Here is a 258,919-nt window from a genome sequence, read left to right on the forward strand (position 1 = left end):
GGGTGAATTTGGGTTGGCGGCGATGAGTTGTTGAGCGTACAAATTTGATTGGTCCACAATAGATCTGAAAAGATCTTCAGTGAAAAACAGCTCAAAAAAGTTTATGGGATTAAAACCAGCTGTTTCCACTTGGATTCCGGGTTGGGCGGTGAATGGGGGAAGTACTGGCGCTGTGGAATCTGTGGGCTGCCAATTAGGATATGCCAGCGCTTCAGGGAGGACACTATGGGCTCTACGGGCCTGTCTTCGGATACGCGGTGGCTGCGGGCCACTACTCGTGCTAGCCACCGCACCAGCTTCAACTGCACTCAGGTGACTCGCCACGTCACCAGGTGATACTGCAGCGCTGGTTGAAGGTCCAGGATGTACTAGGCCGCTCGTGCTTGCCAGTTCACGAGAAGTGTGAGCGGCACTAGTACTGGCACTCTGCTGCATACGAGAAACCCCCAGTTCTTGCAAGTCAACAACTCCAGAATGGGGTCGGGTACGCCTGACCCTAGCAGGGACCCCTCTGTCGGAGCTATCTGTCAGGGAGCCGCTGCTGTCATCTGGTTCGTATATTGACCCTGATTCTGCCGGTGAGGCTTCCCCATCGCTCTCACTTGACATGGTCATTATACTGTATATAGCATCATCACTGAACGAACGTTTTGTCATTTTGGTAGCTAAATTTACTCGTACAGTGATGTGACTACTAGGTAATAAAAGCACCTGGTTGTCGAGGACTATTTGGTCGCTACAAAGAAAAACTGCTAGTGCTAACAGAGATCAGGCCTGACTCTGCTAACGCAGCGGTTTTGTGTGATGTGTTTTTTGGAAGTGTCAGTAATCTATTGATTACTACACTTGCCTGGGTAAGGTGGTCTGGGCAAGGGGGCTAAACGCAGGTGCTAGCAGGAATCAGTGCTGATTGTGCAAACACTGCGTTTGGGGAACACTAAATTATGAGGACGCTAGTATATTTCTGATCAGAACAGATATTGATCTGTTCAAACACTATACTAGTAACGGTGGTGTGTGTGTGTTAGTGTACTTGACTCTAACTGACGCTAAGTAACGGTGGTGTAGTGGGACCCTGACGCTAACTAGCTAGCCTAAGTTGTGTCACCCGTGACGCTAATACAGTGATCGGTAATCACTGTATATAGTGAACACTGTGACAGGGAAGTGAAGGGGTTAAACTGGGGGAGATCAAGGGGTTAAACCTTTATAGAGGATAGATGGCGGGTGGCCTAAACCTATTCGGGCCTAGCGCAAGCGCAAATTAGGGTCACAAGTGACACTAAATACAGTGATCAGTAGTTATCTGATATACTGTATATATTAGTGCACTGTTTTATATGGAGTGAAGGGGTTAACTGGGGAAGATCAAGGGGTTAAAAGTTTTTTAGGGGATAGGTGGCGGGTGCCCTAACCCTGTCTGGGCTTAGCGCAAGCGCAAATTAGGGTCGCTAGTGACACTAAATACAGTGATCAGTATTTACCTATATACTGTATTTAGTGCACAGAGTAATAGGTAGTGAAGGGGTTAACTGGGGCTGATCAAGGGGTAAAAACTTTATTAGGGGATAGGTGGCGGGTACCCTAACCCTATTTGGGCCTAACGCAGGCGCAAACTACGCTCACAAGTGACACTTATACAGTGATCAGTAAAATATCTGTATACCACTGTATATAGTGTTCACTGTGAGGGGTTTTGGGGGTGATCAGGGGGTGATCAGAGGTGATGAAGGGGTTAAATGTACCTATGTGAGGTGTGTCAGTGTAGTGTTGGTGGAACTCACGTTTTTACTGTGTCTCTGTCTCTCTCCTGGAACCGAAAGGACTCCAGAAGGGACAGTGACATCACTTCCCCTGTCTGTGTTTACATTACACAGACAGGGGACAGATTGCCATTGGTGGGGACCGATCTACAGACACTGACCAAAAATCATTGGTCAGTATCTGGTGATTGATCGGTTCCCTACCGAATGCGCTCGGTATCGGGACCCCCGGCGCATGACGTTAATACTACGTGGCTGGACGGGATCGTGCCGCCCTGCCGCAGTAGTATTACCGCACGCGGTCGGCAAGTGGTTAAGCATAGAACCCGTAACAGAATAAGTATGACGGGCAAGAGACTCCAATCTCCTATCCGTGGCATCACGGAACACAGGGGAATCCTCTGCAGGAATCGCAGTGGATTTGTTTAAAACCGCAATTGCGTGATCCACTGGGGGAGGCACACACCACCTTTCATCAGTGGAAGGCGAGAAAGGATAACGCAGCTTGAACCTACTTGGTACAGCAAAAGGTTTGCGCAGATTGCGCCATTGTTCCTTAACAGCGCGCTGAAAATCATCATTGCAGGGAAAAACCTGCGGCGTCCTGCGTTTTCTCTGCGTCCCATAAGCCGCCAAGGCAGCGGGGGGACACACTTCATCCTGCAAACGCAGCGTTTGCTTTATGGAAGCAATCAATTCATCCATGATTGCAAGCTCTTCAGGCGAGCCAGGGGGAGAATTATCAACCCCTTCAACGTCAGCCTCCACCTCGGACCCCACTAGATCCAGGGAGGAGCGGGACCCCGAAAAGGAGGCCCCCGCCATAACAGCCCCATCACCTTCACCCTCAGAATCAGAGGAAAGAGCAACTCTGGGTCTTTTAGTAGATTGAGCAGCCACCAGCATCTGCACCTGAGCAGCAAGGCCAGCCACAATGGTGGCTAAATCCCCCCCTGGGGGGGAAACAGCGGTCCCCTGGCTTTCCACCAAGGCGGTAGGAAATTTGCCCTCCTGAGAATCCATTGCCCCTATAACAAATGCCGGATAATAAAGGGTTAACTGCCCCTTTAACAAGCGCGGCGAGCGCAGCCCACCGCACCACACACAAGCACAATGAGACCCCCACAGGGACAATAAAACTGACACAGGCAATGGATAGGAAGGATAAAACCTGAGGAGACCCTCGCCGCTGCTGCTGCCTCGATCGGTGTTCCTGGAGAAGAGGAAGTGATGCTGCCAGGGCGCTCTATGAAAGCCTATGGGAGGCTACAAGAAAATGGCCGCCATGCATGTAAAACATGCGGCCGGAGCGAGTGTAGGCAAAATGGCGCCGTTTGGCGCCGAAACCGCCGCTCCACAGTACAGTAATGCACACATGTCATCCATGTATAAAAACACATGTCAGATCGCCGCAGCGATCGCTGTATAATGCCCAAACATGCCACAAAACATGCCCCACAGCACACAGCTTCTCACACTGACAAGGCTGACACACACAGTGTCACACAGCTCCCCCCCCCCCCCCCCCCCTTGCAGCCCACAGCATGCAGCCGAGAGATAGGGAGACAAACAGTGTGAATAGAGGCAGGTTACACAGTCCCAGACTGACACCCCCCCAGACAAACAGGTCCCCACATAAATACACTTACCTCACAGTGGCGTGGAGGACCCGCACAGGCGAACAAGCCGCTGCACATGAGGCAGGGAGAGTCACATACAAGACGCACAGAATGGGGGTTAAGAAACCGCACAGCGTCCAGTGAGGTAGCCACCTCACCAATCATCCCTGCACCGAACAGGGATGGGTCGTTCACTGTGCCAGGAGCGTTACCTGGCTGAACGCTCGATGGCAGGCTGGGAAGCCACTGACCCACGACCTGCGACCAGGGGGATCAGCCCGAGACCCAGCCCGCATGATCCTCTTCATCCGAAGAACTAACTAACGCTGACAAAAAGAACAGCTAAGTAAAGGTAGAGAGAAAACTCAAACAAAAATCAAAAAAGAAGAAAGAGTCTGGGGCAGAAAGCCCCAGCACAGAGAGAGCCAGCCACTCCTGACAAGCTAGACATTAAAACTGAGATATGGTTGCAGGAAGTAGGAGGGTATTGACTGAGGGGACCACCCCTTGAGGGTGGGATATGGTAAAAGCTTTAATGTTAACATATTCTGTTGCCTAGCTACTCCTTCGGAGCAAAGTCTAATACCCCATATGTGACGAATATGAAGAGGCGGCGACTGTCAGAGGACGTAAGAGAAATGTCTTTTATCAATTTAAAAGCAATCGCTGAGCTCCATTTTTAGACTAGTGTCTGAAAAAAGATGGCTCCATCATTCTGGGGAGGAAAGCAGGTGGCGGCATTGTTGGGGGGAGTACATCGATCTCTTGCTCATTACTTAGCATGCATGTAACATGATAAAATATATTTGATGCTAGGTGTGCTTACATTCAGTGGATACAGAGTTTGGTCATTTAGCACTTTTTTTATTCCTTGTTTGTAAGAACAGTAAATTTGTAGTCTTCCATCATGAAAGAGAGGTATCTGTATATTCTGAATTGTCCTATGACTGATGTCTTTTGTGTGCAATATACTGAACTCTGCCATGCCTTGAGGCCACAAGCTGCAGTACTGTTAGTTTTGCAGGAGATAATTTGGAACAACTCCTGTACCAACTCTATAAAATGTATGTTTTGCAGGAAGCCATCTTCTGGATCTGTTCCCAGACATTCATTCTTATTAAATCAAGACACTCTTTCTCTAAAGGCAGGACATATACATTGTTGTGGAAATCTCATTGGTCCCTTTCAGTTTACTCTTCTTTATTGTCGTGAACATAAATATAATCAGACCTAACTTGAGGCAGTCAACATTTTCAGTCAATTAAAAAAAATAAATAAACTGTCCGACCAACAGTACCTTCCATTGTGGTGTGATTTTCCTTGATTTGTGCCTGAAGTCCTCAAACAAAAAGTTTCTGACATGGTCTTTAGTATTGCTCTCTAAAAAATGCCAACACACGTTATATCTCAATAGAATATGAATAAATACAATTGCAAAATATACTTATACGCAGTTTTGACCCTGTAATTTTCATAATTTCTTAAATCTGTGCACCCAGGATAATGCAATAAATACAATCACACTCTTTTTACAAAACACTTGTTCTCTTGTTCTTAGGCCCCTACGCCTATTTAATCTAGACATCCCCTTTACTCCACCCTGATGCACAATTACCCCTTCATGGCGGGGGCAAGCATCCCATGGTGTTTACATCATTCATGCAGAAATCTCATTAAGCGCTGGCCAGACCTGCGCAAAACATAAATTCTCCTATTTTAGGGGTATCGGAAGTACAACTTATTATTAAAGTCTCTAAATGTTGCTGCACAGGCATGGCCAGTATTGGAGGAAATTTGCTAAGGAATGTACAGGTGCATCTCAAAAAATTAGAATATCATCAAAAAGTTAATTTATTTTAGTAATTCAATAGGGAGTCAAGAGGGAGATGGGAGACACCAGACCCAACAATGCAGATGAGCTGAAGGCCTCTATTAAAGCAACCTGGGCTTACATTCCATCTCAGGCTGATTGCCTTTATGCCACACCACATTGATGCAATAATTCATGCAAAAGGAGCCCCGACCAAGTATTGAGTGCATACTATACTGTACATGGACATACTTTTCAGCAAGCCAACATTTCTCTCCTAAAAATCTTTTTTTATTGGTCTTATGTAACATTCAAATTTTGTGAGATACTACATTTTGGGTTTTCACTACCTGTAAGCCATAATCATCAAACTTTAAAGCAAGAAATGCTTGAAATATATCACTCTTGGTGTAACACATCTATATAAAATATATGAGTTTCACTTTTTGAATTGAATTACTGAAGTAAATTAACTTTTTAAGACATTCAAATTTTTTTGATATACACCTGTAAATGTCACGGGATGCTACCGCAGACAAGAGGGGATTGTATGCAAAGGGCTGGGGGGGGGGGGGGGGGGGAGAGTACAAGAAGCGTAGCTGTACTTTAATGTTCTCAATGAACATCAAGAGTAAAAAGCAAAGAATAGTTCATTTCTACTGTACATGTATTTGTAATTACCATTACCTTTCAGCAAAGCTCCAGGCAGAATGGTTTTGTGATATGTGGCAAGTACAAAATAGTTATATATAGCCTATTTCTGATTTGCTGCTGTGTACTGAAAAATGTATCAGATTTATGGTGGAAGGTACCCCTATGCTGTATTTCTAGCCATGAGAGCTGCAATATGCTCCAGTTTCCTTTCCCTTTGTCCAATACTGCCATTTATCCATACCTCCTCTCTCCTTATTTATTCTAAGTTCATCCTTTATTCTGTGAATAGCCAAGGGAGAGGAAAGGAAGTGTAAATCACAGTATAGCTTCCCTGTATGAGAGCTGCAGAAGTACAGCATAAGCGTTCCAATGTGAAATAAATAGATTTTTACACTACAAAGCAGTCATTCAGACATAGGATATACATTAATACAGTTTATTCTTTTGTACACAATACTGTTCTGCCTGGAGTTACACTTTAAAGTAACTTTGCATGTAACCATCACGATTTTAAATACTTAGGGCCCTTTCACATAGGCGGACCGTTCAGATCCACCTGTCAGTTTTCTTGGCGGATCTGAACGGTCACCCCATGCATCTCTATGGGGCATCGGATGTCAGTGGAGACATGTCCGCTGACATCTGATCCCATCCGTCACATCTGGACGGATGGAAACCCTATTTTCCATCTGTCCAGCGGATCGGATGGGATTGGATGAGAACGGAAAGACGGTCCATTCCAATCCAATTCCCCCATAGAGATGCATGTGGACCTGATAGCTGTGTCTCTGCACACAGCATTGAGAACAGCTGTCATCCTCCTGCTCAGTGGGTGATCGGCGGATCGATCCCCCGCTGAGAAAAACTGAGTCCGTCTGACGGACTCTGTGTGTGAAAGGGCCCTTACTCTTCCATATTTCTATAAACAGTCAGAGATTTGTAACATAACCATAAGAAGGCTCAGTCTGAAAGTAGTAGGCTTTTTATTTTACACTAGAGCCTGGACTAAATGGCTCCTGTGAACTTTTTAGGCAGTAAGGCTGTATTCTAAAATTACTAAAAACCCATGGATTAATATGAGAGTAATTTACAGTGATAGATATGAAGGAAAAAAAAATGTTTGCTTTTAAAAACACCAATAATTAGGCAAATTTGGCTCTCAAATACACAAATAACACCGTGACCAGTCACCAGGAACATTGTGTTTATTCCTTTATTAAATCACATGCTTGCTTGCATGGGAGAACAAATACTTACTTGGTTTAAACAAGCTAAAATACTTGGCAGTAAAAAAAAAAAAAAAAAAATGATATCTCCAAAACTCAAAAAATTTTTGTTATCACATATAAAGGTCATATTTGGATAGTCTTTTTGATTAGATATTTTAATCAACATCAACCCTAACTCGTTTTCTAGTGAGTTTAACTGACCAGATCATAAAATAATTGTAGGTTCAATGTTTTCACTTAGATATAAAACGGCAAATAAAACCCCCCACAAATGTAATCCACTGTGATTCAAGATGACATCAAATCATGAAGACAAGGCAAAGCAAAGATGAGTCAACATCAGCTTTCTATCCAAAAACCGGGCGAACTAAAAATAAGAATAGAAATCACAAAATTAATTATATACATCAACCCCTAGACACTGTAATACAAAATACAATAACCTAATCATTCAATTGAATAAGTCATAATCATGGTTCAAACCCTTTAGTTTACACATACCCAGGGTTTGTATAAAAAAAAGTCCTCATGTTTTAATAAATGTAAAATCCTGACTCCGCACCGATAGGGTTTAGGGGCATGGGTGATTACCTAACACCTCAGTTATGTAGGAGTAGGTCTCTCTTCTTAAAAAATGTTGGACAACAGGAAGTACTTTCTGGCTTGAAGGCACCTAAATTCCAAATAATCACCCTTGCTGAATACTATAAAGCTCAGTGTATTCTACGGGGTGCAAGATTGGTACCTACTTTGCTGACAATAAAGGATATAAATCTCTTTTTGCACAGATATTAAATAAGTGGGACAAAAAACAAATTCTGTGAAATGTATGCCATCATCCCCAAGAAACTAGGACAAAACAAGGGGTAGTAGGGGCCAAGAGAGGACCCAAGAAAGCGGGACTATACCGGCATAACTAGTGGTTGCAGGAGTACAAACACAACACTCATATATGTATAAAAAATATATTCATTTTATTACAAAAGAATAAAAAACATGACAGCAAGACATACAGGGCATAAAAATATACAGGTCCGTGTGTGTATGATAACTGTGTACCAAAATACCACACCACTGGATCCCAATATACAGTGCCTTGCGAAAGTATTCGGCCCCCTGAACTTTGCAACCTTTTGCCACATTTCAGGCTTCAAACATAAAGATATAAAACTGTAATTTTTTGTGAAGAATCTACAACAAATGGGACACAATCATGAAGTGGAACGAAATTTATTGGATATTTCAAACTTTTTTAACAAATAAAAAACTGAAAAATTGGGCGTGCAAAATTATTCAGCCCCTTTAAGTTAATACTTTGTAGCGCCACCTTTTGCTGCGATTACAGCTGTAAGTCGCTTGGGGTATGTCTCTATCAGTTTTGCCCATCGAGAGACTGAAGTTTTTGCCCATTCCTCCTTGCAAAAGAGCTTGAGCTCAGTGAGGTTGGATGGAGAGAGTTTGTGAACAGCAGTTTTCAGTTCTTTCCACAGATTCTCGATTGGATTCCGGTCTGGACTTTGACTTGGCCATTCTAACACCTGGATATGTTTATTTGTGAACCATTCCATTGTAGATTTTGCTTTATGTTTTGGATCATTGACTTGTTGGAAGACAAATCTCCGTCCTAGTCTCAGGTCTTTTGCAGACTCCATCAGGTTTTGTTCCAGAATGGTCCTGTATTTGGCTCCATCCATCTTCCCATCAATTTTAACCATCTTCCCTGTCCCTGCTGAAGAAAAGCAGCCCCAAACCATGATGCTGCCCCCACCATGTTTGACAGTGTGGTTGGTGTGTTCAGGGTGATGAGCTGTGTTGCTTTTACGCCAAACAACGTTTTGCATTGTTGCCAAAAAGTTCGATTTTGGTTTCATCTGACCAGAGCACCTTCTTCCACATGTTTGGTGTGTCTCCCAGGTGGCTAATGGCAAACTTTAAACGACACTTTTTATGGATATCTTTAAGAAATGGCTTTCTTCTTGCCACTCTTCCATAAAGGCCAGATTTGTGCAGTATGCGACTGATTGTTGTCCTATGGACAGAGTCTCCCACCTCAGCTGTAGGTCTCTGCAGTTCATCCAGAGTGATCATGGGCCTCTTGGCTGCATCTCTGATCAGTCTTCTCCATGTATGAGCTGAAAGTTTAGAGGGGCGGCCAGTTCTTCGTAGATTTGCAGTGGTCTGATACTCCTTCCATTTCAATATTATCACTTGCACAGTGCTCCTTGGGATGTTTAAAGCTTGGGAAATCTTTTTGTATCCAAATCCGGCTTTAAACTTCTCCACAACAGTATCTCGGACCTGCCTGGTGTGTTCCTTGTTCTTCATGATGCTCTCTGCGCTTTAAACGGACCTCTGAGACTATCACAGTGCAGGAGACTTGATTACACACAGGTGGATTCTATTTATCATCATTAGTCATTTAGGTCAACATTGGATCATTCAGAAATCCCCACTGAACTTCTGGAGAGAGTTTGCTGCACTGAAAGTAAAGGGGCTGAATAATTTTGCACGCCCAATTTTTCAGTCTTTTTTTGTTAACAAAGTTTGAAATATCCAATAAATTTCGTTCCACTTCATGATCGTATCCCACTTGTTGTTGATTCTTCAAAAAAAATTACAGTTTTATATCTTTATGTTTGAAACCTGAAATGTGGCAAAAGGTCGAAAAGTTCAAGGGGGCCGAATACTTTCGCAAGGCACTGTATGTTTGCAGACTATTGGTCCCTGGATAATCCGACGCGTTTCGCATTCATTGCTTCATCAGGGCATTGCAAAGACCAAATAGGTACTGCACTAAAGAAAATATAGTAGAAATACAGAAATTACAATAATTATAATCAAATATTTCATATTCATACATTAATACATATTGCATCATTTTTCAACTATAATTGTGCTAACCTCAAAACAGGACGGACAAGATGAAAGGATATCTCCTCTGCAGGCTCCGGGAGCTTATTTGTTTTAATCACGGTAATACTGCCTTTCATACAAAAAGAACTATCTTCTTTACCGGATAATTTAAAGTGTGGTGGAATCATTAAGATCTTCATTGCCAGAGCAGGGCTGTGGATAAAGTCAAACATTCTCTACTGGAGACAAAACACAGCAAGTTTGACAGAGATATAGAGATCTTCATGAGATACCGAGTATACACGTGGGTCCACCCTGCATCTTGGTGGGTTTCCCCACCTGTTTGTTTGACAGAAATGTCAGCATCTTCAACTTCAGCACCTGACTGAAACAGGCAAGGCAGCAGCAGAGCACAAAAGGCCACCAGGGCGGATGACTGCGCAGGGACTGCAACAACAAACTTGGAGTGGAAACCACCCAGAGCTCTACACAGCAGATACACCCAGAAGTGAGCCTAGCCTAATGCCTAATAACATCTCAGTGGTGGAACTCGCTATAGAATAGATATCAGTGCTTAATAATGGGTCTGGGGTTCTGTCCCAAATTAAAATTAGATTTTTGTTGGTGCAGGATCTGTATCACTTATATAGGAATATACACCTTATTGTCAAAAGTATTTGGATACCTGCCTTTACACGCACATGAACTTTAATAGCATCCCAGTCTTAGTCCGTAGGGTTCAATATTGAGTTGTTCCACTCTTTGCAGCGATAACAGCTTCAACTCTTCTGGGAAGGCTGTCCACAAGGTTTAGAAGTGTGTCTAAGGGAACGTTTGACCATTCTTCCAGAAGCATTTGGGAGGTCAGGCACTGATGTTGGAAAAGAAGGACGGGCTCGCAGTCTTCACTTTAATTCATCCCAAAGGTGTTCTATCAGGTGGAGGCCAGTCAATTTCCTTCACCCCAAATTTGCTCATCCATGTCTTTATGAACCTTGCTTTGTGCACTGGTGGGCAGTCATTTTGGAACAGGAAGGGGCCATCCGCAAACTGTTCCCACAAAGTTGGGAGCATGAAATTGTCCAAAATGTCTTTGTATGCTGACGCCTTAAGATTCCCCTTCACTGGAACTAAGGGGCCAAGCCCAATCCCTAAAAAACAACCCCACACCATATTCCCCCCTCCACCAAATGATTTGGACCAGTGCAGAAAGCAGGGTAAATAAAGACATGGTCCTGACCTCAACCAGATAGAACACCTTTGGGATGAATTTGAGCGCAGACTGCGAACCAGGCCTTCTCGTCCAACATATATGAGTTCATTAATTGCTCGACAGCTAGGGTGATATATGAACTGATTTGTCCCTGTAATAAAATATATGTAGGGAAAACCAAGAGACAACTTAGGGCCAGAATTGGTGAACACATCACCAGCATTAGGAAAAAAATAACGATTGACCCCTGGCGGTGCATTTTATGAAATTCCATCAGGGTGACCCTAGTGGCTTGAAAGTAAAGGGCATGCTTTGAATTTACCTCACAGAAGCGGTGACTTTGACACTATTCGCCTTCAGAAGATCTGGATTTATAGACTTGGATCTTTAGTGCCGAATGGGTTAAATCATGAATGTAATTTACAACCTTTTTTAGAAGCATAACCTTTTGCATATATAATGCCCTATTGAATTCCTTACCTATTAAGAACTTCCTCCATATTTCCTTATCAAACTACTATTTACAACTTAGATTCTCGAGGCCATAATATACCTTGATCTTCTTCTCAGTCTTTTAATGTAATTCTGTATATTTCTTAATGGTTTCACATGTATTGTTCCTTAGTGATGAATGACCGAAGGGTGAATGAGTGTCGATGACATCTACTGGCAGAAATCTAGTATTGCACGAATCTGCAGCTATACAAGTCTGAGCCAGAAGACACCTTCTTGCTCTGAAGAAGTTAGCGATATTGGGTAATGAACGCGTCAGCGTGTCGTCATCACACACATGACGTCCAATGGGGACTGCTGCAGCGAGCATGCGCCGTTAATGTGGCGTTCGCCAGTCACTGGAGTGACCAGCAGGCTGCTTGAAACGGGGGCCAGATGGCAACTACTTATGGGAGATGGCGAGTCTAGTCCACCCTGACTGTTCCTTGCACACTTGCTAAGCTAACACCAGCATAGCACCTCTGAGCTACAGCTATGGCTGGATTGCCAGCTTGGGACTGTCAGGTGCTGCCAATGTGTCAGACCTATACATCACTATTTGGTAGCACCATGCACCACTAATAAGTACACATTAATCTTATAGGAATTTGTTACGCTGGTTCACCCATTATTTGTTCACTATATTATTGCAACCCCGCCGGCTCGTGTATGTTCTGCTGTGCGCATGCCCTATCCAGTCAATCTATTAGCCCCCTCAGCTCCCAGGATGGACACCCTTGGCCATATTCAGCTTTTCAAGCAACATTTTTGTAACTTGAGCTGCATTATAAGTTATATGGGGTGGGGGTCTTTCTCCCTTTTCCCCCTCCCCGCTCCCCCTTTTCTAACTATAGAATACCTTGGCATTTCTTTATACACATATACATTTTTTACAGATATGCATCAACTGCCTGCTCCTGAGGAAGTGGTTATATTACACACGAAACGCGTCAAGCTTTGTGTTGCAGTTTTATTGCTAGCCAATGGTATGGGTACTACATGTCAGCTCACCCCTGTTACAATCAATTCATTTTTATTGTACTATCTGGAATGTGCAATGTTTTTACTTGTATTGATATGTTCAATAAATGTGATATTGCTTTTTTCACCAGCTGTGTCCTGCCTCTCACTCAAAGTCCCAACCTCCCTCCTTTTTTCCTATTCCACAGGGATGGAGGTGCATGGCATGTTTGACCATGCATTTCATTTAAAGTCCCAACAATTTCTCCTTCTCTGATTCATGTGTCAGACCCATGACTAATACCCGGAACTGTACATTTGTAGCCCCTTTGCCCCCCTTTTTTACACGCCATGAATTTCCTTCCCACAGACTGACCTAGTCTATGTTTACCCAGCTATTGCATTGGATAATGAACACTGGGACCCTTTTGGGTTAACCGGCTCACTTCAGTATTAGTCTTTATGTTAGTGTGGTAGAATGGAGATGTGTATGTGGCATTGCATGTGCAGCTGCAACTCCCCCCTTAATTAACTGACAAATGACAACATTGTCATTATTTTAATTAGAATTGGTGAAGGTTTTTGGACTTGTTGCATACTTTTTATTTAGTATTTCGCAAAAAAGCTGTTTTTACTACCGTAAGTGTCCTCATGAGTGACTCTCTTAGGTGATCTCATCCTCTTTAGCCTTCTGTTTGTATATGGTCACGTGGACTGCACCACCCTAATGTCTCAAAAGATAGTGGTGAAAGGTAGATGCAGCTGGAGCAGGTTTTGTAAAATAGGCAATACCTGCTATCCAACATTTCGATTGGTGTGGTGATCCAAGCTAATTTCCCCTTTTTTATGTAAATACACGGTGGGCGGTCCGGAAGTGGTAAAATAATTTTTTTTCAAAATATCCAGGACAATGCATTTAAGTGGACGTTCACCCTATAATTAATCTATCATGAAAGAGCCTGTCATTAAATAGCCAAATAACACGTTATTTGATAAATGCATAGCGCCATGTTTGACATCTGGTTGTCCAGCAACGAGCATTGGAACCTGCTGGCAACACCATGAAAATTATAGTGTTACTCAGCCCCCAACACCACCATGTCATCGAAGTCTTGTGATTGCAAAGCCTGATAGGGAAATGCTTTCTCTGTGCTCTGATGCTGTCAAACACACAGGTAACACAAGGAGAGCTGAGCGACAATAGGAGTTACTGTACATTGTGCCACAGGTAAATTGCTGGACAATTGAAATTGTGTTGGTGGTACTACATTGACGATGTATTCGCAATACATTTGTACAAATTTTCATACAAATGCACTTAAAAAAATCAGCTGTCTCCTTCAAAGCTGCTGTCGGATAAGCGACGGCAGCAAGGGTGGGGGGCAGATTGGCCCCCATAACTATGGTTAGAAATCACTTAGCAACATGGGACAAAGTACTACATGTACTTTGTCGCATAGGGGACAGAGCTGTAACAAAAAATTATAATGAAATATCTTCTTTAACCACTTAAGCCCCGGAGGATTTGGCTGCTAAACGACCAGAGGGTATTTTGCGATTCGGCACTGCGTGACTTTAACGGACAATTGCGCGGTCGTGCGACGCTGTACCTAAACGAATTTGGCGTCCTTTTTTTCCCACAAACAGAGCTTTCTTTTGGCGGTATTTGATCACCTGTGCGATTTTTTGATCACGCGCTATAAACAAAAAAAGAGCGTAAATTTTGCAAAAATAGCAATATTTTTCCCTTTTTTTTATATGAAATTCCCCCAAAAAAAAATGTAAAAATCAAAATTTTTTAATATTTTCAGCCAATTTGTTTTATGCTACCTATGTTTGGTAAAAAAAATCGCAAAAAGCGTATTTTGATTGGTTTGCGCAAAAGTTATTGCGTTTACTAACAAAGGGAAAGATTTTTGTCATTTTTGTTGTTTTTTTTTTTAACGCGTAATGGCGGCGATCTGCGATTTTTTTTGCGGTACTGCGACATTGCGGCGGAAAGATCGGACCCTTGACTGACATTTTTGACACTTTTGGGGTTACCAGTGACATTTCTACAGTAATCAGTGCTATATATATGCACTGTTACTGTAAAAATACACTGGTAGTGAAGGGGTTAACTTTATTTGAGAGGGAGGGGCTGTGTGTGTCCCTAGGGGCGTGATTCTAACTGTGATTGGCTGTGGCTTCAACTGTATGCAGAGTGATCAATGGATCTACATAGTAGATCCATGTGATCAGCTCTCATACAGAGAGGAGAATGACATGCAGCTTGTTTACACAAGCTGCCTGACTTTCTCCCTCTCCCCCGCCGATCGCAGAGTGGCCGGCGGCGATCGGGTCCGCCGGTCACACGCGCGGGGGGGTCCGTGACCACGCGGGAGCGGGAGCGCGCCTCCGGTGGCGCGCGCTCGCTCCCTAAACCCTCACATGCGAGCGACGTAGACCTACGTCACTTTGCCTGTGAGGGGCTGACCGCCGCCGTAGATAGTCGTGCGGCGGTCGGCAAGTGGTTAAGTGTAACCTGGAGATTGGGTCATTTTTTGTGTCTGACATTTTCGGAATGTACCAGTATATATATATATATATATATATATATATATATATATATATAAATATATCTGTTTTTAAGAGCTTTGGGGAATCTAATATTTTACAAATTTTGATATATCAGTTGACTTACAGTATGTTGTATTGACTGTTTGCCCATGCAGTCTTAAACACGTTGGAGAGACTTGTGACAGAATTGCACAGCATAAATATTTTATAGGATCGAACCATAAAGAACTTCCTGTCACCCGACTTTTTTCTAGAAGCACAACTGAAGTTTCAGTTGATTGCCCATATCATTAAACCATGTTGGGGCGAGGTCAGAATTTTAAATTAAAAAAAAAAAGTGAGGTATTTTGGATACATACCCTGGTCCTGTACACCAAGGGCTTTGAACCATTACTTATTCTTATTCATTGAATAGAAACATAGAATGTGTCGGCAGATAAGAACCATTTGGCCCATCTAGTCTGCCCAATATATCTGAATCCTATGAATAGTCCCTGGCCCTATCTTATATGAAGGATAGCCTTATGCCTATCCCATGCATGCTTAAACTCCTTCACTGTATTTGCAGCTACCACTTCTGCAGGAAGGTTATTCCATGCATCCACTACTCTCTCAGTAAAGTAGTACTTCCTCATATTACTTTTAAACCTTTGCCCCTCTAATTTAAAATTAGAGTGTCCTCTTGTGGTAGTTTTTCTTCTTTTAAATATGCTCTCCTCCTTTACCGAGTTGATTCCCTTTATGTATTTAAAAGTTTCTATCATATCCCCTCTGTCTCTTCTTTCTTCCAAGCTATACATGTTAAGGTCCTTTAACCTTTCCTGGTAAGTTTTTTCCTGCAATCCATGTACTAGTTTAGTAGAGTTAGTTTTCTGAACTCTCTCTAGAGTATCTATATCCTTCTGGAGATATGGCCTCCAGTACTGCGCACAATACTCCAAGTGAGGTCTCACCAGTGTTCTGTACAGCGGCATAAGCACTTCTCTCTTTCTACTGCTTATACCTCTCCCTATACATTCAAGCATTCTGCTGGCATTTCGTGCTGCTCTATTACATTGTCTTCCCACCTTTAAGTCTTCTGAAATAATTACTCCTAAATCCCTTTCCTCAGATACTGAGGTCAGGACTGTGTCAAATATTCTATATTCTGGCCTTGGGTTTTTACGCCCCAGGTGCATTATCTTGCACTTATCCACATTAAATTTCAGTTGCCAGAGTTCTGACCATTCTTCTAGTTTTCCTGAATCCTTTTCCATTTGGCGTTTCCCTCCAGGAACATCAACCCTGTTACATATCTTTGTGTCATCAGCAAAAAGACAAACCTTACCATCGAGGCCTTTTGCAATATCACTTATGAAGATATTAAACAAAATTGGTCCCAGTACAGATCCCTGAGGTACCCCACTGGTAACATGACCTTGTTCTGAATGTTCTCCATTGACTACAACCCTCTGTTGTCTGTCACTCAGCCACTGCCTAATCCACTCAACAATATGGGAGTCCATGCTCAATGACTGCAGTTTATTGATAAGTCTTCTATGTGGGACAGTGTCATAAGCCTTACTAAAATCTAGATATGCAATGTCTACTGCACCTCCACCGTCTATTATTTTAGTCACCCAGTCAAAAAAATCTATAAGATTTGTTTGACATGATCTCCCTGAAGTAAACCCATGTTGTTTTTCATCTTGCAATCCTATCCTTTAATAGGGTTTCCATTAATTTGCCTACTATTGATGTCAGACTCACTGGTCTATAGTTGCTCGATTCCTCCCTACTACCTTTCTTGCGAATGGGCACGACATTTGCCAATTTCCAATCTTCCGGGACGACTCCTGTTACTAAAGATTGGTTAAATAAATCTGTTAATGGTTTTGCCAGCTCACCACTAAGCTCTGGCAAAACCATTAACAGATTTATTTAACCAATCTTTAGTGATTAGATATTGTATTTTGTATGATGATGTCTAGGGTTTGATGTAGGGATAGACCGATATGTTTTTTTTCAGGGCCGATACCGATATTTTGGTCACAACGTATCGGTATCGGCCGATATTTTGTACATTTAAAGTTTTGAAAAATAAAACTGGATTTTTGACTTACCGTAAAATCCTTTTCTCTTAAGTTCATTGACAGACGCAGTTCTCTCTGATTCATATCAGTAGGGTAGGGTAATAATGCCCTCTACAGGAGTAGGACACTAGGCAGAAAAAAGTTCTGGCTATGCCTATAGGCAGTCCCAGAGGGTACACCCTCTCTCTTCCTGCATAGGATGCCAGTTTTGTATCAAAGCAGTGTCAGAAAAGTAATACCAACCCAATTCAAAAAAGAGGGGCGGGTACTGCATTTGTCAATGAACTTAGGAGAAAAGGATTTTACAGTAAGTCAAAAATCCAGTTTTCTCTATCGTTCATTGACGGACGCAGTTCTCTCTGATTCATATCAGTAGGAACGTCTCAAAGCAGTGCCATAAAATGATGGGTGGGAAAAGAGCAAGTCCCCAAGGCCAAACATAGCCGACCAGGCAACATATGAGATATCAGCACAAAAGATGAGGCCCACCTGAAAACAAACAGTAAACACCCTCAAGGAAGGCCAAAAGCCCTCCAAACAGCAAAAAACCTTGCGTCCGAAAAGAGGAATCAACAGATGCCAGCACATCCACCTTATAAAACGTGGTAAAGGTGTGAACAGACTACCAGGTAGCCGACTTGCAACCTGGAGCACAGATGCCTACCAGTCGAAAAGCCCAGGAAGCACTAGGCGCCCAAATAGAATGCGCTGAAACAGGGAAAGGTAGGACCTGACCCTTAATTGAATAAACCTGCACCACCGTCTGTACGATCCATCTGGGAATAGACGCAGCAGACGCAGGCAGTCCCGTTCACAGGCCATCCGTAAGTACAGAGAGCGAGCCTGACTCACGAAAAGACTCAGTAGTCGCCAAGTACACCTTGAATGCCCGCACACAAGATGGGAATACAACATCCCTGTGCAAGTGAACACCAGAAACCACCTTCGGAGGGAAGGATGGATCCAGGCGAAGCACCACTTGGCCCCATGATCAACATATAGGGAGAACGACAGGACAATGTCGCCAGTGCCGACACCTGCACGCAGAGTGACAGCAACCAAGAAGGCCACCTTCTGTAATAAGATAGGCAGGGGATACCCTCAAATATTCACAAACAGAGGGTCTAAAAGAACCGACTGCACCAAATCAAGGTCCCCAGTGGGCGATGGAGGTCACATCGGAAGCACCAAGTGTCGAACCCCCTGGAAGAAGTCACGCACCAGGGCACAGGCAGCCAACAGCCTCCAGAAGAAATTTGACAAAACCGGAACCCGACCCTTAACAGTACTCAAGGCCAACTTGTGATCAACTCCCCATTGAAGGAAGCCAAGATCCGGGCCACCGAGTAAGAGCGAGGGGGAACCCACGCAATATACAACTGTCTTGTATGATAAACAAAAATCACCCTAGAAGTCGCTTCCCACGCTTCAAGCAGGGTGGGAAACACTGAAGCAGCCAAACCCCCATCCTTCAGCACCTGGCATTCAACAGCCAAGTCGGCAAAATCAGTGACCGCAAAGTCGGACGGGAGATGGGCCCTGGAGACAATAACTCCTCCCTGAGAGGAATTCTCCTGACCAGGCCGGCATATTAAGCTCGGCAAGGCCCGTCCGGAGCCACGAGAAAGACCGGAATCCCTTCCGCCTCGATCCTGCGAAAAATTCTTGGCAGCAACTTGGGAGGAGGAAAGGCAGACCGCAGCTCAGACTGACCTTGGCCCATCCGTGAGCACGCACACACGACCATGCCAGGGGCAGCCGTGCACAGGTGACCATGCTAAACTCTATGGCATCGTTCAAGTTGAACCTAGGGAATGTTCTTACCCATGACAGAACCCATGGTGCCACCATTGCACCCGCCAGAGGGTCCCGGGAGCGGGCCACAAACCGCAGCACTATCCTGTAGATGCAACGCCAACAGGTCCATGTCTGTAGTGCCCCCAACGAAGGCACAACTGCAGAAACACCTCCGGATGATGGGATCATTCCCCTGCATCCAAGGCCTGTCGACTGAGGAAATCCGCCGCCAAGGTTTTTTTACACCTGAAAAGAGAACAGCGGAAGAGCCAGAACAAGGCGCACTGCCCAACGAAGAATTGACACATCCAAGGCCGCAAGGACACCCTTGGTGCCCCCTTGGTGAATGACATAAGCCACGGTCGTGGCGTAGGCGATTGAACGTGCAACGGGCAGCTGCAGGTGCCCGGTCCAGTGAACCAGGCAAAGCTGGATCGCTCTCCACCCCAGGACATTGATCAGTAACCTGGATCCTCCAGGGACCATACTCCCGAAGCAGAGAACCTGCCGAGGACTCCTTCCCACCCAGACAGGTTTCCATCCGCGGTGATAAGTGTTCAGGAAAAAAGGGGAGGAAGGATTCAAGCTCAAGACTCCCTGGTCAGCCAGCTCAGCCGGACCCGAAAGTCCAGAGAGTTTGGATTCTAGTCCCATTCGAGAACACGTGTGTGGGGAAGCAGAGCAGACCATTTTCTGGGTGTATGTGAGGAAGTGAGGAAGGTGGAAGAGGTCCACACTTCTGGAGGATTCCTCTGTACACACCATAGAGCTGAGGGGACCTCACTGTACATACAGTGGGTACGGAAAGTATTCAGACCCCCTTAAATTTTTCACTCTTTGTTATATTGCAGCCATTTGCTAAAATCATTTAAGTTCATTCTTCTTCCTCATGAATGTACACATAGCACCCCATACTGACAGAAAAACACAGAATTGTTGACATTGTTGCAGATTTATTAAAAAAGAAAAACTGAAATATCACATGGTCCTAAGTATTCAGACCCTTTGCTGTGACACTCATATATTTAACTCAGGTGCTTTCCATTTCTTCTGATCATCCTTGAGATGGTTCTACACCTTCATTTGAGTCCAGCTGTGTTTGATTATACTGATTGGACTTGATTAGGAAAGCCACACACCTGTCTATATAAGACCTTCCAGATCACAATGCATGTCAGAGCAAATGAGAATCATGAGGTCAAAGGAACTGCCTGAAGAGCTCAGAGACAGAATTGTGGCAAGGCACAGATCTGGCCAAGGTTACAAAAAGATTTCTGCTGCACTTAAGGTTCCTAGGAGCACAGTGGGCTCCATAATCCTCAAATGGAAGACGTTTGGGACGACCAGAACCCTTCCTAGAGCTGGCCGTCCGGCCAAACTGAGCTATCGGGGGAGAAGAGCCTTGGTGAGAGAGGTAAAGAAGAACCCAAAGATCACTGTGGCTGAGCTCCAGAGATGCAGTCAGGAGATGGGAGAAAGTTGTAGAAAGTCAACCATCACTGCAGCCCTCCACCAGTCGGGGCTTTATGGCAGAGTGGCCCGACGGAAGCCTCTCCTCAGTGTAAGACACATGAAAGCCCGCATGGAGTTTGCTAAAAAACACCTGAAGGACTCCAAGATGGTGAGAAATAAGATTCTCTGGTCTGATGAGGCCAAAATAGAACTTTTTGGCCTTAATTCTAAGCGGTATGTGTGGAGAAAACCAGGCACTGCTCATCGCCTGTCTAATACAGTCCCAACAGTGAAGCATGGTGGTGGCAGCATCATGCTGTGGGGGTGTTTTTCAGCTGCAGGGACAGGACGACTGGTTGCAATTGAGGGAAAGATGAATGCGGCCAAGTACAGGGATATCCTGGACAAAAACCTTCTCCAGAGTGCTCTGGACCTCAGACTGGGCCGAAGGTTTACCTTCCAACAAGACAATGACCCTAAGCACACAGCTAAAATAACGAAGGAGTGGCTTCACAACAACTCCGTGACTGTTCTTGAAGGGCCCCGCCAGAGCCCTGACTTAAACCCAATTGAGCATCTCTGGAGAGACCTAAAAATGGCTGTCCACCAACGTTTACCATCCAACCTGACAGAACTGGAGAGGATCTGCAAGGAGGAATGGCAGAGGATCCCCAAATCCAGGTGTGAAAGACTTGTTGCATCTTTCCCAAAAAAACTCCTGGCTGTATTAGATCAAAAGGGGGCTTCTACTAAATACTGAGCAAAGGGTCTGAATACTTAGGACCATGTGATATTTCAGTTTTTCTTTTTTAATAAATCTGCAACAATGTCAACAATTCTGTGTTTTTCTGTCAGTATGGGGTGCTATGTGTACATTCATGAGGAAGAAGAATGAACTTAAATGATTTTAGCAAATGGCTGCAATATAACAAAGAGTGAAAAATTTAAGGGGGTCTGAATACTTTCCGTACCCACTGTATATATATATATATATATATATATATATATATATACACACAAATCTGCCTGAGACTTTCACTCTCTCCCACCCTCTTTCTCTCACCCCCCCCCTTCCCCTAACCTCCCCCCATCTCCCCTTCTCTACCTCCCTCTCCGTTTTTTCCTCTCCCTTTCTTTTTTTTCTCTTCTTTCCATTTCTTTCCCTTTTATTTCTTTCTTGCTTTCTTTTTTTCCTGGGCGCTGGGCAGCCAATTTGAAAAACTGGCTCCTAACTTTTTTTAGCTGGCTCCTAGAATCAAAGAAAATTTGTCAACCCCTGGCCTAACCTATAATAAAAACGGCCGCTGTCTGCTGACATTATTTTTTTTTTTTTTGCGTGTGCAGGAAATCTTTTTGCGTGTGCAGGAAATTGGCTGTGGCAGCCGCCAATTGGCTGTGTTACTGCCGCGCTGCATTCTGGGAGTTGTAGTCCTGGTCCCGCTCCAGTTCCTTGTGGCGGTGGGTGGGGAGAACTGAACAGGGGCGCATAGCAGGAAACTACAACTCCTGGAAACTTTGAAGGTGGGCAGAGGCGGGGCGCACGGCGCATCAGGGAACAGGTTACGCACATCACATGACCCACTCAGTCTGGGCGCTGGATGGCTGCAACAGTGCAGCCTGAAGTTTTTAGAAAAAGTGAAAGCAGCTTACTTTGGATCGGGAGTCTTCGGACTAGAGGCAGGGAGCACCAGCCTGCCAAGGGACACATGTGACTGACTCGGGCTGGGCACTGGCTGCAGCTTGAAGTGGTCATCACCCCCAGGATTCACTAGTTGGGGGGGTCAGATCTTCAGCTCTGAGGGGTTCATACAGGCATTGCTTGCACTTTAGTTCCTGAAACCATGGTTTTAAATATTGCATTGTTTTTCCTGTTTTTTGTGCACTACAAATAAAATATGGGCATAGGAATTCGTTCATATTTTTTTCAAACTATAGTCCGGCCCCCAACAGTGTCCGTGGGACAGTGAACTGGCCCCCTGTTTAAAAAGTTTGAGGACCCCTGCCCTAGGGATTGAGTGAAAGGGACTGTCCCGAAAGATGGCACCATCAGTCCCAGAACTCGCAAACAGGTCCGAAGGGATGACCATGTGCGGGGGTCATGAACCACAGTCTGAAGTTTCAAGAGTTTTTTACCCGGAGGGAGAAAACACCCTGAGGGTGAGTCCAAGGTGAGTCCAAGGTCAGGCCCAGATAGTCCAGTCTCATGGAAGGGACCATGGATGACTTCTGAAGGTTCAGAACCCACGTGGACTCCTCCAGAGTTCCCATGGTGACTTCCAAATTAGTTTGTCAGCACCGTAGGAGACTCCACACGGAGAAGCAGATTGGCCAGGAACCCCGGACCGATACGCCCTGCTGCCGCAACAGCACCAGGACCAGAGCCACACCTTTGTGAAGACCCTAGTAGCATAAGCGAGACCCAAGGGCAACGCCACAAACCGATAGAGATCCTTCCCCACGGCAAAAAACTGAGAACCCCTAGGTTTCCTGAACATAACAGGATGTGAAGGTAGGCAGCTTGATGTCTATGGAGGCCAGGAATCCCCCTGATGCAGGGAAGCGATACCAACTGGAATTTTTGATTTGCACGAAACCATCAAAGGACCAGTTGGTCCAGCTTGTTGAACCAGAGCCTGAACTGCCCCACAGAGTGCTGGTAAGTGATTCGGGGACAGCCGTACATTGGAAGGGAAAAACCTTACCGAAAATAAACAGATCGGGACTCGATCTTGCAACTGGACCACATGACCTCCTGAACCCAGCAGCCCGGGATCCCGGCCAGGCGCAGGTCCTCGACTGGCAAGGACCTACCCCCACCCCCTAGATGGGGGTGGGGGAAGCACCTTCAGGCTAAGTAGGCCTAGTCCGCAGGTCTGGAAAAAAACAATCTCAAGTTCTCCAGACCAGTGTCGTTTAGAACCACACGAGGAAGTCTGGAAGGACTTTGCCACATCGACCGTCCCCAAGGGATGAAGAAACTGTTTGAGAGCCGAAAGGGAAGAACCCTGACTGCAAAGAAGGCCCTTACCCTTGTTAGCCTGTGGAAAAAAACACTCTTCCCCCCGTGAGACCCTTATATAAGGCTCTTATCCAGGGCAGCGCCAAACAGGTGATCCCCCTGAACAGGGAGATCCATTAAGACTGTCGTAGAAGTTTGATCCGCACACCAACACTACGGTAAAGTAGACGCTGGACAACCACCACCAAAAACGACAAGGTGACCAATACAAGGGAGCCTCGACCAGCGCGGCATCGCAAACAAATTGCAGCCCCCGCGCCAGCTGGTCCAACAGCTCCCCCCAGGGCAAGAGGGACATGCCCCACACCAAGTCACAGCGGTGGAACTCTGCCCATCAGGCAGAGTCTGCGTGGCAAGGGAAAACATAAACACTATTCCCAGTGCAGACTACGTCAGGGAGTACAGATCGCAGGCCACAGCCCGCACCATCCTATCCCCCAAGTCCTTAAAGGACGGGGATTCCTCCACTGGAACAACGGTAGTCCCATTCAGCTAGAGACCGTACGTCCACCAAAGGCGGAACAGTCCTCTGTACCAGAGACTCCCCAAAAGGGCAACGTATAACAGCCGCTTAGACACCCCAGGGGAACGTCTCAGGACAGTCCCCTTCTTCATGAGCAGCCAGCAAAAAGAGCAGCTTCAGATGGCATGTGAGTGCCAGATGCCACCTGCGGCCCAGGCGTAGCCACCGATGCACCGCTGCTTTTCAGTGTCACGCACCGAAAAAAACAGCCAGTGCATCCACCAGCGCCTGTTGCGGCAGGGGAGGTAGAAATGTCATCCTCCTCTCCCGAGGAGACACGGTGCGAGGTAACAGACCCAGCAGGGAGGCCCCACGTCTGCGGCGGCTCGGCCAAACTCAGACTCCAAGACATCAGATGAGGCAGGGGTAGGCGGAGAAACGTCTCAGTGCACCTACCACCTTCACCCGGGCCCAAATGTTTCCCAAACTGCCGAAAAGGCATTGACGGACAGTGGAAATCCAGAAGGTCCTGCAGCCTCCGTGAGGGGGTCAGGTGGGAACAAATGACCTGCAGGGCCCATACTGAACCTGAGGAACCCGCCAGCAACTTAAAAAAAAATAAAATGACAAAAATGAAATATTTTTTTTAAACGGCCCCACAGCACTACAGCGCTCCCCGGAGGTCAGGCGCGCGCTAACACACCCCCACAGAGAGGGAGAGACCATCCTCATGACACACTGTCCTCCAGGCACTCCCACCGGGCTCCACGGCAAAAAATCTACCGCAAAATGGCCGAAAACGGGTGTACCAAAATGGCGGCGCGGGAATCGGGACCCACAGGGAGACCCCCCAAATGGCAATACACACCAGAAAACCCCAACAAGGCCCCCCCCCCCCCGCAGGATCGGTCAAGCGTGGCGGACGGCACACTCCCCTTGCCCCCCATGCGGCCTGCACACTAGGCCCCAGCCTTAGGTAGGCCCAAACAGTCCTCCACGTGGGAGGAGGGGTAAGGGGGGTGGGGGGATGGTGGAGAGGAGGGGGGTCACAACAGGACAGAGGGAACCCTGAAGTGTGAGGGTCCGACCATCCCAGAGAGAGGGCCTGCGTCCACCCCAAAATCCGCCAGGGAAAGGGGGGGGGGGAACATTTACTCACCATACCGGGAACACAGGCGGGCACCATCTCATGACAGGACCCCACGCCACCGGAGTAGGGGGGCTGTCGGCCAAATAGGAATGCTGCGACATTAGCCTAGACCCTGTTGTGTGCGTCCTGGCGAGACGTTTAACTCGCGGGGCCAGTCCCCGTCCAGCGGGACTATGTCGCGGCCGACCCAGCGTGGAGCTAAGGCCTGCACGCACTCGATGGCCAGGCTGGGGTGACCACTGGATATGGGGGTCCAGTCTGTCGCCCAGCCTGGCATAATTGCTAGAAGATCTCACAGGAAAAACGATCCAGAGAAAAAACAACTAGCTAAAAAAAATCTACATAAAAAAAATACTTCTATGCCAGGACCAAAGATCCCAGCAAGGAACTAGGTTCTTACTCCTGACTAGCCAGATTAAAACTGGCATCCTATGCAGGAAGAGAGAGGGTGTACCCTCCGGGTTCTGCCCATAGGCATAGCCAGAACTTTTTTCTGCCTAGTGTCCTACTCCTGTAGGGGACAGTATTACCCTACTGATATGAATCAGAGCGAACTGCGTCCGTCAATGAACGATAAAGACAATTTTTGACACAAATCTGGTACTGAACATGTTAATTTTTGTTTAATGCTTAATAGCTGGCTTGCTGGCACCCTGTGGTGGGAGGCTGGCTGTCTGGCACCCTGTGGTGGATGGCTGGCTGGCACCCTGTGATGGGTGGCTGGCTGGCACCCTGTGGTGGGTGGCTGGCTGGCACCCTGTGGTAGGTGGGTGGCTGGCACAGGGATTGTGGGTGGCTGGCTAACAGGGCCTGTGGGTGGCTAGCTGGCTGGTACAGGGCCTGTGGGTGTCTGGCTGGCTCGCTGGTACAGTGTCTGTGGCTGGCTGGTACAGGGCATGTGGATGTGGGTGGCTGGCTGGCACCAGGCTGCTGTGAGTGGGTGTATGGCTGTGATACACTCCCGCGAGACTAGTCCCGACTCCAGACAAGGCTGTCCAAGGCGAGGGAGGCGGCCTAAGAAGGCAGAATGACGTCACAAAAATATGAGTCAGATGAGTAGGGGAAAAAAAGTCAATGGCCTCCATCTGTAAAACCACTCCTGTTTTGGCAGTCGTCTCATTGTTGCCCTTCTAGATTGTAAGCTCTAAGGAGCAGGGCCCTCTAGTTCCTCCTGTTTTGAATTGTATTATAACTGTATTGTCTTCCCTCTCATTGTAAAGCGCTGCGCAAACTGTTGGCACTATATAAATCCTGTATAATAATAATCAGAATAATCTGGTGCACCTTTATTAACACTAAAGCAGCTGAAACCGATTACCCCCTCTGCTACTTAAATGACCAGATCCATATCTTCCAGGAGTTTAACTGACTTGATACTATACTCTGATTAGAATGAGTTCCATTAATTTTTTTGAGCAGTGTATATATATATATATATATATATATATTCATACATACATACATACACATACAGTATATACACACACACATATACACACACACTGTATAAATATATATAATTTATTATACATATGCACACATACATCGTACAAAAAGCTCCTTTTTAATGAGAGTTGGCATTTTAATTTTAGTACCAGCAGTTTCGGCCACAAAGCTGCCTCCAGGCTGTCAAACAAAATATCACATTCCCAGCATATTGTTTGTTTTAGGATGATATAGTTGTAGACATAACTTTTGATAGCAACCTCATTTCGATTACTGGGGTGCAAATAAAAGAGAATGCAGCGAACAGTAGTTTTGCTTGTTATGGTTGTCATCCCTGAAGTTTAGTTTTTGGACAGGACTTCTCTGACTTTGTCGATGATAGTGTCAACTTCTGCCATGGCTCCAGGACCTGCGAAACACAAAAAGTGTGACTAAGCTATAAAAATGAGCCAAGAACTAAAATGTTGGGAGCAGGGATTAGTGACCACCAATAATAAATGCTGTCATCTTGTATGAAGAGATAAGATATTTACAGTGTAATAAACAGAAATGCCACCTTCTAGCATTGCTAGCCTCAGAATATACTTTGTATAAAATAGCAGAGTATGTATCAGCTGTTTTGGAAGTTTACACATTTATATGGCTTATTTATACAGATAGTAAACTCTGCCATTTCCCGTTTCATGTTTGCATATACATGGGCTATGTGGGCTATGTGTCATCCCATGGGGCACTGTCTTAGATGAGGGGCACCCAAAGCTGAAGTTTCATTTCTGCTAGCCAGCTATTTAAAGTCTCTGTGAACAGTAATACTTTCATAAAGCACTTCCAAATATGTGGGCACCTGCTCCCCACCCCTTCCGTCATCTCATCGTATGCTTTTTAAAAACTACTTTGATGCACTCAAAGCTTAAGTGTGGTTAAGGTGGCTGTGCAACAGTCTCTGAAAATGACTTCCTCTGCAGAGTAAAGTGGTACCCACAAAACAGATAATAATCAGGGCTTAGGAGTGCCATAGGGGAATTGAGATGTTTTAGAGATAAGAAGTCTAGGCACATTTCTCACACGGATATTTACTTCAGTTATGTGCAGATAAACAAGTAAACATTAATCTGCTTTTCACATGATTTGAAAAAATGTCTTTCTTCTTAATTTAGGGACACAGGATTCAGAGACATTTGGGTTTTTTCTGCTGCCTACAGGAGGAAACAGTGACCAGCCATGTTATACCCCTTCCACTGCCAATATGCATTTTCTGTAGTGTACTGGGAGGATGGATGGCTTTTCTCTAATGATAAAAGTTTAACCATTTTTATCAACCATTTTTTTTCTTGTAAAAGAAAGGAGGGATGGTGGCGCTGCCTATAAATAGAAAACTGATATAAAGTGTGGTAGAGTGATCTTAGTGTTAGGTCTTCAATGGCCGAAGGTATAAAGTGACTTAGTGCTAATAAAGGTGTATACAAATGATACCTGAAGATCACCAATACAGGGAGTGCAGAATTATTAGGCAAATTAGTATTTTTGAGGATTAATTTTATTATTGAACAACAACCATGTTCTCAATGAACCCAAAAAACTCATTAATATCAAAGCTGACTATTTTTGGAAGTAGTTTTTAGTTTGTTTTTAGTTTTAGCTATTTTAGGGGTATATCTGTGTGTGCAGGTGACTATTACTGTGCATAATTATTAGGCAACTGAACAAAAATCAAAGATACAGTATACCCATTTCAATTATTTATTTTTATCAGTGAAACCAATATAACATCTCAACATTCACAAATATACATTTCTGACATTCAAAAACAAAACAAAAACAAATCAGTGACCAATATAGCCACCTTTCTTTGCAAGGACACTCAAAAGCCTGCCACCTATGGATTCTGTCAGTGTTTTGATCTTTTCACCATCAACATTGCGTGCAGCAGCAACCACAGCCTCCCAGACACTGTTCAGAGAGGTGTACTGTTTTCCCTCCTTGTAAATCTCACATTTGATGATGGACCACAGGTTCTCAATGGGGTTCAGATCAGGTGAACAAGGAGGCCATGTCATTAGCTTTTCTTCTTTTATACCCTTTCTTGCCAGCCACGCTGTGGAGTACTTGGACGCGTGTGATGGAGCATTGTCCTGCATGAAAATCATGTTTTTCTTGAAGGATGCAGACTTCTTCTTGTACCACTGCTTGAAGAAGGTGTCTTCCAGAAACTGGCAGTAGGACTGGGAGTTGAGCTTGACTCCATCCTCAACCCGAAAAGGCCCCACAAGCTCATCTTTGATGATACCAGCCCAAACCAGTACTCCACCTGAGTCGGACTGGAGCTCTCTGCTCTTTACCAATCACGCCACGGGCCCATCCATCTGGCCCATCAAGACTCACTCTCATTTCATCAGTCCATAAAACCTTTGAAAAATCAGTCTTGAGATATTTCTTGGCCCAGTCTTGACGTTTCAGCTTGTGTGTCTTGTTCAGTGGTGGTCGTCTTTCAGCCTTTCTTACCTTGGCCATGTCTCTGAGTATTGCACACCTTGTGCTTTTGGGCACTCCAGTGATGTTGCAGCTCTGAAATATGGCCAAACTGGTGGCAAGTGGCATCTTGGCAGCTGCACGCTTGACTTTTCTCAGTTCATGGGCTGTTATTTTGCGCCTTGGTTTTTCCACACGCTTCTTGCGACCCTGTTGACTATTTTGAATGAAATGCTTGATTGTAAGATGATCACGCTTCAGAAGCTTTGCAATTTTAAGAGTGCTGCATCCCTCTGCAAGATATCTCACTATTTTTTACTTTTCTGAGCCTGTCAAGTCCTTCTTTTGACCCATTTTGCCCAAGGAAAGGAAGTTGCCTAATAATTATGCACACCTGATATAGGGTGTTGATGTCATTAGACCACACCCCTTCTCATTACAGAGATGCACATCACCTAATATGCTTAATTGGTAGTAGGCTTTCGAGCCTATACAGCTTGGAGTAAGACAACATGCATAAAGAGGATGATGTGGTCAAAATACTCATTTTCCTAATAATTCTGCACTCCCTGTATATAATACAATAGCTAGCATCAAATGGTGCAAATCTCAAAGTGCAATATTTTAAGGTGCTTCTAGAAGAAATTATAAAGTGACTGGTGCATAAATTAGTGATACCTGTGATAAATATCAAACATAGACAATAAACCACAAATCGCACCAAACAATATTTAAATTCATGCAATTATATTATTATAATCCTGACGCTGCTGATGACGTATTAACTACGAAACGCGTACAGCGTGTCGAGTCACTTCCGGTTTTTCCACACGAGATCGAGGCTTGGACCGCATAGCGCTCCGATCCACCTACACGCTTGTTTTACCTGCTCAAATGTGAGTACCTCTCTATGCTTAAAGTAAAATAAACTACCTTACGGCATTACACTATGTCCCTTATTTATTATTCTCTGGCATACAATCTGGAGTGAAACCAGTGGGTACCTTGGATTACATCCGCTATCAGGAACACACAGGGAACCATTACAGTGAATACCTACACTAGGACCAGCCAGGTTTCCGGTAGACGTTCCTATCCAGGCACAGGAGGATATCGCTGGGCCGTTGGATTACTTTAAACACCCGCTATATACCCCTGTGTGGGGTGGGTGTCTCTGGTAAGTGTGCCTTTCCACCAGAGGGATCACCCAGCACCTTACCACCCACCACGGGGTCACTCCTCATAAATTATTCACCAGAGTGTTGTCACCTACATCAATTTGGGAACATTTACTTGCTTGTGGTCACTGCATGTGACATATAGACTGTTTTCCCATACTGGACTTTTGTGCTGTGCATATTGAACATTGTTTACTGTTGGCACTTTATATCACCCCTACACCATATTACATGGTAAAACTGGGGCTTTCCAGACACCATAGCACTTTCTTGATAAAGCACTTTATAATTGCATGAATTTAAATATTGTTTGGTGCGATTTGTGGTTTATTGTCCATGTTTGATATTTATCACAGGTATCACTAATTTATGCACCAGTCACTTTATAATTTCTTCTAGAAGCACCTTAAAATATTGCACTTTGAGATTTGCACCATTAGATGCTAGCTATTGTATTATATATTGGTGATCTTCAGGTATCATTTGTATACACCTTTATTAGCACTAAGTCACTTTATACCTTCGGCCATTGAAGACATAACACTAAGATCACTCTACCACACTTTATATCAATTTTCTATTTATAGGCAGCGCCACCATCCCTCCTTTCTTTTACATTCATGGTATAGTCTCCGGACTATCATTTAGGGAGGCTGCAGCCTATTTTTAGATCACATTTTTTATATATACATTTATACATTCATATATTTATATAATTTATACACTGAGAGTTCACTTCTTTATCCTCATCTCCAAATAGACCTTAGCGCGGAAGTTTTATATCCTTCATTTTTTTTCTTGTTCCTCATTTAAGTGTGTGTGTTGGGTATAGAAAATAGTCTTAAATGAAGACACACCGTTTTTGTTATATCCAGCTGTATTTACTAGTGCAACATATACAAGTTAAAAGACATAACAGCAACATGGCATTAAAAAAAAAAAAAAATCAAAAACAGAATCACTAAGTTGAAAAAAGGTTCACCCCCATATGTCAGTATTTTGTTGAACCACCTTTTGCATTAATTTCAGCCTTTAGTCCGTTGGGATATTGGAATATTTCTCTACTAACTGTGCACATTTAGGACTTTGCAATATTTGCCCACTCTTGTTTGCAGAACTGCTCAAGTTCAGCCGAATCTGATGGTGACCATGTGTGCACTGCAGTCTTCAAATCATTCCACAGATTTTTATGGTTTTAAGTGATTGTAAAGTTTCATTTTGTTTTTTTTTAAATTAAAAATAACAAACATGTTATACTTACCTCCTCTATGCAGTTGGTTTTGCACAGAGCAGTCTGGATCCTCCTCTTCTTGGGTCCCTCTTAGGCTCTCCTAGCCCCTCTCACAGAGGGGCTAGGAGAGGCTGGCTCACCACAGAGGGCGGCTCACCACAGAGGGCGGTTCACCACAGAGACCAGCACACCACAGAGACCGGCATACCATGGAAGCCAGCATACCACAGAGACCGGCACCACAGAGACCAGCATATAATTATATACCCACACTGAGACCAGTATTACTGACAGCATTTCCCATCAGCAGTACCCACCATCAGTACCCATCAGCAGTAACCGCTAGCAATACCCATCAGCAGTACCCGCCAGCAGAACCAGCCAGCAATATCCACCGTCAGTACCAGCCAGCAAAATTCAACGTCAGTACCAGCCAGCAGCACTAGCCAGCAATATCCACCGTCAGTACCAGCCAGCAGTACCCGCCAACAGTACCCACCATCAGTACCTGCTAGCAGTACCCGCCAGCAGTAACCACCCGCAGTACCCGCCAGAAATACCCACTGCCAGTACCAGCCAGCAATATCCACCGTCAGTATCAGCCAGCAGTAACCACCAGCAGTAACCGCCTGTAGTACTCGCCAGCAATACCCATCGTCAGTACCTGCCAGCTGTACCAGCCAGCAGTACCCATCAGCAGTACCAGCCAGCAGTACCCGCCGGAAGTAACCACCAGCAGTACCAGACAGTACAATGAAAGTGCAAAATAAGTAAAAAGGTTTGTGCATTAGTGTGTGTAAATTGTTGCAAAATGTTTTTTAATACCTAGCTGTGTTCTGGCATAATAAAAGGGACATGACCTTTTCTGTCTGCATAAGTCACATGTGCTAGGGGTGCACCTAGCCCCCAGCACATAATTGTAAATATCCCAGCATGTGCAGTGTTTCTGACTCCTACCACCATGACCACCTCAAATCACTGAAGTGGTCATGGTGGTTAGAGTGTTCCTTTACTATCTCTCATAAGAAGTAATCCTCTGTATACCGATTCCATTTCATTTCATCACCCTCTAGTTGTGCTAAATTGGTGGGGAGGGGGGCGACGTGGGGGGGGGGGGGGGGTCTGCATCATGTAGTGCCACCTTCCTGAAATGAGTTTTTGCAGGTTGGGATGTCTGCATTTCGCAGCGCAGGTCTCCCTGAGGCCTGGGGTGTGAGATTTGGCAAAGAGCGCACGCGCTGCCAAATCTCAAAACCCCGGCCACAGGAAGGCAGTGTGCTGCTAAATGTAAGTGCGCCCCCCCTCACGTGGCACCTGAGCGTGGTGCACCCTGAGCACCCGCCCAGGATCGGCCCTGTGTTAACTCATGAGGACCGATCCTGGGTGGGTGCACTCCATTGTATAATACTGTGTTCCCTGCACCCTATACTTACCACCCCCTATATATGACACTGCTCCCCCAGATTCATCATAAGTCATATATGACACTGTACCGCCAGACTCCGCACGCCTCAAATATAATAAGGGCCCTTTACTTTAGGGCAAACAGTCCATGGAGGGATCCGCTCTGTTTGCCCTTTCCCCTCTCAAAGCGCCAGCAGCAAAGAGGGCCAGCCAGGCCTCAGCAGCCAGGCCCCAGGACCAGCAGCCCAGCCCCAGAAGCCAGGACCAGCAGCCAGACGCCAGGCCCAGCAGGCAGACCCCAGAACCAGCAGCCCAGCCCCAGGACCAGCAGCCAAGAATCAAGACCAGAAGCCAGCCCCAAGGCCCCAGCAGCCAGACCCCAGGAAGAACAGCGGAGGACCAGCAGCCAGGCCCTAGCAGCCAGACCCCAGGACCAGCAGCCAGAATATAGGACCAGCAGCCCAGCCCCAAAAACCAGGACCAGCAGCCAGACCTTAGGACCAGCAGCAAAGCCCCAGAAGCCAGGCCCCAGGACCAGCAGCCAGCTCCAGTACCCATTATTTAAGGTAAGTGAAGTATTCTAGTCTTGGGCCTGGGCATCAAAGTGCTATTAATGAATATAATATGGTTTATTTTTCTATTGTTCAGTGACACTCTAATGTAGTCTCTCATGGGGACTGGAGGGGACTCTTTCTATCAGAGACTCTCCAATAGGCACAGAGAGGGCCTCTGTAAGATAATACCCCCTCCAGGTCCCATTAGACTGCGTTGTAGTCTCTAATGAGGCCTGGTGGGGGGTCTTTCTAACATAGACGTTAAAATGCACACAGAGATGACCTCTGTTCGAAAGACCCCCCTCAAGGTCCCATGATACGACCCCATCGTAGTCTCTAATGGGGCCTGGTGGGGGCTCTTTCTAACAGACTCTCTAACAGAGGCCCTTTCTGTGTTCCTTGGAGAGATTCCCCCCTCCAGGTCCCATTAGGAAAATGGGAGGAGTTAGTAAAATGACCACACCCACGTGGGGCGCCATAAATATTTCTGCACCCAGGCGTCTGTTACCCTAGGATCGGCCCTGCTGGTAGCATAAGGCGATAGCTGGACCCTATAGAGGTTACACAGGCATTCAATGGCTATAGTATGGCACATGAATATGTGCCATTGCCAGGAGGTTTCCTGTCTTCTAGTACAGTCTCAAGAGCATGGAGGATATGGATCTGGATGGACGGGGCTGTAGAAGGTCCTTAAACCATCAGCAGGACCAGTATCTGCTCTTTTATGCACATAGGAACAAGAGGAGCAGTGCCAGAGCTCTAGAAAATGACCGCCAGCAGGCCACTGGTGTGAATATCTCTGACCAATCATTCAGAAACAGACTTCATGAGGGTGGCCTGAGGGCCGGTGTCCTCTAGTGGGCCCTGTGTTCACTGACCGTCACCGTGGAGCTCAATTGGCATTTGCCATTGAACACCAGAATTGGCAGGTCCACCACTGGCACCCTGTGCTTTTCACAGGTAAGAGCAGGTTCACCCTGAGCACGTTACAGAAGTGAAAGGGTCTGGAGAAGCTGTGGAAAATGTTATGGTGCCTGTAACTTCGTTCAGCTCGACCAGTTTGGTGGTGGGTCAGTGATGGTCTGGGGAGGCATATCCATGGAGGGATACACCGACCTCTACAGACTAGGCAATGGAACCCTGACTCACATTGCCAAATCCTACGCTGGTGCAGTGGGCCCTGGGTTCATCCTGGAGCATGACAACGCCTGGCTTTATGTGGGGATAGTATGCAGCCAGTTCCTGGAGGATGAAGAAATTGATACCATTGAATGGTCCCCACGCTCACCTGACCTAAATCCAATAGAACACCTCTGAGACATTATGTTTTGGTCCATCTGATGCCACCAGGTTGCACCTCAGGCTGTTTAGGAGCTCAGGGATGCCCTGGTCCAGATCTGGGAGGAAATACCCCAGGATACCATTCGTCGTCTCAATAGGAGCATAGGTTGACGTTGTCAGGCATGCATACAAGCATGTGTGGGCCAAACAAACTTCTGAGTACCATTTGTAGTTGCTGCAATGAAATTTCAGAAAAATTAACTAGTCTGCTGTATAATTTTTTCACTTTTTGGGGTGTCTTTGAGTTCAGCCCTCTGTAGGTTGATAATTTAATTTCCATCAAACGATGTGGCATCCTTTTGTTCCTAACACATTACCCAGTCCATATCAGTATAGATATCCAGCATTATTTTTTCCCATTGAAATCTGATGTGTTTTCAGTGTTGCTTTAATTTGTTTTGAGCAGTATATATATATATATATATATATATATATATATATATATATATATACACACACACACACACACACACACACAGTGTCTCACAAAAGTAAATACACCCCTCAGATTTTTGTAAATACTTTATTATATCTTTTCATGCGACAACACTGAAGAAATGACACTTTGCTACAATGTAAAGTAGTGAGTGTACATCTTGTATAACAGTGAAATTTGCTGTCCCCTCAAAATACAGTAACTCCACACACAGCCATTAAATGTAAACCACTGGCAAAAAAAGTGAGTACACCCCTGAATTAAAATAGCAACATTTAGGTGTCAATATTTTGTGTGGCCACCATTATTTTCCAGCACTGCCTTAACCACCTTGTGCATGGAGTTCACTAGAGCTTTACAGGTTACCACTAGAGTACTTTTCTACTCCTCCATGATGACACAACTGAGCTGGTGGATGTTAGAGACCTTGTGCTCCTCCACCTTCCGTTTGAGGATGCCCCACAGATGCTCAATAGGGTTTAGGTCTGGAGACATGCTTGGACAGTCCATCACCTTTACTCTCAGCGTCTTTAGCAAGGCAGTGGTCATCTTGGAGGTGTATTTAGGGTCGTTATGTTGGAATACTGCCCTGATCATGCTCTGCTTCAGTATGTCACAGTACATGTTGGCATTTATTGTTCCCTCAATGAACTGTAGCTCCCCAGTGCCGGCAGCACTCATGCAGCCTCAGACCAGGACACTCCTACCACTATACTTGACTGTAGGCAAGACACACTTGTCTTTGTATTCCTTACCTGGTTGCCGCCACACATGCTTGATACCATCTGAACCAAATAAGTTTATCATGGTCTCATCAGACCACAGGACATGGTTCAAGTAATCCATATCCTTAGTCTGCTTGTCTTCAGCAAACTGTTTGTGGGCTTTCTTGTGCATCATCTTTACCTTTGCCAGCTTACCTCTGGGATGACAGCCATGCAGACCAATTTGATGCAGAGTGCAGCGTATGGTCTGAGCACAGACAGGCTGACCCCCCCACCCCTTCACCCTCTGCAGCAAAACTGGCAGCACACATACGTCTATTTCCCAAAGACAACCTCTGCATATGATGCTAAGCATGTGCACACAACTTCTTTGGTCGATAATGGTGAGGCATGTTCTGAGTGGAACCTGTCCTGTTAAACCGCTGTATGGTCTTGGCCACCGTGCTGCAGCTCAGTTTCAGGGTCTTGGCAATCTTCTTATGGCTTAGGCCATCTTTATCTAAAGCAACAATTCTTTTTTTTCAGATCCTCAGAAAGTTATTTGCCATGAGGTGCCATGTTGAACTTCCATTGACCAGTATGAGAGAGTGAGAGCGATAACACCAAATTTAACACACCTGCTCCCCATTCACAACTGGGACCTTGTAACACTAACGAGTCACATGACACCGGAGAGGAAAAATTACTAATTGGGCCCAATTTGGACATTTTCATTTAGGGGTGTACTCACTTTCAACCAGCTCCATGATGTCGTCATGGAGGAGTGGAAGAGGACTCCAGTGGCAAACTGTGAAGCTCTGGTGAACTTCATGCCCAAGAGGGTTAAGGCAGTGCTGGAAAATAATGGTGGGCAAACAAAATATTGACACTTTGGACATTTAAACTAAGGGGTGTATTCACTTTTGTTGCCATCGGTTTAAACATTAATGGCTGTGTTTTGGGTTATTTTGAGGGGACAGCAAATTTACAATCTTATACAAGCTGTACACTCATTACCTTACATTGTAGCAAAGTGTCATTTTTTCAGTGTTGTCACATGAAAAGATATAATAAAATATTTACACAAAAATGTAAGGGATGTACTCACTTTTGTGAGATACTGTGTATATATATATATATATATATATATATATATATATATATATATATACACACACACACACGATGAATAAAGTATCTTTTAATTTTTTTATAAGTGATAACATGACCACTGTTCTCAGCTACATAGCAGGCTTAGAGCGATAGGAAAGGAGACTGCAGGTGGGTCATAGCAGGAGGCAAAGAAATAGCAATACTTCCCAGTAATTAGCTGTGCAAGGCGGCATGTCAGCATAAGTGTGACCATTGAATTACAGACAGTCTGTGCTTCCAAGTAGAATGCAAAGAAGAAAACTGACTACAGTGGTATAGATGTGCTTCCTCAGTGCTAAATAGGAAAGCAGGGGGACTGGAAAGATAAGAAGGTATTTCTCAGAAAGGATGCATGGCAAAAAGAATAGGACAACTGTGAAATTGGCTAAATAGTTGGCACCCCCCCCCCCCCCAAGACGACTGGAGGACAGGATAGGATAGGATAGATAGATGGGCCTTTTTAGGTGCCAGTGGACCCCCCCCCTTATATATATATATATATATATATATATATATATATATATATATATATATATACATACATACATACATACACACACAGTATATATATTTAAAAAGAAATAAAACGCGAAGCAAACAGACTGACGCGTTTCACCTATGTAAGCTTCATCAGAGGTTTCAGGGGATGTTTTGCTTGGAACAACTTCCAATCAGCAGTCACACCCTCTACTGGGCCAGTCACCCACTCAGTCAGTAGATAGCAGGGATACTCAGTGAGTAGTCAGAAAACACGAGGATCAAATCTAGTGCTGAGATAGACCATCACCGACATGCCTCCAAGTCAATCGCGAAAAGAATAGGATTTTTTTTTTTTTTAAATACATGATAACACAGACACATATCAGGAATATAAACTGTTTGGGTAACATACACTTCAAGACGTCACTACACGCTAATAGGGCTAGCTATCTGAACTGGTGTATTCTCAGGAGCTGCTTTAGAAGCCATATCCGAATGCTGCTGGACTGGACAATTGCAGGACCTGACTCTGCATTGTGGCGCTTTCCAGACCAATGTGTTAGTTAGCCATATAGAGTGCTTTCTAGGCTCAGAGGCGTGGCACCCTGATTACTCATTTATGAGTAGGCCATGAGGACTGAGCATTGGGAGCCATTACATCCACCGGGCACTGGGCGCCATTACCATCTTTTTTCCACTGATTTTCATGAAAAGTGTAAAACCAAGTGCTGCGACACCAAGTGGAGTGTTGCGCATTCACACTTCATGCTCTGTTCCTGCTGTTCATCATGAAGTAGCACCTTCCCGGCACTGTTCCTAATTGCGCATGGTTCCACCACAATTAGTCCCTGCTGCCACCTACAAAGACCTGGTCACCTCCAGCCATCTCAACCTCTCCTGCTTTTGGCAGCTGTTGTCGGAAGACCAAAGGTTTTATTTGGTATTCAAAGTGAAGCCACCTCTGCCAAGCTCTGCAACATGTTGGATCACAAACACAAGATAAGCAGTACCGCTGTATCAAGTTGCTCCAGCTCACAATCCACGAAAAATGTCATATTGGTCTGCAGTTATCAAAATGAAGGGCCTGACACTGATACCCTAGTTTCCCGTTTCAGTCCCTACAGTCTTCATTTGCTTCTCTAGCTTAGCTTAGTCTAGTGTGGCCCTCTCTTCGGTCTTATCTTTGGAAGATTTCATTGGCCAAATTTTAATTCTGAATACTGACCATAAGCACATAGGCTATTAGTGTACCTCATCACCTTCCTCTCCAGGATCATTATCTGATCTGCCTGCAGCTTTAGCGGCCTCCAAGCCTTCTGCTGCGGAGGCTCTATTGGATGAAGAGTCTCAAAAATCCTTTTCACTTTAAAAATGGAAGAAGAGCCTGTAGCTTCTAGGCCTTAAACAGAGAGAAGTCTAAGAGTGGAACTCTGATTTGCAGCCCTTGCAAATTACCTCCTGTACCCAGGTACAGGAGATGCGGTCTGTCCACAGAGCCTAACAAATGTAACCTTCTATGGAAAGCAGGGACATCCTTTCGTGTCAAAGAGGTCTTGTCTGCAGGTTCGGGAAAATTAGAGGCCCAGGGTTTGCAGTTGAACTTGGCTCCTAACCCAAGTCTGGCCTTAAAGGTTGAAGCCTCTAAGAATCAAAAGGAATTCTTCTTGGCCCCAACTGTGTCCTATAAGGCAACCTATTGGAGGAATGGAGCCTCAATCTTAGGACATTCCTAGGGGGATTATAAATCCTACACCAAACATGCCTCAGGTTAGTTTAGTACCATAAAGCGGATGAATAGCCCTTCTCCATTCTAAGAATGTTATTTGGGACTTTCAAGTTTATCTAAATGCCAGAATCCCCTTTAGGAAATCAGATTCCATATCTGTGCATCCAGAGGAACCAAGTAAAGGTTTCCCAGCTTCTAGTTCCACCATTTCCTGGTGGATTTGCTACCTTCTGTCCAAGTGTACATTCAAGGGGAGAAAATTAAGCATTTTCCTTTTAAGGTTCAATCCACTAAGGTTGTAAACAACAAGTTTTTTGCCCCAGTTCCAGTGGTAGAAAGATTTCAAGGATTTTATTCTAAACTTTTTTTTTCCCCTAAAGTTCCCAAATAAAAGTGGGGTATTTGGACAATAAGGCGGTAAGTGGCCAAAAAAGCAAAACAGGGACAAAAGAAGTACTAAAGTGTCCACAACGTAGATAACCAATTCCCAGTAAACGTACAGATATTAGAGTGACCATTAGGTGACATACATAATTAAATATTCAATACATATTATGCAGAATAAATAGCTGATAAAAACAATTATACTTGTAGTTTAAAGTGCATATAAATGAAGTGACTAAGTGGTAGAATAATTGATATATCCAGTATAATTGGTGTACCATGAAAAGTGCAACAAACAGTAAAGGTGTTAGTGTAAAGTGCTACAGTGACTGTATGTGCATAGGCTCTGTACAGAGCAAACCACACAAAGGAAAGGGGCAGGTGTGGATATATAAAAGGTCAAAGGAAATAAATAACAGTGCAGGTGCAGGTTTGGGTATATAAAGGTAAATACCCAAAGGGAATAAGTAACAGTGCTGAATATAAATTGATAGTGAAAAAAATGCGATACCAAATTGCATATGTGAGGGTATATATAAATCAATACCCAAAGAAATAAATATCAGTGCAAGGGCAAGTGTGGGTATTTGAAGTGAATACCCAAAGGGAATAAATAACCGTGCTTCTTATAAAATAATGAATAGTGAAAAAATGCAATGCCAAGTCGCATATGTGGCGAGAGAGGTGAATATTCCCAAGACTTACAAAAAATGTAATATGGTAAAAATCATAGATAAAGTGAGGTGTGATCCTCAAAGAAATATGCTATAATAATAGTCCCAAGCACAGAAAGTGCTTAAGTGCAGAGTTATAACTTGGTGCAGTTTATATTGGTATGTTAGTCCAAAATGGCAAAATAAAGTGCTCCAGTGCAGGTTTTCACTCAGTGCCGATTCCCAACATGGGTGACTGGTGTGACCTCAGTGACTCTTCAAGTGTGGCCGGTGTGATGGGTCAAGGTGCTTCCCACACTCCCACTTACCATACCGCACTTACCAGAAGGGGGTACCCCTACAGGGGGTAATAGGCCTATACTCCAAGTTGGATGTGGCTCCTATATCCCTCACAGGTCCTTATTGGGTTCCTCTGGTTCTGGTGTCAATAGAAGTCATATCACCCTTGTTTGGTTGAACATATCACTGGGGGTGTTTAAAGTGGATGCTCTCAAATAGCCAGGTGTGTCCAGGGTATATGTATAAGGAAAGAGACTTTCCCTCCTATTGACTGCCATGACATGAGGTCACACCAGTCACCCATGTTGGGAAGCGGCACTGAGTGAAAATCTGCACTGGAGCACTTTATTTTTTTACTTACATTTTTTGTAAGTCTTGGGAATATTCACCTCTCTCGCCACATATGCGACTTGGCATCACATTTTTTTCACTATTCATTATTTTATAAGAAGCACGGTTATTTATTCCCTTTGGGTATTCGCTTCAGATACCCACACTTGCCCTTGCACTGATATTTATTTCTTTGGGTATTGATTTATATATACCCCTCACATATGCAATTTGGTATCGCATTTTCTTTCACTATCAATTTATATTCAGCACTGTTACTTATTCCCTTTGGGTATTTACCTTTATATACCCAAACCAGCCCCTGCACTGTTATTTATTTCCTTTGACCTTTATATACCCACACCTGCCCCTTTCCTTTGTGTGGTTTGCTCTGTACAGAGCCTATGCACATACAGTCACTGTTGCAGTTTACAATTACACCTTTAATGTTTGTTGCACTTTTCATGGTACACCAATTATACTGGATATATCAATTATTCTACCACTGAGGTTTTTAGCCACTTCATTTATATGCACTTTAAACTACAAGTATAATTGTTTTTATCAGCTATTTATTCTGCATAATATGTATTGAATATTTAATTACGTATGTCACCTAAAGGTCTACTCTAATATCTGTACGTTTACTCGGAATTGGTTATGTACCTTGTGGACACTTTAGTACTTCTTTTGTCCCTGTTTTTCTTTTTTGGCAGCGCCACTTACCTCCTTATTGTCCTTATACCTTTACTGTACATTCTGTGAACAGTTTAGAGGTAGGGATGATCGAACGGTTCGGGTCCACCATCGGTTCGGCCCGAACATTGGGTGTTCGAGGTTCGGCCGAATTTAGAACTTTTTGCCCAAAAAGTTCGGAATTCGGCAACCAGAACCGCCCAAAATGCAATGCTTCAGGAAATGGGCTTTAAAAGCCCGTGATTGGACCAGAACCATTAGCAAAAGCCAATTGAGGGGGCAGAAGAATGCTAGGAATGTGATTGGAGTGACTAGGGGGTCCCTAGACCAATCATTAGTGAATACGCCCCCCAGTATATAAGATCGCCCCCGCCATATTCCCAGCATTGTTATACTGGACATGGAAGAGAGTGGAAGCAGTTCTGTTAATTTTACTTTAAAAGTGTCATTTAGCTATTTTTAGTGTGAGGAAAGGGATATCTAGTGTAGTTAGAGTGCTCCTTTACACTTAAGTTAGCTTCAAAAATTTAGTTTCTGTAGGGAAAGTGTTAAGTGTCAGGGGACCGTAGTGTAGTGTAGGGTTAACTGACAGTGACTGCTATGGCAGGGTGACAAAACCCTTCCATAGCAGGGTGACCGCTATAGAGAAATGATCATTTCTCTGCTTCGGGACAGGAATGTGGCTTCTCACCAGCAAGCATTTTTTAATGCTGCAGGGGCTGCCACTGCCAGTGCTTTTTTGAGGACATGTTTGATGTCAGACATGACATCTGAATATGTGTATAGGGGGTATATATAGACATATATGTCTGAATATATACCCCTAGACATATATAGGTGTGATAGTAGCAGAAATAAATGCTTGCGCTAATGAAATCATTTACAGTAATATATTTCTGCTACTATCACACCTATATATGTCTAGGGGTATATATTCAGACATATATGCCTATATATACCCCCTATACACATGTTCAGATGTTTTGCCTGCCTCAAAAGAACCCCAAAAAATGCCAAAAAAACGCTAGTGTCAAAAAAAAAAATGCCCAGGTGTGTTTTTGCTGGCATTTTTTGGGGGGTTTTGGAGGCAGGCAAAACATCAGAACTTGTGCACAGTACCACTATACACAAGTTCAGATGTTTTGCCTGCCTCAAAAGAACCCCAAAAAATGCCAAAAAAAAGCTAGCGTCAAAAAAAAAATGCCCAGGTGTGTTTTTGCTGGCATTTTTTGGGGGGTTTTGGAGGCAGGCAAAACATCAGAACTTGTGCACAGTACCACTATACACAAGTTCAGATGTTTTGCCTGCCTCAAAAGAACCCCAAAAAATGCCAAAAAAAACGCTAGCGTCAAAAAAAAAATGCCCAGGTGTGTTTTTGCTGGCATTTTTTGGGGGGTTTTGGAGGCAGGCAAAACATCAGAACTTGTGCACAGTACCACTATACACAAGTTCAGATGTTTTTCCTGACTGCAAAGAACCCAAAAAAATGCCTGCTATTAAACCGGCAAGGTGTTACAGCAGAGAAGCCATATTCCTGTGCTTAAAGTTTTCTAATACAAACAATCTTTTTTTTATGGTTCTGGACATGCTACAGAGCTGAAACTTCACAGGTACACCTTTTAGACCCCCCAGACACAAAATCACACAAAAAAAAGTTCTTAAAAATTGTCATTTTTGATAAAAAAGCCAATTATTGAAAAATTAAAAAAAAAAAAAAAAAAAAGAGATTTTTTGATTTTTACTTTGGATTTAGTATCTGGGGGGTCTAAAAGTGTACATGTGAAGTTTCAGCTCTGTAGCATGTCCAGAACCCCCCAAAAATTAGCATTTTCTTATAATTTTTATTAGAACAGGAATACGGCTTCTCTACGGCGCTTTTTCTTGCATTTATCAGGCATTTTTGGAGGCAGGCATGACTTTTTTTGGATTTAGTGTCTGGGGGGTCTAAAAAGTGTACCTGTGAAGTTTCAGCTCTGTAGCATGTCCAGAACCAGAAAAAAAGATAATTTTTCAGTAGAGCAGGGATGGTGGGACCCCTCTTTTACACTTATATGATCTTTTTTTGGGGTTCTGGACATGCTACAGAGCTGAAACTTCACAGGTACACCTTTTAGACCCCCCAGACATAAAATCACACAAAAAAAGTTCTTAAAAATTGTCATTTTTGATAAAAAAGCCAATTATTGAAAAATTAAAAAAAAAAAAAAAAAAAAGAGATTTTTTGATTTTTACTTTGGATTTAGTATCTGGGGGGTCTAAAAGGTGTGCATGTGAAGTTTCAGGTCTGTAGCATGTCCAGAACCAGACAAAAAAAGATCGTTTGTATTAGAAAACTTTAAGCACAGGAATATGGCTTCTCTGCTGTAACACCTTGCCGGTTTAATAGCAGGCATTTTTTTGGGTTCTTTGCAGTCAGGAAAAACATCTGAACTTGTGTATAGTGGTACTGTGCACAAGTTCTGATGTTTTGCCTGCCTCCAAAACCCCCCAAAAAATGCCAGCAAAAACACACCTGGGCATTTTTTTTTTGACGCTAGCGTTTTTTTTGGCATTTTTTGGGGTTCTTTTGAGGCAGGCAAAACATCTGAACATGTGTATAGGGTGTATATATAGGCATATATGTCTGAATATATACCCCGAGACATATATAGGTGTGATAGTAGCAGAAATATATTACTGTAAATGATTTCATTAGCGCAAGCATTTATTTCTGCTACTATCACACCTATATATGTCTAGGGGTATATATTCAGACATATATGTCTATATATCCCCCCTATACACATGTTCAGATGTTTTGCCTGCCTCAAAAGAACCCCAAAAAATGCCAAAAAAAAACGCTAGCGTCAAAAAAAAAAATGCCCAGGTGTGTTTTTGCTGGCATTTTTTGGGGAATTTTGGAGGCAGGCAAAACATCAGAACTTGTGCACAGTACTACTATACACAAGTTCAGATGTTTTTCCTGACTGCAAAGAACCCAAAAAAATGCCTGCTATTAAACCGGCAAGGTGTTACAGCAGAGAAGCCATATTCCTGTGCTTAAAGTTTTCTAATACAAACGATCTTTTTTTTTCTGGTTCTGGACATGCTACAGACCTGAAACTTCACATGCACACCTTTTAGACCCCCCAGATACTAAATCCAAAGTAAAAATCAAAAAATCTCTTTTTGTTTTTTTTTAATTTTTCAATAATTGGCTTTTTTATCAAAAATGACAATTTTTAAGAACTTTTTTTGTGTGATTTTGTGTCTGGGGGGTCTAAAAGGTGTACCTGTGAAGTTTCAGCTCTGTAGCATGTCCAGAACCCCAAAAAAAGATCATATAAGTGTAAAAGAGGGGTCCCACCATCCCTGCTCTACTGAAAAATTATCTTTTTTTCTGGTTCTGGACATGCTACAGAGCTGAAGCTTCACAGGTACACTTTTTAGACCCCCCAGACACTAAATCCAAAAAAAGTCATGCCTGCCTCCAAAAATGCCCGATAAATGCAAGAAAAAGCGCCGTAGAGAAGCCGTATTCCTGTTCTAATAAAAATTATAAGAAAATGCTAATTTTTGGGGGGTTCTGGACATGCTACAGACCTGAAACTTCACATGCACACCTTTTAGACCCCCCAGATACTAAATCCAAAGTAAAAATCAAAAAATCTCTTTTTTTTTTTTTTTTTTTTAATTTTTCAATAATTGGCTTTTTTATCAAAAATGACAATTTTTAAGAACTTTTTTTGTGTGATTTTGTGTCTGGGGGGTCTAAAAGGTGTACCTGTGAAGTTTCAGCTCTGTAGCATGTCCAGAACCAGAAAAAAAGATCATATAGGTGTTAAAGTTAAAGGAGGCTCCCGAACCACATCCCTGTTCTACTGAAAAATTATCTTTTTTTTTTTTTCATGGTTCTGGACATGCTACAGAGCTGAAACTTCACATGCACACCTTTTAGACCCCCCAGATACTAAATCCAAAGTAAAAATCAAAAAAATCTCTTTTTTTTTTTTTTTAATTTTTCAATAATTGGCTTTTTTATCAAAAATGACAATTTTTAAGAACTTTTTTTTGTGTGATTAATAGTCCCTGGGGCATGACCCAGAACCCTAGGCACTTTTTAGGGGCATTTATTGGGTTTTAGGGCTTAAAAATGGTGTTTTTTGATTACAGAAGTTCGGGTCCCATTGATTTCAATGGGGTTCTGAAATCCGAACCGAACTTTCGTGAAGTTCGGGTGTTCTGGTCGAACCGAACTTTTCAAAAGTTCGATCATCCCTATTTAGAGGTAGGCTGCAGCCAATCTTCATATCAAAATCTTTATACTAAGCGCGGATTCTTTCCCTTTCAAAAGTGGGGTATTTGCCTCATCTTGGATCTCAAGACTTTAATGGGGAGATTTATTAAAACTGGAACACGCAATCTGGTGCAGCTGTGCATGGCAGCCAACCAGCTTTTAACTTTAGCTTGTTTAAATTGGCTTTGACAATAAAACCTGGAAGCTGACAGGTTTCTTTGTGGAGCTGCACCAGATTTTGCATGCTGCAGTTTTTTTAAATCCCCCTCAAATGTCTTCATTTAGACTAAAAAAAAACTGCATGTAATCTTCCAGGTCTGTCGTAGTCTTACTCCATTAAGGAGACTTTCCAGCCTCTGTAGACATCAAGGATGAGTACTTGCATATTTTTTCCATCACACCAGCGAATGATTTACTTTTCTGCTGCTTTTGCTATGTCAGATATATACATTTGGCAATTTTCTCAGACTTGCATATAAAATCTGTTTTTAGAAGGAATCATCGGCTTAGTTGCGTGAACATTTCTCAAACAAATGCTACTGGAAATGTTTACACATGCTGTCCTCTAATAAAATGGAAAAATAGACACTATTGTTGTATATTAGGCAAATATAAATGAGTCAAGGTATTTTTAGTTAAATCCATTATTTTGGAGGAGGGCATATCAAACATTGGGTGCAAAGCTATTGGCAAATAGACTAATGGCATGTATAATACAAAATTGCCATCTAGAGTTTGAGTTAAGAAATGTTTCACTCAGAAAAACTGATGCAGAAAAAGGATGTGTCCAGGTGGGAATGGCTACCCAAACTTTCCAACTGAAAGGCAGCAGCATAAGCTGTCAGTTGGGCTCTATAACCACAAGACGACCAAGGAAGGAACTTTCCCTGGGGATGATGCTAAATCTACACAATGAGAGAACCAAGAGCGCTGAGAGAACCACCAGAAGCTCGCTCCTGCTGTGATTCAACATAGTGGGAGCTAATCAGCGGGTACTGTGGACCCAACGTCCACCGACACTCACTAATCATTCAGGACACAGGCATAACTGCGATCTACCTATGTAAGCAAGGCAGATTGCCATTCTGCCAGTAAGGAAGGCATTGATCCTGTGTTCCTGCAAAGCAGGGGCACAGATCTGTGCCTTCCCCTAGTACAAGCACCTCCCCACTACAGTAAAACACCAGCTAGGCACACAGTTACTCACTTGATCACCCCTGATGTTAACCCCTTCCCAGCCAGTGTCATTAGTACAGCGACAGTGCATGTTTATTTAGCCCTGATCACTGTATTAGTGTCACTGGTCCCCAAAAAAGTGTCAAAAGTAGCAGTTAGTGTCTAATTTGTCCACTGCAATATTGCAGTCCCGCTATAAGTCGCTGATCACCACCATTACTAGTAAAAAAAAAAATTACATAAATTGATCCCATCGTTTATAGACAATATAACTTTCGCGCAAACCAATCATTATACGCCTATTGTGATTTTGTTTTACCAAAAATACATAGCAGAATACATATGGGCCTAAATTGATAAAGAAATTCAATTTTTTTAATTTTTTTTTTTATGGAATAGGTTTTATAGCTGAAAGTAAAAAAAATATATATATATATTTTTTTTCTAATTTGTCAGTTGCTTTTTGTTTATAGCGCAAAAAATAAACACAGGAGGTGATCCAATACCATTAAAAGAAAGCTCTGCTTGGCACTGCTTTGTTACAAAACTGAGGCATGCTGTGAATGGGAGGTGTTGTGCAGGGCTGCTGACTGTTTATTTTTTCTTGTGTCCAAATCCTCCTGTGGGCAGCAGTATAACACAAAGGTCTTTGAATCCTGCGTCACTCAATGAACTCTAAGAATGGATTTTATGTGTTTACAAAAATCCTATTATTCAAACAATTTGATGTGTGAAGATTCTCAACTGCTTTAATAAATCAGCCTCTATCTCTTCTCCCTACACCTCTTTTGGTGTACCACAAGGTTGTTTTCCAAACCCTTCTTTTCCAGGTGATACGTTTATTTAAATTTCAAAACAAAAATAAAATATACCTTTCAACTCCTAGTTAAAATTAATATAATGTCTTCTCATGTTGCCTTTCTTGAATGAAATATTGATAAAAAAAAAAAGAAATTGTAATTGTCATTGCATTCTACTTCACGGTATGAAATATTTTCTAAGTCAGAACAAGAGAACTTACTTACAGAGTTCCAACTATGCCCACCTATTCTGCCGCCCCCCCCCCCTTCCATTTATAGAAGCTGTACTATAGATTGTATGACTGGAAAGTGATCTATGAATGGAGAAAGCAGACCTTTCATTCATCAGCCTGTCCAACATTCATAGATTGCTTTTCTTTAATGGAAGCTATAGTATAGCTTCTAGGAATGGAGAATGGAGGCAGAAAGGGAAAGCATAGTTGGCACTCTTGATGAGTGGCTGTCACAGGTCCAGCTCTGGTATAAACCCCCGCAGCACCAGAAGGTTTTGGCTGCAGGGTATGGAAGAGGGCAGAGGACTTCTTTTTTGCACTGGCAGCTGGCACCAGCAAAAGGGACACTCTGCATTTAGTGTAAAGTGTGAATCTAGAAAAAAAAAATCGTTTTACCTAAACTCATACTTTACCTACTGTTAACAAAACCCTCAGATTACCCACAGACCTCAATTCATACTTCCAAATCCAATCTCTGATAATATGAAAATTAGTGTTATTTTAAGTAGCACTACCAAAGTGACACTTGCAAACCTTAGTAGAAAACAGAGAACAAAACAAGGTTTGTTGAAAATTTTAGTTACTGACCACTGTCTCCACACACCAGCGTCTTCTCAATACATGGGATTTCTGTGTAGCCAAAACTTAGAAGACTTTTAATTTGTTGTGCTGTGATTGGATGATTCCACATGACTGTATTCATAGCTGGGCAGAACAGCAGTGGCTTTGTTGTATCCCATGCACGGACTACACACGTCTGCAAAGAGAATATGTAGCAAAATCTTAAAATTGAACTCCAAACCATTAAATAAAGAATTAGGTAAATACAATCTAACTGTGTTACCTACCAAATTATTTGGATCTCATTCCATACAGTCTGGAGACATACCTTACCCTTCCAAACAGCACAGTAAAATTGATAATACCCTTTCTTGGTTACAATGAAAGTATCTAAACCCAAAAACAAAAATGTTATATTGCAGCTTACTAGTCCTTAGATGGCGGTATGTTTATTATTTTTACCTGGTGACCCTGCCGGGAACCCACTTTCTGGCAGGATCCTCATGTATGTTTGCACTTATTGAAAAAGATATAACAAAATGCGTTCAATAGTATATTTAAATTGGGAGTAAACTCCTATGTATGCTTTTTACTTACAGGTAAGCCTATGATAAGGCTTACCTATAGCTACAGTAAATATCTCCTAAACTTGAACTATTTGGGAGATACTTACTTTAGATGTAATGTGTGATACATCACTAGCCTAGTCTCAAAATACCAACCTAATCACTCTCTTCGTTCTTCTCAAAACCTCCTGCTCTCTAGCTCCCTCGTCACCTCCTCCCATGCTTGCCTCCAGGACTTTTCCAGAGCCTCTCCAATCCTATGGAACTCCTTACCCTTATCTGTTCGATTATTTCCTACTCTATTAGCTTTTAGGCGATCTCTGAAAACCCTCCTTTTCAGAGAAGCCTATCCTACCCACACCTAATAAATATACCTCCATTTTCTCCCTCAGCCCATCCCCCACAGTTATTGCCTTTTGTTTCACTTGACCCTCCCTTCTAGATTGTAAGCTCGAACGAGCAGGGCCCTCTAGTTCCTCCTGTTTTGAATCGTATTCAAAACTGTATTGTCTTCCCTCACATTGTAAAGCGCTGCGCAAACTGTTGGCGCTATATAAATCCTGTATAATAATAATAATAATATGACCGGTCCATACACGGGAGTGAAGTCATCGCTGCTCGGCCATTCATATCGCCGAAGCCCCTGAACCCGGAAAGAAGCCTGGGTGAAGATGAAAGTGCCTTCAGCAGTAACAGCACATCGCTGGAGGGCTTAATTTTCAGGTAAGTCTGTCATAACGTGCTGGTATACGATACGTACTAGCAAATTATGACTTAAACTGCCCGGGGCCCGATTTTATTTTTTATTATTTTTAATGCGGCTTACTACTGCTTTAACAGACCAAAGAGAGCAAAACAGAGGAGTACATTGTTTGGGCTTACATGCATTTTAAAGGAATACAGGGGTGTCATTTCTCTAAATGAACACTAGGCACATACATACAAGGCCCCCTAGAGGAGGCTATAACCACTGTTCAGAATAGAAGCCTGATGACGAGAAGCCCAAGAAGTAAATCATCACTCTAGTGGAGTGGGCATTATTAGGAAAAGGACTCGTGCAACTCAGAGGCCTGCAAATCAATTGGTACAACCTGTACTAAATTCCCTAGTTATGTGTGGCTAGGAAAAAATAAAGCGGTCACTTAATAAGATTCACGTGGCTTAGTTCACAAATAATTAAAATGTTTATTTTAAATCAGGGCATAACACATTTGCTTTGAATCTAGGAGCCAGCTAAACAACTTAGGAGCCAGTTTTTTGTTGTTTGCCTACTGGTTATGTTCACCCCCTGCCAAGGCCAATTTTCAGCTTTCAGCGCTGTCACACTTTGAAAGACAATTGAGTGGTCATGTAACACTGTATCCATGTAAAATTTTTATCAATTTTTTTCACACAGACAAAGCTTTCTTTTGGTGGTATTTAATCACTGCTGGTTTTTTATTTTTTATATAATTACATGAAAAAAACATCATTCTTCACACTTCATTTTGGTTATAAAATGTAGCAAATAAGTATTTTTCTTCTTCAATTAGGAGCGTTGATGAGGCTGCACCAATGGCACTGATGATGCTGCAATAATGGGCACTGGTGAGGCAGCACTGATAGGCGGCCGCACCGGCTCCAGGCTGTCTAGGGGGTGTTCGGCTAAGGGCCATTGCTGAGCCAGTCCAGAGCATCCAGTTCCTGCTCATGAGGTGAGCCTGAGAGTCTCCCTGGACAGCTAAGCCTGGACCTGCACCCAGTGATAGGAGGAGCTCCATTAGCCCAGAGCTTGAGGCTGAAGTCTACCCTATCATGGTGTCACTGAGAACCACACAGTAGACACTACCTGCTAGAGGTTCTCTCCACCCCTGTCAGCCCTGCTCCTCCTCTGACATGCCCCTACTACTTGCCTACAGCCCCAGATCTCCCCTAAACCATTTTTTTCAATCCCACCCCTCAACTCCTTTAACTTGCCCTCACAGGGCTGCCCCTCCCCACCCCCATACACACGACACAAGGACACCTGTCTGGGATGCCCGGCGATGACAGGCAGGGCAGCCATCAGGGGGGGACAGCCCATGCATATGTAGGGGGCCCAGGCGTCCCAAGGGGCCTGGCCGCCCAGACCCAACCAATGTGATTGAGTTGTTGCTGCTGTAGTAACTAGCAATTGCTAAAGCAGGATGGCCGCAGAGTAAGCCGTTGCAGCCGAAGGGATTTCTCTTGCTGGATTGGGCTGTCTCTTTGCTGGATTGGAATGTCTTTTGCTGGATTGGGCTGTCTCTTTGCTGAATATATATGGAGATGTCTCTTTGCTGGATTGGATTCATTTTCATATATTAAGTTGTAAGAATGTTCAAACAAAAGTGGGTGCACTAAAGGACTCAGTGGGATGGCTAGTGGGCGGATTTGGCGAGACGGCCCTGGAGAATGTTGGTTGTCAGGGCCGGAGGGGCCCAGGCCTAAAGCTGTGTAAGGGGCCCCAAAATTTCTGATGGCTGTCCTGATGACAGGACTGGCGCCTGGTTGCCCCCCCCCCCCCAGGCTAAACAAAAATACTCTCATCTCCTATCACCAATTTAATGAGGACAACATTGTCTGTGCATCATCTTGTCAAAATCCCAGTAATTAACTCATTAACAGCATGGCTACTTATAAGGAGTTCTTATAAACAATGCCTAAGTATACCAGAAGGGGGCAGTGGATTTCACATATACTCCATGTCAGATAGAACGCCCTAAGTTTATAAGCGATCTTAGAAAAAAAAAAATAATGATGGTACATCTCCTCTTGTGCACTCCTATAAACATTCAAATAAAACATTTCTTAAAAAACATTGTTTCCTCTGTGTTCTTGACAAGTCATGTTTAGGAATATAAACAAGAATGACCAGTAATATGGAGGTATTAAACAAGATGGCAGCATATTTATAGGGTAACCTCCTTATTGCACCATAATCATGTCACTCTATAGGGATAGTCCAAAGCAGAAGAAATGTGCTGGTAAGCAAAGTTTTGGCAAGCAGAGTAATAGCATCACTCACTGACTTTAAAAACTGCAAATCACACTCAGGATCTCTAAGCAAAGACTTAATTCAACAGGTCAAGATTTAGTGGGTTAATTATCAGCTTCATTCAGACTCAGACAGCCCTTAATTCCATGACAGTCCATGCATCAGTAAGCTTGGCAATGAATAGTGAAGCAGCGGTGTTAAACAATTAGCTTGGTCTGTGTATTTGCAAGCATAGAAGCACTATAAGCCATATAAAGTAACCCTTCAAGCCGACCAGCAGAAAAGTAGGTTCTGCAGAAAGGCTTTCACAGGGCTTATTTTGCCGTCTGCCTGCCTCTACTAAAAATCTTCTTGAGTTTGCCACAGTAGGATTTACTTAGATGGATTCAGCTGGCCAGTGCGTTCACTCAAGTTCCCGCATTTTCAACCCGCATAGCCATTTGGGTGTCCACGCCATGGCAGGTTAGTACACACAGGGATGAAGGACTAATATGGGCATGGTATGAGTGGAGTCTAGCATGATGATGGCAATGAGATTCACCTGTGCACTCACTCAGTGAGAACTGGAGGAGAGTCCCATTTAAGCTGCTTATGAGTACCTGCCCCATTATCCACCTGTTGGCTCCCTCTTCCTGGGTAGTTCAAGTGTCAGCATTAATATAAAATTAACTTTAAAGCCTCCACAATGCCATTATCTAGAACAGCATCTTAAGCCATACATATACAATTGTCAGGAGTTACATTTTAGCTTATATCACACATATGATCAAATAGTACTAATGGCCCCTTGTCCATGGGAAGCAATATTGATGTGGAGATTTCACACTTCTAAAATATACAGTACCATCAAAAAGCACACTTCATTTGGAGAACAGAAAATATATATTAGTGTAAGGCAAACTGGACTATTTTAGCAGGATACTTCAAAAAAGAGTATCTAGTAGGAATGAGGAACCTTGCCTCTGGGAGAAAGTGGGGTGGGGGAGTTTTTGGGGGGGAAATAATACTAAGGCCCAATACCAAGAAAAAAAAATTGTTTAAATTAGCAAGTATTTTAAATCTGCCAAAGATGAAGTACCTAGTTTATAGATCCACATTTTTTCTTTTTGTAGCAATATGGTATTTACTTCTTCTGGGTCACCTGCTCAAGACATAAACCCCTTTTACTTTTTGCCCTCGTGTTTGACCACTGTTTTTGTATAAAATGTTGGGCCAATGGGCTATCTTTCTCATTATTTTTAATACTTCTATTGTGTGCTCATAGTTGGTGTTTAGTCATCCCTATGTAATATATTTTGCATGGACATCCCAGAAAAAAAAAAACAAACCTACTTGTAGAGCAGGTAATAAACTGGTTGATTTTAAGTTTCTTTGTCCATCAACATTTTTAAACCCCTTGGTCTTGTACCACATGACTGCAGTGCATTGAATATTTACTGACAACCTCTTCTTCCCACAACCTAGATGCAGGCAGGCACAGGTGGATGCCCAGGGAGCCCCCACAGAGTTACCTCTGATTTGTTGATAGCTAGTGCTTAGCTGGAAAACGGTATAATAAAAAGAAAATTCCAGTAGATCCAGCAGAAACACATTCTGTGCCCCCATCATGGGGATATTTTTCTCTAATAGGGATTCTGCCTTCAAGCCTCAGTCATGCAGAATGCCATGTGAGTATGCTGCAATAAGGAGGTGTGCTGCCATCTTATGAAATATAGATAATTATCTTGGGAGGAGTCCATGATGTATGATGCTGATACACGGTGGGATATAGCGACCATCTTGTTTGCTTGAAATGCCAAACTGACATATTTGGACACGCTGGAGTTTTATAACTTTTATGTAAGTGAATCTTTTATTCCTAATAAATCAGTTTACGACGTCTACACCATGAGAAGTGTTTCATTTATTTACACATGAGATGCTATAATTGTGGAGAGGATCATTGAGGAGGAGCATTGAAGGATTTCACTATTACCTGTGCCTAATGTATAATACACTGCTTCCATAGACCTTTGTAGTGAGGGTCTGTGGCATATGGTAAGAGACTGTGTGAATGGGTGTCGGTGGTGGTCCTCACAATATGGATTGAAGATTCGCTTTATACTCTGTCTTTGGATGTGGACTTTCTGTCATTTGATTAGCGCTGCACCTTACTTTATCATCTTATGAAATAGGTTTGGAAACGCTGAAGTCCTGTATTGATCAAGCCAGCACCAAATCCCAAAAAAGGACATTGTAGGAAAAAAATAGCAACTAGTGGGACTTTAACCACTTGCCGACCGCCCCACGCAGATTTACTGCGGCAGGGCGACTTGGCTGTGCATAATCACGTACATGTACGTGATTAGACACAGCGGGAGCCAGACTGCAGGAGGAGTAATGGCGGCTTCTGAGAGATATCAGCAATCTTCCAATCAGAAACGAGAAGCGTGATGTCGTCACCGCCATAAACCACACCCTACATGTTTTGTCATCCGTGACGTCGTCTGGAGGTTGGTCTAGATTTCTGATTGGAGGATTTCTGATTCCTCTCAGAAGTCAGGACTTTGGAGCAAACTCTGCAGGAACACTGCAGCACATGATTTTAATGCCTGTACTGTATTATTTGCTGTAAGTGCAATATTTTTTATCTTCAACAAATGTTACATCTTTTAATACACTGTGGGAGCACTTTTATCTCTTGCTTTTCATGACTTATGAGTTGGCTGATGGCTGATCCTTTATGTACCCATGCCTTATGGACGGATGATCGATTGCTTGCCTATTTGGACCACCTATGATTCAGTGGTCATTGGGATCTGGTAAGGTGATTACCTTATACCACTTAGGGTGTGAAGCTATTTCCTGTTTTCCAGTCACCCTCTTCCTCTTTGTATATGGTTTTTCTGAGAATGCTGGTGTCATCTACCTTTTCTCTCCTGAATTTACCAATTACTTATGGACTTTTTTGTATGATTTACATTCATTGTCATATATTATGTATATCTTATTCACTGGTTCTATTATCTATGATTAGCACTGCACTGTCTGTTTGTGTTTTGTTTTTGGAAGTCTATCTTTATTCGAAGTGCTAGCTGCTTACCTCATATCGCAGTGTTTTACTCTGTTATACAAGCTGTACACTCACTACTTTACATCGTAGCAAAGTGTAATTTCTTCAGTGTTGTCACATGAAAATATATTATAAAATATTTACAAAAATATGAGGGGTGTACTCACTTTTATGAGATACTGTAGGTTATAAACTTAGTGAGGTCTGTCTGATGTGCAGTAATATGTGCAATTTCCACTGCCTACTACTGCTATGCTTAGGAATTGTTTATTAGAATTCATTTTAAGTAGCCATGCCAATACTGGGGGTAAAAGAGGTTGTAAACCCATACAACTTTTTTTTGCATCGCATACTAGCTCATTATGAAATACTTACCTTAGAACGAGCCCCCGCCGTGCCGCCCACTTACCTGTATGACGGGCGACATGTCCAGTCGCCCGTCTTCCGGGATCGCGGCATCTGGCCATCTGATTGGCCGGAGCAGCGGTGACGTCACTCCCGCGCGCGGGAGCCCGACAGTCACGGCACGGGGCTCTGAAGAAACGGCACCAGTGGCCGTTCCTTCAGAGCGCATGTGCCAGTGACGTCACTGGCTGCATGTAAGGTAAATATCTCCTAAACGGTACATGTTTAGGAGATATTTACAGTACCTATAGGTAAGCCTTATCATAGGCTTACCTATATGTAAAAGTGTCAGAGGAGGGTTTACTTCCTCTTTAAATACTGGGAATGTGGTGAGATGTCTGGACAAGTGTTAATGGATGTCTTTATGGCATTGTTTTCATTTTCAATTTAGTGAAGAAAGAAGAGAGTTTATGTTTTTAACCACTTGCCCACCGGCCACTGTGCTGCTACTGCGGCACAGTGGCTCGTTCCCGTCCAGCGACGTAGACCTACGTCGCTGGACTCCTCCCCCTGTAGGCGGCGCTCGCGCGCCACCGGAGGCGCGCTCCCGCTGTTTTCATTCACAGCGGGAGTCGGGCCAGGGGAGGAGCAGTGGCGATCGCCGCTGCTCTGACCCGATCGTCGGGGAATCGAGTGAGGAGATCCGCCCGCTTGTGTAAACAGAGCGGGCGGATCTCCATAGTGACAGGGACTGACAGATCGGAGTGTTCAGCATAGCTGGACATCCGATCTGTCCTTCTGTCACTCAGTCACCTCCCCCCCACACGTTAGTAAGCACCAGGCATACATTAACCCCTCCCTCTCCAATAAAATTAACCCCTTCACTGCCAGTGTCATTTTTACAGTAACAGTGCATATATATAGCACTGATTACTGCAGTAATGTCACTGGTACCCCCAAAAGTGTCAAAAATGTCAGTCAAGGGTCCGATCTGTCCGCCGCAATGTCACAGTCCCGCAAAAAAAAAAATCGCAGATCGCCGCCATTACGCGTTAAAAAAAAAACACCAAAAATCTTTCCCTTAGTTAGTAAACGCAATAACTTTTGCGCAAACCAATCAAAATAAGCTTATTGCGATTTTTTTTACCAAACATAGGTAGCAGAAAACAAATTGGCCAAAAATTTAAAAAAAATCTGATTTTTACATTTTTTGGGGGGGAATTTCATATAAAAAAAATGTTAAAAATATTGTTATTTTTTCAAAATAAACGCTATTTTTTTGTTTATAGCGCAAAAAGTAAAAATCGCACAGGTGATCAAATACCAACAAAAGAAAGCTCTGTTTGTGGGAAAAAAAGGACGTAAATTTCGTTTGGGTACGGCGTCGCACGACCGCGCAATTGTCAGTTAAATTCGCACAGCGCCGAATCGCAAAAAGTGGCCTGGACGGAAGACAGCAAAATCCTCCGGTGGTAAAGTGGTTAAAAAAAGAAAAAAAAATTAATTTACATTTCAATAAGTATTTGTAAGCTAAACCACATGAGTCCTATTAAATAACCACGTTCTTTTACTAGCCGCACATAGCTAGGGCTTTGAGTTAATACTGTTTGGTTACTAAGATCATGCCAAAGTGTGGCGAGTTAATAGACTGCTTGAATTAAACTTAAATTCTTAGGGATGCTTTTACTGAGTTTTCTACTGCAAAGCAACCTCAAATCCACTTAGAAATTGGAACTGACAGCTGGAGAACTTTTGTAGCCTTTTGGAAAAACAAACAGGGAATCTGTCTGAAGAAGTAGTGGCTGAGAGATAAACCCTGACAGCCCTCATTACATCCATACAATGGAGTCACATCTCCTTGGGGTTAACTGGAGCTAAACACAACAAAGGTAGCAATACCCTTATAAAAGTAAAATTTAGAGGCCTACTTCGGTAAAAAGAAGGTTCCGTCTCAAAATAACCTTGTCCTTGTGTAAAATCAAATAGAGCTCCTAAAAGGAAAATGCTGATAACTCAGCCTCTTCTAGCCAAACTCAAACTGATTGCCGCTGACAAGTTGAATATTAAATATGAAGATCATATTGTTTGAAAAATATAATAATGTATACTATACTACTACTAATACTGTGTTCAGGATTTCTTCTGTATGCATAAAGGGACATTGTAAACTTATCATTGTAATTACAACACAACTTGTAATGCATGTATTTGTCAGATTCCTTGGAATAAGGTAGATGGACCAAAAGTAACTTGTGTTCTGGATTTCCTTGGACTAAGGCAGGTAGACTAAAAGTATTGAGGTTTTTGGACTAGTTCTGAGAAATGTCCTAGTTTGGCATAATGTCTAGTTTGGCATAGAAAGATCTATTCCCGGAATCTTTGATCACTTAAGGGATTGTTTTAATGTCATGTCATATTTGATTAAAACTGTCTATTTGTTCTTAAAATCATTTATGTTTATGGGGTCTGTGTAACCTTACTGGCTCAAACAATGAGTGATGAGGGCATGTCGACATCTGTGCAAGATCATGATAATTGTTAAAGGTCAGTTAAGAAATTTCAACTGTCCCTGATATGTGGCCATAGTTTAGATAGCCAAAAATATGTGTATAAAGACTGCTGTTATCAATCTCTACCCACAACAGGAGGAAAGGATTTCTCGAGAAACCTTTTACTCGATGGATTTCTCCTTTGCTGGTGTGAGGATTTGAGTTGTTGGATGGAGCTGGGACACAGGAGGTAATGCAGTCTTTTGTTTTAGTAATTATCTGTACATGGTTGTTCATAATAATATAAAAAAGTGCACTGTGTTTTCTCTCTTCCCTGAAAGAGGCAATTTATAGTTGTTATGAATAAGGGATTTGCTATAGACGTACCACATTTCTCAGCGAGTGTATGAACTGAGTGCCTGAATAAAGGGTGTAATAGATATAGCAGAAGTATTGGCTTCTGTTTTTTTTTGCGTGTAGAGCTGGAAGCTCTGTGTGACACGGTGATTGAGTACTCTGCTGAATGTTCTTTGGCATAGGTGAAGTAGTCTAGAAGACTAGCCTATGAACTGCTCGATGTGGGATGCCTCATCAAGAATAGAACAGTAAGCATAGGAGCGGTGTTGGCTGTTGGAACACAGCCTAGTGTAATAGAGCTCATAGGATCCTACATCAATTGGAATCCATATGTTGCTACCTCTGGGTGAATAGAGAGAATATTTTATAATTATACTTATATATTTTTTGTCATTTGATGAAAAAATGTGAACTGTCAAAAGAAAACGGGGTATGTTTGGTTAAGGTGGTGGAAGCTGTGGGCTTGAAACCTACCAAACTTCAGCCTGGTATGCCCATTGTAAAAAATGATACAACAAGGGGGCAAGACAGCTCTGACATTCCACAGTAAATGGTATAAATTAACTCGTAAAATTCATAAAAATTATCTGGATAAATGGTGGCCAGCAGAAGGCCCTTTTAAAGCACATAAGCTGGAAGCGTTATTTAACATATTGTTTAGGTTCACTGATGGTGCTGGGATATTGTGTTTTTCTGTGTGGGAAGGTTTGGCTGGTACTTGTTGATTGTGCATTGCCTGATTAGGATGTGGATATATGGAAAGTAGTAGTTAAGAATAAAGTGGCAACAGAGATGGGAATAGTTAAACAAGAGAGGGGAGAGAATGTGTATGAAAAAGATATTGTGCGGTTGTCTGAAATATTAAAAGATTGGGTGACTACCAGTTTTAATAGAGGGCAGGATTTAAGGCAGTTACTCAAAGAAATTCAGAAGAAAGGAGAGGATTTGTTAAAGTATGGGGGTAGATTCAAAGAAGCAATACAGAAACATACAGATTTGATGATTAATGATGAAGTAGACATGGCACGGGTGGAATTGGTAAATGTGTTAGTAGGAGGATTTTTGCCAGATGTGTGGGAATAGATAGAACTCCGTACAACTGGATGGAGGAAAAAACAGCTACAGAACTGGTTGATAATGCACATAATGCATATGAAGTCATTTAGCTAGAGAGTGCATGAGACGCTAGGATGAGGATTGGTGTGCTGATAACACCAATTATGAAGCTATTGTTTATCCTGACTTTGCGGATATTGTTTTGGAACCAAATGTTGAACCTATGGTGGAAATAAAAATTATAGGTGTTCCAAGTCTTGTTTAGTGGTTGAAGGAGCTAGTCCTTCGCTGTTGAACAACACCGATGCGGCCTTGCCCCTTTTGGATCATCAGTTTCCTTGGTAGGAGTAAGTAACAATAGCTTTACTGCTGATGTTGCTAAACCTGTACGGGTAGCTATGGGAAACCAAATCACCATGCATCCATTTTGTGTTGTCACCAAACTCCCCTTGTAATTTTATAGGAAGGGATCTCTTAACAAATATGGGTGTAACTATTGCTCTGTCCCCAGATAGGATGGTGATAGATATATCTGAAGTGACAGGACCAGAGGCAACTGATTTACATGATTGTCACCAAATGCTGGATATTTGAATCGACTACTGTACATATTGATTTGCAAGATTTCCCCTTGAAAGATTACCAGCTAATGCAAATCTTTTTGTGAATGGGTCTTCTTTAAAAAGAAATTATGGAATTACTCTAGCTGGATGTGCAGTAGTAAATGGGGAAAAACAACAATTATGCATGCAAATATTGTGCCCAACACCAAAAATGCTCAGGCTGCTGAACTTGCTGCTCTGTGTGTAGCTTTAGAGTTGGCACAGGACAGTGAGGTTAACATTTTTAGTGATTCAGCATCCGTCATTGGTGTGGTACACAATTTTGCACAATTATAGAGAGAAACGGGATTCATGACAGCATTGGGATCCAACAGAGATACGATTATTAGGCTGCAGTACAACTTCCACAAAAGGTGGCATTTGTAAAATGCAAGACCCATACAAAGACAGAGGATTTTATTTCTCAGGGTAATGCTCTGGCAGATGAAAATGCTAGTGGTGTTGTTCTGCAATATGTGGTGGAGGAGAACATTCAAGTTGCAATATCTTTAACTGTCGATAATGGCATTTTAGCACAATTGCAGAGTACCTCTCCTAGCAAGTTGGCCTGGATTAAACAGGGGATTCTTCAACACCGGCTGATGTTGGACTACTTGACTGCTAGTCAGGGAGAAATGTGAACCATTACAGGTACTGCATGTTGTAATTACATTTCAAATGATACTAAAGCTGAAGATGCTATTACGCACATACAAAAAGCACAACAATTAAAGATTTCCGTGAGACATACACTGAAAAACCATGGACCAGTTGGAATGTGGTGCTGGATTGGTCTAAACCTCTCAACTGGTCTTCCAGTGTGTTCCATGGAGTTTTATATATCATTGGTATCTTTATATTCAAATATCTACTGGTTAGCTGTATATCCATGATTCCTCACCGTTTCACTCATATTATCTTAAAGTAATTATCCTTTTATCTTGTCCTCAGGGTCTAAGGATTCCAAGAGTTATGAGGATCAGAGATGTCCCTTTGTATACAGAAGCATCTGAACAAACAGGAGGGAGCTGACAAGTTGAATATTAAATATGAAGATCATATTGTTTGAAAAATATAATAATGTATACTATACTACTCCTAATACTGTGTTAAGAATTTCTTCTGCATGCATAAAGAGACATTGTAAACTTATCATTGTAACTTTAATACATAAGTTGTAATGCATGTATTTGTCAGATTCCTTGGAATAAGATAGATGAACTAAAAGTAACTTGTGTTCTGTATTTCCTTGGAATAAGGCAGCTAGACTAAAAGTATTGAGGTTTTTGGACTTTCAAAGTTAGTTCTGAGAAATGTCCTAGTTTGGCAAAATGTCTAGTTTGGCATAGAAAGATTTATTCCTGGAATCTTTGATTAATTAAGGGATTGTTTTAATGCCATGTCATATTTGATTGAAACGGTCCATTTGTTCATAATATCATTTAGGTTAAAGGAGTCTGTGTAACCTTACTGGCTTAAACGAGTAGACTTGGCTCAAACAATGAGTGATGAGGACATGTTGGCATCTGTGCATGATCATTATAATTGTTAAAGGTTAGTTAGGAAATTCCACTGTCCCTAATATGTGGCCATAGTTTAGATAGCCAAAAATATGTGTATAAAGACTGCTGTTACCAAACATGAGATCACCAGACTGCGTCTTGCTTGTGGCCCGATGACATTGTATATTCTGAATAAACCATATACAGATAAAGAAAGCTGATGGGCCTTGAAATCCTTCATTGAAAGATTAAACTTAACACCGCAAGAAAGGCTACCGTATGGGATAACGTCAAAGAAATGTCCCAAATAGGTTGAAACAGGGGTCCTTATAAACATGGATAATGCTATATTTAAATCCCATGGTTAAAGAGGGGACGAGCAGGGTAAACCACTTGAGCAGGGGTGGATAAGTATATTACAGCACTAAACAATTAGCTGCTTACATACACTCACTGGCTACTTTATTAGGTACACCTTGCTAGTACCAGGTTGGGCGCCCTTTTGCCTTCAGAATTGCCTTAATTCTTCATGGCAGTTTCAGATGATTTGAGCTTTGTGACATGGTGCATTATCCTGCTGTAAGTAGCAATCAGAAGATGGGTACATTGTAGTCATAAAGGGTTGGACATGATCAGAAACAGGACTGTGTAGACTGTGACGTTTAAACAATGCTCAATTGGTACTAAGGGGCCCAAAGTGTGTCAAGAAAATATCTGCAGCACCACCACCAGCCTGAATTGTTGATACAAGGCAGGATGAATCCGTGCTTTCATGTTTTTTATGCCAAATTCTGACCCTATCATCTGAAATCAGACAGGGCAACATTTTTCCAATCTTCTACTGTCCAATACTTGTGAGCCTGTGTGAATTGTAGCCTCAGTTTCCAATTCCTAGCTGACAGGAGTGGCACCCGGTGTGGTCTTCTGCTGCTGTAGCCCATCGGTGTGTTGTGCCTTAAGAGATGGTATTATTGATACCTTGGATGTAATGAGTGGTTATTAAGTTACTGTTGCCTTTCTATCATTTTGAACCAATGATAGTGAAAAGTGCAGCGCTAAAACAATAAGACAATAAAAACATCAATGGATAAATGAAAAGTCTATGAATGGCACGCAGTAGTCTTGTAAAAAAGAGGAGAAAACAGTCCAATAAGAAATCCCAATGAAAGTGCTCAGTGCTGATCAGTAAACAGGACACAAGTGCTTGTTCAGTGCAATCCTTCACCAGAGGTGCTAGCCTCTCACCTGTAGGCTGTGAAAAGACAGCCTTAAAAGTACACTCCCAGCAATGTGAAAATCCTGACCAGGACAGCAATCACAGAGGGCATCTCTCCTTTTTGTAAACTACAAAAAGGAGAGATGCCCTCTGTGATTGCTGTCCTGGTCAGGATTTTCACATTGCTGGGAGTGTACTTTTAAGGCTGTCTTTTCACAGCCTACAGGTGAGAGGCTAGCACCTCTGGTGAAGGATTGCACTGAACAAGCACTTGTGTCCTGTTTACTGATCAGCACTGAGCACTTTCATTGGGATTTCTTATTGGACTGTTTTCTCCTCTTTTTTACAAGACTACTGCGTGCCATTCATAGACTTTTCATTTATCCATTGATGTTTTTATTGTCTTATTGTTTTAGCGCTGCACTTTTCACTATCAGTTTTACATTGGGTTTTACATATTTTTTACCTTGGTGTCAGCTGCTTTTATTTATTTCCATCCATTTATTTATTCATGCTTGCGCCGATATTCCTGTTTTTTCATTATCATTTTGAACCAGCCTGACCATTCCCCTCTGACCTCAACAAGGCTTTTTTTTTTTTTATTTCAATCATATTTTATTAATTTTGAAGGTATGAAACAGTATTGCCAATACAGTTTTTCTACATACAGTATCTCACAAAAGTGAGAATACTCCTCACATTTTTATAAATATTTTATTATCTCTTTTCATGAGTCAACACTGAAGAAACGACATTTTGCTACAATGTAAAGTAGTGAGTGTACAGCTTGTATAACAGTGCAAATTTGCTGTCCCTTCAAAATAACTCAACACACAGCCATAAATGTCTAAACCACTGGCAACAAAGGTGAGTACACCCCTAGGTTAAAATGTCCAAAGTGTCAATATTTTGTCAATACCATATTTTCCAGCACTGCCTTAACCCTCTTGGGCATGGAGTTCACCAGAGCTTCACAGTTTGCCACTGGAGTCTTCTTCCACTCCTCCATGACGACATCATGGAGCTGGTTGATGTTAGAGACCTTATGATCCTCCAACTTGTGTTTGAGGATGTCCCACAGATGCTCAATAGGATTTAGATCTGGAGACATGCTTGGCCAGTCCACCATCTTTACCCTAAGCTTCTTTAGCAAGGCAGAGGTCATCTTCGAGGTGTGTTTGGGGTCATTACTATGTTGGAATACTGCCCTGCAGCCTAGTCGTCAAAGGGAGGAGATCATGCTTTGCTTCAGTATGTCACAGTACATGTTGGCATTCGTGGTTCCCTCAGTGAACTGTAGCTCCCCAGTGTCGGCAGCACTCATGCAGCCCCAGACCATGACACTCCCACCACCATGCTTCCTCTCCGCAGGAGTTTCTAGGCAAAAGACTTGTAAAAGAACAATTCATCTACATATTAACACCCATGGGGGCTGTCCTTCTAGTCCAATACCCCCCTGCAATAGCCATCCCAACTCAGTTTGGTCGCAAGCAGTGAAAGTGTAGAAAAAACCCCAAAAGAGGGGAGGGGGCGGCGACTGTCAGAGGACTCCGAGAAAGGAATTTTACGGTAAGATTTTACAAAAATTCAGTTTTCTCTTACATCCTCCGACAGTCGCCGCCCATTCACACAGTCTTCACTAATGGGGATGTCCCAAAGCAGTGTAGACATTAGGGGTGGGCAACGCAACCGTCAGAAAGGCAACGCAGTACCCACATCAGAGAAAGGAACCTTACATGAGCAGAAAGGTAACCTTCTGGGTAACAAAAAAGGGCTCAACAGGAGCAACAACCCAGGAAAACAAATAACCAAGGGGGAAAAACAACCCCAACTGCTAGGGACCCGTACAAAACCAGGGTTCCCTATGGCACTGCCGCACATAGAACTTTGCGGCCAAAGGATGCATCAGCTGATGCCAGAACATAAATTTTGTAGAATTTTGAGAAGGTGTGCACCGACAACCAAGTCGCAGCCTTGCACACCTGGGCGACCGAAGCCTGATGCCGTAAGGCCCAGGACATACTCACCGACCTGGTAGAATGCGCCTTGACAGGGAAGGGAGGAACCCCTTCCGGCAACGAATAAGCCTGTACAATGGTCTGTCTGATCCATTTGGCAATGGTCATCGCAGACGCAGCCATACCCTTCCGAGGTCCCTTTAGGAAGGACAAAGAGAGAATCCGATTTCCGAAATGATTCAGTCGACAGGTAAACCCTGATCGCCCTGACAACATCCAAAGAATGCAAGGCAACCTCTTTTGGATGCTTAGGGTTCAGGTGAAAATCCGAAACCACCTTTGGCAGAAAGGACGGGTTAGGTAGCAGGACCACCTTATCCCTATGAACCACCAGGTAAGGGGAACGGCAAGACAACGCCGCAAACTCCGACACTCTGCGAGCAGAAGTGATCGCTACCAAGAAAGCCACCTTTTTAGATAGCATAGGTAATGAAATTTCCCTGATGTTTTCAAACGGGGAACGCTGCAACACGGACAGAACCAAGTTCAAGTCCCATGGGAGGTAAGGGCTCCCTTCTAGGAGGGGCCAAGTGATGCACACCTTGAATAAAGGTGCGAATTAAGGAATGAGACGCCACAGGGCGCTGGAAAAGAACAGCTAGTGCAGATACCTGGCCCTTAATCGTGGCCAACACAAGGCGCTGGTCCACACCAGTCTGGAGGAAAGCCAACACCCTCATCACCTAGTAGGAACGAGGAGAGAAACCCCTGGACTCACACCAGGCACAGTAAGCTTTCCATGTACGGTAATAAATCTTACCAGAAGAGGCTTTTCTAGCCTTGATCAAAGTAGGAATGACCTCTGAGGAGAGACCCCTGTCTCTCAGGACCTGGCTTTCAACAGCCAGGCCGTCAAAGCCAGCGACTGTAAAGCAGGATGGAAGATCGGTCCCTGAGACAGTAAATCTGTTTTTTTTTTTTTTTTGAGTACTGGCCCTTTAAGAGCGCTGCGGACCCCCGCAGCACACCGCTATAAGGACTGTGACACACAGACCCCCCGCAGGGACAAAACTGGCCAGGAGGATTTCACAAAGTAGGAAGGGAAAGGAACAGCAGGAAAGAACCCCCCAAGTGTGTTACCAGCTCCTTCGGTCGGCTCTGAGAGAAAGAAGGAAGTGATGTCACCGCCGGAGGCTGAACTGAGGCTGCAGACCAAGGGAAAATGGATGCCTATTGAAACTAATGGGAGGCTAGAGCAAGATGGCCGCCGACATGTGCTCAGAACGATCGTTTGCCACACACAAGATGGCGCCGCAAGGCGCCAAAACCACTACATAGCATGCTGTATAAGCGCCCACAGTGAAGTCAGACATGCTGCCCACACCAAAAATGGCGGACTGGCGGTTTTTAACCCTGCAGCGGTCGCCGCATGTGTCTGTACCTCCAGCACCCTAAAGTGACCTCAGGAGAGGGACCCCCAAAAACCCCACACAGCGCTGCTGTGAGAGAATAAAACCCCCGCAGGGACCGGGACCAGGGAGCCCAAAAACACACAGACATAGGGGACACCACAGACACACAGGACTGCCGACCCCAGACAGAGGCCCCACACAGAGTGTACTTACCTGTACCCGATGGCGTGGGGTGCCTCATATCAAACAGGAAACCGCCGCCCTTAGATGGCAGGGGAGTGCTGTCAGCCAGAAACGCAGGACACTAGTAGTGCACGGACGAACCTATGCTGTGTCCAGTGAGGTAGCCACCTCACAGGCTGCATCCCTGAGGACAGGGATGGGTCGTTTGCGAGGCCAGGGCGAACACATAGCCTGCGAAACGCTCAATGGCAGGCTGGGATTCCATCTGACCCTCTGTCCTGGAAAACCAGGACGGCCAGTCCGATTCCCAGCTCCGCAAACGCCGTCTTCATCCGAAGATCCAACTAACTAGCGCTGATAAAATAAACAGCTAGCAATGTAAAGAAAAAATGTCATTTTCAGAAAATAAATCATAAAAGAAAAGAAGAAGGCTGAGACTGTAGCCTCAGCACAGGGAAGCCTATCCACTCCTAAGCTAGTCAGAAGACAAACTGCCCCCGCCCCTCTTTTGGGGTTTTTTCTACACTTTCACTGCTTGCGACAAACTGAGTTGGGATGGCTATTGCAGGGGGGTATTGGACTAGAAGGACAGCCCCCATGGGTGTGACTATGTAGATGAATTGTTCTTTTACAAGTCTTTTGCCTAGAAACTCCTGCGGAGAGGAAGCAATACCCCATTAGTGAAGACTGTGTGAATGGGCGGCGACTGTCGGAGGACGTAAGAGAAAAATTGATTTTTGTAAGATCTTACCGTAAAATCCTTTTCTCTTAGCTCATTGACAGATGTAGTCCTCTTTGATTCATATCAATTGGGTTATGCTGCCCTCTACAGGAGTAGGACTAGGCAGAAAAAAAACGTTCTGGCTCCACCTTAGGGGCAGTCCCAGAGGGTATATCCTCTCTCTCTCTCTGCTACAGGATGTCAGTTATGTCACAAAGCAGTGTCAGAGAATTTAACCCAACCCAACTCAAAAGTAGAGGGGCGGGTACTACGTCTGTCAACGAGCTAAGAGAAAAGGATTTTACGGTAAGATCTTACAAAAATACATTTTTCTCTGTCGCTCATTGACAGACGTAGTCCTCTTTGATTCATATCAATTGGGACGTCCCAAAGCAGTGCCACAAATGAGGGGTGGGATTAACGGAAATCAAAATCCAATCTAGAAGGCCCAACCGGTGCCAACTAGAAGTTTAAAGGCTCATCAGACAAAAGAGATGAGACTCAACTAAAACTCCAACGGAAAAAAACCCTCGAGGTAGACCACCGGTCTCCTCAAATTGCGGCCTGCAAAACCTTGCGGCCAAAAGAGGCATCTGACGATGCCATCACATCAACTTTATAGAACTTTGCAAAGGTATGCACTGACGACCAAGTAGCCGCCTTGCAAACCTGAAGCACTGACGCCTGATGGCGAAAGGCCCATGACGCACTAAGCGCCCGAGTGGAGTGCGCCTTAACAGGGAACGGGGGCTCCCGACCCTTAATAGAATAAGCCTATACCACCGTCTGTCTGATCCATTTGGAGATAGTCGCGGCAGATGCAGGCAACCCCTTTTTGGGGCCATCCGGGATCACAAAAAGTGAATCCGTCTTGCGAAACGAGTCCGTCGTTTTCAAGTATACCCTGATCGCCCGAACCACATCCAAGGAGTGCAAAGCAAACTCCCGATGATGGCTGGGCTTAGGACACAGGGAAGGTAATACAATATCCTCATTCAAAAAGGTAGCAAGATGTGGGGCCAGGGTTGGGATTTTAAGGGTACCGTTATATAACTAATAAGAGAGATGTATCTACAAAAAATATCTAAAAAGTATATAATTTTATTAATCACATAGAGTGAAAAGGATACAAATACAAATACAAAGACATTACTGTTACAAGATAACATGAAACATCATCATGGTAACAACATAATTAATAAAATATCATCAGAGATAATTTCCTTGAGATTGTGGACAGGACTAGTCAGAGGTCACAGTCAGTCTGGAGGTGCCAGGACTGGTGTGTGTCCCTCTAGTCAGTCTGGTTACCACTACCCGACATGTTTCGCGGTAATACCGCTTCTTCAGGGGTACAAGGGATGTAACTTGATAAAAAGCCACTAAAAGATGACAAAAATAGATACATGATTATCATACATATATGAGCGTATATACATATACATGTTCGTTTTGCTGTTTCGAATATCGGTGTGTGTCAAGTATGGAGCAATTGGCGATAAGCCCCTCCTACTTCTGACACTAGTACGTCATTTATTCGATCACATGGTAGACATTTTACTTACATAAGTATACAAAAAAGAAAAATTTACACTGGCATGTAGGCCAAGGCATATATATGATACTTCCAGTGGTGGAATTGATGGTTCATGGCAAACGGAGCCTAGGCGTCGGTCATCAAAAATTGTCCCCCGGGCGGGCAAGGATGACCAAATGGCAAAAAAGCCTAGACAGTGAAAAATATAGAGAATGCTGGTATATAGAATATTGTATTCGTTCAAGGGTTGCAGAAATATATACTGCGGAATATATTGGTCACATTATTCAGATCATTGAATATAAGTAGAGATTGGTATTGAAAGATCTACAGATATATGTTGAAGCGCCTCCAATCTTTAAGAAAAGGAGGGGAGGAAGGGAAATGCTCACCAAGAATGACATCAATATAAGTATATGGAAATAATAACCTACCAAACTCTATGCCAGGGCTTGTGTGATGGTCAGACGATGGAGAAAGGGTGGACAAAAACATACGGTTAGAGGAGCACAGAAATGATATTGCACATCAAGCGAGACATCAGATTTCAGTCTCCAGATCAGCTGGTACCGCTGATCAGCGTGCGCAGTTGTACATCTGACTCCGTGACGTCACCGAGACGCGCGTCGCCTGCGTGTGACGGCGGAGTTGATGATCCATTTAAGACAGGTACGGTAGCCAGCTAGTGTGCAGACGATGGAGCTCCGACACATGGATCACTAAACGGTAATAACGCTTCAGCCTTTTTATCATCCACTATTTTCTTACCTTACATACTCTGAATATAGCCACGTACCCTCCCCTTTTGGAGATTATGTATGGGCAGTAAGCTGTACCTACACGGCATTCTGTGACTATGTATGGATTCAGAGCATGTTTAGAACCAGCCTGCTCAAGCCTCTTTGTTTATTTGCTATTTTTTCTTTTTTTTCTTTTTGAACATATTACAGAGCGGTACCAGCTGATCTGGAGACTGAAATCTGATGTCTCGCTTGATGTGCGATATCATTTCTGTGCTCCTCTAACCGTATGTTTTTGTCCACCCTTTCTCCATCGTCTGACCATCACACAAGCCCTGGCATAGAGTTTGGTAGGTTATTATTTCCATATACTTATATTGATGTCATTCTTGGTGAGCATTTCCCTTCCTCCCCTCCTTTTCTTAAAGATTGGAGGCGCTTCAACATATATCTGTAGATCTTTCAATACCAATCTCTACTTATATTCAATGATCTGAATAATGTGACCAATATATTCCGCAGTATATATTTCTGCAACCCTTGAACGAATACAATATTCTATATACCAGCATTCTCTATATTTTTCACTGTCTAGGCTTTTTTGCCATTTGGTCATCCTTGCCCGCCCGGGGGACAATTTTTGATGACCGACGCCTAGGCTCCGTTTGCCATGAACCATCAATTCCACCACTGGAAGTATCATATATATGCCTTGACCTACATGCCAGTGTAAATCTTTCTTTTTTGTATACTCATGTAAGTAAAATGTCTACCATGTGATCGAATAAATGACGTACTAGTGTCAGAAGTAGGAGGGGCTTATCGCCAATTGCTCCATACTTGACACACACCGATATTCGAAACAGCAAAACGAACATGTATATGTATATACGCTCATATATGTATGATAATCATGTATCTATTTTTGTCATCTTTTAGTGGCTTTTTATCAAGTTACATCCCTTGTACCCCTGAAGAAGCGGTATTACCGCGAAACATGTCGGGTAGTGGTAACCAGACTGACTAGAGGGACACACACCAATCCTGGCACCTCCAGACTGACTGTGACCTCTGACTAGTCCTGTCCACAATCTCAAGGAAATTATCTCTGATGATATTTTATTAATTATGTTGTTACCATGATGATGTTTCATGTTATCTTGTAACAGTAATGTCTTTGTATTTGTATTTGTATCCTTTTCACTCTATGTGATTAATAAAATTATATACTTTTTAGATATTTTTTGTAGATACATCTCTCTTATTAGTTATATAATGGTACCCTTAAAATCCCAACCCTGGCCCCACATCTTGCTACCTTTTCGAATTCGACTAGGGATGAGGTACCTCAATACCCAATACTCAATCTAATGGGCTAATTTCTGCAATATCCTCATTCAGATGAAATTCTGAAACCACTTTAGGAAGGAAGGATGGATTCGGACAAAGAACCACCTTATCCCTGTGAACCACCAGATATGGGGAACGACAGGATAATGCGGCCAGTTCTGACACCCTGCGTGCAGAAGTGATGGCCACCAAGAAGGCCACCTTCTGGGATAACGTAAGCAAGGGAATCTCCCTAATATCTTCAAAGGGAGGTTTCTGAAGAACCGACAGTACTAAATTAAGATCCCAGGGCGGTAAAGGCGCGCGCACTGGCGGAGCCAGGTGTCGCACCCCCTGGATGAAATTCCGCACCAAGGAATGAGTAGCTAAAGGCTTCTGAAAGAAGATTGCTAATGCTGAAACCTGACCCTTGATAGTGCTCAAGGCCAGCTTCTGCTCAACTCCCTGTTGCAGAAAAGCCAATATTCGGGTCACCGAATAGGAACGTGGGGGGAACCCAAGGGATTCGCACCACGCGATATAAGACTTCCATGTGCGATGATAAATCTTTCTGGAAGTCGCTTTCCTAGCTTTAAATCAGTAGGAATAACTGAAGTTGACAACCCCTTGTCCTTCAGCACCTGGGTCTCAATAGCCAGGACGTTAAAGCCAGCGATTGTAAAGCAGGATGGAAGATTGGTCCCTGAGACAGCAGGTCTTCCCTGAGAGGAAGTCGCCACGGGACGTCCGCTACCAACCTGACCAAGTCGGCATACCAGGCTCGACGAGGCCAGTCCAGAGCTACCAGGATAACTGGAATTCCCTCCTTGCTTCGGCAGCAACCTGAGAGGAGGGAAGGCATACAGTAGCTGATACTGCCCCCACGGGGCGACCAGCGCGTCTGCGGCATCTGCTAGAGGATCGCGGGAGCGAGCTACAAACCTCCGCACCTTCCTGTTGAGCCGAGATGCCAACAGATCCACATCCGGGGTGCCCCAACGAAGGCACAATTGGTGAAAAACGTCTGGTTGAAGGGACCATTCCCCTTGATCCAGAATCTGACGGCTGAGATAATCTGCCTGCCAATTCTCCACCCCCGGAATGAACACCGCGGAGAGAGCTGGAACAAACCGTTCCGCCCAACGAAGAATGCTGGCCACTTCCTTGGCCGCCAGGACACTCTTGGTGCCCCCCTGATGATTGACATAAGCCACAGCTGTGGCATTGTCCGACTGGATCCGAACCGGGCTGCCCTGGAGCTGCTCGGTCCAGTGAATCAAACAAAGTCTGATCGCTCTCAGTTCTAATACATTTATCGGTAACCTGGATTCTTCCAGGGACCAAAGTCCCTGGGCAGATAATTGACCGAGAATTCCTCCCCATCCGGATAGACTGGCATCCGTGGTCACAATCGTCCAGTATATTGGCAGAAATGACTTCCCCTGGCTGAGCTTCGGAGATCAAAGCCACCAGACCAGAGACTCCCTGGTCCGCTCGCTCAATCGGATCCGATTGTCCAGGGAATTTGGATTCCGATTCCATTTGAGAAGAATCTCTTCTTGAAGGATTCAGGTATGGGACTGGGCAAATGGTACTGCTTCGAAGGAAGCCACCATCAAACCCAGGACCCTCATGCAAGTCCGAAGAAAAGGCCAGTTGTCGGATAGTAACAACTGAATTGTTGACTGAATCTTCCGGAGTTTCCCCGCCGGAAGGAATACTTTTGCCCTGGATGTGTCTAGAATTAGACCCAGATATTCGAGCCTCCTGGTGGGAACCAGAGAAGACTTCTGCAGGTTCACCAGCCACCCGAACTCTTGCAAAGAGATCATGGTGATCTCTAAGTTTTGTAACAAGGTCTGCGGAGACTCCGCACAGAGCAGAAGATCGTCTAGGTAACCTAGAATCGATATGCCTCGTTGTCGCAACAGCGCCAACACTGGGGCCAACACCTTCGTGAAGACCCGGGGAGCCGAGGCAAGACCAAAGGGTAACGCCGCAAACTTATAATGGTTCTCTTCTACAGAAAAACGCAGGAAACGCTGATGTCCTGCGTAAATGGGAATGTGAAGATAGGCATCCTTGATGTCTATGGATGCTAGAAAATCCCCCTGATGCAGGGAGGCTGCTACTGTGCGAATGGATTCCATCTTGAATTTTTGTATCTTGACAAAAAGATTGAGTGCTCTTAAGTCCAGGATTGGACGCACCTTGCCCTCTTTTCTGGGTATTGTGAACAGGTTTGAATAAAACCCTTGAAAACGCTCTGTCCAAGGAACGTGGACCACCACTCCTTGTTGCAGTAAATCCGTGACCGCCCCCCGCAGAGCTTCTAGGCGATCTGGGGATAGTCGGATATTGGAAGGGAAGAATCGCACAGGTGGGAGAGATTGAAACTCGATCTTGTAACCTGACCTTATGACTTCGCGAACCCACTTGTCCGGGATTCTGGAAAGCCATGGATCCGGAAACCGGCGAAGACGTCCCCCCACCCCAGCTATGGGTGGGGGCACACCTTCAGGCTTTAGTAGCCTTATCTTCAGGTCTGGAAGAGCCGGACCTTTGTTTGCCCGACCAGCGCCCCTTGAAACCTCCTGAAGGAGTTTTGGAGGTCTTTGCTTTGTCGCCCGTGGGGCGAAAAAACTTCTTATGAGCGGAAAAGGAAGGCCCCCGTTTCTGACGAGGTCCTTTACCCTTAGTACTTTGTGGCAAGAAAGTGCTCTTGCCTCCAGTGAGATCCTTGATAATCTCATCTAAGTTGGCCCCAAATAGGCGCTCACCTTAAAAAGGGAGATTAGCCAAAGCTCTCTTGGAACCTTGGTCTGCTGACCAACATTTTAGCCACAGTGTACGCCTGAGGACCACTGCTGAAACTGAAGCTCGCCCCAATAAAGGAGTGGCGTCTAGAGCAGCGTCACAGACAAACTGTAACCCTTGTATCATCTGTTCCAACAGATCTGATACCGCCTGGGGGATATCTCTCCCCTCTAAGTCCCGGCGTAACCACTTGGTCCATTCTGTTACAGTTTGTGAAACCAGACCAATAGCAATTACTGGTCTGAAAGCTGACCCAATCAGGGAAAAGATGGCGCGAGACACAGCTTCCACCTTACGATCCACTGGATCCTTAAAGGACGGAGCATCCTCCAATGGGATAACCGTAGCTTTGTTTAATCTGGAAATTGGAGAATCCACCACAGATGGTACTGTCCATTTCTTGAGGAGGGATTCCTCGAATGGATAACGCCTGTTAATGCGTTTGGAAATAGTAGGGGCTCGTTTTGGATGACTCCATTCTTCCTTAATTACATTACTGAAACATTTGGGCAAGGGAAATACCTTCGCCATTTTGGTGCGTTTATTAGTACCAAAAGGGATCTCAGTCTCAGCTACTTCCGACGGTGTAACCTGTAGTCCTAAGGTTTCCCGGACAGATACAATTAGCGCGTTCACCAACGCTTCCTCTCGGGCTATGATAGATGCCGAAACATCCTCCTCACTGTCTGAAGAGACAGTACCCGAGACACAAACCCCAGATGAGGTACCTGCACCTGCAATGACAGGCTCAGACTCTGAATCTGAAGTCTCAGATGAAATGGGGGTAGGCGGGGGTCGCTTCCTTGCGCCCTGTCCCTGACAGGCTACTTCCACCCGGGATACAAAAGACTCCAAAACCGCTGACAATGCATCAATAGTAAGTGGGGAACTGGAGGGTCCTGCAGCCACCTCGAGGGGATCAGGTGGAGATACATGTGTGGCACTTTGCCAGTGAAAAATTTGAAAAAATAAAAAATACCTTTTTTTTTTTTTTCCTGTAATCCCCCAGCGCAATAGCGCCCCTCAGCGTACCTGCTTTGGACCCCCACAGAGAGAGGGAGAGAGAGAGACCCCAAGGGCTCACCACCTGATGCAGAGAAGTTTCTATCAAACTGCTGTCAGCGTTGTCCTATGCAGACTGGGAAGTCCTGTACTAGGTTTCCCGGGTAAAAGGAAGTGGCTCCGCCCCCTGTGTACGCCTTCCGACGCTCCCAGCTACTCCTCGAGGTCGGCTGGGCACATCAAACATGGCCGCCCCCATGCAGGAGACACCAGGCTACGAAAAAATGGCGGCCTGCGTGACCTGCGGGCGGCCTATGTAGAAAATGCAGACGTGCGGTCTACAAAGACTAGACAGAAAAAAACTGACATCCTGTAGCAGAGAGAGAGAGGATATACCCTCTGGGACTGCCCCTAAGGTGGAGCCAGAACGTTTTCTTTCTGCCTAGTCCTACTCCTGTAGAGGGCAGCATAACCCAATTGATATGAATCAAAGAGGACTACGTCTGTCAATGAGCGACAGAGAAATTATTTTTTTCAGATCCTTAGAGAGTTTTTTAGCCATGAGATGCCATGTTGAATTTACAGTGACCAGAGAGTGAGAGTGACAACACCAAATTTAACACACATGCTCTCCATCCACACTTGAGACCTTGTAACACTAACAAGTCACAAGACACTCACTGGGAGGGAAAACACTCACTGGGAGCAAAGTGTAATTTCTTCAGTGTTGTCACATGAAAAGATATAATAAAATATTTACAAAAATGTGAGGGTTGTACTCACTTTTGTGAGATACTGTATGAGCACAGAACATAGAATTCAAATATTAACATTCCAAGGGGTATAATCCAATCATAAACATATAATATAGGTGCAGAGGATTGTATAGTAGCAGGTATAAAGAGGAAAGATATAGAAATTAATTATCAGGTTTTAACAATGCCAGGAAGAAGAACCCAGCCGGGTACTTCTAAAAGAGTGAGAGGAGACTGCCAATGATAGGCTTGAGAAACAAAGGATGACTTCCGTGTGAGTCAATGGATGTTATCGTGCCATCATAATGCACGCGCTGTAAAGGACGGGTGTTGTGACCATTGAGACCAGAAGGTTTGGCCTTCGCCATTCTTCATGGAATTGGGTTTGGGTGTTGAGCTAAATAAGGCATTTGTTGTCAATTAAAAAATTAATGTGTGTATTTTGTAGCTATCATGATGACAAATATCCCCTTTTTTTTTACGAATAGGAAGGAATAAACTGGACATTACTAATTGTATTGGGGGAAGGATCCAACACTGTTAACCTTATCTCAGTCTTCTTAATGACTAATTGGAGACACCGGTTTGAATTAATTGATGATTGATGACTTGGTGGATTCCTAATTGATATTAAGCATATATAAGTCTGTGCATGTGTTTGAGAATTTTGATGTATTTCTGTTTGAGGAAGGATGTCATCTCACTAGCCCGAAACTGTTACTTGATGAAATACTCTGCAATTGTACTGGTATGTACTTCTTGGATGTTTTTCCAATAAAAGAAAATTATTTGTGCAGCAATCCCTGTGGACTTTTCTCTCCATATATACACAGTGTATATATATATATATATATATATATATATATATATATATATATATATATATATATATATACACATATACATGTATATGAAGGTTTTTTTTCCTGCCTATAAAACGTTGAGCTCAAAATATGCCTCTAATCGTCCTAATGTGCATTAATACATACAATAACATAGGGCTGCTTCTACAGGCAAAACACTAAACTCCTGTAGAAGCAGCGATTTTTAAGCCAGTGTGCATGGAGCCTAAGATGAACTCCCTCCTTTACTAGTTTTATAAGACGCCACGTCTGTGAAGTAAGTGGGCACCGTCGTGTCTATTCATGTCAAATGATCAATCTACGCGTTCAATTTTCAAGTGCTTAACAAGCTTTTTTAACCAGTTCCCACCCAAGGACGTACCCGTACGTTCTTTGGTTTCAGTGGTTATACCGGGATGATGCCTGCACCTGATACCATTATTTTCCACTGGCGATTCTGTAGAAGGCAGAAGTGATCTGAGTGGCTAATTAGCCACTCAATCACTTCTGCGGGTGGCGGAAGAGGGTCCCATCCCCCTCCCACCGCCGCCTCTCTCGGGCTCTCCGCTCCCATCACAGGGGCTGGGGGCGTTGTGGCCGGTGGTGATGGCTGCCTGGGACAGAGAGAGGAACTGACGAGTATTCGTCACTTCCGATTCCGCCCCTTTGTTTACCTGGCCACCAGCGGCCAGAGAAGCGGCCGATTGGACCGATCTTTGTCCGATCGGCTGCATGGGGGGGGGGGCCAAAGGAGAAATCGACCCCAAATCTCTCCATAAAGAGGATCTGTCACGGCTCATGCTATCAAAAGGGATGTTGTTCATCCCTTGTGATAGCAATAAAGCTTGTACAAAAAAAAAAAAAAAAATTGTATAAAATAAAAAAACTCAAATCGCCATCGTCCCACCGTGCTTACGCGCAAATGCGAATGCAATCGTTACTCCCGCACACATATGTTAATGGTGATCGCACGACATGTGAGGTATTGTCGCGAACGTCAGAGCAAGAGCAATAATTCTAGCACCAGACCTTCTGTGCCACTCTAAACTGGTAACCTGTAAAAGGCGTTTAAAGCGTCGCCTATGGAGAATTTTAGGCAACGTAGTCTGCCGCCGCAATTTTTAAAGCGTGACATGTTAGGTATCTATTTACTCAATGTAACATCATCTTTCACATTATACAAAAAAATGGTAGGCATGTACAGGGAAAAGGACCCCCTAAATGGGACTATAACGGGTACTGACTCATGTGTATCAAAAAATAGATATTTTATTTATACAAACAATATATACAAAAATTGGCAAATGAGCATGATAATACACAAGTGCACAATGTAAGAATTTTAAAATGACGACTATATACAGTTCAGCTAGAATGTGACTGTGCCAACATGGAGGAACCTGAGGTTAGGTACTGGAGACCCTACGCGTTTCAAAGTAAATCTTCCTCGGGGGTCTTTAGACCGTGGTTCCAATTTTTTATATTCTATAAATAAAGAAACATGTTAGTTTATAGTATATTGTAAATTGATCATTACAATTTATTTTCCAGGAAATGTCATTTGCACTATTTCCATACACATACCATGTATTGCGTCACAATTCTGAACAAAAGTCGCCTTAGTTTAAAAGTTGACACAGGATGTCTTTGCCCTCCCCAACACCACCAGTTGGTGTTGGGGAGGGCAAAGACGTCCTGTGCGGTCTATTGGAACAATCCGGGGCATGCTACTCCTGGTGGTGTCAAACAATCAACTTTTAAACTAAGGCGACTTTTGTTCAGAATTGTGACGCAATACATGGTTTGTGTATGGAAATAGTGCAAATGACATTTCCTGGAAAATAAATTGCATGATTTACTGCATATACAATACAGACTGATTTTCCGGTTGTGGGTTTAGTAACGATTTAAATAAAAAAAGACTGCGTTAAGTAAAACAGATGCAAAATATGTAAAGCCTTAAAGTGATTGTAAGGTCTCGTTTTTTTTCCTATAAAAATAACAAACATTTTAAAACTTACCTGCTCTGTTGCAGTGGATTTGCACAGAGCAGCCCAAGTCCTCCTCTTCTCAGGTCCCTCTTCAGCTCTCCTGGCCCCTCCCTACTGTTGAGTGCCCCCACATTAAGAAGCTTGCTCTGGGGGCACCTGAGCAGTTACAGCTCCCTGTGTTCATTCAGACAGGGACTCCCGCCCCAGCCCCGCCCCCTCTCTCCCCTGAATTGGCTAGCTGACTTTGATTGACAGCAGCAGCAGCAGCCAAATGGCTGCTTTGTCTCAGCCAATCAGGAGGGAGAATCTCGGATGGCTGAGATACTCGTCTACATCGCTGGACAGAAAGGCACCTCAGGTAAGTTATAGGGGGGGCTGCTGCACACAGAAGGCTTTCTATTCTTAATGCATAGTATGCATTAAGATAAAAAACCCTCTGCCTTTACAACTACTTTAAGACTGCGCACCCACAAAATGGCAAACTACAATAATAATTGTCAATAGCAAACAATTTAAAGCGTTTGTAAAGGCAATTTTTTATTTTAAATAGCAAACATATTATACTTACCTGCCCTGTGCAATTGTTTTGCACAGGGCAGCCCCGATCCTCCCCTTTTCGGGTCCCCAGTTGGCGCTCTTGGCTCCTTAGCCCACAGCAAGCTGCCCGACACACAGAGCGCAGCTTGGCCCTGTCCCCCACTCCCTCCTCACTGGCTGTGATTGACAGCAGCGGGAGCCACAGGCTCAGCCAACGAGGACGGAGAGACCTGGGAGAGCTCCTGTTCTCATGCACATCGCTGGATCGGGCTCAGGTGAGTATAAGGGGGTAGGGGTTGGGGGAGCTGCACGCTGAAGGTTTTTTACCTTCATGCATTCAGTGCATGAAGGTAAAAAAGCTTCAGCCTTTACAACCACTTTAACTGCTTGCCACCCACCCACAGTAGATCTACTGCTGGTGAGTGGCACAGGTAGGCCAGACAACATACTGGTATGTCGCCAGTTTGCTTCTGGTTTTTTTTGTTTGCCAAGGACATATAAAAAAATCAATTTGGCCTAAACTTATGAACAAACTCAATTTGAGGGGTTTACAAACCTATAGACGACCACCATATGCTTTATAAAAACAGAAGGAGAGGAAAGCAAAGCGCCAAGCAGATTCTTGGTGTAGTATTTAAAGAGGCTTAAAGTGACACTAAGCAATATCCTTATGCTCTAAAAAAATATATCCACATTAACTGCCTAAAGCCAGTCATAGATAGATTGTGGACTATCGGTCATATCTGCAGGAACCAGACAGGATTTGAACCATCTATGGGCAGGCTGATTGTACCCAAGTCGATTTATAAATTGATGGTTTTGACAAAGCACGTTTAACGTGTGAAATGTGTCAACCTTCCCTGTCGATATGCCAATTGTGCCATGTTTTTATTGATGTTTTTTCAATAAAAGTTTGTATGCATCATATGGGCGTGCAGTCCAATCCTTTTCATATGTGTCTGCAGCAGTGACAAAGCGTACACCCAATACTACAGACTTGGAAGGAGACACCACAGCTGTGTTTATTCACCTGGAGCAGCAGGACTTTTTCTGATCCATCCATCGACTTGGGTACAATCAGCATTTCGGACTTTTAGCATGCGATTATTGCCAGTGGCTATAGCCGCTAGCAATAATCACGGTGATCTCCTGGCAGGAACAGCTCCCCGCAACCCACCCGCGCCAGGAGAATACAATAACACAATAACTCCACGGGAGGCATTCCCCCATCAACACAGACTGTCTTGATAGTGAAATCAAGCGGTTTTCTTTCCTTCCACCCATGGTTTTAGGAAAGAAAAAAAAAAAAAAATAAATCGCATAATCAATGGCCTGCCTAATGGTCCTGTAATCTATTTTTAATAAACATTTCTGCCTAGTTGTAATGTCTTCCAGTAACTCCAGAATTTCTCCTTTGTCCCTCATTTCTGTTTGTTTGGAATGAGCAATGCACAGTTATGGACACAGCCACCTTCTAATAGGAAATCAGAGCAAAGCAGCAAAAAGAAAAGGAATTTGGAGGCGGTTGAGAGCAATAAAGGGTACATTTTTGATTTAAGAATACATGCTAGAAAAGATGTTTTTTTTTTTTTTATTAAAACAGAGTTTGTTACTTTAAGTATAGTGAGGTTAAAAAGCCTGATAGAAATAACACCTGCTCCACCCTTTGGGGCATCAGGAAGTGCAGTCTAATGCCAACATACTCATACCATTTTATTACCATCTAACAATCATAGTGACACCAATGAATTTAGTCGTAGTCGATTTTCATCAGTCCAAAGGTGTACTCACAGACGTTCTAGGTAAATACAAAATCTGACAAGAAAGATGAAAAATATCCTGTAACCACTTGTAATATAGTGCTTTGCCCCCCTAATCTCAGAACCATGAATGTATGGTAAAATGATATAGAAATACATTACCATTGTTGTATTGTAATGTTATTATCCCACTTCTAAATGAGACTCAGAAATGGAGTGCTATTGTTTTCTACGTGTCATTATAGCTGCCTGCATTTATCCATAAGGAATAATGTGGGTAACTCCACATAGTGTGAACAAGCCCTTGTTATATCAGTGAATACCATACAAATGCAAAATCAAAAAGTCCCAAAATAGAATTCCTGAGGTATTATTGTCACGTGAATCTTTAACCATCCACCAAAGTGATACACTCCAAATACAAGTGTCCTCTGTAAAGATCTTTCACTACCACAAAGACACATTCACCAAATCTGTTGGACAACAAGGCCTCATGCACACTGGGTGTTTTAAACTCCGTTTCTAGAGGCATCTTGCGTTTTTTTTTCTGCCTCTAAACACCCCTCAATTGTTAGCCTATGTGTCCATACATACAGAGACATTTACAGGCAGAAAAAAAAACCCCAAAAAAATTTACTGCAAGCACGCTCAGGAGCAGCAGCATTTTGGAAGAAGAAAAAAAATATCTGAAGCGCCTAAACGAATCTAAAAAACACTTAACCGCGTTAGTTGTTTGAGCATTCATTTGTTTCAATGGCCAGAATAAAATTATATTTTGACCAGTGAAATAATAAAGCACCCAAGTGCTTGACGCGTTTAACCCCTTATTGCTGGCGCCACCCTGCCCTTTAGGGGTTTCTGATGGTGGGAGTCGGGGTTTATGATCATGTGATCACCATGGTTGGCTGTCACAGCAGTCACATGATTGGAAAGCTCCCGATCACAAGTAGCATGAAATTATCCAAAATGGTATGCTGACACCTTAAGAGTTCCCTTCACTGGAACTAAGGGGCCAAGCCTAACCCCTGAAAAACAACCCCACACCATAATCCTCACTACTCTAAATGATTTGGACCAGTGCACAAAGCAAGGTCCATAAAAAGACATGGACGAGCGATCTTGGGGTGGAGGAACTTGACTGGCCTGCACAGTAGAGAGTCCTGACCTCAACCCGACAAAACACCTTTGGGATGAATTAGAGCAGAGACAGCGAGCCAGGCCTTCTCATCCAACACCAGTGACTGACCTCACAAACGTGCTTCTCGAATAATGGTCAAACATTCCCATAGACACTCACCAAAACCTTGTGGACAGCCTTCCCAGAAGAGTTTAAGCTGTTATAGCTGCAAAGGGAGGGCCAACACAATATTAAACCCTACAGACTAAGACTGGGATGCCATTAAAGTTCATGTGCATGTAAAGGCAGATGTCCCAATACTTTTAACAATATAGTGTATGCGGCCGCTCTGCGTCAAGGCCCACCCGCCGAGAGGCTGAATATTTGCATACTGTCAGCGTGAACAGGTTAAAGGCGTTTGCAATAACCTGGCTTCGGGGCACGTCTTTGACGCTGCTTTTCTTCTGCCAGGAGAAAGGCATTTAGAAGAGCTGGACAAACCCAGTATTCAGTATGCATGAGGCCTTGAGGTCTGATAAGTGATGCCAAAGCAAAAATGGCTCAGTTGTAAAACCTTTCAACAAGGCAGAAAGCTATGCAATAAATAAATGAAAAAAAAAAAAAAAAAAGAAGAAGAGGCACCTAATAATGTGTTACGGCTTTTATTTATAAAAACATCAAAGACCACTGATCGATCAGTTCTTGGTCTTCAGTGAGCAGGTGGCTGACAGTCACGGGCTTACTGCTCTGCCCCTCCAGCTGTCGGTTCAGGCATTTGGGTGGATCCCAATATTAAAGAGCCTGGGCCGGCTGAGTGACGTTTGCCAAAAGCAGACTTTATCCCCCTGTCGGCGGAATACTTCATTCTGCACTCCTGTAATCCCCAGAAGTAGGGCCAAAAGAGCTTTTATCGTAAGTGGAAAGAATGTGTTTTTATTATAGTATGGTAGGGGAAACTTTCATATAGACATCCCTACACAAGGCATTCCTGAACAAAGTGATATTTTTTTTTAAATAAAATATGTTATACTAATCAGCCCAAAGTTTTTTCACAGAGCAGCCCCAACCCTCCTCCTCTGGGGTCTCCCTCTGGCGATCTTGGCTCCACCATCCCTGCTGAGTGTCCCTTTAGCAAGCTGCTTGCTATGGGGACACTCGTGAGGGCTTGCTCCCGAGCCGGCACTTTGTGTCCATAGATACACAGAGCACATCTTTGCCCTGGCCCCCCATTCCCTCCTCACTGGCTGTGATTGGCTACCGCTGCTGTGTCTGAGCCAATGAGAAGGGAGAGAGAAGAGACAGCCACTGCTCTTGTGCACAACGCTGGATCAAGATCAGGCTCAGGTAAGTATAAAGGGGGGCTGGGGAGCTAAATAAAGATGTTTAACCACTTTAAGTACATGAACCATCTACATACCATACTCTTCCACTATACTGCAGCTGGGCACTAAAATAACTCCCTATTTGCTAATACAATTGTACCTTACTTGAATATAGTATCATAATTGCCTACTGATATTACATTACTATATTAGTTATAATTCTTCTGAGTAATTCTTCCCAGACAGTTTTCCCAGGGTCTGGTGTGGTAACTTTATCTAGAGAGGACTCCCACGGTGTCAAGAATGTGACATCCTTATCTAGAGACCTCTTACACAGAATACATAACAGAAACCATTTGAAGCTTCAGCATTCTTATTCTCATCTCATAAAGAGTTCCTGTATGGCTACAGGTAAAAATGGAGCAGTGGAATAATTGGGTATATACCCGCATTGAAGCACCATTTTTTACAGTGGCAACTAGTAGCCCATGTGACTGAATTATAACCTAAAAGTTTTTGGTATGTAGTGATTAAACATGAGGCTCAAATATTTATCCTTGACATATTTCTGCAAACTTGTACAAATCCTTGGTGGTACCCCTCCAAACAATACATCATCGATATACCTACCGAACCACACCAGGCCTGCATACTATCCTAATGGGGCTGCCAGAGTTGTTTTTACACATATGGGAGGTCCTTCTTACTTTGTAGTGCTTCATAATGGATGGGATTTGTAATACAAGTCTATGAGTTGGCCAATGCAATCCCTATGGGACATATATCGTACCTCAGCAGCTGTCAGGAAAGAAACCGCAACTGCACTGAGCCAGTGATTGCTCCCAATGACTAATCTACAAATCACAATTTTCAAATTACCAGAACAAAAACACGGAAGATTAAAGTGGTTCTAAAAGTTCAAGGCTTTTTTACCTTCGTGCATTTTATGCGCGAAGGTAAAAAAAAAAAAAAAAACCTTCTGTGTGCAGCAGCACCCCTAATACTTACCTGAATCCCATCTCGATCCAGTGATATGCACAAGAGCCTCGGCTTTCCAGGGACTCTCCCTCGTCATTGGCTGAGCCAATTACAGGCAGTAAGCCAGTGAGAAGAGGGGGCGGGGCTGACCTGTGGGCTCTGTTTTGGGAGCGAGCCTGCTTGGGTGCCCCCACAGCAAGCTTTTTGCTTTAAAGGCACTTGGCAGGAGGGAGGGGCCAGGAGCGCCAGCTGGGGACCTGAGAAAAGGAGGATCAGGGCTGCTTTGTGCACAGCTAAGTAGTACACCGCTGCACAGCTAAGTAGTATTTTTTTTTTTTAATAACAAACAAGACTTTAAAAATGTGAAAGGGATATTAAAAATTACTTGTAAAACAGGAAAAGTAACAACTTTAATTTAATGCAGGCCCCTACCTATCATTCTTTCCTACCTTAGTCTCTCCTTTTGCCAATGGGAGTACAGGATTGTCAGAGAAGTTTTTCCCTGCCACCATGCAACAGCTCGGCATACCTGAGCAGCTAGGTAAAAGAGAGTGCCCTTTCCCAATAAATCTGAACTACTTGGCAGGTTTCTTCGATTCACCAAGGCCCCTCTTGTGTGAATTTTTTTTTAGCTAGTTTAAAGTTTAATTAACCACCTCCCACCCGGCCATTGTACATATACGGCCGGGTGGGAGTCTCGTCCTTCTGAATGGACGTTCCGGAACGTCCTTCAGAAGGAGCGAGATCGCGCCGCCGCGTGCACGCGCAGCGGCGCGATCTCGATGTGCCTGTGTCCCTCGGACACAGCGCAACAAGATGCGTCAGGAGGGCCCTGTGATTGGCCCTCCTGATCACATGACGGCTGTGTGGGGACACTAGTTCTGGCGAATTCCCTAATTTTCAGGGCTTTGCTCTCACTTCCTGTTTGGTTATAGGACAGGAAGTGGAGAGAAATCCCTACAATGGGACAAAGATGGTGAAAAAAAATCTGACAGGGGTTATAACCCTCCCTTACTCTGGATGGTGCAGAAAAGTACTTACCTAATCCTTCACTTCTTCAGGTTCCTCCATGCTGCTAGACTGGTCCTTGCAACTCTTCTCTCTTATGTTCTGGGGAGCTAATGTCTTGATGCCATCAAGATTGATGCAGGGTCTATAGCCCTGCAGTGGTCGTGAGGACACCTAGGGACAGTGCAATACTGGAGCATGAGGGAGCACTGTCTGTTGGGGAAGCAGAGGATCAGGTAAATACAAATGTCTTGCCCTTCCTCCTGATTAAACCCTTGCAGTGCAGGTGCAGCCCCACAGGAAGGGAGAATTTTATGGTTTCTCAGAGTTCAGCTTTCTGCAATTTCTGGGAAAGTTTCGCTATGTGTACGAAAGCACATTCTATGAAATGGTATTTCAGACTGACCTAATGATATTCTAAAAATATAATAGCTATCCAGCATTAGTCATCTTCTCATAAAGAAGCATGATTTAAAACTATTTTAGGAATGTGCAAGAAATGTATAAGTAAAATACCAATATTATACCCCTAAACGTTTCATTTTTTCTCCATATATGCCCCCTTGTGGTGTATCAGGGCAGTACTGTCATACACGATTAGATGTAATAAACAGGGCTGCAGTGCAGACAGGCACAGTATGAAGTAACCATCAATGACATCCAAGGTTTAAAGCAATAAAACTAACAAAGCCTGCAATCTGACAAATGATATGGCTTCAAAAGAATGTAAAAAAAAAAAAAAAAAAAAGTACCCAAAAAGGCCAAATGTAATGAACTTACAGTACCTTGCGAAAGTATTCGGCCCCCTTGAACTTTGTGACCTTTTGCCACATTTCAGGCTTCAAACAAAGATATAAAACTGTAATTTTTTGTGAAGAATCAACAACAAGTTGGACACAATCATGAAGTGGAACGAAATTTATTGGATATTTCAAACTTTGTTAAAAAATAAAAAACTGAAAAAATGGCCGTGCAAAATTATTCAGCCCCTTTACTTTCAGTGCAGCAAACTCTCTCCATAAGTTCAGTGAGGATCTCTGAATGATCCCATGTTGACCTAAATGATTAATGATGATAAATAGAATCCCCCTGTGTGGAATCAAGTCTCCGTATAAATGCACCTGCACTGTGATAGTCTCTGAGGTCCGTTTAAAGAGCAGAGAGCATTATGAAGAACAAGGAACACACCAGGCAGGTCCGAGATACTGTTGTGGAGAAGTTTAAAGCCGGATTTGGATACAAAAAGATTTCCCAAGCTTTAAACATCCCAAGGAGCACTGTGCAAGCGATAATATTGAAATGGAAGGAGTATCAGACCACTGCAAATCTACGAAGACCTGGGCGTCCCTCTAAACTTTCAGCTCATACAAGGAGAAGACTGATCAGAGATGCAGCCAAGAGACACATGATCACTCTGGATGAACTGCAGAGATCTACAGCTGAGGTGGGAGACTCTGTCCATAGGACAACAATCAGTCGTATACTGCACAAATCTGGCCTTTATGGAAGAGTGGCAAGAAGAAAGCCATTTCTTAAAGATATCCATAAAAAGTGTTGTTTAAAGTTTGCCACAAGCCACCTGGGAGACACACCAAACATGTGGAAGAAGGTGCTCTGGTCAGATGAAACCAAAATCAAACTTTTTGGCAACAATGCAAAACGGTATGTTTGGCGTAAAAGCAACACAGCTCATCACCCTGAACACACCATCCCCACTGTCAAACATGGTGGTGGCAGCATCATGGTTTGGGCCTGCTTTTCTTCAGCAGGGACACTGAAGATGGTTAAAATTGATGGGAAGATGGATGGAGCCAAATACAGGACCATTCTGGAAGAAAACCTGATGGAGTCTGCAAAAGACCTGAGACTGGGACGGAGATTTGACAATGATAAAAAACAAAGCAAAATCTACAATGGAATGGTTCACAAATAAACATATCCAGGTGTTAGAATGGCCAAGTCAAAGTCCAGACCTGAACCCAATCGAGAATCTGTGGAAAGAACTGAAAACTGCTGTTCACAAATGCTCTCCATCCAACCTCACTGAGCTTGAGCTGTTTTGCAAGGAGGAATGGGCAAAAATTTCAGTCTCTCGATGTGCAAAACTGATAGAGACATACCCCAAGCGACTTACAGCTGTAATCGCAGCAAAAGGTGGCGCTACAAAGTATTAAATTAAGGGGGCTGAATAATTTTGCACGCCCAATTTTTCAGTTTTTTATTTGTTAAAAAAGTTTGAAATATCCAATAAATTTCGTTCCACTTCATGATTGTGCCCCACTTGTTGTTGGTTCTTCACAAAAAATTACAGTTTTAGATCTTTATGTTTGAAGCCTGAAATGTGGCAAAAGGTCGCAAAGTTCAAGGGGGCCGAATACTTTCGCAAGGCACTGTAACAGCAAGAAATGAAAGTCCCCAACTATTGGTTCACACTAGCCACTTCAGCTCCAGAAGATTTATCCCCCTTCATGACCAGGCCATTTTTTGCGATATGGCACTGTTACTTTAACTGACAATTACGCTGTCATGCAACCCTGTACCCAAACAAACTTTATGTCCATTTTTCCCCCACACATAGAGCTTTCTTTTGGTGGTATTTGATAACCACTGTGTTTATTTTCTGAGCTCAAAAAAAAAAGTTTTTTTTTTTTTAGTTAAAAAAAAAAAATTATATACAGTATCTCACAAAAGTGAGTACACCCCTCACATTTTTGTAAATATTTTATTATATCTTTTCATGTGACAACACTGAAGAAATGACACTTTGCTACAATGTAAAGTAGTGAGTGTACAGATTGTATAACAATGTAAATTTGCTGTCCCCTTAAAATAGCTCAACACACAGTCATTAATGTCAAAACCGCTGGCAACAAAAGTGAGTACACCCCTAAGTGAAAATGTCCAAATTGGGCCCAAAGTGTCAATATTGTGTGGCCACTATTATTTTCCAGCACTGCCTTAACCCTCTTGGGCATGGAGTTCACCAAAGCTTCACAGGTTGCCACTGGACTCCTCTTCCATTTCTCTGTGACAACATCACGGAGCTGGTCGATCTTGGAGACCTTGTGCTCCTCCACCTTCTGTTTGAGGATGCCCCACAGATGCTCAATAGGGTTTAGGTCTGGAGACATGCTTGGCCAGTCCATCACCTTTACCCTCAGCTTCTTTAGCAAGGCAGTGGTTGTCTTGGAGGTGTGTTTTGGGTCGTTATGTTGGAATACTGCCCTGCAGTCCAGTCTCTGAAGGGAGGGGATCATGCTCTGCTTCAGTATGTCACAGTACATGTTGGCATTCATGGTTCCCTCAATGAACTGTAGCTCCCGGTGTCGGCAGCACTCATCCAGCCCCAGACCATGACACTCCCACCACCATGCTTGGCTGTAGGCAAGACACACTTGTCTTTGTACTCCTCACCTGGTTGCTGCCACACATGCTTGACACCATCTGAACCAAATAAGTTTATCTTGGTCTCATCAGACCACAGGACTTGGTTCCAGTAATCCATGTCCTTAGCTTGAACTACATTTCCCATGATTCTCAACTACATTGCAGAGTGCATGAGCATCATGGAAAATGTAGTTCCAAAACATCTGGGGTGTCAAGGTTCGCCATCAGTGATCTAGGGCTATCACAGGTTTAAATTTGTGCCTAGTCAGTGTTTTAGTGTAAACAGTGTGGTACTTTCACTAAGGCAAAGAAAATCCATTACAGGACAGGACAGAGCTCTGTCTTGTTAACATAAAATACGTAATTTACGTAAATTCCAGACAATCGGATGTGGATCAGCCAATGGATGAACTCCGGCACCCGCTGATCGACATCTGCTGTGTTTAATCACAGCATGGCCAGGTTGCCGGCAGCACGCGCCCCCTACCCAGAATTGCCAGATCACGTACCTAGTACATAATCTGGCACAGCAAAGCCACACTATATCTATGTTAAAGGGTCAGCAAGCGGCTAGTCTGCATTGTGTTTTATCATGCAGGCAGCTGTGATCGTGAGCTCCAGCAGGGAACGAAGTGCATCACACGGCTTCCTTTTCTAACTTTATTAGAAGTCTCAGCAACATTTTTAATTCATGTCTTCACACAGAAGGGCAGCGTGTTGTGCTGCAGTGCGTTGACATGTGGTACAATCAAGTGAACATACTGCATTTTTATGCACAGCACTGCAAATCACACCAGCATCATGGTGTGAATGGACCACATGGAAAACAACAGTTTTTTAGGTGTCCTAGGGTTGACCCGTGTTCATCTAGTATGGAAAAACACAGATCATCACACAGTGTGACCAATCTCTTAATCAGGCCATTATAAACTAAATGTAGATGTGCAATTCTTAAACTACAAATGACTGTGGACCAACCCCCTCTATTTTCTATGGTGAGACTTGCCCAGGATACCTTGCCAAAAAAGGTGGCAGCGTTGTAAGTCTGGTAACTTCCTGCACATTTTCACTGGCAAGTTGTACACTTGCAGAGCACTTGAAGCACAAGTTCTAGTTGATGCTTTTCCAATTTGTAGCAAATTAGAGTGGCAAGTCTCTATCAAGAGCAAAGTTGCAGTGGTGAGGCTACAGCTAGAGCTCTTCAAGTCTCCAGCACGAAAATTTTGCCACAGTGACCCCTGTGGTGGGATGACTATTGCACAACATAACTAAACTGAACAGAACTTGCAGAATGTTTGCAAAGAAAGCTGATCTGGGGTCATGCAATGCAGACTTGTTGCAATTGTGTAACAAACTTTTGAAGCCCAGCAAGTCTAGCAATAGCTTGGCAAGTCATTTTCGAACTTGCAGCACAATTGCTTCCTATCTGGGTGGTAGCCTCATTGTTGTACATTGCATTCTCCCTTCACCTATTTTGGAAATACCATTTGCTGGAATTACGTCAGTGGTAAATTCTTACATCCAAAAATGCAGGGTCAAGGAAGGAAAGCGTGGCCTGTAACCATACTTAAAATATACCTATCACTACTCCAATTTAAAAAAACAAATGTCCTACCAATAAGTTGTCACAGATCCCACTGTAAATCTTCCCCAAAGTATTGGCATCAAGGGGAGCAAGGAGGAAGATATCTGCCCACCGTCGCAACTCAATATGAAGAACGGGGTCAGATCGCTGCGTCCACATCTGCATGTAAGATAAAAAAAATGGGGGACAAAAGGGTCAGTGTTAACCACTGAAACAAAAAAAAAATCAATAATTATGAACCCTGTTATGTAGAACACTAAAGCTGTATCTAAACCAAAACCAAAGGGGATGACTCCTTACATGAGATGGCTGCATTAGTTTTTGTTTTGTTCTGGCTTTTTTTTTTCACTAATTTTAACTAGTCAGCCAGTGAGAAGTTGCACTCACTCACTCCACTTTATTTAAGGGGCAACCTTGCTTGTTACCCTAGATTGAACTTCAAACATGTCTTCCTCTCCTCAGCTCCTTCACCAAAGTGAAAGAGAGATCAGTAGTTTACAGAGGGGAAAAAGGTATAGTGTGTATTGGCAGTTAAGGTAGTTATGCTTTAGTTTACTTCACAGAAGTCCCAAGGACACTTCGTTTCTGATCAACAGGTATTTTTTTTACTTCATGACAAGGTTCTAAGCTTAAAAAGGAATATAAAAAAAACACCACAAAATAAAAAAAAGTAACCACCATATACAGTATAATATCTGGTAAGACACAATATATAAAATGCTTGCTCATAGGTGTGGTTAGCCTTTAGCTGGAACAGAAAAAAAAAAAACATTAGTGACATGTCTTAGGACTCATTCACATCACTGCGGTGTATTAACTCCCATGTAAATAATGTATGGTGCATTGGGTGATGACAAAGACCAAGTATTCTGCAGAGTGTGCCTCCTTTTTTGTGTTTTTTTTACCCTTTTTGTCTGAGTATAAATCTAGGTTTTTCCCAAGCATGTTTAAATCCATTTATTGCTGACCGACTGACCTGCTCTGCTGAAACTCTGTTCCTCCCTTTCTCTGCCTAATGCAAGACTGTACATATTAGCATCCTGCAGTGTTTCCTGAGGTGTTTTATCTCACAGATCTCTCCATTTTAGCTGCCTGTCTCTGGCCCCCTTTTAACTTAATTTTTGTAAGCGAGGTCCCCAAAACTAGACACAGTATTCTAAATAGGGTTCAACTCAAGTTCAATATAGGGGAATCACCTTCCTCCTGCTGGTGGTCCCTCTATATAAAGATCTATATAGGAAAATCAGGACCTCCTTACTCCTGCTGTTGGTCCCTCTATTTCAAGATCTATATAGGGTATCAGAACCTCCTTCCTCCTGCTGGTGGTCCCTCTATATAAAAATCTATATAGGGGAATCAGGACCTCCTTCCTCCCGCTGGTGGTCCCTCTATATAAAGATCTATATAGGGAATCAGGACCTCCTTCCTCCCGCTGGTGGTCCCTCTATATAAAGATCTATATAGGGAATCAGGACTGCCTTCCTCCTGCTGGTTGACCTTCTATATATAGATCTATATAGGGGAATCAGGACCTCCTTCCTCCTGCCAGTGGTCCCTCTATATAAAGATCTATATAGGGAATCAGGACCTCCTTCCTCCTGCTGGTTGTCCTTCTATATAAAGATCTATATAGGGGAATCAGGACCTCCTTCCTCCCGCTGGTGGTTCCTCTATATAAAGATCTATATAGGGTATCAGGACTGCCTTCCTCCTGCTGATGATGCCTCCAGTAATACAGTATACCCAAGAATTCTGTTTGATTTCCCCATTGCCAGAACACATTGTTTGCTCATTTTGCAAAATAAAAAATTTAAGCACCCCTAAATCTTTTTCATAGAAACATAGATAAAGTGATGGCAGAAAAAGACCGAGTAGTCCATCAAGCCCATTTTTTTTTTGTTTTGTTTTTCTCGTTAAATTTGTCTGACTATAGATCTAGGTTTGTCCCAAGCAGGTTTGAAAATACTAAGATTAGTTTTGAACTTTCCTCCAGTTAGTTTAAAGTTTTATCCCAGTGTTCTTCATTTTGGTTTCATATTGAAAAAAACTGCCCTCCTGAATCGGATTCACCACTTGGATGTATTTCAGTTTCTACGGCTTTGACCAATCTTTCAGCAATGCCAAATCATTTTCCATGTTAGAGACCTCCAAGAATATCAACCCTATTGCAGAACTGTAATCAATAAAAGATATTCAGAATCTTGCCCACCAACCATTTAGTTTTATCACCTACAGACAGATTAAATAGAACAGAACAGGGCCTTATGGTATACTAGTGGCTAGTTTCTGTTCCAAATGAACCCCGCTTCCATTACCATTACTATTCCTGGCTGCACTATAATGCATATCCAACACTAAGGTGGGTTGGGTGCACAGCATTGCTCAAAAGCATGTAACATGCATTGATGAACATTGTAGTAAACCATGCCTTACTGCAACACAATAGTGTAAATGGGACCTTAGGCATAAGTAGAGTGTTCTCGCTTTTTTCCCTCCCAGGGCGCCTCTTGGTCTTTTCATTTTAGGCTATTTAAACACTACACAAAATTGTAAATATTTCAGTATTACATTTTAGTTCACAAATATACAGTTACACAATGTTTCTGGTTTCTTCTGAATACCATTACCTATTGTTCCATCTTGTAAAATGTTTTCATACATTCAGGAGTGATACGAGACCACCTCCTGTTTGAACCATGAAAAGCATGCAGCGTCAGGACCACATGCTTAGGACGCAGTTGTAGCGTGGATTTCATTCTGTGGTGGTACTGCCTGTCAAATGTGACATGGGGTATAATTTTTGCCAGGGGCATGTGTATAACCCCAACTGACTGCCATTGCAACTTAAGGGGGACAGTAAACTGCAACTCCACCAGCTAGCAGGGACCATTGATTTACTAAAACTGGTACAAAACCTGGTGCAGCTCTGCATAGAAACCAATCAGCTTCCAGGTTTTATTGTAAATATTAAATCAACAAGCTGAAGTTAGAAGTGGACTGGCTAACATGCACAGCTGCACCAGATTTTGCACTCTCCAGTTTTAATTAAAATCTAATTTTTACTATGTCAAAGTAATTTCAAAATACATTTTTAGTCTTTTTGAATCTGCAGATTTCATAAAAATATCTGGTGAACCTGCCATGAAGGCCCTTCATATACTGCTAAGGGATGACAACACTCTGTTCCTGTCTCTAAGTGTCCCTGTCTCTAAAGTGACGATTTGTTGTCACATGTGCTCCCAATGGAGTCAATAGGTGGCCACAATGATGCACATTGCGCAGTAATGTACTACTATCATCACCTGCCTGCTCCAAGCAATGACATGAAGCTGCCACTGGAGCAAGTGGATATCGGCAGTGCAGAGATGAAAAAAATTAAGACAAATTTAAAACAAATGTAAACTGTTTACAATACACAGACGTTTAGTGAACTACAGGTCTAGTTCGGGCTTAGACCTACTTTAATGGCCTCTTGCTAGCACAGGTCTACCAGAAGCAAGGGGCACAAGCTCCCTGCATCCTGCTTCCTTTTCCAGTGAAAGGTAGATGAAAAACTGTACCTGGAGTTCATAAGAGTTGCCCAGACATTGTTTAGAAGAGTATTCGCCAACATACAACAAATATCATTAAAATATGACAAATTCATGTACAGGTCTGAAACATGTACATGAATTTGTTGCAAAGCCTGCATTGTGCACCGGTCTGAAGTATGCTGTGCTGTTGAGCTGCACTGGTTGTTAGGGTGCTGGTGGCCTTGGGGCAGCCAGCATCCTAGCAACCAATGATGTTGTGAAGCTGAGCCTAACTGATTGCAAGGATACCAGTGGCCTAAGGACAGTTGGAAACCCAGCAACTAATGATTTTGTAAGGCTGAACGTCATTGGCTACTAGGATATCAACAGCCAGTGTCCTAGCAACCAACATCCTCATTCCCTCCACAAATTACTCCAAGATGACATCTGTCATTTACTGCGAGTTTCCCTTACTCCTAAGTGGCGGTATTTCTTGGATTTGTCACAGCCACTGCAACATAATGTAAAAGTGTCCCTATTAAGAACTATCTGAATTTGTTACCTGTGTCAGTAACAGCATTAGAACGGTCACACTGCTTTCTTGAGTTTGAGGCAGGACATTTTTAGACAACATTAATGCCAGAAAAGTATTGCATATGCTATCTCTACTAAATCACCCCCTCTGGTTACAAGCCTTAAGGAATTCATAGGAACAAAAATAAATTTACACATCTCACCTTCCACTCATCATCGTCACTGTAAATTGGTACAGATATTTCTTTCGCATTATAAAAGTGTTTTGCTTTTTCCGTAGTCACAACCTGCACTTGTACCTACAAAGAAGACATTCAGTTAGATAGAATATGATGTAGGACACTGAGAAAACAGCAACACAAAGTATGTCCAACTGTGTGTAAGCAAAACAACAAAGTAGTGCTTGGTGGAGATTATTATCGAATGTACAGCTATAATATAGGTGAATGTATTTCACATAGTGCAGGCTATGGAAACAATTGGTTATCTGGATTTTTCGTATGAATGCCTTCTTCTCCAAAACAGTACATACTGTTAAGGCAGACCTGTGGGGTGGTTCAAACATATTAACATGGCTCCTTTTCTGGGTTTCAGATGTCTCAAGGTGCCTGCCCATGGGTTCAGCTTCTTTGGAAAGTGAATTTTCATTTGTGGGGAGGAGAGATTTCATACAGTAAAATGTACCCACAGCTCACATGGTCACGGTTTAACTCCTCTTCTTCTTACCCTAAGTAAAAATGTTTTTTTTTTTGTTTTTTTTGTTTTTTCTATGCAACAGCAGGGTCAAAATGTACCCATAATTAAGTTTTTCCAACATCCTCATTGGCTGCTGCTTATTGTAGAAATTTTTCCTGCAGTGACTCCAGATGTCCCCCAGAGCAGTTACCTTCTGGTGCTGTGGGGATAACATTAGCACCTGCAAAAGTTAGGCAATGGTGCCATTTGCCTTCCCTTTCGTCCTTTCTTCCATTCACAAAACTCATACTCCTCTATCCCAAAATGAAAAGTGCTCTGATTAAAAAAGGCAGATCATGACATTCATTTCTCTGTCCTCCATTCACAGACCACTTTGCATTCTGGGAAAGAATAGCATGAGTTTTGTGAATGGGTAAGAAATGAAGAGGTCTTCTCCCTGGAAGGGTTTCCAGGGATCCTGGTGATAGTCCTCGGGTCAACTCTCCCGGAAAGGTTTTCAGGTATCCTGGTAACAATCCTGGAGTCCTCTCCCTGGGAGGGTTTCCTGAGATCCTGATTGTAGTTCCTGAGTCCTATACCTGTAATGGTTTCCAGGGATTCTGGTGACAGTCTTTGAGTTCTCTCCTTGCGGGGGGGTTACAGATATGCTAGTGTAAGTATTTAAGTCCTCCCATTGGGAGGGTTTCCAGGGATCCTCTCTCATGTTAGGGTACTGTACTGAGTCTAAGGATCACATTTGCAGTGTAATGGATTGCTACCTTCCTCAGGGGCGGGACAGCCATGTTGTATCATTTCTCAGAAGTTATTTGGTAAAGCCTTTCGGATAGTAATTTACCAAGAAAAGAATTGGAACAAGGAATGTTCTACCCCCCCCCCCCCCCATCTGGAAGTAATCTTTACTGTTGGTAGCAATATCGTCACAAAATATAACTCCCACTTACAGCCAGAGGTTCACCTCTGTGGGCGGATGCAATCTCTACTTAATTTCCTTATTTAAAAGTTGGCTGTGAATGGGAACCCCCATATTGGGGACCAAGGGTGGCTTTCGAATGATAAAAGGTGTATCTCTTCTTAAAACTGATACTGTCCCTGTATATTGTAACATGACAGATTTATTCATGTAGACTTGTAAACATTCTAAGAGGAATATAAAGGAAGGACAATCTGGATTTCCAGGAGAAAGCAGCTTGTGCAGTTCAGAGCTCAGATTCCCTACATAGCAACACAAAGACCCCACCTGGTGGCCACTTCCATCTACTGAAGTTTAATGCAGAAAATAAGCTTTTCAGTTCATTTTGCGAAAGTCATCATAAATGACATATTCGTTTTCTAAAACTTCTATATGATAGGAGATCTGACAGTTTTCACCATGTTATCATAATATTCCCACCACAGAGAGCTGCCTTAACTCATGAGACAGAAAGGGAACCCAGAGTTCCATATTACTGCTGTGACCACAGGAATGGCCTGACCACAACAATACAGTGATAATACAGTGATGTGTCCTCCCAGATTATGTAATTTTAGCTGGAAAGGGTGTTCGCTGAGGAGAGGAGGATGGAAATGACAGGTCTCTTCATAAGAACACGGATGAAATAATTAGAGGAAGAAATAAACAATTTAGCGCCTCCAAGGAATCTTGATGGACAGACAGACTGCTCGGCCCTCTGCTCTAATATGCTTCCTGTCATTTCTCTGCACTGCGCTCCTTTTCATCATCATCATCATCCTTTGTCATCTTCACACGCCAAGGGGTGAATCAGATTGAGCAGAACATGGATGTGAAGCTGATGAATCCGAGTATGGGGATGCAATCCAGAGTAGAGGGGCTGAGTCAACTCGGATCCCAGATGGAAAGAATAACAGTGCAACACTTTTTGAAAAGCATCCAAGAATCCAAAGTGATGAATAAAGTGGAGGAGATTGAGTCCCTGGTGATACAGATTATATCAGACGAGGTGGCAGGTTCTCTTTCCAATGACAGCCAGAGGATATTGGCAGCTCTGGGACAACTGGCAGACCAGTTCTTTAAACAGAATAGCAGCTCTGCTGACCCATTGTGTGTTTGGGGTTGGGTACCTCATGTCCCCAGCTGCTACTTGTTGATCTGATGTGTCCAGCAATGGTCATCTGCCAAGGACTGCGAGGATAGGAAGGGTCATCTGGTGGTCATCAACGAAGAGGCAGAGATAGGTATTCTAAAGACAATCTCGCGGTCCCTAGGGAGATCATGGATTGGTCTGAAGGAGGACTCTGCCTGGAAATGGGTGAATGGGACTTCTTATGACAAAACCTCCAAGTTCTGAAAGAACATGGATACAGATTATTGGCACAGCACAAGGATGTTTGATAGATATTGAACCTGGGAGGAGTGCAGGCAGCTAGTGGACGGAAATTACCTTAGAAAATCCCACTGTTCAAGTAGCTTCTCATACATGTGACCTGCACTGATGAACCCTAGAAAACACCTAAAATCTCCATCCACTCATCACTCCGCCTTCTGCACTACAGTGCCCTGACCTGAACCAATGAACCCTAGAGAATACCTGATATCTCCATTCACTCATCACTCCGCCTTCTGCACCACAGTGCCCTGACCTGCACTGATGAACCCTATTAAATTGCCAATATCTCCATACACTCATCACTATGCCTCCTGCTCTACAGTGCCCTGACATGCACTGATGAACCCTAGAAAACACCTGATATCTCCATCCGTTCATCACTCTGCCTTCTGCACTACAGTGTCCTGACCTGGACTGATGAACCCTAGAGAACACCTGATATCTCGGTCTACTCATTACTCTACCTCCTGTACTACAGTGTCCTGGCCTGCACTGATGAACCCTAGAAAAGTCCCAATATCTCTAATCACTTGTAGGCAGATGCTTCTTAAATGTTTGCATTTTCTTATGGTTTGCTAATGTTACTGTATTATGGTGATCATTAAGTCAGCAATAACGATTATGCAATCAGTCCACATACCACTGTGCCTCCAATATAAAATAAATGATTAAATAAAAATAAATAAAAAAGTTAAGAGGGGTGGGGAGCACTGCCAATGTGTCAGTCTCAACTCCTGAAATGCCCTAAGATCACTGCTCCAGGAGGGTATCCACACTCACTGCAGGGAAGATTTCTACACTAGGCAGCAGCCAGTGAAGACATAAGACACATTTCATTAGGCCCAGCTCACATATGTGCTTTGCACTTTGGATGAGTTGCATTTTAGGTGCGTTACCACCCAACCGTGCGCTTTGCTGAAAACGTATCAAAAAGGTACAATATGTAGGATTTATTTCAACATATCACACCTAAAAAGCACATAAAATTGCATTGGAGTGAACAAAGCCTTAGAAGTAAAATTATGCCCCTGGGCCTGCCAAGCCCAAAAATGTTACTAAATTCAGCTTTAATAAAAGTGAAGATGTTACATTTTTGTATACTAAAACCACCAACACAAAGTAACCTTGGGAGTGTAGTCTTCTGCTCTTGACTCGTGTAGAGCTGAAAGCTCTGTGTAACACGGTGATTGAGTGCTCTGCTGAATGTTCTTTGACATAGGAGAAGCAGTCTATAAAACTAGCCTATGAATTGCTCGATATTGAGTATAGGACCGTAAGCATTAGAGCTATATTGGCTGCAGGTACACAGCCTATTGTAATAAAAAGTACATAGGGTCCCAGATCCCTTTGGATCCTAATATTGCTAACTCTGGGTGAATAGAAGGAAAAAATATATAATTTTAATATTTTATTTATTTATTATTTTTTATTAAGACTATGGGTAATAGTATGAATAAACTTATTTGCCATTTAATGACGGAATGTGGGCTGTCAAGAGAAAATGGGGGATTAATTGGCTAAAGTAGCAAAAGCTTTAGGTTTAAAAACCACACAGCTGCAGCCTGAAATACCAATTGTAAAAATGATACAACAAGGGGATAAGACAGCTTTGACATTTCAAAGAAAATTGTTTAAGTGAAAATTCCAAATTGGGCCCAAAGTGTCAATATTTTGTGTGGACACCAATATTTTCCATAGCTGCTTTAACCCATCACGGAGCTGGTGGATGTTAGAGACCTTATGCTGCTCCACTTTCAGTTTAAGGATGCCCCACAGATGCTCAGTAGGATTTAGGTCTGGAGACATGCTTGGCCAGTCCATCACCTTTACCAGCAGCTTCTTTAGCAAGGCAGCTGTCGTCTTGGAGGCGTGTTTGGGGTCTTATCTATAATGTTGGAATACTGCCCTGCGGCCCAGTCTCTGAAGGGAGGGGGATCATGCTCTGCTTCAGTATGTTACAGTACATGTTGGCATTCATGGTACCCTCAATGAACTGTAGCTCCCCAGTGCGGGCAGCACTCATGCAGCCCCAGACCATGACACTCCCACTACCATGCTTGACTGTAAGAAAGACACACTTGTCTTTGTACTCCTCACCTGGTTGCCGCCACACACGCTTGACACCATCTGAACCAAATAAGTTCATCTTGGTTTCATCAGACCACAGGACATGGTTCCAGTAATCTATATCCTTAAGTCTGCTTGTCTTCAGCAAAACTGCAGGCTTTCTTGTGCATCATCTTTAGAAAAGGCTTCTTTCTGGGACGACAGCAATGCAGACCAATTTGATGCGGTGTGCGGCGTATGGTCTGAGCACTGACAAGCTGACCCCCCCACCTCTTCAACCTCTGCAGCAATGCTGGCAGCACTAATATGTCTATTTCCAAAAGACAACCTCAGGATAGGACGCTGAGCATGTGCACTCAACTCCTTTAGTTGACCATGGCGAGGCCTGATCTGTGTGAAACCTCTTAGACATTGGCATTCATGGTTCCCTCATTGAACTGTAGCTCCCCAGTGTCGGCAGCACTCATGCAGCCCCAGACCATGACACTCCCACCACCATGCTTGACTGTTTAGGACTTTCTTGTGCATCATCTTTAAAAGAGGCTTCTTTCTGGGATGACAGCCATGCAGACCAATTTGATACAATGTGCGGCATTTGGTCTGAGCACTGACAGGCTGACCCCGGCCCCCACCCCTTCAACCTCTGCACCAATGCTGGCAGAATTCATACGTATATTTTCCAAAGACAACCTCTGGATATGACGCTGAGTCAACTTCTTTGGCCAACCATGGAGGGGCCTGTTCTGAGTGGAACCTGTCGTGTTAAACTGCTGTATGGTCTTGGCCACTGTGCTACAGCACAGTTTCAGGGTCCTGGCAATCTTCTTATAGCCTAGGCTATTTTTATGTAGAGCAACAATTCTATTTTTTAGATCCTCAGAAAGCCATGAGGTGCCATGTTGAACTTCCAGTGGCCCGTATGAGAGAGCGAGAGCGATAACACCAAATTTAACACACCTGCTTCCCATTCACACCTGAGGCCTTGTAACACTAACAAGTCACATGACACCGGGGAGGGAAAATGGCTAATTGGGCCCCAATCGGACATTTGCACTTAGAAGTGTACTCACTTTTGTTGCCAGCGGGTTAGACATTAATGGCTGTGTGTTGAGTTATTTTGAGGGGACAGCAAATTTACACTGTTATACAAACTGCACACTCACTACTTTACACTGTAGCAAAGTGTAATTTCTGCAGTGTTGTCACATGAACAGATATAAAAATATTTACAAAAATATGGGGGGGGGGGGGTGTACTCACTTTTATGAGATACTGTAGGTCTGCATGGACTCTTAGCACTCCCTCTATGTCCAGAATAGATGCCCTAAAACTATATGCCCTAAAACTAATGGAAAAAGGGATTTGGTCACCGAGATCACCAAAGGCTGAAAAAGGTGAGACTTCTACAGGACAGTCTAGACGAAGGGACAGTTTGGGAAATATAATGGAACCAGTAACAGGAGAAATGTGGAAATATGAATCTCCAGGGGGAACCTTGGCCAGGTTCTTAAAGGTTCCTAACCATTCTCAGGTGTCGTAGCAAGACAGTGTCAATGTATGGAAATATATGAAGAGCATATCGTTATATAGTCAAAGAGTTCCCTTTTAATATGAAGATATATTTTAACAAAAGTTTTAGAATTCTGTTTGGTGATTCTATTTCGCAATATGGCTACGTGTCTTTGCGCAATATGTATTATTATGTGTCTGAACTGATATCCAGATGATATGAAATATTCTGCCAAGTTTAAGATAAAATTCTCGGAAAAGATATGTTTGTAAAAAGTCCCTTTTGCGTAAGATGTTAATCCCCTCACATAATCAATCTCCCCTAATGTCAGAATAACCTTTTACTTGACTCCATTAAGGGGTCGAGGTGACCATATGTGTTTTGAAACTATCTGTAAAAGAATGTATTGTGTAATATGTATTTGGGTTTATGCCCACCATAGACTTCAATGTAATCACTTTGTTATAAAAACGTGTAACCCACTGTAATAAGCATCGCAGTTCTCTTGTAACCACTGCGATCTCTCGTACGAGGTTCTATGCTCAGTAAACAGACAGAGATTAATGCAATCTGATTGGCATGGATGTCCTTTTATTTCAACACAACATTGGTGACCCCGAATCGTGTCTTCTTGACTGCATCTCCACCACCGGCTCTCATCCCGCACCAGGAGGGACGTCAGCAAAGAGGCCTCAGGTGAGAAAAACTTTATTTCTCATCTTTTTTTTTCAAATTATTTCTTTATTTCTTTAAGTTCAGTTACATATACATTGTATTGAATACATTCCAACTTTCACAATTACAAATTATACAATATTTAGTTCAACTCAAAAGAGCCATAACCTTCCTTTAAACATTCTATAGCCGAACATTCCAACTTTCACGATTACAAATTTCAAAATATTCAGTTCGACTCAAAAGTGACCAAAGTCTTCCTTAGGCATTCTATAACCGAACCCAAATCTCCCATTTCAATCCTTTTTCCTCTCTCCCCTCCTCCCCACCTCCAAAAAAAAAAAAAAAAAAAAAAAAAAAAAAACCAAAATCTCTTTTCTTTTCCCTTCCCCCTCCCTCTCAAATCTCCCCTCCCCTCTCTCCTCCTCTCCCGAACCTCTTCCTTATACTTATTTATCCATTATATCTAATTCTTTCTCTGTGTTTTAAAGTTGTCCTTCTCCTGAATTTACGTAATCTATCCATTGTTTCCATTTCTTCTCATATTTATCAGTTTGTTGGCGGGCGGAAGAGACCAAGCTTTCCAAGTTATTTATTTCCTCCACCTTCCTAAACCACGTAATTATATTAGGTGGCTCAGTCTCTTTCCACCTGAGAGGAATACATGTCCTGGCTGCATTTATTAAATGTGGTATAATAGATTTATTGTAATTTTGTATCGGTATGCTAGAGACGTGGAGCAGAAACAAAGCCGGTTCTTTGGGGATATAGCTTTTCGTAATTTTTTGTATTATCTTCAGAATCTGTTCCCAATACATTTCTAATTTAGGACATGCCCAGAATATATGAAGCATTGTGCCTCTCTCTGTCCCACATCTCCAGCATCGGTCTGTATTTGCTATAGAAATTTTATTCATTTTAACCGGAGTGTAATACCACCTGGAAAAAATTTTATAATTCATTTCTTGAATTCTAGCACACATTGAGGTAGCAAATACTGACTTAATTATTTGATTTTCTTGTTCTGGTGAGAAAGTAGTGCCCATTTCCCTTTCCCACTCCCTCAAGAAAGGGAATTTATGCTGTACCACTGATGTCATTAACAAGGAGTACATTTTGGATATAGTATGTTCCAGTATTCCATTTTGGGTGCATATTTTTTCATAGGGTGTTACCTCTTTATCTCCCTGAGGGGGGGCTTTCAATGTTCCCAGAAAGTGGCGTAACTGAAAAGCCCTCCATGAGTCTAGGCCGAAAAGGCCTGACCCATCTGTTAACTCATCTGTGGTCACCCATCCTGTGTCTGAGCGGAAATCAAGAATCTGAAAGATTCCCCTTTCTACTAAAGCCTTAAACTTCCTGTCTTGACACCCTGGCTCAAAGAGGGGGTTCCCCAGGACCGGGTATAGTAAGGAATTCTCCCGTATAAGATTGTCTTGTTTAAATATTTTTGCGCATATTTTAATCGTGTTTCCTATAACAGGGTGATTCTTAATAGCTGTTGGCAAGTTCTTATGACACCAGGGGGCTCTTTTCAGTGATACCTCACATTGTGCCTGCTCTATGTTTGGCCATAACTTATATTCTCTATGGCGACACCAATCAATCATTCTGCCTAATTGAACGGCATGATAATATCTCTTCATATTCGGAATCGCCAGCCCCCCATCTGTTTTGAATCTAAATAAATATTTCTTCCCTACCCTGGGGCGTTTTGATTTCCAAATAAAATCCATTATCATGGTTTCAATCTGGGACAAGTATCGAGGTGGAATGTGGATGGGAAGTGCCTGGAAAATATACAGAAATTTTGGTAAAACACTCATTTTAATTATATTGCACCTTCCCATCCATGAATACATTCCTCCTTTCCACTTTTGTAATAATGCATTTATGGATTTTAATAGGGGGATAAAATTCATCTTAAACAATTGTGAGATTTTTGAAGTAATTGACGTCCCTAGATATTTTAAAGCCGTCTTTGTCCAATTCAACTTAAAATTTGCCCTTAATTGTTGTTGAAGTGTCCCTGCTAGTTCTATTCCCATTGTTTCGGATTTAATAAAGTTTATCTTCATATTAGATTGAGTTCCGTACTTCCCTAATTCGGTTAATAAATTAGGAAGTGATATAACTGGCTTTGTAATCGAAAATAGAACGTCGTCGGCGTACGCTGATAGTTTATATTGGTCCTTCCCCACTATGATACCCGAAATGTCTGGGTTCATTCGGATTCTACACAGGAACGGTTCTAATGATAATACGAACAGGAGGGGGGACAGGGGACAACCCTGTCTCGTTCCGTTTGTGATTAAAAACTCTGTAGAAAGAATTCCATTTACTTTTACTTTTGCTGAGGGGGTTGAGTAACTTTGTTTTATCCATCTTAACATTTTTTCCCCTATTCCTATGTAACGAAGGACTACGAACATATACTCCCACCTTACCCTATCGAACGCTTTCTCTGCGTCGGTGTTAAGTAGAACGGTTGGTATTTTATTTTGGTGGATTATATGTAATAGATTCAGCAACTTGGTCGTATTGTCCCTCGCCTCACGGCTTGGGACAAATCCCACCTGATCCAGATGGATCAATTTCGTCAAATATTTCTTCAGTCTAACTGCTAGGATCTTTGTAAAAATTTTAAAATCCGTGTTCAACAGGGAAATTGGTCTGTAACTTTTACACGAGGTGGGGTCTTTCCCCTCCTTGGGGATTACCGAAATATGTGCATGTATAGTTTCTTTAGGGATTGTTTTCCCTGCCCCCCACGCATTAAACATATCTTTCATGAATTCTTTCAGGTATGGAATTAGTTTCTTATAATAGTGAATCGTAAACCCGTCAGGTCCCGGCGCCTTCCCAACTTTCGTATTTTTTATAGTCTCCATTATCTCTGTTAATGTAATTGGTGACTCAAGTATCTTACTCTCCTCTTCAGACAGCTGGGGCATTTGTGAGATTTGTACATACTCCTCCATTTGAGATTGTGGGGTTATGGGGGTTTTTAAATTATATAATGTTTCATAATATTTTTTGAATTCCTGAGTTATCTGTTTAGGGTATGTGAGTTTCTGTCCTGCATCCGTTACTAAATGTGGAATATAAGTCGTCAAGTTTTGATCTCTAAGTGATTTTGCTAATAACTTCCCACATTTGTCCCCTGATTCATATGTGATCCTTTTCGTTTTTTGAATTGCTGCTTTAACTCTAAAGGCTAGAAGTTCGTTGATGTCCCTTCTTATCTTCAGAAGTTCTGCCTTTCCCTCCTCTGACGGTGCATGTTTATGTTTCGCTTCTACTTTATTTAGCAGTTGGAGTAACTGTTCTAGTTGTTTAGTTCGTTGTTTTTTAATCCTAGCCCCATGCTTAATAAAAATACCTCTTATAACTGCTTTATGCGTTTCCCATATTATCCCTGGGTCTGAATCTACAATAGTATTGGTTAAAAAAAAGAATTCCATTTCTGATTCAACTTCTGTCATTGTCACCTGGTCTTGTAAAAGGTTTTCATTCAATCTCCACGTTGTTTCTCTCCTTTCTCTTTTGTCTGGTAAGTCGTAGGTTATTGTAATTGGGGCATGGTCTGACCAAGTTGCTGAGCCTATCACTATGTCTTTTATTGCATGTAGTTGATTATGCGGGATTAAAAAGTAATCTATGCGGGAATATTGTTGATGTAAAGAGGAATAGAATGAGTAATCTCTTTCTCTTGGGTGCATTATACGCCATGCGTCTATTAATTGTCCCTCCTGTAGTGTCTTAGCGAACTGCTTTCTTACTCTAGGCGGAATTGATGATATGCCCCTTGATGTGTCTTCTGAAGGGATCAAGGGTATATTCATATCCCCCCCTATTATTAAATGGCCCTCTCTGAAGTCATTAAGTGCATCCATGCTCCTCCTCAAGAAGCAATCCTGTTTTACATTTGGGACATACATGTTAACTAGTGTAACTATGGTCTCTCTTATAGTCCCTTTCACAAACAAATAGCGTCCATTTGGGTCGCTCATAATTTGGGTACATTTCCAAGGTATGTTCCTTGATAGAAGGATGGATACGCCCTTTGACTTTGCCTCCCAGTTGGTAGAGTGGTATACTATGGGGAAGGAATTCTTACCAAGCTTTGGACATTTATCCTCCCTGAAGTGTGTCTCCTGCACCATTGCAATATCTACCCTAGATCTATTCAGATCGTCCAGCAAGATTCTCCTTTTCTCTGGAGTGTTCAGGCCTTTTGCATTAATGGATAAAATTTTTATGTTTTCCATTGCTCAATAGGAGAGGAGTGGAAGAGAGAGAGAGGATAAAGGCAAAAAAAAAAAAAAAAAAAAAAAATTAAATTTATGGAGGGCAGGGGGGGAGAAGGGGAGATACCCTCTTGGCCTCTCAACTTTAGAGAGGTCGCTAAATAGCTTTACGCTGGGTAGCTCATCCAAACTATGTTGGTTCTATGAGCTAATTCCTAAATGGGGTTATGGTTGGATTGGATTAGAGAATACCACTCTCCCTTCCCTCTCCCAAACCCCGACACTGATCATTTCCATAATCTTCGGCATGTCTAAATTCATTCCTTTTTTCTGTCTACTTCTCCCGGCCTATTTTTCTCCCGACCTTCCTCTGTATCACAATAAAAGGAGGAGGGGGGAAATTGGAAATAAGCGTTACGTTGCGCCTATGCCCCCGGGGACAAAAAAAAAAAAAAAAAAGAGGAAAACAAAGCCCTTGATAGTAAAGAGAGAGAGAAATGGGAGCTACTAAGTTTAATATGAAAATGAAAGGGGTCTGTATGTTACCCCCAGTCTACTCCGTTCCCCTTTTCCCTAATATGATGTCCCCTTCATTCCATATACTGTTTCCGATACCTACCACGCCCTCTATTGGCTTATCAGCATACTGGTCTCAAGGAGAAGGAAAAAAAAAAAAAAAAAAAAAACCCAGGGGAAGGGGGTCCCATTTCTGTCCTCTCTTTAAGATCATTCAGTCAATTAAATCTTGACTTAAGCAATTTAATGGCTGTTCGCCTACGATCCCTAAAAAAAAAAAAAAAAGGGAGAAAGGAGACAGAGCCCTCGATAGTAAAAAGAAAGAGAAAAAGGAGCCAAATAAATTTGATTTGTAAATGATAGAGGTCTGTATATTACCCCCATTCTGTTCCGATCCCCTCTTCCCTAATACAATGTCCCCTAACTCCAGGTACTGTTTCCAGTCCCTGTCACGCCCTCTATTAGTTTATTACATGCTGGTAACAGAAACAAACAAAAGGAAAAAACAAAAAACAGAAAGGGTGAAGGGGAAGGTACGGAGAGGGGGCGAACTCCTCCGTCCCCTCTCCCCCCCCCCCCTCCCCACCCCACCTCCTCTCTCACAATGCTACAACTATCACTCCCTCTCCCCCCCTACAAGTTCTTCAGACCTACAGGTAATTAATTGATTCTTTCACCACCCTTCACACTTTCTGAAAAATATCTGTAATATACTGCTATCCCCGGGGCAAAAAAAAAAAAAAAAAAAAAAAAGGAAAAAAAAAAAAAGGGAGGTGACCCTCCTTCTCTCTCCGTGATCTTCACCCTTCTTAGGGACCCAGAAAAAATGGTCCTTTAAGCATATGTATTCCATATGTATTCCAAAAGAAAACCCGTAGTGCTATTCGTGAATCAATTTTACAACAATTTGCCATATTATGAATGTGCAGGCAGCTCCCTGCTGTCTTACCCCACCTACTTCAATTAGAAGATCATCTACTAATTGTGTGCCCAAAAAAAAAAAAAAAAAAAAAAAAAAAAAAAAATTTAATATATAGCTTCACACAACCTAAACCAATAAAACACCCCCAAAAGAGGGGAGAAAAAAAAAAAAAAAAAAAGGAAAGAATGTTATACAACAAACAAAAACACAGACCCTTCATAACCCATAAGGACCCCCTACACTCTCCACACTCGTGATTCGTGACTCTTGTGCTCTATTAAAGTAAGTACAAAAGAAAAAACAAACAACACCCCAAAGAAGGAAGAAGAAAAAAAAAAAAAAAAAACCCCTCTTTTCCAAGTGTTTAGAGAAAAATACGTATCAAGTTCACTGAGAATAAATTTTATACGAGGGTGTGGAGGGGCGAGTGTCTCTTGGTCCCTATCGTAGGAAGGAGTTTATATTGAAAAATAAAAAAAAAAAAAAAAAAAAAAAAAAAAAGGAAAAAAGGAACCCAAAAAAAGAGTCCCTATGGTGACATTCCTACATCATTTTTCATTTCCGCTCTCTCCTTCAGCTTGATCCTCCAGTCTCTCGAGCCTCTTGGAACCATGCTTTCCTATTTCTGTTTCCATTCATCCCCCCTTTGAGGGGGTTCCAGTTTAAATACCCCGTTTTCCTAGGGTCAATTGCGCACCAATCCTCCACCCGGACAGGTTCAGTACCAAGAAATTCGAATAAACTGGGTAGATCTGTCGGGGTTCGCAGAACAAACATGTCTCTTTCTTTGAAAAAGGTTACCGCCAGCGGGTAACCCCATCTATATCTAAAACCCAGCTGCTTGGCTCTGTCCAATACTGGCCGTAGTAGTGATCTGCGATATAAAGTATTTTTAGACAAGTCCGGGAGTATTTTTATTTTAGACCCTGCGATTTCAATTATGCCTATATCCCAGGCTTTGCGAAGGATCTCCTCTTTTTGTGTATAGTGATGGATCTTGCATACAATATCACGAGGTCTGCTAGGGTCTATTTGTCTGTACCCTGCTACTCTGTGGACCCTGTCTATTTCCAAGGGGGCCGCAGGGTGGGAGGTAGGGGCAAGCACTTTTAAAAAAATGTCTCTCACCTTCTCCTGCAGGTTTTCCCCTTCCACTTCTGGTACACCTCTCAGCTTTAAATTTCCTCTGCGGCTCCGATCTTCTATATCCTCAATACGAAGCTGCATATTAATAGTGAGCTCTAGAAGTGTCTCTGTGGTTCTCTTTACATCAGCCACTTGATCTTTTACACGTATGGTTTCCGCTTCATTTGAGGTAACTTTGTTGGTCAGTTGGGTCATATCCTTGCGGAGCTCCTGTATGTCTCGCTGGTGTGTTTCCTCAATCCTTAAAATCAAAGCTTCAATCTCTGTTTTTGTCGGCAGAGCTTTCAGTAAGTCCTTAATTTCTGGGCTACTACTCTCTTGCTGGTTACCGAGGGCTGCTTCAGCTTCTCTCCCCATCACCACAAGGTTTGCTGGGCTCTCTTCCGACAGCTTTTCTCCTTTCTCTGCTCGCTGCTGCACGCTCTGTTTGGGCTGTACACCCCCACGCGCGGCCGCCATCTTTGTTTCAGGTGCCCCGGGTAGACAATTTTGAAAGTATCGCTGAATACCGCCGTCCGACTTCCTCTGTGACTGGCGCCTGTCCGCCGCTGGTCGTTCGCTGGTCGAGCGGGTCACTGGGCGGTTCCTGGCCATGTTAGTCGTTAGCATGCCGCTATAGCTGTGCCGTGTCGGGTAGGTCCGGGAGAGGGGTTAGCGGGAGCTCCTTCTCACACGTCCTCACATCTCGTCCTCTCTAGGCCACTCCCCTTATTTCTCATCTTGACACTGTCTTTTCTGTGCGGTGGTGAGGTGCCGGATGGGGAGTGCGGCTACAGAAGGTAACATGTTTCCTTTGAATTTATCTGCATTCTGTCTGTGTAGGGTTACTGAGATTATTATATGGTACCAGGTAAAAATTGTGCATGCAAATATATTTGTTAGAAGTGCTTCTTTTCTCCTTGCCCCCAGAAATGACAATATGAAAATAGTTGTGTAATAAGGAATGTATTTAAGCAGGTACCACTACTTCTGAAGTGAATGTGTGTTGTTGAATGACTAATATGATGGTATTAGCGCAGAAGTTGCCCTGAGCCCCAGTGTCTGTATGACCTGCTGAGTGTTCTTTGCATTAGGGATTCAGAGAGAGACTAGCCTATTTTCACTCATAGAAGCATAGCATAGAACAAAGTGAGATATCTCAAAGTATTGTACTGGGCTGCTGGTACACAGCCGTAGTGATAAAAAGTGGAGTTCTTGGTCCCGGACCTCCAAATATTGTCATTTCTTAGGATGGTAACAAGAAAAATAAAGATATGGGAAATTTATTTGGTAAAAACATTTTGCACATTATGAATGACTTAGGACTCGCAAAAAGGTTGTTGAAAATAGCAAAGAAAACAGGCTTAAATGTTGCTAAATTGCATCCCAGTGCACCCATCATTAAGATGATGGTGAGTGGTGAGCCAGATGCTCTCAAACACCATGTAAAGTGGTGCAAAATTACTAAGAAAGCATACAAAGAGGATCCTTCCCTAAGTACGCCTACAATTGATGCCTTGTTTAACTTGCTATTTAAAATGTCTGGTTGTGGGGGAATTGAATGTTTAGCAGCTTGGGAGGAAGTATCTAAGAAAGAGGTAAAACCCCCTCCTTATAAAATGTGTACAGAAAAAGCTTCTTTACCATTAGATGAGGAAGAATTACCCAATGCCTGGGCTTCTCCCTATAGTCTACTAAGAAGGGAGTTAGCAGCAGAATCGATGGAAGCCTCCGCTCCTGTCTTAGAGCAGATTGAGGACAGAAGTGAGGACCCAAGTACCCCTATTGTTCAGGATATACCAGAACAAAGGGGTACCACCAGTACCAGGGTAGAAGAGACCCCCCGAAGACGTCCTACTACACAGCTTGAACGTAGATATGGTGTTCGGCTAACAGAGGGTGAAATCAGGGAAAGGCTGGATTAACACAAACAAATCACCAGGCCCGGATGGCGTACATCCGAGAGTACTCAAGGAACTCAGTAAGGTTATATCTAGACCACTGTTCCTGATCTTTGCTGACAGTATTAGGACAGGAGGAGATGTACCAGGGGATTGGAGGAAGGCTAACGTGATTCCGATATTCAAAAAGGGCCAGAGGCATATCATGGGAAATTATAGGCCTGTCAGTTTGACATCAATAGTATGTAAACTTCTGGAGGGGATGATAAGGGACTATATCGTAGAGTATGCTAAAGACAACAACATCATCAGCAGTAATCAGCACGGGTTTACAAATGGGTGTTCTTGTCAAACCAATCTCTTAACCTTCTACGAGGAGGTGAGCTGTGAGCTAGATAGGGGGAGACCAGTGGATGTGATGTACTTGGATTTCGCTAAGGCGTTTGATACAGTTCCCCACAGGCGCTTAATTTATAAAATAAGGTCTGCAGGTATCGACAGCAGGGTTTGCTCTTGGATACGGAACTGGCTAAAAGGGCGAGTCCAAAGGGTGGTAATATACAGCGCATACTCAGACTGGTCTGAGGTAGTAAGCGGGGTGCCCCAGGGCTCAGTCCTGGGACCAACCTTGTTCAATTTATTCATAAACAGCATTGAGGTAGTAGTTCGTTATCAGTTTTTGCAGATGACACAAAATTGGCCAGGGCAATAACTGCACAGCATGAAGCAGATATCCTACAGAATGACCTGGACAAAATAACGGAGTGGGCAACGACATGGCAAATGAGGTTTAATGTGGAGAAGTGTAAGGTTTTGCACTTGGGGACTAAAAACATAAAAACACAATACACGTTAGGAGGGGAACCCTTGGGGGAATCAAAAATGGAGAAGGATCTGGGAGTCTTGGTTGATGATAGATTAGGCAACAGCATGCAATGTCAAGCGGCAGCTGCCAAAGCCAGCAGAATATTAGCATGCATAAAGAAAGGGATGTATTCCAGAGATAAGACTATAATCCTTCCACTTTATAAAACTCTGGTCCGACCGCATCTGGAGTATTCTGTCCAGTTCTGGTCACCAGTCCTCAGGAGGGATGTGTTGGAGCTGGAGAGAGTCCAGAGAAGGGCAACTAAACTGATTAGGGGATTGGAGGACCTTAACTATGAAGAGCGGCTGCAATCGCTCGATTAAATCTCCCTGGAGAAGAGACGCCTGAGGGGGGACATGATAGCAGTTTATAAATATCTCAATGGGGACCTCAGCTTAGAAAAAAACTGTTCATTTTGAAGGGAATTGCATGAGGACAAGAGGGCATACAATGCGATTAGAGGAGAAGCGTTTTAACCTCAGGCAATGTGGGGGGTTCTTTACTGTTAGGGCTACAAGATTGTGGAATTCTCTACCACAAGAGGTGGTTTCTGCAGGAAGAATGGTGGCTTTCAAAAGACTCTTAGACTTACATCTCAAGGATCAGGACATTAAGGGCTATGTGAGATGATTACAGCCACACACACCTACACAGGTTGAACTGGATGGACTATTGTCTTTATTCAACCTCACCTACTATGTAACTATGTAAGATATAGCTTTTGAACAACCTTTGATAGGAATGAAAGTTTTACTAGACACCTCCCTGAACCCAAGTCAAGGATTCTGGTTGACATGAATGGGCAACAGTGGAAATATGATGTAGGTCCAGGTTCTACTGCAAAATTTGTGAAGGTAAAAGAGCCAATAACTCCCACGGCACCGATACCTTCACCAGCAGTGACAAGGAATAGAGCAAAGGCCCTTAGGATAGAGCTTTTGCATACCCCAGAGATAAAAAGGAGTCAAATGAACTACATTAGGTCACAATTGGAAGGGAAACCTGAAGAGCAGATGCCTGTGAGGGAGGTTGCCCTACCAGGAGAAAGGATGGCCAAGTATAAAAAGCAAATATAGGAAAAGTGTATATCCCTTGGAAACCCCATGAGATAAGGACAATAATAGATGACTTACCAAACATTGCTAAATGTCCAAAGAAATGGTGTAAGAGAATGTTGTGGGTAGGAAGGACACAGCAAGCTACATATGCAGATATGTGGATTTTGATTGATTGTGCAGTGCCTGAGAAGTATGCGGAAATGTGGAATGCTTTTGCAACTCAGAATGGTGCCTATGAGCAAGGGATAATAAAACGAGAGGGAGGGGTTCCAGCTGTGTATGAAACAGATATTATCAAATTAAATACCATCTTAAAGGAATGGATTACAGCTACATTTGATAAAGGACAGGATATACGAATGTTAATGGATTTTGTTCAGAAAAAGGGTGAGAATGTTTTGGATCATTGGGGCAGATTTATTCCGGGAGTGTTGGTTGAGGGTGTTTACACAACCCAAATTGGAAAAGTGTATGTGCCTTGGAAACCCTATGAAATAAGGGCAATGATTGTGGCTCTTCCAAATCTACAAGTATGTCCCAAAAAGTGGTTAAATAAAATATTCTGGCTACAGAAAACAGGCTACCTATGTAGATTTATGGATACTTGTTGATTGTGCATTACCTGATAAGTATGTGGATGCATGGAAAGCATTAGCTAAGAGTACAGGGGCATCAGAAAAAAAGGATAGTTAAGGAAGGAGGATGGACAAGAGGATTATGAAATGGATGTAGTATAGTTGACAGAGATTGTAAGAGATTGGGCGACTATCCCTTTTAATAAAGGGCAGATTTTAAGACAGTTGATGAAAATAATCAAGAAAAAAGGTGAGGATGTCCTAGAATATGTGAGCAGGTTTAAAGACGCAATACAGAAACATACAGATTGGATGACTGATGATGCAGCGGATATGGCACAAGTAGAATTGGTAAATGTGTTGGTAGGTAGGTTTATACCAGAGGTAATGGAAGAGATAGAATTTCGTACTCCTGGGTGGAGTAAAAAAGCGAGAACTGGTTGATATTGCTCAGAATGCATATGAAGTCCTACAAAAAAAGGAGAGAAAACATAGAAAAGGGAAATATAAAATGATGAATGTGGTAGCTCCTCGAGAAGCTAGAGGGAAAAAAGTAAGAAAGGAGCCTGTTGGGGTACCAATATCAACAGTTGAGGTTGCATCACAGGGGCCCCAACAACAACTCCTCCATATCCCCCTTCTGGAATCATGTATATTTCAAACTATGGATCCACCAGAAAGAAGAACAGGGGAAGAAATGCAGGATGGCCATATGGTAATAGACAACAAAATCCTCAGATTAGACCACAATATCAGTGCATCATCCCAAATAAACCTATGTCTACTACCGGACCGCCCAAAAGTTTACGCATTTTTTTACCTGTAGACAAGAGGGACATCTGGCCAGAGAATGTATGGAACGCTAGGATGAGGAGGAGGAGGAGTGTTTAGATAACACAAATGATGAGGTCATTGTGCATTCTGAATTTTCTGCTTTGGTTTTGTAACCAAATGTTGAACCAATGGTGGAAATAAATATTAATGGCGTTCCCAAGTCTTGTTTAGTCAATACAGGTGTGACTCGTTCCTTGTTGAACAGCACAGATTATATTTTGCCCCTTTCGGATCAACAAGTCTCCTTGGTAAGAGTAAGTAACAATATCTTCACTGCTGATGTCACTAAGCCTGTAGCGGTAAAAATGGGAAACAAAACCACTGCACTCTCCTTGTAATCTGATAGGAAGGGATCTTCTAGCAAAAATGGGTGTAACTACTGCTCTGTCACCAGATACAATAGTGGTAGATATACCTGAAATGACACATCAGGAAGCAATTGATATTATCCTTATGCCTCTCTTTTAGTAACAAAACCTTAAAGTATTCCGCTGGATTTTAAAGAACAAATAGATCCTGTGTGGATGACTGGGAAAAACAGCCCTGGCAGAATGCAAGTTCACCAGGTCAAGATACATAGAGCGATTACTCTACCTGTTCCAAGATTGCCTCAATACCCATTGACCCTTGAGTCAATTGCTGGTATACGTCCTGTAATTCAGGAGCTTCTACAGGAGGGAGTCTTGGTTCACTGTCGCAGTGAAGCGAATACTCCCATCTATCCTGTGTCAAAACCCCTAAAACCAGGAGAAAAAAAACAACGCTGGAGGCTGGTTCATGATCTTCAAGCCATAAATAAGGTAACTATACAATCAGCCCCAGTAGTTCCAAATCAATCTACCATTTTTTTACCGCAATCCCACCAGGGGCATCCGATTTCACTGTAATAGATTTAGCATCTGCATTTTATAGTGTTCCCATACATCCAGAGGATCAGTGGTTGCTGGCTTTTATGTTTGAGGGTCAACAACTAACAGAGTTGCTTGCCCATGGGCTATCATGATTCACCAAGTTGTTTTTCGCAAGCCTTGAAGGACAAGTTGAATGAGTGGACCCCATCCGAAGGGTCTACCTTGATTCAGTATGTAGATGATTTATTATTGGCATCCCCCTCTGAGGCAGCTTCTTAGGTTGATTCCATCTCATTAATTAATTTTTTGGCTCAAATCTGACAAAAGGTTGATGAGACAAAGGTTTAATGGGTTCAACCAAAAGTACAGGATCTAGGACATTGTATCTCCAAGGGAACCAAACATCTTACAGATAAAAGAAAAAAATTGAATGTTGCGCAGAAACTTCCTCTGACTCTGAAGCAATTGAGAGCTTTTTTTTGGATTGGTGGGCTATTGCAGACAATGGATCCCACAGTTCTCTAGTTTGATATCTCCATTACAAGAACTTTTAAAGGGACACACAGACAATCGTTCTAGATTTAGCAAGCAGGAGGTAACTGAAGAATTTAAAAATTGCATTTTTGTCTTACCGTAAAATCATTTTCTCTGAAGTTCATTGACGGAAGCAGTCTTTATATCAGTAGGGTTATACTGCCCCCTACAGAGTAGGACACTAGGCTATGGCTATGGGCAGTCCCAGGGGGTATACCCTCTCTCTCCCTGCTATAGGATGTCAGTTTTTTTTGTACCAAAGCAGTGTCAGAGAAAATACTACCAACCCAACTCAAAATAGAGGGACGTCCATCAATGAACTTCAGAGAAAAGATTTTACGGTAAGACAAAAATCCAATTTTCTCTATCGTTCATTGACGGACGCAGTCTTCTGATCTTCATATCAGTAGGGACTTCCCAAAGCAGTGCCATTAAATGAGGGGTGGGAACAGCAGAAAAATAAGTCCCCAAGACTAAACCATAGCCAACCAGGCAATATAGGACTTATCAGAACAACAAAATGAGACCCACCTGAAAAAACCATAAACACCCTCAAGGGAGACTAAGAAACCCCCTTAAAACAGCAGCCTGCAAAACTTTGCGGCCAAAATAGGCATCTGCAGATGCCAGCACATCCACCTTATGAAATTTTGTGAAGGTATGAACAGACGACCGGGTAGCCGCCTTGCAAACCTGAAGCAGATGCCTGATGGTGAAAAGCTGAGGAAGCACTAAGCGCCCAAGTAGAATGCGCCTTAACAGGGTAAGGAGGAACCTGACCCTAATTGAAAACGCCTGCACCACTGTGTCTGATCCATCTGAAAATAGTCACTGCAGATGCAGGCAGGCCTTTCTTTGGGCCATCCTTGAGCACAAAAAGCAAATCCAACTTGATTGGCCGAACCACATCCAAAGTATGCAGTGCAAATTCCTTAGGATGTTTTGGCTTAGGACACAAAGAGGTAACACGATATCCTCATTTAAGTGAAAACTGGAAACCACCTTCAGAAGGAAGAACGGATCCAGACGAAGTACCACTTTATCCCTGTGAACCAACATACTGTATATAGGGAGAACGGCAGGACAAAGCTGCCAGTTCTGACACCCTGCGCACAGCAGTAATAGCCACCAAGAAGGCCACCTTCTGGGATAAGGTGAGCAGGGGAATCTCCCGAATACTTTCAAAAGGAGGTTTTTTGAGAACCGACAGCATCAAATTAAGGTCCCAAGGTGGCAACGGAGGTCGCAACGGAGGTACCAAGTGTCGCACCCCCTGGATGAAGTTATGCACCAGGTAATGGGTGGCCAATGGTCTTTGGAAGAAGATTGCCAAGGCGGAGACCTGACCCTTGATAGCACTCAAGGTCAACTTTTGATCAACACCCCGTTGAAGGAAGGCCGAGATCCGAACCACCGAGTAAGAGCGAGGAGGAGCCCCAAGAGACTCACACCACGCAATATACGACTTCCACATACGATGATAGATCTTCCTAGAAGTCGCTTTCCTTGCTTTAAGCAGAGTAGGAATTACTGAAGCAAACAAACCACTGTCCTTCAGCACCTGGCTTTATACAGCCAAGCCGTCAAAGCCAGCAACCGCAAATCAGGATGGAAGATTGGCCTCTGAGACAGTAAATCCACCCTGAGAGGAAGACTCCAAGGAGCGTCTGCGACTAGCCTGACCAGGTTGGCATACCAAGCTTGGCGAGGCCAGTCAGGAGCCACAAGAATGACTGGAATCCCTTCCACCTCGATCCTGCGAAGAAGTCTTGGCAGCAACTTGAGAGGAGGAAAGGCATACACCAGCTGATGCTAACCCCACAGGGCCACCAGCGCATTTGCCAGAGGGTCTTGGGAGCGGGCCACAAACCTCTGCACTTTCCTTTTGATCCAAGACGCAACAGATCTACATCTGGAGTGCCCCAACGAAGGTACAACTGCTGGAATACCTCCAGATGGAGAGACCATTCCCCTGCATCCAAGGCCTGTCGGCTGGAGGTAATCCGCCTGCCAATTTTCCACACCTGGAATGTGAACAGCGAAGAGAGCTGGAACAAAGCATTCCGCCCATCGAAGGATGCCTCCCACTTCCAAGGCCGCAAGGACACTTTTGGTGCCCCCTTGGTGATTGACATAAGCCACAGCCATGGCATTGTCCGATTGAATGTGCACTAAACAACCCTGTGTTCGGTCCAGTGGAGTAGGCAAAGCCTGATCGCTCTCAGCTCCAGAACATTTAATTGGCAACCTGGAATCTTCCAGGGACCAGACTCCTTGAGCAGACAACCTGCCGAGAACCCCTCCCCACCCGGACAGACTGGCATCCGTGGTGACAATTGACAATATACAGGGAGGAAGGATTTCCCTTGCTTGAGCATCCATATCATGGACTCCCTGGTCACCTGACTCAGCTGGATCTGATTGTACAGGAAACTTGGATTCTTGTTACATTTGAGAAGGATTTCCTTCTAGAGGATCCTCATGTGGAATTGAGCGAAGGGGACCACCTCGAAGACGACACCATTAGTCCCAGAACTCTCATACAGGTCCGTAGGGACGACCACTTGGACAGCTACAGCTAAATCGCAATCTGGAGTTTTTTCGGAGGAAGAAACACCCTGGCTGAGTCCAAAGTCAGGCCCAGATAGTCCAGTCTCATGGAAGGGACCAAGGATGACTTCTGAAGGTTCAGAATCCATCCAAGCTCCTCCAGAGTTCTCATGGTGATTGCCAAATTTGTTTCCAGTACCATGGGAGACTCCAAACGTAGAATCAGATCGTCCAGGTAACCCAGGACCGATATCCCCGCTGTCGCAACAGTGCCAACACCTTTGTGAAGACCCGAGTAGCAGAGGCGAGACCAAACGGTAATGCCACAAACTGATAGTGATCCTCTCCCACGGCAAAACAGAGAAACCGTTGGTGTCCTGCACATATCGGGATGTGAAGGTAGGCATCTTTGATGTCTATGGAGGCCAGGAAATCCCATTGCTGTAGGGAAGCTACCACCGTGCAAACTGATTCCATCTTGAATTTTTGAACTCGCACAAAGCAATTCAGTGCCTTCAGGTCCAGGATTGGACGCACCATGCCTTCCTTCCGTAAACAGGTTTGAATAAAAGCCCTGAAAACGTTCCGCACACGGAATCTGAACTATTAATCCCTGTTGTACCAGGACCTGTACTGCCCCAAAGAAAGCCTGTAAGCGATCCGGGGACAGTCACACATTGGAAGGGAAAAACCTTACCGGCAGGACGGATCGAAACTCGATTTTGTAACCGGACCTCTTGAACCCATTTGTTTTGTATCCGGGATAGCCACAGGTCCGGGAACCGGCAAAGATGTCCCCCCACCACAGATACGGGTGAGAGCGCACCTTCAGGCCAAAGTTTTCGGTTTCGGTTTTCCAGACCAGGGTCGCTTGGAACCACCCGAGGGAGTCTTGAAGGGCTTTGCCTTATCACCTGAGGGACGAAAAAACTTCTTGCGGGTCCTTACCTTTACCTGTGGGAGAAAGGTGCTCTTACCCCCTGTGAGATTTTTAATAATGTCATCCAGGGTAGCCCCAAACCAAAGTATACACCGGAGGACCGAAACCGACAGTCGACCCAATTTGAGAGCAGCATCCAAACGCGGCATCGCAAACAAATTGCAGCCCTTGCACCCGCTGGTCCAACAGGTCCTCAAAAGGCAGGAGGTTTCCCCTCCACGTCATGGCGTAGTAACTTAGCCCATTCAGCCAATGTTTGCGAGACCAGGGCAATTGTAAACACCGGTCTGAGTGCAGACCCCGCCAGAGAGTACATATTGCGGGCCACGGACTCCGCCTTTCTATCCGCCAGATCCTTAAAGGATGGGGAATCCTCCACTGGGATCATGGTAGCTTTATTCAGTCTGGAGACCGGAAGGTCCACCGTAGGTGGCAGAGTACACTTCTTTATAAGGGACTCCTCAAAGGGATAGCATCTAGCAAACCGCTTAGGCACCCCAGGGGAACGCTTTGGGCGGTCCCATTCCTTTTTAAAAACATGCCAAAAAAAGTGGGAAGGGAAAAACTTTTGTCGCTCTGGATGGCTTGTGAGTGCCAAACGTAACCTGCACCTCAGTCGCAGTCGTAGCTGCGTCCTCCATATTTAGGGTCTCACGCACAGATACAACCAGTGTGTCCACCAGCGCCTTTTCTTGCGTGGTTGCGGAGGTAGTAATGTCATCCTCAATGTCAGAAGAGACAGGGCGCGAGGTAGTAGAACCCGTAGGGAGACCCGCGTCTGCGGTGGCTGAGTCAGACTCAGAATCTGAGACATCAGATGAAGCCGGGGCAGGCAGAGGGCGTTTTTTTATCACCTGGCCCTTTAAAGGCCACTTCCACCCAGGACACAAACTATTCCAGACTATTCCAAACTATTCCAGGACCGCCGAAAGTTCATTTATTGACAACTGGAATCCAAAGGGGCCTGTGGCCTCTGTGAGGTGGTCAAGTGGGGACACATGTTCTGCAGGGTCCATGTAGCACCAGGGGAACCCATAAGCAAAAAGTTGAAAAAAAAAAAAAAAAATTATATATATATATATATATATATATATATATATATACACACACATATATATATATATTTTTTTCTTTTTTAAAACGTCCCATCGCGCTACAGCACCCCCAAGAGGTAAGGCAGAGCGCACTTGAGACCCCCAGCAGAGAAAGAGAGACCCACCCTACACCAAAGATGCACCAGGAGGCCCAAAACGTCTGCACAGCACATGTCAGCAGCGATCTCGATCCAAGAAGAAGAACTAAAGATCAGCACCAGGGCATAGGGAGGGGCTCCACCCAGAAAAATGCCTCCAGGAACTCCCATTCAGTGATTCCTATCAGAAAACCACTGTAAAATGGTGCCGGGTGTACCAAGATGGCTGCCGATTCATGCAGAGCACATAGGCTACAAGAAAATGGTGGCCTGTGGAGCTGAGGACCCTTGTGGGGACCCCCCAGCCTCCTGAATGGGATTGATTGGAAGGTGGGCCCTGGAGTGACAGGTAGAACCCCCCCCCAGCACGATCGTTCGTCTGTCGCCGGCGGCGAACCCCCCGCAGCCTGAAGCTCAGACCCAGCCCCCGGAAGTAGTTACAAACGTCCCAATGGCCCCAGTAGTGAGAGAGGGCAGGTGGGGGGGTGCATGACAGGACAGAGGGGAACCCGGGGTTGTGAGGGTCCGACCGTCCTAGGGAGGGGCCTGTGTCCACCCCAAAACCCGCCAGGGGAGAGGGGGGGGGAACAATTAACTATACCAGGAAAAGGCAGGTGCCATCTCCTGACAGAACCCCTCTCCGCCGAAGTGGGGGGGCTGTCGGCGAAATAGGAACGCTGCGACTCGGGCCTAGACCCGGTCATATGTGACCTGGCGAGACGTTTTAAACTCGCGGGGCCAGTCCACGTCCAGTGGGATTATGCCACGGCCGACCCAGCGAGGAGCTAAGGTCTGCATGCACTCGTTGTCCGGCTGGGGTGACCACTGGATCTATATATCCAGCCCGTCGCCCAGATCCAGCATAGTTGCTTTTAGATCTCACAGGAAAAAAAATTCAAAGAAAAGACTAACTAAAAAAAAAAACTATCTAGAAAAAAACTTTGCCAGGACCAGAGATTCCAGCAAGGAACTAGGTCCTTACTCCTGACTAGACAGATTAAAACTGACATCCTATAGCAGGGCGACAGAGGGTATACCCCCTAGGACTGCCCAAAGGCGTAGCCAGATCTTTTTTCTGCCTAGTGTCATACTCCTATAGGGGACAGTATAACCCTACTAATATGAAGATCAGAAGAGTGCGTCCATCAATGAACGATAGAGAAAGGCTTTTAAAGAAATAAAAAGGGGCCTCCGATTTCGGCCCCATGACTAGGCCTCCAAGAGTATGCAAAGAAGTTTTATCTTTTTTGTACAGAAACGAATGGACATGCCAATGGAGTCTTAACCCAAATGTTTTGGGACACGTATCGACCAGTAGGCTATTACAGTTATCCCCTGGACAGTGTGGCCAGGTGATTACCCGGTTGCCTGAAATCAGTAGCAGCTGCTGCTTTGCTGGTGGAGAAAGCATTTGACATTGTCTTAGGGAATACTTTGATATTGCTATGTCCCCATGAGCTTGAAAATTTGTTGAACAGCGCCTATACGTGACCCTTTTCTGCTCAGAGATTGACTCATTATCTCATTCTGTTATCAGCTCCTAATCTTCATTCAGAAATGTCAGATTTTAAATCCATCAACTTTCTTACCAGAAGAGGATGTTTATGATTCTTTGCTTTTGACAGCCCATGATTGCCATCAGATGCAGGACAAATTAACTACTTCACGCATCGATTTGCAAGATTTCCCACTTGAAGAGTTCCCCGCTAGTGCAACTTTGTGGATGGTTTCTCTTTAAAAAGAGATGATGGAGTTACATTAGCTGAATGTGCTGAATGTGCAGAGCCACACAAGAGAGGCAGAAGGAGATTAGGGAACTTAAAGCGGAGTTCCACCCGAAATTTATACTTACCTCCATCTTCTCGCTCCCGGTCACCTGAAAAACAAATGGATAATCGCAATTTTTTTTTTTTTTTTCACTTACCTTTTAGAGAAAATATACTCACCTTACTTCCTTCTTCCTCCCCTCGGCGGCCACGGCGATTCGTCACTTCCTGACTTTTGCAATGATTCCTGGGAGCTGAACGTCATAGCTCCCAGGAATCATTGCGCCTGCACCGGCCCCGACGTCAGTTCCGGGGCGCGCGCGTCATCCCCTTCTAAACAGCTTCTGGGCATGCCCAGAAGCTGTGGAGGGATGACGCGCGCGACCCGGAAGTGACGTCGGGGCCGGTGCAGTGCATCGTGGGACCGAAGAAGGAGGAAGAGGACCGAAGAGGACGCGGAAGAGGATCGTGCTGGCTTCAAGCTGCCCACACCTGAGATGGCAGCGCTGGAGAAGACAATTTCAAGGTAAGTATATCTCCTGAAAGGTAAGTGCAACCCGGGACAGATCAGAGGCTAGCCATTGTGGAATGTGCTAGCCCTGACTGTCCCGGGGGTATTTTTGTAAAGAAATGTATAACCAGGGTGGAACTCCGCTTTAACAAGTGGCTGAGGAATTGGTGTAGGAAGGAGGGGTTTGGGTTCCTGGAGAACTGGGCTGACTTCTCAGTCGGCTACCGGCTCTTTAGTAAGGATGGGCTGCACCTTAATGGGGACGGTACAGCTCTTTTGGGGAGAAAGATGGCCACCAAGTTGGAGGGGCTTTTAAACTAGGAGACGGGGGGGAGGGCTCAGAAGTAGAGTCAGTCAGGAGGGAGCAGAGGACTGAAGGCAGCTGTAGTGTCAGCAGCGACAGTAGGTCCACAATGTCAATTGGCAGGTCTGTGCGGGAGAACCTCAGACCAAACAGGAATAAACATAACCACCAATTGCGCTTAACTTCCTTAAAACTAAGAGGGGTATATGCTAATGCCAGGAGCCTAGCTAATAAAATGGATGAGTTGGAAATGTTAGTACATGAGGAGGACATAGACCTTGTGGGAATAACAGAGACTTGGTTCGACCCCTCACATGACTGGCTGGCCAATATCCAAGGGTATTCGGTGTACCGGAAGGACAGGGTAGGAAAAAGAGGGGGAGGGGTATGTCTCTATGTCAAGAACAATATAAAGGTGACAGAAAGGAGTGACATTACGGATGGGATGAGCATGGATTTAGAATCTGTGTGGGTTGAACTCCATAGGGAAGGAGAAAAGGGGAAAGTAATTGTGGGGGTTTGCTATAGGCCACCTAACCAAGGGGAGGAGGTAGAGCTGGAATTTTTAGCACTAATGGGTAAAGTGGCAAAATTGGGATCAGTCATCGTATTGGGGGACTTCAATTACCCCGACATTGACTGGGAAGAGGGGACTGCACACTCACAGAAGGCCCGCCTATTCACGGAAACCTTACTGGATAATTACATGTCACAGTTGGTGGATTCCCCTACCAGAGAAAACGCAGTCCTGGATCTATTGCTCACTAATGACCCAGACATAATCTCGGAGGTAGGAGTCCAGGACAACCTGGGCTCTAGCGATCACAGGATGATCACATTTAGTGTAAATAACAACATAACAAGACAAGTGGGGAACATAAGAACCCTAAACTTCAGAAGGGCAAACTTTCCAAAATTGTACTCAATGATGGAAAGGGTAAACTGGGACCAAACCCTGGGATCCCTGACCACAGAGGAAAAATGGGAATGCTTTAGGAACATATTAGGCAAAGGCATCTTGCAGTGCATTCCTATGGGAAATAAATTTAGAAGAGACAAAGCCAAACCTGGCTGGCTAAACTGTAGCGTCAAAAAACTTATTTGGGGGAAAAAATTGGCCTTCAAGAAATATAAATCAGAGGGCACAGTATCGGCTTTCGAGCAATACAAGGAGGCAAATAAGAAAAGTAAACAAGAAATCAAGATGGCTAAAATCAACTTTGAGAGACAAATAGCGGAGGATAGTAAAAAAAACCCAAAGAAATTCTTTAAATATATCAACAGCAAAAAAACTAAGGCAGAGCATATTGCACACATAATTAACAATGATGGGAGGATGGTTACAGAGGACACTGAAAAAGCAACCGTGCTAAATGCTTTTTTCTCGTCAGTCTTTACACAGGAAAAGGAGGGGTACACTGACCATGACTGTATGGTTAGTAGTAATAAACAGGACTTGCCACCATGGCTAACAGAGGGGGAAATCAGGGAAAGGCTGGATAAACTTAACACAAACAAATCACCAGGACCGGATGGCATACATCCGAGAGTACTCAAGGAACTCAGTAAAGTTATATCGAGACCACTGTTCCTGATCTTTGCTGACAGTATTAGGACAGGAGATGTACCAGGGGATTGGAAGAAAGCTAACGTGATTCCAATATTCAAAAAGGGCCAGAGGCATATCCCGGGAAATTATAGGCCTGTCAGTTTGACATCAGTAGTATGTAAACTTCTGGAGGGGATGATAAGGGACTATATCGTAGAGTTTGCTAAGGACAACAACATCATCAGCAGTAATCAGCACGGGTTTACAAATGGGCGTTCTTGTCAAACCAATCTCCTAACATTCTACGAGGAGGTGAGCTGTGAGCTAGATAGGGGGAGACCAGTGGATGTGGTGTACTTGGATTTCGCTAAGGCGTTTGATACAGTTGCCCACAAGCGCTTAATTTATAAAATAAGGTCTGCAGGTATCGATAGCAGGGTTTGCTCTTGGATACGGAACTGGCTAAAAAGGCGTGTCCAAAGGGTAGTAATAAACAGCGCATACTCAGACTGGTCTGAGGTGGTAAGTGGGGTCCCCCAAGGCTCAGTCCTGGGACCAACCTTGTTCAATTTATTCATAAACAACATTGAGGTCGGGATCAGTAGTTCGATATCAGTTTTTGCAGATGACACAAAATTGGGCAGGGCAATAACTTCACAACATGAAGCAGATATCCTGCAGAATGACCTGGACAAAATAACAGAGTGGGCAACGACATGGCAAATGAGGTTTAACGTGGAGAAGTGTAAGGTTTTGCACTTGGGGACTAAAAACATAAAAACACAATACACGTTAGGAGGGGAGCCCTTGGGGGAATCAAAAATGGAGAAGGATCTGGGAGTCTTGGTTGATGATAGATTAGGAAACAGCATGCAATGTCAAGCGGCAGCTTCCAAAGCCAACAGAATATTAGCATGCATAAAGAAAGGGATGCATTCCAGAGATAAGACTATAATCCTTCCACTTTATAAAACTCTGGTCCGACCGCATCTGGAGTATTCCGTCCAGTTCTGGTCGCCAGTCCTCAGGAGGGATGTGTTGGAGCTGGAGAGAGTCCAGAGAAGGGCAACTAAACTAATTAGGGGATTGGAGGACCTTGACTATGAAGAGCGTCTACAATCGCTCGATTTATTCTCCCTGGAGAAGAGACGTCTGAGGGGGGACATGATAGCAATTTATAAATATCTTAATGGGGATCCCAGCTTAGAAAAAAAGCTGTTAATTCGAAGGGATTGCATGAGGACTCGAGGGCATACAATGCGATTAGAGGAGAAGCGTTTTAACCTCAGGCAATGCGGGGGGTTCTTTACTGTTAGGGCAACAAGATTGTGGAATTCTCTACCACAAGAGGTGGTTTCTGCGGGTAGTATGGTGGCTTTCAAAAGACTCTTAGACTTACATCTCAAGGATCAGAACATTCAGGGGTATGGGAGATGATTACAGCCACACATACCTACACAGGTTGAACTAGATGGACTATTGTCTTTATTCAACCTCACCTACTATGTAACTATGTAACTATGTAAAAATGGAAAAAAGCTAATCGTGTATACCAATATTGTGCCCAACACCAAGTCTGCTCAGGCCACTGAACTCACTGATCTGCGTGTAGCGTTCGAGATAACACGGGACAGTGAGGTCAACATTTACTGTGATGCAGCCTATGCAGTTGGGGTGGTGCACAATTTTGCACAATTGTGGAGAGAAAGGGGATTCATGACAGCGTCTGGATCCCCGACAAGATCTGACAACAAAGATCTGATCATTAGACTTCTGACAGCAGTACAGCTTCCATGAAGGGTGGCATTTGTAAAATGTAAAGCCCATACTAAATTGGATGATTTAATTTCTCAGGGTAATGCCCTGGCAGATGAAAATGCTAGAAGAGTCATTCTGCAGCATGTGGTGGAGTACATTTAGTTGGAAATGTCTTTGGTAGTAGATGAGAGCATCTTGTCCCAGCTACAGAGTGTTTCTGCTCATAAAGCAACCTGGATTAAAAAGGGTGCCAAGACTACCCCCAATGGTGTATGGAAACTGCGTAATAAGGCGATTGCACTGCACCATCAACGTTGTTTCCTTCCCTGTTTGAGCTGTATCATGATAATTGTCATTTTTCAGCATTGGGAACGAAAAGGATGGTTAATTACCATTGGTGGCCTCTGGGGTTCTATTATTTTGCTGTAACAAAAATAAAAGAAAGTGCAGTATGTCAGGAACATAATGTTGGCAAACCAGTCCGGACCCCAATTAATCACTTGCCGACCACTCACTGAGCTGGTACTGCGGCAAAGTGGCTCAATTCCGTCCAGTGACGTAGACCTACGTCGGGCACGATCACGGCTTGCAGGGCGCGCTCCCGCGCGACGATCCTGGTCTGATTCGGCAGAGAACCGATCCGCCACCAGATACAGACCACTGATTTTTGGTCTGGATCTGGTGATCGGTTCCAGCCAATGGCATCATGTCCCCTGCCTGTGTAATGTAAACACAGGCAGGGGAAGTGATGTAACTGTCCCTTCTGGAGCCCTTTCGGTTCAAGGAGAAGACAGAGAGACATCAAAAATGTGAGTTCCACCAAACAGCACACTGACACACCTCACATAGGAACATTTAACCCCTTGATCACCCCTGATCACCCCTCAAACTGAACACTGTATACAGTGGTATACAGATCTTTTACTGATCACTGTATAAGTGTCACTTGTGACCCTAATTTGCGCTTGCGTTAGGCTCAAATAGGGTTAGGGCATCCGCTATCTATCCCCTAATAAAGTTTTAACCCCTTGATCACCCCCAGTTAACCCCTTCACTCCCTATCACTATGTGCACTAAATACAGTATATAGGTAAATACTGATCACTGTATTTAGTGTCACTTGTGACCCTAATTTGCGCTTGCGCAAAGCCCAAATAGGTTTAGGCCACCCGCCATCTATCCCCTAATAAACTTTCAACCCCTTGATCTCCCCCAGTTAACCCCTTCACTCCCTATCACACAGTGCACTAATATATACAGTATATCAGATAACTATAACTACTGATCACTGTATTTAGTGTCACTTGTGACCCTAATTAGCGCTTGCGCTAAGCCCAAATAGGTTTAGGCCACCCACCATTTATCCCCTATAAAGGTTTAACCCCTCGATCTCCCCCAGTTAACCCCATTCACTGCCCTGTCACAGTGTTCACTATATACAGTGATTACCGATCACTGTATTAGTGTCACGGATGACACAACTTAGGCTAGTTAGCGTCAGGGTCCCACTACACCACTGTTATTTAGCATCAGTTAGAGTCAAGTACACTAACACACACCTCCATTACTAGTATAGTGTTTGAACAGATCAATATCTGATCTGATCAGAACTATACTAGCGTCCCCATAGTTTAGTGTTCCCAAAACGCAGTGTTTGCACAATCAGCACTGATTCCTGCCAGCACCTGCGTTTAGCCCCTCCGCCCAGCCCACCCTACCCAGGCAAGTGTAGTAATCAATAGATTACTGTCACTTACAAAAAACACAAATCACACAAAACCGCTACGTTAGCAGAGTCAGGCCTGATCTCTGCTAGCACTAGCAGTTTTTTTTGTAGCGACCAAATAGTCCTTGACAACCAGGTGCTTTTTTACCTGTTAGTCACACTACTGTACCGGTAAATTTAGTTACTAAAATGACCAAACGTCGGTACAGTAGTGCAGAAGCTTACAGTATACTGACCATGTCAGATGAGAGCGATGGGGAAGCCTTACTGGCAGAATCAGGGTCAGTATACGAACCTGATGACAGCAGCGGCTCCCTGACAGATAGCTCAGGCGACAGAGGGGTCCCTGCTAAGGTCAGGCGTATCCGACCCCATTCTGGAGTTGCTGAGATGCAAGAACTGGATGTTTCTCGTATGCAGCAGAGTGCCAGTACTTGTGCCGCTCACACTTCTCGTGATCTGGAAAGCACGAGCGGCCTAGTACACCCTGGACCTAGTACAACCACCACTGCAGTAGCACTTGGTGACGTGGCGAGTCCCATAAGTGCAGTTGAAGCTGGTGCAGTGGCTAGCACGAGTAGTGGTCCGCAGCCACCGTGTATTTGAAGACAGGCCCGTAGAGCCCATAGTGCCCTCCCTGAAGCGCTGGCATATCCTAATTGGAAGCCCACAGATTCCACAGCGCCAGTACTTCCCCCATTCACTGCCCAAACCCGGAATCCAAGTGGAAACAGCTGGTTTTAATCCCATTAACTTTTTTGAGCTGTTTTTCACTGAAGATCTTTTCAGATCTATTGTGGATCAATCAAATTTATACGCACAACAATTCATCGCCGCCAACCCAAATTCACCCCTTGCCAGACCATTCGGCTGGAATCCTATGACGATTCCCGATTTTAAAATCTTTCTGGGCCTATCCTTCAACACAGGCATTACAAAAAAGAATGAATTGCGGTTATATTGGTCGACCCAATTCATCAAATGCACGTGTTCTCTGCTGCTATATCCAGGGCTCGATGCGAACAAATATTTCGGTTTATGCATTTCAGCGACAATGAACTCTGTCGTCCTCGTGGAGACCCTGAATATGATCGGCTCCACAAAATTCGGCCCCTCGTAGACCACTTCAATCAGCAGTTTGCAGCCTTGTTTACCTCCCAACAAGATGTCTGCGTTGACGAGTCCATGATCAAGTTTTCTGGCCGCATTGCTATCAAACAGTATCTCCCCAGCAAGCGTGCCAGATATGGGGTCAATCTGTACAAGCTGTGTGACAGGGCCACAGGCTATACAGTTAGTTTCCGTGTCTACGAGGGAAAAGATAGCTCTGTGGAGCCCCCCGACTGCCCAGACTACATAGGGAGCAGCGGCAAGATAGTTTGGGACTTGGTGTCACCATTATTCGGAAAGGGGTACCACTTGTACGTGGACAATTTTTATTCAAGCGTGCCACTTTTTAGACACCTCTTTCAATTGCAAATTGGCGCTTGTGGCACCGTACGATCTAATCGCCGGGGCTTCCCCCAACGGCTAGTAAATGCCCCACTGAGCTCGGGGGAGAGAGCCTGCTTGAGGTTCGATGAATTGCTTGCAGTGAAGTGGAGGGACAAACGGAACGTCTTCGTTCTGTCCTCCATTCACCCAGACACGGCAGTCGAAATTACTACGGTCACCGGTGTTGTTGTTGAGAAGCCCCTCAGTGTCCACGACTATAACCGTAAAATGGGAGGGGTGGACTTCAACGACCAGATGATGGGACCATGCTTAATTGCCCGTAAGGCCAGACGCTGGTACAAAAAAGTGTCTGTATACCTATTTCAGTTGGCTATTTACAACGCTTTTGTCTTATACAAAGCGTCTGCCGGAACATTATCCTTCTTTCAATTCCAAGAAGAGATAAGAGATCTGTATCCAGCTGGTGCTCCTGCCCAAATTCCCAAACCAAATGCAGTGAGCCGGCTGCATGAGAGGCATTTTCCGGAATACCTCCCGAGTACCCCTACCCAAAGATAGCCCCAAAAAAGATGCCGTGTCTGCAGCAAGCGCGGATTTAGGCGTGACACCCGTAATTATTGTCGCTACCACGCACTAGTGGTATATTAGCGTAGGGTACAGCACGGCACCGTTTAGGGCACATTTACACAGGGTCTCAAAAGATGTTCGATGGCTATCGTCATTTTGAGAGACCCTAACCCGGAACCTGGAACTCTTAACGTTTGAAGAAAAAAAAATACATAAAAACATGAAATAAAAAAGCCAAAAATAGTGGTCGTCTAAGTTATTTTTATGTTCTTCTACACTTCCTACTGTACTTTTACTGTACTTTGTTTGTTTTTCATTCTTTTGTTAACCTGTTTCTCTTGCAGGTACCCGTCGGCTGTCACATTGATTTTATATATTCTGACACAAACAGCGTTTGCGCACAGCATATATGGATACCTCTGATGGCAGCAGCTGGGGTAGGCTGATTTCACCACTGCAGTTAAAATACCTTTAGGTATACGTGGAATATTGTCATGTATACCCACCATTAAAATCAGTGGGTGGCTGTTTGGGCGGTTAATGGTGTGTAATACTACACAATATTCCTGTGGTGATTTCGGTTAGGCTCTCTTTTTTTTTTGTTCAGCCAACAGGCTGCATGAAAAAAAAAAAAACCTACACTATATGCCAAACAAGGACCAGCAATGTACTGGTACGTTGCTGGACTTTGAGTGGTTATACCAGGATGATGCTTGCAGATTTAGGCATCATCTTGGAATCGTTTTTTACAGCCAGCGGTCGGCTTACATGTAAAAGAAATCCTAGCGGATAATTGCCCACTAGACTGCTTTTACATGCAGTGGGAGGGGACTACCCCCCCCCTCCTGCTGCCTTCCGCCACCTTCCACGGTTTTTCTCAGGCTCTCCTGTCCCACCGGTTAACCCGAGAGTGCAGTCGGTGGTTCAGTTATCTAACCATAGAGCTGATTGGAGATGAGAATGGCTCCAATCATCTCTATGGCCTAAGATATCGGAAGCTACGAGCAATTCATGACTTCTGTTTCGCCAGAAATAAACAGCGCCACTGGGAAATTGGGAAAGCATTTTATCACACCAATTTTGGTGTGGTCAGATGCGTTAAGGTCGGAGGAGAGATCTAGAGTCTAAAAGACCCCAATTTTTTTAAAAAAAAAAAAGAGTACCTGTCACTACAGATTGCTATCATAGGGGAAATTTAAATTCACTGTGATAACAATAAAAATGATTAAAAAAAAAAAATGAAAGAAAATATGTGTCAAAATAACATAAAAAAGCAAAAAAAAATAAATAAATAAATAAATAATAAAAAATCAAGCCCCCCTGTCCCCCCATGCTTGCGCGCAAATGCGCACACAAGCATTGGTCTAGTGTCACATGTAAACCGCAATTGCACCATGCATCTGAGGTATCGCCGCGAACGCCAGGTAGAGTGCAGTAGTTCTTGCAGTAGACCTCTTCTGTAAGTCCAAAGTGGTAACCTGTAAAGACTTTTAAAGGCTTTTGTTAATGTAGATTGTTGCCGCTGCACGGGCGTGCGCAATTTTTAAAGCATGTCATGTTTGGTGTCTATGTACTCGGCATAAGATCATATTTTAAATTTTACCAGACAATTAGGAATTGTATAGTGCATTAAATATAGAAAAGGTGTTTTTTTTTACGCAAAAATTGCGTTTGGAAAATGTGTGCGCAAATAACGTGTGATAAAAAAAATTGCAACATCCACCATTTTGTTCTGTAGGGCCTCTGCTAAAAAAAATATATATATATAATGTTTGGGGGTTCAAAGTAATTTTCTTGTAAAAAAAAAATATTTTTTCATGTAAACAAAAAGTAACAGAAAAGGCTTGGTTTTCAAGTGGTTAGAAGAGTGGGTGCTGTGTCGCTAAGATTGACCATAAAATGCCAGGACTGTTCAAACACCCCCCAAATGACCCCTTTTTGGAAAGTAGACACCCAAAGCTATTTGCTGAGAGGCATATTGAGTCCATGGAGTATTTTACATTTTGCCCTAAGTTTCAGGAAAATTACAATTTGTTTTTTTTTTTTTTACACAAAGTTGTCACTTGTCACTAAATGATATATTGCTCACGCATGCCATGGGTATATGTGAAATGACACCCCAAAATACATTCTGCTGCTTCTCCTGAGTACAGGGATACCCCCCATGTGTGAGACTTTTGGGGAGCCTAGTTGTGTACGGGACCCCGAAAACCAATCCCCACCTTCAGGTTTTCTAATGGTGTAAGTTGTGTATTTTTCCTCTGCACTACCTGTCACAGTTTCAGAGGCCCTGAGATTAGGGCTGCAACTAACGATTAATTTGTCTGTCGACTAATCTATCGATTATTTTTACGATTAGTCGACTAATCTAACGATTATTTTTATTTTATTTTTTTGGCTTGAGTGTTTTTTTGATTAGCCAATTAATCCTGTAATTAATACAGACCCCTCAGTAAGCCCCCCTCCCAGTACAGACCCCTCAGTAAGCCCCCCTCCCAGTACAGACCCCTCAGTAAGCCCCCCTCCCAGTACAGACCCCTCAGTAAGCCCCCCTGCCAGTACAGACCCCTCAGTAAGTCCCCCTCTCAGTACAGACTCCTCAGTAAGTCCTTGATGAAACCCTTAAAGGGGATGTACCCATGTGGTCACTGTCAGATCTGTGGCCATGTAACTAAAACACAGGTCTACACTGATTCTACAGCCAAGGTCATCTATGGCATTGAGTCCTTTATAAACTGTTCCACCTCAAGGGTACTGTATATCATCATGTGCCCGTGCCACAAAATGTACGTAGGAAAGACCAAAAGGCAACTACGCATTAGAATAGGAGAACACCTCAAAAGTGTGCGACTCAAGGAAGATACTCCCATCGGCACACACTTTGCCGAGAAGCATAATAGTGACCCTTCTGGTCTGAAAGTAATAGGCTTCTGGGCTCTTAAGATATCTTCTAGGAGAGGAGACTTTGATAAAGTCCTGTTAAAAGAGGAGAAGGCCTGGATATTTAGACTCCAGACTTTGGTACCCCTAGGCCTAAACACAGAAATGAGTCTTCGTATCTTTCTGGAACCATAACATCCAGGTATTGTTGAAGGATAGGTGGACTAGGCTTGTCTAGGGAATTAGGAACCCGATAAGTGGAAAGATCAGCTTGGGAAAATCCAACTATGGGAGAATAGAGCCCCAATATGGCATAGATAAAATAGGGAATATGACCACTTGATTACTAACTTTTTCACGTGACATCATTCCTGTTGCCCATGAAACAAGTTGAAATATGTGCTATATTTCTAACTTTATGCAGGCCCTCCCCCTTTCTCTTTATTGAGTTACTAGGTTATTAATGCCCTGGTCGATTTTACTTATCATACCATTATTGGCACTAATTCCCTTTATCTATGAAAATAGTCCTGGAGGTTGTTACAATAGTATTTGATGATGCTTATCATAGCATCATTAATTATTTTCTTCCCTCTATAAATTCATGAATGAACTCCACCTATATAGTTACCTTCTATAAATTAACCTAAATGAGATGGTTAAAACATCTTCTTGTATATGCTAAAAATGCCAGGCTGTGGTTTTGACCTGAACTTCGTTTCAAATTCCTTATGAAGACATCTTTAATTTCAAGTACTTTTTAGCATATCTGTTTGAGTCAATCTTGGGAATAGTCGCGGTGTTATTCAGTAAATGAAGCCTAATTACAGCAGTAAAATTTGCATTAAGTGACTTAACTAGCTTAAAGTAATCCCACCATATCGCTATACCTTTGTTGACCCTGCCTAAACTTTTATGCTAAATCAAGTCCCCGAGCCACAACAATACTAGCCAGTTAATATGAAATAATTAGCATTACCTGTTTTTAACCACAAGATGGTGCAACACCATCCGGTCTTTTAATTACATAGGAAGCAGTATTGAGGAATGTCTGTTGTGCTGTCACCTGTCTGCACTTACCAATCAGGCTACCCCCTTTATATTGATCTTCCGTACTAACCAATGACGTCCTGAAGAAGCGTGCGTCACGCACGCGAAACGCGTTGACGTCACACGCCGGCCGCACAACACCCGGAAGTGCCACTGATGCGTTCCAGCTCCTGTGAATGGCGTAATAAGTCCGCGACGTATGGTACATGCTGCCTCCTCGTGGAACGCTGATAGCGGAACGAAAACCTTGGGCCTTCATGTTCACTTCACCCACGGAGGGGTCACAGCGGTCTCCCGTCTTTGAGCAGCTCTTTTCAGCCTGGAGAACTTACGGTGAGCCACAGTTGTTTTGGAACAAAAAAAGGGGGATAGAGAAAGGGCAGTGAACACCGGCAGGTCTGGGCTAAATAACTAGTTGATACCCATATCTCTGTGGTCGACTAAATGTCTATTACTATGTTATCATACCAGACACAGCCCTGAAGTGGTGTGAGCCTGCGCAGTTAACAAACAATACTGCGTCTCTCCCCTAGCTCCCGTATTTGGTTCTTAATAAGGAGAGACTTTCATTGTGGCAAGGTGATCATGTTGGCCTGATCTTGTTACCCCTATAATCAAAGTGAACTTCTTTTGTCACCCACTAGGAGTCATTTATTACTATTCAGTTTAAATGTACTGAAATTACATCCAGCTCGTCAGCAATGACACACAGACATTCCTCCAACTGCATTCCAGTCTTTGAGGACTTCAATTGAAGCAGCAGAGTCCCAAAAAATATCATCATAATCTATATGAGTTCAAGAATGACACAGATTGTTTTTGAATGAAAATTACTGGTTTTTCCTATTTTTTCATTCCTTTTTGAATTTTGAACTTCAGAACTCCAACCTTATTCAGGGACTTGGTTTATCAGTAGCTTGCTGACTTATTAGGCATACATCATATGCAACAGGTGTACCACACCGTAATGACAAATCCTGTTCAAGTGACCAAGTTTCCACTTTGTGGTACAATTTTTTCTATTGTGGCATGCCGACCAACAGACTCATAACAGAGCAGCATCCATAGATTCCGTTTAGGAACGTATGCAGCCTGTATGTTATTCTGTTGGTCAGTACCTCCGGAGTGTATGTGTGGCCGGCTTGGTGTGTGTGAGTCATTGTTTTATGTTGATTGTCATGTTTGTTGTATATTTTCACCATTGATACTTTTATATTTTGTACACTGTTCCCCCATAGGGGGCATTTTAGACACTGTGTCTTTTTTGCTCTTCAATAAAGATTTTTTCTAATTAACATAGTTGGTGTGAGCATCCCTTAATGCAGCCGTTCCCACGGAGCTGTTCTATAGCCCCCATCCTTTTTTACATTATTCCTCAGTAAGTCCCCCTCTCAGTACAGACCCCTCAGTAAGCCCCCCTCTCAGTACAGACCCCTCAGTAAGCCCCCCTCTCAGTACAGACCCCTCGGTAAGCCCCCCTCTGAGTACAGACCCCTCGGTAAGCCCCCTTCCAGCACAGACCCCTCAGTAAGCCCCCCTGCCAGTACAGACCCCTCAGTAAGCCCCCTCCCAGGACAGACCCCTCAGTAAGCTCCCCTCCCAGTACAGACCCCTCAGTAAGCCCCCCTCCCAGTACAACCCCTCAGAAAGCCTTCCTCTCAGTACAGACCCCTCAGTAAGCCCCCTCCCAGTACAGACCCCTCAGTAAGCCCCCCTGCCAGTACAGACCCCTCAGTAAGCCCCCCCTGCCAGTACAGACCCCTCAGTAAGCCCCCTCCCAGTACAGACCCCACAGTAAGCCCTACTCCCAGTACAGACCCCTCAGTAAGTCCCCTCCCAGCACAGACCCCTCAGTAAGCCCCCTCCCAGTACAGACCCCTCAGTAAGCCCCCTCCCAGTACAGACCCCACAGTAAGCCCCCTCCCAGTACAGACCCCACAGTAAGCCCCCTCACAGTACAGACCTCACAGTAAGCCCTCCCACCTAGTACAGACCACTTAGTAAGCCCCCCCTCCCAGTGCAGACCCCTCAGGCTCACCTGCTGCTGCTGGAGTGGCGCGTGACATCTCGTCTGTGTGGGACAGTGGGAGGGATCAGCCTACAGCGGCCCCAATCAATGCAGCGGCCCGGCCGGCAATGTTTAAAGCGGCGCTGCGGAAACATCTTGCCGAAAAATCCAACTCTCGTGCACAGTGTTCTCCACTGTGCACAGGCATCGAGGGCATTGCATTGGAAGTCTTATTGGAAGTCTCGTACTCGCGGCAGAAGTGAAGTTGAAAGAACTGGCCGTATCTTTGGTATGCGTGTGACGTCACGTGTTGACGCGTCAACGCTTTTCACGCACGTCGACGATTTTTCGTAGTCGACTACGTCGACGCGTCGTTGCAGCCCTACCTGAGATTTCAAGATAACACAGAACTCCCCCCCAAATGACCCCATTTTGCAAAGTAGACACTCTAAGCTATTTGCTGAGAGGCATGGTGAGTCCATGGAATAGTTTATATTTTGCCACAAGTATCGGGAAAATTATTATTTCTTTTTTTTGTTTGTTTTTTTTACACAAAGATGTCACTAAATTATATATTGCTCACACATGCCATGGGTATATGTGAAATGACATCCCAAAATACATTCTGCTGCTTCTCCTGAGTACAGGGATACCCCATGTGTGAGACTTTTTGGCAGTCTAGCCGCGTACAGGACCCCGAAAACCAATCCCCACCTTCAGGCTTTCTAAGGGTGTAAATTGTTGATCTCACTCCTTACTACCTATCACACTTTTGAAGGCCATGAAATGCCAAGATGGCACAAAACCCCCCAAATTACCCCATTTTGCAAAGTAGACACTCCAAGCTATTTGCTGAGAGGCATGGTGAGTATTTTGCAGCTCTCTTTTTTTTTTTTTGGAAAAATGAAGAAAAAACAGGAAAATTAAATTTTTTTCCTCTTTTTTCAATTTCCAAAACTGTGACAAAATTTCCACTGTGACAAAAAGTGAGATCTGCAAAACACTCAACATGCCTCTCTGCAAATAGCTTAGGGTGTCTACTTTCCGAAAAAGGGGTCATTGGGGGGGGGGGGGGGGGTTGTGCTGTCTTGGCATTTCATGGCCTCCAAAACTGTGATAGGTAGTCAGGCGAGAAATCAACAATTTACGCCCTTGGAAAGCCTGAAAGTGGTGATTGATTTTAGGAGTCCTGTACTCGGCTAGACTGCAAAAAAGTCTCACACATGGGCTATCCCTGTACTCAGGAGAAGCAGCAGAATGTCTTTTGGGGTGTCATTTCACATATACCCATGGCATGTGTGAGAAATATTTAGTGACAACTTTTTGTAAAAAAAAAATAATAATAATATATTTTCCGTATATTTTCCGGAACTTATGGCAAGATATAAAATATTCCATGGACTCACCATGCCTCTCAGCAAATAGCTTGGGATGTCTACTTTCAAAAATGGGGTCATTTGGGGGGTTTTGTGCTATCTTTACATTTTAGGGCCTCCGAAACTGTGACAGGTAGTGCGGCGGTGAAATGCACAATTTACGCCATTAGAAAACCTGAAAGTGGTGATTGATTTACGGGGTCCCGTACACAGCTAGGCTCCCAAAAAGTCTCACACATGCGGTATCCCCATACTCAAGAGAAGCAGCAGAATGTATTTTGGGGTGTAATTCCACATATACCCATGGCATGTGTGAGGAATTTATCTTTTACTGACAACTTTGTGTTAAAAAAATAAATAAAAAAAAAAAAAACTGTAATTTTCCCAAAACTTGTGGCAAAATATAAAATATTCCATGGACTCACCATGCCTCTCAGCAAACCACACGGGGTGTCTACTTTCCAAAATGGGGGTCATTTGGGGGGGGGGGGGGTTGTGGTATCTTGACATTTCAGGGCCTCCTAAACCGTTATAGGTAGTGAGAAAATGCAATGAAAAATGTACGCCCTTTGAAATTCTGATGGTGGGGATTGGTTTTCGGGGTCTCGTACACAGCTAGGCTCCCAAAAAGTCTCACATATGTGGTATCCCTGTACTCAGGAGAAGCAGCAGAATATATTTTGGGGTGTAATTACACATATACCCATGGCATGTGTGAGCAATATATAATTTCAATGACAACTTTGTGTAAAAAAAAATAATTTTTTTTTTTTTTTAGTCATTTTTCAAACACCTGTGACAAAAAAATGAAATATTCAATGACCTCAACATGCCTCTCAGGACATTCCTTAGGATGTCTACTTTCCAAAAAGTGGTAATTTGGGGGGGGGGGTTTGTACTGCCCTGTCATTTTAGCACTTTATGAAATGAGATAGGCAGTCAGAAATTAAAGCTGCGTAAATTCCAGTATTTACACCATAGTTTGTAGACGCTATAACTTTTGCGCAAACCAATAAAAATACGTTCACTGAGATTTTTTTGTCAAAGACATAGCTAAATACATTTTGGCCAAAATATATGACATAAATTGAGTATATTGGATATTTTTTAAAAAACAAAGTTGAAAATGTCATTTTTTCTCAAAATTTTTCACTCTTTTTTTATTAATATCGTAAAAAATAAAAAAGCACAGAGGTGATCAAATACCACCAAAAGAAAGCTCTGTTTGTAGGAAAAAAAGGACGTACATTTTGTTTGGGTACCACATTGCATGACCGCACAATTTTCAGTTAAAGTCACGCAGTGCCAAGTTGCAAAAAGTGGTCTGGACGTAAAGCAGGAAAATCCTCCGGTGGTAAAGAGGTTAAACATTTACCACCCATCCAGGAACCATTTTTAGATGGTACAGATAGATTTTTCAGATATGCCCCCTTGTGGCTTATATCGGTATCTTTTGGTGTGTGTAGACCAGTTTTTAGGATGGGTGGAAGCATACTCCTGCGCTCAGAATGATGCCAAAACGGTGATAAATGCCTCACTAGAGAAATGATTCCAAGATTTGGTCGTGGATCAATTTTGTCTTCAGATAGAGGAACACATTTTGAGAATAGACTAATGGCAGACATAGGTAAAATTCTGGGACTGAAGCAATTGAATATCACTTTTAGGCCTCAAGCCAGTGGAATGGTGGAGAGAACAAATCAGACTTTAAAACGATACAATACCAAACTTACAGCTAACAGAATGGGGACATGGTTAGACGCACTCCCAATAGCATTAACTACAATCCGAATTACATCACAAGAAAAACATGGTTTGTCTCCATCTGATATATTGTTTGGACGTCCACCAACACGAGTACCTATATCACAGGAAAATGTGACTTTCCAAAGCAGACAGGATAACTTGATTAATTATGTCCATAACCTTGCAACTGTATTTTCTGATACTTTTTCCAGAGTTGCTGCAGCATTACCAGTGGAAATGGAAGCCAAGACCCATGGACTAAAATCTGGAGATTGGATGTACATCAAAAATCACACTCCTCGTACCACCTTATCTCCTATATATAGAAAGAACCTTTCCAGATTCTTCTTACTTTCCCTACAGCTGTCAAGCTACAAGACTATAAATACTGGGTACACGGTTCCCATTGTAAGAAAGCACTACCACCTTCTTCTGACAAAACCTCCAGACCTGGCAAGTATACTACTGTACATTTACCCTCTAGGTCTCCTCCGTTTACTCAGGCACAAGCTAAGAAAGAGAATGAACTTTCTAAGCAGTAAGAATCTGCTCGGACATAGATGAAGCAAACAACTATGTGGAACAATTGTAGGTGCCGGAATCCTGGTAATATTCATCTGCTCTTTGTCATACCGGATGTGCCAAAATTACCAAGTGTGCCAAAATATCCAAGGTAAATGCATCTTAAAAGCTTTAATATGGAATTATACCATTGATACTGTTGCTGATCCTGGTATTATTAACTTCAGTACTTGACAGGTTAAACAAAAAAGGGCGCTCAAAGAGTACCATGACGCTTTCTTGTGAGCCATTTCATAATGCTTTTGTGTCAATGCAGTTCCAGGTGGCCAAGAAATTAAACCTTTCTAAATGTTGGATATACATGCACCAATAAGTCATAAGACCATAACATTACTAGGAGTAACTGTCTCGTTACAAGGTATCAAAGACAATGCCCATTTAAATAATATCAGTTTTGTAAATGCTAACCGATCTGTGTCTTTCCTACTATAAACCAATGTACTTATGAAATCACCAGAAGTTTCATAAACTTTATCTCGACTGTATCCATATAATCAATTCTTGGATTCTTGTTGCATGGATAAAGCTCCTCTCAAATACTGGTATGCGGGGACTCAACTATTACAGAATAATGATACATACAAGGAACTATACAACCTCACTATGACAATAGGTTCACGAAAAAATAATCTAAACCCAAAATCTATATTTATCTGGTTATAATTTCAAAAAATCATGTTCCACACCTATAGGATCTTATTTCATATGTGGAAAGAAGGCATACAACTGGATACCATTATGTGCTAAAGGTTTTTTTTTTATTTTGGGCAGGATATTCCTGCCACTTGGTATGTTGATGATGAAGGAATATCTATCCTCCATTTTGTTCCTTCAACTCCATCTTGTTACTAAAGCCCTAGACTCAGCTTAATTAAAAAGCCTATTTAAGTAAATGTCTTTGAAAGTTTCCAGGACGTTAAGGCTTGTGGTTAAACTGACCCTTAAAGCAAGCTTGTTTAAAGTATTAATTATGCCTTATCTTAACCCTTAGAACAAGTCTGATGTAATGCCAATTATAACTATGCCTTATTTTAATTAGCTTACATGCAAGTACATGACTTGAAGCACGTAATGGTAAACTGCTGAAACTAATATTCGTGTATCAATTCTATGTATAATCTACTGAAAAGGGACTTCCCCTTTTTTCTCTCTATAAAAAGTTCTTCACTGTTTGAATAAAAGTGGGAATTCTGTGACATCGTACCTGCCGTCTCTGTGTATCATTGAAAGATCCCAGATATCTGAAGGAACTTTGATGCCTAGGGTCATGCGAGTCTGAATTATTGCCAACAGATGATAACAAATTTCAAGATACATTATTACATGAAGTACCTGTACATATGATAGGAAAGAGGGAATTATCTACACACACTAACAGTGATCTCAAAGTAGATACATTATTTGACTCCCCATAATGTAAAGGTTAAGCCTTTGCTCTCCATTCCTTAGATCACTGGATGCTGTATTAAAAAGGCTTTCAGTTTTATCATAGATTTAGCAGATCTTATGGATAACCTTACTGCCTTATATGACAAAAACTTTTATATTGTTGCTACTGAATTAAAAACGATATAAAAAAAAGAGGTTCTTCAACACCGGCTGGTGTTGGAATATTTAATGGCTAGTCAAGGAGGAATGTGTACCATTACAGGCACTGCATGTTTTAATTACATTTCTAGTGACACTGAAGCAGAAGATGCTATTATTGCTCACATACATAAAGCTCAGCTATTAAAAAATTATTTCCGTGAGACACTCACTGAAAAAGCATGGACTAGCTGGGATGCATTACTAGATTGGCTTAATCCTCTCAACTGGTTTTCTGGAATAGGTGGATGGTTTTCAGGGTTGTTTCATGGAATTCTTTAAATCATTGGCATTTTTATATTCATATATCTAATGGTTAAGTGTCTGTCTATGATTCCTAAATGTTGTAACAATATGTTCACTAAACCTACCTCAAGATAATTACCTTCTTTTTGAGTTCCCAGAACCTATGGATCCTAGAAGCTTTGCAAAGCCAGAATATCTCTTTATATACAGAAGAAGCTGAACAAAAGAAGGGACCTGACAAGTTGACCTAAATATGAAAGCATAATATTTAAAGATCATAATATTTTAAACGATAGGCTGTATAAGAATATTTGTTCATAATTTCTTCTGTATGTATAGGAGGATATGTTATGTTATGAGATTATATAGTATTATAGCTTTTATCTAACTGTTCTAACATATATGCATGATAAGTGATATTGTAGATTTAAAAAATATATACTGTATTTGCCGGCGTATAAGACGACCCCCTAATTTTCAAGTTAAAACATAGGTTTTGGGCTATACTCACCGTATAAGACAACCCCCCTTCTGTACCATAGTAGAGTATAAAATGTTAAGACTACTTTATATGGCCCAAAACAAACGTCCCTAATAATCTCCGAGCAGGATAAGTAAACAAAAGTCCCTATTAATCTCCAAGCAGGGTAAGTACCCAAACGTCCCTATTAATCTCCAAGCAGGGTAAGTACACAAACGTCCCTATTAATCTCCAAGCAGGGTAAGTACACAAACGTCCCTATTAATCTCCAAGCAGGGTAAGTACACAAACGTCCCTATTAATCTCCAAGCAGGGTAAGTACACAAACGTCTCTATTAATCTCCAAGCAGGGTAAGTACACAAACGTCCCTATTAATCTCCAAGCAGGGTAAGTACACAAAATGTACCTATTAATCTCCAAGGTCAGTACACAGGGTGTAATCTCTCAAAGCGCTGGCTGGATGTTCGGGAATACTGTACAGGTATGTACTGTAGCTTTGGCTACATACCGTATACCGCGCTGAAGCAATCACGGGGACTGATGTATTCTATAACTTAATACAAAGCCAGCTCGCATTGGCTAAATTTAGAGAGAGTAACCTCATCAGCCCGCCTCTCTGACTCTGCCAATCCAAACAGGCTTTGTATTCAATAATAGAATACATCACTCACCATGATTGGCTCAGCGCGGTATACAGTATGGAGCCGAAACGACAGTACATACTGGTACAGTATTCCTGCACATCCAGCCAGCGCTTTGAGAGATTACAACCTGTGTACTTACCTTGGAGATTAATAGGGAAATTTGTGTACTTACCCTGCTTGGAGATTAATAGGGACTCTTGTTTTGGGCCATGTAAAGTAGTCCTCACATTTTATACTAAGCGTATAAGACGACGCCCCTATTTTTGGGGGATTTTTTTAAAGGGTAAAAAGTCGTCTAATACGCCAGCAAATATGGTATGCAAGTATCTAGTGGAATGAACTAACAGTAATCTGTCTCGCTAGTATATGGTTTGTTAACAAGAACAGGCCTTAAGTCATGTCCTGTATGAGGTTGCACTAGCAAGTACAGACCTTAAAAAGTTATATTCTGAGTTAAGCCATAGTCTGACCATAAACAGAGATGTTCTAAAACCTGTTCTTAGTTGGCTAACGAATATGTAATCAGCGAATTCCAAATGTAATTTTTCATTAAAGTTTTGTTGTACTTTGCAAAGTCCCACATGTCATTATTGTTTAACTATAACCCTAGTGTTTATGTAAAAAGCACTTCATAATGAGAGCATATTGATATTTGATATAGTCAAGACAATTGTGAAAGCTTTAAAAAAAAAAATCCCATTTATCTATGTTATGAGATCATGGCTTAGCATGCCAACAAAACGTGTATAAAAGTACGAGTTGTGAATGTGTACGCTACCACTTAGCTTCTGGCTAGCTGGTGGTCCAATGATCATTGTACTGTATATTCCGAATAAACCATATACAGATGACAAAAGCTGATTGGAGTTGATGTCCTTCCTTGAAAGACCCATTTAACAGTGTGAACAGAGTCTTAGAAGTAAAATTACGCCCCTGGGCCTGCAAAGCCCAAAAATATTACTAAATTCAGCTTTAATAAAAGTGATGGTGTTAATTTCTGTATACTAAAACCCCCAACACAAAGTAACCTTAGCTTGGGCACATATGCTACAAAAGCAAAACCCTTGCCTAAAGTGTCTAATAAAATGTTTACCAAATTGATCAATGGGGTATCACCATCAGTACCCTTGTAGCATCTGGTTACCACAAGTGTTAATACCACAGGTACCACCCACCTACATTGCTGTAGTATTGCATTTGCTATACTTGCTAACACTGCACAATTCTGACCGGAACCTCGCAAAGCTCTGATTTCAACTCATCCCAGGAGTGGCGACCTACAGTGCCTTGCGAACTTTGCGACCTTTTGCCACATTTCAGGCATCAAACAAAGATATAAAACTAATTTTTTGTGAAGAATCAACAACAAGTGGGACACAATCATGAAGTGGAACGAAATTTATTGGATATTTCAAACTTTTTTAACAAATAAAAAACGGAAAAAATGGGGCGTGCAAAATTATTCAGCCCCTTTACTTTCAGTGCAGCAAACTCTCTCCAGAAGTTCAGTGAGGATCTCTGAATGATCCAATATTGACCTAAATGACTAATGATGATAAATAGAATCCACCTGTGTGTAATCAAGTCTCCATATAAATGCACCTGCACTGTGATAGTCTCAGGAGGTCTGTTTAAAGCGCAGAGAGCATCATGAAGAACAAGGAACAAACCAGGCAGGTCCGAGATACTGTTGTGGAGAAGTTTAAAGCCGGATTTGGATACAAAAAGATTTCCCAAGCTTTAAACATCCCAAGGAGCACTGTGCAAGCGATAATATTGAAATGGAAGGAGTATCAGACCACTGCAAATCTACGAAGACCTGGCCGTCCCTCTAAACTTTCAGCTCATACAAGGAGAAGACCGATCAGAGATGCAGCCAAGAGGCCCATGATCACTCTGGATGAACTGCAGAGATCTACAGCTGAGGTGGGAGACTCTGTCCATAGGACAACAATCAGTCATATACTGCACAAATCTGGCCTTTATGGAAGAGTGGCAAGAAGAAAGCCATTTCTTAAAGATATCCATAAAAAGTGTCGTTTAAAGTTTGCCACAAACCACCTGGGAAACACACCAAACATGTGGAAGAAGGTGCTCTGGTCAGATGAAACCAAAATCAAACTTTTGGCAACAATGCAAAACATTATGTTTGGCGTAAATGCAACACGGCTCATCACCCTGAACACACCATCCCCACTGTCAAACATGGTTATGGCAGCATCATGGTTTGGGCCTGCTTTTCTTCAGCAGGGACAGGGAAGATGGTTAAAATTGATGGGAAGATGGATGGAGCCAAAGATCTGAGACTGGGACAGAGATTTGTCTTCCAACAAGACAATGATCCAAAACATAAAGCAAAATCTACAATGAAATGGTTCACAAATAAACATATCCAGGTGTTAGAATGGCCAAGTCAAAGTCCAGACCTGAATCCAATCGAGAATCTGTGGAAGGAACTGAAAACTGCTGTTCACAAACGCTTTCCATCCAACCTCACTGAGCTTGAGCTGTTTTGCAAGGGGGAATGGGCAAAAATTTAAGTATCTCGATGTGCAAAACTGAGAGAGACATACCCCAAGCGTGTTACAGCTGTAATCGCAGCAAAAGGTGGCGCTACAAAGTATTAACTTAAGGGGGCTGAATCATTTTGTACACCCAATTTTTCAGTTTTTTATTTGTTAAAAAGTTTGAAATACCCAATAAATTTCGTTCCACTTCATGATTGTGTCCCACTTGTTGTTGATTCTTCAAAAAAAAAAATTAGTTTTATATCTTTATGTTTGAAGCCTGAAATGTGGCAAAAGGTCGCAAAGTTCAAGGGGGCCGAATACTTTCGCAAGGCACTGTATAAAAGAAACAGTGTTCACTTAGGATAATGCTATGTCCCCTGGAAACTTGAAAGGGAATGCATAGTGGTTTGGACATTGTAACGAGACCCTTGCTCGCTCGCTTCCGCTCTCCCGACACTCCTCTACTAGTACTAGTGAGTCAGCTTGCAGATCGCAACGTCTGATGGTTCACTCATCCAAGGCTCCGGGATCCGAACTATAGCTATGTGCCGTTCGGAATCCATTAGAACAAACACCAGGCAGGCTGTATGCAAGTTCAAACAGGAAGACTTTTATTGGAAGTACACAACACACTTTTATACAGAATTTGGAACATCCCGCCCCCAACAACCGCTTTCCTATTGGTCAATTGTAAAGTACATGTAGTCCTCCTTCAGGTCCTCCTTAGCCATGCAAATGAGGACTTGAAAATGAGTCAGCAGGGATTGGTTCAATCTAGCTTGATTAGAAGGAATGTTATGTGTAATGAGACAGCAGCCCCAGGGGGCAATCAATGTACACAATAGCCAGACACAGAACAATGGAGCCGTCTGGAGCCTTAAGACAGGGCAGAAGACCCCCCCCCCCCCCCCCACTGTGTAACAGATTTCAAGGAGGAACACTTCTGCATTCCAAGGTCCATGACAATACTTCCCCTGGGAAACAGTCCAACAGCCATAGTGGGACCCCGAACGGGTCAAATCGAGGATGTTGGAAAAGTAGTCTTAAGGTTCCAGGTCTGTCTGGTGGTGACTGGGAGTGCTCCTTCTGAAGTTGGGGGTATAAATTGTGAGGTTAAACACCCTAAGTCATTCCCCAACAAGACCTCAGCTGGTAAATCTGGCATGATGCCCACTTCCACTGACTTAACCCCGGTGCCCCAATCAATATGCACCCTGGCGGCGGGTAAGTTGTGGATGGCTTCCCCTGCCACTCTTACAGCCACAGCATGCCCAGTGTGCTGTGAGGGTTTAACCCTGTGCGGTTGTACCAGGGTTATGGTGGCTCCACAGTGTCTCTTAGTCCCCTGGCTTCTTATCCATTTAGTCTCACCATCTGCCTGTGGTGAGCCCTGTTGTCCTCAGCTGCTTGCACTGGGTTAGCCTCGTGAAGGGTACCCAATTGCTCCTCAGTGAGTTCAAACCTGGGTACGACTGGGGAAACCTCTGCAGGATAGTGGGGGACCATTGTCTGTGCTGAAGGGGGTGACCCTGGTCGGATCCATGCAGCTTGGTTCCTGTTCTGGGTACAGTCTCGTTGATAGTGCCCAAGCTGCTTGCACCTGTGGCACTGTACCCCACTGCCGGACAGGTATCTGGGTGTCTGCCTGTGGGTGTGGTAGTAGTGAACTGCTGCTTGCGCTGGGGAAGGTGGCCCTGTTCGAATCCATGAAGCGTGGTTCCGTTTCTGAGTGCAGTCTCTCTGATAGTGCCCAAATTTCTTGCACAAATGGCACTGCGCTCCATTGTGCCTATGGTATCGATTTGCCTGGGCGTTAGGGATTAATCCTTGATACCTCGTGGATTGGGTAGGACAATATCGTTGCAGATGACCGGTTCGGTTACAGGTATAGCACTTAGGTCCAGTAGGAGGGTTGGGTCGGGCTGGGGGTCTAGAGGCAGACCACTGAGGTACTGAAGTTGGCTTAGAGGCTGGTAAACCGGGGCGAGATAGTGGATAGCGCTCGTTTTCGCCTGACCTTCGAGAGTCCAGATATTCATCGGCCAAAGTAGCCGCTTGCTGTACCGTCCGTGGTTGCTTATCGGGCACCCAATCCTGTACTACCGGAGGGGTGTGGTTAAAGAACTGTTCTAATAGTACCAGCTGGGTGTTGTCCTCTATGGTATGAGCGTGGCTTCCCTGGAACCAGCTCTTAAGGTTCCGCTGCAGACGATGTGCCCACTCCACGTATGTTGCGTTGGTTTGTTTCCGGGATTCTCAAAACTTAATCCGGCTGGCTTCGGGTGTAATGGCAAATCGGGCTAGCAAAGCTTCTTTTACCTGGTTGTAGTCTTTAGCGTCCTCGTCCTCCAGGGCCCGATATGCATCCGCCGCTCTGCCAGTTAAATTACTCGCCAGTAAGACGACCCAATCTTGGGACAGTACTTCATGTATCTGGCATAGTCTCTCAAAGTCCTGCAGGAATGCTTCAATTTCCTCCTCTCCTTCCTTAAATAGTTTGAACGCCCGAAAGGGCAACTTAAGGAAAGTCGCTGCATCTTTAGGCGTTTTCTCCGATTGCCATATTTCTGCCATTCTCTGCTCATGTTGCCGCTCTCGTTCCCTCTCTTGCCGCTCATCCTGCAGCTGGATGTCTCTAATTGCATTCTGTATGGCGGTCTCTGATGGGTTAGCACCATATAATGCCAACCGCTCTCAAACTCGTTGCTGAAACAAGTCTTCAACTGACCGGGGTCCTGCATCACCATCCCTCTGATCCATCTCGGCTAGCTCACTGATCAGGGTGGCCTTGTTCTTTGTCCCACCGGTCCCTCCACGGCTCCCAAGTAAGTCTTTCAGCGTGGCTCTCCTGCATGCTGCATAGCTGGTCATTGACTGTGGTGGTTTTGAGTGTCCCAGTAACTGGAGAGCAAATCCAACCGCTGCCAACCAATGTAACAAGACCCTTGCTTGCTCGCTTCCACTCTCCCGACACTCCTCTGCTACTAGTGAGTCAGCTTGCAGATCGCAACGTCTGATGGTTCACTCATCCAAGGCTCCAGGATCCGAACTACAGCTATGTGCCGTTCGGAATCCATTAGAACAAACACCAGGCAGGCTGTATGTAAGTTCAAACAGGAAGACTTTTATTGGAAGTACACAACACACTTTTATACAGAATTTGGAACATCCCACCCCCAACAACCGCTTTCCTATTGGTCAATTGTAAAGTACATGTAGTCCTCCTTCAGGTCCTCCTTAGCCATGCAAATGAGGACTTGAAAATGAGTCAGCAGGGATTGGTCTGATAGCTTGATTAGAAGGACTGTTATGTGTAATGAGACAGAAGCCCCAGGGGGCAATCAATGTATACAATAGCCAGACACAGAACAATGGAGCCATCTGGAGCCTTAAGACAGGGTAGAAGACCCCCCCCACTGTGTAACAGATTTCAAGGAGGAACACTTCCGCATTCCAAGGTCCATGACAGACATATTCTTACTTTTTTAGTTAAGACCATAAGAACTAAAAAACATATTTATTAACGGTTCATTTGTATTGGTAAATATGAAATACTGCATGATGGGGGGGGGGGGTTAACTTGCATTGGTGGTCAGTGGCAGGTGAATGTTAAACCCCCAATCCCCCCACCTTGCATTGGTCCTAATGGCAGTGAATCTTTAACCCATCACTCCCATCAGCATTTGTGGCCAAGGCAGGTTATTATTGTGTCCAAGGACACCAATGCTGGGGTTTATTACTGTGTCCACCGACACCAATGCTGGGGGTTATTACTGTGTCCACCGACACCAATGCTGGGGGTTATTACTGTGTCCACCGACACCAATGCTGGGGGTTATTACTGTGTCCACCGACACCAATGCTGGGGGTTATTACTGTGTCCACCAACACCAATGCTGGGGGTTATTACTGTGTCCAAGGACACCAATGCTGGGGGTTATTACTGTGTCCACCGACACCAATGCTGGGGGTTATTACTGTGTCCACCGACACCAATGCTGGGGGTTATTATTGTGTCCATTGACACCAATGCTGGGGGTTATTATTGTGTCCATCGATACCAATGCTGGGCATCTTCGTCCTGGGCACTGGTTGACCTTGCAGAGAAGATATAAGGACCGCGCTCAGACAGATTGTGCATAGCAAAAACCATATTATTCATGAAGTGATTATAAACCAAATACTGTGTATCAATAAAAGTCTAAATCCTGATTGAAACAGAGTGTGCGTGGCAGAAAGCACATTAATATAAAAGATAATTGTGAGTCCTTTTTATTGGGAAGAAAGTCCCAATTCCTAAGTTGAAACAATTTGCTTTTCCTTGTGTAAAATCCCCCGTGTTAATGCAGATAGGTGCAGCCTCCACCAGGTAACTTCCACCAGGGCTTGTAACACACGCTATCTGCTTACCAGAATAATTTGACCCCTATTACAGGCAGTCAAATCAGGCAGTACAATGAATGCTCGATCCTCCTTGGATTTAACACCAGATCAGTATAGATGTCTCTGCGGTCAGGCAGGCATATATAGGATAGGAGACACAACAAAGGAAACCCTCATGGTGTAGTAAGTAAATTTTCCATTTATTAAAACATAGTAAAACTTACATTAAAGCAGTCCACATTAATCCGGTCAAGTCAACTCTGAAACCGCAATACCGAGCAGGGGACGCCGCAAGAAAAACAAGGAAATACAAGGAAAAGCAAATTGTTTCTACTTAGGAATTGGAACTTTTATCTTTTATATTAATGTGCTTTCTGCCACGCACACTCTGTTTCAATCAGGATTTGGACTTTTATTGATATTTGTCCTATGCGCAGCTGCATTAGTGACTAGCACTAATTTTTTCTCATAACTGGTTGACCTTGTCCCACTACTGCTGAATCTACAATCAAGCAGAAAAAAACTAATATTTTTAACATCCCCAGCCGCCATCAGAATGTAGTTGACAAAGCAATACACAACTTCACTGGACAAAAAGAGTATTTTTTTTCTTGGAGTTCAACTAACCATTTTACAAAAATACAGATCCCTAGATTGTTCCATGTGTCAGCATACTCCCATGGCCAGTCTGTCAAAATTAACGTCATCATTATAACATTAGGTACCAGTATGACAGGCAAGGATTTAAAAAAGAATATGTCACCTAAACAGCGGTAAAGGAAAAATTCTTCAATGGTAACACTTCTTTTGGGGACTACTGATTGAGGGCATTTTGCTAATTTTGAAGAGACTGTCAAAAAAATCATCATCATCATCTCCTTTTAGGCTTCAATAGCTTGGTTTTACATTAAATATTGACTGTCGGGAAAAGAATAGCAACGGATCATAATGGTATTATAATTTAAGAAGCAAATCTCAAATACACAATCTTGCTAAAACTAGTGAGATTATTACTGTGTTTTTTTTGGAATCAAGTTAGGGCTCTTTCACACGGACGTTCCGTATGTCCATAAATCACCCCATCCGTTTGCGGGTGATTTATGGACATAATGAATGTCTATGGGATTGCGGATGTCAGCGGATGACCATCCGCTGACATCCGATTTTCGTCCTTTCAGTTCTGTTCCATTTTTTGGAACGGAACAGAACCCTATTTTTGTTCCGTTTAAAAAACGGAACGGATGCAAAAATCGGATGTCAGCGGTGTCATCCGCTGACATCCGCAATGTCCATAGACATACATTATGTCCGTATATCATCCGCAAACGGATGGGATGAAATGCGGACATACGGAGCGGATGACACAAGTGTCATCCGGGTCAGTGCAAAAAAAAGCACCAGAGCGGAAGAAAAAAAACTGAGTGGCCGTGTGAAAGAGGCCTTACTGACAATGGTACTTATATCATCAAGTCCATTTTTCCACTGTGATTTCAGGCTCAATAATGCCAAGAAATCCATTTAAATTGTTTGATCCAATTCCATATCCCACCATTTGGTCCCCATACCGCCTGACATAGATAAAATGTTTCTCTAGTTTGTAATCTGTCAATCTGCACTTTGTAGGATAAATGTTCAGCTTTGATACTGCTTGTGTACACTCACCCCGGGTATCTTTAGAAGACCAGATACAATAAGTGGAAGCTTCAGCGCAGCCACACTGCCTGTCACTCCCACAAGTACATGGGCTTCACGGGGTGCAGGTGTAGTCATGCCCACAGGAGATTCCATGGCAGGTTCGATGTCCTTGGGAAAGCCATCCTTGACCAAATCCTGTGAAAAAATAAATAAATAGATGGATATTCAAAGATCAATGAAAGGAACACTTGATCACCTTAAGTTTAAGACCCCATTCACACTAGCGCGACTTGTCAGGCGACTTGGTCGCCTGACAAGTCGCGGTGGGTTGCTCGCCATTGAATAGTACAGGACACGTTCTAATAGGAGAGACACAAGTCGCTCCGACTTAGAAAAAGAGTCCTGTACTACTTTGGGGCGACCTGGAGGCGACTTGCATTGACTTCAATGATATGAAGTCCGTGCAAGTCGCGCCGAGGTCGCGGTGCACAGCTCACCCCACCAAGTCATGTCGCTGCAGTCTGAACGGGGTCTTAAAATTAAACTCCAAATAAACAAAGAAATGTGCAGGTGGAATGTCTGTAAACAGTTTGACTTCCTAAAAAAAATTTGGGAAATTACATTCATCCCAACATGTTCGAATGTAAACCTTAAAAAAAAAACTAAGATCTTGTCCCTTTAAGGCATGCGCTATAGCACAGTGCTTGTGCTGTGTAATTTGTCCCTTCCGATTTTGGAATATACCTGTTTGATCCTGCCAGTTCCTGAGTCCCCCTGTCTGTGCTGACCACAGTAATTATGGCTGCTGATCCATGATTACTGTGGTCAGTTTACGTGCCTCCATCATCCCGCTGCTCTGCTGTGACAGTCTCTCCCCCCCCTTCTGCCGCTATATAGATGCATAAAAGAGCAAATATACATGTGCCCCCACCAGATTATGCTGCCATTAACAATATATTGTATATGGTCTTTTAAAATGAAAATAAGGAAACTGGAGGACCTCAAAAGGATGTTTGAGGGGAAATGATAGCGATTTACAAATACCTCAATGGTGATCCCAGCTCAGGAAAAAAGCTATTCAACCTCAGGGGGTGTAAAAGGACACGGGACAACACAATGAGAATGGAGAAGTGTTTCAACCTTAAGCTGCGCAGGGGGTTTTTCATTAGCGGGGAGTATTGATATTTTTAAAAAGACTCTTGCATGTGCATCTTAACCACTTCTGGACCGGAAGGTTTTACCCTCTTAATGACCAGGCCATTTTCCCCTTTTTGGTAAGTAGACACCCCAAGGAATTTCCTGAGAGGCATGTTGAGCCCATTGAATATTTAATTTTTTTGTCACAGCTGTTTGAAAAGTAATTTTTTATTCTCTATTGTTCGAGAGACGCAGCTCTTCTTATTCATAGACTCATAGGGTTATGCTCCTCCTTCTAGGAATAGGCAATAGGCGGAAAAAAAACCTGTCCACGCCTATGAGGGCTGTCCCAGCAGGCATAACCCCTTAGACTCTGCTATTCTTAAACAGTTTTGTTCTGCCTAGTGTCAGGGATAGGACCTAGCTCCCTGCTGGGACTTCGGTCTTAGCTGTAACAGGGAAAGTTCATGATTTTTTATTTTTTAACTAGTTAGTTCCCGAGGACCAAGATCCAGAGGAACTACAAGCAACAGCCGGCTGCGGTATTCGGACTGGATAATCTAGATACTTAAGGTCTCCCAGCCTGGCCAGCGAGCGTGTGCAGGTTATAGTCCAGTACTAGGCCTCGCCACGACAGGGCCTCAATGGTTTGGGACGAGCCTGCGAGTGACCAGTCTCGCTGGGATGCAAACGACCTGGAAGGCCCTGAGTCGCAGCTTCCTTCTGGCTAACAGCACTCCCACCCAGGGTGGGAGGTAGTCTGTTTCAGAGTGGTGCCCACCTGGTACCGTAGTATGGTGAGTAAATTGTCCCTCCAGCTGCCCCTGGAGGTCGTGGGGCAGTCGTGGGCCTCTTCCTGGAATGGTCGGACCTTATGGGCTCCCTCGGTTCCCTTGCACCCCCTTATGACTATTCTGGTATACCCCTTGGTATTTTTCCTCCCCTAGCAGGTTTTTACCTTGGGGGGGCGGTAATAATGCGGCCGCTTTGGCGCTTATTTGAGGGTGGATGTCCTGAGTGGATCCCTAGTTAGGGACCCTTTTGATGCCTTCTATTTTGGGACCGCCCCTGGGGGGTCCCGGAGACCTCATGGCACGCCGTGGGGGCCGCCATTTTTGCTGTGGTTCATGATCTCTGTGTTGTGTTCCCATTTGTTTGTATGGGCACCCATTTTATGTATTTTAGCATTGAGAATGTATTGCGGCCATTTTCTTGAGGTCCGTGGGCTGGACAGACATGCAGCAGGCTTTTTTCATGATAGAGGCAGAGCTTCTTCCTTTTCCTGTGCAGCTCAGTGTTACTTTCATTTTCTACACTGATCAGACTGGACGTTTTCCTCTGGGCTCTGGTAAAGTTTTATGGGGGCTCCTCCTGCTCTGCTATTATACTATATATAACATAAAATCAGGGTTGGGGGTCCGCAGTATTAGCGGTGGGACCACGCTTTTTTTGCGGTCTTAAGGGACATACACAAAAAAATGATTTGCAATGGAGTCCAAGGATAAAATTTCACCTGCAGACCCCCTGGAAACGACTGCGGGACCCTCCGGTTCACAGTTGCAGCCATAAATTGCAGTTTTTTTGCCAAGCCTGAAGTCAAAAGTGGAATTTGTCTGTTCTAGTGCTGCCAGCCGCAAACGCCTTCCGCCCTCACCTCCATCGGTAGGGTCCTTGGACTCTGAGAGAGATATGGTCCCCCCGCAGACGCAGACCACCTGGAGGGGGGGGGGGGGTCGGTGTCTTCGCATTCGAACGGTGAAGAGGAAATGTCCTTATCAGCCACCACACGGGAACGCACATTGGTGGAAGCCCTGATAGTTTCAGTGCCAGAAACTTTAAAAATGGCTGATGAACCCACAGCGCCAGGTACGCAGGTGTCTTTTGGCTCCCGCGAATCCCATAAGTCGGGCAAGGTGTTCCCTTGTCCAGAATTGTTTCACATTATTGTGGATGAACAATGGCAATGCATTAAGCACATGTTGGTGGTGCCTAATCGTTTTGCACACCGTTACCCCTTTGCGGAGGCAGTGCCCACTAGGTGGACTGTACCACCAAAAGTGGATCCTCCGGTGGCCAGGTTGATTAAAGCAACTCTGGTAGCGGTGGAAGAGTCTCCAGCTTTTGCGTATCCCGTGGATTGACGGGTGGAATCCTTGTCCCGCCATTTACACGTGGTAACAGGTCACATGTTAAAGACTACCTTTGTGAACGTTCTGGTAGCGCAGACTGCTACTGAATGGGTGAAATTACTTAAAAGTAACTTGGAAACTGAACGGCTCCCCCCTGCGGTGCTGGAACTAATCGACCAGTTGGCTCAAGCCCTAGTGTTTATGTGTGATACGTCCCTGGATGTAGCCCAGTTAGTGGCCAGGGCGTCGGCAGTGGGGATTGCTATTAGGTGCATGGTGTGGCTAAAAAGCTGGTCTGCTGACCAGGCATCCAAAAAGGCCTTGACTGATCTTTCTTTCACAGGAGAGAGGCTGTTTGGATCCTCTCTGGATGAGCTGATTAAAGGCCTCACTAGGGGTAAGAGTATTCTTCTTCCTCAATCCTCTAAGGGCAAGGCACTACATGTTAGATGGCGGGTCTTCTTTTGCTGCTCGTAGGCGGCCAGTTCGTACTGCCAGGTCGCAATAGAATGAACAGCAGTTCAGGTCTTCTGGGGGTTCCCAGAAGACCTGCTCAGGTAAATCGGAGATGGACCAGTCCAGATCTGCAGATGAATCTTCGTCTGCGTGATGGGGCGCCCTCATCTGTTTCTGGGGTGGAGGGACATATTTGATTCTTTCCAGAGCCGGTTTCCTCTCAAGAACGCTTAATAGGGGATTCTGCTTTGGTGAGGGTCTTCCCTCCCTCGGACAAGCTGCCAAAGTTGCAGGGAACTATCCGGTTGCTGTTGGCAGTCTGCCTGTCTTTTTGCATTAGCCACCAGACAACTCGTCTGCAAGATTGTCCTGTCCGGATTCAATCGGCCCATGACATGGCTGTGGCTTATTGTGATCACCATCTTGGCGGCCCGGGAGTGGTTCCTTCACCCGGAGGTCTTTTCATCTTCTGAGTGTCTGAATTGGCGGTGTTGACTTGCTGATCACCTTATCTGGCGGTACATAGACATAAGATGGTACTTCAACCTAATCAGTCATTCCTTCATAAGGTGGTTTCGGATTTTCATCTGAATGAAGACATTGTATTGCCTTTACTTTGTCCTAAACCTCAGCATCCTAAGGAGCATACTTTGCATTCTTTAAATGGGGTTCGGGCGATCAGAGTTTTTTAACAGACCACAGAGTCCTTTCGAAATTCAGACACTTTTTTTGTCCTTACCGATGGACCTTGTAAGGGCATGGCTGTGTCTGCTGTGACAATTTCCAGATGGATCAGGCAGAAACTGGTACAAGCCTATTTATGGAGGGGTCAGGTTCCTCCGTTCCTAGTGAAGGCTCACTCTACGAGAGTGCTGAGTGCCTCTTGGGTTTTTTCGCCATCAGGCATCGGTGCTACAAGTTTGCAAAGCAGCGACTTAGTCGCCTGTGCATACGTTTACAAAACTCTACAAGGTAGATGTGTTGGCATCCGCGGATGGTTCTTTTGGCCTCAAAGTTTTGCAGGCTGCAGTTTACAATTCCTTTTGTTTCCATTATTTCTGGGTGAGCTCTATTTCACATGGTTGGCTATGTTAGCCAATGGGGAATTCAGTTTTTGTTTGTCTTGTTCCCTCCCCTCATGATATACAGCTTTGGGAAATCCCTAGGAGTCTATGAATAAGATCTGCGTCTGTCAATGAACGATAGAGAAAAATTGATTTTTGTAAGAACTTACCATAAAATCCTTTTCTATGAAGTTCCTCGACAGACACAGCACCCGCCCCTCTACTTCTGAGTTATGGGGGTTTTTTTTTCTAACACTGCTTGCAACCAAACTGTTTGAGAATAGCAGAGCCTGAGGGGTTATGCCTGCTGGGACAGCCCCCATAGCCGTGGACAAGTTTTTTTCTGCCTATTGCCTATCCCTAGAAGGAGGAGCATAACCCTATGACTAAGAAGAACTGCATCTGTCGACGAACTTCAGAGAAAAGGATTTTATGGTAAGTTCTTACAAAAATCCATTTTTTTTTTTGTTTTTCAAAAATTTGTGATTGAAACTATATATTGCTCACACATTCAATGGGCATATGTGGAATTACACCCCAAAATATATTCTGCCATATGAGTATGTGTGAGACTTTTTGGCAGTCTAGCCGCGTACAGGACCCGAAAACCAATCACTGCCTTCAGGCTTTCTAAGGGCGTAAATTGTTGATTTCCCTCCTCACTACCTATCAGTTTCGGTAGCCATGAAATGCCAAGATGACCCCTTTTTGGAAAGTAGATATTTGCTGAGAGGCATGTTGCATATTTTGCAGATCTCGCTTTTTGTCACAAAGTTTTGAAAATTGAAAAAAGAACAAAATAAATACAATTTTCCTTTACTTTCTTCATTCTCCAAAACAAATGAGAGCTGCAAAAAACTCACCGTGCCTCTTAGCAAATACCTTGGGGTGTCTACTTTCAGAAAATAAAATTTAAGTCCCAACTTTGTGTAAAAAAAAATAAAAAATTTTTGTCATTTACCCAAAACTTGTGGCAAAATATAAAATATTCCATGGACTCAACATGCCTCTCAGCAAATAGCTTGGAGTGTTTACTTTCCAAAGTACTGTGATAGGTAGTGAGGAAGTAAATTAAGCAATTTACGCCCTTTTAAAACCTGAAGGCGGTGATTGGTTTTTGGGGTCCCCTATACAGCCAGGCTCCCAAAAAGTCTCACACATGTATAACCCACATGTATTTTTGGGAGCCTGGCTGTGTACGTGACCCATAAAACCATTCACCGCCTTCAGGTTTTCAAAGGGCGTAAATTGCTTATTGTACTCAGGAGAAGCAGCAGAATGTATTTTGGGGTGTCATTACACATATACCCATGGCATTTGTGAGCAATATATCATTTAGTGACAACTTTGTGTAAAAAAAAAGAAAATATTGTCATTTTTCTGAAACTTGTGGCAAAATATAAAATATTTCATGGACTCAATATGCCTCTCAGCAAATAGCTTGGGGTGTCTACTTTCCAAAAAGGGGTCATTTGGGGGGTGTTTGAACTGTCCTGGCGTTTTATGCCCAATATCAGAAGCTTATGCCACACCCAATCTTCTAACCACTTGAAGACCAAGCCTTTTCTGACATTTTGTTGTAAAAAAAAATAATAATATTTTTTTTTTTTACACGAAAATTACTTTAAATCCCCAAACATATATATTTTTTTAAGGCAGAGGCCCTACAGAACAAAATGGTGGATGTTGCAGTTTTTTTATCACACGGTATTTGCGCAGAGATTTTCCAAACCCCATATTCTTGGGAAAAAAAACTTTTTTTTTTTTAATATTAATGCACAAATACACTATATATTGCCCAATTGTTTGGTAAAATATAAAAGATGATCTTATGCCAAATACATAGATTTTCTTTTTTTTTTTATTTTTGTAAAAAAGGTTAACGCATTTTTTGGAACTGTAAAAAAAACTTTAAGGCCTCATGCACACGGGCCGTTAGAAAAAACGTGCTGCAAAGCTAGTTCTGACGCCGGGAAAAAGCAGCTGTAAAAATGTGCTTTTAGTAGCTTTTTCCATGTGCGTTATTGCAGGTTTTGCCACGTTGCTTTTAGCTGCATTTTTTCTGCCTCTATTCAAAATCAATGGTGGTTCCGTATGGGAGCCTATTGATTTGAATGGAAGGCGCACCAGCACCGCAAGTCGGATCAGGATGACCTGACTTGCGCTGTGAGAATCTTGAGGGAAAAACTCCACACCAAAATGGCGTGGGGGGTCCAAACCAGGCCCTTTGGGTCTGGTATGGAATCTAAGGTTAGGCGTGGGGTCCCCCCCAAAATCCATACCAGACCCTTATCTGAGCATGCAGCCCTGCAGGCCAGGAAAGGGAAGGGGACAAGCGAGCGGCCCCACCCCCCCTGGACCACACCAGGCCACATGCCCTCAACATGGGGGGGTGTTGGTGCTTTGGGGCACCGGAGAAAGAAGAAGAGCCAAGGGCAAAAGAGCAGAAGAGCGGACAGCAAAAGAGCAGAAGAGCGGACAACAAAAGAGCAGAAGAGCGGACAGCAGAAGAACGGAGGGGGAGAAGACCAGAGGGGGAGAAGACCGGATGAAGATTTTTAATAAACTTTCCAAAACGTCTCCTGTTGTTATTTACATACACTGTCTTTTATGGGGTGAATGAGTAGGGGTACAGTGTACCCCATACCCATTCACATAGGGAGGGGGTCCGGAATCTGGGGGGCCCCTTGTTCAAGGGGGCTTCCAGATACCGAGAAGCCCCCTGCCCGCAGACCCCCCACAACCACCAGCCAGGGTTGTGGGGATGAGGCCCTTGTCCTCATCAACATGGGGGCAAGGTGCTTTGGGGTTGGATGGGTGCAGAGCCCCCCTGCCCCAAAGCACAAACACCCCCCCCCATGTTGAGGGCATGTGGCCTGGTGTGGTCCAAGGGGGGTGGGTCCGCTCGCTCGTCTCCTTTCCTGGCCTGGCCTGCCGGGCTGCATGCTCGGATAAGGGTCTGGTATGGATTTTGGGGGGGGACACCACGCCGTTTTTTCGGCTGGGGCTACCCTCAAATTCCATACCAGACCCGAAGGGCCTGGTTTGGAACCTGGGGGGACCCCACGCCGTTTTTTCCCATTTTGGCGTGGAGTTCCCCCTCAAGATTCTCACAGCGCAAGTCATGCCGCAAGTTGGATCATCGGTGTGCCTTCCATTCAAATAAATAGGCTCCCATAGGGAACCATTGATTTTGAATGGAAGAAAAAACGTATAACCTGGCTTATCGCACGTTAAGCAATGTTATAGCAACGTTATTCAGCCTTTAGCAGCGTCAGACGTTTCTACAGCTGTAACGCTGGTCCTCAGAACGCGCAGGCCGTGGGTTCTTCTTGCAGCTTAAAAACGCCTAGGCCACTTACAGCTCAAAAACGTCTGTGTGTCCATGAGGCCATAGAATAACACGGAGGGGCGTTTTTAAGCAGCAAAAAAAAAAAAACCGCCTGACGCTACTTACAGCGGCTGTAAAAACGTCCCGTGTGCATGAGGCCTAAACGTTCCAGGCTAGGGTCTCTAAAAATGTGAAAGCCATCTAATATCTTTCGAGACCCTGTCTGAAAGTGTGCCCTAGACTGTGCCGTGCTGCACCCTATACTAATACTCTACTAGAGTGTGGTAGTGTTGGAAACAGTCCTTGATGCAGACACCAGGTTGGCCAGGACAGGAGGGACAAAAATAGCGAGTGTCACGCCTAAATCAATGTTTTCTACAAACATGACATCTTTGGGGTGCTCTTTGGGTAGGGGTACCAGGGCGGACATCCGGAAAATGCCTATCATCCAGCCTGGACCAATATGACCGTATCTCCCTTTTTAGCAATGCCCATGAGTAGGGATAGGCCCAGAAAGGTTTTAAATTCAGAAACAGTGATACGTTTCCATGCAAATTCCCTTACAAGGGTCAAATTTGGATTTGCGGCGATAAATTGGTTGGCTTATAAATTGCTTTGGTCTAGAATAGATCTGTACAGTAATTCCATGAAAAACAGCTCATAAAAAACAAAAATAAATCGGCTGTTTCCACCTAAATTCCGGGTTGGCCAGTGAATGGGGGGGAGGGGGGAGTACGGCGCTGCAGAAGTGGTGGGCTCCCAATCAGGATTTGCAAGCGCATCGACAATATGGGCTCTACGGGCTTGTCTTCGAATTCTTGGTGGCTGCGGGACACTACTTGTGCTAGCCACCGCACCAGCTTGAACTGCACTTATGGGACTCGCCACATCACCAAGTGTTACTGCAGAGCTGGTTTGACTATGACCAGGATGTACTAGGTCGCTGGTGCTTGCCAGTTCACCAGAAGGTTGAGCGGCACTAGTACCTACACTCTGCTGCATATGAGAACCCTGCGGTTGTTGCACCTCAGCAACAGAAGAACGGGGTCGAGTACACCAGACCTTAGCAGAGACCACTACTCCATCATCATCCCTATCTGTCAGGGTGCCGCTGCTCTCTACAGGTTCGAATACTGAGCCTGATTCTGACAGTGAGGCTTCCCCATCGCTCTCATCTGTCATGCTCAGCATCGTGTAGGCCTCTTCACTGGTGTACCTCTGTTTGGACATTTTGGCCAATAAATTTATAGGTACCTAGTGTGACTCACAGGTAAAAAAGCACCTGGTTGTCAAGAACCGTTTGAACCGCTACCAAAAAATGTAACTGCTAGTGCTAGCAGAGATCAGGCTTGACTCTGCTAACGTTGAGGTTTAGTGTGCTGTGTATTGGAAGTGACAGTAATCTGCTGATTCTGCACTTCTTGAGGGATGGCCGGAGGGGCTAAACGCAGGTGCTGGCAGGTGTCAGGGCTGATCCTGCTAACACCGCTTTTGGGAACGCTATACTAAACTATTAGGGATGCTAGTATAGTTATGATCTGATCAAAGATATTGATCCGTTCAGACACTATACTAGTAATTGAGGTAGTTAGTGTGTGTGTGTCACTGGCAATCAAAGGGTTAACATTTATTACTAAATATGCAGCGGGCAATATGACGCTGCCCTGGATTGATGCTAACTAATGTTAACGCTAACTGATGTCACCTGTGACACTAATAAAGTGATCAGAAAAAACGATCTGTACACTATAAAGGGGACACTGTGAAAAGGCAATGAAGGGGTTAACTGGGGGTGATCAGGGGATTGAATCTTTATTAGGGGATGTAAAGCTGGTACCCTAAACCTATCTGGAGCTGCCGCTAAACTACCACTAACTGCCTCTCACAATAACTGAAGTCACAAGTGACACTAATACAGTGATCAGTAAATTATCTGTATACTGTATATAGTGTACACTGTGACAGGGAGTGAAAGAGTTAACGGGGGGGTTAAATATGTGCCTATGTGTACTGGTGTCAGTGTAGTGCTTGTGTACTCACAGTCGATGCTCTCTTCTCTCACGCTGGAACTGAAAAGGGCTCCAGGAGAGAAGATTGCATAATTTCCTGTGTTTACATTACAGAGTCACAGGACGTTCTGCAATTGGTCAGAACCTATCACCAGGTTCAGGCCAAAAATCATTGGCCTGGAGCTGATGACTGATTGGTTCTGAACCGAATCAGCGCATCGCAGGGACAGCGGGCTTGCGCCCCCTAGCCCTGCGTGTGACCAATGTACAGTTACCTCGGTTCACACAGCCGAGCCACCTGCGGCGGGTGGTCGGCAACTGGTTTAAACAACACAACGTACAGGGATATGGAAAATGATTATCGACGCTGAAGTTTGTCTTTATTCAACCGTACCTACTATGGAACTATAAAAAGGCTAAACACCTTTGCCCACAACATTGCTGTGCAGTCACGTGATCCCCCTGTGCTGGTCGGCTGTCGTCACAGGGGAATCTCGGCCCCTCCCGCTTCTCTCCTTTCCCACCCATTTTATTTACTTGCACTTTTGTTAATGTCAGCGTGCTGTGGAGGGGATACATGTAATGTCACATAGTGACTTTACAAACACTTTTAAGTAAACAATGTTGAGAAGTATTTTTAAGCGCCGGTTCACATACACGCGACGCTACTTCCTGGGGCGACCTCCGAGATCGCGGTGCGAGCAGCGCGCCGCGACCTCGGAGCGGCCGCCACGGACTTCATAACATTGAAGTCTATGGCGGTCGCCTCCTGGTCGCCCAAAAGAAGCTCCGGACCCTTTTTCTAAGTCGGAGCGACTTGTGTCACTCCTATTAGAACGGGTCCGCAGCTTCCCTATGGGAGGCGACCTGTGAGGCGACCAGGTCGCCTCACAGGTCGCCTTAGTGTGAACGGGGGCTAAATGACATTCACAAAGTCATCCAATGTACCATTTTTGATACAAATGTTTTTTTTTTTTTTTATCAGGGCTCTTGTTATTGGTCAGTTGTGTTGTGTATTTGAACACCATTGGCTCATTGGTGTAAGCTGGCTCCTCCCATCTGTAGACGTCTGTATGTGAGCTGAATCATCCAAACGACATGCAGATCAAACTCCATCATCAGTGACTGCTGGCAGTAACCCATAGCAACCTCCAACATCCACATTGTAACAAAATGCATTCTGACTAGTTGTCATATACACCCCACCGGGGTTTCCGATGAGTTCCATTTTTTAGGTGGACTCAATCAGAAGCTCCGTGCAGCTCTATAGATAGGTGAATGTAAACGGACTGATTACACTCACCTACCTCCGAGTCCTTCCAGATCTGAGGAAATAAAAAGGACTTTTCCATTTTTTGCAGACCTAAACGTGATTTGAGGTACCTGGACGTAAAAAGACAGCGGAGTGCGCTTACATTCAGCTGCCCATAGAGCGGTCACAGGTTCACTGTTCACAAACTGAACAGGCATGGAGGACAAAACACCGACATCTCTCCTGTTCTACTACAATTCAGCAGGGGGGCTGCTCATGGATCCTCTGCCGATCAGGGTGGACTCACACTGAGGCAAATGCGCTTTGGCGCATAAAAACCTATTTCTATTAAAATGAATGCTTTCACACTGTGCGCTAGAGCTGCACAAATAATCGTTAAAAAAAAACTTGATTCAAGCCCCTCATGATCTTAACCACTTGCCGACCACCGCAAGTACATATACTGCGGCGGTAAGCCCCTCACAGGCAAAGTGACGTATGGGTACGTCACTAGCCTGTGAGACTCTGGGGAGCGAGCGCGCGCCGCCGGGGGCGCGCTCCCGCTCGGTCACGGACCCCCCCGCGCATGTGCCCGGCGGACCCGATGTCCGCCGGGCACTCGCGATCGTCCGTTAGAGCGGGAGAAAGGCAGATGGCTAATGTAAACAAGCCGCCTGTCATTCTCCCCTGTGTAAGAACAGTGCTCATACGGTTCTACTATGTAGGACCGTTGATCTCTGTTCTTACACCTAAAGCCACAGCCAATCACAGTTAGAATCACGCCCCTAGGGACACACACAACCCCTCCCTCTCAAATAAAGTTAACCCCTTCACTGCCAGTGTCATTTTACAGTAACAGTGCATATGTATAGCACTGATTACTGTAGTAATGTCACTGGTAACCCCAAAAGTGTCAAAAATGTCAGTCAAAGGTCCGATCTGTCTGCCGTAATGTCGCAGTCCCGCAAAAAAAAAAAAAAAAAAAAAAAAAAAAAAAAAAAATTGCAGATCACCGCCATTACGCGTTAAAAAAAAAAAAACAACAAAAATCTTTCCCTTAGTTGGTAAATCCAATAACTTTTGTGCAAACCAATCAAAATACGCTTTTTGCAATTTTTTTTACCAAAAATATGTAGCATAAAACAAATTGGCCTAAAATGTTAAATTTTGATTTTTAAATTTTTTGGGGGGGGGAATATAAAAAAATGTGAAAAATATTGTTATTTTTGCAAATTTGACGCTCTTTTTTTTGTTTATAGCGCATGATCAAAAAAATCGCACAGGTGATCAAATACCACCAAAAGAAAGCTCTGTTTGTGGGAAAAAGAGGACATCAAATAAGTTTAGGTACAGCGTCGCACGACCGCGCAATTGTCCGTTAAAGTCACGCAGTGCCGAATCGCAAAATACCCCCTGGTCAGGAAGGGGTTAAAATCTTCCGGGGCTTAAGTGGTTAATTCGACATTACCTCAATTTATACAGTGCAGAGCCGTTCTCTGCTCAGTCACAACTGTCAAAAAAAGAATAAAAAAATTCCCTCCAGCAAATGTTTATCGACATTACTCAGGCTGGGAGAGTACTATAAACATTTTTTACAACGTATAATTTTGTTATTTTAGATCAAAAGGAATGAACAGTCTGTAAGTGCCGGTTCACACTGCAGCGACACTACTTCTCACCGCAACCTCCGAGGTCGCGGTGCGAGCAGCGCGCCGCTACCTCGGAGCAGCCGCCACGGACTTCATAACATTAAAGTCTATGGCGGTCGCCTCCGGGTCGCCCCAAAGAAGCTCCGGACCCTTTTTCTAGGTCGGAGCGACTTGTGTCGCTCCTATTAGAACGGGTCCGCAGCTTCCCTATGGGAGGCGACCTGCGGCGACCAGGTCGCCTCACAGGTCGCCCTAGTGTGAACCGGCACTTAATGAGGGCAGTTTAACGACTTAAAGACTAAGCTTTTCTCTGCTTACAAGTTAAAGTCAGTATCTTTTGACAGAAATTTACTTAGAACCCCCAAACATTATATATATTTTTTTAGCAGAATAAAATTGCGATCGTTGCAATATTTTATGTCACACTATTTGTGCAGCGGTCTTTCAAACACAGTTTTTTGGGGAAAAAATACACTAAAATTGTATTTCTCATTTTATCCAGAATCGTGCAGCTCTACCGTACTCTGCGCTGGCAAGGCGGTGAAAATAATCCTGCAAGCAGCATCTTTGGAGCGCTAAAAAATGCCCCTTAACGTCCATTAAAATGAATAGGAAGCGCCCGAAAAGCGACGTGAAGGCACTCAGTGTTATTATGGGCAGTTTTCAAGCGCCTCAGTGTAATGGGGCTCTTAAAGGGCCCTTAGACAGGAAGGATGAGCTCAGGAATCAGACACAAGGCCACACCTGCCTGCTCTATCCCAGGGGTTCCCAAACTTTTCAGACCGCGACCCCCAATATTAGATTGCTGACGACCCGCGACCCCTCCCCCTCCCCCTCGTATGTAAGATTTGCGATTTGGTTACATACTGACAGAGCTAAAACAAAAAGGAACACAATCTCTAAGCCAGGCTATTTTATTAACAAATTACAGCCCACCAGCAGTGTCCATACATGCAGCCCACCAGCAGTGTCAATGAATGCAGCCCACCAGCAGTGTCCATACATGCAGCCCACCAGCAGTGTCCATACATGCAGCCCACCAGCAGTGTCAATGAATGCAGCCCACCAGCAGTGTCCATACATGCAGCCCACCAGCAGTGTCCATACATGCAGCCCACCAGCAGTGTCAATGAATGCAGCCCACCAGCAGTGTCCATACATGCAGCCCACCAGCAGTGTCCATACATGCAGCCCACCAGCAGTGTCCATACATGCAGCCCACCAGCAGTGTCAATGAATGCAGCCCACCAGCAGTGTCCATACATGCAGCCCACCAGCAGTGTCCATACATGCAGCCCACCAGCAGTGTCAATGAATGCAGCCCACCAGCAGTGTCAATGAATGCAGCCCACCAGCAGTGTCCATACATGCAGCCCACCAGCAGTGTCCATACATGCAGCCCACCAGCAGTGTCCATACATGCAGCCCACCAGCAGTGTCAATGAATGCAGCCCACCAGCAGTGTCCATACATGCAGCCCACCAGCAGTGTCCATACATGCAGCCCACCAGCAGTGTCCATACATGCAGCCCACCAGCAGTGTCCATACATGCAGCCCACCAGCAGTGTCCATACATGCAGCCCACCAGCAGTGTCCATACATGCAGCCCACCAAGTGTCCATACATGCAGCCTAGCAAGCGCAATGTCCAAATATGCAGCATCGCAAGCGCCATTGGAACTAACCTCATTTTGTTTCAAAAAAGACCGGGAAGCAGCGCCGAGAGCAGAAGGGGCGGGCCGGGCCGAGAAGGAAGGACGAGCTGTCATACCGTAAGAGCAGAAGGGGGCGGGCCGAGCCGAGGAGAAGGGAGAACAAGCGAGCGCAGTCATCGGAAGTCCCGTCTCCTCTGCCGAGACGTGTGACGTCTGTCATAGGCGGGACTACCGATGACTGCGCTCGCTCGTTCTCTCTTCTCCTCGGCTCGGGCCGCCCCTTCTGCTCTAATGACAGCTAGTCCTTCCTTCTCCTCGGCCCGGCCCGCCCCTTCTGCTCTCGGCGATGCTTCCTGGCCGTTTTTTTTTTTAATATCGGCGTATAACACGCATCTCGCGACCCCCCGCTCCCCACTCCGCGACCCCCCGGGGGGTCGCGACCCCCACTTTGGGAACCACTGCTCTATCCCACCAGGAAGCTGTCAAAGCAGACAATTATAGGCATTCTCCGCCCTGCAGTCACACGTATGCCTCTGCTGCCTATGATTGGTTGTCTGCTTTGACAGCTTCCTGATGGGATAGAGCAGGCAGGTGTGGTTTAGTGTCAGACAGTTGCCACGATAACAAGTGTCCCCACTGGAAGAATTTCCCTCACTTCCTGTTCTGGACACAGACAGCAATAACAACCTGACAGGTGTCCTAACCCCGCACTACTCTATGCAAATTATAAAAACGTCTTGTCCCTAGATCTCCTTTACCATCTCACTGCCATTATTCAGGACACTTTCCATGCTAGGATCAGTGCTAATCCTCTTCCAATATGGAGGCATGAAAAAAATCAGATCACATTACCATCATCAGCCGCCCTCCCCTCTATGGCTTCATTCCGTTCTGTACACATAAACACAACCAGCATGGAAACTAGCCCTGGACACTACAACTCCCACAAGTCTGTGCGCACTCCCCCGAGCAGCCAATGAAACTCCACTGTCCGTATCCCAGCATCCTTCATTCCCACCGTAAGCGTGCGTCAGAGATATCCGGGGACGTCACTACAGCCCGTCTGCTCTGTCACATCATATGCTTGTTCAGCAAAGCATGCTGGGATTTATATTGCCAAGCAGATACGTTGGAGAGGATGTGTATACAGACTGTTACCCGCACGTTCCACACACACAGTCCTTACATAGAAAGCAATAAGAAAAGTCTGGACAGGATTACCACTTGGCTACTCGCTATGTTATACTAACTACACCAATATTTCCCACAGTACCCCGCGCCTCATCACTCTACATATATACATACTCTCCGCCCACCAACCAATCGCTGAACTCTTCCTAGTCATCGATAAATGTGCCCGCCCACCAAAGACACGTGGGTGGGTGTTCTATCAGAATACTGCTACCTATCAGTTTCTGTAACCGGAAGTGACGTCCGGAGGAGAACAACTTACTGTGTATGCGCCATGAGCTCCAATAGGTTTCCTAATGTGACAGAACATGAAGCAGCGATGGACATGTTCTTAAACCCACGCAAGTCATGGATTTTACATTTAATTTAGTAGTAAACTGATTTTTATATAATCACAGTATTACATGTGTATTATTATTTTATTCTAGCGAGAAACCTGCAGGTAAAAGGTAGCGACGTCCATCTTGGTACACCCCGCACTGCTCAGCGACAAACTGATTATATAGTGAAATAGACTATTTCACTCAGTTGTGGTGAAATAGTCTATTTCCGTATATACGGTGAGTTTACTGCTAAAATAAATGTAAAATTCAAGACTTGCTTGGGTGTAAGAAGATGTCCGCCGCTGCTTCGTGTTCTGTCACATTAGGAAAGCTGTTGGAACGCATAGCGGCCATGTTGGAATGCATGGCGCATGCACAGTAAGTTGTTCTTGTCTGAACGTCACTTCCGGTTGCAGAATCTGATAGGTAGCAGTATTCTGATAGATCACGGCTCTGTAGCGTCCCCTCGGCGTATAATCACAGATAACAGTGAGAAGGTGAGGCTCAATGGACACAGCCTCCCAATACAGCTAGTCGGTACACCTGAAAAAAGGTATTTCTTTTTTTTTGCAAGACTAGATAAATCATTTCAGAACTTTTTTCACCTTTAAAGTGTAGTTCCACCCAAAAGTGGAACTTCCGCTTTAAAGAGTCTGAAAGAGAAAGACATAATGAGCTAGTATGCATCGCATACTAGCTCATTATCAAATACTTACCTTAAAACGAGCCCCTGCCGTGCCGCCCGCTCACCTCAATGACGGGCGACATGTCCAGTCGCCCGTCTTCCGGGATCGCGGCATCCGGCCATCTGATTGGCCGGAGCCGCGGTGACGTCACTCCCGCGCACATGCGCAGGAGCCAGCGGTCAGGGCATGGGGCTCTGAAGGAACGGCACGAGCGGCCGTTCCTTCAGAGCGCATGCGCCAGTGACGTCACTGGCTGCATGTAAGGTAAATATCTCCTAATCGGTACAAGTTTAGGAGATATTAACAGTACCTATAGGTAAGCCTTATCATAGGCTTACCTATAGGTACAAGGTGCAGAGGAGGGTTTACTTCCTCTTTAAAGCGGAGTTCCAGCCATTTACTCACCTGTCCAACGGTCCAGCGATGCGGCCGCCGGAAGCCTCGATCCTCTCCCTCGGCGTCGGCATCACTGCTGTGGGCACCCGGCTGTTACAGTTTGCGGCTTCACAGCCGGGTACCCACTGCGCATGCGCGAGTCGCGCTGCGCGCCGTGATTGGCCGGCAATCTTCTGGGACCTCTGACGTGTCCCAGAAGATTGCAGGGAGGGAGGGGGAGAGGAGAACTTCCGCTCAGGGCGCCGCGGCGCTCCGAGCGGAAGTGGGAGCGGGTACCTGTCAAAACTAGGTACCCGCCCCCCCCCCCCCCCAAAAAATGACATGCCAAATGTGGCATGTCGGGGGGTCAGGACTCCCTAAAGCGGAAGTTCCACTTTTGGGTGGAACTCCGCTTTAAGTACCCCTGACATGAAACATTTGGCATGTGATTTTTCTTTGGGGGGGGAGTGGGTACCTAGCGGCACTCCGAGCGGAAGTTTTCCTCTCCTCCTCCCTCCCTGCAATCCTCTGAGACACATCAGAGGTCCAAGAAGATTGCCCAGCCATCCAGGACACGCATGTGCATTGCGCAACCGGCTGTGAAGCAGCAAGCTGTCACAGTCGGGTGCCCACACTAGTGATGTCAGCATCGCTGAGAGGAGAGGGGCGAGGCTTCGAGCAGCCGCATCACTGGATCCTGGGACAGGTGAGTGTGTGTTTTGATTTGGATGTACAGTGCATCCAGAAAGTATTCACAGCGCTTCACTTTTTCCACATTTTGTTATGTTACAGCCTTATTCCAAAGTGGATTAAAGCGGAGTTCCGGCCACGGGGGTGAAATTTAGCTAAAAATACCCCCGGGACAGTCAGGGCTAGTACATTCCACAATGGATAGCCTCTGTACTGTCCCGGGTCGCACTTACCTTGAAAATTTCTTCTCCAGCGCTGCCATCTCAGGTGTGGGCAGCTGAAGCCAGCGCGTCCTCTTCTGCGTCCTCTTCCGTGTCCTCTTCTCCCAGAATGCGCCTGCACCGGCCCCGTTTGTCACTTCCGGTGCGAGCGCGTCATCCCTCCACAGCTTCTGGGCATGCCCAGAAGCTGTTTAGCAGGGAATGCAGCGCCGCACCGGAAGTGACGAGCGGGGCCGGTGCAGGCGCATTGATTCCTGGGAGCGTTGACTTTCAGCTCCCAGGAATTAATGCAAAGAGGAAGTGAAGGCGCGGGCCGCGGCCGCAGAGGGAGGAAGTGGAAGAAAGGTGAGTATATTTTTCTTCAATAACAAGGTAAGTAAACAAAAAAAAAATTGTAACTATCCATTTGTTTTTCAGGTGACCAAAAGCAAGCGGATGGCCCAAAATCGATTATGTCGATTTTGTGGCCGGAACTCCACTTTAAATTAAGTATTTTCCTCAAAATTCCAAAAACAATGCTCCGTAATGACAGCGTGAAAGAAGTTTTTTTTAAAAAATCTTTGCAAGTTTCTTAAAAATAAAAAACATAAAAAAATATCACATGTACATACAGTGCTGTGAAGAAGTATTCATACCCCTTGAAATGTTCCACATTTTGTCATGTTACAACCAAAAACATAAATGTATTTTATTGGGATTTTATGTGATAGACCAACACAAATTGGCACATAATTGTGAAGTGGAAGGAAAATGATGAATGATTTTCAACATTTTTTTACAAGTAAATATCTGAAAAGTGTGGCGTGCATTTGTATTCGCCCCCCTTCACTCTGATACCCCTAACTAATATCTAGTGGAACCAATTGCCTTCAGAAGTCACCTAATTAGTAAATAGAGTCCACCTGTGTGTAATGTAATCTCAGTATAAATACAGCTGTTCTGTGAAGCCCTCAGAGGTTTGTTAGAGAATCTTAGTGAACAAACAGCATTATGAAAGCCAAGGAACACACCAGACAGGTCAGGGATAAAGTTGTGGAGAGGTTTAAAGCAGGGTTAGGTTATAAAAAATATCCCAATGTTCGAACATCTCATGGAGCACTGTTCAATCCATCATGGAAAATGGAAATAGCATGGCACAACTGCAAACCTGTGAAGCCGCACACAAGCAGGTGAAATCAAAGGAGTGTCTTTATTCTTCAAAATCATCCAGGACAAACAGACGGTGTGAGGAACAGAATATGTCCAAGGTAGACGCGTTTCACGGCTCGAATGGCCGCTTACTCATTACCACGTCGGTAATGAGTAAGCGGCCATTCGAGCCGTGAAACGCGTCTACCTTGGACATATTCTGTTCCTCACACCGTCTGTTTGTCCTGGATGATTTTGAAGAATAAAGACACTCCTTTGATTTCACCTGCTTGTGTGCGGCTTCACAATTCCTTATGCATGTTCTCCGGATGGCGGATCCAGCCAGCACCATTTTGGACGCACACCTGAGCGGCATTCCCCTTCCCTTCCCCCTTCATACAACTGCAAACCTACCAAGACATGGCCATCCACCTAAACTGACAGGCCGGGCAAGGAGAGCATTAATCAGAGAAGCAGCCAAGAGGCCCGTGGTAACTCTGGTGGAGCTGCAGAGATCCACAGCTCAGTTGGGAGAATCTGTCTACAGCACAACTATTATGCCCCGTACACACGTACCGATCGTCGGCCGAACGATCGGCCGTCTTTTGTCCAGGGCTGTCGGTGTCTGTTGAAAAGTGCAAAAGACTGCACAAGAATTTTGTCCGCCGCCTACAGCCGACTGCAGAAGTGATGTCATGTGATGGTTAACTTTCCCTGTGTTTTTTCTTTTCTGAGCATGCCCAGTCTTGCAAATCTGCTGTCTGTCGGCCGAATTCTGTATTGACTGGCGAACATCGGCCGCTCTGGTGTCGGCATGCAAAAATTTTAATGCTTGCAAGACAGATTCTTTTCGGCCGAAAGTGCGCTGTCGGCTGTCGGAAGCATCATACTAACAAGCCGACAATCGGCCGATCGTTCGGCGGCCGAACATTTTCGGCCAACAATCGGTACGTGTGTACGGGCCTTTAGTCATGCACTCCACAAATCTGCCCTTTATGGAAGAGTGGCAAGAAGAAAGCCATTGTAGAAAGAAAGCCATAAGAAATCCCGTTTTCAGTTTGCGAGTACCCATGTGGGAGACACAACAAACGTGTGGAAGAAGGTGCTCTGTTCAGATGAGACCAAAGCAGAACTTTTTGGCCTAAAAGTAAAACACTATGTGTGGCGGAAAACTAACTGCACATCACCCTGAACACACCATCCCTACCGTGAAACATGGTGGTGGCAGCGTCCTGTTGTGGGGATGCTTTTCTTCAGCAGGGACAGGGAAGCTGGTCAGAGTTGATGGGAAGACGGATGGAGCCATTACAGGGCAATCGTAAAAGAAAACCTGTTAGAGTCTGCAGAAGACTGGAGATTGGGGCGGATTTTCATCTTCCAGTAAGACAACGACCCTAAACATACAGCCAGAGCTACAATGGAATGTTTTACATCAAAGCATATCCATGTGTTAGAATGGCCCATTCAAAGCCCAGACCTAAATCCAATTGGGAATCTGAGTCAAGACTTGAAAATTGCTGTTCGCAGACGCTCTCCATCCAATCTGACAGAGCTTGAGCAATTTTGCAAAGAAGAGTGAGCAAAAATGTCACTCTAGATATGCAAAGCTGGTAGAGACATCCCCAAAAAGACTTACAGCTGTAATTGCAGTGAAAGGCTGTTCTACAAAGTATTGACCCGGGGTGGGGTGAATACAAATGCCTCCCACACTTTTCACAGATTTATTTGTAAAACATTTTGAAAACCATCTATCATTTTCCTTCCACTTCACAATTATGTGCCACTTTGTCGGTCTATCACATAAAAGCCCAATAAAATACATTTACGTTTTTGGTTGTAACATGAGAAAATGTGTAATATTTCAAGGGGTATGAATACTTTTCAAGGCACTGTAAGTATTCACAGCCTTTGCCATGACATTAAGGATTGAACTCAGGTGCATCCTGTTTCCACTGATCATCCTGGAGATGTTTCTATAACTTGATTGGAGTCCATCAATGGTAAATTAGGTTGACAGGACATGATTTGGAAAGGCGCACACCTGTCTATATAAGGTCCCACAGTTAACAGTGCATGTTAGAGCACAAACCAAGCCATGAAGTCCAAGGAATCGTCTGTAGACCTCCGAGACCGGATTGTATAGAGGCACAGATCTGGGGAAGGGTACAGAAACATTTCTGCAGCATTTAAAGCGTAAATGGAAGAAGATTGGAACCACCGGAGCCTCTTCTTCGAGCTGGCCACCCCTCCAAACTGAGCAATCCAGGTAAAAGGGCCTCAGTCAGGGAGGTGACCAAGAACCCAATGGTCACTCTGACAAAGCTCCAGCATTTCTCTGCGGAGAGAGGAGAACAGTCCAAAAGAAAACCATTTCTTCAGCACTCCACCAATCAGGCCTGTATGGTAGAGTGGCCAGACAGAAGCCCTCTTCCCAGTAAAAGGCACAGGACAGCCCGTCTGGAGTTTGCCAAAAGGCACCTGAAGGACTTGAAGCAGTCACACACACAATACCTCCTGCACTTAGGAAAATGGCCCCTCCGGGTGAATATGCTTAAATCTTTATTGCCTTTGGAAACGGGTAACCACGATCTTGCTGCCCTCAAAAACTTATGGCACTTTTCCACTGCAAGTACAGGCTCGGCTCTACTCAGCCCTGCTTGGCCTGGTTTGCTTTTCCACTGCTGGTACCTATGGTACAGTGTTGGAACAGTTTGGTACGGTACGATATGGTTTGCTTTTCCACTAAAGTAGTACTAAAGTTAAGTGGGTGGGATAACAACGGGGTGGGTGGGATTCTCTGACCAATCAGTGGCTAGTAGTGACTGCATGCAAAGGATTGTGGGATATGGTACCGGGTATGGTACCTGTTGGAACCACAATCGAGCAGGTACTGTTTTTGAGAGCCGTACCGTTCGGTTCCATGCAGTGGAAAAGCTCCGCCGTACCGTACCGAACCGTTCCTACACTATACCATGCGGTACCAGCAGTGGAAAAGCACAAAAGCGAGCCGAACCGTTCGGTTCCATGCAGTGGAAAAGCGCCATTAGGGAGGTCTAACACTGCAACTATACAAAACACACAGAGGGCACACTGACCTAGTGCATTATCCCAAGACAAACAAAGGCAACAGTTGCAAATTACTGTTGCCCTTGTGAGTATAATATTTACCGTGTTTTCTCAGAGTCGTCTTCCAGGACAGCCCATGAGACCTTAGGGGGTCCTCCTACCAGGACAGGAAACGCATTCAAAATTTAAATAAAATGGCGGTCCCCTGGTCCTCACCCTTCAGTATTTCTTGAGAACCGTAGGACATCCTGTAAAACATATAAATATATATCTCTATATACACATCATATATTATACATAATACAAGACAAACCGGGTGGGAATCCGGCTGTCCTGGAAGACTACTAGAAAAGGAGTTACCAGTAAGTATAACTCAGCTTTTCTCAGAGTCGTCTTTCAGGACAGCCCATGAGACGATGAGCGAGAAACTTACCAGTCTAGGGAGGGACTACTGCCTGGAGCACCTTTCGACCAAACGCCTGTTCCTGGGAAGAGAGGAGGTCAAGGCGATAATGTCTAACGAAGGTCGAAAAGTTAGACCAGGTAGCTGCCTTCACCTTCAGTATTTAGTGTTTCCTCCAGACAGGGGGTAACATGTTCCTGGAACTGAAGCTCCTGGTCTCCTGGTCTGTCCTTGAAGACTTGGAAAAGATGCATCTTCTTCTGCTCATGTGCGGTACCCCTTAGTGCCGCAATAGGGGCTGACCGCTGTCTCCTGTTCTCGTCCACACGGGCAGAGTCCGTGGATGGGGTCAAGTGGATCACAGGGGGAGTCCTCCTCCGTTCCTGGCGGCGTCTTTGGAGCAGCACACGCTGTGTACCGTGACGCCGCCGATTCAAGCAGACCGCCACTTGCAAATTTTAATTCAGCGCCACGAACGGAGAGGGCGGAACGTTGGCGCTTCCACTCTGGTCACAGGAAGTGGCATACGTAGCTTCCGGCCAGTGACGCAATCCACGGGCGCCGGAAACCATAGTAAGTACCTTTGCATAGTAGTGCCCTTGCAAAAAGATTTACGTAGGAAAAAATAAGAGTCCTCCGGATACGAATAGGTGAACACTTAAAAAGCATCAGACTCAAAGAAGATACCTCCATTGCCCAGCACTTCATTGAGGAGCATGGAGGTGACCCTAAAGGCCTCAAGGTCAAAGGATTCTGGACTCTAAATATTTTGGCACGCAGGGGTGACTTTGATAAGATACTCCTGTGTCAAGAAAAAGCCTGGATATTCAGGCTCCGTACCTTGGCCCCCCTAGGACTTAACAATGAGCTTAGTCTCAAGGTCTTTCTTGATCCCTAAATGTCACCTCCAAACAGTCCCATTTCTACCATTCACTAGCTTACAACCACCAGCCACAGTCTATATGGCCACATTATATACATAATCCATCCTATAACTAGAACCCACCTATCTATTTAGAATAGCCAAGATAAACAACACCCCGATATAACAAGATAATTCGATTAGGAGGGCCACATGACTGTATACTGTGCCAATATGACTGTGACTGGTGGGGAACTCCCCAGATAATTCATGGAATATATAGAATATACCACTATATATTTCACATTATATACATGGGCTTTTTCCTCTGTTTTGACATCTTAAGCCCTCCCATAAGGTAGCTCCTGCAACCACAATGTTTACATCCTACACCTTATATATATATATATACACATACATACATATATATAATATAAAATGTGTTATGTGTTTTGTGCAACGTTTTTTTTTTTTTTTTTGAATTTCCCTCCCTAGTTCCGCTCCCATGCAGCATTGCTGCTGCAGGGAACGGAACTAGGAAGTCCTCCTACCGACAGACGAGCGGCGGAGATCTCGGCTGGCGGTCACAGCAATGAGAGCTCATCGCTGGATCGCCAGGATAAGGTAAGAGAAGCTCCGCTGCGCTGTCTGCATAGCTCTGCCCATTGACCCCGAGCGTGACTCGGGGATACCGATAATAGCAGAAAATTCCTACCCCGAGTCACGCTTGGGGATACCGCTAAGGCGGTTAATTGTGTTATCGGCTATATATACAGCAGCATCAGACTACGCCATCACGTTCTGAAGAAGCGTGTACGAGCACGCGAAACGCGTCAACGGTAGACGCCGACACTCCATAGACACCACGGGAGGCTGACTGTCTCAGCGAGGACAGATCGAGGCACGGTCATGTGGTATATGTGACGCAAGCGGAAGCTGCTCGGAGAGAGAAGAGGTGAACACACACCCACAGAAGGGAACGGACGGAAGAGGATGCCAGCGGGGCTGTAAGAGGTCTGAGCATCGGCAGGGACAACAGCGGCAAGGAGGACAAGTCCATAACACAAGGGGGTAAGGATTCAACACCGCCAGACGTGAGTATTACCCGCAGAGAGGTACGGGACTTGACCTGCGGAAACTCTAAAGACTGACACAAAGGAAACAAGGCTAACGATAAGGCCCGCTCTCTTACACCTCCACTTCTGGACATACATTGGGCCAAACTTACTGCGGGTGGACCACCATTACCTAGCCTTAAATCCTCTGCATTCACAGGGTAATGACAGTGTTTTCACACTAACCTCACTAAGAGGGACCGGAGCCATCCACATCCCCCTCTGTGGAGCAACCTCTCCTCCATTCCGGACCTCACTGCTCCCTCTCCCCACCATCCATTCCCCACCGGGGACCTTCCCTCCCCTTCTCCCCATCTCCACCACCTTTGTGACCCACATTGCCTCGCGGTCTTCAACCATCCCCACCTCTACACGGGAGTGACATCCTCACACCGCACAGGTGACAACTACCCTGTCAGCGATTACTCCAGGATATCGGATACTCCCATATGGGTGGCCACCCAGTACACAATATTTGATGTGTTAATGTATGATTTTCTGACATGATTACCATCATCATTACTTACACTCATTTTTGCCTCAAACTTCAGTGCAGTGTACTGGACCACATTGAGACAGCAGCTGTCCTCATTAGCTCTTACGCTAGTTAATGTCCATCACCCACATATTTACTCAGGGCCCTATGGACCCTACCTCATATACGGCCCATATACTGTAGGGCCATAAAGACATTCTAGCACTTGGGGCGTGTAGGAGTGATCTATTTGTGCACATTCACACATCACTTCTCCCCCACTTGAGCTTTTGAAATTTAGCCCCAGCAGGTGCCGCAGTGTCTGGCTTGGGTGGAGTCTCCACACTGACCCAACCACCCATACTGACCCCCGGGGTCGGCTTTTCCATACTTTTGTCACTATCTGCATAGATAGCTTTTATTGTTCATTATTTATCTTTTTTTGTATTGCACCATTGATTTAATAAAGTTTATACTTTGCACTAAATACCCAGTGAGCCCTGTTTTTTGCAACCTTCCCGGGAGGGTCTTTCCCCTCCAAAACCCCCCTCTTTTTTGGAAGCTGTCCGTGGTTGCTTAGGGTTCCCGGTTGTACATTTCCGTATGGGTCTTCCACAATTTGCTGGGCTGTTCTGACCCACAAGGGTTACTGGATCCCACTCACAGCACAGTTTTTATTTCTTGAATCTAACACCCGCCTCGTTAAAGTATCAAAACCAGCCCTCAAGGTCTGGTTCGTCACTCTGAAGGTTGACCTCCCATCTGAGGCTCCGAGGAACCATCTTATCAACGACATATCTTTCTAGGAAAGCTATATCCCAATTGGTGTGGGTTTCGGATGTCATTAAATTTTTAAGTCGTAAAAAATGACCAGCAATGTCATCTGAAATTACAGAGCTTCCATCAAAGACATCCCCCACATCTAAGACATGTTGATTTCTAAATTCAAAAATATCAATGGCGGTAGCCATGGTTTCATATGCAAAGATATTGAAAAATAAGCTGCAGAAAAAATGTCAGTAAAATACAAATGGAGAAAATGGGGATATTTCTGCACTAAAAAATGATGTGAATAATAAAAAATATATGACAACGTGTACAAAGCAGCTAGCACATGATCCACAGACAGTGATCAAAGAATACCAATAATATCAAAAAGTGCAGCGATAAATGTGAATAATGATAAATACAATGAAAGGAAAATTCATTCAAAAAGCATTTTAAAAGACGTGAAAAAATAAAGAAGTGATAAAAGATCCCAAAGGAAAGTCTAATATAAAACAAATCCAGGGATGTAGATGTGGTAGCAATCCTTCCTTCCTGTGACACCCAGGGAAGTGTGCAAAGTGGGGACACCTCAGTGCTCTAGTGGGAGAAGCAGCTTACCAGAAAGCAGTGGCTACTCAAATGAATGAGACAGCCTCGCCAAACAAAGCATAAATCTCAGGAACTCCAAAGGACCATAGGTAGCGCCGTGGAATGATAAATTCCTCAAGGTAGCTCCATAGTAATCAGATGGAAGTATGGAAAAGAATAGTACACAAGACCATAGCGTAATCCCGTATAAAAACAATAGTGAAGTTTATTCAAAAAACTACTCACATAGATGAAGTACAAACAGGCACAAGGAAAATGATGGCTGGGGATTCAATAGCGGTGTCCCGCATGTATCCAGTCAGCATGAAAGTAATAGCCGGCTCGTAGAAGGGGCGTGTGGACGTTGTGTCTGGAGTTGCCAATGGACACATTCCATTTCCAGTCGATGCCTCATCAGGGGAAACGCGTCGGGGGGAGAAGCCTGCGCCATCACCACCAGTGGTCCGCGCTGCAGAGCGGCCACGTTTGAATTTGCCTATTTAATCAACTTAACTGTAAGTGTTCTACCTTTTTTAATAAAGTTGTTTAAGAGGTAATGCACTATTGCCTGTTCCATTCTTTTTTGGGCACTATCTGTCACTGAGTTTGAGGGGTATAGGAGAGAAACCAACCCCCACACAGCAACAGGAGTCAGAACAAGATTTACAAGAAAATTCACTGCCTGCTAGTCTGGATAATTTGCCTGATGATTTGGAAAACACTCGGCCAATCGCACCCCTGTACGGGCGGAGAACTGTACGCCATATCATTGCAAGACAAGTGAATGGTATACTGATACGCCAATCACCCTAAGAAAACCTGGAACTTGATGTGCCATGTTTTCATATAGAAAATACAAACACAAATATATTCAAAAGAATCTTGATCATCTAAGGAATAGGAATAGAAATTGATCATAATATTAGAAACACTTAATTTAAAAAATGGACGAGTCTTGTATGGTATACTAACCCATGTGTGCATTCATAGAAAATTGTATATAAGCTAGCGCCATCATGTGGACAAAGTAATTAGCACCAGTGATTAGTGATAAATGATATTACAACAGGGATAGGTTTCACTATACCCCATTTAACAAAAATAAATGCGTAAATTTGATTATTCAGAACAAGAGACACAGATCAAGAGGGAATGAACTCTCTGGATCTTTACCAAAGAATAAAGGTATGCATAATATGAAGGATATTGAATCCAAAAAATATTGTAACCATCTTATTGTGACTAAATGACTCGTGCGAGAGAAGAGAATATATGTATACTAGTATATTTAAATTTAATAAATATTAATAGAACAATGACGTCCTACCCAAAAAATATAAATTATAAATTAATATAATTTGTGAATATTATAAAGTGAAAAAAAAAAAAAAAAGAGGCAATTGAAAAAGAATTCCAAACACTACAAAACATTGTTGAAGAATGAGGTGCGCAAACAAAAAATGAATCTCCAGCAGCAACCGAAACTTTAACCTTGATAAAGTAAACGTGTGATGTGCAAAAAATGGGTGCGCTAGATGTGAACAATGTGTGTTGAACCAAAAGGGAAAACACAATGAACAAAATACCTAATATATAAATATGCACAGATATTATAAATGGTGCACAATGTGAACATAAACGTGCTATAGAAATATGAGCAGTCCAAAATGAAAAAAAGGCTGAAATCTTCTTGATGGTGAATGAAGGTGAAGAAGAGGACATGCAAACACCAAATGCCTCTTGGCACCCACGTGTGAAGAAAAGAGAGGTAATACCCTTACCAACTAAACATATTAAAACACTTGAGAAGATGACACCAGCCAGTGTAATTGTAAGATTCTGGTACCTTCGGTACCCTTCCAGCCCAATTCTTCCGCATATAGCTACCTGTCCCTTTAAATCTCGTGACGTCATCACTAGGCGCCGCTCTGAGCGGCTATTTCAATCGCCGGTTTTCACTCACAAGGTGTTCGTACAAACCGCTTGTTACACAGCCGTGTCTGACGCTGCCAAAGCCTCCAGCTATTTCCTGTATCTCGCTACGGATCCTGTATCTCGCTACCGATCCTTCTCCTCATTACCGGACCCCTCATCTCTCTAAAACCAACTAGTGATAAGTACCCCGCAGGGGATTCCTTCCTATCAACTTGCACTATCTACTCTTGTATACTAAAGACTGTTGCTATCTATGCATTACTATTTCTATCATCTGCACTGTTACATAGATTGCTAGCTCTTGAGTCTACTACCATCTATATCCTTGCACTGAGTTAGCAATTCCTGTACACTTCATCTGCTGTCCCCTACCACCTGTTAATTGTACATGATTGCTAACCTATCTGCATACTATCTATCACCATCTGCTAACACTCCTGAACATTACTATTGAGTGCCTATCATTGCTATCACTACTCACGCCTGTCCTTTCAGCACATCACCTCTATACTATCGTATACAACCTATCACTCCAGGAACATCTTAACTGAGTGCCTGTATATTTGCATGCTGAGGCAGGCTGGGCCACAATGATGAGTCTGGAGAGTTGGATATGGTGATTCAACACATCTCTGCACGACTACTGTGGAAATTCTGCAGCTGCATATCCAGTTCACTAAACAAACGCCGGAGCGTTACAGTAATAGATATAAAGTCCTGACCTTTCACTCTTCCACCCGATATGTGGCATATCAAAACTCTTACCAAAGGCAAGTATTTCACAGGTCAGATGGTGAGTGATAATGCTTTCCAAATCATCAAGCAAATTATCCAGACTAGCAGGCAGTGAATTTTCTTGTAAATCTTGTTCTGACTCCTGTTGCTGTGTGGGGGTTGGTTTCTCTCCTATACCCCTCAAACTCAGTGACAGATAGTGCCCAAAAAAGAATGGAACAGGCAATAGTGCATTACCTCTTAAACGACTTTATTAAAAAAGGTAGAACACTTACAGTTAAGTTGATTAAATAGGCAAATTCAAACGTGGCCGCTCTGCAGCGCGGACCACTGGTGGTGATGGCGCAGGCTCCTCCCCCCGACGCGTTTCCCCTGATGAGGCATCGACTGGAAATGGAATGTGTCCATTGGCAACTCCAGACACAACGTCCACACGCCCCTTCTACGAGGCGGCTATTACTTTCATGCTGACTGGATACATGCGGGACGCCGCTATTGAATCCCCAGTCATCATTTTCCTTGTGCCTGTTTGTACTTCTTCTATGTGAGTAGTTTTTTTAATAAACTTCACTATTGTTTTTATACGGGATTACGCTATCGTCTTGTGTACTATTCTTTTCCATACTTCCATCTGATTACTATGGAGCTACCTTGAGGAATTTATCATTCCACAGCGCTACCTATGGTCCTTTGGAGTTCCTGAGATTTCTGCTTTGTTTGGCGAGGCTGTCTCATTCATTTGAGTAGCCACTGCTTTCTGGTAAGCTGCTTCTCCCGCTAGAGCACTGAGGTGTCCCCACTTTGCACACTTCCCTGGGTGTCACAGGAAGGAAGGATTGCTACCACATCTACATCCCTGGATTTGTTTTATATTGGACTTTCCTTTGGGATCTTTTGTCACTTCTTTATTTTTTCACGTCTTTTAAAATGCTTTTTGAATGAATTTTCCTTTCATTGTATTTATCATTATTCACATTTAGCGCTGCACTTTTTGTTATTATTGGTATTCTTTGATCACTGTCTGTGGATCATGTGCTAGCTGCTTTGTACACATTGTCATATATTTTTTTATATTCACAGCATTTTCTTCAAACATGGCAGATTGCTGTTCTTTCTGTAGGGAAGGCATGGATCATATGTCTCTGCAAAGCAGGAACATGGATCAATGCCTTTCCCTAGTAAAAGCACCTCACACACAGTGCAAAAGCACTTCTTAGGAACACAGTTACCCTTTGATCGCCCCTGATGTTTAACCCCTTCCCAGCCAGTGTCATTGATACAGTAGTGACAGTGCATATTTTTAGCATTGATCACTGTATTAGTGTCACTGGTCCCCAAAAAGTGTCCAGACTGTCCACTGCCATATCACTGTCTGGCTGACCGCCGCCATTACTAGTAAAAAAAATATATATATATATATATATATATATATAAATATCCTATTGTTTGTAGACACTATAACTTTTGCCCAAAATAATACAATATAGGCTTATTGGGATGATTTTTTTACGAAAAATATGTAGCAGAATACATATTGGCTTAAATTTATGAAGAAAAAAATGATTTTTTTTTATTGGATATGTTTTATAGCAGAAAGTAAAATATATATATATTTTTTTTTTGTTTTTCCATCAAAATTGACGGTCTTTTTTTGTTTTTTAGCGCAAAAAAAAAAAAAAAGCAGAGGTGATCAAATACCACCAAAAGAAAGCTCTATTTGTGGGGAAAAAAAGGGACATTCATTTTATTTGGGTGCAGTGTCACACGACCACGCAATAGTCAGTTAAAGCAATGCAGTGCCGTATTGCAAAATATGGCCCGGTCAGGAAGGGATTAAAACCTCCTGGAGCTGAAGTGGTTAACCTAACGATATCCATGAACGTCCTATGGTATTGAAGTGGTTAGGAACACCTGATGGAATTAGGTTTGCTAAAGCACCTTTCATCATAAGCAATTATTTATTTATTACAGGTACTTATATAGCGCTATCAATTTGCATATATATTGTACATTTACATCAGTCCCTGCCCTCAAGGAGCTTACAATCTAAGCTGCCATTTAAATTAAAGGGAGTATTGTACACTGCTGTGCCTTTACAAAAACCAAAGCAGGCAGAAATCAGTCAGCTTCTATATTTAGCTTTTTCAGTTAAGTTTTTAAAATGAAGGTTAGAAGCTGATTGGTTGCCATGCACAGCTGCTCTAGATCCTGGCAAACTCAACAATATCTCTCCTGCGCTCAAGTGGTATGTGGGAAGGTGAATCTTTTAGGCGGTTTTATGACACAAATGAAGTGGTCTTGCTGCCCCCCTCAGGACCAAGGGAATCCAAAAGGCACTACAAGAAAACAACAAGAGAAGGGAGCACCGACCTTGTGCATTACCACTTAAAAGTTTATTAAAATCAAAGAAGGGTAGTGTACAATACACTCACAAACGTAGCATATGAACAGGCATATAGGAAATGGGCACCGCTCGCTTCCAGGACACTTCTCTACTGCTGGATAGCGTGATGCATCCTCAAAACCTGATGTGGCTTACGCGTTTCGAGGGAGGACCGTCTTCCTCAGAGCCAAAATCGCCACTGGCGATTTTGACTCTGAGGAAGAGGGTCCTCCCTCAAAACGCGTAAGCCACATCAGGTTTTGAGGATGCCATCACGCTATCCAGCAGTAGAGAAGTGTCCTGGAATTTTGCTCTGAGGAAGAGGGTCCTCCGGTCCTCCCTCGAAACGCGTAAGCCACATCAGGTTTTGAGGACGCCATCACGCTATCCAGCAGTAGAGAAGTGTCCTGGAAGCGAGCGGTGCCCATTTCCTATATGCTTTTTCATATGCTACGTTTGTGAGTATATTGTACGCTACCCTTCTTTGATTTTAATAAACTTTTCAGTGGTAATGCACAAGGTCGGTGCGCCCTTCTCTTGTTGTTTTCTTGTAGTGCTCAACAAACTCTCCTTATTAAAGGCTTATATCACTAAGCTTCAACTTTTTGGCAATTAAGCTGTAAGTTTTAAATCTCCAATGTATTTTCTTTTATGCTCCTTAACCTGTAGGTTTGAATTTAGCCTCATTTCTGATTGGCTGGTCACTGCTGATGTCATAGTGCAGACTTCTGATGCCATGACAGCGAATTTCCTATATATAGAGCTGCACAGCTGCAGAGGCTCCTAACTGGGATGGCTCGTGTATTTGTGTTATCTCTTCTGGTTCTATTTGTTTCATTATTTGAAGGAGCATGTTCCTACCACTCTGAGAGTAAGTTACCTTAAGGATCATTTATATTTTGTGTCTGTTTAATTTATTTTAATTTTCATTTCTCCTTTTTTTTTTTTTTTTTTTTTTTTTTTTTTAATGAGTTGCATAACGCCATAGTGTGCAAGTGTGCATAGCACAACTAACCCCAGCAACATTGACCAATGTGTCAATGTGTAATCTTGGCCAGTATATTGATTATATATTAAAGCATTAGTAGTCTTACCAGTATATTGAAGTGCACCCATACTAAAATGAAAATACCATTAGTACAATGTTAAAGAGGATCTTCACCCTGTGAACAAAAATACTATAGTTACTGACCACTTCCAGACCAGGTCTTTTCTGGCTCTTTTTGTTTACGTGTAACAATCAGTTTTGGAGTTTTTTTTGCTACAAAATTACTTAGAACCCCCAAGCATTATATGTTTTTTTTTTTTTTTTTAAACAGAGGCCCTACCTAGAGTATAAATGAGTGGGTTTTGCAATTTTTTTATGTAACACATTTTTTGGGGATAAAATACACTTTTTTTAAATTTTAACACAAACAATCACAATACATAAGCCACTTTTTTTTTTTTTTTTTTAAATATAAAAGACGATGTTAAGCCACGTAAATAGATACCAAACAGGTCATGCTTTAAAATTGCTCATGGTCGTGCAATGGCGACAAACAACGTAAATTTTACTACCCATAGGCGCCCCTTTAAAGCCTTTACTCTGGTTACCACTTTAGATTAACAGAGGAGGTCTAGTGTTAGATTTACTGCCCATGGTCTGACATTTCTGTTGGAGGCTCTGACCACTGGAGCCCTGGACTGCTGCACTTTGTTCATCAATGGCCCAGAGCTCCAGCTTGTTGCAAGCACACCACCTTTATAACCCTAATTGCAATGCAATAGTATATAAAAAATAATAAAAAGACCCTCTCATCTGTTATCACTTATGCCACCTGAGTGCATTACAAAAAGAAAAAGAATATTCAGTCAGGCTTTAGTATGATTTCTGTCTAAGAATCTGAAATTAACATTAAAGCAGATCTTCACTGCATCTGAGCACCAAAATATTAACTAATATTTAATATTCAAAGCAAACTCCCCCATCTATCCGTATCTCTGCTTTATTTTGTTGAGAAATCACTTTGAAAAACACCCCCCTAGCATTTTTGGCTGCGGCCATCTTGAGTAAGGGTAAGGGCAAATGATTCATGTAGCATTTACCTCATGGAATCCATCTACCCCTAGCAAGCATGCATACAGGATAGTATAAAAAAATAGCAAAAAGACAAAAAGTAACCAAAGAAGTTTAAATAAAGTTTAAAACAAGTAAATATGGTATACTTCCTATCTATTTACTAATGCTAACAGCATGAGGATTAAAAATAATCAAAGTTGATTGGGAGAGTGAAATTATAGTTCAGTATTCACTTTAAAAAGCTGTATAATGTGTTAGTACAGTTTAACCACTTCTGGACCGGAAGGTTTTACCCCCTTAATGACCAGGCCATATTTTGCGATTCGGCACTGCGTTACTTTAAGGCTCCATTCACACCTGGGCGTTTTTGAGCGTTTTTCAGTTCCAAAAACGCTCAAAAAAAAACGTTCCAAAACGCCCAACAAGTAAAACCCCATTCATTTAAATGGCCCCTGTTCACATCTGAGCATTTTAACGCCTGAAGCAAAACGCCTGTAGCTGAAAAAAGTACATGAGCTTCTTTTTGGGCTGATTACCAGCGTTTTTAATAGATGTCAATGCCTGCCTCCAAAAACGCCTGTAAATCGCGGTAAAAAACGTGCGAAAACGCTACTCTCAAGTGTGAATGCAGCCTAATGGACAATTGCCCGGTCGTGCGACGTTGTACCCAAAAAAAAATGGGTGTCCTTTTTTCCCCAAATAGAGCTTTCTTTTGGTGGTATTTGATCACCTGTGCGATTTTTATTTTTGCGCTATAAACAAAAAAAACGACAATTCTAAAAAAAAAACAAAACAATATTTCTCTTACGTCCTCCGACAGTCGCCGCCCCTTCATATTCATCACCAATGGGTTATGTCCTCTTATCCGTAGGAGTAGCTAGGCAATAGAATATGTTAGTACAAAAGACTTTTAACATATCCCCACCCCCAGGGGGTGGTCCCCTCAGTACATAACCCTCCACTTCCTGTAACCAAACCAGTTTCATTTGTCTAGCTGTCAGGAGTGGCTGGATGTTTCTGTGCTGGGACACCTTGTCTCAGCTCTCTTTCCTTTCTTTGGATTTTATTTGAGTTTTTTCTCTCTTTCTTGTTAGCTGTTATTTTATCAGCGTTAGTTAGTTCTTCGGAAGAAGAGGATCATGCGGGCTGCGTCTCGGGCTGACCCCCCTGGTCGCAGGTTGTGGGTCGGTGGTTTCTCAGCCCGCCATCGAGCGTTCAGTCAGGTATCGCTCCTGTGTTTTCTGAACGACCCATCCCTGTGTCGTGCAGGGATGCCAGGTGAGGTGGCTACCTCACCGGACGCTGTGCGGTTTCTCAACCCACCTTCTGATGCGTCCTAGATGCGACTCTCCCTGCCTTATGTTCAGCGGTTTGTTCGCCTGTGCGGGTTCCCCACGCCATGTTAGAGGTAAGTGTATGTATGTGGGGACCTGTCTGTCTGGGGGGTGTCAGTCTGGGACTGTGTTACCTTACCCTGTGTTCACAATGTTACTGTCTCCCTATCCCTCATGTTGCATGCTGTGGGCTGCAGGAGGGGGGGGTTGTGCTGCACTCTGTGTCAGTCTGTATGTGAACGGCTGTGTGCTGTGGGGCTTGAGTTTCTCATGCTTGGGGCACATTACAGCGCCGCTGCGGCGGTTTAACATGCTTCCTTTTGCTGGGCAATTTGGATGTTTTTTTTACTTCACCCTCATGGGGTGTGGGAGCGGCGGTTTCGGCGCCAAACGGCGCCATTTTGGCTGCGATCGCTCCGGCCGCATGTTTTACATGCATGGTGGCCATTTTCTTGTAGCCTCCATAGGCTTTAATAGAGCGCCCTGTATACCAGCACTTCCTTTCCATCAGGAGCACCGCAGGCAGCAGCAGCAGCAGCGATCTCCAGGTTCATTTCCCTCTATTCCCTGTATCCTGACTTGGTTTAAGTGTCCCTGTGGGGGTCCCTTGTGTGGGGTGTTTGTGTGCAGTGGGCTACGATCGCAGCGCTCTCTTAAAGGGGCGGTCACCCATTTATTTTACTGCTACAGGGGCATGGATTCTCAGGAAAACAAATTTCCTACAACTTTAGTGGGAAGCCAGGGGTCTGCACTCTTCCCCCCTGGGGGGGATTTGGCTGCGATTGTGGCTAGCCTTGCGACTCAGGTGCAAATGCTGGTGGCTGCTCAATCCACAAAAAGGCCCAGAGTTTCAATTTCCTCTGATTCAGAGGGTGATGGTGCTGGGGCTGATGTGGCTGGGGTCTCCTTATCGGGGTCCCGTTCCTCCCTGGACCTTATCGGGTCAGAAATGGAGGCTGAGGTGGAGGGGGTTGATAATTCTCCCCCTGGCTCGTCTGAGGAGCTTGCACTCATGGATGAATTGGTTGCTTCTATCAAGCAAACACTGCGGTTAGAGGAAGAATCATGTCCTCCAGCTGCCTTGGCGGCTTATGGGACGCAGAAAAGGCGCAAAACGTCGCAGGTGTACCCCTGCACTGATGATTTCCAAAACGCTGTAAAAGAACAGTGGCGTAATATACGCAAGCCATTTGCTGTACCTAGTAGGTTTAAGCTACGCTATCCCTTTACGCCTGCTACTGATGAGCGCTGGTGTATTCCACCGCCGGTGGATCATGCGATAGCGGTTTTGAACAAATCCACTGCGATTCCGGCTGAAGACACCCCGGTGTTCCGGGATGCCACGGACAAGAGGATGGAATCTCTTGCCCGTCACACCTATTCTATTATGGGTTCTATGTTAAAAGCCTTATTTGCTTCTCTTATGGCGGCCCAAGCGGTCGCGAGCTGGACGCAGGTGCTTAGGCGGGTCCTGGTGGCTGATTCTGCCCCCCAGGCGACTTTGGATATGGTGGATCAAATCCACCAGGGTGTCATGTACTTGTGTGATGCGGACCTGGATATGGTTCCGTTGGCTGCACGTGTACACAGTGTGGCGGTGTTAAATCGCCGCCTGGTTTGGTTGAAGTGTTGGTCTGTGGATCAATCTTCCCGTAAGACTTTGGCCAATCTGCCTTATGATGGTTCTCGCCTTTTTGGCGAATCCTTAGATGCACTAATTAAGGGAGTCACGGGTGGTAAGAGCACGCTCTTGCCCCAATCCCACAAGCCCAAGGCGGCTCCTGGTAAGAAGCATGCTTCCTTTCGACCCCATCAGGGGTCCTTTCGTGCCTTTCGGTCACACTATAGGGGCAAGCCGTCAAAGGGTCAAGGCTCCCACAAGAAGCCGTGGGCTGGTAAGCAAAAGTCCGGCCAATCCGGTTCTGCGGCCCACAACAGTGCGGCCTGAAGGGGCGCCCTCACCCGAGTCTGGGGTGGGGGGACGCTTGCTCGCTTTCTCTCGGCCATGGCTGTCCCGGGTTCGGGACAGGTGGGTTCAGGAAGTCGTTCGATCTGGTTACAAGATCGAGTTTCTCTCTCGGCCGAAGAGCAGATTTTTTCCCTCAAATCTTCTGTTATCCCCGGAGCGTTTGCGGGACCTGCGTCTAGCGGTGCAGGACCTGAGGGCTCAGGGTGTGGTGGTCCCGGTGCCTCATCGGGACAGATTTCGGGGGTTCTATTCCAATCTGTTCACCGTGCCCAGGAAAGAGGGCAAGGTACGTCCGATTCTGGACTTGAAGGCGCTGAACCGCTTTGTGCGGGTGCGCAAATTCCGCATGGAATCCCTGCGGTCGGTGGTGGCTGCCCTGGTTCCGGGGGAGTTCATGGCTTCCATCGACTTGAAGGATGCGTATCTTCACATCCCCATTTTCGAGGGTCACCAGAGGTACCTTCGATTCGCCATAGCGGAGGATCATTACCAATTTGTGGCTTTGCCTTTCGGTCTCGCCTCGGCTCCGAGGGTGTTCACCAAAGTGCTGGCTCCGGTTCTGGCCTTGTTGAGAGCCCAGGGCATATCGGTCCTGGGATATCTGGACGATATTCTGGTTCGGTCTGCGACCAACCAAGGTCTGGTGAAGGATCTGTCCGTCACGTTGCAGACTCTGCAAGAGTTTGGTTGGACGATCAATTTCCCAAAATCAACATTGTGCCCGTCAGTCCGCCTCCCATACCTGGGAATGATTCTGGACTCTGTCCAGGCGAAGGTCTTCCTACCGGACGACAAACTCAGGACTCTTCAGGAGGGAGTCAGGTCCCTCAGGGACAATCAGTTCTCGTCCATTCGGACGTGCATGCGGTGTCTGGGATTGATGGTCTCGGCTTTCGAGGCGATTCCCTTCGCTCAGTTTCACACTCGGGGTCTCCAAGCGGAGATATTGTCCAAGTGGGACGGGCGACCGCACTCTCTGGATCTTCAGATATCCTTGAGTTCTCAGACCAGAAGGGATCTTCTGTGGTGGCTTCGGTCCCCCTCAGTGTCGGGGGGCAAGTCTTTTCGTCCCCTTTCGTGGACGGTGATCACCACGGACGCCAGCCTGTCGGGCTGGGGTGGTGTTCTGGGCGTTCTGTCCGCCCAGGGTGTGTGGTCGAAGGAGGAATCCTCCCTTCCGATCAACGTTCTGGAACTGCGAGCGATACTCCTCTGTCTTCGTCGTTGGTCGGACAGTCTCCACGGCTGTCCGGTCAGGGTGCAGACGGACAATGCCACGGCGGTGGCTTACATCAATCACCAAGGGGGCACCAGGAGTGCCCAGGCGGCTCGAGAGGTGGCTGCGATTCTGTCTTGGGCCGAGACGCATGTCCCGGCAATATCTGCAGTTCACATTCCGGGAGTGGAAAATTGGCAGGCGGATTATCTGAGCCGCCAGACCCTGGACCAGGGGGAATGGTCCCTTCACCCGGATGTCTTCCAGATGTTGTGCGCGAAGTGGGGTCTTCCGGAGGTAGACCTGTTCGCGTCTCGTCTGAACAACAAAGTTCCACGGTTCGTGGCAAGGACGCGCGATCCTCGGGCAGACGCGTCGGATGCGTTGGTTGCCCCGTGGCATCAGTACCGACTGATGTATGCGTTTCCACCGCTCCAATTGCTGTCCAGGTTCCTTCGCAGGTTGCACTCGGAACCAACCGCGGTGATTCTTGTGGCACCGGACTGGCCTCGCCGGTCCTGGTACGCAGACCTCGTAAATCTGGCAATCGACGTCCCGTGGCGTCTGCCTCTTCGAGAAGATCTTCTGTCGCAAGGACCGATCTTCCATCCTGCTTTACAGTCGCTGGCTTTGACGGCCTGGCTGTTGAAACCGAGGTCCTGAAGAACAGGGGTCTTTCCCCTGAGGTCATTCACACCTTGATCAATGCGAGGAAGTCTTCCTCGGGGAAGGTTTACTACCGTACTTGGAAGGCGTATTTTGCCTGGTGCGAATCCAGGGGTTTCTCTCCTACCACTTATTCAGTGTCTAGGGTATTGTCCTTCCTTCAGACGGGTGTTGAACAGCGTTTGGCGCTGGCTACGATCAAAGGTCAGGTGTCCGCTTTGGCCGTTCTGTTTCAGCGTCCTGTGGCATCTAACGCTTTGGTTAGCACTTTTGTGCAGGGGGTACGTCATCTGATCCCTCCTAGGAAGGACCCTCTACCCCCTTGGGACTTGAATCTAGTCCTGTCTGTATTGCAGCGTGCTCCGTTTGAAAGGATCAGGGAGATCTCGCTGTCTTTGTTATCCAAGAAGGTCGCCTTTTTGGTGGCTATCACTTCGGCTCGTCGAGTGTCGGAGCTGGCAGCCTTGTCCTGCAAGTCTCCGTATCTGGTTGTGCATTTGGACAAGGTGGTCTTGCGACCTAACCCTTCTTTTCTTCCAAAAAGGGTTTCGGACTTTCATCTCAATGAGGATATTGTCCTGCCTTCGCTCTGCGCGAAGCCTAAGCATCCGACGGAGGTGCTGCTTCACTCCTTGGATGTTGTCCGGGCGATTAGAGTCTACTTGAAGTCGACTGAGTCTTTTCGCAAGTCGGATGCCTTGTTTGTTCTTCCGGAAGGTCCTCGGAAGGGCATGACGGCGTCGGCTTCTACCATCGCCAAATGGATCAGACAGACCATTGAACAGGCCTACGCTTTGAAGGGGAAAGTTCCCCCTGTACCTGTGAAGGCGCACTCTACCAGGTCTCTGAGTACGTCTTGGGCCTGTCGTCATGGGGCCTTTGTGGCCCAGGTGTGTAAGGCGGCGACTTGGTCGACCGTTCACACTTTCACGAAATTCTACAGAGTAGATGTTCAGGCATCGGCTGATGCTTCCTTTGGCCGCAAGGTTCTTAGTGCGGCTGTTCCCTAGAGCCCTTGTTGCGGGTTCTTTGACGGTTTGGGACTTTTGTTTTTTCCCTGGGTTTTCTTGCTCCTGTTGAGCGAGTGTTTTGTTCTTATGCCCAACTGGTTTCCTTCCTTTGGTAAGGTTCCTTTCTCTGATGGGGAGACGGCGTTGCCTTGGGCGCGGCTGCGTTCTTCCCACCCCTCATGTTTACACTGCTTTGGGACATCCCATTGGTGATGAATATGAAGGGGCGGCGACTGTCGGAGGACGTAAGAGAAAACGGAATTTTTGTAAAATCTTACCTGTAAAATTCCTTTCTCTGAGTCCTCCGACAGTCGCCGCCCCCGCCCCTCTTTTGGGGTTTTTCATGTACTCTCTACTGCTATTTCACTGAAACTGGTTTGGTTACAGGAAGTGGAGGGTTATGTACTGAGGGGACCACCCCCTGGGGGTGGGGATATGTTAAAAGTCTTTTGTACTAACATATTCTATTGCCTAGCTACTCCTACGGATAAGAGGACATAACCCATTGGTGATGAATATGAAGGGGCGGCGACTGTCGGAGGACTCAGAGAAAGGAATTTTACAGGTAAGATTTTACAAAAATTCCGTTTTTTCACTTTCTGCTATATAACATTCCCTAAAAAAAAATAAAAATCTATTTTTTTCATCATTTTAGGCCAATTTGTATTCTGCTACATATTTTTGGTAAAAAAAATCCCAATAAGCATATTTTGATTGGTTTGCGCAAAAGTTATTGCGTCTACAAACTAGGGGAAAGATTTATGTCATTTTTGTTTATTTTTTTTAATAGTAATGGCGGCGATCAGCGATTTTTTTTTTTTTTTCTGCAGGACTACAACATTGCGGCGGACAGATCGGACCCTAACTGACATTTTTGACACTTTTGGGGGGACCAGTGACATTACTACAGTAATCAGTGCTAAAAATATGCACTGTTACTGTAATAATGACACTGGCAGGGAAGGGGTTAACCCAGGGGCAATCAAAGAGTTAAATGTGAGCCTAGGGGGTGTTTTCTAATTGTGAGGGGGATGGGCTTATTGGATCAACACAGGGATCTGTGTTCCTAAATAGGAGGAACACAGGAGCCCTGTGATGATAGCTGACAGAACAACAGTCTGCTGTGTTTACAACGGCAGACCGCTGTTCTGTCTTCCTTGGGACTAATCTCCGCCGCCGGCCCCACAGATAGTTTCCCCTTTAGCAAATCGCCACGCGGTGCACCTCCGATGGCGCGCACGTGCCTCCCCATTTTCGCTCAAGAGGAGCAATGTATGGGTACAGTAATTTGTGCAGCCGAGCCAGCCTGCTGCACAATATCTGCGGCAGGCGGTACCCAAGTGGTTAATAACAAAGTCACAATATCAATACATAATATAAGTTACATTCCCCCTTTCAAGTTTAGAAATAATAAAATAAATAAGAAAATGTTAATCGCCATTTAAATAGTTAGACATAATTTGTTCAAGGTACTAAGTTATAGTTCCTAAAAAAGAAAACTGTATATTTCATATCTATATATATTATTGATGTGAATTCTGTGTTTTTACCATTGTATTCTCTCAGTAAAAAGTGAATGATTTCTGACAGTGTTCTTCTATTTTAGGTTGTGGTGCACGCAACATTAAAACCTATGGTTCCCGGATTGTAGGAGGAGTTACTGCCCAGGAAGGTTCCTGGCCATGGTTGGTCAGCGTACAGACCCCAGGGTTCAATGGATATAGACACTTTTGTGGGGGAACCCTAATACAAGACCGATGGGTGCTGACTGCTGCACACTGCTTCAGTGATTTAAGGTAGGGATGTCTCAAACAATTATTACATGCAGATTTGGGTTGAGATTTCTAGGCAATGTCATATAGAAGTTGCTCTAGAAGCCCTTTTCTCAATAATTAAGAAGTCAAAGGTTAGAAGGGCATAACAATACATACATACAGGGCCGTCTTTAATATAAATTGGACCCTGGGCAAACATTTTCTTGGGCCCCCCTGCCCCTGCAATCACAGTACCCCTTATCACATCACATCGCAGCGCCCCGTTACATTACAGCCATTTTCACATCACAGTGGCCATTTACACATCATGGTGCTCCTTATTACAGTGCCCAATTATACTTATCACACTGCTACTTTAGGCTCCGTTGACATCTAGGCGTCGCGGGTGGAATCGCCTCGATTCTGCCTGCGATCCCAAATCTCCGCAAATCATGGGATGCTATTGTGATCCCCATCACTTTTTTTTTTTTTTTCGTTAACAAGGTCTTTATTGTAAAAAAAAAAAACAATTTGGAGAAAATCCATTTGGAGAATATAATGAGAATAGAGCTGGGTGAGCACAAAAAAAAGAATGAGCAGATACAACAATCAGTCATTTTGATGGGAGAACTGTCGAATGCCGCAAAGGTGTAAGACAGACCCGGGTGATATTCTATAGAGTCCATGACCAGCAGCAGCCACAGCACCACTCACAGTAAGAGGGGAAACCACATACCAAATATTGTGTAGTCTATATGCACGTCTCCGGGGCCTGAACCCATCTGTCCCAGATCTTGTTGTACTTGGATGGGCAGCCCCTGTGGGTATATACCAGTTTTTTGTAGGGTAGGGTTGTATTGACCTCTCGGAGCCAGTCCCGGAATGAAGGAGGAGTATCCCTCATCCAGCGTCTAGCAATACATTTTCTGGCGAGAAACAGCGTCTCATGTAAAAACAGGATGGTGTATTTATTTGTACTGACATCAGGGGGTATCCCTAATAAGCAGAATTTCGGGGCCAGTGTCAAAGGGGAACCCATGGTGTCATGAAGAAACCTAACCACCTGTCCCCAGAAGCCCTGGTAGAGGGTGCCTTGTTCCTGCCGACACATGGGACACTGCCCGGACACCTCTCTACGGTACTTTGCCGTCATCATTGGTGTCCGGTAGGCCCGGTGAAGGATGAACAATTGAGTCAGTCGATCCGAAAGTTTCGGAGAGACCAGTTTACAATTGTCTAGAGCGTCTTCCCATTCCTCATCGTCTATGGTCCCAACATCTCCCTCCCATTTAGTTTTAACAGCATAGGCCAAGACTGTAGAAGCCGGTAAAAGAAGTGCGTTATACATATGAGAAATGAGTTGTTTAGATTCAGAACCCATCACCACCTCCAAGACCGAGATCGGGGCCAGGTCGGGCACAGGTCGGGGGAATTGAGCGGAGAAAGCGTGCCTAATCTGCAGGTATCGGAAAAACATATGGTTGGGAAGGTCATACTGGCTTTTCAGGGCGTCAAAGAACTTAAGGGTGCCATTAGTGAGTATATGAGCAAGGTAGCTGATTCCATACTGGACCCATACATGTGCATCTGGGATGGAGGCATATTCGGGGGGGCTAGCATTGTGCCACAATGGCGTTTGTGCATGAAGCGAGGGAACGTCGAATTTAGCGGACACCACGTCCCAGACACGCCTAGATCCCCATCACTTTTATGTGCATCCCAATTGCGGTGCAATTTTGCCGCGATTGTCACCCGACAAATCACGGTAAAATCACGCAAACAGAATCGCAGTATGCCTAGTGCCAAAAAGAACTTCTTTTGGGCGACAGTCGTACCACAATTCTGTTTGCATGATTTTATTGTGATTCGTCAGGTGACAATCGTGGCAAAATCGTGCCACAATCAGGGTGCCATTAAAAGTGATGGGGATCACAAGGGCAACCAGCGATTTGGGATTGCAGGCAGAATGGCGGCGATTACGCCTGTGATTCGGGATGCCTAGCTATGAAAGGAGCCTTACAGATTACAGTGCCCCTTATCACAAAGCCCCTTTATACATTACAGTGCCCCTTATTACAAAGCCCCTTTATACATTACAGTGCCCGTTATCACAAAGCCCCTTTATACATTACAGTGCCCCTTATCACAAAGCCCCTTTATACATTACAGTACCCCTTATCACAAAGCCCCTTTATACATTACAGTGCCCCTTATCACAAAGCCCCTTTATACATTACAGTGCCCCTTATCACAAAGCCCCTTTATACATTACAGTGCCCCTTATCACAAAGCCCCTTTATACATTACAGCGCCCCTTATCACAAAGCCCCTTTATACATTACAGTGCCCCTTATAACAAAGCCCCTTTATACATTACAGTACCACTTATCACAAAGCCCCTTTATACATTACAGTGCCCCTTTATACATTACAGTGCCCCTTATCACAAAGCCCCTTTATACATTACAGTGCCCCTTATCACAAAGCCCCTTTATACATTACAGTACCCCTTATCACAAAGCCCCTTTATACATTACAGTGCCCCTTATCACAAAGCCCCTTTATACATTACAGTGCCCCTTATCACAAAGCCCCTTTATACATTACAGTGCCCCTTATCACAAAGCCCCTTTATACATTACAGTGCCCCTTATCACAAAGCCCCTTTATACATTACAGTACCCCTTATCACAAAGCCCCTTTATACATTACAGTGCCCCTTATCACAAAGCCCCTTTATACATTACAGTACCCCTTATCACAAAGCCCCTTTATACATTACAGTGCCCCTTATCACAAAGCCCCTTTATACATTACAGTGCCCCTTATCACAAAGCCCCTTTATACATTACAGTGCCCCTTATCACAAAGCCCCTTTATACATTACAGTGCCCCTTATCACAAAGCCCCTTTATACATTACAGTGCCCCTTATCAAAGTGCACTAAACTGACAAAAACTGTTATTCAAAGTGTGACAGCGCTGAAAATTGGCCTGGGCAGGAGGGGGGGTAAAAGTGCCTGGTACTGATGTGGTTATAACAGAAGAGACCCTAGTGGTCTCTTCTGTAATAAATGTCCCCCCTGCCTGCCAGCGATAATGTGATTTGAGGATTTGAGTCACGCATGCGCAGCTCGCATAACATTTAGAGAATGCTCTGTGTGTTACGGCTATGTCACCCCCGTGCACATGTGCAGGAGTGACGTCACTGCAGCCTGTCCTTTCAAGCGGTCAAAGGTTGAGAACCCAGAAAAAAGACTGGGATAAGAGAGATGTGCCAAGGACCAAGGGGTGCCATGAAGGACTCAGTTTGCAGGTACGTTTGTCATAATGTGCTAGTATGCAGTGCATACTAGCACATTATGACAAACCAGCAGGGGGATCAGAGTTTTTATTTTTTTAAATGACTTTACTACTGCTTTAGGCCTGGTTCACATGTATGCAGATTGGCAGCCCACATTTGCACAGGCACAGCAGCCAATTCATTTAAATGGGCTGTCATACCTGCGTTTCCTGCAGAAAAAAGGTGCATGCATCATTAATTTATAAAATGTAGTGGCTATGAAATCGCTGCTTTTGCGCCATGCGACTTACCTGTGGTTCCTGTATATGCAAATGCACTGTTTATGTGTGGCCCACGCATCTAAAAATGCAGCATGTTTGCTGGTGCAGGAACTGTAGGGAAGTCGCATGGTCCAAATGCAATGATTTCAAGGCCACTGCATTTTTAAAATGATGCATGCACTTTTTTACTGCAGGAAACGCAGGCATGGCAGCCCATTCAAATGAATGGGCTTCTGTGCCTGTGCAAACCCGCATACATGTCAACCAGGCCTAAAATAATCCTATCAAGCAGTGAAATAGCCAGGATCAGGGAACCTGACAGGTAAATCACGAACAGGGCTGTGCTGATGCAAAACTGTGCTGGATGGAGGGCGGGAGCACAGGAGCTGATTTAGTTACCTTTGAAAGTTAACCAGCAAAGTTAACATTAGTGTGTGTGTCAGTGGCGGCTGGTGCTCAAAATTTTTGGGGGGGCGCAAAAAGAAAAATGTAATAGGTATTGCTTCGCGTCAAAAAACGCAGTAAAAAAATTGCGTGACTTTGAAGTCATGGTACAGGCATGGCACAGGTGATGGTATAGGCATGGCATAGGTGATGGTATAGGCATGGCATAGGTGATGGTACAGGCATGGCACAGGTGATGGTACAGGCATGGCACAGGTGATGGTACAGGCATGGCACAGGTGATGGTATAGGCATGGCACAGATATGGTACAGGAGATGGTATATGCCCCCTTTCCATGCAGAGACCAGTGTACATGCCCCCTTCAATGCAGAGTTCAGCGTGCGTGCCCCCTTCAATGCAATGAACATTGTGCTGTGCCCCCTTCAATGCAATAAACACTGTGCTATGCCCCCTTCAATGCAATAAACACTGTGCTGTGCCCCCACAATGCAGAGTTCAGCGTGCATGCCCCTTTCAATGCAACTGTGCTGTGCCCCCTTCAATGCAATGAACACTGTGCTGTGCCCCAACAATGCAGAGTTCAGTGTGCATGCCCCCTTCAATGCAACACTGTGCTGTGCCCCCTTCAATGCAATGAACATTGTGCTGTGCCCCCTTCAATGCAATAAACACTGTGCTATGCCCCCTTCAATGCAATAAACACTGTGCTGTGCCCCCACAATGCAGAGTTCAGCGTGCATGCCCCTTTCAATGCAACTGTGCTGTGCCCCCTTCAATGCAATGAACACTGTGCTGTGCCCCAACAATGCAGAGTTCAGCGTGCATGCCCCCTTCAATGCAACACTGTGCTGTGCCCCCTTCAATGCAATAAACACTGTGCTGTGCCCCCTTCAATGCAATAAACACTGTGCTGTGCCCCCTTCAATGCAATAAACACTGTGCTGTGCCCCCTTCAATGCAATAAACACTGTGCTGTGCCCCCTTCAATGCAATGAACTCTGTGCTGTGCCCCAACAATGCAGAGTTCAGCGTGCATGCCCCCTTCAATGCAACTGTGCTGTGCCCCCTTCAATGCAATAAACACTGTGCAGAGTTCAGCGTGCGTGCCCCCTTCAATGCAACTGTTCCGTGCCCCCATCAATGCAGAGTTCAGCATGTGAGCCCCTTTCAATGCAGAGCGCCACAGCATTGTCCCCAATCACTGCAGAGCGCCACAGCATTGTCCCCAATCACTGCAGAGCGCCACAGCATTGTCCCCAATCACTGCAGAGCGCCACAGCATTGTCCCCAATGATTGCAGAGCGCCACAGCATTGTCCCCAATGATTGCAGAGCGCCACAGCATTGTCCCCCAATGATTGCAGAGCGCCACAGCATTGTCCCCCAATGATTGCAGAGCGCCAGCATTGTCCCCCAATGATTGCAGAGCGCCACAGCTTTGTCCCCCAATGATTGCAGAGCGCCACAGCATTGTCCCCAATGATTGCAGAGCGCCACAGCTTTGTCCCCAATGATTGCAGAGCGCCACAGCATTGTCCCCCAATGATTGCAGAGCGCCACAGCATTGTCCCCAATGATTGCAGAGCGCCACAGCATTGTCCCCAATGATTGCAGAGCGCCACAGCATTGTCCCCCAATGATTGCAGAGCGCCACAGCATTGTCCCCCAATGATTGCAGAGCGCCAGCATTGTCCCCCAATGATTGCAGAGTGCCCACAGCATTGTCCCCAATGATTGCAGAGTGCCACAGCATTGTACCCCAATGATTGCAGAGCGCCACAGCATTGTCCCCCAATGATTACAGAGCGCCAGCATTGTACCCCAATGATTGCAGAGTGTCAGCATTGTCCCCCAATGATTGCAGAGTGCCAGCATTGTCCCCCAATGATTGCAGAGTGTCAGCATTGTACCCCAATGATTGCAGAGCGCCAGCATTGTCCCCCAATGATTGCAGAGTGTCAGCGTGCGTGCTCCGTTCAAACTTACCTGGCGGCGGCGCGGCTCAGCTTCTTCCTCCTCTTCTGCGGCGTGTCCTTCTCCCTCGTCGTCTCGGCAGCGGGAACCGGCGGGCGGCCTCTCCTCTTCTCCGAGCGGCGGTGACGGTGAGTGATTGACGCACGCACCGGCACCGCCCCCATTGCGACGTCAGCGATATCCTGGATGATGATTGGTCCAGGCTGTAGACTGGACCAATCACAGCCAGGATATCAGAAAGTGGGGGTGTCCAACCGCAAAGACTTGCGCCCAGGATACCCCCCTACCTCCCCAGAAGGCAGCCAATCGGCGCCTCTTCTGGGAGGTAACCCCACCCCCCCCCCAGCCACTAGTTCCTTGGGTTCAGGCCGGCGAACCCAATTTTTTTTTTGAACAACTTTATTTGTTCGTTTTGTTTTTTTTTTTTTTTTTTTTTTTTTTTTAGGGGTGGGGGGGCGGCGCCCTGGCGCCCCCTATGCACGGGCCGCCACTGGTGTGTGTGTGTTTGTGTGGGGCAGAGGACACTACTACGTGTGTGTGTTTTGGGTCTGAGGACACTACTGTGTGTGTGTGTGGGGGGGGGGGGGGCAGAAGACTCTATGTGTGTGTGGAGGGGAGGGCACTACTGTGTGTGGGGGGTGCAGAGGACACTATGTGTGTGTGGAGGGGGGGGGACACTATGTGTGAGGGGAGGAGATGGAGAGCAGAGAACACTACTGTGTGTGTGTGTGGGGGGGGGGGTCTGCGGGCACTACTGTGTGTGTGTGGGGGGGGGGGGGGTCTGGGGACAATACTGTGTGTGTGGGGGGGGGGGTCTGAGGACACTACTGTGTATGTGTGTGTGTGGGGGGGGGGGGGGTTTAGAGGACACTATGTGTGAGGGGAGGAGGGGGAGAGCAGAGAACACTACTGTGTGTGTGTGGGGGGGGGGGTCTGAGGACACTACTGTGTGTGCGGGGGGGGGAAGCAGAGGACACTATGTGTGAGGGGAGGAGGGGGAGAGCAGAGAACACTGTGTGTGTGAGGGGTCTGAGGACACTACTGTGGGTGCGTGGGGGGGGGGTCTGAGGACACTACTGTGTGTGTGGTGGGGGGGGAGAGGACACTACTGTGTGTGTTGGGGGGGTCTGGGAACACTACTGTGTGTGTGTGTGTGTGGGGGGGGGGGGTCTGAGGAGGACACTACTGTGTGTGTGTGTAGGGGTGGGCAGAGGACACTATGTGTGAGGGGAGGAGGGAGAGAGCAGAGAACACTACTGCGTGTGTGTGTGGGGGGGGGGGGGGTCTGATGACACTACTGTGTGTGGGGGGGGGGAGCAGAGGACACTATGTGTGAGGGGAGGAGGGGGAGAGCAGAGAACACTGTGTGTGTGAGGGGTCTGAGGACACTACTGTGGGTGTGTGTGTGGGGGGGGGGGTCTGAGGACACTCCTGTGTGTGTGGTGGGGGGGAGAGGACACTACTGTGTGTGTTGGGGGGGGGGGGTCTGGGGACACTACTGTGTGTGTGTGTGGGGGGGGTCTGAGGACACTACTGTGTGTGTGGTGGGGGGAAGAGGACACTACTGTGTGTGTTTGGGGGGGGGGGGGTCTGAGGACACTACTGTGTGTGTGTGGGGGGGGGGGTCTGAGGACACTACTGTGTGTGGTGGGAGAGGACACTACTGTGCTTGTGTGTGTGTGTGTGGGGGGGGGGGGGGGTCTGAGGACACTGCTCTGTGTGTGTGTGGGGGGGGGGTCTGAGGACACTGCTGTGTGTGTGTGGGGGGGGGGGCAGAGGACACTATGTGTGTGTGGAGGGGGGGAGACACACTGTGTGTGGGGGGGGGGGGTGCAGAGGACACTATGTGTGGGTGGAGGGGGGGGAGGACACTACTGTGTGTGTGGGGGGGGGGTATTGGACACTACGTGTGAGGGGAGGAGATGGAGAGCAAGAGAACACTACTGTGTGTTGGGGGGGGGGTCTGAGGCCCCGACTGTGTGTGTGTGTGTGTGTGTGTGTGGGGGGGGGGGGGAGGACACTACTGTGTGTGTGTGGGGGAGGGAGGGGTCTGGGGACACTACTGTGCGTGTGTGGGGGGGGGGGGTCTGGGGACACTACTGTATGTGTGTGGGGGGGTCTGGGGACACTACTGTGTGTGTGGGAGGGGGGTCTGAGGACACTACTGTGTATGTGTGTCTGTGTGTGTGAGGGGGGGGGGGTCTGAGGATACTAGCTTGTGTGTGTGGGGGCAGGTCTGAGGACACTACTGTATGTGTGTGTGTGTGTGTGTTTGGGGGGGGGGGGCAGAGGACACTACTGTGTGTGGGGAGGGGGCGGGGTCTGAGGACACTACTGTGTGTGCGTGTGTGGGGGGGACAGAGGACACTATGTGTGAGGGGAGGAGGGGGAGAGAAGATATCAGCACATGCTGTGTGCTCTCTAATGAACACAGCCAGGTCAGGTAACTACATAATATGGGGAGCCAGGGGAGGAGAAAGACCTACCTGATCCTAGGCAGCTCACCATCCGTGGTTTCCTGGGCTCACACCTGTGCTGTTGGCTGCCACAGCACTCTGACATCGGCTACACTACACTATCCTACCCTGAGGCCTCCGATGTTAGGCAGCATGCATAGCAGGGGACGGGGTCAGAGCTTCAGTGGAGCTCACAGCCCCGCCTGCTCCTCCTTCCTTGAGAATTTTTTTTATCAAAGCACGCTGATGCCGAGTGGATGGACTGTCACTTGCAGCGCCGATGGGTCTCCTGATTTACGGGCATCGCAGGCTTTAGGGGCAGTTTCTTTGGGCCCCAAAACAGTGACAGGGCCCTGGGCAGCTGCCCCATTTGCCCTGCGTTAAAGACGGCCCTGCATACATATATTTACTGTGTGTGTGTGTGTGTGTGTGTGTATATATATATATATATATATGTGTGTGTGTGTGTGTGTGTGTGTGTGGCAAGGCTGCTGCTTCACCCTGCCACTGAAGTAAAGATAGTTTTAAAGATTCCTGCTTGATTATCCTCTTCAGGGTTCTAAACTTGGCACCCCCTTTACTTTCACTGCCTGTTTTTGCTGACTCCCGTCCTCTGACTCTATCCACTGGAGTGGTCCCCTTCCTGGGCAGACCCCTGGCAAGCTTCCTGGTACTCACAGACACTGTTTTTCCCATGGTTGCTCTGCCTTCACCTCCACCAGTCAGCATTCCTTGACCTCCGAATTCAGCACCACACTCCTGGTCCACAAGGCCGACTGCCTGTGACCATCATCCTCAGCAAACAGAAGGAGAGACAGTCGTTACCCTCCTTCTGGGACCTGGCTTCCTGCCATAAGACCTCCTGCCTCATGTGCTCCTGGCTTTTATACCCTATCCCATGATGCACCACATTCTGTGCCAAACCCATGGGACGGTATCTAAGCCTGTGTGTGTCATTGGCTGGGTTTCCTCCACTGTCCAACGTATCTCTCCATTGGATGCAGTGGGGACACTCCCTCAGCCCAAATGAATCACACATGGAACACATGAGCAGGCCTAACTAATGATCAGGCTCCCCTGATAAGCAGAAGGAGCTACTAGGCTTTACCTACCTAGCACCTACCTAGGAGGGTGCTACAACTATATATATATATATATATATATATATATATATATCATATTCATCTCTTGACATATACTGTGGCAGTTACATAATGTTACATTGTTTGTGCGCCATCTTCTTGCAGTCCTTTTTTAACATGATTTTATTATTTTTATTTTATAGCTTTGTGACCAAATGGAGGATTGTGATAGGAGGTCACCAACTATCACAGCTTGGCAAGGGTGTGCAGATAAGACAAGTCGAAACGTACACCCTGCATAAAAGATATAATGGGCAATTAAAGATCAATGATGTTGCCCTCATACAGCTCAACTCACCCGTAGTATACAACGACTTCGTTCAGCCAGCCTGTTTACCCAGCAGAACCATGGACATCTCCAGCATGACCACATGCTACATAACTGGTTGGGGACTAATGTCTGAGAAAGGTAAGTTTTGTGTGCACTCATGAACTCCTTAACCTCCTTAGCGGTATTCCCTAGTGTGGCTCGGGGTGAAATTTCAGTGCCATTAGCGGTAACCCCGAGCCACACTCGGGGTTCCGCCAGGGAGCATAGCTGGATCCTGGTAGAGGGTACTTACCTTGTCCCCGGGATCCCGCGATGTGTTTCCCCGCAGCATAAGGCGGCGGGATCTTCCGCCCGATGCCGTGAGCCCCGGCTTCCATCTCCTGCGACGTGACACTCGCAGGGGGGTGGAACAGGCGGCAAATTTGAAAAGTAAAACACACAAACACACTGATATATTGTAATCCTATTGGATTACATTACAAAATAAAATAAATTGACATTAGTTTGCCCCCCAGTGCCATCTCCTGCAGTTTTACTGTATTTTATATATATATATATATATATATATATATATATATACTTTAACTTATTTATAGTTATTTATTATATTATAATTTATGATTTTGTGTTTCAAACTTTATCATACCCGAGATGTTATAAAGAAGAACGCACAGTAAAAAAAAAATCATATATAAATAGTTGGCTTGGGCTGCTCGTCCTTAAGAATTACTAGCAAAATAATGGTACTGCTTTCAGCACCTAAAATCGGAAACAATCAACCTGCCAGGGAGGTTAATGAACCTGTCCTGGTATTATCCTTGCAAAGCAAACATAACAATGTAAAAGAAGGCACAAAAGAGAGCTGTTCTGGGTTCCTACATTTCCTCTCGAGTGCAAATAAGTATTTCAGCTCCATCTCTAGAATATTGTCTTATATTAGCTATTATATAGGCCAAAAAAGCCTGCTAAAGCTCCAAATTTAAAGCTGATGACTGCCAGTTGGGGCACCGAGGAGAACACTTAGGGCTCTTTCACACGGAGCGGACCGCATTGCGATCCACTCCGGCACTTTTTTTTTTTTTTTTTCACGGAGCGGATGACACTTGTGTCATCCGCTCCGTATGTCCGCATATCATCCCATCCATTTGCGGATGATATACGGACATAATGTATGTCTATGGGCATTGCGGATGTCAGCGGATGACACCGCTGACAACCAATTTTGCATCCGTTCCGTTTTTTAAACGGAACAAAAATAGGGTTCTGTTCCGTTCCAAAAAACGGAACAGAACTAAAAGGAAGAAAATCGGATGTCAGCAGATGGTCATCGCCCGTGTGAAAGGGCCCTTAGGAAAAAAGAAAATCTATACATAGGCACTTTCTGGTATCTGCTTTTTGTTAGGCTCCTTTTACACGGCCGCTCCGTGTGAAAGGTCCGCTGCGGGACTTTTTTTTTTTTTTTTCCACGGAGCGGATGACATTTGTGTCATCCGCTCCGTGTGCCCGCATATCATCCCATCCGTTTGCAGATGATATGCGGACCTAATGTAAGTATATGGCACTGCGGATGTCAGCGCATGACACCGCTGACATCCGATTTTCCTTCCTTTCCGTTTTTTACACGGATGGAAAAATGGGGTTCTGTTCCGTTCCAAAAAACGGAACAGAACTGAAAGGAGGAAAATCGGATGTCAGCGGATGGTATTCCGCTGACATCCGCAGTGCCATTCACTTACATTGATGTCCGCAAATCATCCGCAAAAAAATAGGATGATTTGCGGACACACGGAAAGCAGCGGAGCGGCCGTGTGAAAGGACCCTTATGCTGGCATTGCAAGGTTTATACAATGTGCGTTACAGTACTTCACTTCTCTTATCTTGCATATGGCTGTATAGTGTGCATATTTATATTATTTTTATTGTTTTCTTTACAGCTGACAAAACAGCGGATATACTACAGGAGGCCAAAGTGTCAAGGATTGACCGTGAAACCTGTAACAGCGCAGGCTGGTACAAAGACCGCATCTCTGAACAACACCTGTGCGCTGGATATCAAAAGGGAGGAATTGACTCCTGCCAAGTAAGTTCTAAAATAATATATACATTTTTTCAAACAATGCCTGTTTTATACATAGGAACATTATATACATTCATATTATTTTCCATGGTTGGATATACTATACAAATGCATATAGTCTCCTTGCAATACATAGATTTTAGAAAGAAGTAGCTTATAGGTGTAGAAAAGGCTAAATTAAAATAGAGCAATGTGCTTAAAGGAAGCATTTAATGAGAAAAGGATATAGACTTCTGTTGTCCTTTCCTGAAAATGATGCTACTTTTATGCTCATGCACTGGCATTAACCACTTCAGCCCCGGAAGGTGGACCAGGCCATTTTTTTGCGATTCTGCACTTTGCTTTAAAGTGTTGCTTTAACTGACAATTGCACGGTCGTGCGACGCCATACCCAAATACAATTGATGTATTTTCTTTCCCACAAATAGAGCTTTCTTTTGGTGGTATTTGATCACCTCTGCATTTTTTCATTATCGCGCTATAAACAAAAAGAGTGTCAATTTTGAAAGCACACCAATATTTTCTACTTTCTGCTATAAAACGTTCCCAATAAAAAAAAAAATTTGATTTTTTTATATTTTTTTATCAGTTTAGGCTAATTTTTATTCTGCTACATTTTTTTGGTAAAAGAAATCCCAAAAAGCATATAATAATTGGTTTGCGCAAAAGTTATCGCATCTAAAAAATAGAGCAAAGATGTCATTTTTTTTTATTTTTTTTTTTTAATATTTTTTACTAGTAATGGCCGCGATCTGCGATTTTTAGCGGGACTGTGACATTGCGGCGGACAGATCGGACCCCTAACTGAAATCTTTGACACTTTTGGTGGGACCAGTGACATTACTACAGTAATCAGTGCTAAAAATATGCACTGTTACTGTAATAATGACATTGGTAGGGAAGGGGTTAACACTGGGGATGATCAAAGTGATGTGTGTTCCCTATATGTGCTTTCTAACTGTTTTGGGGATTTAACAGAGGCAGAGAGAGATCAGTGGTTCAGTTTAGCTGAATCAAACTATCTTTCCCTGGCTCTCTGACAGGAGAGCTGTCTTGCATCGTTTACATACAAGACGGCTCTCCTGTCCGTATTGCCGAAGATTGCGGGTGGCGGCGGCGATCGAGCCCGCTCCTTCCGCGGTCTGCCTCCCGCTGTGTCTAATCACAGTGGGAGCGCGGCTCCGGCTGCGCGCATGCATCGCCAAAACTGCTTGTACATAATTGTGATTATGCGCAGCTGAGCTGCCCTGCTGCAGTAAATCTGCGTGGGGCGGTCGGCAAGTGGTTAATACCTTTTGAATCACTGACTTGAAATAATTATGGAGATAAGCATTTCTAAATTCTTGCCAATTTTAAGTTACTATATGCTTCTGGGGCTGTGACTCAGAATTTGAAGTAGCCACATTCAGGTAACCAGCATTTTCAGAAGAATTTTGTTCATAGCACCCCTTATATTTCCAAAGTTAGATACTATTTAATTGTCCTTCAGTTATCTGCTTGACCACTAAAGGCTTTTTGAACTTGATGCATAAGGAGTTACACATGCCAAAGAGAATAACTAACATAGAAATACTCAGGCTTCTTTTGTTGCCCCTTCTTGCCCCCACTGTGCTGCAAAAAGAACCTCTCCTTTTATTCAGCTTTGACACTTCTAGCAGGCTCTGTGTCCTACAGACTCGCAGCTGCTCTCCCCTGCTCTGATGTGAGCCAATGTCCTAGCAGCAGCCAGTGGAAGCCACAGGCCATGTGCATAGTTGCCAACACTCACGGATTTCCCGGGACATTGGGAAACTGACTGATGTCCCGGGGAGTCTTTGTCCTGCTTTTGTTTCGGGGAGAATCTCAAAAAATAAACAATTATTAGCCCCGAGTCCCAAGGGCTGGGGTTGGCCGGGAACTCGGGGCTACATACTTCAGCAATATAACATTTATCATGCATCCAGTGATTGGTGGGCAAGTCAGGGGCGGCCACACTGAGAGTGAGTGGAGCTGTCAAAATGAAGCGCTGATGTCAGGGTGGGCAGGGCCGATATGTGGGGCTCCACCCCTCTGTCCAGTTCATAGACAAACAGTCGCTAGCTGGGGAGGAAGGTGGCAGGGGGCTGGACCAGTTGTAACTACTGTATGTGCATCCACAGTGGTGTATAATACACCTAAATTATACACCGCTGTGGGTGCACATACAAAAGTTACAATTGGTCCCACCCCCTGCCACCTTCCTCCCCGGCCAGCACTGTATACACACCGCCGCTGCCAGCTATTTGTCTATGCACAGAACAAAGAGGCGGAGCCCCGCATATCAGCCCCGCTCATTCCCGACATCAGTGCTTTAATTTGACAGCTCCAATCACTCTCATTGCAGCTGCCCCCTGCTGCATGTTCTGCTCTGCTGCACTCATTTATGTTCCATCTGATGCCGCCATTCTTCCCTCGGCTCCTGTATGCTGCTAATCAAGATTTTAAGCTTAGTGTGAAATTTTTAACTAATTGGTGTCTTTGCAATTTAACTAATTCCTGAACCTTGCACCATGTACAACACTTTCCTGAACCTTTTACCCTGTACAACACTTTCCTGAACCTTTTACCCTTAGTCTCTGACCCCATCTCTTGTAGTACGTCCACGGTCTATGACCATCTCTTGCATTATGTCCGCAGTCTCTGACCATCTCTTGTATTATGTCCTCTCTCCCTCCTTCTCTCTCCCCTCCCTCCCTCTCTCTCTCTCTCCCCCTCCTCCTCTCCCTCTCTTACTCCCTCTCCCCCTCTTACTCCCTCTCTCTCTCTCCCTCTTCCCCCCCCTCTCTCCCTCATCCACCTCTCCCCCCTCATTGCCTCTTCCTTTCTCTCTCACTCTCTTTCCCTCCATCCCTCTTTCATTTCAAACACTATTTAACCACACTCCACACCCATTTTTAACTGCGGTGCGCTACGCACATTACATTTTTCTACTACATCTAGACCACGCCTGCAAATTAATGCCCCACCCCCTAATTTAAAAAAATTCTCTGCCTACAGGCAAAAAAAAGTGTCCCTATAAATTTTTTGAGAATGTTGCCAACTATGCATGTGCTCTGACAGTCTTTGCAGTATCTTGTATGACATAAGAGCCGGGAAGAATTCTCTGGAATACTCAGTGAATTGTAGCACATTGAACACATTTACTTGAGTTCCCCTCAAAAGATTTTATGGGGCCTCTGCTCAGATTCTGGTACTTGCTATTTTATGTGAATATTATAGACTAATATTATTTTCTTCTAATTACAGGGAGACAGTGGAGGACCACTCATGTGTTTGGATAAAACAACTTCAAAGTACTTTGTAGTTGGTGTCACGAGCTGGGGTTCTGGTTGTGCCCGCAAACAACGGCCGGGTGTCTATGCCAGTACCCAGCATTTTTTGAAGTGGATTTCTGCTAAAGTAAGTTGTTGCCCTGCTCAGCAGAAAATGCAACCTACATTAGGCGCCACTTCCAATTTAGTTCCAATTTAGATAACATAAAAGGTGAATGGTCTATTCAGACCAAATACAGCACTTGCTGTGATGTAAATTAATGGGTAGCAATATCCATTCCAATTCTTAAGATAAATGTGCATAGATAAACAGCAGGTATGTCATGAATTGGTAACAATAAAAATATATATATACGTGGATCATCAAAATTCCCAATAAATAATTAAAACAGTGTCATAAAGTGCATAAGTGACTGGTTATATAAATAATAAAATTAAGAAATAAATAAATCACAATCAACAATAAAATTAGATAAATGAACAGTCCAGAGTAAATGGTGACTTTTGTGCTCAAAAAGGTATAATGTCCTTAGTGAAAGTTGTTCTGTCTCAGCATCGATTGTACCTGTGACCTTCTTGTAGACCCCCATTCTGTAAGTGTGTGCAGCAGGTTGAATGATGGCTTTAACAGATAGTTTACTCAATGAATAAAGACTCCAGAGGTGTTCTCCAATGCTTCTTTATGCTTCAAGTTAGCAAAGGCATAAACATAGAGGCTTTTCCATAGGTAAATTTCCAATGAAGTTACTCAGCTTCCACACTCTGCAGTCTCCTCATAACAACTACACAAAATGGGAGTTACAGCAGGAAATGGAGGAGTGGGAGCAACCATCTAGCCAGAAACAGCAGGGGTGCAAGGAAGATACCAATAACATAGCATAACATAACATGTAAAAACAACTGCTAGACAGTTAAAGCTGCGTGGCAGCACACTCCCCGCTTGGTATCGTGAGATACCACTACACAATTATTTTCCATAAACATACAATTAACATTGCATACAGTAGAATGCTATGTAGCCCTCTCCTCTACGCTAACTATGCTAGAGATCTAAGTGACTCCTTCACATAACACTGAATCAGAATTTTTGGAAGCAGGCATAATTAGGACTGTCTCAGTGACTGGTCTCAGGAAGGTTTTTGGGCTCCCGTCCTTTACAATCCTGACTTCCACACTTCGGACCTTTCCATCATCACTAGCAATGGCCTTTGTAATAACTCCAACTGGCCACTGGATCCGGTGAGTTTTCTTGTCTTTTAGAAGAACCAGGTCCCCTTCCTTTAAGTTAGGCTTCTGGGTTTGCCACTTTTTACGTCCTTGGAGAAGTGTGAGGTATTCCCTCCTCCATCTGTCCCAGAAACAATCTGCAAGGTATTGAGCGTATCTCCATTGACGTTTTTATATGTCCTTTTCATCAAAGATGATTTTTGGCGCTGGGATCTGTCCAATTTTCCGGCTCAATAATGCAGCTGGAGTTAAAACAGTCGGACATTCTGGGTCTGTGGATACAGCGGTCAACCGTCTTGAGTTGATTATTGCTGCAAGGAATGTGGTAAGTACTTCATGGGTAAGACGTGAAGAACTCACATCAAGCAACATAGAATCCAGTATGTGCCTTGCCATCCCAATCATACGTTCCCATGCTCCGCCCATGTGTGAAGCGTGTGGTGGGTTGAATTTCCACTGGTTTGCAGTGGCGGAGAAGGTGGCCCTTGGAGGTGGTTCTGTCTGAGAAGCTCGCTCCCGGAGGGGTTTGTTAATGCTCTGGGACGCTCTCTCGCTATAATTGAACTGGTTGGTAAGTTTTCTCTCCTTCTTGTTCCTGGATGGTATTTCCTCACCTTCTGTCCATTCTTCACTAGCCTGAGCGTCAGACTTCCCATCTGTATCTTTGTCTCCCGGCTCTGTGGAGTCATTGGTCTGAGTCTCTTCAATGACTCCCAACTTCGCCCCCTGTCGCCGCGCTTCATCAGAGTCTCTGTGTGACATGTTTCCATCCAGGGAGAAGTGTACGGCCAGCTGGTCCACGATGCTAATGGGTTTGTAGGCCCGTTCCTTAAAACTGTAGCTCACAATGTTCTGGGGGGGCATGAGGGTTGTTTGCAGTCAGGATACGAGTGAATTCCTCCTTAAGTTCAGCGTCGCTGAGTTCCAGCTGATCCGGAGGCTTAACCAGAGTCTTGGCCTGCATCCATTCATCAGCTCCATCCCCCATATCTGTGGAGTCATCTTCATCCTCCAAATTTCTTCTTGAGCAGATGTTGGAACTCAATGCTACAACTTCAGGCCGGATTTCCGGATCAGTATCTGGATCCTCCAGGTGGAAATCGATATCTTCTTCTGAGTTTGTAGAAGACTGGTCCATTAAAAACTTGGGTCCTGAAAACCAAATGGTTTGTGTGAGGACAACTGCTGGCACTAAAATCTTCTGCATGAATGCTAGAAAGTGCTCTCTCTTCTCAGGTTTGTTACGGAGAGTTTTCTTAAGTGCAGCAAATCTGGTTAAAGCTTGTTCTCGATTGTTAGGGAGAGTAAGCCTTGGTACTCGGAAGGGTAATGGAGCTACCCAACTGTTGGAATTGTCCTTGAAGAACTCTTCATCCATAATCTTGATGAACTCCTTGTCTTCGACTGAAGGGGCAATCTTGTTGTCATCACGAGTAGTCTGGTACACTGAATCACCAAAGTCCTTTTGAGAAGTGAGCTTGCAGTTAATACTTTGAAGTGCTTGATATGGAACTTCATTTTTGAAATCAAGTCTTTCCTTCACATAATAGTGCAATGGACATTTCATCAATCGACAGGTAACAATAGTTTTGTAGGAAGCTACATCCAAGAGCTTGTGAGATTGGTCTAAGCAGACTTCTCCTATTATCACCCATCCAAGATCAAGTTTCTGGGCCTGAGGAGCATCATCTGGACCGTTACATAACTCTCTTATTTTATGAACTCTAGGAATGTCTCTCCCTAGTAGAATCAAAATCTTAACATGGGGGCGTGGCTAGGTCATGGCGGTGTGAAGACGTGTCTTCAAGGTGCTCCCGCTCTCTAGCCTCCCTGATCTGCTTTTATTACTCCCTTACCGGCTGTCATGAGCTCTTACAAGCGGAGGAAGACTAAATCAACTAAACCTGCTCCCCGGGTGACTTCCTCGGCTCCGATCCGTCCGTTTTTTCAAGGATCTCCTACCCCGGTGCTCCGGACACTTGCACTGAGCCCACGTGGGGACTTTAGTCCGGTCGCTACCTCCTCTTCTCCTCTGGTGCTTTCCACCCCGGCTCCCCTGCCTTCCATGGCCTCCCCGACTCCTCTTCCGTTGTCCCAGTCCTCCCTTACTGGGGAACCAGGGGAAGAGCGAGACATCTGGGCATTACTGCGCTCCCTCCCCACTAAAGTGGACATGGAGGCCCTGGTGGCTCAGGTCACTGAACAGCACCGGAGGGACTTCCAGGCTCTGACGGGAGAGGTGACCCATGTGAAGGAGCGGGTGGCGTCTGGGGAGTCCGCTATCAGTGATCTGCAGACTCGGGTGACCCAACTGGAGCGGACTCAGGCGGCCCATACTGACATCCTTGCGGAACACCAGCTCGCTATGGAGGACATTGAAAATCGGAGCCGTCAGAATAATCTGCGGCTCCGTGGCCTACCCGAAGCCACGGGTCACGAGGATTTGGCGGAGACGGTCCGAGCCATACTTACCAAGATACTGCCGCCGGATCCCCCGGTGGTGTTGGAGTTCGACCGGATTCATCTTGCCCTGGGTCCCAAGTCGCAGGATGCTGATAGGCCCAGAGACGTGATCTGCTGCCTCCACCGTTACTCGGTCAAGGAGCAAGTGCTGAGGGCTGCCTGGACGGCGGGCCCCGTAGACTTTGATGGAGCTGCGATCCATGTTTTCCCGGATGTCTCGAGGGGTACTCTGACCCGTAGGGCTATGCTAAAGCCCCTCCTGGAGCGTCTCCGTGGTCAAGATGCTACATACAGATGGGGCTTCCCCCTTCATTTGGTGGTTCGTAGGAACAGATCGTCGTTCGTCCTCCGTAGACACTCTGACCTCCAGGCTCTGTTCTGGTTTGCGGACTTGACTCCTATGGCGATCCCGGACTGGTTGGCGAGGCTTCCGGACCGGGATGCTCGGTCCCCTGGCGGCGGGCCATCGCGGTCAAAATCTTAACATCCTTGTTAAGTGGTGGAATGTAGTTAGCAATGTGACTCAAATGAGGGTGATGACATGCAACCTCTGGTGTGGGGATTTCTTCTCTGTTGTTCGGTAGCTGATCACATTCGATTAGAGTTGGAAGAGGAAACTCTGTGTCCTCATATTCTGATGCAACCATGAAGCCATGGGCTCTTCTTCCAGAAGTATTGACCTTTCCTGCACATGTCTGCAAGGTATAGGACCAGGTCTCCCCTTAAATGTTGAATAGGTCAAAGAATTCTGTACTGGCCAATGAGCGATTGCTCTGATCATCGAGTATGGCATACATTTTTATGGATTTTTGTGGACATCCTTCAGGAAAAACCCTTACAAGACATATCTTGCTACAAGACTTGCTATGAAGCCCTTCTCCACATACCTCTGTACACCTTGTGGTTACGGGGTTGGCATATTGCTCAGTTCTTTCCCCGCCATCATCTGATGTAGTCTTGGGGTTGCTGCCGGGTGAAGGTTTCCTTTTGAACAGGTCTGAATGAAGAGCGTCCACATGTTTGGCACTGTTACAGAGAGAACATCTGATGGCGATCTTACAGTCTCTAGCTAAATGATCGGAGGATGCACAACACTTAAAACAGATATTATGCTCTTTGAGAAATGACTTGCGTTCTTCAATAGGCTTGTCCTTAAATGCACGACATTTGGAGAGAGAGTGTGGCGCATTATGAATAGGACACTGTTGATTAAGATTGCTTGCTTTGATGTCTGTAGCTAAGACGTTGGATGCTATCGCGGTCTTCCTCACGGCAATAGGATGCCTTAAATCCTTTAATTTACTGTTGGTGGCAATACCCCTTGAAGTACTTAAAGGAATGGTGGTTGTATCTGGATAGAAGAAGCTTGGGTCATTCTTGGATCTTGCAACCTTCCGCACGAACTCTGCGAAATAAGAAAAGGGAGGGAAGGAAACATGATGTTCATACTTATACTTTGATCCTACACTAGTCCACTTTCCCTAAAGATAACTAGGCAACTTTGCTACAATAGGATTTACGCCCTGAGCAGTGTCTAAATAGCTAAGACCTGGTAAACTAGGATCTAACTTAGCAATTTCAAGTTCATGAAGGAGGTCCCCTAACTCTCTAAGCTTATGATTGTCCTTAACATAGATTTTAGGAAAGTCGTTTAGTCTCTGGAATAAAGCAGATTCAATGACTTCGGGGCTCCCATAGTCTTGTTCTAGACGTTCCCAGGCAGCATCAAGGCCTGCTTTAAAATTATAAATGTAGACAGATTTAAGTCTCTTTACTTGTTCTGAAGATTGACGCCCCAACCACTTTATTAGTAAGTCAAGTTCTGCTTGAGGATCAATGTCCAAGTTCTTGGTTACCGCCTTAAATGTAGATCTCCAACTCCTGTAGTTCTCTGGGCGGTCATCAAATCTAGACAGTCCAGTTGTAATCAACTCTCGTCGAATCATATACTTGCTGAACTCTGCAATGTCAGTGCTTTCAGTTTTTATAGCCACAGGGGGTACTGATGGTGCGCCGTCTTGGACCATGGTTGGTATATGATGTTGGCTGGTAGGTAAAGAGGAAGGTGTTGCAGATGGGTTTAATCAAGGTAAGGGTCTGTCGTCTGAAGGTCTCTGAGCATTTGAAGTTAAAGAGAGCTGTATCAAAGGGGGTATAGAGTTCATTCTGTAGTCTTCTGCTGTGCCCTTGTAATCTATGCACGTAGGGTTGTGGTGGCACATGAGCTGCGTAGGTTGATTCACTTGATTTTGTGACGTGCGGTAGTTGTGGAGGGTCTCTGTTAGTAGGTGTGTCTAGTTGACCAGCTTTCTTTGGCGACACATTGTCTTCTGATCTACTTGCTGGATGATTATGAGAAGAATCTCCAACTGTAGGTGGGACTGTATTGTCGTGGTTCTGAGTTAAGACAAACTGTAGGGTCCTTTCAACAGGGTCTTGACAAGCAGCCAAGCTGGTACAAGCTGCTCCTTCTTCCAATAGGGCTTGTTCCAAGACAGATAACTCTGCTAACACTACTTCCTTTTCTCTATTCTTCTGAAGAATTTCTAGCTGAGCCTCTGTTTCTGCTTGTATTCGTTTAGCTTCTGCCTTGAAGGCTGCTTCTTTTTCAGAGCAGGCGGCTTGAACCTGGGCTACTGCAACCTTTTGGCGAGCTTTGAGTATTTGGTCGCTCAGTATTGACCTTATAGAGCAGGACCGCAATGACTTAGAAGAAGATTTATGATATGAGCGGGCAGACCTAGAAGATTTTCCTGAGTGTCTGGAAGAAGCAGAGTTACAGGATGTAGTTTCATGTAGCTGTGCCAATCTACCTTCTATCTGTGCCTTTGCTTCAAGATATGTGCTATGCCTCTGCTGGTCATTAGAAGTAAAGTCCTTTAATTCCAATGCAGCTTCCTCTATGTTGGAATGTGACAATAGGGAATAGTACTTCTCAGAAAGTCTTTTATAATTCTCAAATGCCTTCTTAACCCTTGAGAGAGCAGTGTTCAATTGCTCAGAATTGTTGCTAGTTTCATTAGTGGCTGTTATACAACTTAAAGTCTTTTCCCATAATGCAGTCAGGTTACTAGATGTTTCTTCCTTACTTGCTTCATAAACCTCCCTTGCCTTCAAAGATGGATGAGGGGCTCTGACAGGACGAGGAGAGTGAAGTAAGGAGTCTGCTTTATCTTGACTAAATGCGGGTAATTTTGTGAGATCTCTGTCAGACATAATAAGTACTGTAGTTTTGGTGTCTTGTTAGAAATCTGCCAGAGCTCAGCTCTGTAAGTAGTGACTTCTGTTAGTAAGCAAGCTGGGCTGAGGTATTTGTTGTTACAATAGTTGGCTAGTGCTGAAAACTAGTTCAGACTGGATAGCTCATCTCAGAAGGCTGTAATAGTAATGAAGCATTCAGTAGGTGTCTGGTTTCATATGCAGAGTAATGCTTCTGGTGACACACAGGCAAGTGTGGTACTCACGTTTCTGAAGCTGCAGATATACCCATGTGATGGATTCTTCTGGAAATTTACTTCAAGTACTTCATGGAAATTTACTTTCTGAAGCTGTATACTACCATGGAAATTTACTTCAAGTACTTATTGGAAATTTACTTTCTGAAGCTGTGACTCATGGAAATTTACTTCAAGTACTTCTTGGAAATTTACTATCTGAAGCTGTATATTCTTGGAAATTTACTCCAAGTACTTCATGGAAATTTACTGTTCTGTCTCAGCATTGATTGTACCTGTGACCTTCTTGTAGACCCCCAGTCTGTAAGTGTGTGCAGCAGGTTGAATGATGGCTTTAACAGATAGTTTACTCAATGAATAAAGACTCCAGAGGTGTTCTCCAATGCTTCTTTATGCTTCAAGTTAGCAAAGGCATAAACATAGAGGCTTTTCCATAGGTAAATTTCCAATGAAGTTACTCAGCTTCCACACTCTGCAGTCTCCTCATAACAACTACACAAAATGGGAGTTACAGCAGGAAATGGAGGAGTGGGAGCAACCATCTAGCCAGAAACATAACATAACATGTAAAAACAACTGCTAGACAGTTAAAGCTGCGTGGCAGCACAAAAATGAATCTTCAAAATTCAAGGTGCACGTGCTCAGGCTTGATTGACTATGTCTCAGCAATTTCTGGTCCCAAGTGAATTAATAAGTTGGGTCACTTACCAGATGTAGTGGGTCCTAAATGCCATATGGCACTAAGACCATTCGAGCTTAAAAGCCCCCTGGGCTAGATGGGTTCCCTCTAAGTGTGGTCCTATGGGCTGGTAACGGCTCCTTAGGCTTTCTTGGTGGATTCTTCATTGACTTGTATCTCCAGCCAGCAGTGAGAGAAGGTCTCAAAATCTCAGCTGTTTTACCATTGTAGACCTGTTGTTGCCGATGGGCTTTTCTCCAAATTCAGAAAAGATCTTATTTCCGGCCAAGTGAAAGTTTCCTCGCACTTTGTAGGATGTATTCTAAAGGTACGTATTTTTTTACGTGTACTTTTTTAACACCAGTCTTGCCTTTTGTTGTGAATCAGCTCCTGATGGGAGTATTCTAGGATTGGTGCTGCTGCTGCTGCTGCTTCAATCTGATCCCAGCTCTGCCTGAGATGTTCCCACTGGCGCGTGGAATATACTCTGTATATTTTTTTACAAATTAGATAACATGCCTTCATCTCAACAAGTCTTCACAGCAAGTCGATCTACGATGGACAGCTCTTACACGAGGAAGATACTGAAGAGGTTTAAACTTGGAGTCTAGAGCACAAGCCAGGGGACCCAGAGGAGATGGATTGGGGGCAGGGCCGGTGCAAAGATTTTTGCCCCCCCCCCCCCATAAGAGCTGTGAGCAGTGTACGGGGGAGAGCAGTGGGCAGTATACAGGGAGGGGTAAAAAAGTGTGCATTATACAGGGGGAGAGCAGTTAGCAGTATACTGGGTAGAGCAGTGGGCCGTATAAGGTCCGGAGCAGTTAGCAGTATACAGGGGGGAGCAGTTAGCAGTATATGGGGGGGCAGCGAGCAGTATACGGAGAGAGAGCAGTTGCCAGTATACGGGGGGGAGAGCAGTGGGCAGTATACGAGGGGGGGACATTGAGCAGTATACAGGGGGGGAGCAGTGGGCAGTATACAGTGGGGGGGAGCAGTATACAGGGGTAGTACAGGGGGGGAGCAGTGGGCAGTATATGGGGGCAGTATACAGTGGGGGGAGCAGTTAGCAGTACACAGGGGGGGGTACAGTGAGTAGTGGGCAGTATACAGTGGGCGGGAGCAGTTATCAGTATATGGGGGGGCAGCGAGCAGTATACAGGGGGAGAGTAGTGGGCAGTGTGTAGTATATGGAAGGGAGCAGTATACAAGGGGGGCTTCAGTAAATAATATACAGTGGGCAGTACATGTGGGCAGTATACAGTGGAGGAGCAGTAAGCAGTATACAGGAGGGAGCAGTCATCAGTATAAGGGGGGCTACAGTAAGCAGTTTACAGGGGGAGAGTAGCGGGCAGTATATAGTGGGGGGGGGGCAGTAAGCAATAAACAGCCGAGCAGTTTACAGGGGGGAGGGGAGGGAGCTGAAGAATTGATGATGGAGGAAATTGCTGCAGAAGTTACTTACCATATGGGTGGAGGTAAAGCCTCCCAGGGTCACCATATATGCTCCTCCTCTGAGAGTCCTCTACCATTTTCAGCATGGGCAACTATCTGTGCTGGAATCATCCCTGGAAGAAGCTGCGTTGGAACGCAGCGTAACGCGTAGGATAGCCAAACCGGAAGTGACGTATCGGCAAAGGAATGTTTGTTATGTGAGAAACAAGACACAATGAAATGTGAGTGTTACTCTTATCTTTTTTAATAAAATTTATGGGACGTACTTCACCATGTTTGGACCAATTTGATTTCTTGGAGATAAAAAGGACCGCATATACCCCCTGGAGTAGAGCTGTCTGTATAAAGGAAATATAATCGAGGATTCAGAATGGTACATATATGCCAATAAGGAGAAAGGCAAAGCATACTGAGGCATATAACTTAAGGCTCTCTTAAAAAGAGCATTGAGGTGAGCGCATAGGACACCTAGTGGGCACCGCACGAAAAAGCACCTGCATGCTATATTTGGATAAGAAGATTCGTTTTATCACTATATATTTATATATTTATTTAAAGGACACTTTAGCACCTTATATTTGTAACCACCTATTTGGAGCACATAATTTTATTTTATTTAAAAAGGTCACGGACTTATAACTTTATTTATTTTTCTCACTATATATTGTATTTATATAGTTGGTTTAACTGAGATCCATTCTAGTTTAACAGATTTACCACCTATCATATTTATTGTAAGATTTATATTAGATTGTATTTATTATGCACATTGAGATACATTATTTATGAATATTATATTTAAGAAGCACTAAGGCACTTTTTCACATATGTATTTTATTTGATTTATGTTATATTAAGCACTTTAAAGCGCGGTACTCCCCCCAACCATATTTATCTGTGCAACTAAGTGAAGGTAGCCATACCTCCGCCCCGCCCACCAGCTCATTCGGCCAGTGGAGAAGCTGGCAGCTCAGAGAGAGACCATCAGGTGACCGGTCTGCCAGCCACAGGAGGCTACATGTCGGGGGGGAAAAGCTGCACTGCACCTCAGGGGAGAAAGCAAAGGGAGCTTGTAGCATCCCTATGGGCAGCCCTGGTTACATAGGTTCAACCTGCAGGTCCTCCAGTGGATAGGAGGGACCATTCCGTCCATTTCTCTCCTGCCGCCTCTGGATGCCTGTGGGAGGGGGAGGAAGAGGAGAAGAACAGACACTCAGCGGCAACAGGAGAGAACTGGACGGGTCGGTTCCTACATATGCCGCTGCTCCCACCCAGGTGGCCCCAGCCCGCAGGGCAAATGCCTGGCCGCTAAGTCACTTACCTCGGGTCAGGCTCCGCCAGCGCCCCCTGTTAAGTTGCGTCCTGATTGGGGGTGCTTTGTGCAAAACCATTGCATCAAGGAGGCAAGTATAACATGTTTGTTATTTTTAAAAAATGGATTCAGTTCAGCAGATAAGGCTGTCTTCACCCGGGCTGGGCACCGCCATCTTCGATGTGGGAGCCAACTTGCATGTTTATTAGTTGACTCCCCACTGTGCATGCATGAGATTCAAACTGGTCCTGCAGCATCATTGGGTGTATGACATGTCCCAAGAGGTTGAGGGTGGGTGGGCCAAGCTTTTGTAGTTCTTGCCTAGGTGGGAACTACCCGTTCCCAGAAAAAAATACAAAAAAAACCCAACATTGTTACAGTAGAGGACTCAGCAGGCGGTGGGGCTAACCTAGGAAAGGGTTTGGCCGATTTTCCCTTGGACTCTTTGTTTTGCTATGGATTCCTTAAAGGGGTCCATTTAATCTGTCTTCACCTGTACCAAGCACTGCCATCTTGGATGTGGGAGCCGGCTGTGACTTCTTGCTGCAACACAGCAGGCTGTCTATTGCGCATTAACAAGACTGTGCTGTGTTTTTCACTAGTCCAGCTGCCTCTTGGGACACGTGACATGTCCCAAGAAGTTGGGGGGTGGGCGGGTGGGCCAAGCTTCTGTAATTTTTCGCCTAGATGGGAATTGCAGAAGTGGGAGCAGGTGCGTATAAGAAAAAGGTACCCTGCTCCCAGAAAAGAAATAAAAACACCAATATCATATTTGTGAGGGGGATTGGCGGATGAGCAGGACTTTCACTATTAAGTGAATTTCCACTTAAGGTTTCAGTTGACAAATGCCTGAAAACTTTGCTCAAGGTATCTTTTGAGGCTGACCTAGGCAAGGGTTTGGCAGACTTCCCTTGAGCTTTGTTTTGTTGTGGATCCCTTAAAGGGGTCCATTCAGTAGAGTTAGCTGTCTTCTTCTGGGCTGGGAATCGCCATCTTGGATGTGGGAGCCGACTTGAATGTTTCTTAGTTGACTCCCCACTGCGCATGTATGAGATTGCGCTATGCTTTCAAACTGGTCCTGCAACATCTTGGGATGCATGACTTGTTGTCAAGGTCTTACCTTGCCTTAATGTTGGCAGCCATCTTGGACATGTGCAGATTGCTGCCTCTTATAAACACTCATCATTGCCTGCTGCCTGGGCGTCGCACAGTGATGATGTTGCACACCTGACTATATATCACCTGATGGGTTGCAGTCCTTGCCCTTGTGTTTGTGCTCAAAGGTGCGTGTTCCTCCGTGCATGACCTGGCTTGGCTGACGACTTTCCTGGCTCTCGATCCCGCATCGGCAGACGATCCCGGCATCGGCAGACAACCCACTTCTGGACTCGACCCCGGCATGGAAGACTACCCACCTCTACACACGACCCTGGCTTGGAAGACTACCCACTTCTGGACTCGACCCTGGCTTGGAAGACTACCCACTTCTGGACTCAACCCCAGCTTGAAAGACTACCCACTTCTGAACTTGACCCCGGCTTGGAAGACTACCCACCTCTGGACTCGACCCTGGCTTGGAAGACTAAACACTTCTGGATTCGACCTCGGCTTGGAAGACTACCCACTTCTGGACTCGACCCCAGCTTGGAAGGCTACCCACTTCTGGACTCAAGCCCAGCTTTGAAGGCTACCCACTTCTGAACTTGACCCCAGCTTGGAAGACTACCCACTTCTGGATTCGACCTCGGCTTGGAAGACTACCTATTTTGGATTCGACCTCAGCTTGGAAGACTACCCACTTCTGGACACGACCCCGGCTTGGAAGACTACCCACTTTTGGACTTGACTCCGGCTGTTCCTGATTTCACTCCTCACTCTTGCTGTGTGTTTATTGTTGTTTGCTCTAATATACTGCTTTATTTTACTTGCATTTTTGTGTGGTCTGGTTTCCTGGCACCCTGACACTTGTCCCAAGAGGTTAAGGGTGGGTGGGCCAAGCTTCTGTAGTTCTCGCCTAGGTGGGAATTGCAGAAGTGGGAGCGGGTCAGAAAAAGTTACCCGCCCTCGGAAAAAAAAAATACAAAAAACACCTGTCACAAGTTAGCCTGTAGTTTTGTTTGTAAGCTCTTACCTCCTTGCTGCAATGCTTTAATATTGCTTCTTTTCACATGTGGTGTTTGGCTTCTCTGTTCTCCTATGGGCGTCGCCTGCTCCACTGTGGGTTTTATCCTTTTCCTGTCTATTACTTCCTGGGTCACCTCCTTGTTTGCTTCCTTATATATACACATGCTCAGTGCACTGCTCCTTGCTTGAGCAACTTCACTGTTCTCTAAGCCCCCATCTGTACACCCCTAGGCTATTATATCTGATTTCCTGTGTACCAACCCGGGTTCGTTTCTCCGTCTATGTTCGTTTGCTGCCTGTCCTGACCTTGACTTGTCTCTTGGATATCCTTAAAGTCTGCTGCTTACTCTGCACACGCCAGCGGTCTCCACATAGTCAGCTGGGCCTACCAGGGGGCTTCGCCCTGGGGATCTATAAGGGCTCACTACCACAGACTTGCTGACAACACCAATATTATTACAGCAGGCAGTGAGGCTAACCTAGGCAAAGGATTGGCAGATTTCCCTTGGGCTTTTTGTTTTGCTGTGGATGCCTTAAAAGGGTCCAATTAAGCTGTCTTCACCTGGGCCGGGCATTGCCATCTTGGATGTGGGAGCTGACTGTGACTTCTTGCTGCAACACAGCTGGCTTTCCATTGCGCATACACAAGGCTGTCCTGTTTTTTCACACTAGTCCAGCTGCCTCCTGGGACGCATGATATGTCCCAAGAGGTTGAGGGCTGCTGGGGGGTGGGCCAAGCTTCTGTAATTCTTGCCTAAGGGGGAATTGCAGAAGTGGGAGCAGGTGCCTATCAGAAAAAGGATCCCCCACTCCCAGGAAAAAAAACGTATCACATTGGGGGGGGGGGGCGGGGAGCAGGACTTTCACTTTTTAAGTGAAGTTCCACTTAAGGATGCAGCTAAAAAATGTATAAAAACCTTGCTCAAGGCATCTTTTGCCTTGGTGATGCTGCATTACAGTCAGTGGTTGTGGCTAGTGATGGACGAACATCGGCCGGGGCGTTTTGCGAACGTCAGCCGCAAATTTTCTCAAAAGTCCGCGGACCGCAAGTTCGCGGCGGGCCCCATTGACTTTAATGGGAGGCGAACTTTAAAAACTTTTTAGGTCACATTTGCAGCCACATATTTGCAGCCGCAAAAGACTAGCTGTGCACAAATAGCCCCAGCACATGGACAATGTCATAACAGAAGTATTGCAATTGAAAAAGTTGCCCTAAATTTTTTTTTTTTACAGCAAAAAATATTTTTTTTTCATAAATCAGCCAGAACTGACAGCAACCGGTAAATACATGTCTAATAAATATAGGGTCCATTCACACATCTGTAAAATAGGTCCGCATCCATTCCACAATTTGGTGGAACCTTTACAGACCCATTGTTTTTATTTTCCAGTCTGAAAAATTAGGCATTCACAGGATAAAGAAGTGTCAGCCATTCCAGGCCCCAAAAATTAGCCCACATGCGTTTACCTGACAGCTAAGAATGTAGTGTTCTGTGGCTGAAGGTACATTAGGCATTCATAGGATACAGAAGTAAGTGTCGGCCAGTATTGGCCCCAAAAATTAGCCCACATGGGTTTACCTGACAGCTAAGAATGTAGTGTTCTGTGGCTGAAGGTACATTAGGCATTCATAGGATACAGAAGTAAGTGTCGGCCAGTATTGGCCCCAAAAATTAGCCCACATGGGTTTACCTGACAGCTAAGAACGTAGTATTCTGTGGCTGAAGGTACATTAGGCATTCACATGATACAGAAGTAAGTGTTGGCCATAAAAGGCCCCAAAAATTAGCCCACATGCATTTACCTGACAGCTAAAAACGTAGTATTCTGTGGCTGAAGGTACATTAGGCATTCACATGATACAGAAGTAAGCGTCGGCCAGTATAGGCCCCAAAAATTAGCCCACATGGGTTTACCTGACAGCTAAGAACGTAGTGTATTTGATGGCTAGAGGTACATTAGGCATTCACAGTATACAGAAGTAAGTGTCGGCCTGTATGCGCTGAACGTCCTTTTGGACAGGACACTGGACGGGGGGCAAGCCAACATTTGCATTGTAAATTGTGCAAGCTCTGGCCAGAGGTCAAGCTTGCCCACCCAGTAGTCCAGGGGTTCATCACTCCTCAGAGCGTCCACATCGGCCGTTAACCCGATATAGTCGGACACCTGTCGGTCTAGGCGTTCCTTGTTGCTGGATCCGGAGTACAGCTGTTGATGGTTCGGCTGAAAGAAGGATCTCGTATCTGAAGTGACCAAGACATCTTCAAACCGCCCTCTTCTTGCAAGCGCTGTTGGATTGCTACCCGCAACTGTCTCTCTGTGACTGGGAATTCCTCTGCCAGTGCACGCAAAAGCAGAATGCAGCATTTCCCGCAGCAATGCCTGGAAGTGCTGCATTCTGACCGCCCTCTGTGATTGTGGTAACATTTCCGCCATTTTATGTTTGTACCGGGGGTCTAAGTATGTTGCCACCCAGTACTGGTCCTTGGCCTTTATGCATTTTATACAGGGGTCCCCCTTAAAACACTGAAGCATGAAGGCCCCCATTCGCACTAAACTGGAAGCAGTGTAGTGGCCTGCTTCCAGCTTATTATCCGTCCTCGTTCTCCTCCCCCCCATCCACGGATAACACCAGGGATCCCAGGAAGGTTTAAAGCATGTTCTTCTTGCTCCTACTCATCCCCCCCCCCCCAGCACCATCCTCCTCTGACTCCTCTTCAGACTCCTGCTGCTGATTTGTCTCAGATGGAGTAGCACCCACTGGGAATTCATCCAACATTGCGACTTCCTCATCTTCCTGCTCCTGCTCCTCGACGGCTTGATCAATGACACGACGCAATGCACGCTCCAGAAAGAAGGCATAAGGTATGATGTCACTTATGGCGCCCTGGCCGTGACTGACCAGTTTGGTGATCTTATCGAATGGCCGCAGAAGTCTGCATGCGTCCTGCATGAGCAGCCACTAGCGAGGTGAAAAAAACCCAAGTTCCCTATAACCTGTCCTGCCGCAGAGTTCGTACAGGTAGTCGTTAACTGCACGTTTCTGCTGGAGCAGCCTATCAAGCATATGCAACGTTGAGTTCCATGGAGTTGGGCAGTCACAAATAAGACCCCTTGACGTGCAGGTTGTGTCGCCGCTGAATGTCAGCAAGGCGAGCCATGGCTGTGTAAGATCTTCTGAAATGGTCTGAGATTTTCCTGGCCTGCCGCAAGACGTCCTGGACCCCAGGGTATTTGGCAACGAATCGATGCACCACCAAGTTCAGGACGTGTGCCATGCATGAAACGTGTGTTATTTTGCCCTGTTTCAGCACGCTCAGCAGATTGGCACCATTGTCGCACACCACTTTACCAACTGTCAAATTCAGCGGTGTCAGCCACTGATCTGCCTGTGAACGCAAAGCTGAAAGGAGTGCAGGACCAGTGTGGCTCTTGGCTTCCAGGCACAACAGATGCAGCACAGCATGGCAACGTCTCACCTGGCATGTGGAATAGGTTCTGGGGATCTTGGGCGGCGCAGCGGAAGAGACAGTAGCAGCGGAAGAGTAGGAGTCAGCCGAGGAGGAGATGGAGGAGGAGGAGAAGAAGAGGCAGGCCTGCATGCATGTTGAGGGGGGGTGAGCCAAGCTTCTGTAGTTCTCCAATTGCAGAAGTGGGAGCGGTCAGAAAAACATACCCGCTTCCAGAAAAAAAATACAAAAAACATCAATATTGTTGTTACAGTAGGGGACTCAGCAGGTGGGGAGGCTAACCTAGGCAAGGGTTTGACAGAATATTCCTTAGGCTCTTTGTTTTGCTGTGGATGCCTTAAAGGGGTCCGACTAAGCTGTCTTCACCTGGGCCGGGAACTGCCATCTTGGATGTGGGAGCCGGCTGTGACTTGCCATGTCCCAAGAGGTTGAGGGTGGGTGGAGGGTGGACCAAGCTTCTGTAATTCTCACCTAAGTGGGAATTGCAGAAGTGGGAGCGGGTACCTGTCAGAAAAGGGTACCTACTCCTAGAAAAAAAGAAATACAAAACATCAACAACATTACAGTGGGAGGGGGGAATGAGTGAACCTTCACTTTTAACCACTTGCTTATCAAGCCAATTCTCACATACATCAAATCAAAAATCTGCATTTTTTAAACTAGATAATTACTTAGAACCCGAAACATTATATATTTTCTGAAAGCAAAGGACAGAGAAAAAAATATTCATTGTTGCAATTTTTTGTCACTTGATATTTGTGCAATTTGGAAAAAAATACACTTTAATGAATTTTAGTGCACACACACACACAAAATATAATACCCAATTGTTTGGTAAAATATAAAAGGCGTTGTTACAGCAAGTAGATAGATACCTAACATTTCATGCTTTAAAATTGGGTACACCCGTGAAATGGCGACAAGCTACGATACTTAAAAATCTCCATAGGCAACGCTTTGAAACCTTTACAGGTTACCAGCTTAGAGTTACACAGGAGGTGTGGAGCTAGAATTATTATTCTTACTCTGACATTGAGGCAATATCTCTTGTGTAGTGTGATCACTGTTTAGATATGTGTGTGAGGCCTACGTATGCATTCGGATTTGCACGTGAGCACAGGGGTACAATTTTTTATTTTTTTATTTTCTTATTTGTTTTATTTAAAATTATCTTTTGACTCTGTCTCTTTAACCACCTCCCACCCGGGCCATAGTACATATACGGCCGGGCGGGAGTCTCGTCCTTCTGAATGGACGTTCCGGAACGTCCTTCAGAAGGAGAAAGATTGCGCCGCCGCGGGCACACGCAGCGGCGCGATCTCAATGTGCCTGTGTCCCTAGGACACAGAGCAACATCACTCGGCAGGAGGGCCCTGTGATTGGCCCTCCTGATCACATGACGGCTGTGACCAATCACAGCCGTCATGTAATGTCAATACAGCCGTTGTAACGGCTTCGATCTCTTCTCCTCCTGACAGATCCTGTCAGTGTGAGGAGAAGGAGAGGATCGATTATGCAGCCGGGGTGATCAGTGAGTATTTCTAATTACTCACTGATCACAGGGGGGGTCTGTGCTGGTAATCAGATGATTGATTACCAGTGCAGCCCTGGGGGGAGGGGATGCCACTAGAGCCACCAGGGATGCCCACCCATGACCACCAGGGATACCCACCATGGCCACCAGGGATGGCAAACAGGGCTCAGAGAGCCTGCCAGTGGTGCCCCCCTATCAGTGCTGCCCACCAATGCCATCTATCAGTGCTGCCCACCAGTGCCCGTTATTACCATCTATCAGTGCCGCCCACCAGTGCTGCCTATCAGTGCCCATCAGTGCCCCCCATCAGTGCCGATCAGTGCCGCCCATCAGTGCCACCCATCGGTGCCGCCTATCAGTGCCCATCAGTGCCGCCGATCAGTGCCCATCAGTGCTGCCTATCAGTGCCCATCAGCGCTGCCTATCAGTGCCCACCAATGCTGCATATCAGTGCTATCTATCAGTGCCCATCAGTGCTGCATATCAGTGCTACCTATCAGTGCTGCATATCAGTGCCACCCCATCAGTGCCACCCCATCAGTGTCTCCTCATCAGTGCCTGTCAGTGCGGCATCATCAGTGCAGGAAAAAACGTATCTATTTACAAAATTTTATAACCTAAACAAAAAAAGTTGTTTTTTTTTTCAAACTTTTCGGTCTTTTTTTATTTGTGCACCAAAAAAGAAAAAACCTGGCGGTGATCAAATACCACCAAAAGAAAGCTATATTTGTGGGGAAAAAAATGACATAAATTTGGTTTAGGTACAGTGTTGCATGACCGCGCCATTGTCATTTAAAATGCAACAGCGCTAAAAGCTGAAAATTGGTCTGGGAAGGAAGGGGGTTTAAGTGCCCAGTATTGAGGTAGTTAAAGAACAATTTTATCTACTTTATTGCTATCACAAGGGAAGAACAACATCCCTTGTTTGTGATAGCATGGGCATTGACAGGTACTTTTTACTGAGAGATCTAGGGTCTATTAGAATGCAGATCGTTCCTCTGCCCTCAAAACCATCTGATCAAACTAATGGTTGCTCTGCATTTTGTAAAGTAGTACATGCACTACTTTTGCTGCAGTCCAATGCAATTTCAGCCCAGTCCAATGAATAGACTGAAATCACAGTGCACCTGGATCGCATATCTGTGTGTGCCTGTGCAATTAATGATGTGAATCGGCCCTTAATATATTAACCACTTTAGAACCGAAGGATTTTCCTGCTTTACGTCCAGGCCACTTTTTGCAACTTGGCACTGTGCAACTTTAACTGACAATTGCGCGGTCATGCAACGCTGTACCCAAACGAAATTTACGTCCTTTTTTCCCACAAACAGAGCTTTCTTTTGGTGGTATTTGATCACCTCTGAGCTTTTCATTTTTTGCGATATTAATAAAAAAAGAGCGACAATTTTGAAAAAATAACAATATTTTTCTACTTTGACAGTTAAAAAATATCCAATATATTAAATTTTTGTCATATTTAGGCCAAAATGTATTAAGCTACATGTCTTTGACAAAAAAATTCTCAATGAGCGTATTTTTAACCGCTTTAAGACCGGAAGATTTTACCCCATTCCTGACCAGGCCATATTTTGCGATTCGCACTGCGTTATTTTAATGGACAATTGCGCGGTCGTGCAACGCTGTACCCAAATTCAATTCATGTCCTTTTTTTCCCCACAAATAGAGCTTTCTTTTGGTGGTATTTGATCACCTGTGCGATTTTTACTTTTTGCGCTATAAACAAAAAAATTGCGACAATTTTGAAAAAATAATATTTTTCCAATATTTTTATATGAAATCCCCCCCCCCCCCCCAAAATGTAAAAATCAAAATTGTTTAACATTTTAGGCCAATTTGTTTCTGCTACATATTTTTGGTAAAAAAATCGCAATAAGCGTATTTTGATTGATTTGCGCAAAAGTTATCACAGCTACTAACTACGGGAAAGATTTATGTCATTTTTATTGTTTTTTTTTTTTTAACGAGTAATGGCGGCGATCTGCAATTTTTTTTTGCGGGACTGCGACATTGCGGCGGACAGATCGGACCCTTGACTGACATTTTTGACACTTTTGGGGGGACCAGTGACATTACTACAGTAATCAGTGCTATAAATATGCACTGTTACTGTAATAATGACACTGGCAGGGAAGGGGTTAACTTGATTGGTGATCAAGGGGTTAAATATATGTCTGGTGCTTACTGACGTGTGTGGGGGGAGGGGACTGTGTGACACAGGCACAGATCGCAGGTTCAGCTATGCTGAATCCTGTAATCTGTCCCTGCCTGTCACATAGGAGATCCGCCCGCTTTGTTTACACAAGCGGGCAGATTTCCTCACTCGATCCCTGACGATCGGGGAAGAGCGGCGGGGATCACCGCCTCTCCTCCCCTGGCCCGACTGCCGCTGTGTCTGAACACAGCAGGAGCGAGCCTCCGGCGGCGCACGCGCTGCACACAAGGGGAGGAATCCAGCCACGTAGGTCTACGTAGGCTGGATGGAATCGAGCCACTTTGCCGCAGTACGCTCCCTTCGAGCTGTCGGCAAGTGGTTAAAATACTGGTAACTAGTAAGGCAGGGGCAGCCCGTCCAATAGGGGAGCAGGGGCACCGCCCCCCATCCATGCGCCCAGCCCCCTAATCTACATGCAGGGGCACCGGACGCATGGAGCTCAATAGGAGATTTTTTTTTTGGAAGTACATGATTAGAGCCAGAGGCTCTAATAGGCTTCCAAAAAGGGTGGACCCGGGGCGCAGAGCACTGCGCCCTAAACCCACCCAGTTCTGTGACAATAGCAAATTAATATTCGCTATTATCACACTGATTTTTCTCCCAGCCAATCAGGAAGCCGGTCGTGAGACCTCTTTCCTGATTGGCTGAAAAGAGAAGCGATTTTACTGGCTATTAGCCAGGAAGAGGGAGGAGACGGCCGGAGAAGAAACAGCCATTCGGGGAACGAAGGAGCAGGTAGGTTTGCTGGGCAGTTGTGTTCTTCTTTTCTTATGATTCATGTATTCCTTCCAGACAGAACCAAGCAAAGCAGTACAGCTTGACCAAGCACTCCAAGTTTCTGATTAGACACTGAAAGTGCAGCATTAATAAGGTCAACCCTGTTTTGAAATGACATTAACGTGTTCCAGCTTAGGTGGATTTAGCGTTTGCTATTACATATACAGTACTTGATGTCTGTGAGTCTGGATTCAATTGTTCTTTGTTTTATATCTGCCTGAGCTCAGCTTAAAGAGGTTGTAAACTCGTATAAATTTTTTTTTTTTTTTTACACCCTGCAAAAGAAAGACATAATGAGCTAGTATGCATCGCATATTAGCTCATTATGCAATACTTACCTCAGAACGAGCCCCCGCCGTGCCGCTCACTCACCTCTATGATGGGCGACATGTCTAGTCGCCCGTCTTCCGGGATCGCGGCATCCGGCCATCTGATTGGCCGGAGCCGCGGTGACGTCACTCCCGCGCACGCGCGCGGGAGCCGACAGTCACGGCACGGGGCTCTGAAGGAACGGCACGATCGGCCGTTCCTTCAGAGCGCATGCGCCAGTGACATCACTGGCGACATGTAAGGTAAATATCTCCTAAACGGTACATGTTTAGGAGATATTTACAGTACCTATAGGTAAGCCTTATCATAGGCTTGCCTATAGGTACAAGTTGTAGAGGAGGGTTTACTTCCTCTTTAAAGGAAGAAATAAGATAGCTGCCCAAAAGAAGAACGTTAGTTTGACAAGCCTGTGTGTTAGTAAAATAAATGATTAATGTTCCAGCTTTTCTGCTTTTATCAGTGGTTAACATGGTCAATCCTTCACTGCTTTGAAGGCCACTGTGATTTAGACGTTAATTTAGGGACTGAATATAATGTATTTACCTTACAGAGCTGCATATAATATTTTGTTTTTCAGCTTCTATGGACAACCAGCTCTGACTCATGTCCCCTCTCTTATGTCTCCTTTTCATCATTCATGGCCCCACACCAGAGCTGGGCACCAGGGAAGTGAGAGCCATGGATAGAGAACACACAGCCCCTCTTCCTGTCATTTAAAGTTATGAGACTGGATCCAAGATGATATTAAATGTACACATCAGAATCTTATTTAGGCATATCCACGCTGGTATCTCTGCATTTAAAGGGGGCACAATGATCTCTGCATTGAAAGGGGGCACGCTGGCATCTCTGCATTGAAAGGGGGCACGATGATCTCTGCATTGAAAGGGGGCACGCTGGTCACTGCATTGAAAGGGGGCACGCTGATCTCTGTGCATTGAAAGGGGGCACGCTGGTCTCTGTGCATTGAAAGGGGGCACGATGATCTCTGCATTGAAAGGGGGCACGCTGGCATCTCTGCATTGAAAGGGGGCACGATGATCTCTGCATTGAAGGGGGCACGCTGGTCACTGTATTGAAAGGGGGCACGCTGGTCTCTGTGCATTGAAAGGGGGGCACGCTGGTCTCTGTGCATTGAAAGGGGGCACGCTGGTCTCTGTGCATTGAAAGGGGGCACGCTGATATCTCTGCAAAGAGGGCACGATGATCTCTGCATTGAAAGAGGGCACGATGATCTCTCTGCATTGAAAGGGGGCACGCTATACCTTAGTTACTGAAGGCCCCTTTCACACTTTTGTGACCTCAAAGTCACGCAATTTTTTACAGCATTTTTTACTGCAAAGCAATGCCTATTAAATTTTTCTGTTTGCGCCCCCCCCCCCCCCCCCCCCAAAAAAAAAATTTGAGCACCAGCCGCCACTGTAGACAGGTCCAAAGACAAATTCAGATGAATTTTTAGTTATTCAGATGTATCTAAATCTCCGAATGAAATAGTAACGAATAGTAATGAATTTAGTTGAAATCTGTTAAAATTTGTATTGTTTGTTTTCTAATTAATTCCAACTTTTCAGAAAGATTAGAATTCGGGTTGTTTGAAACGCAATCGACTGAGTCGAATTCTGTCTGAAGAAATAGCTGGTTGTTAACCAGCTGGACAGAAAGCCAGCTGCTCGCATCCTTAAAAACCATGAATCATCATCTCTCAGTGGGCAAAAAACCAAAACGCTCTCTTCGACACAGAGGCTCTATGCCTACTGCAGCTCATTTGTTTGACACTTCTTTTATAGGGAAGGGCGGGGTCATCTGTCTATGTCACTTGGTGGCACCGTCCCTTCTGACGTCATGGACCCAGCATGCACCAGTCTGTGATGTCAGAAGGGGTGGTGACATAGACAGGTGGCCCTGCCCTTCCCTATAAAAGAGCTGTCAAACAGAGGAGTCTGCAGTAGGCATAGCGCCATCAGTGAGAGTGATTTTTTATTTTTTTTCGGGTGTGGCGCAATTGACGATGGATCTACATCAGGGGATACTTTCTTTTACTTTTTGATAAAGGATTCATTTCCTTTACCATTCGCATGGGTAAAGGGGGCTTCCAGATTCCGATAAGCCCCCTGCCCGCAGACCAAGACAACCACAGCCCAGGGTTGTTGGGAAGAGGTCCTTGTACCTCATCAACAAGGTGCCAAAGCACCTACCCCCCTATGTTGAGGGCATGTGGCCTGGTATGGTTCAGGAGGGTAAGGGTTTTTTTTCCGTTCTGCACACGTCTAGTGGCAACTTAAAATACAAATGTAACTTTTTTGGTACTCACTCATTTATAATGAAGGCAGAAAATGTTCCAAAGAGTCTCCTACATCAGACTGCAACCCTTTCCTTGCAATTAACAAATGCTGGTCATAACTAACTATTATGGCCTTGTGATCAATAATCTGCTGTTCTTTAAATAAAAAGTACAGAGACTTGGGAATATGTTGGCTAGATATTCCCAGCCTCACGTACTGTTGGTTCCTTAGGCCGGCCATAGATGGTTCGAACCGTGTATGGGCAGGCTTAATGTACCAAGTTGATTGATCGATGTTCTAGAGCGAATTAGAAGGTCACTTATCCATTGTACTTGTTGCTGTCTTGTCGTGTCCATGATTGCTTGGGGGTCGACTATAGACTGTTACATGCAGGCAAGAATGTGTGTTTCTCACCCTATTTCAACTAAGCAGCTTCTATACAACAACAGCAACATTAAATTAAGTATCCCTGAACTACATAAACTACATCCATAGCCTCTGCTCACCAGGCCACTCAGAATTTTAGCGCAAGCTCCAGCTGATACCAACATTTACAATTAGCTTGCATTATGTACAAAAGTACCATCACAACCTAATTAATTTCAACTTAAAAAAAAAAACACTGACTTGTAGGGCCCCCTGTGCCCCTTATGTCCAATATTGGACCTATAAAAGATGAGCTGACCTTAGACATTTTAGTAAATGAACTTCCATACCCATGTTTGATAGATACAATGGTTGCCAAATCTGTTTTGCAGACGTCAGTCACTTTAAATCTCCCTTTAACAGCTAATAGTTTGATCTCTGGAGGGACTGAGCTTAGAATTTCCTGAGAAAGATACAGAGGAATTTTGTGATTTTCTCCAATCAGCTGCACCCTTCTATGTTATGGCAGCCATTATGGAATCATTAAGGCTACATTCACACCTGAGCGTAGCGTTTTTCGCGCGTTTTTTACCGCGACTTTACCGCGATTTTTGCGGCGTTTTTTACCGCGATTTTTACCGCGATTTTTGTGCAGGCGTTTTTTAGATTGAATAGAGATCAATGGAAAACGCCTGTAATCTGCCCAAAAAGAAGCTCATGTACTTTTTTGAGCTTTGGGCGTTTTGTATACAGCTTCAAAACGCTCAGATGTGAACAGGGGCCATTGAAATGAATAGGATTTGTCTTGTTGGGCGTTTTGAGAGCTGATCCTAGAGCAGAAAAACGCCCCAAAACGCCTACATGTGAACGGAGCCTTATACCCTTGCAGGACTGCCACCTGACTTGTGGATCACCGACAGCTTTGATGTGGGGCTCCTACAGAACTGCATACCTGTGAAGGTAACGTTAAGACCAGGACTTCATCCACCAGGGGTGTCTTAATATCCAATTTCTAGGCTGCAGGAGTAGGGATTGAACCCGATACAGAACTTCTTGGTAAAAGCGATCCTTATACCCTGTCAGTTAGACGCCAACACTCCAATCCTGCCAGTAAAAAAATGTTTACAGGTTTGCACAGAATTTGAGAGCAGTAAATCAGGTTATACAATTGCCCTATGCAGTGGTGCCAAATCCACCCTGCTCTCTAGAATTCCTGAGGATGAGATTCTTTTCGATAATCGATCTAATAAATAGTTATCAAGGTAAACAACGTACCTGGACCAGATTACCACAAGGACTTGCATCTAGTCCAACATAATTTTCCCAGGCACTCCTAACCACCCTTCAAGAATGGCTGGCTCCTGAGGGCTGTGTCTTTTTGTGACCTTTTGAACTTTCTCTACTAAGCTGGAAGCAGTATCTCTCCTTCACAGTTGCAATATTGCAAAGAGAAAGCAATGTTCCTTGGTCATTGCATCTCTGAAAGATGGAAAGAATAAATAAATGTTCCACCAGTCAATTCCTGTACCATCACCCCAAGAATGTAAGACAGAAAAAAGGGGTATATTATTATTATTTCAGGTATATAGGCTATAAAGAGGGTGGTATCTGTGCTGGTCCTACCGCCCTCTTTATAGCCTATATACCCCTTTTTTCTGTCTTGCATCTCTGAAAGATCAAAACACATGACATCTGAAAAAGTGTCCAATCTGCTTAGTGCTCTGTATTGCTAGGCAAGTAATGGCCATGCATCAGCTGTATTCACCCAAAGACATGGGGACAAACTGAGACCTCTTAGCAATTTCAGCTCACAGCTAGATTCTGCGGTGCTTGAGTTTCCTTTTAGCAGTGGCTGCCACTGCTGCTATACTTAGCAATCAGCTGATGGTCAAGGTTACACACTCTGTTCAGACTGTGTCATCTAGTGCAACTACTAGACACTTGTCCTCTGTGGCAAAATGACTAATGCCCCATACACACGTGCAGATTATCTGAAGACTTTTGTCTGCAGACTTACCTTTTCTATGTAGTGCAAGGGCCTGCCGGATTGCATACAAATTGAAAGTGTTTAGGTTTGACTTCAAATTATATGGTTTTGGTAAGTCTGCAGACAAAAGTCTTCAGATAATCTGCACGTGTGTACGGGGCATAAGTATGAACTCGCTCTCCTGAGCCCCCTCAATTTAACTATTCTGCAATGCGATGTGTTAAATCCTGCCACTATATTTCCAGAGTCATATACGGATTGAGAAGAAGATGGGGATGATGATTGTTCGCACTTCTCAGGTAATAGATCAGTTCTTCACACCCATTCCATATTGATCAAATGAACCGCTAAGTAATGCAGATCTGATTTTCCTTGCGGATGGTTCAAGACTGTAAGAGGACTATGGCACACTCCATACTGCTTTCTCAATAGTCAATAATGAAAAGGTTGCCAAGGCAACCAGGATTCCAAGTAAATCCTTAGCATAGGTAGCTGAACTATATGCCCTTACTGAGGCCTGTAAACTTGCAGAGGGGAAAATTGCTAACATTTTCACAGATTCCAGATATGCTATTGTGGTAGCACATGACTTTGGTCATCTTTGGAGGGAACGGGGGTTACTCAGGTAAACAAACTGCAAATGCCAATGACTTATTGGAGGCAGTATTGCTTCCCTCCAGGTTGGCCAATGTCAAATGCTCCGCCCACAAAAGGATCACTGATTCTATATCCGAGGGCAATGCTTTTACAGACCATGTGACAAAACAAGTGGCACTGACAGGCCATTATGAAGTTCCCGAGTACTTCAATGTGCTTGCTCTTCCTGACAAACCTGCATTTTCTATGTCCATTCTCTCTGATCTACAATCTTCTGCTTCGGCTGCAGAAAAGAGACTCTGGGAAAAAGATGGCTGTCACTCCTCAGATGCATATGATGTTCCTGTATGGTATCACACTGATGGCAGGTTGGATGCACCCAGGTCTCTCCCTCCCTACCATAGGCGTGCGCACAGGGTGTGCCTAGGCACACCCTAATCACCCTCTTCAGTGTCGATTCCCCCTGCTTCCTGTCTCCCCCCTGCAGTGCTGGCAGCTTCCCTCCTCTCCTCTCAGGAGCGGGGAAGGGGCTTATAAATATTTCATTAACTGGCCCCTTCCTTTTTTAAATGAACACAGTGAGTGATCTGTGCTGATCACTCCTGTGTTCATTCCTAAATGAAGCATAGTAAACTATGTTTACTGCAGGATGCAGAGAAGGAGACTGGGGAATCTCTGTCCTCAGTTTTTTTCTCTGACTCATAAGTGAAACATCAGTGGTCTTTTTAGATCCTTAATATTTCACCAAAGCCCCATAACAGGGCTCCTAAAAAAAAAATTGTAAAAAAAGAATATTGTAAAAATAATTTAAAAACAAAATTGTAAAAAGTAAAAATAAAAAAACGAATGATACGTCCACTGCCGTACTGACCCCCTTTTTTTCCACACATATATTATTGTTCACATGCACCAATAATTTAATATCAATTATCATTATATTTATTTTTATTATCCTTTAGCGCAGGTTGTTTTGGTGATTAACACCAAATTTTTCCTCTCTTTTACAAACCTGGTATTTTCCAACATAGTGCGTTTGAGTATCAGGGGCTACAATAAAACCTCACTGATGCTCCACCTAAGCCCTGAATTGTCCTACCTGTGTTTCATTCAGTTCTGCCCCGGGTTTAAGGGACAATCTCAGGTGAAGAATGGATCTCTGTACACTTGTTTGCTGGACCCCCTTCATCTGGATGAGCATCCTGGGATGGACTAATGCTGCCCATACAGGTATAGATTTGCGTATGAAAATTCTTTCAACAGTCGATGAATGGATAAATGTCGTTCGAAAATTCTCTTTTGCTTTTAACATTCAATTTTAACCATCTTCCCTGTCCCTGCTGAAGAAAAGCAGGCCCAAACCATGACGCTGCCACCACCATGTTTGACAGTGGGGATGGTGTGTTCAGGGTGATGAGCTGTGTTGCTTTTACGCCAAACATAACGTTTTGCATTGTTGCCAAAAAGTTCGATTTTGGTTTCATCTGACCAGAGCACCTTCTTCCACATATTTGGTGTGTCTCCCAGGTGGCTTGTGGCAAACTTTAAACAACACTTTTTTTGGATATCTTTAAGAAATGGCTTTCTTCTTGCCACTCTTCCATAAAGGCCAGATTTGTGCAGTATATGACTGATTGTTGTCCTATGGACAGTCTCCCACCTCAGCTGTAGATCTCTGCAGTTCATCCAGAGTGATCATGGGCCTATTGGCTGCATCTCTGATCAGTCTTCTCCTTGTATGGGCTGAAAGTTTAGAGGGACGGCCAGGTCTTCGTAGATTTGCAGTGGTCTGATACTCCTTCCATTTCAATATTATTGCTTGCACAGTGCTCCTTGGGATGTTTAAAGCTTGGGAAATCTTTTTGTATCCAAATCCGGCTTTAAACTTCTCCACAACAGTATCTCGGACCTGCCTGGTGTGTTCCTTGTTCTTCATGATGCTCTCTGCACTTTAAACGGACCTCTGAGACTATCACAGTGCAGGTGCATTTATACGGAGACTTGATTACACACGGATTCTATTTATCATCATTAGTCATTTAGGTCAACATTGGATCATTCAGAGATCCTCACTGAACTTCTGGAGAGAGTTTGCTGCACTGAAAGTAAAGGGGCTGAATAATTTTGCACGCCCAATTTTTCAGTTTTTTATTTGTTAACAAAGTTTGAAATATCCAATAAATTTCGTTCCACTTCATGATTGTGTCCCACTTGTTGTTGATTCTTCACAAAAAATTACAGTTTTATATCTTTAGGTTTGAAGCCTGAAATGTGGCAAAAGGTCACAAAGTTCAAGGGGGCCGAATACTTTCGCAAGGCACTGTACGCGTATGGCCAGCATAAGCTGAGTCAAGGTGCATGGACTGACAACACTTTAATCCAACTACACAAAGCTATAGTTAAAGACTTATAATTGTCAGATAGAAATGTGGCTACACACCTAACAATCACTGCTTCAGGGGGCTCCCTCTGATTGGAGTTACACCCTGCCTAATGTTGGGTGTAGAAGCATCAATGAATGTCCAAAATTGTGCTGTGAGAAGTCGAGTTATAATTATAAAAAAAGGCAAGTACCTACTATTAGGGGACTGCATTTATTTGAGTTTTGGAGAAATACATCAGCTGGGGTCAGGGTCGTCTTTAACGCGGGGGAAAAGGGGCAGCTGCCCAGGGCCCTGTCATTGTTGGGGCAGCAAAGCAGCTGCCTCTGGAGCCCGCGCTGCCCTCAAATATTTCTCCCGATGTAGCGGTCACGGATACAGCTGTCCAGTCCTCCCCGTTTGCTCTCCCGGCCGGGTTAACACAAGTAGCCACACTGACAGGGGAGAAACAGTTGCGGACTGTATGTGTAAAAGCCGGCTCCTCCTAACAAGGAGTGAGGCAGAGCGTCTCTCTGTGCTCCACCGCCCCCATCCTGCCTCTTGGACTTCTAAAGCACAGCACAGAACAGAGTGAAGTGTTGTGGCTGTATGCTATGGATCTGATAGGCGGAGACTGCAGTGTGTGTTTGTGTGTGTGTTTGTGTGTGTGTGTGTGTTGGAAAAAGAGCGTGCACACACATAACAGAATGGTGTATGATCGTTGTGAGAAGGAGGGGGGTGAATTTGTAAAAAGAGCTGAGAACTGTAAAGGGGGGGATACAAAGGTGGCTGTGCATGGCGGGGGGTACAGAGGTGGCTGTGCACAGGGAGTGTACAAAGGGTGGCTGTGCACAGGGGGGGTACAGAGATGGCTGTCTACAGGGGGGAATACAGAGATAGCTTTGGACGGGGGGGGGGGGGTACAGAGGTGGCTGTGGACAGGGGCGGCACAGAGGTGGCTGTGGACGGGGGGTGGGTACAGAGGTGGCTGTGGACAGGGGGGTACAGAGTTGGCTGTGGACAGGGGGGTACAGAGGTGACTGTGGATGGAGGATACAGAGGTGGCCGTGGATAGGGGGGATACAGAGGTGGCTGTGGACAGGGGGGGAAAAAAGATCACTGTGGATGGGGGGTACAGAGATCGCTGTGGACGGGGGATACAGAGGTGGATGGGGAAGGGATACAGGGGTGGCTGTGGACGGGAGGGTACAGAGTGTGTATTTGCTTTTTAGAATGTTGGGGTGGAGAACAGAATTGCATGGGGGGCCCAAGAAAATATTAAAGATTGCCCTGGCTGGGGTGCTTGATTATATCAATAGTACCTATCGGGAAACTGTCACATATTCTGCAAATAAAATAAATATTTTTTAAAACAGAGGCTAGGAAGTATTCAATGTAATCTTGAGATTATTTAACCCCCCACTTGCAGAACCAATCTTTAGTCCTTCCTGTAAACATATACATTCTCTGTGGATAAAGAGCATTTAAATGGCTCCCCTTTATTCTACTTGCAATTGTACCCTGGGCTATGTTGTGCCTGCTATCCACATAAAAGAAAAATGTAATCCCTCCCTATGCTACACTAACTTCCGGCTTAAAAGATACATTTTCTCAAACAATGAAAAGGCTTGAGCCTGGACTCCCTCCTGGACAGGGTGAGGAATCCATATGATAGAAAAATTGAATCTATATTCCAGGATAATAGATAAAATAATAAATGAGACCACTAGTGCTTTTACAGAACTAGTAGCAGAAGTAGCCCAGATCCGTAAAGTAGTGTTGCAGAACCACCTAGTGGATATGTCCCGTTAGCTACATTAGGAAGAGTATGTAAGTTAATTGGAACTTGTAGTGTTATACCTTCATTTGGAATAACGATGATTTTTCAAAAGAACATTTATATACGGTAAGTTGAAGGAGCTACAGCAACAGGTTAGAGACATGGGTAAAGATGAAGATTTTCTGTTTTACCGGATTGGTTCAATTGGCTCATGGTTAAGTAATTTTTTTAGCTTGTTCCTGAAGCCAATTGTTGCAATTATTGTATTGATATTTATTTTTGTATACCCAAATGCACTGCCTCCTAAATGTATTTTTTGATTATGCAATAACTGGATTTTTGAATTACCGTAAAATCCTTTTCTCTGAAGTTCATTGACAGACGCAGCTCCATATCTTTTTGACCATTGGGTTATCCTGCCCCCTACAGGAGTAGGACACTAGGCAGGAAAAAACTTTACCACGCCCATGGGCAGTCCCTGCAGGCATACACCCACACACTCTGCTATAGCCCTCAGTTTTGTTGCAAGCATTGTTTACAAGAAAAAAAAAATCATCCCACTCATAATTAGAGGGGCGGGTGCTGCGTCTGTCAATGAACTTCAGAGAAAAGGATTTTACGGTAAGTCAAAAATCCAGTTTTCTCTATCGTTCATTGACAGACACAGCTCCATATCTTCTTGACCATCGGGACATCCCAAAGCAGTATTTGCATGAGGGGTGGGAAAAACAATGCAAAGAAGGAATGTACTTCCCCAAAGGTTAAACTTAGCCAACCAGGTAACATGGAGCTCACCTAGAAACAACATACACCCTCAAAAGAGAAAACTTTCTCTTTTAGACAGCAGCCTGCAAAACCTTGCGGCCAAAAGAGGCATCAGAGGAAGCCAACACATCTACCTTGTAGAACCTTGTGAACGTGTGCACCGACGACCATGTTGCCGCCTTGCAAACTTGCATCACTGACGCCTGATGACAAAAAGCCCAAGAAGCACTCAGCACCCTAGTAGAATGCGCCTTCACAGGGAAAGGTGGAACCTGACCCTTCAGTGAATAAGCCTGTAGCACTGTCTGCCTGATCCATCTGGATATGGTCGCAGCAGACGCAGCCAATCCTTTTCGAGGTCTTTCGGTGAGGACAAAGAGAGTCTGATTTCCTGAAAGATTCAGTAGCTGCCAGGTAAACTCTTAATTGCCCGAACCACATCCAAAGAATGCAAAGCAATTTCCTTGTGATGCTTAGGCTTAGGCAGAGTACAGACAGTACAATGTCCTCATTCAGATGAAAATCAGAAACCACCTTAGGAAGAAACGACTGATTAGGTAAAAGTACCACTTTATCTCTGTGGACCACCAGATAAGGTGAACGGCAAGACAGTGCTGCCAATTCAGATACTCTGCAGGCAGAAATAATAGCCACCAAAAGGCAACTTTCTGAGACAGTGTAACTCAGAGCTTTATTACTCTGAGTTCCAGAATATTGATCGGAAGTCTGGACTCTTCAACTGTCCAGGACCCCTGGACACAGCTTCCCCAGCCGGACAGGCTGGCGTCTGTGGTTACCACAGTCCAATACAGTGGGAGGAAGGACTTGCCCTGGTGTAGTGCTAAATTTGTTCCATTTGACAAGAATCTCCCTTTGTAAGGGTCTCACGTGGAACTGAGCAAACAGAACCGCCTCGAAGGTTGACACCATCAGACCCAAGGCCCGCATGCAAGTCCGCAGAAAGGACAGATTGCTGGCTAACAGCAAACGAATCGCCCCCTGCAACTTTTGCAGCTTGTCCGGGGGGAAGAAAAGTCCTCGCTGAATCGGAGTCCAGAGTCAGACCCAAATGATCCAGTTTTAAGGATGGTACCAGGGCAGATTTTTTGCAATTGATGTTCAAACCGAATTCTTGCAGGATCCGTACAGTAATTGTCAAGTCACCCAACAGGGCTGAATGTGAGCCTGCCCTTAAGAGATCGTCCAGGTACCCCAGTACCGTAATCCCCCGTTGTCACCGGAACCAACACTTTGGTGAAGACCCTGGGGGCGGAGGCAAGACCAAAGGGTAACGCCACAAATTGATAATGCTCCTCTACTACAGTGAAGCGAAGAAAATGCTGGTGTCCAGCGTAAATAGGGATGTGTAGATATGTGTCCTTGATATCTATGGAGGCAAAAAAGTCTCCTTGGTGTAGAGACGCCACTGCCGTGTAAATGGACTCCATTAGAAACTTGTGCACACGCACAAAGCGGTTCAGAGCCTTGAGGTCCAGGATTGGACGTACTTTGCCTTCTTTCCTGGGCATAGTGAACAGGTTTGAATAGAACCCCTGAAAGCGTTCCCGAGAAGGAAGCAGCACAATCACCCCTTGCAACAGCAGATCTTGTACCGCCTCTCATAGATCCCTTAACCAGTCTGGAGATAGGCGTAGATTGGACGGAAAGAACCTTTCCGACAGTCGAGACCGTAATTTGATTTTGTAACCCGATCGGATCAGTTCGTGGACCCATTTGTCCTTAATCAAGGAAATCCAGTTCCGGAAAGAAGCAAAGACGTCCCCCCACCCCAGAAATGGGTGAGGGCGTCCCTTCATGCAGACGAGGATCTGTCCGCAGATCCAGATTGACCTGTTCTCGGCTTACCCGACCATGTCTTTTTGGAACCCCCTGAAGACCTGAATGGCTTAGCTCCTTTCTCCTTCGACCCGGAGGTATGAAAGGGCCACCTATGAGCAGTAAATGAAGGCCCCCGTCTATTAGGCGGTGCCTTGCCCTTCGTGGATTGGGGTAGAAGAGTACTCTTCCCACCCGTAAGGCCTTTGATCAACTCATCCAGGGAGGATCCAAACAACCTGTCCTCCGTAAAGGAAAGGTCAGAAAGAGCCTTTTTGGAAGCCTTGTCCGCAGACCAGCTTTTTAGCCACACCATGCGTCTAATAGCAATCCCCACCACAGACACTCTGGCTACCAGTGGAGCCGCATCCAGCGACGCGTCACATATATACAGAAGGGCTTGGACCATTTAGCTCTATCATGCCTGGTGAGAGGTGCTCCATTTCCAAGTCACCTTTTAGCAACTTCGCCCATTCTGTGATTGTCTGTGACACCAGAGTGATCACAAAGACCGGTTTTAGTATTGAGCCCACTAACACATGCAAATGGCAGGACAGAGACTCAATCCATCTATCCACAGGGTCTGTAAGTACTGGGGACTCTTCCAGCGGGACCACAGCAGACTTGTTTGGTCTGGAAACTGGATGATCCACCTTTGGTGGCATGGTCCACCTAGTGGAAACCGCATCCGCGAAGGGGTAGCTCCTTTTAAAGCGCTTAGGCACCACTAACATTTGTTTGATGCTCCCCCACTGTTCATTGACAATGTTGTCAAAAAGTTCCGGACAAGGGAAAACCTTGCCCGACTTCTGAGATTTGCAGGTGCCAAAAGACACCTGCGTCCCTGATGCTGTGGAATCATCCACCATTTTTAAGGTTTCCCACACCAACACAATAAGTGCCTCTACCAGCGCAGTTTCCTGCGCGGAAGCTGATCAGGATATATCCTCCTCGCTGTCAGAATGCAAAGATGCAGATCCACCAGGATGGTATGCGGCCACATCTACCTCAGAATCTGAGGATACTAGAGAGGCAGGGGAAGGCATAGGGCGCTTTCTGCTAGTGGCATTTTTTAAAACGAAATCCACTTTTGACACCAGGTTTTCTGAAACTGCTGTAAAAGCAGATAGGGGCTGCGACCCTGAGGGTCCCGAAACCGCACTGAGGGGGTCTGTTGGTGAGATTTGGTCCTAGGACTCCATGTCACTTTAGGAGAAGCTGCAAAAAACGCAATCTGCACCACTGCACCAGCGGTACCACAAGTCTCAGCCCTAACACAGCTTGCACCAGGGTGAGTGAGGAGTACCTACAGGAACATACCACCAAAATGGTCTGGAGGCTACAGGAACGTTCTGTGCAGAGATGAGAAACGATCTAACACAGGAACACAAAAAACCTGGGTCATGCTTAGAGTGACCCTAGCTTCTCCCTTGCTGTCCAGCGATCGTGGACTCCAAAATAGCCGCCCCATGCACTCCTATGGGGAACTACCAAAACATGGCCGCCCATGCATTCCAATGAGAAAACTTTTACATCTAAGCAGGGCAAAAAACTACAGCAAAATGGGGGCCCCCATGACACGCCATGCGGTCCCCAGGGGGGTCATCATACAGTGGCATTGGGGGGTCCCCAGGGGGAGACCCCACCAGGGCAACCGCCCACAGCACCGCTGCAGCGGCCGCAATACATCCGCCCCCCAATGGTAGGAACCTGCTTGTGGGGGGGGGCAGGCCTAAGGGGGGCCTGGTATCACAGAGTGGCTAGGGGAACCGAGGGTCCGACTTTTCCAGGGAGGGGGCCCACGTTCACCCCGAGACCACAATAGAAATGGGGGGACACTTACTCACCATACCATGGCATCAGGTGGGTGCCACTCCGAACAGACTACCTCTCCACCCGAGGTGGGGGTGCTGACAGCCAGGGGGTACGCTGCAACTCAGGGCATCCCAGGTCGTATGCGTCCCGGTGAGGTGTTTCACTCGCGGACCAGCCCTCGTCCGTCGGGCTCTGTCGTGGCGAGGCCTAGTGCTGGACTATAACCTGCTCATGCACGCTGGCCAGGCTGGGAGACCTTAAGGATCTAGTATATCCAGTCCAAAATCCAGCCGACTGTTGCTTGTAGTTCTTCCAGGAACACTAACTAAAAACGAAGTCCCAGCAGGGAACTAGGTCCTACTCCTAAACTAGGCAGAAACAAACTGAGGGCTATAGCAGAGTGTGTGGATGTATGCCTGCAGGGACTGCCCCATAGGTGTGGTAAAGTTTCTTCCTGCCTAGTGACCTACTCCTGTAGGGGGCAGCATAACCCAATGGTCAAGAAGAAATGGAGCTGCGTCTGTCAATGAACGATAGAGAAAAATGAATTTCCTCTCTAGAAATTGCTCTGCTGCCTTACCTACCCAAGACTATGGGTAGGTAAGAAGGTATGTCCTCCAAGAGAAGAAGGTACCAGAACCAGACATTTCCAAATTGTGGAACCAGGGAAAACCTCTGTTCTAGGTAATTGTGACTCACAATTGACAAACTCAGAAAAGGTATGAAAGTAGCTGATGTGTGAATGAATATTAGGTGTTTGCTAAATTTAAACAAAGGGGGGTGGGTGTCAAGGAATTAGGCCTTAGATATCAAATAGATAAATAACTATGCTATAACTGTGGCTTAATATATTTATGGTTCAGGCCTATGGCATTAACTTCTGGGAATCCATGAGATGCCATGACAACAGGACGGTGTAAATGTTTTAGGACCATAACCACATGGCCAAGAGCTATTCTGTGCCTTGTTTTGAGCGATTCTGTGCCTTGTATTTGTTTATCTGTAGTGCAACTTCCCACATTTGGAACTCGGTTTGAATTCGTTCTGCTGATAAAGGCCTTTTAATGTGTGTAAATACTGTTGACCATTTATGCGCTTGCTCTTCAATATAAAAACGGTTCTCAGAAGCCAAGGAGCTGGCACTTTTTCTAATAAATAAGAGTGTTCCACACGTGTCAGAATTCTCTGTTCCACTGTAAGAGAAGTTATCTTTGGCTAAATTCTACAACATGAGCAGATCCAGACTCTATGGTCAGGATCTTTTCAGAGCCAGGATCTTTGACGTCAGCAGACAGTGGGCTTTAACCCGCTGACGGCTGAAAACGAGTCACAGGAGTGCAAAACTAACTGCACTCCTGTGACCCGCAGGAGAAGTATAGCCAAAAAAAGCTTTGGCCATACTTCTTTAAGAGATGGTAGAAACCACAGAAGTGTAAAACTGGCCAGCAAGAGGACATTTTTAATGGGGAATAATTGACTGATACGTACTAGAGAAAAAGAGTACAAGCAGGCATTTTACAAAAAGAATAAGGAGACTGCAGATGATACAGCAGTGTGATATAACCAGCAGCAGGATAGTTTTAATGAAGGAGAATTATCTAAAATGTACCACAAAATGATTACAGGCAGGTGTTTTACTACAAGAATTAAGAAACCATACAGTATACAGCAGCAGAGATTTTCTCAGCAACAGTATGGTTTTAAGAGAGAAGGGCAGGAATAAAAGAAAAACATTCATACTCCTCTAGGAGGATGCAGCATTGGTCCTTGGTCCTATGCTGCATCTGTCCCCCGCCCTCTCTACACAGAACTGAGCAATCAAACACTGCTGATCGCTCCGTTCTGTCTTCAGTGAGCAGAGTGCCGGTGACTGTCAGTTACTGGCTCCCTGCTCTGCCCTCCAGCACTTACTGGAGGGCCAGGCTGTGCAGGCGCAGGAGTGGATGGCTCAGCCTCTCAATGGTTTTACTACCAGAATTAGAGATTGTTGATGAAACACCAGTGTAAAAATCAGCAAAACAGTTTTATTTATAGAATATTTTTGGTGATTTTAAGCTTTAGAGTTAATCAGTTGGAGCATTTTTAAAGCTGAAAAACTCTACTCAAAACCCACGAGTTTATTGGCTGCAGAAAAAAACAGCTGACGCCAAAAACAGCAGCTGTAAAAATGTTCAATGTGCATGAGGCCTTAACCACTTGCCGACCGCCGCACGACTATTTACTGCAGCGGTCAGCCCCTCACAGGCAAAGCGACGTAATACTATGTCGCTAGCCTGTGAGGCTTCTAGGGAGCGAGCACGCGCTGCCGGAGGCGCGCTCCCGCGCGGTCACGGACTCCCCCCGCGCGTGTGCCCGGCAGACCCGATGTCCGCCGGGCACTCGCGATCGTCCGTGACACCGGAAGAAAGGCAGGCGGCTGATGTTACAAAGCCGCCTGTCATTCTTCCCTGTGTAAGAATGGAGATCAGACGGTTCTACTATGTAGGACCGTTGATCTCTGTTCTTACACCAGTAGCCATGTCCAATCACAGTTAGAAGCACGCCCCTAGGACACATTTAACCCCTCCCTCTCCAATACAGTTAACCCCTTCACTGCCAGTGTCATTTTTATAGTAACAATAGCACCGATTACTGCAGTAATGTCACTGGCAACCCCAAAAGTGTCAAAAATGTCAGTCAAGGGTCCGATTTGTCCGCCGCAATGTCGCAATCCCTCAAAAAAAATCGCAGATCACCATTACTCGTTAAAAAAGAAAAAAAACAATGACAAAAATCTTTCCCTTTGTTAGTAAACGTGATAACTTTTGCGCAAACCAATCAAAATACGCTTCTTACGATTTTTTTTACCAAACATATGTAGCATAAAACAAATTGGCCGAAAATGTTAAAAAATTTTGATTTTTACATTTTTTTTGGGGGGAATTTCACATAAAAAAATGTGAAAAATATTGTTATTTTTGCAAAATTTACGCTCTTTTTTGGTTTATAGCGCATGATCAAAAAATCGCACAGGTGATCAAATACCACCAAAAGAAAGCTCTGTTTGTGGGAAAAAAAGGACGTCAATTTAGTTTAGGTACAGCATCGCACGACCGCGCAATTGTCCATTAAAGTCATGCACTGCCGAATTGCAAAATAGGCCCTGGTCAGGAAGGGGGTAAAATCTTCTGGGGCTTAAGTGGTTAACACTACAGCAGTGTGCTGTAAACAAAAGCTGCAGGAACAGATAGTTAGTAACATAAATAAATGCTGCTCTATGAGCAACCCAAACCTAAAATACAGGCCATATCAACATAAAATAAAATCCAATAAACCCTCAGAAAGTTCAACTCCAAATCAAATTTTTCCAGAAGGCATTCAGTTGGGAACTCTAGCAAGCAACCTGTTTACAGTTTGACTGAGCGACTCCCTGTGATCAATGTGCAGAGAGAAAGCTGCTTGGCACAGAACCTGGGAGATCACGGCTCTCACTGTAGTAGCTCCGCTTCCCCAATGGCCCCTCAGATATGAGAAATGCAAATCTGTTGGAGCAATGTGAGTATGCAATAAAGATTTTACTAAGAATGTTTTCAATCTGTGGGGAAACGAAAACCAAGCAACTTGCACAAATACACGCTTCAAACTTTGCAGTGACATCATTTAACAAGCATAACACATTTTATGGTCTGTTGAACTTTTTTGTATCAGAACTGTTTTACGTGATGGAGAGTGGATCTCTTGAGAGTTTGTCTTGAAAAAGTAATGAGAATTAAAAAACTGTTATACAACATTCAACTATTTTCATCTTTTTTGATAAATTACCACCTCCTGGTGGTAAGAGATTGCACTGCACTTGTTTTAAAAAATGATCTGACAAAGAGGTCTATATTATGTAAAGCAGGGGTAGGCTAGGCAACATTTCAGAGGTTCAGAGCTACTTGGACAACATGGAGAAAATCAAAGATCCCCGGAGGAAATCAAAGATCCCTGGGGAAAGGGGGGGGGGGGCCTCTGAAAAAACAAAAAACAAAAAAAAAAAAGATCAAGTGCCCAATAAAAACACAACACAGTGTCCTGTGCCCCCCCCCCCCCACACACACTACTCCCACCAGTGTCCTTCACATCGCCCCCCCCTCACAGTAGTTTTCCTCCCCCGTCTCCCCCTGTAGGGACCTCTGCCTCCCCATAGTGTCCTCTCCCCTCCTACTATTGCAGTTTCCTGTGCCAAATCCCCCAAAACAGTGTCTTCTGCCCCCCTTCCTATCACACCCCCAACTGTAGTGTCCTCTGTCCCCTTCACATCAACCCCCCCCCCCCCCCCCCCCCACTATAATGTCCTCTCCCCTCCTACTATTGCCGTTTCCTGTGCCCCATCCCCCTCGTTTCGTTTGCACCACACACGGTACAATATCCATCTCTTCCAATCTGTATTTGCTTTACACACTGCTAATACCTAACATTTTGTTTCACTTTTGGGTGCATTTCCTCCCCTGATCCCTGCATCAGCCCTCGTATTCACATCCTTGTTGCTGTACATTCAATACATATTTATATTTATGATGCAGTTAATTCTTACATTGCTATAACATATATTTATTTTAGTCAGTGATCATGGACATCTGGCACCTTACTCTACACACCTACACCATTTCCCTATCCCTCATCCTCTCCTGGCTGGGTGGTTTTGGGTCCCTTTCCATCAGCTCCCGGTTCAGGAGTTCATGCCGCCACTGGAGTTTAGTGTCTCTTCGCTGTCCAGGCGCAGCCAACTGGTAAGTATGGGTCCCTGACTCAGGATCCTTCATGGGTTTTGTACCGTGCGAACATCATCAATAACTAATTTTTGGATTGTTGTTACAATACTATTTCTGCATATGTTTTTTCAGACATGCATGTGTGCATCCATTTCTGAAGAAGCAAGCAGTTTGCTCGAGAAACGCGTCAAAGTTATTAAGATGCCTGTTTACAGCCATGCAACAATACAGTTACTAACTTCAAGCATTTACTATATTTGTGCCTATACTTTGTTTGGCCTGGTTAACATTTTATGTACCATGTTACATGATGTAATTTTTTTGATACTAATCATTAAATTGAGATTACATTTACTTCATTGAGTGGCCACCTGTGTTCGCCTCATCTAAAGTCCCAGGGCAATCTTCCCTTTCTGTATGTAAATGATTTAGGGATGGAGGCATTATCACTATAAGTGTTATCGGACCATCTATTTTATTGTATCCCCCAAAACAGTGTCTTTTGTCCCCATTCCTATCACACCCCCAACTGTAGTGTCATCTGTCCCCTTTACATCTCAACCCCCCACTGTAGTGTCATTTGCACCCCTATAGCAGTCTCCTCCATCCCCTTCAACCCCTCACTGTAGTCTCCTCTGCCCCCTCTCCAAAGCAATGTCCTCTATCCCCTTCACAACCCCCCCCCCCCCCCAAAGCAGTATTACTTGTCCCGTTCAGACTCTTCCACCACTGAAGTGTCCTCTGCCCCCTTCAGACTGTCCCCCCACCTGTAGTGTCATCTGCCCCCTTCACCCCCTCACTGTAGTGTCCTGTATCTTTTACCCCTCCCCCCCCAATCCTCTATCCCCTTCACACCCTCCCCCCACTGCAGTGTCCTCTGCCCCCCCCCCCCCCAAGCAATATCCTTTGTCCCTTTCACACTCTCCCCCCACTGTAGTGTCCTCTGTTCCCTTCAGCCCCCACAGTAGCGTCCCCTGTGACCCCCATGCAGTCCTCTGTGCTCTTCACACCCCTCCCCCCCATGCAGTTTCCCCTCTGTTCCCTTCACCTTTCCCTCCCCTCAACTGTAGCGTCCTCTGTCCCATTTACATCTCCCACTTTAGTGCCCTCTGTCCCCCCTCCCCCCCTCCATACGATGTCCTCTTCAAACCCACTCCCCCTCCATGCAGTGTCCGGGGGCGGGATCTGCCCGAGAGAACGTTTTACATTAACAAGCTGGGGATTGGTTGCTAGGACCGCCCGGCAACCAATCACCTGCTGGGTAATGTAAAAAGTTAATTCCAGCAGCTCCTGCCCCTGCCCTCTATCCAGTACTGAGTCTGTCATACTTCCTGCTCTGCTATACACCAGTGTAAGGTAGGCGTGCGCTGCCTACACACTGGTGTGAAGGGGACAGAGGACACTATAGTGGGGGGGAGGAAGGGATGAAGGGGACAAAGGACGCTGCATGGGGGGGTGTGAAGAGGACAGTGGACATCGCGTTGGGGGGGACATGAACCTCTTTCCGACCGCCCATCGTAGTATTACTGTGGCAGGGTGGCTCGAATGTGCAAAATCACATAGTATTACGTGATTTCGTGCACGAGGTCTTGGTGGCACACGCCACCACTGTGTTTAGACACAGCGGGAGGCAGGAGGAGCGGCAGCGATTGCCGCCGGCCTTCCGCAATCATCAGATAAACTGACAGAAGACACGCCTGCTTATGTAAACAAAGCAGGCAAGTCTTCTGTCACACAGGCAGGGAGAGATCAGAAGTTTCGATGGGCACAAACGCCTAGTGCATTACCACCAAACCCATGTATTATAAACACACAACAGTGTTATACTCACAAAATTTAAATAAAATCAAGCTTGTCAAATGTACAGCTCCAGCAGATGAGACAGGCATCTCCTCTGATGCCACACAGTTCAGACACGGAGCCGCGCCTAGGACCCCCCTCTCCAGTTTGATTGACAGCAGCTAAAGCCAATGGCGCAGATTCTGTGTCTCAGCCAATCAGGAATGAGAGTCCTGGACGACCAAGGCATTCATGGACATCGCTGGATAGAGAGGAGGGTAAGGTAAGTATTAGGGGGTGCTGGGACGGCTGCTGCACACAGAAGGTATTTTATCTTAATGCATACAATGCATTAAGGAAAAAAAAAAAACTTCTGCTTTTACAACTCCTTTAAAGACTAAGCCTTTTTCTGACACTTGTTGCTTACAAGATTAAATCAATACTTTTTGCTAGAAAATTGCTTAGAACCCCCAAACATTATATTTTTTTTAGCAGAGACCCAAGAACATAAAATGGCAGTCATTGCAGTATTTTATGTCACACTGTATTTGCGCAGCGGTCTTCCAAACGCAAATTTTGGGAAGAAATACACTTTAATGAATAAAAACGAAACAGAAAAGTTAGCTAATAATGTGAAAGATGTTATGCTGATAATTGTGATCTTTATTTTAGGCAAAAAAATTGTGATTCTCATTTTATCCAGAATCGTGAAGCTCTAGCATAAAGCCATAAACCTCTGCAAGGTAGGACCCTTGCTCTTTGTGTGGAAGCAATGGTCTCTCTGCAGAGGTGCCACATACCCCCTACAGATACAGACTGATAGCTCTGCAATTATCAAAGTGTATGACCCTCACTGATTGGAGGGCTCTAGCTCTGACTCAGCAAGGGGAATATCAGATCTCTGCAAAACAATCACTGCTTCCACACGGAGAGCAAGGGTCCCACCTTGCAGAGGTTTATGGCTTTATGCAAGAGCTGCATAAAATAAGAATCACAAATTTTTTGGCTAAAATAAAGATCACGATTATTGGCCTAACATCTTTGACATTGTTAGCTAACTTTACTCTCTATTTTTTTTTATTCATTAAAGTGTATTTTTTTCAGAAAAATTGCATTTAAAAGACCGCTGCGCATAACAATGTGACATAAAATATTGCAAAGGCCGCAAACCCTTGGCATTGATATCAGCATACATGAATCTGAAATGCATATAAAGGAGTTCCTGTAAAAAAAAAAAAAAAAAAAAAGGGGGTGGGGGGGCTATCCCTTTCAAAGCACAAGTGCTAAAATGGGAATTTGGTTCTTTGACATCCCCAGTACTGAGGAGATACCCCCAGCAAAGAGGGCAAAGTGCCATCTAACAAAAAAAATAGAAAACCATCCCGCACTCAATCCAGTGAAATCCTAGTAGAAGACTATGGTGGGCAATGATTTCAACAATGCAACCCTCCTCAGACTCGGCGATCTTCCAAATACTGTAAAAATATACAAAAGAGGGCGCAAACGCCTAGTGCATTACCACAAAACCCATGTATTAAAAACACACAACAGTATTATACTCACAAAATTGAAATAAAATCAAGCTTGTCAAGTGTACAGCTCCAGCAGATGGAACGGGTATCTCATCTGATGCCACACAGTTCGCGCCTAGGCCCCACCCCTCTCTCTCCTCATTGGCTGACTGAGTTTGACAGCAACTAGAGCCAATGGAGCCGCTGCCATGTCTCAGCCAATCAGGAGGGAGAGTCCTGGACAACCAAGGCATTCATGGACATCGCTGGATAGAGAGGAGGTTTAGGTAAGTATTGGGGGGGGGCTGAGGGTGGCTGCTGCACACTAAAGGTATTTTATCTTAATGCGTAGAATTCTTCAAGATAAAAAAAAATTTCTGCCTTTATAACCAATTTAAAGACTAAGCCTTTTTCTGACACTAGTTGCTTAAAAGGTTAAATCAGTACTTCAATACAAACATATTTATATATATATTTATATATATATATATATATATATATATATATATATATATATATATATATACACACACACACACACACACACACACACACACAGTGCCTTGCGAAAGTATTCGGGCCCCCTTGAACTTTGCAACCTTTTGCCACATTTCAGGCTTCAAACATAAAGATATAAAACTGTAATTGTTTTGTGAAGAATCAACAAGTGATACACAATCATGAAGGGGCACAAAATTTGATATTTCAAACTTTGTTAACAAATAAAAAACTGAAAAATTGGGCGTGCAGAATTATTCAGCCCCTTTACTTTCAGTGCAGCAGACTTTCTCCAGAAGTTCAGTGAGGATCTCTGAATGATCCAATGTTGACCTAAATGACTAATGATGATAAATAGAATCCACCTGTGTGGAATCAAGTCTCCGTATAAATGCACCTGCACTGTGATAGTCTCAGCGGTCCGTTTAAAGCGCAGAGAGCATCATGAAGAACAAGGAACACACCAGGCAGGTCTGAGATACTGTTGTGGAGAAGTTTAAAGCCGGATTTGGATACAAAAAGATTTCCCAAGCTTTAAACATCCCAAGGAGCACTGTGCAAGCGATAATATTGAAATGGAAGGAGTATCAGACCGCTGCAAATCTACGAAGACCTGGCCGTCCCTCTAAACTTTCAGCTCATACAAGGAGAAGACCGATCAGAGATGCAGCCAAGAGGCCCATGATCACTCTGGATGAACTGCAGAGATCTACAGCTGAGGTGGGAGACTCTGTCCATAGGACAACAATCAGTCATATACTGCACAAATCTGGCCTTTATGGAAGAGTGGCAAGAAGAAAGACATTTCTTAAATATATCCATAAAAAGTGTCGTTTAAAGTTTGCCACAAGCCACCTGGGAGACACACCAAACATGTGGAAGAAGGTGCTCTGGTCAGATGAAACCAAAATCAAACTTTTTGGCAACAATGCAAAACGTTATGTTTGGCGTAAAAGCAACACAGCTCATCACCCTGAACACACCATCCCCACTGTCAAACATGGTGGTGGCAGCATCATGGTTTGGGCCTGATTTTCTTTACCAGGGACAGGGAAGATGGTTGAAATTGATGGGAAGATGGATGGAGCCAAATACAGGACCATTCTGGAAGAAAACCTGATGGAGTCTGCAAAAGACCTGAGACTGGGACGGAGATTTGTCTTCCACCAAGACAATGATCCAAAACATAAAGCAAAATCTACAATGGAATGGTTCACAAATAGACATATCCAGGTGTTAGAATGGCCAAGTCAAAGTCCAGACCTGAATCCAATCGAGAATCTGTGGAAAGAACTGAAAACTGCTGTTCACAAACGCTCTCCATCCAACCTCACTGAGCTCGAGCTGTTTTGCAAGGAGGAATGAGCAAAAATTTCAGTCTCTCGATGTGCAAAACTGATAGAGACATACCCCAAGCGACTTACGGCTGTAATCGCAGCAAAAGGTGGCGCTACAAAGTATTAACTTAAGGGGGCTAAATAATTTTGCACGCCCAATTTTTCTGTTTTTTTATTTGTTAAAAAAGTTTGAAATATCCAATAAATTTCGTTCCACTTCATGATTGTGTCCCACTTGTTGATTCTTCACATAAAATTACAGTTTTATATCTTTATGTTTGAAGCCTGAAACGTGGCAAAAGGTCGCAAAGTTCAAGGGGGCCGAATACTTTTGCAAGGCACTGTGTATATATATATATATTATATATATATATATATTTTTTTTTTTTTTAGCAGAGACCCAAGAGAATAAAATGCGGTCGTTGCAATATTTTATGTCACATTGTTATGCGCAGCGGTCTTTTAAACGCAATTTTTCAGAAAAAAAATACACTTTAATGAATAAAAAAATAAAAATAAAGGGTAAAGTTAGCTAACAATGTTAAAGATGATGTTAGGCCAATAATCGTGATCTTTATTTTAAGGCAAAAAAATTGTGATTCTCATTTTATGCAGCTCTTGCATAAAGCCATAAACCTCTGCAAGGTGGGACCCTTGCTCTCCGTGTGGAAGCAGTGATTGTTTTGCAGAGGTCTGATATTCCCCTTACTGAGTCAGAGCTAGAGCCCTCCAATCAGTGAGGGTCATACACTTTGATAATTGCAGAGCTATCAGTCTGTATCTGTAGGGGGTATGTGGCACCTCTGCAGAGAGACCATTGCTTCCACACAAAGAGCAAGGGTCCTACCTTGCAGAGGTTTTGTAACGCTCCTGCGTTTCATGTATGGTGTGGATTTTCAGCTGCAGAAATATTCCACTTCAGTAGTCATGTAAGAGAGATGCTGAGATACCATTCCCAACCTCAATGACTCATCATGTGTGGAAGGTCTTAATTCAGCTAGTAAATACACACACTCAACAAGCTGGTTCCTAGAGTGACTTTATGTATGTAGTAACACAGTGATGAAGATTTAAGAGACAGGTTGAGTGGGGGTGGTAGGTGACAGACACTTGAAGGTAAGACAGTAGCAGATGGATGCAGGTAGGTTTAGCAATCATGTATGGTAGCAGATGACAGAGTAGCAGGTGGACATACAAGAGTGATCAACCCAGTGCAGGAATAAGTAGCAGTAGTCTTAAGAGCTAGCAATCTAGATATGCAGATGTGATAAATAGTCTTTACTATGCAGAGCTAGATAGTGTAAGCTTAGTATAAGTTTATAGAGGGTTCCCCTGCGGGGTACTTAGCACTAATAGCAATATAGCCGAAGGTTGGTTCAGGAGGAGCGGATGATCCGGAAGCGGGATGCAGGGATCAGCGCAGCGAGGTTCCGTCAACGAGGTATGCTTGCAAGCACGAAAGCTTCAAGCCAAGTTAGCATCCAGGTAAGGGTGTTTGAACGAACACATGTGAGTGAGAACCGGCGATTTAAATAGCCATCTAGTCCGACGCTGAGTGATGACAGCTTCAGTCTTAAAGGTGTATGCGCACCTTTCCAAAAGAGAATGGTGGGGCGCATACACTTGTGAAAAGAGTAATTTAGGGTACCAAAGGTACCGGAACATTACAGGTTTATGGCTTTATGCTAGAGCTTCACGATTCTGGATAAAATGAGAATCACAATTTTTTTGCCTAAAATAAAGATCACAATTATCAGCATAACATCTTTCACATTATTAGCTAACTTTTCTGTTTCGTTTTTATTCATTAAAGTGTATTTGTTCCCAAAATTTGCGTTTGGAAGACCGCTGCGTAAATACAGTGTGACATAAAATACTGCAATGACTGCCATTTTATGCTCTTGGGTCTCTGCTAAAAAAATATAATGTTTGGGGGTTCTAAGCAATTTTCTAGCAAAAAGTATTGATTTAATCTTGTAAGCAACCAGTGTCACAAAAAGGCTTAGTCTTTAAAGGAGTTGTAAAAGCAGAAGTTTTTTTTTTTCTTAATGCATTGTATGCATTAAGATAAAATACCTTCTGTGTGCAGCAGCCGTCCCAGCACCCCTAATACTTACCTAAATCTCCTCTCTATCCAGCGATGTCCATGAATGCCTTGGTCTTCCAGGACTCTCCCTCCTGATTGGCTGAGACATGGCAGCTGCGCCATTGGCTCTAGTTGCTGTCAAACTCGGTCAGCCAATGAGGAGAGAGAGGGGTGGGGCCTAGGCGCGAACTGTGTGGCATCAGATGAGATACCCGTTCCATCTGCTGGAGCTGTACACTTGACAAGCTTGATTTTATTTCAATTTTGTGAGTATAACACTGTTGCATGTTTTTAATACATGGGTTTTGTGGTAATGCACTAGGCGTTAGCACCCTCTTGTGTATATTTTTACAGTATTTGGAAGATCGCCGAGTCTGAGGAGGGTTGCATTTTTGAAATCACACCATAGTCTTCTTCAATGAGTTCACTGGATTGTGTGCGGGATGGTTTTCTATTTTTTTGTCAGATGGCACATAAGCCTTTGCCCTCTTTGCAGGGGCTATCTCCTCAGTACTGAGGATGTTAAAGAACCAAATTCCCATTTTAGCACTTGTGCTTTGAAAAGGATAGCCCCCCCCCTTTTTTTTTTTTACAGGAGCCCCTTTATATGCATTTCAGATTCATGTATGCTGATATCAATGTTAATGTTTTGTATACTTGCTCCCTCCTTGCCATGGGGATACCAGCTGGCATGCTGGGTTGGTTACCTTTGAAAAGTGTGGGGGGGGGGGTTTAATTTATTTTTCTAGCCCACCCCCACTTCTGACCCCCTAACCTCTCCCCCTCTTTAGTGTCCCCCCCAACGCAATGTCCTCTTCATCCCTACTGTAGTGTTCTCCGTCCCCTTCACACCAGAGGTGGCACCTCTGCAAAACAATCACTGCTTCCACACAGGGAGCAAGTATCCCATTCTGCAGCATGCTGGTAGGGGACAGTGTTTTTTTTTCTCTAAGCTGTGGCTGCTTAAAAAAAAATGGATTTTTGTAAAATCTTACCGTAAAATCCTTTTCTCTTAGCTCATTGACAGACGTAGTCCTCGGTGATACAGCACCTTCGGGTTATGTTGCCTCCACAGGAGCAGGACTAGACAGGAAATTAAAATGCTCTGGCCACACCTTAGGGGCAGTCCCAGAGGGTATATCCTCTCTCTCTCTCTGCCTCAGCAAATCAGTTATGTCACAAAAGCAGTCTTTAGAGAATTTAACCCAACCCAACTCAAAAAACAGAGGGGCGGGTACTACGTCTGTCAATGAGCTAAGAGAAAAGGATTTTACGGTAAGATTTTACAAAAATCCATTTTTCTCTATCGCTCATTGACAGACATAGTCCTCGGTGATACAGCACCTTCGGGAAGTCCCAGAGCAGTATCACAAATGAGGGGTGGGAAAATGGAAATCAAATCCCAATCTAGAAGGCCCAACTGGTGCCAACTAGAAGTTTACAATGCTCATCCTTAATGATGAGACTCAACAAAAAGAAATTTTTCAAACAGAAAAAAAAAACCCTCGAGGTAGACCACCGCTCTCCTCAAATTGCGGCCTGCAAAACCTTGCGGCCAAATGAGGCATCCGCCGATGCCATCACATCAATTTTATAGAATTTTGTAAAGGTATGTACCGACGACCAGGTGGCCGCCTTACATACCTGGACCACTGACGCCTGATGGCGAAAGGCCCAGGAAGTACTGAGCGCTCGAGTGGAGTGCGCCCTAACAGGGAACGGAGGACTCTGACAATTAATAGAATAAGCCTGTACCACCGTCTGTCTAATCCATTTGGCAATGGTCGCGGCAGATGCAGGCAACCCCTTTCTGGGGCCATCCGTGATCACAAAAAGTGAATCCGTCTTACGGAATGATTCCGTAGCTTTCAGGTATACCCTGATTGCCCGAACCACATCCAAGGAATGCAACGCATGTTCCCGATGATGATTGGGCTGAGGACACAAGGAAGGTAGTACAATATCTTCATTCAGATGAAAATCTGAAACCACCTTAGGAAGAAAGGATGGCTTAGGATGAAGTACTACCTTATCCCTATGAATCACTAGGTATGGGGACTGGCATGATAATGCAGCCAGTTCTGACACCCTGCGAGCAGAAGTGATAGCCACCAAGAAGGCCACCTTCTGGGATAAAGTAAGCAAGGGAATCTCCCTGATGTTTTCAAAGGGAGGTTTCTGTAGAACCGACAAAACTAAATTAAGATCCCAGGGCGGTAAGGGTGCGCGGACTGGTGGAGCCAGGTGCCGCACCCCCTGGATGAAATTCCGCACCAAGGACTTGGTAGCTAAAGGTTTCTGAAAGAAGATTGCTAATGCTGAAACTTGACCCTTGATGGTGCTCAAGGCTAGTTTCTGCTCAACCCCTTTTTGCAAAAAGGCCAATATTCGAGTCACCGAATAGGTACGTGGAGGAAATCCTAAAGATTCGCACCACGCAATATACGTCTTCCATGTGTGATAATAGACCTTGCTGGAAGTCGCTTTCCTTGCTTTAATAAGGGTAGGAATGACTGAAGCTGACAACCCTCTGTCCTTCAGTACTTGGGTCTCAATGGCCAGGCCATTAAAACCAGCGACTGTAAAGCACGATGGTAAATTGGTCCTTGAGACCACAAACATTCCCTGAGACGAAGTTCCCACGGAACATCTGCGACTAGCATGTCCAAGTCGGCCAGGCCGGCTTGACGAGGCCAGCCTAGAATTTCTAGGACCACTGGTGCTGACTGGATCTGAACCAGGCGTCCCTAGAGCTATCTGGCCCTGACCATCCGAGAAAGTCTGGTCGTTTTCTGTTCCCACACATTTATCAGATACCTGATTCCTATCAGGAAGGGTGATCTTTTCTGATTGAACCTCAGGGACCGAAGTCACCCGGCTAGAGGCTTCTTGGTCTGTCTGGTCAACCAGATCCGATTCCTGTGGGGAATAGAGACTAATCTTAGGAAAAGGTAAAGGAAAAGATCTATTCAGGGAACGGTGACTACCGCTCCCTGTAGTACTTAAATGTTGGAAGGGAAGAATCGCACCGGTAGTAGTAGTCGATGCTCGATCTAATGTCCTGAATACCGGTGAAAACGTCCCCCCACCCTCAACCCGGGTGGGGGCGCACCTTCAGGCTGTGTAATCCTTTGCTTCGGGTTTGGCTGAGTCGGTCCTCTGTTTGTCCGACCAGCCTTTCTTGAACCCTCCTGGAGGAGTCTTGCCTTTCCCGCTTGTTCCAGCCGGGCGTACGAACCCTTTATGGGCGGTAAATAAAGGTCCTCGCTTGTTGCGAGGTCCCTTAGCTTTAGCAGCCTGTGGCAAGAAAGTGCTCTTGCCCCCAGTGGCATCCTTAATAATTTCATCTAGGGTGGCCCCAAATAGACGATTCCCCTGAAAGGGGAGATTCGTCAAGGTCTTTTTGGAACCTAGGTCAGCTGACCAGCATTTTAACCATAGCACACGTCTGAGGATTACCGCTGACATAGATGCATGCCCTAATAGGGGAGTGGTGTCCAAGGCTGCGTCACAGATAAACTGTAGCCCTTGTATAATCTGTTCCATCAAATCAGATGTTTCCTGGGGAATATCTTTTCCCCTAAGGTCTTGGCGTACCAATCTCGCCCATTCCGTAAGTGTCTGGGAAACTAGACCAATAACAATTACTGGTCTAAATGCTGACCCTATCAGAGAGAAGATAGTGCGGGACTCTGCTTCCATCTTCCGATCCACCGGATCCTTAAAGGACGAAGTGTCCTCCACGGGGATAACCGTGGCTTTATTCAGCCTGGAAATAGGTGGATCCACCACTGGTGGTACCGTCCATTTCTTAATGAAGGATTCCTCAAATGGATAGTGTCTAGCAATACGCTTGGAAATCGTAAAGGTACGCTTAGAATGCTCCCATTCTCCTTTAATTTTATTACCAAAACACTTGGGTACAGGAAAAACCTTCACCGTTTTGATGGGCTTGTTAGTACCAAAGGGAATCTCTGTTTCAGTTGCCTCTGCCGGTAAAACCTCAAGTCTTAAGGTTTCCCGCACTGCCACAACTAGTGCGTCCACCAATGCTTCTTCCTGAATTATAGCGGGAGAAGGAACGTCCTCCTCACTGTCTGAGGGAGCTTTACCTGAGGTAACAGCCCTTGCAGAGGGACCTGCAGCTGCAGTGACCATCTCTGAATCTGAGTCAGAGGTGTCAGATAATATAGGGGTAGGCGGGGGTCTCTTCCTTGACCCCCGTCCCTGACAGGCTGCCTCCACCCGAGCCACCAAAGACTCCAAAACTGCTGTAAATGCATCCATACTCTGTGCACCGGCGGGTCCCGTGGCCCCCTCGAGGGAAACAGGTGGGGGAATTTGTGTGGCAGGGTCCATGATTATTCCAGTAACTTCCCGGATAATACAATTCAATTAAATAAAAAAAATTCTTTTTTTTTTTTTTTTTTTTTTCAGACCCCCAGCGCCACAAAAGCCCCTTAGTGTTACCTGCTAGGGATCCCTATCGATCGAGAGAGAGAGAGATAGACCCCCAGGCTCACCACTTGATGCTCAGAGTTTAACTGCAACAGGTTACAGCGCTGTCTTCACAAACAGGAAGTCTTTTGGCTGGCTGCCCAGGAAGAAAGGAGGCGGCTCCGCCCCTCTGCACGCCTTCCGGCGCCTCCCCTAGCTCCATGAGGTGTTTGGATCACCTCAAACATGGCCGCCCCCATGCTGGAGACACGAGGCTACGCCAAAATGGCGGCTCGTGCGATCCAGCAAAAAAAAAAATGGCGGCGGCCTGTACCGAATAGCGGTGTGCTGCAGGGCACACAACACCTTCTCTGCATGGGGATTTGGCGTGGTTGGCGGTACCGGCCCTGGCGGACCGCATGGCCGTTCGGAAGGCCTGCTATAGCTGGAGATTTGACTAGGAAGGCAGTCTACATGTCCGTGGCTTCTGACTGGTAGGTACCTTATTATTATCACAGTAAGATTCCCAGACTGCCACTGATTACAATCTTTTTAACATGTATACAATTAGATTGTTAGCTCCCAAACCAAGCCTCCTGGCTTTTTGCACATAAAATCACACTCAAAGTAGGGGGATCTGTGCCATGTTATAGGATAGAGGGGGACTCTATCTTACCATACAGAGAGGGGCCCGCGTTCACCACAAGACCCGTCAGGGGAAAAGGGGGAACATACTACTCACCATACCAGAACCAGGCGGGTACCAACTCCTGACAGTACCCCTCTCCACGGGGGCGGGAGGGCTGTCGACCAATACGGACGCCGTGACTCATGGTCCTTGGCGTTTCAGCGAGACGTTTAACTCG

The 258,919-nt window shown here is 44.7% G+C and overlaps 2 protein-coding genes across 2 annotated transcripts; one reads left to right on the top strand and one right to left on the bottom strand.

The window, feature by feature from the left end:
* Window positions 1-26,710: 26,710 nt before the first annotated feature.
* On the bottom strand, window positions 26,711-165,648 carry PPCDC (phosphopantothenoylcysteine decarboxylase). Its single transcript, XM_082256187.1, has 6 exons — window positions 165,551-165,648; window positions 150,044-150,211; window positions 94,046-94,141; window positions 89,827-89,955; window positions 48,663-48,831; window positions 26,711-26,960 (listed from the first exon to the last, which is right to left on the bottom strand). Exons 1-6 carry the CDS (start codon window positions 165,554-165,556, stop codon window positions 26,893-26,895), a joined length of 636 nt encoding a protein of 211 aa, XP_082112313.1. The 5' UTR covers window positions 165,557-165,648; the 3' UTR covers window positions 26,711-26,892.
* Window positions 165,649-201,438: 35,790 nt separating this feature from the next.
* On the top strand, window positions 201,439-207,030 carry LOC309552545 (acrosin-like; the record flags this gene model as incomplete). The annotated part of the gene is made up of 3 exons (XM_082253500.1): window positions 201,439-201,602; window positions 203,399-203,544; window positions 206,806-207,030. Exons 1-3 carry the CDS (start codon window positions 201,542-201,544, stop codon window positions 207,028-207,030), a joined length of 432 nt encoding a protein of 143 aa, XP_082109626.1. The 5' UTR covers window positions 201,439-201,541.
* Window positions 207,031-258,919: the final 51,889 nt, after the last annotated feature.

The sequence above is a fragment of the Pelophylax lessonae genome, assembly GCF_965119305.1.
Source record: "Pelophylax lessonae genome assembly, chromosome: 4".
Taxonomy (NCBI): domain Eukaryota; kingdom Metazoa; phylum Chordata; class Amphibia; order Anura; family Ranidae; genus Pelophylax; species Pelophylax lessonae.

Bases quoted from the DNA above. Each gene is read 5' to 3' on its own strand.
- PPCDC (XM_082256187.1), bottom strand. The intron at 94,142-150,043 runs GTGAGTGTACAC...TCTTCTTTGTAG, and splicing joins GTCTTCTAAAGATACCCGGG to GTACAAGTGCAGGTTGTGAC. The intron at 26,961-48,662 runs GTCAGTAACTAA...TGTGTTTCGCAG, and splicing joins GCTGGTGTGTGGAGACAGTG to GTCCTGGAGCCATGGCAGAA.